This window comes from Colossoma macropomum, unplaced genomic scaffold (assembly GCF_904425465.1).
Source record: "Colossoma macropomum unplaced genomic scaffold, Colossoma_macropomum, whole genome shotgun sequence".
Lineage (NCBI taxonomy): Eukaryota > Metazoa > Chordata > Actinopteri > Characiformes > Serrasalmidae > Colossoma > Colossoma macropomum.
In genome coordinates this window covers 26,335,444-26,589,299 of record NW_023494795.1, presented here as the reverse complement: position 1 = coordinate 26,589,299, position 253,856 = coordinate 26,335,444, and the positions used below count along the sequence as shown (strand labels likewise).

The 253,856-nt window shown below is 39.5% G+C and overlaps 5 protein-coding genes across 22 annotated transcripts; 2 read left to right on the top strand and 3 right to left on the bottom strand.

Annotated features, from left to right (window-relative positions):
* The first annotated feature begins 29,303 nt into the window (after window positions 1–29,303).
* On the top strand, window positions 29,304–169,424 carry afdna (afadin, adherens junction formation factor a). 15 transcript variants are annotated; one of them, XM_036582047.1, is made up of 35 exons: window positions 29,304–29,572; window positions 86,028–86,223; window positions 86,814–86,923; window positions 88,653–88,813; window positions 90,922–91,082; window positions 94,110–94,267; window positions 96,115–96,208; window positions 96,598–96,735; window positions 99,826–99,870; window positions 100,497–100,591; window positions 101,400–101,653; window positions 111,580–111,649; window positions 111,752–111,858; window positions 114,773–114,828; window positions 117,787–117,992; window positions 122,330–122,350; window positions 124,600–124,745; window positions 126,707–126,801; window positions 131,468–131,733; window positions 131,877–132,020; window positions 133,290–133,488; window positions 133,813–133,916; window positions 136,498–136,578; window positions 151,870–151,935; window positions 152,085–152,158; window positions 152,956–153,074; window positions 153,467–153,658; window positions 153,912–154,000; window positions 154,607–154,798; window positions 156,066–157,244; window positions 159,445–159,480; window positions 162,121–162,255; window positions 164,351–164,906; window positions 168,924–169,011; window positions 169,205–169,424. In XM_036582047.1, exons 1-35 carry the CDS (start codon window positions 29,471–29,473, stop codon window positions 169,359–169,361), a joined length of 5,892 nt encoding a protein of 1,963 aa, XP_036437940.1. In that variant the 5' UTR covers window positions 29,304–29,470; the 3' UTR covers window positions 169,362–169,424. The 15 variants fall into 15 exon arrangements, with proteins under 15 accessions (XP_036437940.1, XP_036437948.1, XP_036437947.1 ...); XM_036582055.1 differs by having other exon boundaries at window positions 86,811–86,923; window positions 164,351–164,420; XM_036582054.1 differs by having other exon boundaries at window positions 86,811–86,923; window positions 164,351–164,447.
* Window positions 169,425–169,635: 211 nt separating this feature from the next.
* dusp23a (dual specificity phosphatase 23a) lies at window positions 169,636–173,460 on the bottom strand. Its single transcript, XM_036582064.1, has 2 exons — window positions 173,083–173,460; window positions 169,636–172,555 (listed from the first exon to the last, which is right to left on the bottom strand). The coding sequence occupies exons 1-2, from the start codon at window positions 173,356–173,358 to the stop codon at window positions 172,352–172,354; spliced, it is 480 nt and encodes a 159-aa protein (XP_036437957.1). The 5' UTR covers window positions 173,359–173,460; the 3' UTR covers window positions 169,636–172,351.
* A 2,859-nt stretch (window positions 173,461–176,319) lies between these two features.
* moxd1l (monooxygenase, DBH-like 1, like) lies at window positions 176,320–192,249 on the bottom strand. The gene is given in 14 exon segments (XM_036582045.1): window positions 176,320–177,602; window positions 178,902–178,943; window positions 178,945–179,020; window positions 179,299–179,429; window positions 179,638–179,697; window positions 181,380–181,476; window positions 183,676–183,768; window positions 184,390–184,561; window positions 184,772–184,874; window positions 187,053–187,208; window positions 187,325–187,408; window positions 189,209–189,361; window positions 190,702–190,848; window positions 191,827–192,249. Coding segments are annotated over 14 exon segments (1,731 nt in total). The 5' UTR covers window positions 192,100–192,249; the 3' UTR covers window positions 176,320–177,458.
* Window positions 192,250–198,599: 6,350 nt separating this feature from the next.
* Window positions 198,600–235,562, top strand: snx9b (sorting nexin 9b). 4 transcript variants are annotated; one of them, XM_036582040.1, is made up of 20 exons: window positions 198,600–198,949; window positions 200,721–200,807; window positions 202,137–202,211; window positions 209,734–209,862; window positions 214,593–214,661; window positions 217,255–217,417; window positions 219,499–219,534; window positions 219,986–220,121; window positions 220,251–220,332; window positions 221,548–221,673; window positions 221,770–221,887; window positions 222,336–222,466; window positions 222,570–222,676; window positions 223,355–223,458; window positions 223,974–224,051; window positions 224,202–224,278; window positions 231,366–231,455; window positions 231,693–231,807; window positions 233,199–233,290; window positions 233,513–235,562. In XM_036582040.1, exons 1-20 carry the CDS (start codon window positions 198,938–198,940, stop codon window positions 233,558–233,560), a joined length of 1,875 nt encoding a protein of 624 aa, XP_036437933.1. In that variant the 5' UTR covers window positions 198,600–198,937; the 3' UTR covers window positions 233,561–235,562. The 4 variants fall into 4 exon arrangements, with proteins under 4 accessions (XP_036437933.1, XP_036437935.1, XP_036437934.1 ...); XM_036582042.1 differs by lacking the exon at window positions 214,593–214,661 and having other exon boundaries at window positions 233,513–233,560; XM_036582041.1 differs by lacking the exon at window positions 219,499–219,534 and having other exon boundaries at window positions 233,513–233,560.
* Window positions 235,563–235,590: 28 nt separating this feature from the next.
* Window positions 235,591–248,593, bottom strand: si:ch211-203k16.3 (fibrinogen-like protein 1). The gene is made up of 7 exons (XM_036582044.1): window positions 248,526–248,593; window positions 244,361–244,906; window positions 239,428–239,662; window positions 238,042–238,179; window positions 237,436–237,652; window positions 236,668–236,863; window positions 235,591–236,242 (listed from the first exon to the last, which is right to left on the bottom strand). The coding sequence occupies exons 2-7, from the start codon at window positions 244,712–244,714 to the stop codon at window positions 236,096–236,098; spliced, it is 1,287 nt and encodes a 428-aa protein (XP_036437937.1). The 5' UTR covers window positions 244,715–244,906; window positions 248,526–248,593; the 3' UTR covers window positions 235,591–236,095.
* Between the last annotated feature and the right edge of the window lie 5,263 nt (window positions 248,594–253,856).

Below are 253,856 nucleotides of genomic sequence, written 5' to 3'. Positions count from 1 at the left end.
GAACCCTTTTCAAAGGTTTTATATAGATCCATCTACAGCACATTCTCCGTTAATCTGAAGAACGCTTTCATAATGCAAAGAACCTTTTAATCATGCAGAGGGTTCTTTGAGTGTTCACGGCTCTATATAGAACCATTTTCTTTACTGAAGAACCCTTGAAGAACCATCTTTTTAAGAGGTGTAATTAAACTTGATTCTATAATTATGAATGGTGCTGCAGTTCAATAAAAAGCAAAGCAATTACTTTAGAGCGTCATAGAAGGTGGCTGCTTTTTATAGTGTCATTACAGTGTGTTATCCACCTCTCACATGTGGTGTAATGTGTGTGCAGTGTTGGATTAAGTTTTATTCAGCTGGAGTAAAGTGACAAATATGTTTGTTCAGTGCTGATTTCATTGTCTGTATTCCCTGTTTGTTGTTCTGAATGTCTCATCAATGGCACACTGGCAGATTTAAGCAGCTGCCGTCCGCGAGGCCTACAACACACTTTACAAGCAAAAGTACAGAAGCCAACCTAGAGTGTTTTTTGAGAGCTAGATGAGGAACATTGCTCTTTTCCATCCGAACTTTTATTTGCTTTGCTTCATTTTAATGAATGAGTTCATCTGTCTTGCACAAAAACCAAATAACCACTTGTTACTGCATGAAATACCTTTTTTAGGTTGAATGATGAAACTGTGGGCAACTAACGCCTCTCAAAGATCAGTCAACATGCATTTTGAACAACACACATTCCAAAGTACATTATCTGGAGATAGATGATGTCCCCCTGATTGTCTGCATCAGCATTTTCTTTTTTTTTCTCAATAACAATACCATATTGATCTGATTGGCCCTTTATGTACTTCTACACTGGTCTCCCTCGGCACTTTTCACAGCAGTCATAAAGAGCGATCTCCACCTGTTTTGGAGGTCCCTCAGTTGAACAATGAAAAACGTAGGCAGTCGTCTTCCTAGGTGGAGAGGTATGAATTGTTTTCACAGCTTTAGGTTCTCACCCCTCCCCATTCACCCCTCATTGCACACTAGCAGCTCAACATAGACTCATAGACTCATAACATTTTACACAAAGAGAGCCAACAGTGTGTAAGTTAATCTGAAAACAGAGTTACAGGAACAAATATTTTATTAGATTATATCGATTAAAAATATCTGAGCTGATTTACACTGGGCCACTAGGGGGCCTGCAGGAAGAGTTTAAACTACTTCAGACAAAATGATGTTAGTAAGGTGATGTGTCTCATCATTCAGTTGAAGTAGGCATGTTAGAGAGCAGAAATCTAAATATAAGCAGTTTTAACTCAGGAATGCAGTTATGAACCATGGATTTAAAAAAGCCCATGCCTGGAATTCCTCCACCTCTGCATCTTACTTGACTTTATAAATCCTGAAAAAATTTTGACTCTATGCTGCTGATTGATGGGTTGGTCAGCTTCTGGTACACAGCAGAAGCTGCCCAGATTTCCAGCCCAGGCTTCTCAGAGTTCCTCCTGGCCTGCATCTAGCTCAATTTGGGGTGTGGTGTGCACTCACCAAATTCTAATTAAGCAACCTTATGCAGTGTTTTTTAAATGTAATTGTTTTTCAGTTCACTGTTAATGCTTATGCAGTGATTTGTCTGTTTTTTGGGTTAGCTGCTTTCCTGCAGCTGTTGAGTATCATATGCAGTTTTGAAACTGTGCATGAAGGAAAAGTTCTCATATGAACTACACTACAAACCTCAATTACAAAAATGTTGGGGTCACACTTTATTTGGATGTGTCACACATCCCTCTGGCTTGGAGATCTCCATTGATTCCATCTCCCAGAGCCCTCTGGGGGATCACGTGACTCCTGACCCTCCATCATGCTCCAATCACCGCTCTCTGTCTCCCAAATGCTAATCTGTTTCACCTGTTGACCTCTAGTTAGAGTTAGTATAAAGCCTGGGCTTTTAGTTCAGTTCAGTTTGAGGTACTGCATCCTTCTAGAGCTACTGAGCGTTCATTCCTATTTTGTATTTTCTGGTTCTGACTGATTTTCTGTATCTTGACTTTTCCCTTTTTGCCTGACCCCTTTTGGACTGATTTCGCCTTGTGTTACGTTTGTGTGTTTGTACTTGTTGCCCTTTCTGGATTTGACCTTTGCCTGTTTGCTAACAACGATGTAGAATAACGATTCAAACAATAAAGCCCATTTTGTCTTTTTTATCCATGAGTGTCTGAGTCATTCTGTCACGTTACAGGATGGTCCCCTGTAGATGATCTACAGATAAAACCGATAGAAACGGCCCAAGATAAATGAAGCATCTTTAAAGGATGTACAGTGATAAAGTGAAAAAACAAAAACAAAAAAACTGTGATTAGTAAATTGTGTTTGGCCTGTATTAAACTGTAAACATTATAAAGGCATGACATTTATTGTTTTACTCTATTTTAACAACTAGTATTATTATTCCTTTTTGAAAATATAACTCATTCCTGCAACATGTTCCAAAAACCTTTTTTTTTTTCATCTTTTCTTTTAACGGCACCATTTGAGGATTGAAGATATATATATATATATATATATATATATGGACAGAAGTATTGGGACACACCTCTTAATCACTGACAAACGTACAAACATTTGTGAAAGAATAAGTTGTTCTAAAGAGCTCATTGAATTCGAAGGTGGTACCGTAATAAGATGCAACAGGTCAGTTTGCAAAATTTCTTCCCTCCTAGATATTCCACAATCAACTGTGAGTGTTATTATTGAAAAGTGGAAGCATTTAAGAACCACAGTCACTCAGCCATGAAGTATCAGACTATGTAAAGTTATAGACCGCGGTCACCTATGACCCACTAGCAAAGAAAAAAGTAGAGTATCTGATACTCAACCTCAAACACAGTGTCTGCAGTCAATCGAGTCTCACTAATGAAACTAAGATGTAGAAGATATCTTGAATATGGCATATAATAAATTTTAACACGATACAGTTACATGGACTGAGGAAAGTAATAATTTCCATTTGTCAACATGTTTTTGTCCTTCAGTCAATTTTTGTATTGATCAATTTTTTCTTCTTCTTCTGCTTCTTCTTCTTCTTCTTCTTCTTCTTCTTCTTCTTTTTCTGATGTACTGCTTGAAATCAAGTAAATTCTTTGCATTAATTAAGCCCAGTTGTTGTCCTGGAGCAATCCAGCAGTTCACTAGGTTTATTAGCTTACGTGTAACTCACCAGGAAAATCATCAAACTGTGTTGGACTATGACCCACCAGGAAAGACCAGTATGTCTTATCATACAAACAAGTACAAGTACTGTGCAAAAGTTAGACACCACCCTATTACATTTCCATTCAAAACACAAGTACAAGTGGTTCAATTTTCAAAGTCAGAAAAAAAGAACACAGAAAATTATTATTATTATTACAGCTTCCATTCGTTTCAGGAGACTCACTTTCAGTTTATTTAAAAAATCTGCAAATATTTGTTTCCAAAGTTCAGTCTTAGAAGTTGGTTACATTTTCTGCTACTTATGATCCAAATAATCCCAAATACATTGAGTCATGTTGAGGTCTGGACACCTGCAGCTTCTTGGTTTGGCAAGACAATGTCAAACTACATTCTGCACATATTACAAAAGCACAGCTCCGTAGTAAAAGAGTCTGTGTGCTAAACTACCTGCCTGCAGTCCAGACCTGCCACCCACTGAAAACATATGGCACTTTATTTAATTTAATTTAAAATAGCCCTATATTTTTCAAAAAACAATACAATTTCTCAGTTTTAGCATTTGATCTTTTGTCTTTGTGCTATTTTCAAATAAATATTGGGTTTAAATGATTTGCACATCATAGTATTTTGTTTTCATTTACATTTTGCACAGCGTCCCAACTTTTTTGGAAATGGGGCTGTACTTAATGACCATTTCGACTGGAAATTTAATAAACAATAGGCCGTCTCTGATTTTTACACAGTAATGTGCAAAACCATTTAGCCCCCAGTGATAAGTCTGGTTTAATAAACTTTCGTTGAGTTTTGGCTCTTCTGGTCATTCAAAGTTAGGACTATGATGTGTACGCCCTCATTTTTATAACGCTTGCATGATCTATTCAGAGATAAATTGTAGTTGCTGAAGAGAAGAGTCACATTTTATGTTATTTTCAGTGTCTGGTATCTCTCATATCTTTCAGGATGCACCTCTTACTGTAAACCCCCTCAGACAAATTCAAGTATATCATAGCAGGAAGGTCCAGTCATTCAAGACAGCATGATAAGATAACTGCTATATGGCTGTTGATTATAAAAGTGGTTTATTGCTTTTACATGTTCTTCTGAAAGTGAAGCACTGCGATCGTCCTCAGCGACCACAGAGTAAACAACTGCATCTCCACCCACCATAGTTCACCAGAACGAACTGATTATCTGCTTTACAATCAGGACAGTGTGTGTAATACACTAACTATCAGAAGCCATATTTTCTAGGTGTATATTTCAGTTATCAAAATTCATTTCTGAGTTTAATTTTATATAGTAAAATGGTAAATTGGTGGGTTTCTATGTGTGCAATGTTATACTCCATGTCTAAAAGAGAGTCATGAAGTTTTCAAACAGTGCCTTCCACAAATATTGGCACCTCTGGTAAGCATGAGCTAAATATGCTGTAAAAACATTCTTTATTTCTTATCCTAGTGAGATTTCATTCAAAATATCAACAAAAATCTAATCTTTATTAACTTTTATCTGATCACTTACAAGAAAATAGCTGAACAGTTCAAAATGCCCATTTCCACTATCAGGGCAATAATTAGGAAGCTTAAAGTAACGAGATGTTAAGAATCTGCAAGTAGGGGGACAAATGACAAGACTGACCCCACGCTCAGTGAGGGGGACGGTTTGAGTGGCCATAGAATCTCAGAGGATCACAGATGGTGAATTGTTGACATTAGTTAGGTCTTGGGGTCAGAACTTCTCCCAAACTAAAATCAGAGGCCAATCACATAACCACAGTGCTGGTCAGTGCTAACATCACAACAAGGAGATAAACTTTGTGGCCTAAGCGAACGCTGTCATTAATGCTGTCACAAATCTATTTCTGATATTGTTTTAAACTTAAATTCCAGATTAGTTTTTAATGTGTTACATTATTGCAAGCTGATAAATTCTCCTCTGTATTTAAAACATTCTGAAAATCTGTTCCTATAGATCTGAGACAGGCAGAGTAAATAAAATGCCTACATATAAATCATGATTCTTGCTTTGAGGCTCAGAAAAACATGAGCGGCACTGATCCACTCCGCAGAGACACAGAGACATTCATGGATTCATGATAATTCATGTTTACAAGATCTTTTACTGCTCCAAACGTCTAACTGATAGGACATAGCTGATAATGATTTGAGCTGCATAGCAACCACATTCCTCATTTAAAAACAGCCATAAAACTTCCTTTATATTGCTCATTTATTAAAACTTGCTTTAGTCCTCCTGGAGGAAATTCCTTTATCTACACTGTCACAGGCTCGTCCTCTTCCCCATACCTCTGAACTGTGCAATCCCAAATGAGTCTGCATACACAAAGTCCACTATCCTCCAGGACGAAAGACATTATAAGAAATATTTAACTACATTAATATATATATACATATATATATATATATATATATGTATATATATATATATATATATATAGTGCAGATGTGTGTAAACAGAGACTGTTCTTAAAACAGAAATTGTAATGCTAGTAGAATATTTATAAATACAAAATATAATAAAACCAATCCTTAATATAATCAACTATCTTCATATCGCTGTTGTCGGACGAAAACCTTGTATCTCCAAAATGACAACTTTACAAAAAAGGAAAAAACATGCTTTACTTTTAATGTAAGTCAGTGCAACCAGACTTTTTTCCAAGTCATTTTGGGCTATTTGTTTTGATCCATTCTTCATGAAATTTACACACAATGTAAAAGGCAACAGGCATTTTAAAATTATGCCAAAACCTGACAAACGACAAAAATGGAGGTTCAAGGTTTCTTCCGACAGCAGCAATATGTAAGCATAACCATTTCCAAAAGACTACCAGTAGAATAAAATAGCTTTATGACTTTAAAGGGCCTTTATCACAGAAAACTGAATCTCTTGCTTTTTAAATGTGTTTGTAAGGTTCAAAATGCACCATTCACACCTCACTCCATACACTCCATATACAGAAACTAATCAGCAAAAATTGACTACTTTAAATTACTGTTTTTTGTGATGTCACAAGCATAAACGTATTTGCATTATTTGGTCTGCAGCAGCTTAGTCCCGCCCATTCACGAGGCACAACACAGAGCAGCCAGTCAGAACAGAAGTCATTTACATATATTAGTCCTAAAGGCACAGTAACAAAAACAGCCTGTTCAATGTTAAGGGGTGAAGAGAGTTTGGAAAATAATCATATAAAAGTGAACTATGGCCACACAAACATCATCAGAGAAAAAAACTTGAAAATACAAGAAAAAGGTAGGGTATGGGCTCTTTAATACGAAAACAAACAGTTTTATTTTCAGTATGTGACAGAGCAGCGTTGGATTTTGATCCAGCGTTGTAGGTACATGCCCGATTCTAATACTGGGAATTGCGTCAGTTCTATCTATACAAAATATGAAATTCTCAGCTGATCAATGACATAAAAATAGTAGAAGAAAATCCTATAAATCAAAGCACTATTTTTACTCCCTTTTAAAACTGTTGAAGGCCTCATTTGAGCACCCACAAAGCTGTTCGATGTGGCTGTTGCTAACTTAAGAAGTGAGCCGATTATCATAAGTCAGTGCAGGAAGTGATGAAGCACATTTTGCAGTCTAATAGTGAAGGAGGTAGGTGTTAAATCCTGCGCTGTCAGAGAGAAAGAGAGAGAGAGCGTAAAGGGGATTTAGATAATAGAGCTCCTGCTCACTCTGTTCTGCGCTTCATTATTAAACAGCCTCAGCACTGCAAGGCCCTGCAGGCGTCTGTCGAGGCCCGCTGACAGCACTTTAAGGAAGAAGTGAAGACACTGAAGCTGTTTCTCAAATGCTGACACTAATGCAAGCACGTACATGCACTGTGTTGTTTACCAGGTGAATGGCTGGAGATTCGTGTGTGGTAGTCTAGAAGGGTAAATCCCTAACAACGTTTCCACAGAACAATAACACTTCTGTGATATGACACAATGATAAAGTCTGACTTGTTTTCTGTTTACCCTTAAATTCATGCCTGAGGGAAGAAAACAACACCAATGGAGCATCCAAAACATTCGACAAGGTTAAAAGACCCATTTCATAGAAAACAAATTTTCCTCTTTTTTTGAAATAGAAAAACTTGATGTAGAATGTAAACATGGCTAAAGTTTCAAAATGTACTATTTACTCTTCAGTCCATACAGTCCATATATGGAAGCTAGGTTTTTGCGATGTCATACATCTACCTTTTCAGTCTACAGAGGTTTAGCCATCCATGCTGAAGTTATAAGCAGTGTTTTAGCCTGTAGGACTGCTTTTTGAATGAGGCATAGTACAGGGCAGCCAATCAGAACAGAGCTCATTTGCATAAATCAGTGCATAAAGGTGCAAAAACAAAAGCTGTTTTTATTCTAAGGGATAAAGAGAGCTTTGAAAATGGTCCTGTAAAAAAAAGATTACTGTTTCTGGGAGATAAAACCAAACAAATGTAATAAGTGGACTTGCTGCAATGCTGTTGTCCTTGTCTTGGACTTTATAGCCTTGCTGTTCAGGCATTTTATTCATTAAAGCCAACATTAATTAGAAATCTTTATGTATTTCTGTTCCATGTACTGTTAGAAATAAAGATTCTGTGCAGGTACATTTTTTATTCATCAAGGTACAAAGATGGAACAATAAACAAAGATGGAAGTTCAGTTTTGTACCTTAAATATTTTTTTCTAGATAAAAAAGTACGTATTTGTACCTTTTCATAGCCTAATAGTTTAAATCACAACAATTAAATAAAAAAGCCTGGAGGTGAGACATGGTGTGTGGAGTCAATACATCTTAGAAAATATAATTTCAATGGATTATGGTACAATTATGTTTCCTGAATAAAGTTACTTAGATGTACCCTTAAGGGGACCACCCCAGTGACAAGAGGGCTACTGGCCCTGTGACAGTTTCACACGTTTATTTCCGACAATTTACTGTGACATATTTCTGAGCAAAACACAGTATCAGAGTGTCATTTTGTCTCGATGATAGGTGGGGGTGGGAGATGTAACATGATATTATTTTTCCCTGCCCACTGGTGCACGGTAATGTAATCAAAAACGAGAAGATATCATCGCTGTCCAAAGAAAAACAAGTATCTATTAAATAGTAACTTTACAGGAGAGGGCAAAACACTCTTACCTTTTAATGTAAGTAAATGTATAGACATTTTATTCTAAGTGATTTTGAACTGAAAAACAACAAAAATGGAGATACAACAACATGTTCCAAAAATATTGGGGGCAACAAAAGGCTGGTAAAGTTGTGTCATGCTAAAAAAAAACACCTGGTGGTTGATTGGCAAAAGGTCAGTAACATGATTGGATATAAAAAAAGCATCTTCTTTCAGAGTCTTTCAGAAGTGAAGATGAGGAGGGGTTCACCACTCTGTAAAAGACTGCACAGGCAAATAGTGCAACAATTCAAGAATAAAGTTTCCCAATGGAAAATGGCAAAAAACTTTTGCTTTTCACCATCTACAGTACGTAATAACATTAAAATATTCAGAGAATCTGGAGAAATCTCTGTATGCAAGGGACAAGGCCAAAAACCAGTATTTGCTGGCCGTAAGCTTTGGACCCTCAGGTGGCACTGCATTAAAAACAGACATGATTCTGTAGTGGAAATCACTGTATGGGTTTAGAAACACTTCTGAAAAACACTGTCTGTGAAAACAGTTTGTCGCTGCATCTACAAATGCAAGCTAAAACTCTAATATGCAAAGAATAAACCATATATAAACAAGATCCAGAAATGCTGCCACCTTCTCTGGGCCTGAGCTCAATTAAAATGGACTGAGGGGAAGTGGAGAAGTGCCCTGTGGTCCGACGAATCAAAACTTTTTTGGAAATCATGGACACTGTGTCCTCTGGGCTAAAGACCATTCAGCTTGTTATCAGTGCACAGTTCAAAAGCCAGTATTCATGATGGTATAGGGGGGCATTAGCACACATGACTTGGGTGACTTGCACATCTGTGAAGGCACCATTAATTCTGAATGATAAGTTTTGGCAACATATGCTGCCATCCAGGTGACGTCTTTTTCAGGGAAGGCCTTGATTATTTCAGCAACACAAGGCCAAACCACGTATTACAACAGCGTTGCTCAGTATTAAAAGAGTCCAGTCCAGACCTGCCACCCACTGATAACCTTTGGCGTATTATGAAATGAAAAATATGACAAAGGAGACCCTGAACTATTGAGCAGCTGAAATCCTAAATCAAACAACAACAGGGAAACATTTCACTTTCAAAACTACAGCAGTTGGTCTCCTTGGTTCCCAAACACTTACAGAGTATTGTTAAGAGAAGAGGTGATGAAACACAGTGGTAAACATGCCCCCTTCCCAACTTTTTTGGAACATGTTGTTGGCATTAAATTCAAAATGGGCATTGCATCCTTTTTTTATTTACATTCCTCACAGCATCCCAACTTTTTGGAAATGAGGTTGTACAATCAGCAATGCATGATCCTTAAAATAGCTGAATTCCCTAATTAAACAGGGTGTCTGAACACGTTTATAGTGATATAGTGTATGAGGCTTTTGAATAAAGTCAGAAGAGGCTATTGACACCCACTGACCCCCGGTCTAATGTGGTCTGCTATTACTATTGCTTTTTGGGTGATTGAGTCCCAAGCGTGCAGTGTCCAGCATCTGTCTAGAGACTGAGTCTGTCTCTCCACACAGTGCAGCCTGCCAGGGAAAACACAGTGAGTCAGGCCAGGGTCATCAGCCTCCAGCATCTTGCAGCACTTCCTGTGGCTGTACGCCCCCTCAGTGGCCTGTTTATGTAGGCTGTTTACTCAGCAGCCTGAGGCCTAGAGGTCCCTTGGGTCTGCCCCTGCTCACACACTTCACAACAGTGGCCTCAAGTAGAACCGGTCACAGAGACATCTCCATATGTTTACCCCACAAAGCTGAACGCATAGCGTTCACCAATCAATCAAACATTGTGTATGCTTAAACGCTGTGTAAGGGTAAAATAGTGGGGAGAACAGTGATGTGCAAAAGTCAGAGACTACCTTTTATATACTTAACTTTTAGTCAAAACAGCCATAAAGTGCAAGTTATTCATTTTTCAGTATCAGACAAACAAGCAGAAAACATACAGAAAATAACACAGAAACCTCAGCAACTAAAAACAATATAAATATTTAAGTATTTTGTATTTATGTCCACCTTTTGCCTTTATTACAGCTTCCACTTCATTTAAAGAAATCTGCAGGGATATTTTTTCACACCTCCAAAGTTCGGTTGGTTGCATTTTCTGCTTCTCACAATCCAAATAAACCCAAACACATTCAGTGATGTTGAGGTCTGGGCTCTGGGGTGGTCAGTCCATTGTGCTGAGAACTCCAGCAGCTTCTTTGTTTGATTTAGGTTTAAGTACTGTTTATGTGATGGGGACAGTTTTGGGGTCTACCAGGTCTCGCATGGTTGTTAGGAGTCCCATTTTCTCTGTAGCTTTTAATCATTTTTTGAACTCTCAATATCTTTTAATAATGAAATATCAGTCTTAGACTTTTTCACTTTTTTTTTACTTTGACTTCCTCCTTCCTTATGCAAGTGGATTATGTTATATCTGATCTCCTCAGAAACATCTCCTGAAAAATGAACAACTTGTGCTTAATTGCTATTTTGACTGGAAAATAAATAAACAAAAGGTGGTTTGTGACTTGTGCACAGTACTGTATTCTTAAAGGATACTTCAAAAATGTACACAGGAGCTTTGTAATCACACTTTAAACCCTGTTTGTTAAAGAGCCCAGTTTTTGAGCAATCTTGCTTTGGCTCAACTCTGCCACTAGAGGTCGTTGTTGAATACAAGAACTGTTACAGTAAAGCGTACTGTACTGTGTAACAATTACATTAGCTTTCTGTAATTAGAACGTTAGATTAGGACTGAAGCTTTGGACGTTGATCCTGTCCTCTGTCTGTGTGCGTGTGTGATGGGTGTGTATGTGTTTTGAGTTTTGACACGCAGATGTAACATACATTTTACTCATATTACATTGGTGAAGTTGAACTGTTTCTGTAAGCACAAAACCAAGTCTTAGAATAGAATAGAATAGCACAGAATAGAATAAAATAGAATAGAATAGAATAGAATAGCATCTATCTATCTATCTATCTATCTATCTATCTATCTATCTATCTATCTATCTATCTATCTATCAACTATTTATGTTGACAATAAATAAATGTATAAATGTAGTTGCTATCCAGTACCTTGTTTCTAATCTATCTGATCTAATATCTATCTATCTATCTATCTATCTATCTATCTATCTATCTATCTATCTATCTATCTATCTATCTATCTATCTCTCTCTCTCTCTCTCTATATACATATATATATATATATATGTGTGTGTGTGTGTATATGTATATATGTGTGTGTGTGTGTATATATATATATAGAGAGAGAGAGAGAGAGAGATAGATATATAAATAGATAAATCGATATATACATATAACTTTGGAAAAAATCAAGCTTACTCAAACCATTGTATTGCTTATTTGTTTATTCATTTTTATACTTATGCCCCACATAAATAGCATTATAAGGCATTTTCTTATTTGCTTTCGACTTTTGCACAGTACTGTATAGACCTCATCTGGTTTTGCTCTCTTGTATTCACAAAATCTGCTGTATTTTCCAGGCTGTGTTATGATATGCATGATAATGTGTGGTCATTTAAGCAGATTGGAACATGTAATTAAGTTTATATTACCGCAAATGAGATATTTTTAATATACCCACCAAATTCATGCAGCTGTCATGGGAACCAGTCTACCTCCCCCCTTTCTGAAAGCTCCTGCTCCTGTTCAAATCCTCTGTGGAATGCCAGGCACTCACGCACTGGAGCTGCGGCCTAATCCTCTGGGAAGCAGAAACACTTTCAGAACCAGCTGAGTGACTGAAAATGTTTAAAACATACCAAAATCAAGTGAGTCAACGTCTCACTAGATGACTACACCCATTATCTGACCTCAATGGTGTCACTTTTAGTTTTTCTGTGCTAATGCTAATGACTCACAGCCTGAGCGCACAGCGAATGCTATTAAAAGCATTAATAGGGTGATTTCAGCATGTTGGCAACTGGTCATTAAACCCTTTTTCCACTTACAGCAAAACAGATTAATTCATAAATACTCTTTTTTCCCTCCCTACACGCAGTTCGTAGATTGCGGTATAGTCTTTTGGCTTAGAGTAATGAATGGAGGTCTATGAGAGCTGCTGACAGGCTTCTTGTAACAGATAAGCAGTCCTGTACTTCTTGCAGTGTTGTCAAGTTACACAACCACATAAGTATTGAAAAGGGATGCAGAGTGAGATAAGATTCCATATGATTCAGAGACACATTACACAGATGATATCATTTCAGATGACTCAAGTTAAATCTAGGTTTCAGTGAATGAAATGCAGTGTTGGCTGAAGTTGTCAGAAAGTAATGTCAGAAGTAACTTCTAGACCATTTTTTAAAATAAGCAATGTTTATAATTAGATTTATTTTGTTTGTTTATACATTTCATTCAACCTGTGTGGTCATTTTCAAATGTTTCTTCAGATGTGTTGGAACTGAAATGACAATGGAAGTCATTGTGAATCGGACACCATGACACATTTGCCTTCTGTTCAGTGATGTATTTCTGAGAAAAACAGTATCAGGGAGTGGCTGGAGGGGGAGATAAAACATGACTTTTACTGGTTAATATTGTTTTTCGCCCAATGGTGCACGTTGACGTAACCACACACAGGGTCGGATGATGGTCTTTCGAGGCCCCCGGGCACAAGCACCTTTGGAGGTACCCCGAACTCTAACAATAACACATAATAAATATATTAATAAATAAAAAGAAAGAGACCTAAAAAGTTCACTTCAACATGTCATCAGATTTGGTTCTTTTTTCTTCTGAAAATAAACAAGATTAGTCTTCTTAATGTGCAATATTCTATTGTATCTATATTATAATAGTTTGTTATTTGTGTGTCCAGTTATGTCCACTTATGAATTCTTCTGGTAAAAACAGAAGCAGTCACACCCTGTCTTAGGCTGCCTTTACATGGTGAAACTTTAATGCAACTTCAGTTGCTTGAAACTTGCATGAAACTAAATTTCACTTAAGCTGGATAATGTAAAGTGTCCTGCAACTCACTTGAAACTCAGCCGCAATAGTTGTAGAAGTCTCAATATCATGAAGCAAGGTTCGTGAAACAGCCAATCAAAATGCCTATGACGCATCACATGATCATGTCTCACTACATTATCACGAACAATTGATTTTACCTGATTAATAGACATGAAAATAAAATAGAAGATTGTTCATTGGGTGGTTGAGGAGGAGATCCTCCTGATCGATTTCATACATAATTGGTTGTTTATTGTTTTGTCGATTTCCTGACTCAAGACAACAAACATGAGTTCCTTGATGTTAATGTTTCTGTGAGCAACTGCATTAACTAACTTAGCTAATTAACCACATTAGCTGTTTATTTTTCTAGGCTGCTGTTATTGTGATTTACATAGTTAGATTATTCATTTTGTCCTCTCTTGAGACAGTGGACATTCCTTTGAGAGAAAACTATTCCAGAAGAAGACACTGAGAAGCGCTCCTCAGTGAACTTGCAGTGCTTCCAGAACAGGATGAACCAGATGTGAAGTACAACCATGATGGCTACTTGAACATTCATTTTCAAAGCATAACCTTCACAGTACAGATTAAAATCTAAAATGTGTAGTAAGGAACTAGGTAGATAGCTGACTTTATATAGCAAGAATGTTGCAATGTTTTTAAAGAGAAGAGCTGCTAATTCAGCTTAGTAGTCGAATAATCAAATGAATTATGAGACACTTTCTTTAAAATTGCTTTGTGTAACTGTCAAGTTGCATGGAAATTCTCACAACATGCAGCTTGTTCCATGAAAATTTCACTGCGTAAAGCCAGTCTGAAATAACCTGTTTGAATGGCAACACAAAATCCCATTATAGTCAATAATCATATAAAAATTGAGGGGCCTGACAATAGAAAACATCTATTCATTTATTCCATTCATTCCGTTCAGTACCAGTTTGCTTGTTTAACCCATTAAAATTCCAGGCTTATTACATACTGAGGCATATTATTCAGTAACTACAGGGACTTATCTTAGTGCTATTCTTAACTTATTGTTAACTTGTTCTTAGGTCATAGAAGTGTGTAATAAACTTTTGGCCAGCCAGAAGGCCCTTGGCTGTTTAAGGGGGGTTAATGCCCCCTATGGCCACTGGTCCCACTGGCTAGGTCAGTTATCCCTGACTACAAATCGGATGTGGGGGGCAAAAGTCATTGTATTTTAATGGAAGAACACTTAATTTTTTTGTATTTTTAATGTTATATTGAATCATATTTCATATGAGCAGATAGGAAATAACCTGTCCAAATCTTACACTTATACTAGTGGTCAAACTTTATTCTCTGTGCATATTGCTTGTTATTGTCTGCTATCTGGTGTCAACCAGAGGAGGATGGGTTGCCCTTTTGAGTCTTGGTTCCTCTCAAGGTTTCTTCCTCTTGCTCTTAGGGTGTTTTTCCTTACCACTGTCACCATTGGCTCGTTCTTGGGGGTTTGGACCTGGATTTTGCTGCTTTGTGACAACGTCTGTTGTAAAAAAGCTCTATACAAATAAACTTTGTCTTGACTTGACTTCAAATTTATTTAATTTATTTGGGTGAAAAAATGCAAGGGATAACATTATGTTAATTTTGAACTACTCCTTTATGTATGTTAATCCAATTTTATGCAAAAGCCCCTGTCGGATCATATGTTTTGATGAATTTCTGGAAAATTAGTTAACACATCCTCTGCAAAGATCTTATAAATCAGCTAGAAAATCAATGAAACATGTCATTCAACCAGGGGTGCCAAAACATTTGCATAAAACTGTGTATCCATGCTTTATTGTAAGTGGCGTATTTCTCTTCCGGTGATAGTCTTGTCAGAACACAAACGAAGAAATAAACCACTGCAGAAAAGGACGACAGCTAAAAGATTACTGAGTCTTATTGGTGTTATGTCACGTTCCATACCTGCTGCTGAGAGACATAAATTCTTGTAAATGTTGCATTAAGTATGAATGGAAAATTAGAGGCTGCCCGAGAGTGGACCCGGCTGATGTGAATTTTCTTTCCTTATTTGTGTGTGTGTGTGTGTGTGTGTGTGTTTGTGTGTGTGAGTGGTGGAGCAGGCGAGACGGGTTTTTCCTGCCTGCTGATGGCTCTTACTGACAGGCGTGAGTCACTCGCTGCTACCCATTGTTAACTGTTTGCTGATGTGCATGGGGATCTGCTGGGCATTTTTTGCTGCTGCTCTCTGGTACAATGCACAATGGCACAGAGATGCTGACACCCTACAAAAATGTCTTTATTTAGCAAAATCCAAACGGCACGCACTGACACGCTAGTGGTTGACAGCAGACCTCCCCACAGCTCCCGGAAAAAGAGGGTGGAGGAGAGAGAATGCATGGACCCCCCTCCTCTCCCTTCCCCTCCCTTTTTGGCATGTTACTCTTATGACTTCAGATTACTTCCTAACTCTTTTACTTCAATCTGTTCGAACATGCTGCTTCAGCTACTGGTATGCAGTTCAGCTGGCAGGCCAGGTTTGGGATTCCAATAACAGGATTTTAATTAGCCAAACATCCAGGTATATACAGTACTGCGCAAAAGTCAGAGGGCACCCTTCATTTATTTAATTGCAGTCAACCATTTAATACACGTTTTTCATTTTTCAGGAGATTAATCATCCTGATAATCCTCTCACATAAGGAAGGAGAAATACATGAGTTTCCAATATTGGAGTTCAAAAATTAATTAAAAGCTACTGAGAAAATCCAAACAACCACCTGCAAGACCTGGTAGACCCCCAAAACTGTCCCCATCGGATAAACAGCACTTAAAGCTTTCATCTTTGAGATCTTTGAGAAGATCAAGCTCCACTCTTACATCAGATCTGAAAAAATCTACAGATGTTATGAACTGACCACCCCAAAGTCCAGACCTCAACATCACTGAATGTGTTTGGGAATTAGGTACTTGGATCGTGAGAAGCAGAAAGAGTGACCAACTTCTAAGACTGAACTCTGGAGGTGTGGAAAAACATCCCTGCAGATTTCTTTAATAACTGTGGACTCAATGCATACTGAAAAAACTGATATTATATTTAGTTGTTCTGAGTAGTTTTCTGTTAAACATATGTTTTGTGCTTTTTTCCCTTAAAAAAGTGAATAACTTGTACTTAATGGCTGTTTTGACTTGAAAGTAAATAAACAAACTGTGAGTTTTGCACAGCAGTATATAAATGTACTTTCGCCAGCACGCTTGCATCAAGAATGTGTTGTGTATGGTTCTATATAGAAACTTTTTGAGAAGGGTTCTATATAGCACCAAAAAGGATTCTTCTATTGTTACAAGCTTTACAAGAGAACAGGGGTGTCAAACTCAACCAGTAGAAGAGCCATATTAAAAAATCTCATCAAATCTGTGGGCCAGAGAAAAAAAATGCAATTAACGTTGTGCTGTAACCCAAACTGGCCATTGTTTATTCAAAATATGCAAAAACGTCAACAGTAAAGTATAGGTACTTGTAGTAGACCTTGAAATATTATACGGACACTTGAAATATTCAAAATGTAAATGTCCCCAGGGGCTCAGTCTTTTAGCCTATTTGCTTGAACTAGACATCTGTAAGTTCATTAAGACTTGGGCTTAATTTCCAAGCTGCTGAGCTGACATTAAGTGTTTATATTGGTTGAACTGCAGCTGAAATGCATTTGGTGATATGACTGGTGTGGAATTGTTTAGAATTGTGTAGAATTGAGGTGTAATCGCTGTCCCATAGATTGTTGTTGGGGCAGGAGAGTCCGAGCATGTTACGTTGCAGTGCATGCTGGGGACTGTAGTGCAGCACACTGTGAAATGGGCTAAAATTAATAGGAATGTCGTGGACCTGATCTGACTCGTGGGCCTTGTGTTCAACACATGGCTAACAGACGAACTCTTTTTGGTGCTATATAGAACCCTTTTCAAAAACGTTCTATATAGAACCATACACAACATATTCTACGTTAATCTGAAGAACGATTTCACTAAGCAAAGAACCATTTAAGCATGCACATGGTTCTTTGAGTGCTCATGGTTCTATATAGAGCCCTGTCTTTATTAAAGAACCCTTGAAGAGCCATCTGTTTTAAGAATGTAAGCATAGGCAAATTGCGAACAAGTGCATCAGTTTAAAACCCAACATTTGTTGTTGTAGAGCGATGGTTCCCAGCCCTGCTCCTTTAGTAGGCCTACTCTTCCATTGCATATTTTGGTGTAAACTTGCTCTAACACACCCACTTTAACTCAAGAAGGGCTTTCGAATTAGCTGATTAGTGATTAGTTGGATCAAGTGGCTTAGGGCAATGGTGGGTAGTATTTAGTAAATTTTTGCATCTCTCCGAGTTAATGATTGTTTTTTGGGGGTTGAATTTTATTCTGGTTCAACTGATGGACTGCTTTGCTGCTGCTCCTAATGGACTGCTTGCTGCTGTCATTGAAGATGATTTTTACCTCTACAACACCACTGTAGAGGCTACAGTAATAGCTTTTGTTAGATACATTATACATGCTTGAGTCTGTGCAGTCTGAGCCACGAAGAGGAGTCCTTCACAGTGGGAGTGAAGGGTGAAGGCAGTGGCGACCGTGTCTGGTGTGTTAACGACAGATTTTCCTGGTTGATGCGGGGCAGAATCGGAGATGTCAAGGTCAGTAAGAAGAAGAGGGAGGGCGTTTTCCTATGCAAAAACTAGCATGAATTATTCAGCTCCTCCTTTGTCTCCCTGTCCTCTTCACCGAGCAGTGGAAGCAGCTTCTCTGACAGGTTTATTCCAGTCCCGTCTAAGAAGGAAAGAGCGTCGCTCTCTTCTTCTTCACACCGCCTAAAATGGCCTTTTAATTAGGCTGGCAAATTGCAGGCAGTGTTCGCTGTTTCTGAGGAAGGGGACGGTGGGAAATGTGCGTTCCCCGAGCGTTCTTTTGTCCTCTGACTGTAAGGAGAAGCAGCTGAGATGGGACCCTTTTATTTAGGAAAGTATTTGAAACAACATATTAGCATTTTTAAAGAGCGGTAGCTTTTCTACAACCTGAATATCTCTGCAGATGCAGGTTTGGTATCCACATCATGGGTGGGCAGAGTAGGCTAAACCCAACCTCAAGTGATAGTATTGTTACCTTAAGGAAATAATGAATCAAGTAAAGTAAAAGCATCTTTCCAAAAACTTAAGCCGAAGTACAAAAGTTTCAGGTAAGAAATAGCCGAGTACTGAGTTATCTAAAGAACTACGGTGGACATTCTGAGCTCATTCAACATCTATCAGCATAGATAGAGCTCTTAGTCTAAAACAAAATGATAAACTCCAAAATTGAGAGGTGTGACCACAAAACAGTACAGACAGATAAATTAAACAAAGAACTAATTGTTAATGACCAAAAAGGAAAAAGTGCTTTCCTCACAAACATTGTTCTCTCTTTATCCTTTAGATTTAAACAGGCTGTTTTTGTGATTATGCCTGTAAAACTTGTATATCACTGCTGTCGGAAGAAAACCTCATCTCCATTTTGTTGTTTTTCATTTTTTGACATCATTTGAAAATACCTGTTCTCTTTTACATTGTGTGTAAATTTCATGAAGAATGGACCAAAAGAAATGACCCGAAATGACTTAAAGTTATCATTTTTGAGATACGAGGTTTTCTTCTGATAACAGTGATATGTAAATGAGCTCTGTTTTGATTGGCTGCTCTACATTGTGCCCCATTCAAAAACACTCAGAGCTGCAAGAATCCCAATGACTTCAGTGTGAATGGGCGGAGATAAACTGCTGTATCGGTGCTGAATAGGTGGATATATGTAAATGACTTGGTTCTCATGACATCACAAGAGACAGTTAATTCAGCAGGGCTGTTTTTGCAGCCCAGTTTCCATATATGAGCTGTATTGACCACTTGAGTGTCTGGTATATATATTACTTCAAGCTCCTGGCCCTAATTTAATGTAAAGAAATTATATTTGTTTGGTTTAAGAAGACATATGATACATATGTAAGTTTAACTACAATGGGCCAAGAGAAATGCAGAAACTTTATGTCCTGCAGATTAGCTTCTGTAATAACACTTCACAGCCCAACTTAACAAACGACCCAAACAGTGTTGCTGCTAATATGCTAGCATCAGCTCCGTAAAACTGTGTGATTTACTCAGCTGAGCAGGACATTTCCTTGTAATTTTGTATGTCTTCTAGCAGTAATGAAGGGTGACAGAAGTTGGCATATTAGGAGTGAAGTGAAGGCTGTAGCTATGCAACTGTGGCATATTAGAATGTAAAGCAGCGCTCAGCCGAGCACATCATCCACTCAACCGTGGCCATTGGAGGGTCCAATACAATAACTGCACGCCAAGGTCTCGTATTTGGGGCCACTGGACTGTGAGGCTGCAACCCTGGAACACATTCCAGGAACTAACAGTATCCACACAGGTCACTTTTCTTAAGCTGTTCACTTGATCTGGCAACTTCAGGCTCCAACTGGAAAGGGTAAAGCACAATATGTGATTCTATGGTCATCACTGCAACTACGCAAATACTACTTCTCAGTGATGGAGACTTGTCTGCTACAGTATATAAGCTACAAGTTTTGTAAACTCCTAGAATATATACAGTCATATGCAACAGTCGCCCCAGTCAAATGACATTTTGTTGATTGAAGTGAAGTGAAAGTGAAAATAAGTTCATTCTATACAGAGAACACACTTCTGCACATTGTTCTGCACAATTATGGTTTGTTTCCTTATTTTGACATGTTGGAAAAAAAATGAAACATAAAGTGTGGCCTGTGTAAAAGGAATAGCACATTTTACATTTTACATATGTTTTCAATATGTTAAACTCAGTAACTATATAGAATTTGTGCACTAAAGTGTGTAGAAAAATACTACAAGTGTGTTCTCTGTAGAGGTTGTGGTGACTTATTTTCATTTAGAGAATCAACAAAACATATAGGCTGACCAGGGGTGTTCAAATTTTGCATAAGACTGTAATGGAAATGGTGTAAAACTAATAAACAGTACGTCATGATCTTATGTGTGTGAATGTATTAGCTTAAGCAAGGAACTCCAGGATTTATTTCATTGTTATATAGTGTTTTACCCTCATCGGTTCGACAGAATTCATGTGCATCAAAGTTTCTTCACTACAATATCCATCATGCATTACACTAATACACTATAGAGAGAGGTGTAGAGTCTTATACATACACTGATATTCAACTTCCTAACAGTAACATTAGCTATCCGGGTTCCTTCTGCATTTGTCAGCAAGTGGAAAAAAATCCAGAGAGCTTGTAGTTTTTCTTAAGTTTCTCTCACCTTCAAGATACATCATCAGAAGGGGGATTTCCTAATCTTTAAACCAGAAAATCTCCTCTTGTAAATGTTGTGACACCACTGTAGTAGGTGAGCAGGCATGTCTACAACAGATGAAGCGATGATGACGTTTTTAGTTTTGACCGTAGTGTCCCTTTAATGCATGTTAATATAATGAGATTTTATTCTAAGTTATTTTAAACCATTTCTATTGGTCGATGCATAAAAGTTCACACAGGGTAAAGCAGCTGGCAAAAATATCAACTGCAAAAGTTTTGATAGTTCTGATAATGATTATTCATTTGTTTATTATTAGTATTTTGTATTGTCTGTTTATGTAAGTACTTCATCAAGACAAATTACAGTAGTCTGCGTGCTGGATTCCTCACAGCCCAGTGCACCGTGCGCGTGGGTGGTAACTCTCCTTCAGCTCTGTCGCAGATGCAGAAGTTGCACCGACTGGAGATGGTTGCCATGGCAAATGCAATTAACAGGTGCTTTCTTAAAGCCTCGCTGTTTCTATTAAGGAGCCTGCATCCTCCCTCTCCCTGCTTAGCCTGTTTTTAGGTAAATTCTTTAGACGCCTCTCTCTCTTCTCAGCTCAATACAGGAAACAGACGCTTATCGTTCACCCCATATAACCTGAGTTATATTGGTGTGGGGCAGCTCCGCATAAAGAGCATAATAGAGGCCTTCTCTGTTTGTGTGGACGTCTAATGAGATGCAGATAGGGTGCGCTTGATAGGCTCTGAGGCTGAATGAGGTGAAGCTTTGCCCCTCGCCAAAGCCATTGCCACGGAAACCACATTCCGTGCCAGAGCACATCTTCGGCATCGCTTCGTGCGGAATTGGAGAGGAGCTGTGGAGTGCACGCTCTTCTACTCCATCCACCTCTTCAGGACTTCCTCCAGCGCGGAGTGAGGGGTGGATCTGCTGCCTCACACTACTATCAAACACAGCTGTGTTGGCACCTGGCAGAAGGCAAGCCACAGCCAAAAGCCAAACGCGGGCACTCTGACACTTTGGTGGCTATTTGTTGGCTTTCTGCTCACTCATGCAGGGATGTTGCATTAATCACAAACACTCCATTTTGAGACGAAGTGCTGTCAGTTAGTAAAACAGCGGAAAGGGAATGTCTTGCTCGCTGGATTTTATTTGCCCAATAAACTTTATTACACTAGGCACCAGTTAAACCAACTCTCTGCCTTCTTTATAGGATGTTAACAGGAAACAAATAGGCAGCGCCTGCGGTGTCGAAGGTGAAAAGACCTCTCACAAACTAGAACCGTGGAAAGACGCAATGTGCCGATGCTGAAAAAAACAGAGACAAGCATGAATACCGTGCTGGCCTAAGCAGGTTTATGCCGGCCTTTTGCTGGTTTAAGGGGGCTAAGGGGGCTGCAGAACAATCTCAAAAGTTGTATCACTGCTTATTATAAGAAAGCTCCTAAGAAAAAGTCTATGCCAGATTCATGACATGTTCTTAAACCGCAGGATTGTGTGCACCTTGGTGAATGTCAGAATCTTCATGAAAACTTTGAAGTGGGTTTAAAGAAGAAATTTCTGCTTAAGAGAGGTTGGTGAATGAGGCCCAATGATTTCAGTACTCGAATACTGGCACTTCAAATAGTTAACCGTACACAAGCTCCCATGCACATATTTACAAGGGATGCATGATGATGTTGGAATCATATGCATTTCAATTGATAATTATTTTTAAACATTTTATTGGTGTCAGACTGACAGATATTTTTTTATGTCAATATTTGATGACGTATTGATTGTAATCAAAGAAGAGGAGAATGTTTAGGTGATACTGGGCTGCTGTGCTAAAATGTCACCTTTGTAGTCATTTTACTGTATTTGTAACCCTCTACAAATACATTTCCACCATAAAAAATGCTGTTTAAAAACATCTAAGTCCTCTGACCTTAGAGATTTTTTAAAGATTATGTTATGATTTATTTAAATCTTTTTATTGGTAGTGTCTGTCCTAAACACTAACCAGGACTTTTCAACTTGAGAAATACTTGCATTTTTTTGTATTTTTTTATTTTTATTTGTTTATTTATTTTTTTAACTTTATGGTCACTACCAAAACACAAAATAACACAAAATAACAAAAATAGTTGATATGAAAAGTGATTCCAAACTTTTGGTAGTGTATATCAGCACTGACATTGACAGACATGTACATGTAAAATTTTGGATATCATCATCAGCCCAGCCGAAGAATAACTATAGTGGTGCATCCCAAATTGTAATACAAATTTTTTAAATTCTTAAATTTTTTTAAATTGAAATAGAACTTTTTAACTAAAACTAAAAGATGAGTCTTCTGTTTTCTTTTTTGAGCTGTGACTGTGGGAAATTTCCACATTGGAAATGCTCATCATCATTACAATATGTTTTTGCCAAAATTTATGAGGCAGCTGTACAAATTCATACAACTTTCCAGCAAACACAGCTGAGGACCACACCTATGGTGGACTGAATTGTGTTCATTTTTAAGCTGAGAGTGATGCATTTGTCAAGATTTTACATATGCAGTCTGATTGAGCCAGTTGCTTTGATTCCAGCAGAATAAATATAGCATAATGTGAATGTCAGTATCTGTTCTCTCTATTCAGTCCATGCTGAATGTGTGGAATGTATGGAGCGTCTGAGTGTGGTCAGTTCACCCAACAGTGAACTGCAGTATGCACTCAGTACCAGCTGTGTCTGCACTTCACCGCCACTTACTCTGAAGGAAAGCTTTATTCCAGATGACGGTTCACCCCCGATGCCCCACATGGTGCTGGTCTTGGCGTACCATCTGTGAGATCCAGCTCATTCCCTTCAAAGAGAATCTGGAATGGATAGGTTGAGGAGAACATGGTGAGGAAGCCTTGTAGCTAATTAGTCTCTCTGGGTTTGCATTCAATGGTTTACAGATGGCTGAGTGGTTTTGTAAGACAAAACAGTGATGTTCCACTTTGCTTCTTTGTTTTGTTTTCCCATTTTGTGTCTGTTCTGTGGGCAAGTCGTTCACGATTCCCGAGTCTGAAGGAATTTTCAATATGGCAGTCAAGCCCTTCACGCTATGACCTGTTTTACTGATCAGCATGTCCCTGCATGCACTCATAACATCTGCTTCAACATTACTTGTGACACATCAGTTCTCTGCTAAAGTCAGCACTTCCACTCTACGCCTCCCATGACTGACAGAGGCACTTTTTTTTGGAAGATTTGTCCGCAGAGATGTCTGACATGTTGATAGGAAACCAACAGTGTCAGTTATGATTTCTGCTGAGCTCCAGAAATGTTCAGCTTCAGAAAGTATGACGCAAGTCATCTACACAAACAAACCATGGTGGTTACAGATAAGACTTACATATTACTTGCAAAGAGAGAAGGCATATCAATATCTATGGATAGCGATATTGGGTCAATATCAGCAGAAAACGCTGGATTGCATATCAAAGAGGAAAAAATGATTGCAATCCAATTCTGTAACAGATCTATCCTGATCTATCACTCACTCACACTGTGTGATATGATGTTGTTAGCTGTGAATTTCTTCCTGTGGTGTAGTAGAGTGACTGAGTGGTTTCAGCATGGTGGCCTACTTTTAGATGCTTGTTTTAAGTTAAGCACTTCAATTAAAAATAGCTAATTTCAAAGCTTAGTATTTTTTATATTGGAGTTATCCATATTGCACAATAGCCAAAGTTTCAATATTAATATCTTTATAAGTATAGGCCAATATTCAAGGTTTCAATATTGGTATCTGTATCAGTATAGGCCAATACTCACGGTTACAATATTGGTATCTGTATCAGTGTAGGCCAATACTCAAGGTTTCAATATTGGTATGTGTATCAGTATAGGCCAGTACTCAAGGTTTCAATATTGGTATCTGTATCAGTATAGGCCAATACTCAAGGCTTCAGTTTTGGTATTTGTATCAGTGTAGGCCAATACTCAAGGTTTCAATATTGGTATCTGTATGAGTATAGGCCAGTACTCAAGGTTTCAGTATTGGTATATGTATCAGTATAGGCCAATACTCAAGCTTTCAATATTGGTATCTGTATCAGTGTAGGCCAATAGTCAGTGCATCATCAGAAGGGAGGTTAATAGGCTTTTAGTTGACTGTTTGATAAAGACATGCTTGGTATCTGCAAAGCCTCTACCAGGGTACTTAAAATAAACCGTCACCAAATTTTCTGGCTATTTGCAAACATTTTTACATTTTCAAATGTACAAATCCCATAAAAAAGCTTGATATATCGTTTCTGTTGTTCACTGCAATATGTATCCAAAAGTATACAGACATCCTTTGTAATACCCTTGGTTGAAGTGGCGTTTGTGATCCAGAACTAATCATCCAACATCAGCGCCTGACCTCACTAATGCTCTACAGCAATGTTCCATTATATAGTATAAAGCCTTCCCAGAAGACTAGAGGCTGTTACTGCAGCAAAGGAGGACAAACTCATTTCAGAGTAAACATTGAACGAGCAGGTGTCAACTTATGAAGAGTGTAGTAGTTCCTTCAGTCACCTTTGTGTATTCAGAACATTTTTTAATTAACTTGAACTAAATTGAACTAAAACAATGAACTCAAACAATCAAATCAAGGTGAAATCTGTGAGATTTCATTATGTGTTATGTATCTTATAATCAAAATAAATTGTTGTCAGGTGTAAACCCCTGATGGACAGGAATGCAATGTAACTTGAAGTATAAATAAAAGTAGGTTGCAGCTTTTCATAATCTCCGTTTCAAATGTTCACGATTATGTCACTAGAAATATATTTCCTTTCGGTTCAAGGCTCATGGTTAAGCCACAGCTTTAAAGTGAGTGTGAGTGCGAGAGGGAGATAACACGAAAGTCCTTTCAACGAGCAGAAGCTCAGACCACAGCAGGAAACCATATAACCCTCAGCACTCCGCCACTTCCTGTTTCACACTGCCGCAGATACGCCCGACTGAGATGCTCTGATTAACTTGCTGTTTTGCTTGAGGTCATCTCATACTGTTCACTACACAACTACAATCAGAACCCGGAGGTGCTGTCTTGAAAGCAAAACCAGCATTCTTTATTCTTTCACTGTTGCAGCCATTCACAGATTGGACGCATAAGAACGCAGCAAAGATTTGAATTCATTTAACCTTTTAATGTTTTCTTTCTCAATCACACACTCTTCTTATATCTTCAAAAAAAGTTTACTATTTGTACATTGTGTCTTACAATCCTGTGCAAAAGTCAGCGACCACCCTTTGTTTATTTAATTTCCAGTCAACATGGCCATTAAGTGCAAGTTATTAAATTCCAGGAGATATTGCTGAGATTGGATAGTAAAACTGGAGTTCAAAAATGTTTGAAATATACAGAAAAAGCCAGACTCCTAAAACTGTGTGAGACCTGGTAGACCACCAAAACCATCACCATCAGATAAACAGCACTTAAATCTTTTATCTTTGAGAGAGAGGAGAAAATCCAGCTCCACACTTGTTTCAGATCAGAAAAAATCCACAGGTGTTTCTGTCCATCCTTCCACTGTTAGAAGACAACTCAACACTGTGAGTCTGGAAGGATGTGAACTGACCACCCCAAAGTCCAGACCTCAGCATCACTGAATATGTTTGGGATTATTTGGACTGTGAGAAGCAGAAAATGCAATCAACTTCTAAGACTGAGCTTTCTTTGAAAAACTGAAAGTGAGTCTCCTCAAAAGAATGGAAGCTGTAAAAAAGACAAACTGTGGACAAACTAAATACTGACGATTTTGAGATTATATGGTTGTTGAGGTTTCTGTGTAATTGTAAATATATGATTTGTGTTTTTTACTGATGCAAAAAAAAAAAATTAATTACTTGTACTCAATGCCTGCTTTGACTGGAAAATGTCAAAGTAAATGAAAATGGTCTCTGACTTTTGCACAGTACCATACATTATAAAAATCAAAACTTTCAAAAACTGAAACTTACTGCAAGATGTTTTGGTCTATTAAAATGCAGGTTTTGGTCCTCATAGCAATAAAAACAGATGTGTGTTGCATTTTGGACATACAATACTGGTTTGACTGATCTTTAATCGTCTTTAAACTAAATCAGTCCTGTTAGAATATATTCAATGTATGTGTAAAGTGTTCATGCCCAGATAGCTTTTTGGCCAGAGATCTTCAAATCCGGAGTGGATCCAGAATCCAGTTTCCAGTCCTGGATTTTGTAATTGCTGGCAGTTCACTGAACTGTTGATGTAACTTATTGGCCACCTAGTGTCATACCTACCAGTTATGACAAAATCCAGGACTGGAATATGGATTCAAGGTCTACATTTGAGACTCCTGCTCTAGTCAGTGTCTAGATTTAATATCACAAGTTGGAGCTCAGACATCAGCTGTGAGCTCATCTTTTAGTCTGATGTTTACGGCATATGGCCACTTCAGCTGGATCAGCCTCTTTTACACTCCTGAAGCATGTCAGTGTTTGGAGTGACCCTTAAGAGGATGGATGCCTTGTGAAGAATGCTGACACCCAATACATATCATTAGATCACCAGGTTGATTAATGGATCACCCTTTGGCTCTAACCTTGAATGTGTCCTCCTGGTGGATGACCAATACCAATTTGCAGGCTACTGAAACGCTGAGCAAGACATACATTTCCTACTGTACAGTTTCTCTGTTTTACTGATCACCACAAATAAAGTGTTAATCTTTATCCTGTGAATCTCTTCAGAAATAATTCATCTGAAAGTGATGCATACTCCATCCAAAAAAAACTGCACAACTTCTTCAATTTTAAGTTCAAAGGCAAACTGGATGTGACTGGATGTGACATTCACATTAGAAACTATTATGATTTGTTTTTTAAATGTGATCTTTGACATCACTGCCGCGTCCAAAACGGTCCTCTCATTACCATATCCTACATTTTATAATCTAGATCACTACATATAAAACTGTTATAAGGAACAGAATACCATGACACTATGTCATACGGATCTGCTCATTACTGTGCAACAGCAGATTCCGTCACATAAACACTATGAAGGTGATGCCACCAGTGCAATATAACTTCTGAGTTTGACTGCACACATGAGAAGAGCGTGCTTATGTTTGTATCAGATCTGAAGCTCTGTGGAGACACTGTCTTTGTAGTCGGGCTCACTAATCCTACTCAGAGAAGCTGCTTGTGGCTCTTCAAACCAAACAACGCAGTGCATTATTGGTAACCCCAATCTGCTAGGGTACATTGGTTGTACGCTACTTTTTGTGTTGCATTGTGGGATTGTTCGAGTGCACTAGGGCTGTGTGTAAAACATAATAAACGCTGCCTGTTCATACAGTATTCTGAGGCATCAAGGCACCCAGTCATGTCTGAATCAAATGTTTGTATAAAATGCTGCCTGCTCCACTGAAGGCAGCGTAGATGTATCCTTCACCGCTTTACATATCCCATAATCCTCTGAGTCTGCACTAATGTGGTTAGTGGTTAGAAACAAATAGCAAAAACTCCAGCACTGACAATGCTGGCTTCTAAGCCACTGACTTAAGAGACAGCACAGGAAGTGATAAAGCGTTCTTCACTCCCTACGGTTTGGAATCACCCTTACTATGTCTGAACACCCTGTGCAGTACACTTTGCATGGAACTACAAAGGCGACCGGAATGCACCTTATGTTTTCGGACACCACCACAAAATGGCGGAACCCCAAAGTTGTGCACTATATAGTGAATAGGGCTTAGTTTCTGACACAGCTCATATTCATTTTCTACCGTAGCCATATTGGTTGCTATGGTAATGGGTTGGGCGTGGCCAAGCAGGCTAACAAAGCGTTTATCAGAGGGCGTGGCGTATGAGGAAAAGGGTTTATAATCTAAAATAAACGTCCAAAAAATACATTAACAATTCAAATGCTACGTATCTTTTTTAATTAAATGTGTAAAATTAATCAGATTTGGGCTCCATAAGTGGACAGCCTGCAGTTATTTATCAATGTCTATAATAATCTATAATATCTTTTCGTAGTGCAAAGCTCTCGGTTAAGAAATTATATCAACTTAGTTGGGAATTTTAGATCGTTAATTTAGCTAATGTACTTCACAAACACGCGCGCGTGCCCAAAGAATAATCTTGCTCGCGCACCTCAGCTACAGCCAGCGATGGGAGGTACGAATCATTGTATCGAACCGATTCTTTCGACCTGTCCGGTTTAATGATTCAGAAGTCCGATTCAAAGATTCATTTTCTTTCCGCTGTCATTACTCTTCCGATTCGTATTCATTTCATACACAATGACTTTTGCGCGACTGACGTTTTGCACTGCACTCGGGCTCGGAATGCACAAAGCACAAATACACAAAAAAGAAAGCCAGCTACAGTCTGCAGAGGGAATAAAGTAGGTAAACTCAATATGTTTGTTCTAATATGTTGATATCTCGTACAACTTAATATGGTTATAGTTTTATGAGGATAAATACTGATACATTATTTTCATATTTTATTAGCCTTATAACACGGATGCACATTTTATGTGGACGCCTCAGAAAAAAAGATGAGCTCACAAGTTCGTTTGAACTTGTGAATCGGTTCGACTGATTCGTTGAGACGAACCAGTTCTAAAGAGCCGATTCGTTCACGAGCCGAGTCTCAGCGCTTCACTACCGGCGGAGCGAGAGAGGAGGAGGTGGAGAGCTGCGTCAACCGAGACACACCGATCACTCAGCCCGCCAGCTACGGTTTTAAAGTTGTGGGATAAGAAAAGGCTGTTTTTTTGTTCGACAGCGGACCAAAAAGGGATTTTTGTTTCTCTCGATCGACGATGTCGGGGAGCCGAGAGGAGGAGCGGCGCAAACTGGCCGACATCATCAACCACTGGAACGCCAACCGGCTCGACCTGTTCGAGATCAGCCAGCCGACCGAGGTGAGCTCGCAGGCCGGGTTTACAAACCGAGCTTTCGGGGAGAAACTGAGGGGAAAAAATCAGTTACCGTTACCATGCAGCTAAGAAACATCATTTCAAACACAAAAAGTAACAAATAATCAGTACACCGACGACTACATAGTAGGAAATACAAGGCTGAAGCTCGCTTCTTATTCGAATTTCCCGTTCCACCTTAAATGGTGGACCAGTTAAGGTGGAACGGGGAATTCGAATAAGAAGCCAACTTCAGCCTCGTATGATTGGTATAATGAATGCAACGTTAACATTAAAACGTACGAGGCATGAAAAAGGGGCAAGGTTTTAAACCTAATTACATTTTCATTCGACAAATAACACAGTCGTGGATCAGGAATACAATAACTTAAGGTTTTAATTATATTAGTAATCACCGATAGCTGTGGATACCAACCGTTACCATGCAGCTAACAGTTAATGAACACCATTCTAACGTCCGAGAAAGGCTTACAGAGGCATATTTCTACATGCTATTCATATTTTGACCAACATTTAGACACTCTTGGGTGAATCTGAGGCAGAGGAGTCATAAAATGAAGGTTTTTTTATTATATCAGTAATCAATGAAATGGTGTCGAGAGAAAAGACGGGCGCCGGTAACGTTAACGTTAGCGGGCAAATCCCGTTGTTAGCATAGCAAACATTTGAACGGCTAACGTTAGGTTGTAGGTTACTTTTTATGATAAAGTTTTAAGAGAGGCTCATTTGTAATGTTGTCTTTTTGTCAATTGCCTGCATGGGCTGGCGAACTAAATGCAGTTCAGGGTGAAGTGCTAAGCAGCTAACTCGCTGTATAAATCTAATCTCAGTCATCATGAATAAGCTGGGTGTGCAGAGCTTTTGACGAAAATGGTCGGCAGTATTTTCGCAGGACTGCTCTGGAGAGTGTTTTGTAACCGTAATGAGGTTCATGTTGTAGCCACGTCTGTAAGAGGGTGTCCGTGTTTGCGGTAACCGGCTAATAACAGTAGCTTAACGTTAGCTGGCTAGCCCTCTTAGCCTTCACTCAGCTGTGGATGAACCTCGCAGGGGCTTAGCTAGCTAAACGGTGATAAAAACAACAATGTTCTGTTTGGACTTGATATTTTTTTCATATTTTGATTGAATGACGTAATATTTGTGTCTGGTCTTTACCCTGTAAAGTCTGCCTCATTGGAATAAATCTGTTTAACGGCTAAAATAATAAAACAGTGTTGTCGCTGCCTGGCCGGCTAGAAAACTTAGCCGAGTGAAAAATTCATAGAGCTGAGGGCAGAAATGTCTGCTTCAAGCGATTGTCAGATTAGTTTGTTTGACCTTTCTCTAAAATGACGCCTTTTTCTGCTTGTAATGCAGGCCTGATGTGCATCCATTTCAGTGTTTCTACTCTATGGCGCATGTTTCTAGTGCCTGACACCTGCAGCTGCAGAGGAGGACAGTGTTGACCCCATAGCAGGCTTAGCTGTTTTTCATGCACACTTTGAATGTAGGAGGGTGTAGGATGGAGACACCTGTAGCTTCAGTGCAAAACACACCATATGTTCAAAAGTATCTACACCTCTCCTCGAATCAGTGCTGCTTTAAGGTGCACCTGCTGTTGACACAGCTTGTATAATCACTGAAAAGCATTGCCAGTAGAACAGGATACGCCAAAGCTTCTCCACATGAGCCTCATGTCACCATGCCCGAACCCAAGCGTTGGCTGGAAGGGTATAAACACCCCAGCATGGGGCTGTGGAGCGGTGGATCTGCGTTCTCTGGCGTGATAGATCACCACCAATACCTTTGGGATGCGTTCAGGTTGCATTTGTGATGCAGAACTAATCATCAAGCATCAGTACCTGACCTCACTAATGCTCTTCAATCAAATCATTCACAGCAATATTTCAACATCTAGTGGAATGCCTTCCCAGAAGAGTAGAGGCTGTTATTGCAGCAGAGGAGAGGATCAAACTAGATAATATTATGTATGATGGCAAGTTTAGGCCCCTAGTTAAAGAAAAGACATCAGCATAGAGATAGTGAGCAAGTGCCTGGCACGGCCTGAAACCTCCACAGCAGAGTTCGCTCTTCAATTCCTTGAATTCCGGAGCTCAGCAGAAGTTTTTCTCAAGTGGATGATGTCACAACCATGTTTTCACTCCACAGCTGCGTCTGACATAATCATTAGCTTTGCCAGCATCGTACGGGAACAGTGGTCTTCACTTAGACTGAACAAGAAATTTACTCTTAGACTCCCCAAAATGTCTTGATGGTATAGTACGGTGTGAAAACAATTGTAAGCCGAAGTGCTACTCGGCAATATGTGCAGTAAAAAGCAGATTTATTTGGAAAGTGTTGGTCAGTGGCTAGACCTCACAAATATCCTCATCCTCTGTGCTTTTCCCATTTTCTTGTAGAAGCTGGAAAATCCATATCTCTTGCGGTGTAAGTCATCAACACACATCTAACCAAAGCTGTTGTGTTAAGCAGCAGTGAATTTTACTTGTTATTTGTAGAATGTTATCTGGGTTATTCATCATTTACCTACATATATAGTGAAAGCAGCTTATTTAGCAGTGTTTAGCTTAATAGTGCTGTTCATTAAAAGAAAGTCATAAGCCTGAGGTTTAGACACTGAGGACCCCTGGACTGAGCACTACCAGGCTTTGGAAGAGGCTGGAGCAAGCACTCTGGGTATAGAGACGTGACTATCGTTTGCTCTTTTGAGGCAAGCAGTCTACGGAGACTCATTATTTTGTGGATTTAGCTGTAGGCTGCTTTAGATCTAAGAGAAATACAGGCCGAGCACAGCTTAAAGTTTCTGATACAAGGAATTGTTATAACAAAAGAAGATTATATGGTTTATCAACAGCTGAAGTTGCTTAGGTGATATGATTGCACTGACTAATGAGCTGAACTGATTTACTGAGAGTACATTTGTTGAAACAAGCTCTATCTGAATGCACAGATGCAGTTGTACTGACCTATTTCTGGGCAGGGTTCTTTTAAATGGATATCACCAAAACTCTTATATGTAATTAACATTCAGAGCACATATTGCTCTATATTGCAGATAATTAAAGTTAGGCTGCTTTAACTGCTGCTTTATTCTAGTTGGAGCTGGTTTATGTGTCTGTTTTGCACATACACAGATCATTTGTTTCTTGAGTTTGATTAAGCTGCGATGTGCATTTTAAGATCAGTGAAATTAGTTGGCGGTCAGCTTTTGGTTTGAGTTGTGACAGTTGGTTCGAACTGCTGACTCGGGTTTGTATCTTGGGAAAACACCAGCCCGTGCGTGATTTAGACGCCCACTTTACTCTCCACTTCTGCATTGATTGCCATTAACTAAACAGCAGTCTGGAGAGCAGTGCTTTTGAGAGCCAAGACATGAACATGTTTTCCATATTTTTAAATCCTTGATTGTTAGACGTTTTGTCTGAAAACAAACGTCAGCTGCAGGCCGTCCCCACCCAGTTTGGAGTGCAGCAGCCCAATTGTTCTGCACTCTGTGCTGGATACTCGCTAAAGTTTAGCTACATCCGCTTTGGCTGCTGGTATGTATCCATTCTGTGGCTGAAGGAAATGAGATTGTGGAAATGGTCACCTGGGAAACACCGGATTGTGTGTTGTTTGGGAGAGGCTGTCTGTTGCAGAAGTGAGAGATTGGAAGGAAAATACTTTTGCATGATACATCTGTAGCCTGTATGCTAATGGAGAAAAGATGGTCAGTTTAATGGGGAAATTCATAATTAGGACTGGAGATGCACAGTAATATTGAAATCATAGCATTGGGTGATAATTGCTGGATAAAAATTACATCGGACAGATATTTGGATTTGAATGAGATTTCAAACTGATGTTTGATGATGTATTGAACTCTGGAAGAACAAAATGTTTAGGTGACGCTGGACTACTGTTCTAAAATATCTGCATTTTATTTGTTTTACTGTATAGCAACTGTTTAGCAATAAACGCTATATTTCTCTGCACGGCTGACCAAGCTGGATTTAATCCCAATTTCTGTATGCTAAAAATACATTTACATATTGACATCTGCAGATATGTACATGAAAAATACTAGATATCGGCGTCAGCCCAAAATTCCCATCACTAGTAATGGCCACAGATGCCATAATACCACTTTTTCACCTTACTGATACAGTATTTCTTTTCTTCAGAAACTACTAAGCTCCTTATCGAGCTGTTCTAATTGAAGCACCTTATTTTAGACGGGCATCTAAAAGTAAAGCGCTTGCACACAATTGTCATATTAAGTCCCATAAATGCGCTTTGATGAAGAGCTAGCTCTTTGTTGTTCTTATGTTTATGTTTAACCTATATGTGACTGCTGTTTTCATATAGTCTCATCACTGTTATACTTTATGTTGTGCTGCAGTGAATCCTGTAATAGAGTTAGATTTGTTTCAGAATCTGTGATTTGATCCAGCATTTTCTGCTTGTATTAGCCCAGTAACGATACTGGGCATCGGCTTGATGCCATATCTAACTCTACCTTTTATTATGATTGTTTTAAGTAGTCTTCTGGTCGTGCTTCTTAATGGAATTTAAATGGTTAGTACATTTGTCTGTGCACTCTCTGCAAACACCCAACGAGTTGGACAAGTGGATTGGGTGCTTTGATCAACTGTGGGTCATGGAGATGCAGTGGGTAATCTTATATTATCTTAAACCATATTGCTAGCTGCAAATAAGGTGTATTTGTGTGTTTAACAATTATGGATACTGTAGGCATGTTGTTTGTGTTTTTTTTGCTGTGTATAGGGATTAACATATGGGATACACCTGGAAAAGAGTAAAGCAGTTTTTTGGTGAAGTGATTATTAATTAGTTCTTTTATAATCAGTTTCAGTTTCTCACATCTTTTAATGAGGAATTCCATTTTAGTACATTGATTTTATAATACCTAGTGCGGCTGCATTCGTTGTTAATCCTTAAGCTTTGATTTCAAAGAGCTCTTTCCAGTAGAGGGCTAATGGATTAAATTATACATTTGTCCTCTCTAATATGGAAATGCAGGTTATTTGCAAGCCTGTAGCTGTTCATCCCTTCACTTTAAGAAAGATTGTGTGCGCAGATGCTGCTATGATCACCTTACATGAACTGAGCTCTCTAGCACCAGGGAACATCAGATCCTGCCTTGATGTTAGTAGGGAGCATGCGACTGCACTGCTTTTCTGAGATAGTATGTTGCAGCTTTTCCCAAAAGCTCAGGAGAGATTCATATCTTGGCCAGTAAGAGTGCAGTAATACACATATTTTCTGGTTTGATGTGATTTAGATTTTTTTTTATTTTGAGGTCAAAATTTGGTGGGCTATTGAATATTTGTGTTAAAATATTATGATATATTTCTGTGCTATGCAGATTGGTCTGGATAAATGTAAATTTTATTTTAAAACATTGCAAAGTAGCTAATCCAGAATGGCAATCTTATAAACAATGAACTATAAACAATACAAAAAAAGATAGGCTGCACTGAAATGCTTACTTTTGAGAAATGAGACAGCTGGAAGAGACTAAGGGGTGTATTGCCGATACGGTTTTAAATCTCAGTACTGTTTATTTTTCAGTACTCTTTTTTAAATACTGTTTGACACCCTTTTTAGCCAATACGTGCAGCGTCCACACTGAGAATGGCTTCAGAAGGTAGTGGCTTGTACTTGAGCAGGTCTTTCTACAGAAGTCTTTCTAAAGCCTAATATGAACTGTCACCATCTTACCACTCCCAGGCAAACTATCTCCATGGTGATGGTTTTCCTGCTTCTAAATGTGTCCCGTGTGCACGCACACTTCCTCTATCCTGAAGCATTTCTTCGTCTTCTGCACCGTAATTGTATGTGACATAAAATAGACGAGGTTATCCACAACACCAAATGGTAGTAAACTGAGAGCGTAATCCACAGTTCTAATCTGCGGGGAGCTGGGAATGGGCTGGGATTAGCCTTCTCTAACTGTGCTTTGTACTACCATTTTAGTGCCACTGATCACTTCACAAGGCTCTAAGGAAGCAGGGCTGTAGCAGTACATCATGAAACAATACACAGCAGTGCAAAAATGTGACAATGTAGATTGTGAATCAGTCTCAAAAGGCCCACATCCTACATTTTTGATGCATTTTCTCTTTTATCCTCTGAAGTCAAGTTATAAAGCTTATGTAATTTTGCACACCAGAACCGGTCGCAATTCACTTTTACATGGCCTCTCTCTTTGTTTTTTGTTACTGTGCTTTAAGACTGATGTATATAACCTCTATTCTGATTGGCTGCCCTGTATTGTGCCTCCTTAAAGCTGCTGGACTCAAACACTCCTTATAACTTAAATATGAATGGGCGGGGCCAAACCGCTGGGTACTGAATAGGCCGATTACATGCTAATACATTTGGTTTTCATTGCATCACAAAAACAATGAATTCCAACTAGGCGGTTTTGCAGTTAAATAGTCATATATGGACTGGGGAGTGGGTGGCACGTTGTGAAACTTTAAAATGTTTACATCAAACTTAAACTTTAAAAAAAGTGAGATTATGTTTTCTGTGAAATAGACCATTTTAAAGGCTCAAAAACAAACAGCCTCTTTAATTGGATGAATAAAGAGAAGTTAAAAATGGTCGCATATATATAAATCTTCATTGTTTATCATTTTTCTTTGTTCAGGTTTTGTTCAAAATATTGAATCACATTGTGAGCTGAGTGGAATGTTACAAGAGAGTCTCGTGGCAGGCCACTGTTACTGTAGAGCTGCAGGCTTAGGAAGGATGTTGAAGGATGACCTGCTGAAACAGTATTACGGGTTGGGTTCTCCTCCCCGTCACATTCTTGATTCTGTTTTCCCCTGCACACCTGCATTCTGCTCACTCTGCAGCACACATGTCTTGGCTTTTTTGGTTTGAGCTCTGTGTTTTTGTCTCAAAGTTACTGGCTTGAAATTCTCTCTGCTTCACAGAGCAACAGGCAAGTTCATAATGAGGTCAGTTTGTCACCAAGGCATGCGTGTTTCATAAGGACAGTTTTTACATGCATGTGATATGAAGGTTACTAGTTTTGGCAGATGTTCAGACTATGACTACCCTGTCTTTATTACATGTTGCTTCATAGGTCATTCAGCCTCGCAGGGTCAGACCTAAAGCACGGTATGAATCAGCTTCACAGTTACATCCACATGCAGTGCAGGACTTTATGACTGAATTTCAAAGGACCGGTCAAGTGCAACTGCCAGTGTTGCATTACTCTGAGCCTTTCCTGTTGATGTGATGAGGCAGCATCAGTAACTGACATGAGAACTAGCTAATGGTAACTACCTGAGGGCAAGAGAGAGGAAATGGCTTTGCTATAGGAGATGGTCATTGAGCTTGCCGGCTAGTTCTCAGATGAAAGCGCCCGTGTTGTCTGCTTCCTCCCAGTCAGCTTTGATCCTTTTATTTCTTTGCTGGAGCTACTGCCTAGGCACACATGATGGAGAGTAGACCCTTAAAAAGGGGGTTCTTCAGTGGGTTCTTTAGTAAAGACAGTCATTAAATATTATTACTATCCAAAAAAAACCTAAATTTTTTCCCTGATTTTTATTTTTCTGCTTCCTTTGACCACCGTGGTGGTTGTGTGAATAGAAGAGTTTAGCGTACTATGTAAACGCTATTAAAGTTTGAAAAATGTACGGGTCACTGTCCAGTCCATAAATCCACACTACACTAAACTTTAAAAACAGCCCGTTTTAAATTCTCTGTTTTTGTGATGTCATGAAAACCAATTTACAGACATCAGCCCTTTTAGCTTATAGCAGTTTAGCTCCACTCATTCGTACTGGAGTTTTATTACTGTTTCAGCTGCCTTTTGAATAAGGCACAATACAGGGCCTCCAATCAGAACAGAGCTCATTTACATGCACCGATCTTAGAGGTACAGTAGCATAAACAGCCTGTTTAAATCTAAGGAATAAGGAGAGGTTAGAAATGGTCATGTTAAAATGAATTACAGCTGTTTTGGGTATATAAAGTCAATCAGACATTTAGGACATAGGCCATTTAAATGGTTGTTTGCAGTGAAAAAATGTTTATTTTTATGAATGCCATTCTAATTATGCTACAGTTCATTCATCATTGAAAAACATGTTGTGTACATTTCTTTGGGGCTGCATACAACCTTTTAAAAATAGTTATGTAGAGCCCCCAAAAAATGGCTCTCCTGTTGTTACAACCTCTTTATAGCAATATATAGAACCCCATTTTAAAAGTTTAGAAGCTATGGGACTGGATAGATGCTGTGTTAAGGGGGAGGCCTGTGTCTCTTCCTGGCCTTGGCCTGTCAGCCTTCATTAATCTCCTGGGAGGCACTGATGGTCAGTCAGCCTGTGGGCCTCACAGAGCGCCAGCCACCCCGCCCGCACTGCTCAGTGCGCAAGCGCCAGGTGACCTCACAGGATCAGGCGGCTTTCAGAGCTGTTGATTCTGTGTACTCTTTTTTTATCCCTGCTCATCAAAATCAATACCCTCCCCCCCAGCTGCTGTTGTGTTTTCTACAAGTGGTGTGTGGGGCACACTGGTCATATTGTTGGTGCAGGAGAACGTGACCCCTTCTCATCCAGGCCTTATGCTTCGGCTTCTGTGAAAGGCTTGTTCCGTATGTGTGAATGTCCTCAGCCTGCCAAGTGTTTGTGGTGTCTCATATTTTGGAATGAATCTTTGCTTTTTTTGTTTTTATTTCGGGCCTCTTTCTGTGATTCGCTGAGGCACTCTTGTTCAGTAGGCGGGTGTGGAATGCCTCCTCAGCGTAAGTGCTCTGAAGTGCCCTGCTTGGTTAGGTCTTTGTTTATTACTCAGTGTTGATTGCAATGTTAAAAGCCTCAGAAAAAACTTCAGAGTCAATACAATAAACAAGTGAAAGTTTTCATTCCAAAATTCTCTGTATCCATTTGTAGCAGTTTTGGATATAGCAAGTTTTTGAAAGTAATAACAGCTGTAATGTGTGTGTAATGGGTTTTTTATTATTATTTATTTAGTAAAGGTGGTATTCTTCATAATATAGCACTGATATTTCTCGAATTTGTAAAGCTCAATTATAAAGTGGTTTATAATTAGTTTGGGAACTAAATCCTTCCATGTTCACTTGCTTTTGTGGCCTTTACCAGTGGTAATGACTGATTTATATTTATTTTTGCCTTTTAAACCATTCACATTGTAATATGTAAAGTGTATTGTGTGAATAAAAGGGTTAAAGATGGATAATGTATTGTTTTTATTTGACTAAGTCACACATGACGATTGTTGAATTTATTGCATGTAACATTACACGCATGTAAATATTTCACATTATTTAAGGACATTTTACAATTGTAGGCCAGTGCTGATATCTAATGTCTCATGTACGTGTAACTGATTTACTGGATTAGCAAATGTAACATTTATTTGTAGATGGGTATTATGTAGTAAAAAGTAGATATTTTAGCACAGTAGCCCAGTGTCACCTAAACATTTTGCTCTTTCACTGTACAATAAATACATCAGCGGACATTGGTTTGAAATATCAGTGAAATATCTACATCTGTTAAATGCTTATTCTTTTTTTTCAAAGCAAATATCTGCCAATACAGATATGTTTGTGATAGAACTTTGCTTTCATACCTACAATGGTAGGCGAGTGTTAGGAGTCTAGCCTAAAGGCTGTGCATAAGCTAAAAACAGTATGGTAATTCATTGGTTCCAGTAATTTCAGTGTCTGGTCAACAACAACAGCTAAATTTATCTGCGAATAATACATCAGCCGCCAATATATCACATGCCCCTGAAACTTGCCAAACATATTGGCTTGGAGACTCTTTAAATTTGTATCCCTCTTTATTATGCAGGAAACCTTCTCTTGTGTCGCCTGGGTTACTCCCTTTATCTCCATGTAGTCCAGACCCCCAGTGTCAGGTGGGCACCAACTCTTCTCAGGTCCTTATTTAGCCCTGTACTCACAGGACTCAAATCTCAAAGCAGATGTTGCTAAATGTAGCAGCTAAGTAGGTGGAGAGGAGTAAAGCCAATGACTTTCTCACGATTAGGGAGACAAAGCAGGCTGGAAAGTCTGGGGGTTGGAACTCCATGTGCAAGAGACACTCACACAGTGGCCTCTTTTCTTTGTTGGTAAATGCTCCCCACATCTAACTCATCCAGCAGCGTTGGAGAGTGTTTATGTGCGGTGAGGTCCAGCTCGTTAGGTTTCAGTGACCTCACTTGTACCTTTGCGTACATTCACTGGCTTTGTGTTAGCTCAGTGTGTTTCTCTGTGTGAGTACTGATTTCATCCATCAGTGTTTGCTGGCTTTGTCTTTGTCACCCCAGTGGAGATGGAGACACTTGTAATTCTTTATTATAAGAGCTATTTATTTTCCTGGGCTCAAGAATGCTGCATATTAGTGACACTTCTACATCAACAACTCTAGTGAATGCCTTATGGTACAGTGGAATGACAGCTCAAATGCTGATAGTGCTTTGATTGTAGTATGTGATTAGTGAACTGCTTTCATGTGGGCCATGCTTCATTGGTCATTGTAAATGTCATTCCAGTTGTGAAATGCTTTGATGCTTTGTTAACGGTCAAGTTGACCTTTTTGTGCCATTCTGAGAGTTTGACCATTTCAATGTACAAAGACATTCTTGATGCAAACCTGCAGATGTTTTTTTTAAGCAAATAAATAAATAAATCAATAATAATAATAAAAAAAATATACACACACACACACACGCGTGTGTGTGTGCGCTTCTCCAGGCTTTCTCAATGCAACATCAATTTGATGTTGTGCTTGAACAGTTTTTCTCTGAAATAAGTATCATTCTGTAAGACATTTTATGAAGCAACCTGAATAACCTCATTAGTTTACCAATGTTTAAATCGTCCAAATACTTTTTGAGACTGCTATCAGAGCAAAACCTTTTATCTCCATTTATGACAAATGTACTAGGTGGTCCTTAATCAGCATTAAATTCACACACGTCATAGCAACACTTTAATTTTTTTCTGGATAGCATAGTCAATCCTTTGCCAACACATACAGTGGCTCAGAGAGGATGTCCGTGCTATAGTCTTTTTGGCAGTAGATTGGGGGAGGGGAAAAGGGCACGATCTGCTCCACAGGGGGGGTGGAGCGGAATGACCCCACCGGCAGCCCCCGTTTGTGCTGGACAGGAGAGATAAGCTTGTTCATTGTGAGCGTGCACTGGGGGTGCAGGATGAGGGGCTGGTAGACAGAAAGCAGGCCTTAAGATAACAGCAGAATGAATCTCTTGCCACACCGGAAAAGGCCCAGTGCTCTCAGAGGAAGAACCCATGCAGCTGGAGAGTGGACATGGCTCTGCATGCCCTACAGAAAAAAAATCACAGCACCTGATGAGATCTGATGATCTAGGGTCTAAGGTCTTCTTAGGTTAGACTTTAAACAAACATCATTAAGCTTCATTATTGTAATTTTCATTTAAATTATAGCATGCACACATACATATGTATATGTGTGTGTATATGCTGTATTCACCATTGGAAGACACAATAGTGACAAAAGTCTGAGTCATGTGTCATGTGTGCAGGGTTTGTACAGGTGTTGGGGAAACCTACAGGTCTAGAAATGTACGGGCGAAAATCTTGTACTGAGATGTTCTTAAAAAAAAAAAATGGAAAAACTGTTCTTTGTTAATTCATGGAAAATATTGTGGGGATTATTCCACTTATTATGGATAGTAATTCAGTCCTCCATTGCATTTTTAAACCTCTAAACCGTTATTCACTTGATTTGTGTAGATGCAATCATTGATTAATTAGCTTTCTGATCTTCTGGTCCAGGTTTTCAAAAAGTCAGTAGTTTAAAAACACAAAAATACATTTAATTTTCGTGTTAGATTTCATGTACATTTGCTGAGGATGTCTGGAAATGTTCAGTTATATTAGTAACGAGTGTTTGACTTTTGGTCTTGGACTATTTATTTTTGTTTTTTGAAATTTGAAAATATGTATTTTCTCTGTTAGAATGTAGTTATAAAATCATAATCAAGTCCCCAATATACTACCATAAAAATCTCACATGCTTGTTTGCATTCTTGTATAATTGTGGAATTCATTGCTTGGAACAAAGCTATGCTGGAGGGGAGCCTCACCCTCAGCGACCAAATTCAGAACATGTGCTGTTTCTCATTTCACTCCCCTGCCCTTCCCTTCTACTGCTCTTTTTTTCAATACTTATGTGTTCAGTGTTCAACCCCGTTCCTCACCTGTGAAAGCCATGCTGGAGGTTGTTTTTCCATTTCCTGTTAACTTAGGTCGTACCTTAGGTAGCCAAAAGCCGAAAACCTATTTTTTATTGTGTATATTTGTGACAAATGTGATGTCTCCAGAACTGTGTCCAGTTTTCATAAACTGCAAAACTAGCAGGCTCTACCTGGCAGTGCTGTGAGCTTTGTGCTGGCCTGCAGGCTTTTGGAAGCTTTCCGTTTGTGACCTCCCTCCCTCCACCACGGCTGGTGATGGGGGACATCACCAGCTGAGAGCAATAATATTGTAAGAAGGAGAAAATGCATGTCTGAGAGATGACCTCTGCAGGGGAGAGCTTCCAAGTACAACACCGCCCCTCAGATGTTTGTTGAACTAAAGTGTGAATCCAGCCCCAGAGAATGTCTTCAGCGTGAAAGCCTACTCCACCCTGCGCAGATGGTTTTCCTTTCCTATTTCTGCCCCCCCCACTGCTCTGGCGGTGGTCAAAACTAGGGATGGGCATTTAAAACCAAAGAGTTTTGCCTAAATCTGACAGCATTTCCCAGGTGGTCACAAGCCATTGTCTGCCACTTTGTTTCCTGTGGGTCTGTTTTGGTGGTATCAAAATTTGATTATAGGCAACACAATTTTAAGTATTTTGCTAGTTGGCTGAAGGCTTATGTAATGAGTATTCAGTAGTTGACTACTGTAGTTAACGAGTACTCAGTAGTTGACTACTGTCCGTTCCTTATACGCAACCACCGGCTCTTAAGCCCAGCCTGTTTGTCGCAGAGCATAATGGCTGTCGTTGGTGTTAGGAGTCCGAGCTGTTGCACAGGTGGGAACAGGACTGTGGTTGGCCTAGTGGCTTTGTGTGTACAGACCGTGGTGGATGGGTAACATAGGCAGTAGGATGTGGTTTGCTCTCAGTCTGTCTGAGCTGTGAGGGGCTCCTGCGTGCTGTCTGGCTCTGGTGGGTGGCTTTGGGCTTGGCACAAGCCTGGGGGAAACCCTGCGCTAAACAAAAAAAAAATAGCTTCCATATGTGACGAGCAGTCTGGCTCCTGTGTGCAAGCAAGGCGTTGGACCGCTCGCTTTTGGCAGCGCTCACAAATTGTGCAGTACTTTTACGTTGTTGGGTGATCAAGCCAGAAATCTCACCATTCATTAAGACTGAAGAAGGCTTAAATGTATTGCCTGTGAAGTAAATGAAAATGGACTTCTTTATTTGGGGTCCTAATCCTTGTCTTCTGTCTATTTTTGCCTCATTTGTTTTGTGGCTGAATGAACAAATCCAAAAAAAAAAGTTTTTCCCTACACACTGTACCATGAATGTATCTGTTTATAGATCAGTTACAGTCATGTAATTTTAGCTACTGATGAATTGCTATAGAAATAATTGTGTTAACAATTTGATTGTTGTTTTATTCATTTATTTATTTATTTTTAGTTAATTGTGCAAGGCAAATTTGCTGACTTGCTGTCTTGCTTCCTGGCTGTTGATACTTAAGCTGCTTTTGACTTGTAACTCGCAGTTTCTCACCTCCAACTAGGAAAAATTGAAAAAATTCCCCATCAGCAGGGAATTCCTTCTTGGAAAGTCAGGATGATGTTCTCAAGTCTGAGCTCGGTGTATGATGTCAAGTAAACATAGCAGTGCACATCAGCGATAGAAATAAAGAACCACTTCTACTTTTAAATGATATTTGCTTTAGATCAGTCAACATACAGACATTATAATTAAATAATTGTTCTTTCAGGCGGTTTAGGAGCTTGATGTGTTGAGACTAATGTCACATATAGGTCACATTTAAAATATATTGTGAACAGCCTAACAAAAAAAAAAACAAAGATTTGGTGAGAATCAGATTTGGGCCACTCTTTCCTGCTATGTGGGTCTAGAGATGTTGAGGATGAGGATGGAATTTCAGCCTTTGGCAGAGTTTCCTGGTTTAGCTCTCTCTGTTACCATGGCCACTATGGTGCGAAGGAATAGACTAGATCTGTGTGCTGTGAAATATTGCTGTGTCTCAGTGCTGTGAATTGGTCATCGATAATTGGATGACTTTAGTCAGCACTTTTTCCCCCCTACACCAAAGTCACCCCATAGCTGATGGAGGGGAGACTATGTTGTTGCATAATTCAGCAGTGTGTGCATGCACATGTGTGGGTGTATGTCATCTTCTGCGCATCGAGTCAACCCAATTGGTTGTCCGTAAGCTCTTAATAAAGCTGCATGTGGATAATTGCATAGACTTGTGTCTATGTCTATGATTTATTTTTTTTTAATTGTCAAAACAGTACCAAACAGTTCTCATTTAAAAAAAAACAAACAGAAGGCTATAATTGGGTATATACCACATTTTAAAATCAAATAAGCTGATACTATTTGTAATAAGTAGACAAATGCAAGAAAAACACTGTAGAAATAAAAAAAAAATAGATGCAAGAATTTGCAAAAAGTAGTTCAGTTTTATTATTAAGTCCAAAACCAAAAAGAAATGGGTTGTATAAGCAGATTAACCAGTGCTGGTTTTATTTATTCATTATGTGCAAAATGCACTTTATGAGCTTTGGCTGGACATTGGTTATGCATCATGTTTTAGATACTACCCAGTCTGGCATTGAAACTGAGGTAATATATCAGAAAATATGTGAACATCCCATCAGTTTCTTGGTTGCAGATAGGAATGTTGTGCTTCATAAATTGACTTTCAGCAAAGGAAGTTTTTCACTAACATGGTATGCTGGCTTGTTTTAGAAAGCTTCTTTTGTGTACTAGGCCCAGCTCATTTATACAGTGCGCTCAAAAGCGCATTTGTCTGAGCCCGCTGTCACTGTTCAGGCTATTAGAGCAGGCTGAATGATGTCTTATCAAGAACAATTGGGGGCCTGTGTTAGGCTCGCCTTTCTTGCTGTGCTCCATTGAGACAAACTGCAACTTTGCTTGGCAGAGAGTTCTCTGTAGTTATTTGGAAGGTGGGGGAGTCGGGCATTCAGAATATGTATTTTATGGTCTCCTGTACTATAATTGTTCATATGCTGTCCTAAAGTGCAGCCTTTGGTGGTAAACCACATAATTGTTTATACACTTGTACCATGTGACATACATCTAGGCAGCCACCAGCTACCATGCAGCATAAGCTTTCTATATTATTCTCCTATCAAATAACCTGTAACTACAGTAAGTAATAAGCAATAGCTAAATTAAGTGATAAAATAAATTTGTAGGTGAACGTATTAAACATATATAGTGTGACATACTAAGTGTTCACTAGACAAGCTCAGTCTGAATAGGTGTCCAAGAGGAGTGAATGGAATTTTTGCACATTAAAACTATGTTTGCATACTTGAATGTAGTTAGCTAGCTAATATATGTGACACTGTGACAGGACAAGCTGCTGAATGTTCAGTTTTTTTTTTTTTAAGTAGCTGCTGATGCCAATGAGCAGAAACTGATAGTGACATGAGTAATGTAACATGATGAGCTTTACTGATGTAAGAGTAAAGCTCATTCTGACGTATCTTTTACAATGAGAACTGCACATCCACAGTTCTGTTTGTTAGAACGCTGGCATGAAGGAAAAGCTAATGTTTACTGACCATTCTGCTGCTGCAGAGTTGACACCAGCATGTTTTCTTTCCTGGTTGTCAAAGGAAAGTTGTGCTACTGTGAAAGCTAAGTCAGACTTGTGTATGTTGTCTGTTCTTTTTCTTTCGCTATCTGCTTGCATAGGTAGGACATAAGTGAATTTCCGCCCTTTGGGTTAAGCCGTTAGCTCACTCTATGTTGGACATCACTTTGAAAATGTAAACAAAAAAATTGCCGGTGGAAATATTTGATATAATATTTGACTTTTGTCAACTTTATTGATACCAACGAATATCTCTGAACGTTTCCCCCTGGCTGCACCTAAGCCTGTGATACAGTGTTGTACTTATCATGGTACAGTTTTGATTAAAATAATTATTTCCAGAAGAACAAATCAATCACACTACTTGCAGTACCACCATTAAACAGCCAAGCCTCGGTGACTTAATGTTTCTGTGTGGCTGGAAAAGATGCTTAAGACCGTTTAACACCAGCTCCTGTTTAACTGCTGGACCTGACACTTCGTGCAATTTACTGATCCAGAGGGCCACTTGGCCTTGTGTGGAGATTTGAGGTCCAGAGTCAATTACTCTTCCTAAGGACACAGTGTAGCACCTCTGGAGGCCCTGGTTACAATGCTATCAGCGTAACGGCATCACCTAACCTTGAACCTCCAATTTACCAAGCCCCTCTGTGTCGCCTCAGTTAAATGTTTACTGTGGTTGATTTGTGAGCATATGAGCATGAGGTGACAAATGATTTACTTCCAGCTCTGGCTACCTGAGCTGTATGAATTAAGAAAGCTGTTTAGTCTATCAGCGCTAAATAAAGAATGGCAGTGTAGCTGCTGGGCAGGATTCAGTAGCAGGTTTTGGCATGTCAGCCACGTCTCTACTTGGTATCGATAAATGTGTAAGCAGCGAGTGAGAGTACAGAGTAGTATCTTAAAAATGTTTTGTTAATCATAACAGCACTGTGAGTAATGGTTTATTTATAGGTAAGTTGGGCGTTGTTGTGTTTTCTGTCTTTTCTAAAGTAGAAAAAGAAATGTTACCGTGCTTACTTGGGAATACTTTGACATCATTTTCCCCTCTTTGCCTGTGCAGTCACTCATAGATCACCCTCTGCAAATATTTACACAGAAAGAAGACCCTCTCCCTTCCCTGTGATACTCCCACTGTGCAGTCATGCCTTAAAAAGCCTTTAATAATACTCTGCGAATGAATGACACTAGTCTGTGGGAGATGACGACATACATCTGGAATCCATTACCAATTCTGATGCGGAACTGCAGTTAATCAGATCGGTTGTCATCAAACACAAAGGACCTTCAAAAGAAAAAAAACAAAAGAATGCTGCTCCACTCCAGTAAATAATGAACCAGTGCTTTTCATGCTAATCAGTCAATCTAAGTGAGTGATAATAAGTCCCGCCTATACTGAGTTGTTCTTGTGAAAGCATAAACTTATTTGAAGATCTACCCCAACAGTTGGTGGATAAGAGGTTAAATCCACCACTACACATTTATATTTGACGTGCATCATTGTTAAGCCATTTTAACCTTTTAAGGCCAACACAAAAACATGGCCTTTACTGCAGTTTAATCTGCTCTTCTCTGTTAATAAGGCTACTTCTCAGTGCAGTTGTTGCATTTGTTTGTAAAGAATGTGATCTAACAAAGTTGAATGTTAGTAAACATTTTTTTTAGTTCATATCTGATGCTGATACTTAAACCTTTATAAAATCTTCCTGGCTTAGCATAACTAAAAAAACATAACATTTATTTATATAGGGTTACATATACAGTAAAATTGAAGAAAATGTAGATATTTAAGCATAATAGCCCAGTGTCACCTAAATATTGTGCTGTTACGGAGTGCAATAAATACATAATTAAATGTAATTTTGAAATATTGGTCAAATCTAAACATCTATCCGATGCCTATTATTATTATTATTATTAATAATAATAATAATAATAATAATAAATACAGTGGTGTTAAAAAGTGTTTGCCCCCTTCCTGATTTCTTAATCTTTTGCATGTTTGTCACACTTAAATGTTTCAGATCACCAAACAAATTAAAATATTAGACAAAGATAACACAAAATGCAGTTTATAAATGAAGGTCTGTATTATTAAGGGAAAAAGAAATCTAAACCTACAGGGCCCTGTGTGAAAAAGTGATTGCCCCCTAAACCTAATAACTGGTTGGGCCACCCTTAGCAGCAACAACTGCAATCAAGCGTTTGCGATAACTGGCATTGAGTCTTTTACAGCACTGTGGAAGAATTTTGGCCTCTCATCTTTGCAGAATTGTTGTAATTCAGCCACATTGGAGGGTTTCCGAGCATGAACCGCCTTTTTAAGGTCATGCCACAGCATCTCAATCGGATTCAGGTCAGGACTTTGACTAGGCCACTCCAAAGTCTTAATTTTGTTTTTCTTAAGCCATTCAAAGGTGGACTTGTGGTGTGTTTTGGATCATTGTCCTGCTGCAGAACCCAAGTGCGTTTCAGCTTGAGGTCACGAACAGATGGCCGGACATTCTCCTTCAGGATTTTTTGGTAGACAGCAGAATTCATGGTTCCATTTACCACAGCAAGTCTTCCAGGTCCTGAAGCAGCAAAACAGCCCCAGACCATCATACTACCACCACCATATTTTACTGTTTGTATGATGTTCCTTTTCTGAAATGCTGTATTACTTCTACGCCAGATGTAATGGGACAAACACCTTCCAAAAAGTTCAACTTTTGTCTCATCAGTCCACAGAGTATTCTCCCAAAAGTCTTGGGGATCATCAAGATGTTTTCTGGCAAAACTGAGACGAGCCTTTATGTTCTTTTTGCTCAGCAGTGGTTTTTGTCTTGGAACTCCATGCAAAAATGGCCATGCAGGCCATTTTTGCCCAGTCTCTTTCTTATGGTGGAGTCATGAACACTGACCTTAACTGAGGCAAGTGAGGCTTTGGATGTTGTTGTGGGGTCTTTTGTGACCTCTTGGATGAGTCGTCGCTGCGCACTTGGGGTAATTTTGGTCAGCCGGCCCCTCCTGGGAAGGTTCACCACATGTTTTCGCCATTTGTGGATAATGCCTCTCATTGTGGTTCGCTGGAGTCCCAAAGCTTTAGAAATGGCTTTATAACCTTTTTCAGACTGATAGATCTCAATTACTTTGTTTCTCATTTGTTCCTGAATTTCTTTGAATCACAGCATGATGTCTAGCTTTTGAGGATCTTTTGGTCTACTTCACTTTGTCAGGCAGGTCCTATTTAAGTGATTTCTTGATTGAGAACAGGTGTGGCAGTAATCAGGCCTGGGTGTGGCTAGGGAAATTGAACTCAGCTTTCCAAAGATGTGATAAACCACAGTTATTTATGTTTTAATGGGGGCACAATCACTTTTTCACACGGGGCCCTGTAGGTTTGGATTTCTTTTTCCCTTAATAATAAAGACCTTCATTTATAAACTGCATTTTGTGTTTACTTGTGTTATCTTTGTCTAATATTCAAATTTGTTTGGTGATGTGAAACATTCAAATATGACAAACATGCAAAAGAATAAGAAATCAGGAAGGGGGCAGCCACTTTTTCACACCACTGTATCTGCCAATACCGTAATAATTCGGTTATCATTGTGCACAGAAGTGACTCATTAGTCACATTTTATTATTATGTCTACTTTAATTAAAAGCAGTACGCCCCCCCCCCTTTCCCCCCATCCCCAAATCTTGACATCACTCTGAATGATCTTGCGTTCTCGCTTTTACTCTGGCCAGCGTGGACATGCAGGCACTGGGGCAGATTTTAAATGAGAGGCCATTGCCAAATTCTCCAAATGGATTGCCGGCAAGACACTCTGTTTGGTAGGGTTAGGCTGCTGTCTTCTACAGGTGGTGAGGATTTGGTAGTATTGAATGAATTCGTTCAAGCTTTAAGAGACTATAAAATGCAGTCTTTGTCTGTGTGATGTACAGCGTGGAGATCGGCGTCCTCTTTGTGTGTTTGAAGTTTAAAGTTCAAAACTGCGGGACCAAAGGCAGCGTTTCGGCTTTATAGCTATTAATGCCATGTCTGTGGAAGCTAAAACTCAAGGACAGTAAATTATTGCCTAGGCTCATATGTGTTTGAGAGCTTGCAAATTCCTGATTTGCAGCTTAGGCAGGTGTGTTCATCTCTGAAATATGCTGTGTATTTTTTCCTTTTTTTATTTTTTTACCCAAAGCAAACAAAGATTGTATTCTCTAGCTCTCTGTATAAGAATTTAGATTTTGGCTAGCCTAATCTAGCAGCGTTTGGTTGAGGTTTGATACTGACACTTTAGCTTTGCAGCTTTAACCTGTCCAGCCCCAGCTGAGTGTTCTGGCAGGCGATTGTTCCCTTTTGTGCTTTTAGCAAAACCTCTTTGGAAGCTATGGTCCAGCACAGCTGTGAATTTTTATTTCTTTATTTATTTTTAAATAAACATGGAATAGGTTGCCTCCTTGTTTAACATAATTGTGACCTAAAACCATTTCAAGCCACTTGTTGGTAATGGGCTCGCTGCTAATGGGCTAACTGCCCTTTTTTCAGACATGTGTCAAGATGTTGGAGGTTAAGGAGGATGCTCTGTCCTCAAACAAGACCGTGAGGAATCTCACTGCTTGACTTGCTTGCGTCAGTTGGGTCTTTTGAAAACTACCACTTTGGTTTTCCATGTGCAGACCACACCAGCTGCCGTGGGCATAAATGGTTGTCATCTGTGTCTGTCCCCAAACATAAAGCAACACTTGGTGGTGTGTGTGTTTTCAAAATAACAAAAAGCATGTGTGTTTGGCCTGGAGATCTGTATATCCAATCTTGTTGAAAAGCCTGCTTCAAAAGGCCCTGGAGTGTGACTGTTTGATATGTACTCTATTAGGCTGCAGAACTCATGTCACTTTTTTGTTCTTGCTGGCTAGGCTTAGAGGGAGTCTGGCTCTTGTATGTCACAGCTTGTCTCAATGCCTGATAGCAAGTTATGATAGCAGACCACTCTGAGGAGTCATTGAATGTCATGCTAATCTCCCATAGATAAAAGTTCAACAAGGTTGTGACTTATGGAAGGTCTATGCTACTCTGAAGACTATGATGCGCTTATAGTTCTTAGTTTTTGTGACACTTTAGTAGACTGAATAATTTATCTATGCAGTCCTAACTGCTCTACAGTTATTTTTCAGTGTTTAGCAAGGCCATTTAAAATGATCAGTCTACACTGATGTTTGCCTGGAGTGTCCAGTAGGGCTGCACTATGTGGACAAAAAATGCAGTGTTATTGGGTGTTGTTTTTTTCTATATAGGCCAGCACAATAAAATGTCTAAGCTCCTTATTGTGATGCAGATTTGTTGTAACAGTAAGCATTACTGCTTCACATATTTTACACACAACACTGGGAGTGAGAATAGTCATCATGTTTTAAAGTATTTTAACAGGCTAGTAGAGAGGCCTTGAATCCAGTATCCAGTCCTGGATTTTGTAATGACCGCTAAGCATGAGATCAAATATATCAAGAGTTAAATCTACTACTGGTGAATACAAAATCCAGGAAGGTCCAGATTTGATTGAGTGTGTGCTTTGCTAAACAGGTGGGTGGTATGACAAAAATATAGTTCAAATCAAGTTTGAACAGACAAAATAGAACTTGTAGTGCGACATTTCAAAAGTGCTGCAGATTCGTGGTGACTTATGTGCTAATAGCGCTCCCTACTGAGGAAACTTCAGACTGCAGGTTTCCAAAAGTCATTTCCAAAGCCAGGTGCATGTGCTTTCCACATTAAAAACAAGACATTTTTCATAATTCTACTAACCAACGATAAACTTAATCTGTACGGAAAATACTGCACATCAGCTGTAGACGAGGATCAGAGGAACTTTCTCATCAGGTTAGAGTTAACTTAGCTTCTCTATGCTAACTTTCAGTCATTTCAGCTTCATACTTCTTAAATGTGAACCCCATTTTCCCAACATATTTTGCAAGCTGTTTAATGACAAATTAGTCCTTTCAAAATCTGTTATTTTACCAAAACAACAGTTATCGCCTTTTACACGTCACCATCAAGTTACTTATCCATCATCAACAATATCCGATTACGTTGCCCTGTTGCCCTGGCCTATACTGCTCTAAATCCATTTAAACAGGCCTAATTATGCTCACTTTGTAATGAAAATATGCAGTTAGTCAGTGTTCTTTAAATACTTATGAGATACACAACAATAATAATAATAACACTACTACTACTACTATTACTAATAATAATGTTACAGTTATATGGCACCTTTCACAATCCCTAGGTCATTTTACGTAACAAATAACACAAGAAAGGCTAAGACTAAGTAGTAAAGAAGAAACAGAAATGAATGAATTATTGAATATGCTCAGAAAAGCCTACTGTGACATAATTTATCATGATAATGATAAAACATTGTCATATCGCCCATACCTACTTTGTTATTGGTTTGGTAGCAGAGTGGTTAAGTCACTCACTCTAAAGGTACATTCTATATTCTTGTAGTGGTCACTTGTAATGTAATTTAATCAGTTTTGGCGTTGCAGCCCTTAACGGTGTGTTCCTTAAGAAAACTCACATTGACTCTCAAAAATATGATTAATCTTGCAGCCCTTGTGTCCAGTAATGGTGGTAGCTCAGACTGGTGTTAATACATGGTGAATGGTGCATCTACCTATGAGACTTGTCCTTGAGTAACCCTGCTGTTTGTACTGCTAGGCAATGTCTCATTCAGCAGAAGCCACGGTAAAGCGTGTGATGTCAGCCACAGAAATGCTGCGCCTCAGCAAAAGCACACTGAGAAAGCAGTCCCTTCTAGACATGTCTATCTGACGAATATCTTTCCTTTCTCTCTCTCTTTGTCACTCTTTGTTTATTTTGTGCTGAGCTCTTGCTCATCTCCTGCAGGAAGTTTTGAGTGGGGTGAGTGGGGACTCATTTGTTTAGTGTGGTGAGGGATATGATGGGCACATTCCTTTGGTCCCCTGCTTCCACTGAGCAAATCTGTAAGAGCGCTAAGGCTATGGAAACACCTGGTCCGTAGTGGAACCAGGAAACAGAGTTTTATTAAGAAGCTCTTTAAAAGGGTGTTGTTTCAATACTTTATAGGAAGTTCATTTATCCTCTTTTTGCTCTGTTTCTATTTTTGAAGAATTCATTATTTCTTGGGAAGGAAGAGCATTCATTTAAGGCTTTGGGTTTTGGGTAGCCTAACTGTGGAGTTGGGGTTTTTTTGGTTACTTTTGCATTGCATCATCCTTGGACGTGATACTTTACCCCAGACTGTGATGAGAGCCCAACCAAAATCCCCTTATTCGTGGCTGAAAGCAGACGTGTAAAAGCAAAAGCTTGTCTTTTTGTCTCAGATGATTATTGCTCTAGAGAACACTAATTGATGCTCTTACATTGTGGTGACAAGCAGTGGGAGTTGCTAGATTTCTCTATTGCAGGGTTTGATTTGTGTACTTGTCTCTCTGCCACCGTAATTCACATTAAGACAGTGTGTGGATACTGCTGTAATGACATTGTATTCTTTAAGCTCAGACGTTACAGAGGCTACTTCTGAAAGCAAATTGCAAAGGAGAAAGGTGAGTTCAGAGCAGAATCTTGTCTCCATACTATGCACTGCAGCCAAGCCTGAGATAGCCTGGCTTAGCAGATGATGGACTGGTGAACTCAAGCTCACCTCTGTCTTCATTAGTCAAGAGAAGAGATGCATGCAGTGACTCATATTCCTCACCCTCCAGTCTTTTTAATCACATACTAAGTTTTTGGTGTCATTTATTTTTTTTTAAAAGGATGTTGAAAGCAAATTTGAAAATGAATGTCACTGTGGGTCTTTACTCCCTGTTAGATACCCAATATCCAAACAGCAATAGTAGTAGGCTTGTGTATGGTGACGGTCAACCAAGTTACCGTGGCAACAACGTCTAGTAAAGGTAAAAACTAATTTTCTGTCACATTTAACGTTTCAATTATTTGTTTCATGCAAACCATAGCAAGACACTAGCGTTCCCACACTTTGAACATAATTGTAGTGTTAAATGTGGGGTGAAGTGATATCCTGCATTAATACCGCATTTTTTGTATCTGATATAGATGAGATTGTACTAGAAATGTAGAGTTGTGTTGGTTGAACTCCCTATGCTACAGTGTACAGTATGGTATGCTATGTAGTGGGTAACACATCTGCCTTCTACACTGTAGACTGGGGTTCAATCCCCCCACCTGGGCAAGCACCCTACACTATACCAGTAAGAGTCCTTGGGCAAGACTCCCAACACTACCTTCGCAAAAAAAGTGATGGTGTGAGTTGAAACTTAATTTATGTCAAATATGATGTAAAGCAAAGGAAAAAGAAAAAAAAGTCCCTGGTTTAACTGTCCACTGCAGTTATTCCGCATGGTTATGTGAAAAAGAGGATTCTGTTACAAGCAGTGGTCTAACTAGTAGTAATCCAGATGTATTTTTTTCCTTTGGTGTTTTTCTATTGATTATGTGCTGACACAGAGCACCATCCTTGAATTCCAGTTGACTGCTGAAATTCAGTCTGCAAAAAAAAATAATAAATCCTGGAGGCGTACTGTATGAGCATGGTGTTTATTAATATCTGTGTCACACAGTATGTCTTTGCATGACTTAAAACCCCACCCTGCACAGAAGTGCACAAGTGCTCTGCGCGACCTGTGTCTTCCAGAATTCAAAGAATAGCAGCTGCGCTCGTAACAAATGTTTTTCACTCGCCAGGTTAAAGTTCAACTCCGGCCTGCTCTCCCAGGCCGTGGTGTAAACATGTTCCTCCCACAAGTTAATCTTCAAACAGTAACTTGTCTTGTTTTTACTGTATCTGGGCTGACCTGACTGCACAGTTCTTGACTATGTGGTGGTGCCATGCATGGCAAGTAAATGTGTAATGCCCTTGGTGCTGCTTTGTGTGGAGTTGGCAGGACGTCAGTGGGTGCTGATTGCTTTCACACCAACTTTAAGTTCAGAGGGTCTTTATCACAGCCCTGTTGATGCAATCTGTGGGTAAATGTTGACACTCAGCCTGAACCACTGTGTCCATAGATACAGCAACACATTGCCATCCATAACTTGAAAATTAGTGTTGTTAGAGTTCAGCATGCAGGTGCTAATGGGCTGCTTTGGCACTGCGCTTTTATTGTAATGTTGTTAAGGCATGCTCTGTCAACAGTGATCTGTGTTTTTCCTTATTTGGAGCCTGAGGTGGTTTGAGGCAGTTTCACAGAAGTTTGGTTTGGTTAAGTAATGCCGCTCATGGTTAATATTTTCTTGGATGGCTGCTCGGCCAATAACAGGATCTCCTAAGAAGAAATAAAGGAAAGTTAAGGTTTAAACCAAGAAAGATTTAAGTCGTATGTTTTTGCATTATACTCTTTATTCTTTTCTGTAGGGGTGTAACAGTATGTGTATTTGTTCCAAGTCAGCGCGGTTTGATGCATGCAGTTGTACAGAGAATACACGGTATTCACAAGATTGTGCTCCACCTGGAAACCTTAAGCTATAAGCGGTTAGCGAGTTAGCAACATGCTGCGTGGCGTTTGACTGAGTCAGTCACACTATGGCAAGTGCAAATGACACACAATAGCTTGAAAACCTGTCTGCTTCTTTCAAATCAGCTGTGTGGGGAAAAATTCGGGCTCCCAGTTAACAGTGACAGCAGCTAATGCTACCTGGCTCTACCTGCTGTTCCTCCTTAGCAAGGGTGGTTTCCTCTGTCTTTTCTTTGAGAGGGTTGGGCTTAAGCTATGAAGGTTCAAATATAGTCTACGCAGAACAAATTGAAACACTCCTCCTAATGCACAAGATTTATTTTTATCATTTTATTTATTTTGTACTTTTATAACATAAGAGATGCTTTTCAGTTTTGTAGCTGATTGTGACCTGTTGTCTTGATTTTTATTTATTTATTTATTTTTTTACTCAGCCTTACATAAAAATATGACTTATGTGAGACTCTGCTCACTCTTCACACTTCACATTTTACTGCTTAATACTTTACAGGCCCTACCAAATAGGGGCTATAAAATACTAGGTGGAACAAACTAACTTGCGCCTCCGTCTGTTCAAAATAAATGGAAAGAAACCCAGCCTTATGCATTCCTATTTGGCTCTAACTAGTGGGCTGCTTTGCTCTCATTGAACAGCACTGGTCAGAGTAATTAAGTGTGAAAGCATCAACTGCTGTGAGCAGAATGGAAGCAAAGTCAAATTCCTTTTAACTAATGAACCCAGTGTATTTTGTGTGGTTCATGTTTGCCGAAAAGCAATAAATTACTTTTCTAATAGTCACCCATGTATTGCATAAGAACCAGTTGTGTCCCTGGATGTCTACTGTGCAATAATTTAGTTCCAACCCTCACCTCATACACTTGATCCAATGAATCCAGGCCTTAAGAGCATCTGAATATTTAAACCAAGTGTGCTGAATCTAGTGTCAGTATTTGATAATTCACTATTATTACATATTAAATACGCAGGGTAACATTATTGCTTTGAAATATTTTTAACAGCATTTTAGCTTGGTGCTAACAATCATGAAAAATTGGATTCTGCAATTGTTATCGCAAATGTTGTTTTTGGTGGACAAAGGCTGCTAGTAAAGGTTTAAAGATCTTCAGGATTGTAGTTGTGTTGTTTCCACTGTATTTTGCCCTGGAGACTCTGACATTTGACTAGACAGACCCTCCAGTCTTCTACAAGCAGTCTTCAACAGTACTGCTTCACCTGTCACCAGTGCTCCACCTCTTGCCTTTCTTGCCACCGGAGTGCTAGATTGTTGAATTGTGGCTGGTGGAGGGGATGGGCAGTCTTGCCAGTCTTGGCTCCCTGATCTCCGGAGGCTGTGGCTGTTGCTGCCACCACTCTAATTAAAGCCATTAAGGCTCAAAGGACGTTCACACTGACAAGGAAAGTTACAATCACTGCTAAGTCCCAGATGCCCACGCTGCAAGGAGGTATTAACGTCAACTTGAACATGACGCTTGCAAGTAGGCGGTAGGATTATTTATAATATGTTTATTTATTTTCCCCGACTTTAGAAGATCATACGGTCCTTTTACATCCAGAGGAGGAAGTGCCTGTACTTCTGTAATATCTTTGCTTTGGTTTGAATTTTGATGTTGAGACATTCAGGGGTCCAAGAGATTAATTAGGGGGTCCCGTATACAGGGAAATCTTTACTGAGAATTTAAGTTTGCTTTATTATTGGATTCTTGGTTTTGCTTGCAATGACTTTTCCACTTTGGCACTAACTTTGCTGAGCCTAAGATCATGGGGAAAGTCCTGTTTTTCTCATTCAAATTTAAGTTGTAATCAGACCATCCTTCACTCATAGCCTGGAATGTAGAGAGAAAATTCTGCCTGTGTCATTAATTTTTTTAAGTCTGGCACTTCTTTAGTCACGGGGATGATGGTTCACCCTTACAAGGTCCACCTCGGCCTGCATGGGCTGACCCATCCTGTCATGAACAATAATTCTTTCTTGCTCAAAGGAATGTCCTTTCATTTTTCCTTCGTATTTTCCTCTTCCTCTAGTTAAGATCAGGGATCTTCTCCCTAAACCCTGAGGTTCCTATGTCTTTTTCCAAGCCTAGGATATTTGACCCCTTTGCCATGGAAATGAAAGAATATTCTGTGAGGGAATATCAGCTGTTCATATTACAACCACAAGCTAACTTTGAGAAGAGAAATTGCATCTCTGATGTGCTGCATAAGACCCCTCCACCTATCTGTAGATATGTTTTATTTTATTTATTTTATTTTTCTTTGCATTTTAGCCCTCTATTCATATGTTTTAAGTAATTGGAAACAGAACTTTTGGAAAATACTCTCCAGTGGAGAGGGGATTACCATTTGCATGAGTGATATGTCTTCTCGACAGTACTAACTTGCTCATGGTCGTTACCGTTTGAAGTTTTGTGCATGTTTTGGCACTGTGTCTGACTGTGTCGGACTGAGTTCTTTGTGCATGGTCGGTAATATAGAGTTTGTTTTCGTGTTTACTTAATGCCATGCGGTGTTGTGTTTACACAACAGTCATGCCCGTTTACAAAATCATTCTCCATTTTTTTTTTTGTAATGCCAGGGTTCCCACATGTCCTGGAAAACCTGGAAATTTATAAATTAGTTTTCCAATCATGGAGAACACCAGGAAAATACAAAAACTGACCCAAATGTCCTGTAAATATTTGTTTTGGAAAAGTGTAACATTAAGCCACAAAGATGCATTTTTTAGTGCTTTATAGGCCTAGTTGCTAATGCCCGGTTTGAGTGTTCATCCATACCTGTTCTTGTTTGTAGTTCTTGACCATCCATGTGGACAGATAGATCGACCCTGTGTCGCCAGCTGTTTGCATTGTGTAACATTTGCTGCTGATATTTTAAATCAAATGAGTGGTTAAGGAATGATTTGTGTGGGTGAGTGTCTGTATATCACTAGGTAAAGGTTCATTAGGGGTTGTATTGCTGGCTTTAATGTCCAGGATGGTTGTAGTTGTGTGACTGTATAAAATGAGCGACAGCCATTGTCTGTGTGACTCATGGAAATTGTCCTGGATTTTGTCCTGGAAAAATCCTGGAAAATATTTTCAAAAATGGAATTGAATTCCTTTATTTATTTATGTCTAAGTGGGATGGAGAAGAGGAATGTGTGGCACCACTGTGAAGGCTTGCTATGTAGAGTCCTGGTTGTTTTGTGTAATCCCCCTTATAGTGGTGTCAGATCTCTCAGAACACGCTCTCACAATACAGTGAAACCAGAGGGTTGCCGCCCACAACCGCACGGTCACACCCCAGCTCCACAGCAGAAAGAGCTGGGGGGGGAGTGAGTGAGCCGGGGAGAGAGACAAGGCGAGGTCACTTGTGGTAATTATTTCCACACTATCAAAACCTCAGCCATTGTAGACCCCCACACCCTCTCTGAGATTCCACAGGGGTTGTTTTTTGGCATTTCTTCAGGGTAATTCCTTCTGCTCCTTAGCTCTATGAAGATGTTCGTCTTGCTGTTCTCCCCCGCTCTCACTGCAGCGTCTCCCTGCCTCAGCATGTGGTCCTCTCTGGGAAAGCAATTACCCGTTTGGGTTTCGTCAGGTCCAACTTGCCACATTCCTGCACCGTTCCCCTCACCGCCTGGTACGAGGAGAGGATTATGGCTGCCTCCCCTCCACCACACATACACACTCTGAGAAGATGCAGAGGTTGCTCCCATGAAGAATTTAGGGGTGGTGAAGATCCCAGTCAGCTCAACAATGTCTTTGCTTCCCTGAGCCTGTTGTGTACACATTTGTCCCACATTTTGTCATTCGAGCCAGTTCTGAGCACAGCCAAGAAGGGCTGATGGTCATTTAATCCCTGTATTTATCAAGGGACAAATTATGCACCCAGTAATCTCAGTACACATCGACAATGGCTAATCCTGCTAAGTGTTGCTGCGCGTGAAAATGATGGGTTGGCAGTTTCTGAAACTAGTTCTTGCCTGCATTCCACAGCCTGATATCTGCCTGAGGGTTTTTTTTTTCCACTTAGCAAGGCAATGTCTTAATGTCTTATTAGTTTAAATGTAATTGTGAAATGTTCACTGTCATGACCAGTTAAATTTTAGGCTGATATTTGTGGGGATGTACAAAGATACTGGAATCTTTCTTTATCCCTTAGAATTATACAGGCTGTTTTTTTTTCTGTGCCTTTAGACTGATTCACAATGGGCTGCCACTAAGTTTCCATATAAGGGTTGTATGGACTAAGGAGTGAACAGTACATTTTGAAACATCCAAAAGTATCTTTACATACTTCTTCAAAGCCCTTTATTACAGAAAGTGAGATGAATTTAGTTTTGCACAATGTGGACCCTTTAAAAAAAATAAATAAAATCGTACTACAAGGGGGCTACACACCTAAGATTTTCACTCACCTTTGCACCTGTGTAAATGTGATGTGACAAAAGTGATTTGATTATATATGTAAGCATCAGATAGACGTTTAGATTTTAGATTTGACCAACATTTTGATGATTTATTTATTGTACAGTGGAAGAACAGAATGTTTAGGTGACGCTGGGCTCCTGTGCTAAACTTTTACTGCATTTGTAACCCTACAGAAATAAATGTTCTCTTTCACTGTAATACTAACCCAGGTAAATGTAGACTCAGTTTTTAAAATTTTTGGATGTTCATTTATCAGCAGATACGTATTTGAAAAATATCTGATATCAGCATAGGTCCGTAATTCCCATATTGGTGCATTCCGAAATTTTTCCTTCTACTAAATGTTCAAGATTCAAAAACTCCAGCTGTAACGTTGCATGGCTTTTTGCCACCAGATTTAGAAACAGGTATTCATGTAATATCAATTTGGAGACAAAGCTTTTCCTCCATCCTTAATTTCCTGCAGTTGCTGAGGCACTGTGATGGCTCCGTTATGATTTCTCTTTGTAGAATTAACCCTCTGAGCGCAGCTGGTGTCGGCCCGTGCTCCTCGTGTTCCTATCAAACGCTGCCCCAGAGGGGGCTGAGTGTCAGCACAGCTGAGCCTGGCCACAGCTTTTTGTCTTCCAAGCCCTCTCAGATTAGCAGCTCTGCAGGCCCACTGCCTCAGACTCTGCCCTCCAATTGATAACGCTGCAGCTGGACCTGCTCTTCTTTCTTTCTGCCTGTCTTTTGCTTCCTTCTTTCTTTGTGTTCCTGTCTGTCCTTGTCTGTCTATCTGTCTTTCTGTTTATCCTTTTTTTTTCTTTCTCTCCTTCTTTGTTTCATTCTTTTTTCTGTTTCTGTCTTTTTTGCTGTCTTTCCTTCTTTGTCATTTTTCTGTCTACTGCCTTTGTGTGTCTTTCTATCTTTTGTCATTTTTCTTTCTTTCTTTCTTTCTTTCTTTCTTTCTTTCTTTCTTTCTTTCTTTCAAAGAATCCACACAGTGAGAATGAATCAGCGTATCAGGTGTTTAAGAGGCTGTCAAAGACTTGGAGCTCGAGATGACGAGTAGGTTTTCACTGACATGGCGAGTCATGAATATTGTGTTCATGTTCACACGCTGTTTTTATAAAATCTGCCTGATGAACAGGTAGTAAGCAAATGCCACTTCCTGTTGCTCTGTTTTGCTCATATTGTAGTGCCCCTGGTCTACATCTGCATGAGTAAATATGAAAGCCCAACCAGTTTTAATCACATCAGGCTGATTTATTTCCTGATTAATTATTTTCATTGAGGGGAACAAATGATTTTCTGCTGCGATTAGCGTTGAGCTGACATGAGTGGAGTCATGTGCTCACCTTCCCAGCAGCCTGAATGCAGCAGGAGGGCCGTCTCGCACTGTCTCGCACCCGAAGGAAAGCACAGGCTCGTTTCCTCCACCATCTTAATCATGCAGCAAAGGACGGCTACTAATTATGCAATTAATTAATAAAGAGCTTTATCTTAAGGTTTGGAGAAGGTTCAGGTATTTCAGAAATAGGCAAAAAAAGGTTACAGGTTCCTTGTGGCTTGAAGTTAAGTGCTCCCAGGTGCTCTCACTGCAAAAGCATGGCTAAGCTTCCATCCCGTCTGAGCCTGCTGACAGCAATAAGGATGGACGTGAATGTGTTCGGGGGAAATGAGGTTCTGGACTATTGATTTGTCTGTTTCTGGTGTATGGGTTAGGCAGTCACTGAATGCTGAAAGCATTAACCTCCCTTAGTGTCATGACTGGATGTCTGCGATGCTCTGCCAAATGATAATCAGATTTGTGTGCAGGAAAGATAAGTGATGACTCACTTTAGATGTTAACAAGCTGCTGAGAGCTAGACACATTGTGTTTGTGTGTTCCACAAGAGAAAGAGGCACATAGATCCTGATGGTTTCACTCTTTCATCTTGTAGGCTGCACAGATTTTTTTTTTCCTCCCAGTTTCAGCCAATAAAACATCAATGGCAGTCGAAGGCATTGGTGTTCTGCTGACTCACTTGGAAGCCTTCATCCCTTTCTTCACATGGCACAATGTGCACCGCTCAGCTCAACTAACAGCCAGCTATGACACAAACTCGACAGTCAGCAAAGCGATAGATGCGTTGACTTTAGAAAGCTTTAGAAATCTTTTTGAATTTTTGAGTCTGAAAGTAAAGGGATTGCCTGAAAGTTTCCCTTAACGTTAAAAAAAAATCAGCAAATTCAATGGTGAAATGCACATTAGAAAATTGTCCATTTGAATGTTTAAAGCTACCTCTGCAGTGGTTCCTAGCAGGTTTCAGGCCTGTAAATTGCACACAGTGGCTACCAAATGCACAAACTAACATGCCATTGCTGACTGAAAATAAACTAAACAAAAAATAGGTATTTAAATGTATGAGTATTTACATCTGACAGCCCTCTCACAACTCTGCCACAACAAATACATTCTGTGCTACTCTCTGTGGTCTGCTTCAGAGGGCATCCTTTTTCTGACAAGACAATACTCCAAACGTGGATGCTCAATAGAGTAGTAAGCTTATAATAATAGATGTTTATACACACAAGGTAGTGAAGTAAGCTGCTAAATTAGCTGTTCAACTAAACAGTACTGCACACTTCAGGCGTTCATCTAGTTAGTAGGAATGTGCAGGGACTTGTTGTCTTACAATAGGGCTTTTTTCCTCAGTAGGCGATGTGCCAACATGTTAGTTTGACAGACAATGTATTTCCACTGTTTCTGGATCTAGCTAACTTCAGCTAGCCTTATTAGCAATGAAGTGGCATTACAACTGCCATCCCAATCAAATCCTTAAAATCTCATCCTCATGTTTAGGCATGGCAAAGTGTAATATACATTCTTGCTGACAAGGATGAGCAGAACCGTAACATTAACCACAATCCTGTTAAAACATGAGCTGCTTTTCATTGAATTGTTGGTCTGTGTATTTTCTTCTCATCTCCCTGTGCTGAGATAGAACAAATACCAAACAGTGATAGTGACCAAAACGTTGGCACCTCAGAGGTTAACCAAACACTTGAGTATCCATGCACAGCCCTGTTAGTTAGAGGCTTTCTATCACTGTTTCCCTGGCCTGGAGCAGAAGATCACTGGCCTGGAAAATTTTCTGGAAAAGTCATCCTTAAAAATATGTAATGAAAACCTATATGCCTTTTTTTATGCAACAATTTTGTGCCTCCAGGTTGAGAACCACTGGTTTGCATCATCATGAGGTTTGGGGATGCTTGAAATTTGAGTGTCTTACATTGTTTACTGTTATCTGTGTTCTTGAAAAAGATATGTATTTAAAACTGTAATATATTTAAATACTTGACAAACAGGAACAAGAAAAATTCAGATTTAAATTCTGAGCCCAAGTGACAGCCCTTGTAGCAGTGAAGATGTTGTGAGTTTGGAAAGAATTTGTTGGCAAGGTTTAGAACCCTGTAGGTTTCTGAATTATTCAGTGGCTTGGCTGCTACGCTTATCAGGTAACAGACACCAGACCAACAGGTAATTGTATTATTTAAAGGAGGTTGGGACTATGTTAGGATGTGATCAAGCAAATTTTTTGGCACGGACTTGGTGAAATGGTACTTCCACTCATTTTAGAAGAAACTGTGGTCCAGTGTCCTGGACTACTAATGACTGAGTAGGAAGTGAGTGTTAGTATCACTCTTGTGTTGACAAACTGGCTTGGCTTGTGGGGTTGGTGCCCATAGGGCATGTGGCCAAGCTCTGCGTTCCTACCCCTGCTGTTGCATGACAGGCCCTGAGAGCATATCGATTTACTCGGTGATTCTCCTGCCCTCTCCTGCCGAGTCCCTTCAGTGTGTCATACTCAGTGATCTTTGCTCTCTTATACCTTTTGTAGGACAGATTAGCTTTTGCTAACTCTCTAGGTGTTCTTCATTCCTTATAGAAGTTTATATGGTGACATAAACTGATGTGGCTTCTCATCTTCTCATAATGGCGCTAGCCTAACTGCATAGAGATATGTAGAACTCTCTCTGGCTGAGAAACAGCCAAGTTAGAAGACTACTAGGAAACTCGCATGACCACACCTGATTCCAGCCCGTCGTTCCCGGCCCCTGTTGGTGACCTCCAACAGGGAAACAAAGGCAGACAGCACAATCAGGCTAGGTGGGAATCCTGTGTCTGTCTGCCTTCCATTTGAGTCTTGCTTCTCTCTCAGTGATGACTTCAAACAAAGCCTGGCCTGGTTTCAGCAAACAAAGGCGCTGCCAGCGTACAGCGAGACTCCACAGGTGCCAGGGCCTTGGGAGTACTGAAGGGTATGATGAGTGTGCAAAAAGACCAGGGCAGAATGCAGTTAAAAGAAACTGGATATTTTATGTTGAAGAACCTTGTTAGGGTTGTAGTTTCAGCTTAGAATGTAGTTTACTCTCTGCTGCTGAATAGACTGAATACTTTGTGATGCAGGAATGTTTTTCTGCGGTGAGGTAGTGTTGCACTGTAGGACTTTCATGCAGGCATATGATGTTTTGTTTTTATTTTAATTGCTATATTTTACATCATAAGAGCAAGAATACAAAATGCACTGGCAACAGTGCAGGAAATAGTGACAGGCGCCTTCTATCTGTTTACTGTCTATCATTGTTTTTTTTTTTCATTGATAAGATAAAGATGCACTTTAGGTTCTTCATTATTTGACTTAAATTTGCTGCCTTCTGTTGCATTTCGTTGCTACAGGTGGGCAAAAACGGAAACAAGAAGTCATAGAATGTCATCTGTAATGACAGATAATGTTTTAAATGTTCGTTATCAGACAGATGCTTCAGACATGACCAATAATTCAAACTCATTGCTTGATTCCAAACTTATTGTACTCCAGAAGAGCAGAATGTTTAGGCAATACTGGGTTATTATGCTAGAATGGCTGGATTTTATTAATTTTAGTGCCCATTTGACCAAATACAAATAATTTTTCATGGTTCCATGTTGCCATTCCAGGTAGGTTTAGTCCCTGTTTGTACACTCGGCAAATTATTATTGTATTGGCATCTGGGAGTTTTCAAACAGAATTTGAAAATACCAGCCACCCTTTACACTGTGGCAAAGTTTCATGGTGAATAGACGAATAGAACTGGTCCAAAATTACTGTTAACTTCCATGAAAAGTTAGGAATAGTTTTCTTCCTTTTGTTAAGTTGCATTTTCGGGGACATGAGGTTTATGTTGTAACATTGGTGATACAGTTGTAAAAATATGGGATGTTAAAAAAAAAATTGCACATCAGGCTTAATAATCATGCAGTGCAGTGTCTTAATGTCTTCAGGCTTTATAGTCATGTTGTATGATCTAATATGAAGTACTTTCCTTAAAGTGTTTTCATACCTTTCTTTGAATGAAACCATGGCTTTATCAGTTATTTGCTGATGTTCTGTCTTGACCAATGCATTCTTGCTTTCTGCTTCCTCCTGAGTGTAAGTTGATATTGCACTGAATTATGTAATTCAGACAGCTTTCATAAGCTTCTGTCCCACTTATTTTGGATCACGCATAGCTGTGTACTGTTTGTCTTCATTGGTTGATTCAGAGGACGCACATAATTTGCTGTCGTTTATAATGATTGCCCTGCTGTATGCTGTCAGTGCTGACTGTAAACAGGGCTCGTCCCATCACTTGATTAAGCTGTCACATTCCTGCTGGTAAAGATGAGAACTGACATAAGTTAAGTGTGGATTTAACCATGCCTGGCCTGGAGATGGATGGAGGGGGCTGATGGGAGCCTGCTGTGGAATGGCAGACCTTGGTGTGCCCTTGGATAGGAATACTTCTGGTTTGGCTCTCTAACAGCTGTGCACCACAGAGACACAACGCACAATGTTCTCCCCTGTTCCTGCAGTAACCAGAAACACCGTTCCCATCCTCCACCGGCCTAGGTACTGTTACACTGCTGTTTACGTGGTGCACATTTCAGCATGATGAACGACCTGATAAACCCACGTGCACACGCTCACACAGTTGTTCTCACACACGTTGTTATTGCTGGCCTGGTAAGGCGCAATATGATGAAGGTGTTCTGCACCAGGACGGTAGACTTAACATTGCAAAACACACATTTGTCTTGGAAATTAAATGTCTGAGCCTGTCCGTGCAACTCCTTGCAGATCCGGGGCTGTGGTCTGATCCTCGTCTAGGCTGTGTGGATATTAGCTCTGGGTTCATTAGACTCGCAATGTCATGGCATTTGAGATACAGTGCAGGATGTTGCCACATGCCCAGAGGCTGTTGGGGGGGATGCTGAGTCAGGTTTCTGTTTGCACAGCCTGAGGAGAGCAGGTCCCAAGTGATGGATGAGGTAGGCCTCAGGCTAGGAGAGGTGAAAGCTCTGGTGCCCCCACCTCTCTTGTGGTCTTAATGAAGCACAGAGGAAATTGAGGTTTCCTTTGGGTGGTCAAAAGGTTAAGAGCCGTTTCCTCTGTCTACCCCCATAAAAGCACCTGTACATTTTACTGCTTGCATTCCAGCACTCTGATGGAAGTTGAATGGAATTCTGCGGCTTCCTGTTCAGGCCCAACAATATGCATAACTGTATTTGGAATGGGTTTTGAAACCAAAACACAGAGTAATCCTTGACCTAAGAATATATGAAACATTTATTGCCTTTTGTGTTCAATGCTGGGTCTTATTAGTCTCTCAAACATCCTGATTAGATGGGAGAATGTTGTGGTTATGCATAAGGCACAGCAGGTGTGCTCTCTTTTTCAGCACATCAAGGACACGTGATTCTACTCTTATTGTAATTCCTTTTCAGCCTAAAAGGACATACCTTTGTTGGATAAACGCATTAAGCCAGGCCTGTGGGGCTGAGAGTTAGGTTTTCCACTCCTTAGCCCTCCCTGGGAATGGAAAAATGAAGAGAGACCTGCTGTACCCCTGTCAGCTTCATCCTGATGAGTGTACTCTGGAGAGAGATGTTGTTTCTGACAGCCAGCCCTGCATCATGGCCTTCAAATGTGCACCCTTGAAGCAGGTTTTAAGGATTGGCACTTGTTTGTGCATTATAGGACCTTAGTATCATGAGGAATCAACTGAGTTTGAGGTGGACGATATGGCAAAAATATAACATCGCAAAACCAATATTTTCAGGATACACAATATGATTGTTGAAACAGACAAAGTGCGTCAATGACCAGTCGTGCAACATTTTAAGAAGGATTTGAACAATTAAGTTCAATTTTTTAAATTCAACATTTGTGAAAAATATAATAATTTGGTGAAAATAAATTATAAAATAAGAAAATGGCAAAGCGGGCTGGTGTCTAATTAGTGACTTGTTACTGTGCAGTTCCTGCAGTTCGATAAGAGTTCTAGAAAAAGTGATATACCCATAATTTACTCACACTGTTACATAATTTCAAGATAATGATAATGTATTATAATGTATGTATAATTTGTGTTGTAAATGATAAATTGATAAACTGTTAACCAGCAAATAAATAATTGTCCAATTCTGTCAGTTAAAAAAGCACACTCAATCTCATTTCCTTTATTTACTTTACAGCAGCACAGTGGGCCTTATTCGCCAAGTTTTTCTTTAATTTGTTCTTGTAAAAGGAAAAGTCTACATCAGTTTCATGATGTGTTTTTGAACCACAGAACTGTTTGCACCTTTGTGCTCTTGAGTGTGTCTAGATTCTGATCTTGTGTAAGAAAAAAATCCCAAATAAGAAAACATTAGTGAATGTCAGGATCCTTGTGAAAACTGCATAAGTGGGTTTTTATAAAGAAATTTCTTATTAAGAACAGTTGGTGAATGAGATCCTATGATCCCAAGCATAAGGTCAAATCAATGCTCAAGTGGTTAAACAACAAAAAGGTGAATATTCTACAGTGGCTTAGTCTAATCCAATGAGAATCCGTAGCACTGTTTGGAAATTGTGCTCCACAAGCATCATCCAAACCAACCTGAACAATCTGGAGTAAAACTTCCAGGAAGAACGGGCGAAAATCTTTCCTGTACAGTGTACAATGCTGGTAGAAACTTACGCCAACAGACTTAGAGCTGTTATTGCCGCAAAAGGTGGTTCTACAAAGTACTAGTCTGAAGAGGTTGAATACTTATGCAAGCAGCATAAGTATTAATGAATTTTGAATTTGCTATAAAAGCGTAATGGCTTGCAATCAGAAACACTGGCTGGAACAGTCTGTTTGTGTTATTTGTGTTCAGTTGAATCTGATGACTTTTATAAGGGGGTTAAATATTTTTTTCAAGGCTCTGTATATATCTTGCTGCATTTATACAGAATTCAGTTGATGTGTGTATTTTACAATGTTTCTGAATATTTTGTTTTAGGCTTGTCATTTAATAAGTAACCACTAAATAATAACGGTTGATTATCGGTCAAAATAATTTGCCAATATTTGCATCTCTAATTGTCGTATTGCTCATAACCTGAGTCTATCAGTGTGTTCATTATATATGAGGTTATATAGGTATTGGCTCATTGGTAACGTTTGGTTTTACTGTATTTTCATGGTGGAGTTGTGGAGTTGCATGGACCATGTGTGAGGAAGGGAAAGTGGTAAACCTTATGGTTTCATGTGTCTGTAGTCATTTGGTTCTCTGTAAGCAAATGGCTGGCTTATATTTAACTTGCGCTCCCTTTCCGCAAGTGGGAGGATGATGCCATAGCTGTGGCTCTGCTGTCTGGATTATATTGTCGTCTGGAAATTGAGACTGCTTCTTGATTTTCACCCTGTCTAAGAACAGTTCTCTCTCGCGCTTTCTTGCTCTCTTTCTCTCTCGCTCTCGTTTACAGAGTAATGACTGTACGCCAATGAAAGCCAACTAGTGCCAGCCTGCTGTTTTTATACTGTTCTTGTTGTGGTGCCTCAGAAAACATGAAGACAGCTGCATTTGGGCTTAATTAAGTCTGTAAGAGTAAAATATGTTTGTGTGTTTGGTATAGCTAAACATTTACAAACATTTGAACTGAAAAACAGATGTGTAGCTTAGCAAGATTGAGTTTTTTATCTTGCTTTCTAATCTTGATGTTATATTCAGCGCTCACCTAGAAAAGTGAGAAATGTAGCAATTACAGCGATGTACAGCTCATAAACATAAAATTTAGAACTTGGGACTAAATGCATCCAGATCAGTTCTACAAAGAAGTGAACTTTACTTAGAAATTATGCTTCTAATACCCTTGGCTTAATGGGACATGCAGTTTTTGGCTATAGCTGAGGCCTTGGAGAAAACAGACAGGCAAAGTGTCACACTAAATACAGCTCAGAGACCAGAAGATGAAGGGAGAGTGAGAAAAGGATGTGTGTAAGGGACGGATGGAAACAAGGAGAAGAGGAAATGAGAACAAATGTGCACAAATGACTGGTTGTGTCCTCAGTGGCACTCACTCATCAGCGCTGTGGTGGATGGTGAGGGAGTGGGCAGCTCAGGATGTGGCCATTCTCTGAACTTTCCTCCCTGTTTCCTGAACTCACTGGGTAGAGATTTCCTCCAGCCCCCCCCCCAACTCTTTATACACAGGATATGGGGTCATACTTAGGCGCCATGTATATGTATATATCTATATATACTATAAAATGCCACATATATATCGCTGCTGTCGGAAGAAAACCTCATCTCCATTTTCCAGTTTTCCATCGTTTTCCAGTTTTTGACATAATTTGAAAATGCCTGTTGCCCTTTACATTGTGTGTAAATTTCATGAAGAATGGACCAAAAGAAACACCCCAAAATGACTTGGAAAAAAATCTGGTTCTATTGACTTTCATTAAAAGTAAAGTCAAAAGCTTTTTTCCTTCTCCTGTAATGTCATTTTGGAGATACGAGGTTTTCTTCCAACAACAGCGATATGTACATATTTAAGTACTTGCATGTAATATGCCCCATATGTATTAAACATATATATTAGCACCTATATGTAATAATGCACCTTATATGTATTATATGTGTACATATACATACTTGTATGTAATAATGTCTCATATGTATTATATGCATATAAATAAATACCTACATAATAATACGCTCTGTACGCATTCTGTATCGTTGCTGTCCCAGAAAAAAAAAGTCCAAATCTCCAAAATATACAGGAGAGGGCAAGAGTGTTCTTCTATTTAATGTAAGTTAATGTAAAGAGATTTTATTTGAAGCAATTTTGAAGCGTTTCTGATGGTCCACTCATCATGAAGTTCTCACACAATGTAATTGGCAGCTGCTGAGCTCAAATTATGCAGAAAACCACAAATTGCAAAAAATTAAGATATGTAATAATATGCCACATATGTATTATACATATGTGAAATAAGAATTTAAGCCTAACCCTTAACTTAATCCTGATCTTAAAGTAATCAAAAATTTTTTTTTTTCTTGGTTTAAAAAATGTAGTACAAACCTTTTTTATAAAGCACTTTACAAAGTCAGGACCAAGGTAAAGATAAGCTCACTGGACAAAAAAATTATCTTGGTTATGTTTCCCCTTGACGACAGCACCCAACCTATTCAGTAAGGATTACAGTGGTCTCTTGTTCCTGTCCACTATCTTTGTTCACATTTCACCTGCTTTATAAAATCAGAATTGGGATTGAGGTCTGGTGATTTTTTTGGTAAGGCAAGCTGACCAAGTGTTCCACCATGTCAGTTGAACCCATCGCACACAGACACCCTACAGTTGTCATCCTGGAATGTGGGAGTGTCAGTGTTGTGTTGTGCTTGAACATGAAACACAAAGTTAGTCTGAGTGGGCTCAAATGGACAAGAATAAGAGGCTACCTCAAGAGACTGGTGTAATTCTTACCTGACCGGATTGGCGCTATTATTAGGGCAACTGAATGCTTAACCAAGCATTAGAGAAAAAAAGATATATGCAGCTATTTTTGTGAGCTTGATGAGCTTGTTATTGTCCTTAAAAGTGTATGAAAAAATACATACACATGGCTGTGTATTGGTCTCATGGCTAGTGCAGGGCCCCCCTCTCTTTCTCTTTATCTGTGACCATGTGCTAACCCACACATAGCTGTGCCCAGTCTCCTAGGAGACGGAGTTGGTGTGGACGGCTCTGAGGCACGGCTCTTTCTGACCCACTTTACTGCCGTAAATGACTCTCCCTGTAGTATCAATTCAGTCGGTCAGTCTGTCTCTCTCTTTCTCTCTCTCTTTTTCTCTCTCTCTCTCTCTCTCTCTCTCTCTCTCGTACTTTATGCTTTGTCTGTCTCTTTCACTCTCTTTTTCTGTCTTTGGTTCTCTTTCTCTCACAAACATTTTCTCTAGTGCTCTTCTTTCTTTCTCTTTGTACTCTGTCTCTCTCTCTCTCTCTCTCTCTCTCTCTCTCTCTCTCTCTCTCTCTCTCTCTCTTTGAGAAGGTTGTGTGGGTTTAGAGAGGCACCTCCCTGCTGAGTTTGTGTATGTGTAGAGAAAACAGTGGTATCAGCATTTGAGTTGCAAACATTTCTCTCTTTCACTTTTTCAATGTCCCTCTCTCTCCCTCTCTCTCCCTTTCTCTCTCTCTCTCTCTCTGAGACCGAAACCGCTCTCCAGCTCGGTGAGCAAGTGCACGGTGGCACAGACAGGCAACAAGTGTTGGTGTGAAAGGGCTGCATTGTTCCTGTCTGTGGAGAGACCGTCCTGAGGTCAGCAGCCGTCAGCACTCAGCTATCAAACAGGAAGAACTGTAAGCCTCACGCTGGCTCTGCATTAGCCGCTGAGACCAGCTGCTGAGCCGCAGGCTCTAAAGAGGGCCGGCCTGCGGAGGCGGACGCATTCAGTACAGCTCACGCTGCTGTCTGTGTCACTGAGGTGTTTAATCAATGCTTCACACTGACTGAGCACATTTTTGTGGTCCCGCTGGAGAACGCTGCTGGTGTAGTTCACTGGATGTGTGGTGTATCTTCACTCCTATAGGAAAAGGCTACTAAAAACCTACTAATTGTTTTCATTTATCAACAAACGTTTTCCAAGTTGTTGTGGTTGAAGTCAACCTTGACCCTTGAAGATAATCCATTTTTGCTCCAGTTGTGTATGAACAAAGAATATTTATGAATCTATTCCAGTTGTTAATATTTAAGTTTAAGGGATTTAGTAGGGCTGGCACTACTAATTATTTCTGTAATTGATGAATCTATTGAAACCATAATACCTTCAGCTTTTTTCTCTCTCTTTACTCGTTACAATGCAGCCACTGTTCAAAGTTCTGTCTACACAGCAAAGTGTATATATGTCTGGTCCAGAGGTTTTGCAAAAAAAAACCCGTAACTTTTTGGTGCGGTTAGTTTACTCTAATCTAATCAACTTTGTTAATTTATTGTTTCAGCTGTAGCGTTTATGTTGTGTGCAGGAAATGCTGTTCATTATGGGTTGTACAAATAATTCTTGACCAAAAAAGTGTGTCCCCACACGGATGTGTCCCTCTGCGTGGAGAGAGGAAATCAGTCTTCCGCTCTAGTCTGCTTTTCCTGTTTGAGGAATACAGCTGCTTCTCTGTACACTGTTCTTTCATTCATATTCCTGAATAATGTACATTTTGTTCTACATTATGGTGTTTTGGTTTATTGTTGCTTTTTCAGTGTTCAGTGCACATGTGAGCATGATTTATTTTCTGGTTTTAGGAGTCATAAAGGGGTTCATTACTTTATACTTCATTGTTATCGGCTTTGTTAGCACACACTCTTGCGTACCCTCTTTCTGAGCCATGGATTTCAGCACAATCTGTTTATCGAGCTCAGCCTGATGATATAGAAATCTTGGGAGTTTTTGAGTTGTTTTCCCTCTTTTGCCCCCTCATTTAGGGGTTTTCTTGTGAGGGGCACTATGAAGTAAGTGTAACCATGGAAATGGGTGTGGCCCAAATATCCATATATGTGAGTAGTGGAGCTCTAACTCAGATGGGTTTATGTCAGTTACCCAATGTTATATTTCTGATGCTATCAGCTTGATTGCATGAGCTAATTAGCAGTTTCTCCCACAGCTGACAAAAGTCCTTTCATATATGCTTTTTTACTGGGAATGTAACACTAATTTAATAGGATGGGGTTAAATATGAACACAAACTGAAATCAAAATCCTAGTAAAGCTGACACTTTGATTTTGCTGCTCGAGACTACAATACAATACCCGGAAAATTACAGGGACGGCTCATGTATGAACAGAAGCTGATATATATCACCTGGAAAGACGTCTAGATTACTGCTGGCAAAGCTAAGCATTTCTTTTTTTGCAGGTTAATTTTCTAGTTTAGCTTTGTGAATGAAAACATCAAAGGACAGGAGTTTATTTTGTGAGTGATTCTAGAGGAAAGCAGCGGAAATCGACCCTGCACACATGCATGGCTGCTGCTATGAACAAATGACTGAGCAAGGATTTCCCTGGATTGTCCAGGTTTTTGGTTGTCTTTCCAGGGAAAAATAATTTCATTCCAGTCGAACCTTTTGTATACAAAGAATGGGTTTGATTGCTTCAGATTACCTTTAGCACAGGGACAGTTTGGGAAAAGTCCCCTGCTAGTGGCTGTTTTAGGCCGTAGGCAGCACTTCAGTGTTATAACTGAGAAGATTAGGTTCTGTAGCTGAGCTGACATCTATCTACTGCATTTTGAGCACAGCTGCCTGTCTGCTGAATTAAAGAAAGTAAAAAGAGAAATTTTACAGGACTGAAGTGGTAACCCGTGATGCAGAGTTTCTGTGTTGAATGTTTGTGTTTTTTGTAGAGTATTCATTGTTTGAGAGGAAAAAGTCTCATGAGTGTTTACTTGTTCACCGGGATTTTCACAGCATGTATGAATGCGTGCGACTCTATGTAATACTGTTTGCGTGATTGACGCAAACCCCAAACATTACCAGTACAAGTGTCCCGATAACGTTCAGAGTTTTAAATGTGAAAGGGGTTAAAAACAGCTCCTCCTCAACGCTCCCAAGTGGAAACAACACAAGTGCTCTTGTATATATTTCTGAGCCATAATATCATCTTTCTGACTTCTTATGTCCAGCCTAATGTGAGTAATGTTTGCCTTCCAGCACCTCTGTTGGGTGTGTGTGCCCGTTAATGAGAATTGGCTTTGGGGCCAGCGGCTGCTGCCGGACTGCCCATCCCATCCTGCCGTTATTGCTGAGCAAGCAGTGTGCTTCTATCGAACAAAAGGGCATGGGGCCAGTATTGCATTTCTGTCCTGAGGGAGGGAGGGGGGGGGGATGCCCCCTTTTCCAAAAATCGACTAATCAAAGCGCGTTTCCCTAAAGCCACTGATTAGCCAAGCGCCGCCTTTCAGTTGAGCTCTTATTGAAGCTGTTTTTACTCTATAAATCACATACATGAGGAAGAGCTATAAAATATGAAATACAGACTTAGAAGTCATACATGGTATACAAATCTATGCTTAACAGTGACAAATGTAACTTGAAGTGAGGTTAATAAGAAGTAAAAGAAATGTGTAAGTGTATATTATACACATTTAAAGTACTGTACAAATGTCAGATCATGCCTCAACCCTCAAAACTGTCCCCGTCAAATACAGTACTCAAAGTTTCATCTTTAAGAGAGAGGAGAAAACCAAGCTCTGCTTCAGCTCTGAAAAAAAATCCACAGGTGTTTCTGTCCATCCGTCCACTGTGAGAAGACAACTCAACGCTATGATGATGTGAAGCTGTCAAGAAGCCCTTACTGAGAAAAGGAAATGGATGAAAAGTTTAGCAAATGGACGAAACATTTGCAAATTTAACAAAGAAGCTTTTGGTGTCCTCAGTACAATGGACTGACCACCCCAGAGTCCAACACTCAACATCACTTAAAGAAGCAGAAAATGCAACTGAACTTTGGAGATATGGAAAAAATATCCCTGTAGATTTCTTTGAAAACTGAAAGCAAGTTTCCTGAAATGAATGGAAGCTGTATTTATTTTGAAGGGTGCAAACACTAAATACTGGAAAATATGATATCGTATGTAGTTGTTGAGGCTGCAGTGGTGGATGATTTAGCGTGAATGAGGCGCCCTATGCCCCCTTCGTCTTACTCCAGCTCACACACACATGCACTGGACTGACCTCTGGTAAACAGAGGTCTGGAGGGGGTTGGATGTGGTCAGCAGTGCATTAGTAATGTGGTTAACCCTTTATTTTCTGTGTGTATGTTTTTTTAGAGCATTGGCAGGCCCAGACTCTAGGAACTGGTAATCCGGGTACACAAACAGGCTGCTAATCAGATTTAGCTTGGGCTGTGCTTGGGGGGTGTGGCCATGGCCCGCGCTCACACAGGCCAGACCTCAGCAGAGGTGATGGCAGGACCTGGACTCGATTGGCCAGGAGAGCTTCAGCTGTCTGCAGTGTTTAGCCAGCTGTGTTTGTACTTGTTCCTGAGAGAAGAACAGCATGGAGAACATAGAGGGTGAAACTGGTAGAGCCTAATGAACTGCCCTGTGGTCTTTGACTACAGTGTTTGGTCGATATTGGTAATATCTAGTTCACTTAATGCTTCTCCTCTGTGCCTCCAGCCACTGTATGTGTTTGTTCAAATCCATCTTGAACACTTTTAATTTAATGAAGCACTGATTAGCTGACCCAGGTTTTGGAAGATAAACACGAATAATACTGGGCTGCCTTAAGGAGAGATTTGGAGGTGGTTACGCGAACACATTAAGATACATAAAATCGATTTGTATTATGTAATTATTTGTGTTTATCATACTATTAGTGTTTTTCTGATTAAAACACTTACTGCTCTATGAAAAAGTGTGTGTGTGTGTGTGTGTGTGTGTGTGTGTGTGTGTGTGTTCTGAGTCCATACCCTAATCAATCCAGAAGAATTTTTGTTTCGAAACCCAACCGACATAATTAAGTTTTTAATTTCTAAACTAACCAGAATATGACAAAATTCTGGTGGACGCAAAGCAAAGATGAGCATAAAAGTGAGGTTTATCTATTAATCGAATACGAAAGTAGATTATTTTGTTATAATCGTTAGTGGTATCCCTGCTGTGATCCTCACAGGAAGAAGTGCATGTGTCTAAGCAAGGTTTGGAATGGTGCCAGTTTGGGACCCAGATGTGAAATTCTGACAGCTGACTGCATCTGTCCAGAGAGAACCTGGTGCGAGCTACACAAAGGGAGGGTCAAACCTGGTGAAATGAGGCCAAGTAGAGGAACAGGTGGTCTCTGGTACAGGGTCAGGCCTGCATTTGGTCTGACCAGGGGGAGGGCTGCCATTGAGATGGAGTGGTTTAATAGATTAAGAGATTTGTTAGTTAATTAGTCAGCAAAGCGTTTTTATGCCCTGAGGGAAGAAAACTAATTAGCCCAAAGAAAAATTGTCACACAGATTGTTCCTTATAGCATACCGTTGATAATCCTAACCTGTTTGCAGCATTGTTTTCAGTAAAGACACTTTCATAGAAACTGCTGAACTGTACTTATTGTTTCTGTTTATTTTCTTTGTGTGATGTGTATAGAAAATGTTCTGTAGTCTGTTCTGAATTATTAAATGAGCCATGATTTTGTCTTGTCAGAATATTAAGGCGTTCAGAAAAACCCACAAAGCTGGCCAGTGTATATGGGTGTGTGTTTTTGTATGAGGTGGCACATGCCGTCCTGCAGACTTCGGCTCAGACAGCGTCAGGATTAGCCATGGTGTGGAGAGTGGCCCAGCCTGCGTCCAGCACCATGACGCTGCTCCTGTGAGCTTGCCAGGCTGCAGTCAGTTCAAATGACTGTGGTTCTCTACGTGTACAGTACAGATTTTTTTTTTTTGCTATTTCAGTATCTGTATTTTTAATGAATAGTATTGAAATATTTTTTGTATATGGAATGTTTTGATGTAATGTCTGAGTCCTCTCACCCAGTCCTGTGCTGGTGTGGGTGGAGGTGTCTGAACACCAGCTCAGCGAGATGAGAATGTGGCATTAGCCCGGGGTGCCAGCACCGTCTTCCCAGCATGCTCCTGGCCAGCTCTGACAGCTGTCAGCAGGGGCAGGGGTGCAGATGCTGGCCAGCCACGCTATTTTAAGCAACGGGCTGGGGAAGGCTGTTTCAGAGCTGAGTCTGCGTCTGCTTCCATCAGCCATACGCAGCAAAGTCTGGCTGACACTAATTCACCCACACTGTCCTTACAGTCCAGATGTTGATTAGGATTTGGGCACCTTGTGTAAATGAATTGCTCAGCAGATGCAGTGAAATTCTTGGTATAAAACCTACATAGCACAAAATGGTGACTTTGGTAATTAGCATTGATGGGTGGTTAGTACTTGAATGAAAGTGAACCTAAAATCAAACTTTACCATTTTTAACCTTGTTAGTTCATGTCCCTGACCACATTAAACACAATTCCTTGTATCTCATTTAAAAGACAAAATTGTTGTATTTCTCCCTCTTCCACAAAAATGTTTCACTTTTGCCGGCCCCTGAAACATCATCTGAGTTTTGGTTAGGTTGGTATGCACCAGCGGGTGGGGAAAAATAATATTTAAAACAAAATAAGAATAAAATTTATAATTAATAATGATATCTTGGTTCAGGAAAACCCCAAAGGAAATTGCAGAGTTGCAGTAGCCACAACAGCGATATACAAACCGCCTACGTTAATTAGGACGAACTGTACATTTTCTAGGCCTTACAAACTATTTATAAAAGTCATAACTCTATGGATTTGTTATGTGAATGAATCTCAGTGAAAGAAGTAACTGAAGTAGTGATTAATGAGATTAAATAAATATTATACATTCTGTAAAGGCATTATTAGCAGTAAAGATGTGTACATAGTCAAGGCTTTTGTGTCGATAGAGCAAATAGTGAAGACTTTTTGCAAAATGTCTGTTCGGTTCCACTTTGCACAGAGCTCCAGTCCCACCAGCAGCCACCCCCTGCTTCCAAACAGGAACCTCCTGACTGATTTGAGGGGTTGCTTCTGATCAGAACGTTAATCAGCATCACTTAATTTGTTAGTAATTGTCAGGTGCAGGAACTTGTTTTGGCATGTTGGAAACTGCACAACATTTCTCACAGCAACAATGGATAAACAATAGATAAGACACTGGGGAAGAACACAGCAGCACGAATCACAATGTGCATAAGTAGCACTGGAGATAAACATACAAGGCACAGGGGTACAAACACATTTCACAATCTGGCTTGTGGTGGTGGTGCAGAGCATTCCATTCATGGTTCTGTAGTTAAATTCTTGAACCAGTTCTTACACTATACACAGCTTTTCTCTGACATTTTAGCAACAGTTAAAATGAAATATCTTTGCTTACTAGGGCTATGAGTTCTGACTAATTTGCTGTTTGAGTCCAGAGGAGTTAATGAACAGATAGTTGTGAACTACAGGGAAGAACAAGGAGAGAAGGACTTAATGTATTGTTGTTCTTACTCCTAATGTACAAACTGGTGCACTGGTGTACTAGCAGGGTATAAAAACAGGTAGCACAGAGGAACATTTTAGCAGCAAACCAAAGTGTACATTTATTTTATTACACAAAAATAGTCAAGTTTTGTTTACTGCATAGTTTTTTTGTGTCAGGTAAAGCTTGTGTAGCAAAGACTGCCTCTTCAGATGAGCTAACGCTAGAGCTAACCATTGCAGTAGTAGAACGCAAGGCCTCATGGCTTTCTACGTATGTTTTCTCTCCTCAGTGGATGATGTAACGTCAAGAACAAAGTACAGATACAGCCGTATTTCCTCTGCTTTCTCTCATTCTTAATGTCCTTTGCAAAATACTCACCTTAAACAGCAGTGTTTTATAGTAGCAAATTATATTATAATTACTTCACTGCAAAAATGAGCAATAGTGTATAATTTCTTCACATTTTCTGCAAGGAATACCTAAATAGTGGTTCCTGGAATGGTTAACTGAGTGTACATGTACCTTGAGTTCAGTTTACAGGTAAGCAAAGAAATTAGCTCTGTGTATTAGTATGGGAATAGAAAATCTTTCTGCAGGCTGCAAGACTATTGGGTGGGTGGGGGTATTGTTGACTGCATGCCATCCACTAAAGTTAACATGCAAAAATCCTATTTGCATCTCCTGTCCACTCTCACTCCCCCTCAGACCTGGTTCTGCACTGTAGAGCTGCTGTGAATGCAGTCGCACTAGCAGACTGCACATGGCTTAATCCAGTATTAGGAGCAAATGTTTGAACTTTAAATAGATGCAACTGTGTACACTAGGTGGCAATGTACACCTTTTACTTTCACGACGAGGAGGGAGGACTCATCTAGCCATTCACTCACAACACCATAAACCAGTGGGACAGTTAGCAGAGGTCGCTAGCAAGCGTTTTTCTGTGTTCAATTTGTGGAGACTTAGGCTGGCTTTATACTGTGAATCTCTAATGCAACTAGTTGCACATTGAGTTGCATGCAGCATAGTTTCGGTGTAATTTTCAAGCAATTCCAAAACAAAGTTGCGTGCAACTCTTTTAGTTGCTCCACTAGTTAGCATTGATTTTTTTTAATGATTTTATTTTTTTTTACACACTGTATTGTTGTCCCTGTAAAGTCATCCACAAGGTGTTGTTTACATATTTGCAGCACTCATCATCTTTTTATATATTCTTTTCAGCTGTCATTGCTTTTTAACTTGCTCACGTTATGCGGTATCAGTGTTTTTGATTGACTGCATCGTGAAACTTTTGCAAATGTTGCTGCTGAGTTTCAAGTAAGTTGAAGGACTTAACTAAAGTGCAATTTAGCTTCTACTATAGTTGCCTGAAAATTTAACCAGCCTAAGAGCTTTAAAATGTACTTTTATAATTCATATTTTCATCTGTAGTGACTGTGTGTTCGGTCTCGATGATAAGTATTTTATCACACCATAAAAAGCCTTTTGTTGTTGTTAGAGTTCAAAACACATTCAAATGCATTAGTAAATATATACAATAGTAAATGATTGATATTGTGTGATATGGAGAAATGTATTTTAATGTATTGGCCATGTCTCCAAGCCCTGTGATGTCCAGATATGAATAGAATAATCACTGGTGCCACAGCTGCTGGCTCTTGTAGTAGTCTTGTGGTGTCTTGCCTTACCATTTGCACATTGTTTATTCATTAACCTTTGGTTAGCTATTCTAGGTATCACACAGCTTAATGATTGTCCTCTTCATGCTAAGCTAAGAAGTGAATATTTCAAATACTCTGAACTTATATGCTATCAATATAACACATTACTTAACAATGTGAGTGAGTATCATATAGATGTGCTGGTCATATTTCCTTGCTACATGATGTCATATGTTTTGCATGTCTCATGTGTCTATCTCATCTGTGGTTTGCAGTTTTGTTTGGCAATTTTGTCTCGGTGCTATGAGTAAGCCCTCCCACAACCTGTTAGCACATCCGCCACCGTGAATGAGGGCTGTGTGAGAGAGCCACAGAAATCCCAGCTATTTTAATGAGTTTCATTATCGATGAGCCAGTGAAGCGTATCAGGCGGGGACAGTGCAGTAGTGTATGGTCAGAGAATGAGGGCCTGTTTGAGTCAGCCTGTGATGATTGGCAGTATTAGAGAGGCAGTGTCCTAAGTGGGCCTGGTGGAGGCTATTGGGGCTTACGGCCATTTCACTCTGTGAAATTCCGGGCAAATACAGATCCATTGCTTTCCGTTCTTTCTGTTTCTCTCCCTCCCTCCTTTCCTCCCTCCCTCTATGCAGGCTGTGTTTATGTGGTTTAAGTGCGCTGTTTACAGAGGCTGTTTCACTGCTCCTACGTTATGTAAACTCAGCTGTAATTAGATTTTCAACTCTTCTCTTCTGCTCTGCGCTCACATCTGATTAAGGACACCTCGGAAATGCCTAATCTGGTGAAGCTCCCAGGGCAGAGCAGAGAGATTCCTCTGACCAGTGGCCAACAGGCCCTCTTTTCCTATGCTCTTCCTCTTTCACCCTTTCTTGCTCTCTCTTTCTTTTCTCTTTCTTTCTCTCTGTCTGTTTCTCTTTGTCTCTCCTGTCTCTCTCTCCCGCTCTCAGTCTTTCTTTCTTCCTCTGTTTGTAATCTCTCTCTTTGTGTGTGACTGTCTCTCTCTTTCTCTCTGTCTCTCTCTCACGCTCTGTCTTTCTTTCTCGCTTGCTCTCCCTTGCTTTCTCTTTCCCTCTCTCTTCTTTCTTTCTCTGTCTGCTGTCTTTTTTGCACTCTCTCTCTATCTCTCTTTCACCCTTTTTCGCTCTGCCATTCTTCTTTCGCTTTCCTCTTTTCAGGTCATTTTAAATTTGGTCCAGAATGCGAAACGTCTTCTGGCCAGATCGTGATTGTACGGGTTTTGTCTTCTCATTGCTGATTGCTGATTGCTGTAGCTGTGTGAGGTGGCTGCTGGGGGGATGATGTAATGCTTACCATTGTGCTGTGTGTATGCGTGTGATGTGATGTGATGGTGACATGTTCCTCAGCCAATCCGCTGACACACACTCGTCATCTCTGTAGAGGCAGTGCTGTGTCACATTCACGGTTTTATTTAGCGCTACATTAATGTAGCTTTGTGTGGTGGGCTTCCCTGCTTTCTAAATTGCTCATGTAAAAGACCTGAATGATTATGCTGTATGTTATATGTCTACTGAGATATTGGCCTGTCAAAGAATCTTGCAGTATACAAATTAGCCCTTTAATAAAGCATGTCATCTCGGCCAGTCGCTGTTCATGTGTAAGTGCATTTGTGGGATGAATCAAGCTTCATTTATATAATTCAGCAAATACTTATTGGTCTGCATTATTTTGACTAAATTTAACCATGTCACATTACTAGTTCACCAGTGCCTTTTTAGTGAAGTAAATGTGTATCACAATTGTATTATGGGCTATTATAAAATAATACCTAAAATTTTAAAGTGTCAGGAGCATTTTGTGGATCCAGTAGTTAAGTTTTGTCTGGTTTTCTTGCAGAGTCAGGACATTTTTGTCCTGAAAGTGTTCAAAAACAGATGTGCGTGCATGCACATACATGCTAATGTTCATGTTAATCCAGGTCAGAGTTCTGTTGGGAGGAATCAATGCCTCTAACATCGCACTGCGATGGAAGTGAAAAGTGCTTCAGCCTTCTTTGCTAAACTAAAAGCAGACAAACTAAACTTAAGGTGTCCCTTAAAACCAGAAATCCAATGCGTGCAGTTTCTCCCTGCACAAATGTAGTTAATCAGTCAAGACATATTTATTGTCTGAAGTTTGCTTCTTTAGTTTTTGGAGTAGGCTTGCGGGGCCAGACATGATCTCGTAACTCGAATATGCACCTGGCGACAACGTTTTTGATTTGTGTTGTACACGCCTTGTCTGAAACCCACTCCTACATGTCCAAAGTACAATCAGTAACTGAAATAAAATAAGCTAGCCAGTAAAACATTAATATTACTGGACCTGTAGTAATAAAATCACTATTATTCACAGAGCTGAGGAATGTTTGTTAGTGCATGTAATGTCTTTGCTGAATATTTGACACATGCTTAATAAGAGGCTTATTGTCCGTTGGACAATATTGACAAGTGCACTATCGCCCCCTCCCTAACTTTGAGCTCCGCCTTAATGAAGCATTGGATTGGTTAAGAAATTTCAGTTTGTTCCCACCATCATTTAGCCCAAAATTTCTCATGGTTGTCCTCACACGTTCTTATGTGCTTCATGCTTCCTGATGGCTGCTGCTGCTGTTAAGCTGTGATATACTTTTGTCATTCTTCACATTAATTAATGCTGCATGTGTCTTGGCTCGGCCCTCATGCAGAGTCGGCCCAACAGATATTTAATTGGATTTGTCACCATGGCGCCCCTCCTTGCCCTGGACTCAGGACCTGAGTGTCGGGGGTTGTCTTGGCCCTGTGCTTTTGTGAAGATTGATTGGCTAGTGGCTGTTTGCACATCAGTCAGTGCTACTGCCAGGCCTTCAGAATGCAGCACTTGCCCTATTAGTATGCTAATTGTGGTCGAGGGGAGATGAGTGGTGACCCCACAGCGGGTTCTTTCTTGTCCTATATGATGTTCCGCCTCTCCTTTTTTTTTATTTTATTTATTATTTTTTTTCCTTCTTCTTTTTTTCTCTCTCACTCATAAAACATGCTCACTCAGGCGCACACACACACTAGTTGCTGCTTCCTTTTTTGTCCTCTAATTGTGAGTTATCAGTCTGGCTCACAGCAGTGTTTAGTCATGTGGTTGTGTGTGTGTGTGTGTGTGTGTGTGTGTGTGTGTGTGTGTGTGTGTGTGTGTGTGTGTGGGGCAAGTAGATTAGCCTGTTGTATTACTGCTCTCTGAGCTCTATACAGCTTTTCTTTATGGCCTGTCAGAGACAACAGCATGTTTATTGTAAGCCTGATAGCAACAAATAGCCTACATCTTTGGAGTAACTGCTGCCACAACTGCTGACACACAACTAAGTCACCATCATTGCTGCTGCTCGGACTGAGAAGGATCCATTTTGAGCCCCTTCACCTCTGGGTTGGTGTGAAATTCCCCTCATGCTTGTTAACTCCCTCAATAATAGAGTGAACTCACTCTCGGGCCACTACCACTGGCACGCATTGGAGATTTTAATCAAATGACTGACATGCCGTCGCCCCCTGCTGGTAGGCCACCATTACTGTCCTCTGTATGGCATACGCTTACTGCCCACTTTATTAGACACATACATCTTTGTAGATTTTTTTCCATGCTTAATGAATGCTAGCCATACTTTAGCTCTTCATCAGTGGTCAGTTTCTGACCACAGAGCTCTCCTGCCTCGATATATTTGGGTGGTAGACCACTCACTGTCCCTGGCATGCATAAAAACCTCAACACCATCTCTCTGTCTGATTCATACTACTATTTGAGAGTGAGAATGTTCCACCACCTAAATAATATCTGGTCTGTCATGGGCTTATAGTTGTCTCTTTCCATGGCTGGACTGGTTAGAGAGGACCTGATAAATTGTGCAGCAACAGAGCCACAGTCTGTTATTGTAAACCTACATAGTGCATCTGTGTGGTGTGCATGGGTTAATAAACTTGGTCAGTATGTTTTAAGCCTTTTATGTAACCTTGAATGAATGAAACTATCATGTTACAGAAGTTTTTTGAAGCTCAGGCTGTTTCAATTAAATGTGCCTGTAATGTCCTTGCAGTTCTTCAGTACACTGTGTATCACGTGTGAAATGTTGATGTGCCTGTGTGGGTGCAAGGGTGATACTACAGACATTTGGACCAGCAAATGTCCACTCCAGTGTTTTGGAATGCTGGAAATGAAAATGGATATGAGATGAAAGAACAGTGTTCCACCTATTACTGATTTACACACATCAGAAAACATTGCTATGTAGTAAAACCAGAGAAAATCATGGCTAACAACATACCATGTAATACTGATGGGATATATTATATATACTTTTTGACACATACATGTAATGCACACTGCATTAACACTGTGGAGGTCACATTTTTCAGGTTTTTCTCTTCAGGAGTGCAGTATATTGATTTGAAATATCGGTTAAATCTAAACATCTCTCTCGTCTTGTTTTTTAGGCGAATATCTGGTGGTACCAATATTGTACATTGTTACTTAGATGTTATGCTTCCAAATAATCCCAAATCTTAATGTCTGTACGCTGGGATGATATTTAGAACTCTGCTTTTTCACTTCTTTTCCTTTGACTTTCCTCTTCCCTGTGTGAGTGGATTATTTTATGTCTGATCTCCTGAGAAATATAGAATAACTTGTACTTAATCACCATTTTATCTGGTAATTAAATGGAGGGTGGTCTTTGACTTTTTCACAATTCTGTATGACCCTTTGTCCTGGCATTGTATGAAAACAAGTCTGTGTGTGTAATGACTGAGCTGGGCTCGGTCTGAACAGCGTCTCTCTGGGAGGAGTCTTGGTCAAAGGTAGGAGTGTATCTGAGAGAGCATTCACAGAGCTCTGACTCTGACCCTGACTCGCCCTGTTTCAGACTCATTTCTGTGTTTGTGTTTATCAGTCTTTTACTGCGTAATGTTGCTGTGTGGGTGCCTTCCTGCGTCCACTCAGCTTCAGGGAATGGGAGTGTATGTGTATGGTGTTATCCATACATGCTCATGTAGTACTAATAAACATGTACAAGCTTACATTTCTTTTATATAAAACTGCAGCTGAATTCGTGCATGTTCAGGTCCCAGACTAGCAGAGCTGGTGCCATCAGTGTTTGAAAATTATGTCTCTGTTTTGTTCACATAAATCCCACCACACACACACACTGTACAATATAATCAGTGCACACAGGAAACATCTCCATGTGCAGAGAGGAAGCAGAAATTGACCCTCCTGACCCTCATTGTTCTTGTTGCCATGGAGGCCTCATGGTAATCAAAGTGGAAATCCACCAAAAAATTCTTATTTTAAAGTGATACCTGTCCTGTTACCCCAAATGCAGGTAAGACATGTTTGGTGTCTGATGTTTGCTTCTTTATATTTGCGCTGGAGTTGTGAGGCTAACAAAACACAGTCATTGGCAGTGAAATTACATGTTCTATTGATGCTCTCCAGGGAACATGCTTCTTTTTACAAGTTTTAGTGCACAATTTGAGGAAATATTGGTCAGATCTGTCTTATTTAGGGACGTGAATGATTAACCAACAAATTGTTCGACCAATTCTAGCAGTTAAATCTTCATTTATTTTTTTTCATTTTGTGATATTGTCCTCTCCTGGCCCTGAAAACTACTACTTTTAGATGCACTCAATTTTTCAGTACGTCATAAGTAGCCCATTCAAAATCATGACTACAGTGATATACCAAAATATACTTGGTTATGAGATTGCTATATGACATACTGTTAGGGATCTAGCAAAACAATATCATACAATAACAATGTATTGTATTGTCAGTAGCACGTTTGCTTTTGGTAAGTGTGTTAGCTTGGGGCTAATAGTAGCTTGTGACTTGTGCATTAGATTGGAACAGAATAAAGCCAGCTATTGTTTGAAATGTTATAATGTCGAAGCTTCACCCCTACTTACATTTATGTATAAAATTGGGGAAAAAATACGAAAAAAAATGTAGGCTTCAGTGTTCCCGCTTCTGCTGTTAGCTGTAAAACACTCCTTTGTACACGTTTAACAACCTATTTCAAACCAATATGTTTGATGCTCTGTTGGCTCTGACTAATCCAGTTCTTTTGGAAACCCCCTGGTGTTCACAAAGGGTACACACCAATAACCAAAAATAAGTAAGTCAAGAGAGTTTGTCAGGATGCACAGCTGTGGCCTTTAGGCTGCTTGTTTGTATAAGACACATTCCTCCTTATATACACCACACTAGGATATATGAGCAGGAATGTACTGAGGTGCAGGCAGAGACAGTTCTTTGTGGTGTGATTGCTCTATATGGTATGTTGTTACAGCTCAAATGCATCCGGATGATCAGAAAAGGCTTACATTGCTCAGATAATATCTGAAATTACTCGCCTGTGTTCAGAGTGGAGAAACGCCTGCTTGGCTATTGTATTAAGTCAAAAGGTGCTCTCAGTTTGCTGTAACCGCTGCGTACAGAGACAAAAGCGAATTTCCTCAGGCCATTCTTGACTCGTCTCGTCCCAGAAAAAGAGCCTCCTGCCCGCTTTGCTCAAATATCAGCCCTCGCTCCAGGTTACCTGCTCGTGTTGATGCGCTCTCAGATTTATCACGTTATGATATTTTCGTATGAGCCCGCTATCAGAGATAGTAAAAAATAAAAATAGCTTGACTAGTATGTTCTTTTTTTGTCTTCCTCCAGGAATTGGAGTTCCATGGCGTGATGCGGTTCTACTTCCAGGATAGGGTGGCAGGGAACTTTGCCACTAAATGCATCCGAGTGTCCAGCACAGCCACCACGCAGGATGTGATCGAGACGCTGGCTGAAAAATTTCGGCCCGACATGAGGATGCTCTCCTCACCCAAATACTCCCTGTACGAGGTCCATGTCAGCGGGGGTGAGTAGCCCCTCAGAGGGGCTGGATATTCTGCAGATACTGAAGTGATGGATTAGCAAAAAGCCTTTGCCCAAATGAAGTTAATCACAAAAACATAGTTTGTTTCATTATTAGTTGAATGGACAGAGGTAGACAAAATTCAGATGTCAAAATGGCTGCTACCACTATTTTAGCTTTACAACATACTTTTGCCTTTTTTATAGATAATAACATCTTATACAGTGTCAGAAACAACGTTAACAAAATCCGTTGAGATTGCTTGCAAACTTTTTAAGATTTCAATTAATTATTTGTTAATTTAAATGTGCAGTTTGCACATTGCTAATTGGTAGGGTATAAGCTTTCATTGCTTGTTAGCTACATTAGCCTTATAGTGCCACTGTGATGGATTGTTGATGTAGCATTTGATTTAGTTGATTTAATATGCAGGTGTTAGGTTATGGAAAGCACATCGATCAGACCTAATTTTAGTCATTATTAAACTCCTGAGGTCAGCTGTATCTGATCTCTTCTGAGTGATTAGTGCTCGTAACTGTAGTGGGGGTTGAAAGCCGAAAGATGACCAGTGAACTCCCCCTCTCTGGCAGAAGAACGGAAGCTGGACCTGGACGAGAAGCCACTGGTGGTGCAGCTTAACTGGAACAAAGATGACAGAGAGGGACGCTTCGTCCTCAAGAACGAGAATGACATTGTTCCAAAGGTGAGAGACGGAGTGACATTCAGCTGTTGCAGTGAATTGGGTCCATAGCAATGGAATAGAAAGTCACTGATTTATACATGCAGAAACATCCTACTACACTGCCTTAAAGATGCTTCTCTTATGTGTATAATGTCACTGCATGTTGGTCATCTGACAGACAGACAGTAGCAAGACATATAATTGAACATAATCTTACATATTGCTGTTGTCGGAAGAAAACCTTGCATCTCCAAAATGATGACTTTACAGAAAAAGGAAAAAAGGGAAATGGAACCAGAATTTTTTCCAAGTAATTTTGGGTCGTTTCTTTTGGTCCATTCTTCATGAAATTTACACACAATGTAAAGGGCAACAGGTATTTTCAAATTATGTCAAAAACTGAAAAATGTCAAAAATGGAGATACAAGGTTTTCTTCTGACAGTAGTGATATATTAGGCAGAAATAAAAGATAGGAATAAAAACAGACATGAATTGGGCAGAAATAGAAAAACAGACATAAGTAAACTATGAGAGATTAGATTAAACTAGGAGAGATTACAGTAAACTATGAGAAATTATGCGTGTTTCCTACAGAAATGAACACTTCAGTGTTTGCTAGTTTTTATATCAAAATTGCGATTTGAGAGAGCCAGAAAAAAGTGGATATGTTGGTCTTTATTTATAAAATCACCAGGATGCAATAAATAGAAAAAATAAGCACACAAGGTTCTTAACAATTTCATAGACGCACAGATGTGTGATACACACACATACGACACGAGGTGCTTATGGTGCTGGTTTCTCTCTCTGTCTTTTTCACATGCTCTCTCCCTCTCTTTGTCTCTCTTTTTCTGTCTGTCTCTCTTCTCTTCTCTCATCTCTCTCTCTCTCTCTCTCTCTCTCTCTCTCTCTCATCTCTCTCTCTCTCTCTCTCTCTCTCTCTCCTCAATCTCTTTGTGTTTTTCTTCCCCCCCGTCGTTCCATAAAGAGCAGCTTTTGCAGACGTGCACGCTCTGCTTCTGAGCCACTTACTGTGGCGTGTAGTAGAGCTCCCTAAAGTGTAGTGAAAGTCAGTGAGGGAACACATTGAGACCTCAGGAGTACGAGTATGTGTTTATATACACTGAGGAGCGCTGCCTTGAGGTTTCAGTCAATATTACTCAGTAAGATGGAAAGAAAAACATCATTCCTCAGCCACTTGATCAGACAGTTTTGGAATAAAAGATCTTTTCTCAGAACTTTTTTTCATCCCACATTTTAACACACTGTGGTGAAACTTGGGGGAACTTTTTTAATCCATGGGGGCCTCGTGCATGAAGCTCAGGAATCTTTTCTTTGGATCTGATTTGACTTTTACTATTCAGTCATTAGAATATTTTGAAATCCCTCTTTAAAGAATTCTTCAGTGCTTTTATGAGTCATTGTGAAATCTCTGCTGCGCTGTGGAATGGAGATAACTGCAGCTTAAGGCTCTGCATTCTCTCACCTTTCTTTCCATCTCTCTCTCTCTCTCTCTCTCTCCCTCTCCCTCTCCCTCTCCCTCTCCCTCTCCCGCTCCCTCTCCCTCTCCCTCTCCCTCTCCCTCTCCCTCTCTCTCTCCCTCTCTCTCTCTCAATGGTATTTTGGCTCTTGGGCCTGCAGCCTGAAGTCCAATCCAGCAATCCAGAGCTTGTAAAGCCTGCCATCACCTCAGGCACCTGCCAGGGGAAACCCATCTAACTCTCTCTCTCCTCGTGTTTCGTCCCCCAGAAAACACAGAGCAATGGTCCTGAGAAGGAGAAGGAGGGTGTGATCCAGAACTTCAAAAGGACGCTGTCCAAAAAAGAGAAAAAGAAAGAAAAGAAGAGAGATAAAGAGGCCTTCGCACGGATTCCTGATGGAGATGAGCATGCACTGAACAGAGAGGATGGGTGAGGACCTGCAACTTTTTAGAGCTGAGACTTGCTCAGTAGGACAGATTATATCTGCACCTTATAGAAAAAAGATTATCATATAGAAGAACCATGTTTAGTGTTGTTTTTTTGCATTGCTTTTATATATTATATAATCAGCGCTGGTGATTTTGGTTTGTAAGAATGTCAGTAGGTCACCAAAGCTGTTTTTTGAGATACTTTGCAAAGAAGAAGAATGTTTAAATGTCACAGCAAAGCTGCTGAGATATAGTTGCCTTCCATGCTTGCACTTGATGTCTGTGGTGGCTGATTTAGCAAAGGGAACACTGGCAGTTACCTTCAGCTGAGAATATATGTATTGATGCATTATTACTTATTCCATCAAACGTTTGATGGCGAAACAACAGTAAAAAAAAATTTGTTTGCTATACTGTGCAAAAGTTTAGACACCTGAGAAAATGAAAAAGCTGTTTCATCTGGGCTCTAAGCATTTATTTGCTAAATTTGCTACCAGTAGTGTTTGCAAAACCTGGAAAAAGCATCCTACGGCCATTATTGTTTACATTCTGTCAGCATAATATGAATGAACTGTCAGTGCTGGCTACGGCTTCCAAATCAAGATCTCAAGAAAAGGTCAGTTTGATCAGAGGTGTTAATCTGTACCTAATCAAAGTCATCTTTGATTCCCGATCATGTATTACTGCCTGCTGTAACACATCCAGTTATCTGTAATTATGTATAAATATGTAAATACTGCATCAGCATACACATTTCAGGAGAGTGGAGAATATGCAGATTAAGGGCAAGCAGAACTTTGTGTGTGTGAATGTGCTTGTTGGTATTATACAAGTCAGTCCCAGCTTTACACCTTTTATTAAATCAAATAATGTGCTTTGATGTGTTTGTGTCATTCCTACACTATTGCTATAGGTTAGCTAGTTGCTAGCTAGCAAACATATTGTCGCGTTTTCAAGGACTGTAGAGCATCACGTCAGGAAAAGCAAATTGATAGCAGAAAACGTCTTCAACATGATTGTGCTACTCATGATTAGACTAGTGTGATTTTGTTGTCCTTTACAGTCCTGGTCAACTCAGAATCAAGCACATAATACTCAAACACTCACACAGACGTCTTGCTGTTTCATATGGGTATTCGATAAATCACTCTCCTCAGAGATGGGTATACACCATCACTGTTGTAGTCATTGTAATCCACGACAAATTACTAATTACTTGTCATTGGTTTACTTTACTGATCACCTCTCAGAAAAAGTCTGTACCAGCAGAAAAGTAGAGGAGAAAACCCAATAATCCTTTCAGTACTTTATGTAGAGAAATACAGCCAATCACATTAATATTAATTAATTATTGAACAATTGATGCTGTTTGACAACCTAGATACCAGTTAGTAAAAATAGTTCAAAAACAAACTGCCTCGAAATAAAATCTTTATGAATATTTTTTTTTCCCTTAAGAGCTTCTGAATAGCCTGTTTAGTTGAGGATGGCACTTTCTCTTCTTCAGCATCGGGATCTTTATCAGTCAGTTTCAAATGAACATGATTAGATTGTTCAAGTTCACTTCGGTGGAAAGTTGTTGCACGGTTATGCTCTAGTGTTAATATTGACAGTAGGATCTGGGCAGTCAGCTGGCACGGGTAGCACAGTTATGCACAAATTATATTTAGAACAGGCACAGACAATAGACAAAATTGTTTTAAATGCATTTTGTGATTAATGTTCTCTTCTGAATATAAGTGACAGAAGTATGAGTCACACAAGCAGTATAACTCATATTCCATTTTTTTTAATTCTGCTTAATTAAATGGAAAAGATGTAAACAAATGTTCCCTTCTTGAGAAACTGAAGAATTATTCACAGTGGTGGTAATGGGAACCAGACTTATGAAGAGTTTAATACCTCAAAAAGCTCCCTTTCAGAAAGGGATTTTTTTTTACAATCGTCAACATTCCACATAAAAACTCAGATGATGTGTTGGTTTACTGGTGGGTTTGGATCTGTGTGGCATTGCGCAGCATTACCCCCAACACTGTATGCTGTTTACCTGGGTAATACGCAGTACTGCATTAGTGCCGTGTGTCATTCTGTGTGTTTGTGTGCTGACAGAGAGAACTCAAGGCTGGCTGCAGAAGTGTATAAAGACATGCCAGAGACAAGCTTCACCCGCACCATCTCCAACCCTGAGGTGGTGATGAAGAGGAGGCGACAGCAGAAGCTGGAGAAGAGAATGCAAGAGTTCCGCAGTGGCGACGGCCGGCCTGACTCAGGTTAGACCACGGTGGCATTTTCAGTAAAGCCGGGTCATTTATAGGTCACCCTGTCATTACAAATCCGCTGCTTATTGATTAACTCGTTTTATTTAGCCCACATTTCTGCATGAGTAGTTCAGCAGACGTGTCCGCTTACTCCCTCCCTGAGCTTTTGTTTGTTTGTTTGTGTGATGCAGACAGACTGAAAATGCGTAAATCAATCTGTGTCCCAGTTTGTGCGACTATGTCCGCTCAGTGGGAGTAGAGTGTGCACTGACCGCTGCAGTTTGATTTCATAATGAGGGGTTTGGTCTGAGGCTGCTGCTGCGCTTTGGCCGCTGGCCTTCGCTCTAGCCAGAGACTGGCATCAGCTTGGCAGACATTTTGTTCTGTGTGGCTTCAGACCTGCTGCCAAAGACGGATGCCGGGGCACCAAAAACGAGCTTCCAGGAAATGATGTGGTCCTGCAGACCTTGACGTAAAAACTGCTTTTTAGCCCTATGTATGCAGGGGCTTAGATAAATTGATGAGTTTGTTCTTGTAGTCAGGGTCAGCTGAAAAGAGGTCCAGATTTGATATCTTATGTAATCAGGTTGATGACCATGTGTGTGATGCAGAAGGGTTTTATTCCAGAGGGAAATCTGGATCTGGATTGGACACAGATGTGAACTTGTTCCCCAGTTGTGTCCAGCACTGCTGGAGAGGAGAGCCATGTGAGGTGCATAGATGTAAAAATGCATTATGCATCTGTTGTTATGAAATTGATGATTCAACTGCATCAGTTTTGAAATTCTAGGATGTGTTGTAATTGATTTAAAAAAAAATAAGGAAACAATGTGAAGGAATCCTTGTTTTTTCACTGTATGGTCAGCCAGATTGAAGTTTGTCCTGCTGACTAAAACTTAAAAGTGTTTTCATATGGGTGCAGTTTTCAAATCGCAAGAGCTGTATTTTAGTCTACATTATCAAAAACGCCTTTTAAGTGGAGAAATTTAAACTAATAACACAGAGCTTGTAAACTGCCTGTAGAGAAGTTATACTAAGCAGAGGCAACCAAACCACAATGTGTTTTGACATCACAGCCACAACCTACTGGCTGTCTGGAACATATAGACATCAGTCTTAAGTCAGAAAATGATCACAATCTGTCAAAATATTAGACAAATCACAATTAGATATTTTCCCTAAATCATGCTGATCCACCTCTAGCTTCATCAGGCTTTTTGTTCAGTCATGGGGAGGCCGATACGGGAAATACACAATATGTGTCACAGTATTTTGACACCGAGACACAGTGTACTCATAGTGCTGCATTTAAAACTGCCATAAAAACAATGCAGTGTTTCACAGACTGTTCTGCACTACACCTGTTTAAGCAAGACTAATTATGCTCTCTTTGTAATGAAACATGCCGTTGGTCAGTGTTCTATAAGTACAGACGATACCATCTCTAATCAGTTGGCACTGTGGGTTTATTATTGGGACCGCTAAAGATCATTGCTCGTATTGAAAGCTGTGGCCTTGCTTTTGAACATTTGTTGTTCTAAATTAGTTACTCTCAGTAAAGAATGAGATTGTGTGTCTGCCCGTCATGCAAAATGACAACATTCTCAACAGAACATCACAATATTCTCAAAATTGTACTTCAGCCACACATACTTTCTTCCTCTTGATTTGTATATTTTCATAGTTATCATGGTTATCTGATTCTTTTTGTCAGCACTGGCAGTAAAGCCATATTTTAATAACCCAGCCATCGCAGCAGGAGACCAAGAAATGATCAGACTTGACAGGTTCTTGCTGTCCAGTTAGTTGCAAAGGGAACATTAACGGTACAGTTTGCGAATTCCGGAAAAATCTGATGTGATGCAATTAGTTCTTTGTTCATCCACACAAGCTCAAGATCTCAGTCAGGAGGGTGAAAAGCAGTTCTTTTCTTATTAATGGTGGAAGATGGTCTGGTGGTTTGTCAATAGGGGAATAAACACAAATAAAAACTCCAAAGCAAGTGGCCACTCAGACCTTAGGCTCTGAATGTTTAGTGGCCAAATGTGAAATGCTGTGGTTAGGGCATCGGTCAGTAGGCTGTGTCGACCCCTGGTGTTTGAATAAAAACATTAGCACATGGTATATTTGAATTTATGTTCATTGTAGTGCTGTGGAATTGGTAAGGCAAGGCACGTTTGTTTATATAGCACATTTTTAGACAATTCAGGCAGTTCAGTATACTTTACATATATAAAAGTAAAAATGAAATGAAAATGAAAAACAATAAAATAAAAACAATAAAAATAAAAATTCTAAAAAGATACAAAGTAATACAAGGAAATTAAAGACAAAAGGCATAAGTGTTATTGGAATTAGCTAATTAAAGTTGCAATTCTGTGGTATGGCTGTGCGCAAAACCGTAAATGTGACCAGTGGAAAAAAAAATCTGACACGTTTGTTTTATTTTTTCCTGTAACTTTGTTTAACTTTGAAAGCAAGTTTCTTTCAGTAAACACTGATAAAATCAACAAAACATGTCACTTGACCAAGGATGTTTCCTTTGTTGAGGTCTTAAGAAGGTATTAAAAGAATTTGAATTTGATTTTAAGAATTGTGCAGCAGCCCTGTTTGTTTATTAATACTGTTCTACCAGTCACATTTGTGTATGCAGTGTATATTTAAAAATAATTCTAAATCTTACCTGAATAATCTAATCTAAATGTGGTGACGTTTGAGATGTCATGAGTTGTTTCCCCAAACATTGTGATGTCAAAGGGTTACATCCCCAGTGAAGTGTGTGGCTGTTTAAAGCCACTTTGCTCTGAAGTAGCTGTCGTGTAATGGCTGATAGAAAAGATGCTGAGTGCAGGGAAACGTAGCACAGTGCAGTCATTATTACACACAGCAGATGTTGTTCCTTGGTAGAGCTGCGTGTATGAGTGTGAGAAGGTGGGTGTGTTTTTGGCTTGCGATAATGAGTGTGTACAGTTGAGACTACAATCCACTATTCCCATCTGTGTCTGTATCACACTAATGCTATTTTGTGCTTTCTCTCAGGGGGGACACTGAGGATTTATGCAGACAGTTTGAAGCCTAACATCCCCTATAAGACCATCCTGCTCTCCACTACTGACACAGCTGACTTCGCAGTGGCCGAGGCTCTAGAGAAATATGGCCTGGAGAAGGAGAATCCCAGAGAATACTGCATTGCTCGGGTAAAAACCCCACCCCCTCATGCTACCGTCATCATTCAAGCTGCGCTAAAATGACAAAATTTCAGGACACACTGGGATGAAAACCAAAACTTGAGTGCAGGACTTCTGTCATTTTTGTACTGTTGCATGATTTTGGTATGAGTTTATTACGTTTGATTTTGTAGTTGGACACACTGTTTGAACACTTCAGCAACTATGCCTGTTAACAGATTGTATTCACAAGCAAAGCAGGAGGATTTTTTCTGCCTGTTAATTTTAAAAGTAGACACATCATTCAGAGTGATTGAGTTCATAGAGAGCTGCAAATATTCCTGTGAATTTAAATGCCTAGTTAAAGCCATAATAGTTGTTTTCTTGTATTTGTGGTCAGGACTGGCATGTTCATCTGTGATTGCGGTAACTATTGTGAGATTAACTGGGCCGGAGTAGAAGAGCAAAGGAAACGTCCTCTTCCGGTTTCTGATTCTCGTTACCATTAAAATGATTTGTAAAGTATTATGTGTGACGTGTAGGCCCATGTACACTATAAAATGGAAATGGTAACTCTTTTTGGTCAAAATTTGTCAGTTTTCTTTTTTAGTTTCAGTTTTTGAGTGTGGCCCACAGCCATAAGTCCTTATACATTTTGTAAGAGCAGAGGATTAAGCAGTCAAAAATAATCATCACAAAAAGACAAAGATTCAGTTAAAAATAGTTAACTGGTAATACTACATTAAACCAAAATCCAACAACAAAAATGTAGAATCAGTCATAATCGCAAAAAAGGGAGGCAATTTAAAGGGCTAGCGTTAATGAGCTTACAAGAAACAGCTAAAACAGCCAAGTCGGGGTAAAGACTGAGGATATACCCCTAAAGACCATACATGATTTTTAACATCATCTTTGCCTTTTTTTATATTTGCTGCCTTATTATTAAGTATGCGGGTTCTCTGCTCATAAAATATTTAGCAGATCATTCCTTTGAGCTAACTTACTCAATTAGTGAACATGTTGAGTATGCGTGGCATCAGTGGTCACGTATCACAGTTTACCGTAGGTCTGTTCCACATCCATGAAAAAAAAACACAAAATAACTTAAAGTTGGCGAAGTGGTATTTTACCTTCAGCTTCATGATCAAGCTGATTGAATGCTTCCAGAACTTTTCTTCCTGCATTCCCTTGTCGTCACTAGTGCTGAAACATCCAGCTTCCTCCGAATGATTCATTGCCCCTCTCAGCCAATCGCAAAAAACCCTCCCCAACAGCCCCCACGCCCACTTCTTTTACCCTACATCCTCTCTGCTGCTCTGTTTGTTATACATATGGATCGTTCATAGAGCTTCTATAAGCCCTAGTCCAGTGAGAATGGAAAGTGTTTAAAACAGTTATAGTCAAAATTACATATAATTTTATGTAATATAATACTTTTCAATGAAGTATACACTCCTTTTTGACTAACATTAATAAACGTCTAATATAAACAGTAAAATCCCAAAAAGTGTGGTGTATTGCTTTTATTGTCTATATTTTACTAGGGCTACAACGACCAATTATTATTTACATAATCAATTAGTCTATCTCATCTGTCTGTTATGATTTTGGTAATCGGGAAAAAAAAATTGACAAAAAATTTGTTTGTCAATAATTAAAATGACATTTAACACTAAACAGAATCGTTCATTTTAAAAGTGTAAAATGCAAATTATCGTCAAGTCTGATTTACAACATTGGTGGAAAATAGCTGTTGGGAGATAAAGTGTGTGCAGAGTGAGCAGCAGCCTTTACATGAGGTCATGTAAGATAAGTGTGTAAATGCTCGTCTTGGTGGGCTCCTGCTGATCGACTCTGATGTGTTGTTTGTTGTTCAGGTGGTGCACTCTGATGATAAGCCTGTGAAGGAGACCATACTGGATGATACAGAATGCCCACTGCAGATCTTCAGAGACTGGACCAGTGATAAAGGTCTGAGACACATTAATGATACTGATGCTATGTGAAAATCTCCTTTTTTCCTTCATTGTTTGAAAATTAAATTTTGTGGAAATTTCATGATGAACGAATCAGTAGAATGGTCCAGAATGGACCAAAATTACTTGGAAAACTTTAACCTATGTTGAAAGTTAAGAATGTCTTTTTCTTTTTTTGTTTTACTACCTCTGAAAAGTTACCATTTTGGGAATAAGATTTCCAACAGTGCTGATATAAATGCTGAATTGCACAAAGATGTCACTGTTTTATCAAACGAGGTTTCACTGAATAGCACACAGTACACAGTGCAGCTCAGCTAAGAAGAGCACCCTCTGCTGGAAGAGTTATGTACAATACGCTGTTTCTGGTTGTTGATATTGCAGAGGCATTAGTGTTCCAGCTGAAGAAGCGACCTCCAGACTATATCCCTAAGAAGGGCCGCAAGGTGGACGACAGGATGGGGCCACTGCATGGAGCGCTGCCTCCGGAGAAACTGCCCTACCTGGTCGAGCTGAGCCCAGGTACAAGACAGACAAATATCATACATGTTTTATGATTACACAATCTTAGTTTAGGTAGAAATTGTTAACATTCAGCCTTAAAGCCATGGTTCAGCTAAAAAAACGTTACATCCTGTTAATAAATTGTTTGTGCAAGAAAAGAGATGAAAACATAGAAAAAGGTCAAGTTTCTTAGTTTACTGCTACTGCTGGATTTAACTTGCCATGTGCTATTGTCCATGGATTTTATTTCTAATGTTATATTATACAGTGTCAGAAACAATGTGAACAAGCACTGAATCCTTGCAGTCTCAGAAGTTTTAGAATTTAGTTTAATGGAGAATGTTCTGTTCTGTTAATAGACTGACGCTTCACAGATACACAGAATGGTGGGAGGTAGAAAAAACAGAGGGCAAAGAAAATTTCAAGAGTTTCAGGAATCAATAAGGACAAAGAACAAAAGAATGTGCTGGACATATAAATATACATCCAGAATATAACTTGAATGTACTGGTTATATAACAGCACATATAGAAAGGATAACATATAATAAAAAGAAATTAGAATACTATATTATGCACAAGTCCCTCTTATTTGATAAATGATGACACTGAATACTTCATGATTACTTTTCAAGGTCAAGCCCAGGGGTGCCTGATCCTGGTCCTAGAGATCGAACACACAGGGTTTTCCTCTAACCCTAATCAAACATCTGATCCTGGTAATGAATAAACCTTTAGGACAGCCAGGTGTGTTAGATCTAAGCTCTTCAGGGTGGTAGACCTCCAGGACCAGGACTGGCCACCCGTGCTCTAAAACTTTTAAGACTTAACTACTTAACCCAAATTTATTATATGTTTGTAATGTCAGATGTATTATATCAGCCAGACCGTGTTTGATGTCTAAAATTTGCTTATTTACTTTAGCTCCAGAGCTACGAGGCTAGCTTTGCTAACAAACTCCAGGAATCAATAGTCACCAAAAATCTTGTCCATAAATCCCCAGGACTTCTCTGAGCCTGTTTAAACCACATCCAGGTCTTCACATAGGTCAAGAAGGCTTATAAATGTGGTTTAGAGCACAGTGTGACTAACTGTGAGCTATTAAAATGAACAAAACTTCACCATGTAGCTGAAATCTGTGGGCAGCCATTATAGACAAGAGGGATGTTGTTCAGTCAGTTGTACTGTCTTCTAAAACACATTGACAAGTCTTTGAGACCTTATTGACAACCTAGATGAGCAGGTTGAGGGAGCTTTTAGAAATATATTTACAGAAAAGATTTGAGTGATTGTTGACCTCTGGTGTTTTTTTAGCAGCATTAACCTAAGCATACATACATTGTCTTGGCTGATCTGGGATGGAGTGGGAAAAATTAGTGGAGCACCTGTACAGCTATGTGTGCTCCTACAGCTGATTGCTCACAGACATTCCCAGTAGAGCAGCTGAGTCTATAGTTAACAGAGGAAGCCAGAGGTGGTTCAGTCTAGTCTAGTTGTAGGTTTCTTTAGACAGGTGAGTAGTCCTATCTCTGACCCCTGCACTTCACAGCCCCCTTATTGCCAGTCTGTAGTCTCAGTGCAGGCCCCACAGGATCTCTTGTCATACGTACATTTTAACATACAGTAGAATTTTCCACACTTCAGTTTTAGTCACAGTAATGAAACTCTTAATGTCCATGGCTCTATAACTGCTTCTAACTCTCTTCATGCTGATTTGACTGATTCAAATGCTGCACTAACCCTGTCTCTCTCCAAATATATCTCTGTGTAACCAATGCTAATGAATTCATTCTCATGCTTTTCAAGTAAACAAGTAAAATAATTAATGAAGGTTGTATATGGGGTTATTTATGGAGGTAGGGCCTGACCAATATATTGATTAGCTGATAAAAACTAATATTACGGTTCTGGGGAATCATTCAGTAATGTGTCGATTACTGCTCTAAAGCTGTGTGTTTTACATTAGAATTCAAACACACTTCATTAGGACAGTTACTTAAATCACTAAAATGATTCAAATTCATATTCCACTCTTCACAGAGTGCTAAGCTGGCATTCACCATCTGTGCACCTTTATTACAGCAGTACATGCTTAAACAAAAAAAAAAATGCAGCCAAACCTAACATTTAGCATTATTATAACCAGTGGCAAAGCATCACTGTTAGAGCTGTGGCCGATTCAGGCCACAAATCTCAGTATTAAGTAAAAAAAAATTCTGCTAGTGGCCCTAAGGCATTTCCAATATTATGAGAGTGTTGTGTAAAATACATTTAATATTTTTATATATTTACCTTGTATGTAGCAATATTACCATGACTCCTTCAGTAAAGAGTCCTGGCATAGAGCTGCAGCCACTGTTTTTAATTTCTAACAGCTGACTGAAACCTGGTTAAACTAGTTCATATTCAGTCATTGATGTATCTAGGACATTCAGACGACCTAAAGTAACAATTTCTCTTGAAATTGGTCCCACTCACATTAAAACAAAATGTGATTGGTTGATTCTGCTGTCACTTCATAATTATGTTGGTAGTTAATCCAATGTGTAAGGCCTACAGTTCAGTTCAGCTCCTGAAGTCCTTACCATTGAGAGAACTCACTTGACTGTATCTGCCTACATAACTGAGTTCATCAAATGATACGAATTTGTTTCAGTATTTAGCGACAGTCTTCAGATCAGTCAGGCCCTACTATCCTACTATGCAGGTGAATGATATGCAGAGCAACGTGAGGTTCTGGATAAAATGGCCTTATTTGTGGGGTTAAGTCTGATTGTGTTGGGATAAGCTAACAAACATCAGATGGGGCAACTTGCTTATGGTACCTTTTCTTACTCCTGCTACATCTCTCTTTCTCTCTCTCTCTCTCTCTCTCTCTCTCTCGCTCTCTTCTCTCTCTCTCTCTCTCTCTCTCTCTCTCTCTCTCTCTCTCTCTCGCTCTCTCTCTCTCTCTCTCTCTCTCTTTTTCCCCCTCTCTTGCTTTTTCCGTCTACTTCTCTCTGACTTCCTACTCTTTTCCCCTCTCTCTTGCTTTCTCTCTTTCTCTGCATGGTGTGTCTGTTGCTCTGTGTGCTCCTGGCTCCTCTGCATGTGTGCTCTCCTCTCCCAGGGCGGGGGAATCACTATGCCTACTACGGCTATCGGCAACATGAAGGTAACACACTTCTCCTCACCTGCTGTTTGATCCCTGCATCTCTGTCTCTCTCTCTCTCTCTCTCTCTCTCTCTCTCTCTTCATCTCTCCATCTCTCCATCTCTCCATCTCATCTATTGCTCTTAGAATAAATTTGACCAAACTGCAGAGTCAAAGGACATAGAACTGTGGCATAAAAAGACAGTAATGAGATAATGTGAAACAAACGAATCTGCTAGTTAGCATTCATAGGCCTGAGGATCCGTGACCTTTAACATTGTTTATGTGCAAAGGAGATTATTCAGTCATTTGTTTGTTCTTTGCTTTGCCTTTGCTAGACATTGCTCATTACCAAATCATCTCACTAGTCAAACCTATTAAACCTAATCTAAACCTGCCATTCCACCATAATTTATAACGCATGTTGTAGCTGTTTGTCCATCATCTGTCCAGGGCATGATTATACGGACACATTTCAGAACCTTGTCCTTTGTTGTGGAAACGTGCTGTAGATAGTCAGATTTGATAGACAGCTGTATTATATTTGAAAGGTTGTTATTGTGTTTGCATGTTTGCATATAAATTATAACATACCAGTTGTTGGATTTGAGTGAGTGATGTCTCACTGTGATGGGTGGCTTTGTGTAGATGGTTCAGACTCCAGGGATAAGCCCAAACTGTACAGGCTACAGCTCAGCGTGACTGAGGTCGGCTCAGACAGGAGTGAGGACGGCAACATCCAGGTGAGCAGCAAACAGCAAACAAAGCATGTGTTCACGGTATAGTGCTGTATACAGTACAGTTCAAAAGTTAGAAATCACCCTGCATTTCTTCAAAATGGCAAGTTATTCCTTTTTCAGGAGATATTTCTGAGAAAGATTAGATGTAATAAAATACACTTGCATCAGGAAAGGGGAAGTCAGAAGAAAATAAACGAGAAAAACAGGAGTTTCCAAAAATGAAGTTAAAAGAAATAGGAAAAAATCACGCTTCACAAAGTGTGGCCAGGCTACAAACTGAACAGTTCGATACCGCTGGTAATCTCAGAACAATAGTCTGGCCACCCCAGAGTCCAGACCTCGTTATCATTGAAGGTGTTTGGGATTATTTGGATTGTGAGAAGCAGAAAATAAAACTTTTAAGACTGAACTTTGGAGGTGTGGAGGGTGGTCTTAGCAGATTTATTTAAAAAACTGATTGAAAGCCTCCTTAAAATTAGAGGGAGGTCTCTGACTTCTGCACAATACTGTAATAATTATGAATATAGAATTAGCCAAAAAATTAAATTAAGCAATGAATTACATTAATTAACATAAATTAATGTTTTTCACACATCCAGTGCTAGGAGAGTTATAAACAATACTCATTGCTGAAAAAGAGGTCATAACCTGTATAGAATGTCACACACAGCCTGCTCATTTTCACAGTTTTTATTATATTTCCTCACCAAAATACTTGTATAGTTTGATTTTTAGTTGCAAAGTAGTATCAGTGCTGATCTGCTTGTGCTGTATTGCATTCTGTCTTTCATTAACTGCCTCCTCTCTTCAGCTGTTTGGGCCAGGCATCCTGCCTCACCACTGTAACCTCATGCATGCGGATGGCCTGGTGACTGTCACTCCGGTCAGCCTGGATGCTGAAACCTTTGTGGACGGCCAGCGGATTTCAGACACCACAGTGCTGCGCAGCGGGATGACCCTGCAGTTCGGTGCTGCCCACGTCTTTAAGTTTGTGGATCCCAGCTACGACCATGTCATGGCCAAGAGAGACCCAGGGCCCATGGTGAAGGGCAGACACAAGTCAGGGTGAGGAGATGCCGTCAGTGTATGCTCTGTGAAGCGTATAAATGTAAACTGTGAACCAGTCTCTCCATGGTGGCTTCATCCAGGCCCTGCATAAGAGAATAGAATAGCAGTCTGCAGGCATTAGCTGACTGTCCCCTCCTCTGTTTACTGACTTACAGTAGATCATGTTACACTGTAACCTGTTCCAGTCTTCCAATGAGGACATGACCGAGAAGTAGCTGAACAAAATGACTTTGTTCACAGAGTTCTGTGGAGTGATCCGGCACTGCATGCAAGGAATTCATCTTAGAAGTGTCTCAGTACAACATGAAGACGAAACAGATCCACATTTGCATATAAAAACCCACCAATGTCTATACATACACACGTCATGTACATGCGTAAACATATATAAGCATATGTAGGTGTATAGTATAAACAGACATGAGCAGTCAAGGATATTCGTTCAAGCAATTCGTTCTCTTAACTGTTTAACTATTATTGAATTAATTGACCAATTCATCTCATCTAACTCTTAAAGGGGAAATCTACCAGTTTATTTATTTATGTAAATGGTTAAGATGTAAACACTCATTCAGAGTGGTTTGATGTGAAATGCTCTGTTCTAGAGAAAGTATTACTGATAGTTTCCAGACGTCCAAAGCAGTTATTTTCTCTAAAAGCTCCCTCACAGAATGTTTTTACATGAAATGGTTACAGATACACTGCCTGATGACTCAAACATTATTTTACAACAGTTTCGAGATAATGTTTAAGTCCCTAAACACATTTTTTCAAACCTCAGGTAGGTACATGCAGGGTGTTATAAGGGAAAATGGCCCCGAAGGAAACCTTTTTTTTCCCCCAGATATATCACAATTTTACCATCATCAACATTACAAATAAAAGACACATGTAGGTTCCCTGGTCGGTTTGGATAGTAAATAAAATGACTATATTTGTGTTGTAGTTGGTAGGTTTCTCTACAATGAACCATTTAACATTAAACCACTCTGAGCAACAACCATTAAATGATTCAGAATTTTTTTAAAATATCTGGAAGTTCTTTCTGGAATTTCTGGAAATATCTGGAAATTGACAGTAAAATCCATATTGACCTTTTTTTTTTTTCTTCTTCAGTGTCAGTGAGGGTGAAAAAACTCCAGTGGCAAGAAGTCTTTGTAGCTCTTAGCCTGTATTTCAGGGAGGCAGTGAAAAAGAAAGATCCCAGGATGAGGGTAACAAAAGATTTTATTAGTGATGCACCGAAATAAAATTTTTTGGCCAAAACAGAAACCAAAATTTAGCACAGATTTGGCTGAAAAGCAACAAATGCTGACAATAAATAAAAAAAATCAAATAAACTTGCTAAAAATATTACAATACATGTATGCAGTATGTGTCTAATGTTCTCGACAACAGAAAATGAATGGACATCCAAGGAAATTATGTTATATTTAACAAAGCAAAAGTAAACAAAGTAAACTTACTGTTTGAGTTTCCGATTCCATCTAAATGCTGTAGTAGTTATACTCTGGCCCTTTAGGTTGCTGCACCAGGTGGAACAGAAACTGTATCAAACCTGAAGAGGAGAAATTGTGTAGAAGTTGTAAATAGTGTTGTATCTCCTCTTCATACTTGACATGAAGACAGATTTTAAATCGTTTGTCTAATATCTCCTGTAGAAACCGTGAAATAGGTCTACACGACTGACTTACTACGCTGCTGCTCAAATTGTTTGAAGATGGTGAATGAAAAGTTTAAGCTCACTTTCAGTACCATTAAAATGATTTGTTAATTTCCTTATTTTGACACTTTGGCATAGGCCCATTTACTCTTTGTGTTCAATCAAAATTGTGCATCTCTTTATTTAATGTAAGCCTGCAGTGAAGGTTAACCAACATCCCATCATTTTCTCACATGCTCTAGCCACTTCAGGAGTATGTAAATTAAGACTCGAAGCACGCAGATAAACGATATGTTACTCACTTTGATAATGGCAGTATAAAATTTTAACCGGAAGAAGCTGTGGAAAATTGAACTTAAGTTGTCCGAGGAAATGCATGTGTTATTGGACTTTCTTTGAGTTAGATGCAGTTTTCCAATCCAGAAGTAGTAGTGCTCAAATTTTGGAACGATACAACTCTTTTGTTCTCGGACAATTCATTGATCTCCAGAGGAAGCAGTGAGGGACGTCTCCTGACATCAAGAGTGTTGGAGTGTATTTATATGCTGTATTGATTTTTACCCTATAATGGAGTCAAGCTTCAAGCGTTTAACCTTCCTGTAATGAATAGACTCATTAATTAAACAAATTTAAGAAGCTAAATCAACAGATCAGTGGCAGTCATTTGTGTGAAGAAGCTAAAGTAGTAAGTGTCCTTTTTGAACATCAGTGCCTGACAGTACTGTATTTTCTTATATGTGCTAATTGTATTTGCTTGTAAATGCCAAGGGAACTAAGGTGCCACAGGGAATTGTAAACCCCAGTTAACTGAATCATCTACAGACCTTTTAACTTTGTAAGCAAACTTCAAAGGATCCTGAACAGCTGCTGTAGTAGTTTTAAGGAGAAACAAAATGAGTCACCCAAAAGTTTTAGTAATAACAAAAGTGAGTTCTGTAGGTTTGAAGTTGTTCAAACAGGAAGGCTGCTGTGTCTTTGGCATAGGACCAATTATAGATGTGTTGGAACGGGAAAGGATGATGTGTGAATGTGAAGGAACTGAAGGAAATTGTCTTTCTGAGGAGAATATAAACGTTCCGCACAATGCTTAAGTTTTACTGGAGACACCAGGTCAGCTCCTCTCTTAAGCTTCTGTTTCTTATAAAGAACTATTAATTTAATTGGTGATGGTTAATGTTTGAATTAATGTTTTTCTGCTGATGTTGTGAGTTATATTGCTAGATAACTCTCTAGATAGTCTCTTGACACCCCTCAGTTTTACAGAGATCAAAGTGATAAAAAATTTACAGAAGAGGAGACAGAGATTCAGTCCTTGATGAACTTGTTGGACGGGATGAGCGGGACATGTAGGTTATCTGTAAAGGCTACTTAAACATATATTTTTCAAAAGCTTATATAGTAAAGATTCCTAGAGGCTTGAAAGACTTTAAAAATTATGGCAATTTGTAAATAAAACCACACGAATGACTTTATATAGTGTGATTAATACTGTGTAATAAAAAATATGAGCTGCTAATTTGGCTAACTAGTGGAGTAATCAAATGTGCAGCATGCAAGTTTGAATGTTTTTGAACTGATACTGAAATTATGTTGCTTTTTATCATGCAAGGCCAGGCATAGAAGTTTCAATTATTGCTTGTTATAGCAAAAGCATGCTGTAAATGTAGATTATTTCTCTCACATAAAGGCAGAAGTTGACTCGATCCTGTGAATTGAGAATGTAAATAGTCAAGTTCAGTACTCAACTAACTATGATTGAGTTTACATTTAAATAGTATCACAGAAGCTCAATGACTGCATGGATAGATAAAGTAATAACAGCAGTTTAGATTATTCAGTTCTCTGGTGGGACTTTTTTTAGCTGTTTATATCTGCAAAATCCCATTGTGACATTTGCGTGATTAAAATGGACTGAGAAGATGTCAAAAGTCAAAACAGCCATGTCAGTTTGTGTGTTTTGTGCAAAACAGACATCTCTGCTGTGCTTGATGCATGATTAGTCTGAAGGCATGTCACTTGCTCAGTGTCTGTAAGGGACGTGCAGTTGGAAGTGTACTACACTGATGCACAATATAGAGCAGTTAGAAAAGCTTTAAATGCACGTCATGGGAAACTGAACTTCTGTCGCTTTTTTGAAATAAGGGAAGTTTAAAATAATGTGCTTACTGCAAAAAGAATGGAATTAATTCTTTGATGTTGTGAAAACCAATTCATTTACATTTACATCCACTTATTCAGCCTACAGAGGTTTAGCCCTGCCCATTCACACTGATGTTAAGTAGCATTTCAGCTCTGAGTGCTTTCTGAGTCACAATACAGGGCAGCCAATCAGAACAGAGCTCATTTATCTTAAAGCAGTCTTAAAGACACCAAGCCTAAAACAGCCTGTTTAATCTTGGGGGATAAAGAGAAGCTGGAAAATGGTCATGTAAACATGAAATGTGACCATTTTCGGTACATAAAACCACACAAATGTTTTAAGTGTGAACCACAAGGGAAAAAATAAACTTCAAGTAAAATGTAGGGTGTGGGCCCTTTTATAGGAAGTGTCTGCTGTAGCAGGTGATTTTCGTTTACATGCGTCACTCAGACTGCGCTGGCTGGTCTGCCTCACTGGTCAGTTCTCACTGTCATTACTTTATGTTCGTAACTCACATATTAGTTTAGAAGTTACTGAGTAATTCATAAGAGTACATTGCGTAATTCTATGTTTGTGGGAAGCACTTTGAATTGCTGCTGTGAATGAAAGGTTCTGTACAAATAAACTTGCATTGCGTTGCTTTATTCATTTTAGACTGAAAAATAAATCTTGAAATTAACTTTTGTTCTGTGATGTATTTGTGAAGTATAGTGAAACACTGTCAGGGAGGGTCTCTGAGATAGCTGAGCATTTTCTCTCGACGATAGGTGAGATTAAGGGGAGATGCGACATATTGGTTAATACTATTTTAAGAAATAGTGAAATAATTTTGTTATTTAAATGATATGTAAGAAAAAAATTATTTTTTATTTCAGGCTGACTTTAAGATGAATTATTGAATAATAAGTCTGCAGGTTAAGAGGTTAAAATTATGTTGATAAAATTGGATTAGATGATTAGACTACATTTTGAATATGAAAATGCTGTTTAAGCATTTCAACACTGTAATTATTAATTACTGTTAAAACGTAAAGCTCCAGTCAACGTGTTTTACAGTCATTTTGCATGTAATGTGATTGTATCAAGTAACATATTGACAAATAGGCCCACTGTGAAAACGTTGCTCAAAGTCATTCCCTGAGTGCAATAAATGATCACAATTCTCTGGTCTGTTTGGAGGACGCAAATTAAAGATACAACAACTAAACATCTGTGAGAAACATGGAAAACAGCATGTTTGTGGCAGCTTGATCAACTACAAAAGTATCGATTCCCAAAGCACGTGGGCTGCGGGTTTAAACTGAGAAAGCAGAGCTTAGCTTCAGAAAGCTGAAGTTTTATTTTGGAATATTCAACTCCTTACGCTACTTGCCCATAAGAGGGTGTTGTGATGCTGCCAAGCGTAGCCTGTAATCACATTAGTCTACTGCACATTCACTGCTGAAGCACCATGGTTCAGTTCACAGAGCAGGCTATTTCTGGTAGCTGTTTTTTTATTTTTTTTTGCTGAAAAAAAGTGAATAGAGGGAAAATGTACTTGAAGAATGGATGCAGTGGAGTTGTAAAGATGTGATACACAACATAAACTGGCAAAATACAGAAGTGTGACACTTTTTAAAGCACTACTTTGTCTGACGTGTGTGTGTGTGTGTGTGTGTGTGTGTGTGTGTGTTCAGTATATATTTGACGTCTTTGTTTGCGCCACTGCTCATTGTTTGCTTTGCCAGCAGTGGTCGACCATTGTACGTTTTTTTTTGGTCAGCCATGGTAACCAGTAGTCTGTGTGTTTGCCTGTTTGTTTGCATATGTTTTCAGGGCAAACTCCATGCCCTTTTTTTAGGACAAACTCAGTATCCTGTCTGTTTAAGAAAAAAATAGATAAAATCAGGTCCAGTAAAATGGTCCTGACTTGTGAAGTCTTCCTTTTTGTTGTCGTTTTGTTTCCAGGTTTCGTTTTAAAGCCATTTCATTTCATTTACTGAGGTTACGGTTGTGGTTAGGTTTAGAGAAGACTTATTTCTTATTACACATAAAAATACATACAGTACTGTACGAAAGCCTAAGCACAAAAAAGTATTTGATATCTTGTGAGCTTGTTAGAAGAACAGAATTTGGTTCCAGATTTCTCCTGGATGCCCCCCAGACATCACATGGATTGTTAAACTCCATCACCGGCAAACTTGATTTAATATAATGAAACACTGACTAGCCAAACCAAGTGTTGGATAATAACCGCAAATGTGTAGGGTTTGAATAGAACACTGGTTAACACTTTTTCAGCAGCATGTCTTTACTGTTAAAACAAAAATGTTTACAATTGAAACCATGTTAACAGGGTCTTTAAATGAACACATTGACATGCAGAATGGGGCAAATGAGACATACACATATTGATGATACATATGGGATACATATGGGATATATTATTACTTATAGATACTTTCATATGTAATACATAAGGTACATGTTATTACACATAGATACAATTGCCCAAACTTTTGCATACGGCTGTACTCTCGTTTACATGGTGAAATTGTTTTTTGGATTAATGGAGATTGGTTTTGAAAAGGGTTGTATGTATCACCAAAAAGAGTTTGACAAGCTTGACATCGTAACAATAGCAGAGCCCTTTTAGGTGCTGTATAGAACATTTTTCAGAATGTGTGCATATATAGTACATATGGAACATGTTACTGTATTACTATATATAGATACCTTACTGATCAGATTACATATTGTGTTGATTTTCTAAGTGAAAATAAGTTAACACATCTGCACATTTTAATGCAAAATTGCTGAATTTAACATTTTAAATTGTTTTATGCTTTACATTTTATGTCCTTTCCCCCCAATATCTTAAATGGTATGTTTCTATTTAAAAATAAATAGAAAGTGACTGCTAAAATGTGCAGAAAATGTATTTATATTTTTATATTCATTATTATATTATATTTTGTTATTTAATTTCTTACATATTTAACTTTTTTTCCTGTAGATATGTTATTTTCATTTAGAAAACCAGGGGTGTTAATAGGTTTGCATACTACTGTGTATATATAGTACTGAACACACACACACACACATATATATAGTTTGTGTGTGAGAGAGAGAGAGGTGGGACAGGGCCTGCTAGCTGAAAAGTAGCTCTGCAGTGCCTTTTCAGGCTAAGACACATAGTCTATTTACTGTATCAGCCACTGTACACTACAGCAGAGAGAGTGTGAGGACACTGACAAGAGTTTGAGAATGTGAGAGATGGAAGAGAAGCGGAGAAAAGGAGGAGGGAAAGTGAGGTTATGACAGGCTTCAGGCACACAGACTCTATAATCTGATCAGTGTGGGTTTGGCTGGAGGGCCTGAGTGGAGTGGAGTGGGGTGGGTGTGGCGCTTTATCACTGCAGAGGGACACAGTGTGGCAGTCTGTGCTGGAGGCAGGGCTGTGACACATGTACACGCACTGTTCGCTGTAGTTACGTATAATGTCCTGGTCTAACTGGTTGTAGTGTACATCAGCCAAAGGCTTGCAGGAGTAGAGCACAGCGCTGGCAGGTGGGTGTGGTATTTATCTTAAGTTATGGTACGCAGTACATTTACAGTGTGTGTTTTATAAAGTATAAAATATTTTGTGTAAGTTCACTTTTTCACTGTAACAGTTTCTGTAAGCTGAGCATTTAACACAGGATTGTATTGGATAGGTTGTTGCTGAATGCTGTAATATGGGTTCATGTATGTATGACGGAAAGCTGACAGGCTTTTGTAAGGAGTTGTGTTGGCATCATGTCCCTTAAGCGTAAATATGAAGTGTTGCGCTGGTCTCCGCAATTTACTTCTCTCTGTGTGAGAAAGTAAGTGGTTCTATATGTCCTGTCTGAAGGAACGTGGCAGTGCTATAATAAGCTCTTCATTAATGCCCAGTTTGTGGCAGATTTGGCCCTAATGGCCTGATCCTGCTGAAAAGACTCTGATTAGGTTCATTGTAGAGCACGTTGGTGTGATGGAAAACATCAAGCCGCTCGGTTAATTTCTTCATGGCTGTAGAGTGGAAATCTCTAATCCGGTGTAATTTCCCCTGCCTGATGTTGCAGAGGATTACAGCTGTGGGCAGGACAGGGAAGGACAGGACTTTAAAAGAGGACAGAATGATGACGTTCTGTGAGATTCGTATTTTCCTCTTTCCTCTCATGTTTTTGCTTCTTTTGGTTAAAATCTAAAAATGTTGTTATTTTATCTGAGTAAGCACCAATCTTACTTTTTCACGCCTGCTACTGATTTTGAGACGTTTATTCTTATGTGTTTAAGTAAAAACTTGCCGTACAGTATTCTGCGCAAGCTGTACTTTGTCTATACTCTTAGATAAGCCTGAGCACAATGCATTCCAATCGTAAGGGGAGTCAAATAAGAAACAAATGAACAGTATGTTGAAGTAAAGTCTTGGATGATCGGGGAGTAAAGATACACATGTCAAAATTTGTTTCTGTTTGATACATTGGTGACTTGATATGATAATTTTTGATACAGCAATAATAAGGAGTGCTGAATCATGTGCCTCATGTTTGTGTTGATGTTAATAAGTTAATGTTTGCGCTATGTGCACAGCTTACATGCATAGGCGTTAAGAGCACAACGATACAAATATACACTAAATTTTTTGAAAAGTTTTGAATTTGATTTTTGATACATATTGAAATCACCTTTACTGGATAATACTCTGTTACAGTTTTGTAACAACTGTGACTTCAAATACTTTCATTTCATATCAGATGTATATCAGTCAAGTCTGCCTTGTATGTAATATGGTTAGTATCACTGCCAGCACCTGTCCAGTATATCACATCAGTGCTTCACTAATTTAGTTATTCATTATTTTCTTTCTTGATGCCTCTCTGAAATGTCATGATGCAGTTTAGGTAGAAGTCATATGCTAAAGATTTCAGTGTGAGTGATTTTAGACCTACACTTTGTCACTACTTTCTCTTTAAAGCATAGATTAGAAGCATCTCAGTAAGCGAATGCAAATAAGAACCTGCATAAATAGTCATCAGTTTAGGCAATTTAGCAGCAGCTTGATGTTCAAAAGTGTCTTGAAAATTATGCATAATTTGTGAGACTGAATTGTCTGTGGGGTTTTCCTGTGGTGTGTCCTGTGAAGTGGTCTATGTGGAGCGTGCTCAGCAGGGTTCTGCTGTGTGTCTGCTGGAGGCGACCTGCGTGGTGAGGAGGCAGTTGCTGTGTGGCATCTCCTCATGCAGAGCAGCTTTTAATCACTGCTGCTCCATGCAGCACCCTCCTGCTTTAGAGCCTCTTATGTGGTTTGTGAAGTTGAATTCAAATGCTGTTTGGGTGTATATTTAGATGGCAAGATTGACACTGACTGAATGCAGGACTCCTAAGTGTGTGTGTGTGTGTGTGTGTGTGTGTGTGAACACTCTTCCTTCTGTGTGTCTCTTTTTACGCCCATGATCAGGATCAAATTTACCCAATTTTCCGCAATAAAATTGAACATATCTTTGCCGTGTGGCCGAGCACCGTGGGCCACTAATGTTATTTTTGACAACAAGTGTTGTGCTGCATTCTGACTCCTCCTACACTATCAAAAAATAAATATTTTCGGTTTAAAAATTCAAGATTTATTTATAAGGATTTTTAAGTGGTGGGAATTCGGTGCAACACCTGATATTAAAATAGTGGAATTTTCATAGTGAAGTGTTCATAGTAACTCATACTGTGTCCTAAACCACAAAGACAAGTCTGCTTCACCTGAATAAAGACCTGGATGCAGTTTGAGCTGGTTGAGAGTAGTTCTAGGGATGCTTTTATAGAAAAGAAATTGTCAGTAGTCAAAGACTATTGACTACTGGTGTTTATTAGCAACATAAGCTTCATAGCTCCAATACTAAATTAAGACACAAAGTTAGGACACCAGATATGTGTTGGCTGATTAACTACATCTGAGGGAAGCGGGATGTTGTGTAAACTTGATTTTTTGCCAAACCATATGGACACTCTCTCACTGTTGGTGTTTTTTGTGTTTTTTAGTGATGAATACTGTTCTGTTGTTCTTGCTCCTCTTCTTGTCACCTTTCTCATATGTTATCTTCTTTTTCTCCTGTCGTTCTGTAGGAGTGTCCCGGAGACAACCTTTGACCTCCACGGGGACATTCACAGTGGCACTGCTCTGCCCACCAGCAAGGTTTGTGTGTTTATATGAATATGTGAATGTGCACTTGTGTGCGTAAGTACATGTTTGAGAGAGATGCTGTATATCTTACTGTGTGTGTGCGTGTGGCTGCAGAGCTCAGGGAAGCTGGACATGGATCGTTCCGGTAATGGCAGTGAGAGAGGCATGGTGAAGCCCATGGTCCGCGGAGAGCAACAGGACTTCAGCAAGCATGACGGAAGGTGAGCCTTTAAACAGCTGTCTGCTGACATAAAACCAGTTCAGGTGTTTCCACACTGTTTTTTAAGATAAGATAAGATAATCCTTTATTAGTCCCACAGCACGGACATTCTCAGTGTTACAGCAGCAAAGGGAAAGCAGAGCACTCAAGAAAAAGAAGTAACACGAAGCAAATTAACAAGCAAGATTTTTAGAGTTTGTTACTTGTTACTGTATAAACAATATACACATAATACTAAAAGTAAAAAATAACATAAAAATATAAACTCTATCCTTCACAAAATATTAATATTAACAATATAAAGAATTATAAATAAATAAAAGCTAAGATATTTACACTGTAAGGATATTTTGCCTGAAATTCACATGGAGTATTGCACATGAGGTACAGCTTTATATTACACATGGGATGGTGAGGAGTTAACAATATAAACATTATGATGAGAAAGCAAAAAAATCTTTTCACTATAGAGATATTTAAAAAATATTGTGTCTGCACACAGGAAATGGTGATGAATTCACAGTTTATGTTCTGTAGGTGTGTGAGGTCTAATGGGGGGGTGGAGGAGGGTTCTACTGGGTGCAGTGCTGGTTGTACAGTCTAACGGCAGCAGGAAGGAAGGACCTGCGATAGTGCTCCTTCACACACTTGGGGTGAAGCAGCCTGTCACTGAAGGAGCTGCCCTGTGCTGCCAGTGTGTCATGCATGGGGTGGGAGCTGTTCTCCAGCATGGATGCTAGTCTGGCTAACATCCTCCTGTCTCCCACCATCTGCACTGGGTCTAGAGGGCTTCCCAGGACAGAGCTGACCCTCTGAATGAGTCTGTCAAGTCTTTTACTGCCGTCTCTTTGTTTGCAGTCAAGTGCTGACGTATCAGTAAAGGTGCCGAGTCTGTTTAGTATAGGTGCCAAGTCTATTTAGTATAGGTGCCAAGTGTGTTTAGACTCAGTGATGTCAGTACAGGTGCCAAGTCTGTTTAGACTCAGTGATGTCAGTATAGGTGCCAAGTCTGTTTAGACTCGGTGATGTCAGTATAGGTGCCAAGTGTGTTTAGACTCAGTGATGTCAGTATAGGTGCCAAGTCTGTTTAGACTCAGTGATGTCAGTATAGGTGCCAAAACCGTTTAGACTCAGTGATGTCAGTATAGGTGCCAAAACCGTTTAGACTCAGTGATGTCAGTATAGGTGCCAAGTCTGTTTAGACTCAGTGATGTCAGTATAGGTGCCCAAACCGTTTAGACTCAGTGATGTCAGTATAGGTGCCAAGTCTATTTAGTATAGGTGCCAAGTGTGTTTAGACTCAGTGATGTCAGTATAGGTGCCAAAACCGTTTAGACTCAGTGATGTCAGTATAGGTGCCAAGTCTATTTAGTATAGGTGCCAAGTGTGTTTAGACTCAGTGATGTCAGTGTAGGTGCCAAGTCTGTTTAGTGTAGTGCCAAGTCTGTTTAGACTCAGTGATGTCAGTATAGGTGCCAAGTCTGTTTAGACTCAGGCATAAGCTGTCTAGACTGTCATATTTTGAGATAACGTTTCTTTACTACTTTAGCTTTTCTTTACTCTGAATATTTACAGCTCATTAATAAAACAGAGGCTGACTATATTTATGTTTGTATTATTTTTATGTTTATATTTATACACACTGTATATAATCAATAGCCCATTTCCTGTAATTGGCTTAGATATGTATATTTACATTGTAGGGATTCACAATCATGAATTTTTTACAGCCAGATTGTTTGTTTGTTTGTTTTTTGAGTAGATTAGCCTTTATTTTTTTTAACCCCAAGCTCACGCGGCTTAGGCTAAACAATCACATGAACCACACTAGCACAATTTCGATACTTTGTTAGCCAAAGTCAAAGAACAAATGATGTTATTTGGTCTTTAATAGGCCAAACTGGCATTTTAAATTTGTAAATAAAAAAATCAGGTGCCTATTTAAATAACATAAAATATTGTTGCATAATTAACACTATTTAAGTGTAGAAGCAGCATTCAAGTACAGCACAAGTGCACTTACTTGACTCAAGTTATTTATGCCATAATATTACATCACAGAACGCCCATTTAGCCAACAGTCTTATCCAGAGCGACTTTACAGAATGAGCAAACAGAGGAAGCAAAAGTGATGCAAAGTTTCTGGAGATACTGCAAGTGTCTACAGCCTAAGATACAAGAGCCACACAGTAGCTTGATCCAATTAAGGAAATAAACACAACTGTAGATGTTGAGAATTTAAGTGCTTTTTCTAAAATAGGTAAACAATAAAACAGAACTGCAGAAGATAAAAGAGTAATGACATACAGGTTCAGAAATTAAAATGTTGATGTGTGGTCAAGTGTTAATCCAGGTACTGTCTAGGAAGGAACTAAATGATGCTGTTTTTCTGCTGGTGCAGAAATTTGAACCCATTAGTAAGGTATCAGTCCAGATACCTTCACCCTCACTTTCGTTTGGCCTTTTTACTAACTGTTTTTTTTTTTGTTTGTATTTATTGTGTTACATCCAAGTAGAATGTTTACATATGTCTAACTAACCAAAGAAAAGGTTTGATTTGTCTCGATCAAACAAGACACTTTTGAAAACACCCTCATTGGACTCAATGTACGGAGCAGGAGTGTGTACACTTGGTGAAATGGTGTAAGAACATGTATATGAAACCTAACCGGAGCCCTCAGCATCTACACCTGGGTTACCTGAGCCCTTACATTCCTCCTGCACCCAGTCCCTTCATCAATAATTCAGCAGTAGTGGATGCACACTCGCTCGCACTGTGAGTGCTGTGTGGTCTGCTGAACAATGTTGTATGGTAGGAGTGGAGCAGGTGGACTGGAGCGGTGGGCGTCTATGGACAGTGGTGTGAACGTGTCCTATCTGAGCTGGTTTAACGAACGCCTCCTCTCTCCCCACAGGCCTCATGATGGCCCTGAGCTCACGCTGCCGGCCAGCATCGAGTTCAGAGAGAACTGTAAGTATCCTCTGTCCATTCATTCATTCAGCCACCGACACACTCGCTCTGCAATTTCCAGTAGCTGGTTTAGTGTATGTTTGTCTTCCCTGGGCATTTTATGATTCAGTGTGACCATCGTCTGGACCTAGAGGTCATGCAGTAGGCTTTAGTTGTATGTTAACCTTTTTAATTAGGGACTGCAAGTGAGTGTGTTTGTAGAAATGTTTCCGAACTGGCCCTGTTGTTGTACCTATTACTGGCTGCAGAATAAAGAGCATTTCCACCTGACCCATCTCAGGGCCATTTGCAGGCAAGCTTTCAGAGGGTGTTGCTGTTAAAAGGCTAAATGCTAATCTATTTTTAGAGAGCAGGGAGAACTGGTTGCCTCAGAAGTCAATGCATGGAAAACATTGATGACCTGTCTACCATAAGGGTGGTCCTCTTGTCTGGGACATTTTGTCTGACCTAACAGTTTTACATTTGACTCTAAAAGCTCCCTAAGAAGTTCTGTTTATTAATAATAAACCTGACAACAGTGAGGTAAACACCTACACTACATCATAATAGCACTTATTTCCAATGAAAGATAGAGATCCTGTTGCCACTACCCAACAAGTACCTGAATGGCAGTTTCACAGTTCAGTTTTTGTGATTCTGCTGGTGGGGGCTTCACTTACTGGTCAGTCTAGACCTGACTAAAATATAGTGTCTGTGTGCTGCTGCGAGTCACCCTGCAGAATGGGAGTTTTTCAGACCGTGTTTTACATATTAATGTCACATTTTTAAAACTTAAATAATGTTTACCTCATCAAACCCTTCAAAAAAAGGAAAAATCAGTTACATGATGTGGGAAATTTAAAGTACACTGAACAATTGCGTTTCATTACAAAAAGAGCATAATTAGTCCTGTTTGATTAGATTTACCTGAAACATTGAATATCTGTCATTGAGCTTTTGATAGCTGTTTTTAAATGTGGCACTGGTAGTGCATTGTGTTTGTGTTTCAAAATATTATCGTATGTACCATAAAACATATTTAAATATTGTTATGATATTTTTAACACATCATCCACCCCTAGTCTGCACAATTTTTAGCTCCACTCTTACCTTCTGCCTCAGCATGCTTGGTGCCCAGCAAGAAGGGTAACCGCATTCAGTACAGCTACAGCACACCATGCCACCTGGTAGAAAAACACCACAAGTTCAACTTCTGATGGTTTGCTAGACATTTTTTAATTCCTTTTAAAAAGATATCAAAGAAATAGCCCAAGTTAGCTTCCGGTAGATAATGTAAATGTTTATTCAGGTTTGACATTTGCTAGCAGTGATCAAGAGATTTAAAGCTGCTTACTGAGGCAACATTTAAGTGCCCAGAGTCAGTACCTAATAATGGCTAAAAATTCCTACTCTCTCAGCACTAGGTGGCGAGGTATCATATGAATCATATCACACCTTAGATTTTTTTGGTCGTCATAGAGTGTATCTGCATTGATTGCACAAGGTTGATCCTGTAGGCCAGTTTACCTCCTGTCACATGAGGTACAATGTAAGTTCACTCTGCCACCTGTGTACTCTAACTGTTCATCTGTTCTGAGTGGGGCAGTTCACTGGCTGCTTGTTGTTGATCTTAGTGCTGTTCAGTGATTGCGTGATTGTGTGGTTTTTGCACTGCGTTTAGGCCTTTTGATTCTAAGTAGAAAGTTTTTTCTAACAATGTTTTGTCTATGGCCCCTGCTGAGACTCAAGAACAGTGTGTGAGGGACAATGTTATCAGTGTCTGTGCAGTGCAGTCTCACTCTGTCTGTTGAATCCTGTGTTAAGCTGATTTTTGAAGTTGCTTGTATGTTTGTCTGAGAACAATAACCTCACATGCTGCCAAGGTACTAATATTTAGAGTAGTTATAAGTTTAAAGCAGCTATATTTACACTGTTTTATGATCATAGATTCTGTTTACATCTGGCCGTTTCATGTTTCGTGCGTATCAGTATTGTATCTGGATAGGGCTTATCCAGATAAAAATGTGGGTAAAAGGACACTCTGGCCAAAATATTTACCTGGTGTTACATCTGACGTCTTGCAGTGGTGCCACAGTAGTCTGAGTAGAGTGATGATCATGATGCACCTTGAAGGTGGGAGGAAAATTAATCAAAAAAAACGAAAAAAAAACAAAAAAAAATGCTTTGGGGTGATATATATATATCTGTGTGTGTGTGTGTGTATATATATATATATATATATATATATATATATATATATTTATTTATTTATTTTCCCCATTATTTACTAAATGAATTTGCAGCTGTGTAACTGGTGACTGTCTTCAAATCATCATTATAATTTATAGAACAGATCACTCAAACAACAGAAATGATAATCAGATGAGGAGGGCATCAAGCTAAAAACTAAAGTTAGCAATGTAGTGTGTGTTTATCTAGATAACATACCTCAGTTTGGCTCCATTTCTCTGGCTGAAAGGGTAAACCTTTTCTCTGGTGTCCATTTTGTGCAAAATAAAGATAGTATCACTTTTTGCTTAACAATTTTGTTTGATGTCTGAGGGAAGAGTTATAAAAGAGAGATAAGCGTTATAAAGAGTCAAATTGTTTAGCCTGAGGAATATTATTCTACGCTATAGAATACTGTGTAACACATAACATATTGAACTTTAGTTTTAGGCCAGAATGCCCCTGAGATGCATTTTAGACCTTATACAAGAAACATAAAAATTGGGAAAAGGGTTATTAAAATAGAACAATAGGTTATTAATTGTCATCTTTAAGGATGATTTATATATTGTGCACAGTATAGCACCCGAGACACAGTTGACTACCAAATGTAAAAGTACATGGTTAAAATCTCATTAGAATACTGTCCGAATACAAGGCGAATGAAATGTCCTGGTGTAAACAGGGTCATAATGTCTCATGTCTCTGATTTGGTTAACCTGGACTGAATCACTGTCATTGAACCTACAGCTGAAGATGCCTTCCTGTCAGCTATCATCAACTACACAAACAGCTCCACTGTGCACTTCAAGCTGTCACCCACCTATGTGCTGTATATGACCTGCCGCTACGTCATGTCCAGCCACTACCGGCCGGACATCAGTCCGTCAGAGCGGACACATAAAGTCATCGCTATTGTAAACAAGATGGTGAGCATGATGGAAGGAGTGATTCAGGTGAGTGGCAGCCATCTTTATAGGTGCCTTTTCTCTACACTTCAATAAAATTCAATAAAAGTCCAGGACAATTTCCACATTCAGTAAAAGAACTTCCATGATAAAAATAGCAGTATAAAGCTCACAATGTTATGGAAAGTTGGTCAAGTTTATGCAACTCTATTAAAGAGAGATGCCAGATGTTCTGCTGGCAAACTGTCCTTCAGATTTACTTGCTACTTCCTTTCCTTTGAAATTGTTGCTAGCTGTGTTTACTGCCCTACAGTGTGTAGTTTCAGCTCTAATCTAACACACCTAAACCAAAAGAAGGTCTTTAGGAGCATGTGAATATTTAGAGGCAGGTGTGGTAGATTAGGGCTGCGTTAGATCAACATGAGCTGAACTGGGCACTGCTGCTTTCTCATAATTTTAGTGTGCTGTAATTGCGGTAGATGCGCTGTAGATGTAGTGCAGGGGGGTCCAGTCTTGTCTGGAAACAGCCAGTGGCTGCAAGTTTTCTCTACAACCAAAGAGATCAGTTGACTTATCCATTCTCTGTTTTCTTTCATAGTTACTGTTGAGGTTGGACAAGCTTTACAGAGCTTTGGCAAATATTCAACCTAAAATGAAATAGTTGCACACAGCTATTTTGTCGAAGTAACTGAATTTAGATTGTGTTAAGTGATAATCATGTATAAATGTCATGAAATTGATGATAAAGTTTTTTATTTATTTATTTATTTATCCCCTTATTTGCACTCCAATCTGTTATCCAAAACACAGGGACAAAACTATTAGAAGTAGTATTTTTCATGCTTAATCTTAGTTGTCGTGAGGTATTTTCATTCAAAGATGACTTTTACAGATTTAATGGCCTGAAACTCACTTGTTCCACATTTATTTAACAACATGAATGCAGAAAGAACAAACAGATTCATCAAGAAGTAACATTAATGGAGTTTACAGTTCCCTTTTATCCAGCGCTGAGTAACAGCCCATTCTGCTAAAAGTCACAAAGTTTCAACAACTCACAGGGGACAGAAGCTTGCGGCATTGCATCAGCCTTGAGCCTTGAGAAACCACAGGAACATTCTTGAGCTCTGGAATTTATTTAAGTTATGGAATATGCCATTCATGTTTTTTCTGTTTCAAAACTTGCCACATTTTTAACTGAAAAGTTTTGTGGAAGCTGGAAACTGTCCCAGATATACAGAATATGTAGCTGCAAAATACCCATAGTTTTAATTCATGAACTAAGGTATGGATTTTTCTGGAGTCTAGTTTCAATTAACTACAGCAGCGAGGTCCAGCTCTGTAGTGTAACATTTTAAACAGAAACCTCAACACCGCATAGGTTAAATGGTAGACATGTAACAATACAACATATCGAATTGTATTGCAACATGTCATATTGTATTTTATTGTTAGCTTGTGGTTTGTGTGTTAGCTTGTGAATAGTGCTTTAGATCGGGACACAGTAAAGCACAACTTTTTTGTTTCAAACATTGCGCTTCAATAATTTTGAATGCTGTAATGAAGAGAAAATGGAAACAATAGCATGTTAACGTAATTTACGTTTTTGCTTTGTCAAAAACATGTTAAAACGCTAACAGATCGTATTGAACTGAATAATGTATTTTGTATTAAGTTAAATGTATTAAGTTTCACCAACATTCTGTAAAGCTTGTCCATTCTGGCTGTAGTAGCCACATTTGTGGTTAGATCAATAAGAAGAATGAGACCAACAAGTGTCCTCCTGCTTAGCTGGTATCAGAGCTTGAAGCCACACAGACACCAGATAAGATTAGACACCCAGGCTGTAGTGTTTTAGGCATTGCCTACATCACATTACACTTAGGAGCCCAAATCATTGCCTCTGCATTTGTGACATTGCTGGTCAGTGTCTCTCTCTCTCTCTCTCTCTCTATCTCTCTCTTTCTCTGTGTATATGGGTGTGTGTATATGCGTGCGGGTGTTCATTTTTGTCCATGTGTTTCCCCTACCCTCTGTTTTATCTAATTCCTGCACCAAGTTAGCATTGAGGAGCCTGTGATCGTGTGCCAGATGAATGAAACACATACTGTGGGTTTATTTGCTCCACTGGTTTGGCTGGCGCTCAGCTGCCGGTGCTCTGGGTGGCCCATCCAGCTGCTTGTGACCATGAATAGTGTAACTGACGAGCTAACAAAAAGGATGAAACAAATACAGTGAGATTTAAGGAATCTCCTCTTTCCTTCCTCCAGTGGATGGTGCCTCATCATCTCATGTGGGGTTTTTGCCCTGAGGCTGACCCCTCTAGCCCACAGACTCTTATTTTCACATATGGAGTTAATGCTAATAGCTTGTCATATATCTGATCTGGCTCTATACCAGTGCATATGATTAATGAATACAACAGGCACATACTTGTGGCATCAATGAAGTTCCGTATACGCTGCACTCATTGTGCATCTGTCTGGCCAAAATCAGGATTAAGGTCTTCCAATCCTTTTAAAGGTGGATTTTCAGCTCCTATGATTTTTTTTTTTGACATCCAAATCTTAAACCCACATTGAAGCTTTAATCCGTGACCCTAAGCAGATGAAGTGTGGTCAGTGGCTCGGCAGAGAGACAGCTATAAACCTGCAGTCTTTTGACTCACTGTAATCAGAGGTGGACTGGATTGAATGACAACACTGTGCTTCAGTCTGTCTACTTATATGTCTTATATACTCCTTTTTCATGTCAATAAAAATAAAATTTCATTGATTGTTTTTCAGAATTTATAAATGATTTTCAAAGTAATTGAGTTTAAGTTTTTTCCTAATTCAGTTTTTTGTCTGGAGTGATGCGAAATGCTCCACGCTAAAGAAACTTACTTCTTAAGGCAACATCACAGGGAGGTATTACATTATGTTGGTTACAAATACGCTGCCTGATGCTATTGTTTTATGGTAGTTATGCAACAATGTTTTGACCTAAAATGTATTGTTAAATACCTGCAGGGCAAGCAAAAATAGTACCTAAAAATAGTACCCAATCAAAACTACCACAGCGAAGAATCTCACGGTGCGTAGTCCAGTCCACTACCGTCGTGAATTTTCTCCCAGCTCCTGGCCCAGTCAACTACCACGGTGAAGAATCTTCCAGTTCACGACCCAGTCCACTGTCATGGTGAGGAATCTCCCAGTCCGCAGCCCAGTCTGCTACTGCGATGAAGATTCTTCCAGGTCGTGGCTCAGTCAACTACTACCGTAAAAAATCTCAGCTCACAGCCCAGTCTGCTACCACAAGATTGTCCTGGCTTGCAGCCTACAATGCTGCTGCAGTGAAGAATCTCCTGGCCCAGTAAAACACTGCCTCCATGAAATGTCCCGACTTGCTGCTCAGTCAAACTGTAATACCACAGTGAAAGTCAGCCAGCTTGTGGCCCAGTTAAACTTGCTGGTCTCTCGACTGGTTCAGTCAACAATGGAAAAACTTATGGGCCAGTGGTGAAAATTTAAAACAACACTTTAAAATGTAAGAAGTTTAAAAGAAAATATCTCTGCACTGCACCATTTCACATCAAACCCCTCTGAAATACATTTTTAAAAATCTAAACCATTGAATTATGCAGAAATTTTGAAAAATATGTGTAATTCCTTTTTAGTTTTAAAAGCATTTAAAGACACCACTTTCACATCAAGACTAATGCCCAATGAATTATTCTAGGTGTCTGTATTTGATTAGTGAAAGCAGTAGTCGGGTGTTTATGTTGCATTACATTATCTAGGAGAAAATAGGGCATTGAAAATAAGTTATTTGGCAGTATTTCTAAAGCAACTTATTGAGTTATGCTTTTCCTATATGTTCACTATTTTAATTCATTATTTATGTATATAACTTTTGTTAAAAACATGCACCACCAAGTGGAGGAACGTTTAAATGCAGCAGGGAAAAGTTTTTATATATATTTCCTTTTTCTGCAGCTAGTCAAATCTGTTCAATAAACCTTACCAATACCAGAACTGAATGAATGTCTTTTGAATATCAACTTAAATATCAAATTGGTCAACATGCTCGAGTATCATTTTCTAATAACAGCGTATAACAGCATAATCTAGTTCCCCCTTTCCATGATGAGGTTCAGCCCAGACCAAGAGAAGAGAACTGGCCACTGACCACCCCTCTGTGGGCACATTTTTGAAGTAACAATAGAAACAGATTCAGCATGTACTTGTTTTGTGTGTGTGTGTACATCAAGACAGCTGAAATGCAAGTGTGTGTGTTTACATGCTTGTGAAATCTCTGTCCATGCCATGGCTGTTGTTGACAGTCTCTCTCTCTGTCCTGTCGGATGTCTGTTCCCCCTCTTCCCACTCCTCCTATCTCTACAGGAGATTGCTGAAGGTGACCAGGTAGGAGATTGTACTGCCAGGGAGAGCTCTCTCTTTCTCTTTATCTATTTCTCTCTGTCTCTTTCTCTGTCTCCCTCTCCCTCTTCAGTCAGCTTGGCTCAGTCTTCCATGCCTTTTTTTCTTCCCCATAACAGAAACCAAACAACCCAACCAAACCCGCCAAATAATCCCTCCTCCAGCAGCTGGACTCTCTAAAAACGAAACATAACCCTCATTCAGCTCCAACCTGGACCATGTGATACTAAAACTACAATTAAAGATCTCTGACTCTGGCAACATTTTTAATTCTGGCATCTCCATGTTACCTCTGCTTCCTGCACTTCAGTATGGATGAGAGACAACCCTGCGTTCTTTTGCTTATTTTTGTTTGTTTAATTTCTTTTAATTAATTACTTTATTTGTTGTTTTTGTCTGTGGTTAACGTCATTGTTCTTCTGGATGCGTTCTATGGCCGAAACACAAGGGGTGGGTGGGTGGGGATGCCGTCGTCGTCAAGGGGGGATAGACGCGTGCGGTATACACACAGTTCCAGTTCAGAAAGTGTGTGTGTCTGGGCTGTGTGTATCCCTCTCTGTGTACCAGGGACACTTTTTAACTCCACAGCAACCAGACACTGCTTTACGTTGCTGCCTTCAGTAACTAATCAGCCTGTTCTCTCAGTTTACGTCTGTAGCCTGAAATGTCCAGGGTTGTTAAGTTGTTTGGTCAAACTAACTGAAGACTGAGGCTCTTTATTCATGACTGATGAAGCACAGTAGGCTGTACTCACTGCAGCTGCAGATGTTGTCGATCAGCCAAGACACGTTTGGTATCTTAAGTTTATTTCCTTAGTTTTGCGCTGGAACTTCAAGAGTAGTGTTGCTAATAAGTAAGGAAAGCTTATGCCAGCAACTAGCATTGTGCAAACTACATGCCTAAATCATGTCTCAAGCTGTTAAAGGGACATTCTTACCTAAAACTAGCATTTAACATGGTATTTTTAGTGATGCATAGTATTCAGTGGTGTACCATTTTTTTTTCCTTTCACCTCATTAGTTTCTGTTTTTTTGTATTCTGTGATGAGACATCCTTATAAGTAGTGTAGCCAATGATGTAGAGGCTAACGGACATCCCTGAAAAAGACATCATCTTAAAGCTGTGTTGCTCTAAATGTGTGCATATCTTACAGCATTAATGGTGCCTCACATGGGTACTAATACCCACATACCATGCCAGACCCTTGTTTTTGAACTTGACTCTGCTAACAGTCTGGATGGTCCATTTCTTCTTTAGCCCAGAGAACGCAACGTCCGTTCTTCCATGAGCAAATTGACCACAGTGCACATTTTCAATGTGTATCAGTCCATTTCATAATGAATATTTCATAATAAATATTTAGCATCGTAGCAGAAACACTACCTATCTGGCTTCCTTCTGCATTAGCCAACTTGCAGTGGGGAAAAAAATCAAAAAGCCCACCCTAAAGTATCTTCTCCAAAGTCATTGTAATTTTTCAAAAGATCCCCCCACCTTCAAGCTTCATCATCACAAGGGGGTTTTCCTAGTATTTAAATGGAAAAACTTCACTGTCGAGACTACTGTGACACTTCTGTATATGGTGAGAAGATGTAATAATGGTTAAATTTTAAATTTCGGCCCTAGTGAACCTCTAAATAATTTTGATTTCTGAAATTATGACTGCTAGTAGCTGTTTTTAGCTGTGTCCATTTTATAGATAACATTATGCCATACAGTGACAGAAACCACATAAGCAAATCTATTTGAGATTACTTAATATCTCAGCACAGTTTGCGGCAAGTCACTGATGATTTAGGAATGCTGTTTGGACAATGCTAATATGATGGTTGTACGTTTCCCTTACCTGTTAGCTACATTTGCTTCATAAATCCAGTGCAAAGCTACAGAAGCAAACTTCAGACAGCAAACATGTCTTAGCTGATTGATCACATTTGGGGTTAGGGAGGAAACTGTGTAAAACTATTGTTTTAGGACAGCAGGTGAAAATATTGTAGTTCACCTCTCTCTAGGCAGCATGTTTCGCAAAGAGCTGTGCTTCTTCTGTTCAGTTTGAGAGCAGCAAGCTCCTGGCCTGTGGGGCCTCGGTGTCTGGTTGTGGAGGGAGCGGGGTGGGTTGGACAGGGGCACGAGTCTATCCTGGGACTGCTGCTGCTGCTTCTTTGTGGCTGTAAGAAATCCTTCTCCTTAATCATGTTCTCCACAGCCTTCTCTAACTCTGCACTCTCTTACAGAAGCAGAAGAACATCGCCGGGGCTCTGGCCTTCTGGATGGCCAACGCCTCTGAGCTGCTTAACTTCATCAAGCAAGACAAAGACCTGAGCCGCATCACGCTGGATGCGCAGGATGTCCTCGCACATCTCGTCCAGATGGCCTTCAAGTGAGCATTGAGTCATGAGATACACACATCTGCACGTACAGCAGATATACAGTCCACACTCATACATAGACAGTGACTCAGAAATCAGTATTCAGTACAAACCTCAGTTTCAAAAAAGCAAGGACAGTATGTGAAATGCTAATAGAAACAGAAAGCACTGATTAGTAAAGTGTGTTTGGCCTGTATTATATTACATAAAAACACAGTATTTGATGTCATATTTTGTTATGACATCAGATGTGACTTCCTTGTCATATTTTGCAATACATAATGTTCTAGTTTATTTTTTTCTGAAGTCTGCACTGCAGGCAGGCCGTTCTAGCATCTCCACTCACTGATTACGTAGCCATGCTGTTGAAATATGAGCACAGTGTGGGTTGTTGTCATGTTGAAATAAGCATGGTGTCCCTGAAAAAGACATTGTCTTGAAGCAAGCATGTGTTGCTCTAAATATGTATATATCATGCGGCGTTAATGGTGCCCACTCACGAGTACTAATACCCACATACCATACCAGACCCTGGTTTTTGAATTTTACACTGGTAACAGTCTGGATGGTCCTTTCCTTCTTTAGCCCAGAGATCACAATGTCTGAGATTTCCATAAGCAAATTAAGAGGTTGACTTGTCAAACCTCAATACACTTTTCAACTGTGTATCAGTCCATTTCAGCCTATTGCAGATTTTCCCGATCCTTTGTGGTGATATCCATTACAGAAGCCTGCTGGTTTTTAATGCAACGTCATCGGATAGATTTTCGCCCTTGCCCTTTAAAAACCTTTATGCACAGGTTTCTCTGATTCCCTGGATATTTTGTTGATACTGTGCACCGTAGAGACTGAAATACCTACATTCCTTTCAGTCACTCATTGAGGAATGTTGTTCTTAAACAGTTGCATTCTTCGCTGATGCAGAGGCGAACCTTGACCCATCCTTATGAGGCCTTTCTTGGATGCTCATTTTATACTGAAGTATGATTGCGTCACCTGTGTAAAACATTTTTTGAACATTTCCTAATGTCCCATCTTTTTCGAAACATGTTCCAGCCATCAAATGAGAGTATATTTGCATAAAACAAAAATGAAACAGATAGAGTAAAAACTTGAAATATCTTTTCTTTGTATTATTTTTGTTTAAATACAGGTCAAATCTCTGCTTTCTGTTTTCATTTGCATTTCACATACTGTCCCAGCTTTTTTGTAATTGAATTTTGTATAATAAGCTTGGTTTGGTTTGGACACATGCAGACACATAGACACAGGCCATGTCAGAACAAAACCTAGTCATTCTTTCAGTCTCTGCTGCCTTGAGAGAGTGTGAAAAAATTGTACTTCAGATAATGCAAACCATATGTGTGTTAAGCAGTCTGACAGCGTCAACGGATGTCGGATGATTAGAAAATGATTTGTAAAATTGCAGTGTGAAATATGAGCTCATCTTGCCTGCCTTTGCATGAACAAGAGCAGACATTCACTCAGTCCTATATACAGCTCAGACTGCCTCTGTTAAGGCTTTATAGTGTTCAGCAATACCAGCCCTTTCCCAAATGTACCGAAATATGACGTCAGGAGCGTCGGAGTCATTTAAGGAATGTTGCATAACTTAATTGCTTTGTTTGTATTCTTTATGGTCATACAACACTGCTGTCAAACTCCCTTCACCCTTCACCAGCATATAAGTGTGGAAGCTATGAATGAGGAATGTTCTGGACCTAGATTATATTGGCTGGGCCTTAGGCTGACGAGAGCCTGTCTGCTCTGTTTAATACCTCTGTGATGTCCAGCTGAAATAACTGGCTCTTTTTGCCTTTATGTGGTTTGGGAGATTGCTAGGATCAGTGATTGTAAAGGAAGTCTTCCCTCATCACTATCCTCTGTTTGTATGGGTGTGCGTTCGTCTGTTTGCTTGGTTCTCATTCGTTTATGTGTTCTCACATCACCTGTGTGTGTGATTTGTCTTCAGGTACTTGGTTCACTGTTTGCAGTCAGATCTGAATAACTACATGCCAGCATTCCTGGATGACCCTGAGGAACAGAACCCACAGAGGCCTAAGATAGGTGAGCAGAGAGTTGCATAATGAGTTAATACTGTAGCATATCTTACTTTCCATTGATTTCCTGCTTTGTGAGAACAGAGCAGTTTGTGTCGTCACTGAAAATTTGTACTGGTTGTTGTTTTATGCAAATTAAACACTGATATTGGACCTGTAGGTGCCCCCTTGTGGAGGTTTTGAGTCACAGCAGCCTTTAGCTTTTGGCAATGGAATTTTTTGTTTTTTAGGGTTTTTTTTGTTTGTTTGTTTTTTTGTTTTTTTTTTTTGGTATGCTTTTATGGGCATGTTATCATGAATCAGGAGCAAAGAAGGACTTTGTCATTCCATCCATGCACACCAGCATTCAAAACTTTAGAATCAGCAGCATAAAACCAAAGTCAGTTGCAAACTAATTGAAAATATTTCTAATATTTCTAAAAACAGCTCACGTTTCAAATAATTATTAGGTCACTCAGAAGCTGTAAATAAAAAAATTACGAAATTTTATATGTATTTAGAAAAATGAACAGAGCTGTGAGTCCACATTTCAAAAAAGTGCTAAACAAGGGCAGATAAATAGACAGAAAAGTAATGTAAACACATCATTTTAGTTTAATTTTTTATTCACTTATTGTTCACCGAATTCTTGAAATATCTAAACATCTAAAAATATCTCAAAATACCTTAAAAAATTGTATTATTTAAATCAATATTGTGTATGTTATTGTTTTATACAAAACAACCAAAAATATTTATATGACAAGTGCTTCCAAACTTTTAAATGCTAGTGCACAAGTGTACTGTGGAATGAAATGATGTTATTCCAGGGCACCATAAGATGGTCAGTGTTTACTGGACAACACAGTAAGGTGTCCAAAAGACAGACTATACAAAACTGGGTAACACTTTACATTAAGGGTCGCTAATCAATCATCAAATATATAATAATCAGCTATTAGTTTCCCATTATTTAGTTATTAGTGAACTCTTCATTAAGCATTAGCTATTACTTAGTAATTGATTAAGCACTTATCAATTAGTAATTAAGTACACTGTTAGGTCATAAGTTAGTTTGTCATTAGTTTATGTCTTACTTACTCATTATCTGTGTACTAACTGCTGCTTATTACATTGTTAATTAACTAATAAGTATTTTTCTTCATATAAAGAAGTAACGTGATAACTTACTAGCACTTATGTGTTAATCCCGCTAATTATCTGTTAATTAACTTTCCATCACCTCCATATATTCAGTTGCTTCACTTTTCTCACTTTGGTTCTTCTTCATTAAAGATGCTTCTGGTCACATCTGACCGTAAGATGAGTGCACACAAATTCACTGATGGTTTTGTTATTCATCACGTTCATTTTGGCATATCTGTACTCATATCTGGTAGGAGTGCATGTAAATTTGGGCATAAATGCTGGATATGTGGCTAATTAACCAAAACTATTATCAACATAATCTGTAATAGCAAAAATAAGAACAACAGTAGAAAATATCAATAATACTAATTTGTGTGCATGACAGTCCAGTACAAAAGTGGATGTACTTACTTTACATGCACCTTAATATAAACATTTAAAGACACATTACACTGTGATTTTGTTGTCATACACTGCAATAATACAGCATTTATTTTAGGGAATTAATTACACTAAACAATCACTCTACTATGTTAACAACACAGAGTGTTTTGTTTTATTTCACGTTTTATTTTTTCCAGTTGTTGTCATTTTAATACTATTAAGTTTGGTCAGCAGGGGAGGAGTGCACTCACTGCTGGACATCAAACTTCACCCACGAGCACGGCCATTAGCTTTCATGCCAAACACTGCCGTTTTATTGGCTGGCTACAGAAACATCTGCATGAATTAGTGTGTGCTTCATGTAAATAATATGTAAATGAGGTGCTGGTAGGCTGGTTTCATGCACTGAAGCTGATTTATCATTTATGCTCAAATCTCCACTTGTTTCCACATCGTACAAAATTGTTATGAATCAGACGCAGAGCAGTTCATACCGTATAAAAGGCAAAAAAGGTGTACTTTTTTTACGCGACTTTGATTATTAATGGGCCCTTTTCACAAGATTCGTGATTACTTCCGGTTTAAGCATTAGCAGGGTAAAACTCACTTCCTCTACATACAGCGTTAGTTAACTACTGCAGACGCGATGTCAGAATGTTTAGTAGTGAACTATAACGCTCAAACACTGAGCTGCAACAGCTGTATTTTAGTTTTCCTGCACGGTTGTGACGGAAGCTCTGATTTAACTGTAAACAGAGCTAAAATGCTGTATGTTTTTATGTTTTTGCTGCAGTTCTGCTGCAGCTGCTTCACATCAAGCCGTCTGTATGTCTTTGTACAACATGCCAGCGATTCTGTAATCTTCTGTTTTCAAAAGAAAGAAGAACTTTTATATGTAGCATGAATTTTATAGACTCTGTTTATATTAAGCTAGCTATACTGGCTAGAAGCTACTGCCAACCAAACTAGCCCGGCTAACATGAAGCAGCTTTTTCAGATGTTTTTTTCAGCTAGGAGTCTCGTTTTTGACTGAGCAATGAAAGGTGGATGTTTTCTGAAGTGCTGCTTCAAAAATTGCCATGAAACTATTAAGAATAATGCTGTTTGGCAGATCGCTAACATAGCTAGCGTTAGAGCTAACTTAGCTTTAAAGTTTGCTACTCATACGAAGCTGGAGCTCAAACTGCTAATGGTAGGCTAGCTAATTAGCGACTGTAGCCTGCTAGCCTACCGTAAGCTAATACATTTTAAACGAGGTTTGTAAAATAGACTTTACATATAAAAGTTTTTGTTTGCGTTTATGTCAGAAGTCACTGCCATCATGTAGCTAAATGTGTCACAGAACCTGCTCCACGTTAGCCGGCTGGTGGCAGCAGCTAATGAAAACTAGCTTCCTTATTCTGTGAATACAGCTACAGTTAGAAATGGCTTCTAGCGTTGCTAACCTAGCTACAGCTAAACAACGTCTACCAAATTCATACTACATAGAAGAGAGTTTATGTCTTTTGAAAACAAAAATATTACAGAAATCGCTGGCATGTTGTACAACTACAGAGACACTGCTTGATGTGAGCAGCAGCAGTAAGCAGGGCTACACCACACACAGCATTTTAGCTGTGTTTAAAGTTAAATCAGTGCTTCCATTCACTTCCTATTCTCACTTTTTGTCATGATAGTGCACGAAAACTAACATATGTCTGTTGTAGCTTAGTATTTGAGGATTATAGTTCACTGCTAATGCTTAATCCGGACGTAATCGCGACTCTTTGTGAAAAGGGCCCATGGCCATTAGATCTTTACATTTTGACCATTAATTACTTCTTAAATTCCTCTTACTTAATCATTAATTACTGCTTTTGTGTTGTCACTTTACTTGGAGGGACACAAAAGCAGTAATTAATGGTTAAGTAAGAGGAATTTAAGAAGTAATTAATGGTTAAGTAAGAGGAATTTAAGAAGCAATGAATGGTTGATTAAGAGGAATTTAAGAAGTAATTAATGGTCAAAATGTAAAGATCTAATGGCCATTAATAATCAAAGTTACGTAAAAAAAAGAACAGCTTTTTTGCCTTTTGCCTATAAGATATGAACTGCTCTGCATCTGATTCATAACAATTTTGTACGATGTGGAAACAAGTGGAGATTTGAGCATAAATGATAAATCAGCTTCAGTGCATGAAACCAGCCTACCAGCACCTCATTTACATATTATTTACATGAAGCACACACTAATTCATGCAGATGTTTCAGTAGCCAGCCAATAAAACGGCAGTGTTTGGCATGAAAGCTAATGGCCGTGCTCGTGGGTGAAGTTTGATGTCCAGCAGTGAGTGCACTCCTCCCCTGCTGACCAAACTTAATAGTATTAAAATGTCAACAACTGGAAAAAATAAAATGTGAAATAAAACAAAACACTCTGTGTTGTTAACATAGTAGAGTGATTGTTTAGTGTAATTAATTCCCTAAAATAAATGCTGTATTATTGCAGTGTATGACAACAAAATCACAGTGTAATGTGTCTTTAAATGGAACATGAAATAGTTGCAGCACTTGTTTATATTAAGGTGCATGTAAAGTAAGTACATCCACTTTTGTACTGGACTGTCATGCACACAAATTAGTATTATTGATATTTTCTACTGTTGTTCTTATTTTTGCTATTACAGATTATGTTGATAATAGTTTTGGTTAATTAGCCACATATCCAGCATTTATGCCCAAATTTACATGCACTCCTACCAGATATGAGTACAGATATGCCAAAATGAACGTGATGAATAACAAAACCGTCAGTGAATTTGTGTGCACTCATCTTACGGTCAGATGTGACCATAAGCATCTTTAATGAAGAAGAACCAAAGTGAAACAACACAGCACAGTATAATATACTACCATAGTAAGTATGCAACAGTGCAAACTAAAGTCCTAAGCTCTACAATGTCTCAAGACAGAGACCTGAGCAAATTCGACGAGCATTTTAATCAAGAAAAGCTAATGTTGCTAGCAATAAGTAATGCTGAACAGTCATCAATTACCGTTATGCAGAAAGCATCATTCAACTGTTATGTCAGCATTTTTGATCAAACTGTTCTTTTACCTGTGCAAATTCTATGTAAACCATATCTTATACAAATAATATTATACTTGTTCTCTCCCCACAGAGGACGTGCTACACACATTGACCGGTGCCATGTCGTTGCTGCGGCGTTGCCGTGTCAATGCAGCCCTCACTATCCAGTTGTTCTCTCAGCTCTTCCACTTCATCAACATGTGGCTCTTCAACAAGCTGGTGACTGAATCAGACTCAGGCCTGTGCTCACACTACTGGGGTGCTATATTACGCCAGCAGCTCAGCCACATAGAGGCCTGGGCTGAGAAACAAGGGCTAGAGCTGGCTGCAGACTGCCACCTCAGCCGCATAGTGCAGGTACATGCACCACATTCACCTGAATAGTGCATGCACTACTGCAGTCACTTTTTTGTAGATCATCAAGCCAGTTCACATTATGCTCTGTTCTGACATAGACGTTGATCTGCTGTTCTTGTGCGTTATCTTATCTTGCCTTCTAGGCGACGACACTTCTCACCATGGACAAGTACTCCATGCAAGATGTACAGAACATCAACAACACATGCTTCAAGCTGAACTCCCTGCAGCTCAATGCCCTCATGAGCAACTACCACTGCGCTCCAGATGAGCCCTACATCCCTCCTGTGAGTGATTCCCCTCCCTCCTCTCTCATGAGATGAGGAAAAAGTAATATAGCAAGCCCTGTTCTCATGGACCTAAACCTAGACATTTAATGCCATTATGTGAGTTAAAAACTAACCTCCTGACATCAGTAATTTCCACGGGATGTTTATACTCACAGCAGCTAGTTTGTGCAGGATTTTTCTTCCTTTTCATATCAGGAACACAACTGATTCATGCATTTCCAGAAAATTTAATGGCAGTTTTTTTAAACTTTATAATGGTCTAAAAAATGGAATCTTCAAAGAGCACTTTAAATGCAGTGACTACTGTAAAAGGTCAAGAAAAAGCTCAACATGGCAAAAGTAAGCAAATGACTAGCACACCAGAACAAAGGGCCAAACAGGCCACAAAATAAGAAACCTCAAAGCAAAAATGTACTAGCCAGTCATAGTGCTCAAGGGCATGGTGCATGTAGTGTAGTAAAAACAGGGCAGCAGAGGCTTCAGGTAACAGACTTTCATCAGTGCTAAACAAAGACATGATCAAGAGCAAACAGATAGAAGAACTCTAGTCTTGGTCACACTTGAAAAGGTATGCCCTATCCTACCAACCAATGACTGATTAGAAACAATACAAGAAGTAAAGTAGGTGATACCTTGCAGTTTCCCCATTAATTGTTTAAATGGTTAATCAGTGTATAAGTCACATGATTACTTTTACAATGTTTAATTTTTGTACTTCCCCAAGAATTTTTAGTTCTGTGCGAATAGAATAAAACCAATAGGAGACTATATAGGAGTTAGGGAAGATAAAGAGTTTTGATTGACCTGGTAGAATCTTCCTCTAATCTTTCAATCTGTAGTTCCAGTGACCGAACAGGGTCAGTTAGCCAAGGCATGTCTGGTGTCTGAGGTTCACTTCTTTAGTTCTTCAGAGGCTTCTACCGGAGTCTTATATCTTAAATCTATTACTGCATATCTAAATCACACACTGGCCTCATCTTGCTTCACGGTGCATATGTGGTGTCTGACACTATATTGATGTGTTATCTATTAAAATGGACAGAAGTACATCACAGCTTAAAAACATTAGTAGCATTTGAAGCCAGAATTTTGTCTGTACATTTGTTTATTGTTATAGAAGACAGTTTGTCATATTTTTTTTCACTGTATTAATGCTTTAAGTTTGGGAGCACAAAGTTCTTCCTGCTTTTTCAATGTAAGTCTAGTTGGCTTTATTGTGGCAAAAGAATGCTGGCAGTATTGTGGCTGTATTGTGGTTGTCTGCAGGATCTGATTGACCATGTGGTGGCCGTGGCGGAGAACACAGCAGACGAACTGGCACGGAGCGACGGACGGGAGGTCCAGCTGGAGGAGGATCCTGACCTGCAGCTACCCTTCCTGCTGCCCGAGGATGGCTACTCCTGCGACGTCGTCCGCAACATTCCCAACGGCTTCCAGGAGTTTCTGGAGCCGCTCTGTCAGAGAGGTAGGGTCGGAGAGGATACGCAATGTTCAGATGTTTTGCGTGTTCTTACTGCATCTTGGTAAAAAGCCAGTTGTGGTTGGTACATTAGGAAAGAGAATCAGGTTGATCATGTTTATTTAACGCTGATGTGTTGCCACTGGAATGCAGTTAGGTAAGGTCTCACAGAAAGAACACTTCTGTTTGCACGCCTCTTATCTGTGTTTGTTTTTCACCCAAGAGAGACAGTGAGAGTGTGAGAGTATCCACAAGTGCGGGAGAGAGAGAAGGGTGTGTGTGCTTGTCTTTAAAGGTATAGACATGTGCTAACCTGCTTCTTTCCTCCAGGCTTCTGTCGCCTGACCCCTCACCCTCGCTCTCCTGGCACCTGGACCGTCTACTTTGAAGGAGCCGACTGTGACAGCCACTTTTCTGCCGACAACTCAGAACTGGTAGGTTGCGTCGAGGTCAAAGACGGCAATGGAACAAACACTCAGATAACAAACAAGTGCTTACTCATGCTAGTTAGCTTACTGCATGTTGTGTGGTCTGTGAAACGAACAGTAAATAGAGTACAAGGCTTAGAATACCGTTCCACTGAGCACAGTGCACTTTCTGCCTTACCTACTTTTAGTCATCACAGCATGTTTGTGATGAAAGATTATCGCTGTTATATCAAAACCTTGTAATTCCATTTCCATTTCATTTTTTCTTAATTTATTTGAAAATTCTAGCTGCCCCTGACATTTTGTGAACAAACAGACCAATAGAAGTGACTTACAGAGTCTGCATAGGTTTTTTGAATATGGCAGATTTGTTGACAGTGATGATGTTAAGCCCAACTCTCGGAAATGAGACCGCAAGTGTAGCCCAATTTTGTCGGTATTGCAGAATGATACAGGAAAATGTCTGAAGCCGGTGTTGTTGTAGACCTACCTCAGTGTTAAATTTCAGTCAACACCGGTTCCACCGCAGGGGCTAATTAGTGACCAAGAGCACATTGGGGACTGGCTTTAAATGATAGCCTTCACCTCACCCTAATCACACAAAGCCCCCAAATTGTACTGCTTTCCCTGTAATTGCCCTGTTTTTCCTGAATCGGTTTTCATGCGTCGTGCCCAAACGGCCCCAGACTGAGTCGGAGAGGGAGCCAGCGCTGAGCGTTGGAGCGCCACGCAGCCTTTGATTAATGCAGTCTGGCCTCATGCCAAGCAGACCCACCCCCGCACCTCCGGCTCTCCTCCCTCATCTTCTCCATCATCTCAGCCGTGCTGTGGCAGGGCTTGCTGCTCTCTGGCGTTATCAAAGGGCTGAAATACTGCTGTACAAACTGCAGCAACTCCCCGCTGCCCAGAGGTTACATGTGGCTTCCATTGAAACCACATACTCACTGAGGAGCTCTCTGACAATGGGTTAACATGAGAAGAAGTGCGCAAAATGTGTCACTGAAAGACCGTTTTGCATGTAATTTTTTTATTCTCATAACTGAGCAGCTCAAACCTGTCAGAGCCTCTCTGGTTTGAAAAATGCACAAAATGTGCATGTTATTGAAAAGATGTTTTGCATGTAATTCTTCGTTCCCTTAACTGAGCAGTTCATACCTGCCAGTACAAGAAAAGTGCCAGCAAAAAATATGAAAAGGGCACGAAATGTTCACAATATGGAAAGTTTTGCATGTTGTCTTATTTAGCCACCATAACTGAGCAGCGCTAACCTGATGGTAGGTATCAGTAACATTCCTAAATGTTCCTAAAGGTTTCGACAAATGGCTGTTCCACTTGCCACTCCTCCTGTGCATTTTAACCAGCCTTTCACATAACAGTGAGGCCGGGAAGCATAGCAGTGGCTCTGGAGGCACGGTTGTTGCTGTTTTGAATGTAGTATCGCTGAGTGTAGCAGTGCTGAATACAGCGCTGTGCAGAGTGCAATGCTGAATGTGTTTGCTGAATTCAGTACCTTTCTGAATTTGGCTGTGCTGAGGGCAGTGCTGGACACAGCTGTGCAGAATGCTGTGCTAAATGCATTGTTGAATGCACTTGTGCTGAATGTAGTGCTTTGCTGAATGCGGCAGTGCTGTGTGCAGTGTGTGCTCCAGTGTTGTGTTTGTAACCTTGGTTCTGAAATACACAATGTAGTCAGGCCACATAGCAGTGGCTTAGAAGGCAGGGTCGCTGCAGTGCTGAGTGCAGTACACAACATGGCACTTTGCAGAATGCAATGTTTCATGCATAGCTGCCCTGAATGTGACAGTGCAAAATGTATTGCTGAAAGTTGTGCTTTTCTAAATGCAGCAGCACAGTATGCAGTGCTGAATGCAGCAGTGCTGAATGCTGTTCTGAATGCAATGCTGAGTGCAGGGTGTTCTCCAGTGTAGTTTCTAATTCTGGTCCTGGAGTACACAAAATGGCAAGGCTTTGTAGCAATAGCTCAGGGCAAGGTCACTGCTGTGCTGAATTTGCTAGTGCTGAACACATTGCTGAATGCAGCTGCGCTGAATGCAGTGCTGTTCTGAATGCGGTGCTGAATGCAGCATGTGCTCCAGTGTAGTGGTCCTGGATTTCACCTCATCCAACGAATCGAAATGTTAGACGAGGGAAAACACTAATATCTCCAGGAGCAGTGTTGGGAAGCACTTCTCCAGTGCAGTGGGACTGTGGGAGGGAGCGGCCGTGGCACATTGCCTCTCTGTGGGAAGCTGGCCTCTTTCTCTCTCTCTCCCTCCCAGGCCGCCCCATGTGGAAAGGAGCCTGCTGAGGCCTCGGCGCGCTCTCTGGAGCCGGCGCATGTGGCTTTCATTCTTGACTCGTCTCCAGCGCCCGCTGTTTCTCCCTGTGGTCAGCCCTGCTCTGAGAAGCAGTGAAAACCACCGCTCTACGTCTTCCCCTGCTCCCTCCTCCGCTCAGCCAGTCTGCTGCAGCTACACACACCATATACAGCTCAGAGACCAGCGGTAGAACAGAAACCCCTCGCGTTCTGCTTCTGTCCCAACATCTTTTCCACCTGCTCTAACTCGCCTGTTTGTTCTCTCCATAGCCAATGAGGAAGGAACCAGAAGTTGTCACTGTGACGTTGAAGAAGCACAATGGCATGGGCCTCAGCATTGTGGCAGCCAAGGTAAGAGCACCTCCTTATTTAGCAGTGGATAAGAGAAGTTCTGTACAAAATCGACATACTCCCTATTGGAATTTCAGAGATTTCACAGAAGAAAACATTGTGTAAACTCTACTGTGGTTAGTCTGGTACTAGTAAAAGGATTCTGGAATGGGGACCATGTTGATTTAAAGTGACTTAGAATTGTCTGCCAACTTGTTTTCCTCCTCTTTTCCTAAACACTGAGTCGGTATGTTTGAGAGAGTTAGCGCTAGTGTGTGATGTGCGGTAGGTGTGGCATTTGACAGCTGTGATCTGTGCTTGTGTGGACAGGCATGTTGCATGTTCCCTTGCAATATGTTTGGAGCTGTACACGCTTTGTTTATGTTTGTCACTAGCACCTCTGTCTGGACGGCAAACATTCAAATTGGAATTTGAAATTGGAACCAAGCTGTAAACAAATCACCCTTCCTTGTTGTTATGTTTCCTTATTGGTGGGCGTTGAGGGACAATTCTCTTGTATAGCTGAGGATAAAACAAACTTAGTTAATGTGTGTAGTTATGCACAAAAATGAATATTCTTGGCCGAAAACTGGAAAGCAAAAAAAGCTGATAATAAAAAAGCAGTTTACATAAAACTGAAAATCTAAATTAAATAAATAAAAATAAAAGTAAACGACCCAATGAGTTTCATTTTTTAGTTGTACTTTACACTTTAGATCTGTTTGTTGTTTGAAGTTTTTTCTGCTTGTTTTCCTGTGCTCTGCATATCGAATGGAATGTTGCTTTTTCAAGTGATATCAAGTGTTTACTGGAGAAGTTCTTAGTCATTATATCCCCTTTTGATACTTGGTATTAACAAAGATTATAATATTGTCTATTGTTGCCTGTAGAAACTGTAAAAACTGTGGAAGTTATTTTACTACTGTCCATGCTGACCAGCACAAGAGAGCGAAGGAAGCAAAATGCTGTATTAATCACAGTTTCTCATATTCATTACGATGAAATTTATTTGGAAAGTGCTGTTTTTGACCAGTCCTGTTCTCTTGTGACAGCAAGATGTGAAAAAAGAAACCCTTTATAGCAGTGTTGGCAAATTTTGAGTCCTAGATTACCTCCACTGCTTTGGTGATGAGTAGACACACATGTTCTTCCTCATCCACAGCTATTGTTTATAGCTGGCTGGGCTCTGCCGGGACTGTTTTCTGTAGCATTTAAACTGCGAAATTGCAGGAGCGCCTTTTCTTCCCCAGATGGGACAGGCTGCCTGAGGGAGAGCAGCAAGACTTCTGTTCATTCTCTGAGAAAAAAACTCTTGATTTTCAAAAATGAGGGAGCCTTTGTCTTTGTAATTTCTGTTTTCAAAGTGTGTGTGTGTGTGTGTGTGTGTGTGTACTCAAAAAGAAGGTGGCAGAGAGAGGGAGAGGGGTGGAGGGAGGGAGGAAGGAGGGGAGGAAAGAAGAGGGGGGAGAGGGGGCGGCGGAGGCAGCCGAAGCAAGCGCGGGAGGGGTGTGGAGAGGAGGATCCGGAGAGGTGGAGAGGAGAGCAATGATAGGTTTTTGCCCCAGTGTGTGTGGCACATGCAGCTGGAGAAGCTCTAAAAGTTCACTCAAACTGTGGCTGAGCCACACAGGCTTCTTTTGTCCAGAGCCGTTACGCAACAGTCTGGATATGGCATTTCCTACACTGGATGCTGCTCTCTATGCTCTCTACCAAATGGTGCTTTAGCATGTAGCACCCTCACTGTATTTTCCCCGCCTTTATTTGTCTACACCTGGGAACTTATCTACTGCTTTGGACCAGCTTGTCCAGCGCCAAGGTCCTTTAAACTTCTCCGGTTCTTCCAGGAAAGCAGCACCATGTGGTTCTCTGTGGTCGGGAGGAAAGACCAGTCGGTGAGGCACTGCTTGGGTTGGCACGTGGGTGTGTGTGTGTTTTGAGTGTGAATGTATAAGGAAACTCTGGCAGATGTTTGGGCGCTGGTGGACTGAGGGGGAACTGGGAGCACAGACGCCTATTCATTCCATGTGTCTGGCATGAGTTTACCTCACAATTAGAATAGTTGGTGACTTCTCCTCTCCAGGTGGTTGGTGCATTTTTGCTCAGGGTTTCTGCTTCTGAATGTTCAGGCTCTTTTGTTTTAACACTGTTGTCTGACTTTGAGGGCGAGTTTTTGTGTGTGAGTTCTTGGTCAGACTAATCGTGCATTCATTATCTTATAGTCAGGGTTGCAGGATTAATTATTAAGTGAGTGTTTTTCGTCACTGTGAATGCATGCGTTTCCACCTTGAGTGTTCACATTACTATAGTGCAGTAATCCGCAATTTCCTGCAGGATTAATAGGTTGTCTATACTCTTAAAAATAAAGGGCTCTCTGGAGTGATGCCACAGAAAAAAAACTTTTGGTTCCCTAAAGAACTGTTTAATTAATGATTCTTTAAAAAACTCATTTGGAACCATTTAATTGAACGGTTCTTCAAGGAACCAAATGTGACATTACCCCAGAAATCCTTTCTGACATTTATTTTTAAAAGGATTACTATCTACATTACTGTGCAAATGTCAGGGACCACACTTAATTTATTTAACTTCCATTAAATAACAGCTGTTCAACGTAAGTTTCTAATTTATTATATTAGATTTAAGATTATCCGCTTGATGAGGAAGGGGAGAGCCACAGGAAAATAAGTGGTGGACAAAAACAGAAGCTTCCAAAACGTTCCAAAAATTATTAAAAGGTCTAGAGAAAAATGAGACTCCTAACAATCTTGCGAAACCTAGCAGATCAACCGAAACGGTCCCAATCAGACAAAAAAACACTTAAAGCTTTCATCTTTGAGAGAGAGGAGAAGATCAAGCTCTTCTCTTGCTTCAGATCTGAAAACATCCACAGGTGTTTCTGTCCATCCTTCCGCTGTGCTAAGACGACTCAACACTGAGTCTGAAAGAATGTGTAGCTGTCAAGAAGCCCTTACTGAGAAAAGGAAATAGACAAAACAGAAGAAAATGTACAAAACAAAGATGCTGCTGGTGTTCAGAGAACACCGCACTGCCCACTCTAGAGTCCAGAGCTCATCATCATTGAATGTGTTTGGGATTACTTGGACAATAGGAAGCAGTAAATTTGCAGGTGTGGGAAAAGTAGCTCTGCAGATTTCTTTGAAAAACTCAAATCAAGTCTCCTGAAAAGTATAGAAACTGCTAACACACTAGCCACAAGCTAACATGCTAGCCATGGTACAGTGCTGCATTACAATGCATTGTATTGTTATTTCACTACTATCTTTTCCTTCATCTGTATGCCTGTCTAGCGATCTGTCTAGCTACGTAGCTATCTAATAATACGTATTAGCTGGAACAGCACATGGCCTCAGGGGCTCAGGCTGTTGAGCTGCAGGTGTGTCTGCATGTGCTAGAGTGAGATAACGGTTCCATTGGGACAATGTTGAACAGGCACAAAAGAAGAGGGAAATCCTGAGACCTCACACTCCTCTCAGAAGCCTGGGGAAGTGTGTGTGGTCTCATCCCACGTTTCAGCCACACTGCCAGAACTCCTACTCGGAGATCTTTTTTTCTTCCCTTCACGTTATCACTTTGTCCATCCAGCTGCCTGTCCCAGGCCAGTGCAACTTTTGGTTTTGCTTGTTTGTTTGTCCAGCGTGGAGCACAATAGTGCCTTGACTTCCCTCTCTGTAGGCTTCTCGATCTCCTGTCCTCTCTTGTGTAATGGACTAACAATGGGAGGATATGGCTTCATAGCAAATGCCTGGACTTCCTGAACACTGTGAGAAGGAGGAGAGTCCAGAGAAGGGCCTCAACTGACTTTGTGTCTGCTGGCTCTGAGTTTGTTGACTGAAGGAGCATTACTGGATTGTAATTATCAACCTCCACATGCTTGGTGAACATAGCTTCATGATGCACTAAAGTGAAAGTTTCATTTAGTTTTGCGTTGCCAGGGAAATGCAACCAAACATCCATCTTATTAAAGCAATGTACTCATTTGATGTATGAGGGTTTTTCTTAGTTAGCATTGAAGCTATGAGGCTTTTGTTGCTAGAAGTAGTGGAATTAGGTACAAAGTCTTCTAGTATATAAGCCTTGTAGCTCTAGTGTAAAACCAAACAATCAAATTCTGAACATCAAACACATCTTGACTATATGACTGTGTTTGGAAAATTAGGTAAATTTAGTTTTTTCTTTAAGATTTTTAATCAACGATCTAGTCATTACTATGGAGGCATCTGTCATTAAGGGACTGTGTTCACACTTGTTTCTGTATTCCAGTTTGGACATTGGGCTCTCTTTCGTTGTTTTTTTTCCCCGTTTTGTACTTTTTGCTGTTGGCTGAAGATGGAATCTTTTGACAGCTGTGAGTGCAGCACCTCAGAAGAGCCAGTTCACTTCGGTCCTAAAGCAAAATCAGACCTGACAGCCCTTTCAATTGTCCAAATAGAGTAGTTTCAAACTGTCAGCTTGCATTTGTCAAGACTGTCACATGTCTGACATTGTGTTGGTCCATATTTGACTCTGCATGTTAAAAAAGGGCTGCAGGGAATTATAATAAGAGTTGTAGTTCATGACCGAGTTAAAAGTTGCACTGTACTAAAATCACAGTGCTTTGTTCTTTTACTGCTTGTTGTATGTCTCGTACTGCCTTGAGTTGTGTAATCTCAAATAGCTTCTGAGCAAAGTGGTTTCATACTGTTATGTCTCAAAAATGGGCAGGTGTACAAACTCAGACTTAAGGATTGTTGCTGCTGCTGTTTTTAGCTATGCAATGTACTTTTGTCCATTTTTATACGTAACTGAATATCATACTATGTCAGTAAGCGTCTAATTGATCTAGAGCAAAACTAAAGAAGCATGTTTGCTGAGCTACACTCCTAAGGCATTTTAAAAGAGAGGTAAGCACGGTCATTCTTTCCCCCGCACCTCTGTGGTTGGAGTTATCATCATCCCTATATGGATGCAGAGGCAGAGAATGGCAGACTTGGTGTAAAGGAAAGTCACATGCTCAGCTGTCCCCACCCCACCGTCAGTGGAGTATGAAGTCAAGCAGACACTGTTTGGTCTATGTTAACTCAAGCCAGCAGCCTTTAGGTCGTTAAAGCCTCTTAGATGTGATGAGTGCCTCTGGCTGCAAGCAGCTCATTACTGAAAGCCTCTTCTTCTGGCGATGACATTTTGCACCCGGCTTCAGTAGGACAAAGAAACAGCCCCAGCAGTCTGTCTGTCCTCACTTCATGATCTAGCTGGAGCTGAAACACTCCTTCAACAGATAGTGAGATGGGCTTCCATTAGACTTACTGGCACCCGGTCAGAGAAGTGTATCAAAGAGCATTCTTCTTTTTGCTATGTGAGTATTTCATTGAAGTATATCTGGCCATTAGCCTGCAAGATGAATTTATTCAGTGATGGTGCTGGGCTCTGCCAGTTACCTCACGATATGATACTTGTGTCCCTATGTGAGACATCACAATGCATCATGATAGTGCGGTTGGGTGTAGAAACTATAAAGTTTTTTGAGATTTATTTACCTTTTGCAGCTGCTGCCATCTATAGCCTTTACGTAGGTACTTCATCCACATTGATTGAACTACTGAAGTGGGGTATGCAGAAAATACAAATACATAGATGAATAAATATTGATGTAAGGATGCAAAGTATCAATTCAAAACTGTGAAAAATAGAATGAGCCAGTGCAATCACATCAGTCGCAGTCCTTCACAGTTGATAATTATACATGGTGGGAAAGAAAACTCATAGTGGACTAAATAGGCCTAACTTAATTTTAATCAGCTTGCCCTAAACAGATGGGTGGTTATTAGGGCTGCAAATTTAATCATATTTTTATCATTGTGGAACGAGTTTCCATAATGGCGTATCAAATTACATTACACAAGAGTGGTGTAATTTGAGTGGGGGGGTGTAGAGTTAAAAGTGGTGCCTAACACTAAAGTAGTGGTGTGTTCCCATGAGTCGGATTGAACCAGGGTCAAGTCATGACCAACCTACATCATCTTAAGGATCTTTTTAAGGGCCCCCTCAGACGTTACACTTCCTGCTGCATACCGCCTCTCATTCACATGTGCGTATATGTTATGATGTGATGAGAACACACCAGATGTACACTCAGAATAAGGGTACTAAACTTTCAATGGGGTGGTACTCTCAAGGGCACATCTTCAGGACCTTTAGTTAGGAAATATTATTGAGCCTTAAGACCATTACTGTACCTTAGAGGGTATATTTACATTGTATTTGGTGAAGAAAATGAAGAGACCTGTCACTGGTTAAAATATGAATGGGAAAGCTCATAAGCCCTAGTAGTGATGTAATTGATCATCCTGACTTTGTAACAAGAAATTTTGATAATTATTTTTACTTATCACCATGCTGTAGAACAGGAACAGCTTGCCTCAGTGAGCGCTCACTTGGGCCTCTTAGACCAGGGGTCATACAACTGCTTCAGCTCACACTGCTGGCAGGCACAACAGATTTAACCATCTCGGCTGAACGGTATAGGTCCCCAAGAAGGCCAGACTTAATTCACAGTTCTCCACAGCGCTATGAATCCCTAACAGGAAGTCAGAAGCATGTGGCACGAGGGGCTGTATCTATACAGAGGGCAAAAAGGGGCCTCAATGAGGATGGAGCTGCGAAGTTGCACACTGGTGGAGCAGGAGCCAACGTCAGCTTCCAATTCCAGCTTCCTGTATTTGCTGAGGCAGGTTGCAGAGCTCTTCCGCAGACAGGAAGTGTCAGGGTGGGGTCTTGATGGCTCTGGATTCTGTTCGGTTGCTGGATGTAATGTTAAGACTGGCCTGTTTGTTGTACATGTTTGAAAGCCTGAGGTATTTTTTCCAGGCGTCTAGACTTCCCTGCTTGGCGATCTGGCTGGCTGTACGGCCATGTCAGGCCACAGCAGGTAGGTGTGATATGTGCTCTGGCCATGAGATGTTTGTGTTGCTGATGACTAATGAGCAGACTTCACTGAGCCCTGTGGATGTGTCCGGCTCCAGCAACTGAGGACTGAACTCAACCATATGGTTATGTAGCCAGTCTTTAATTAAAACACAGACTCTGGCTCCCCATACAGTCTGTTTGCTGACCAGCAGTGCTGACCTGCTGAAACATTTGTGTACTTGCTTAAGGAAAAAATTAGCCCTCATGGGCTGTCACTGATGCTAATAAATTGTCTTGAATCTTGAAAGCTCACTTCAGTGTGCTATTTGGGCAGCACTTCCCATTTTGCTGGTTAAAGACTGTATTTATAGGTGTTTAAGTGCATCCGCACACGCACATACACAGACAGACTTGCCACAGTGTGCATTAGCTTTGTGCACTCTGTAATTGTCTCCTTTGTGCTGCACATTTGCAGCTCCTGGCGGTCTGTCAGTAATCATAGGTGTGAAATTTCACGCATGCACAAAAATCTGTGAACTAGGTGCGGTTTTGCTTCATCTCCTGCAATACCCGCTGTTCAGCTGATGAGTTCATAATCAGGGAAAATAAACTTACTCACAGCATCTGCTCATTGAACCCCAGTCTTTTTCCCAGCTACTCAATACACTGCTGTGTTTGCTGTAGCTAAAGAGTAGAAGTAGGACCAAAATCTTGATGCATATTACATAGTAGCATGATATTTGGGATTAAAAAAAAAATAGTATCAGCACACAGAGGCCTAAGTGGAAGTAGAAGTCATCATAGTAGGAAAAGCATTACAGCAACAGCATTGTTTGCGAATGAGAATACAATGTACTCACTGCGGACTTTACTTCCTCATTAAGGTATTTTCCCCCACATAAGATACTGTTTATTTGATAGAGCACTTTTCATGTTTAGAGAGGACCATAGCAACCTTAGCAACGCTTCATAGTCATGCAGGTAATTCTCAAAGAACAGCTTGGAGCTCTTTTCAAGCTTGCTCATCTCTGAAAATGAAAACTGCTCCATTATTTGAACTGTATCTTTCATGGAAAAGCTAGAGAAGTATCTTAATGAGGAGGTAAAAATGTGTCCTCTACATTTGGTTCATAAATGCCAGATGTGCTGCAGTGTTTCCCTACTATAACCATCTGTAAGGCTCCATCCTACTGTAGCTCAAGTTTCATAGGTACATAATGTCACGGATACTCTAGTGATTCCCCACCTTATAGGAAGATGTAGCCAGGACTCTTCCCAGCATGAGTTGATTTTCGTAAGCTGAGAGAAAAGGTGTATTAACAGCTTCACAGGAAACTGATTTAAAGATTTCATGAGCTTTCATGGGGCACTGGCTTCAATAAGTGTTTCTCCTTGTGTGGTGGTCTCCTGTTGAGGTCTGTAGAAGATATAGAAAGGTATTTGCCAAAGATCAGGTGGGGCTGGTTCTAAATCAAGATGTAATGTTTGTACTTCATCCTCTTGGCCAATAACAGTGAACCTCCTGTTCAGTCTGACCCTCAGCTTATGCTCCATTGAAAAACAGAAGCACTTTTCTTGTTAACGTACATCTGACTTTTATTAACGACTTTAATAGTCTTCCCTCCTGTTTTGTGGGTTCTGTGTAAGAGAGGGAGGTTTTACTGTGTTCCTCAGTGTAGATGTTCTGGGGGCTTGCCTGGAGGAGGCAACGGCAGAGAGATGCATTCTAGGCCTTCATATTCCACATGCCAAAGTGTCTTGAGCTCAGAGCTACTCTGTTCTCACGCTGTGGTTTTTCTCTTTAATGTGAAGAAATAGGTTCTTGTGATAAATTAGATTTTCTTCAGTTTGCTGGCAGGTAGGCACCTGCTCTCCAGCTCAGAGAAACACATGATAGCAGGTGTCTACCTGCCAGCAAACTGAAGAAAATCTAATTTATACAAGTTTTCTTCCTTTACCCAAATATAACGTTTGGTGTCTTTTCAAATTTTGCACCAAGCTATGGTGAGACTGTAGCAAAAAACTAATAGAAGCTTATATGTCACCAAGTAGCATTATGCAAACTGCAGGCCTAAATCATCATGCACTTGCCTCAAATTGCAGAGGAGCATCAAACAGCTTAGGTCTCTTTTTATCCAGTAAATATAGTCATTTTTCTCGTTGAGTTTGCTTAATTAATGCAGGTAAACTAAAGAAACTGAGCTTCTTTTCTTTGTTTGATCAGCTTCCACGATTAAAACAAGTACAGAAATCCATTATTGGTTAATTCAGCAGCTGGATTTGTCTAATGGATCAGTGTTTTTTGTGCATGCCATATCAATGCTGGACTATGATCTGTTCAGATGACCAGATTATCAGATTTTGGCCACTTTTACCTGCACTCTAAACATAGCCATAGACTTGTTTATGTGGTTTCTGACATTGAATGATATACTGTTATCTGTAAAAATGACCAAAAATACATTGCATGCTAAAAAGGGCGTAGATCGTTGTAATTACTACGATACTATGGTGTTGCTTTTTCACGGGCCAGTCGGATCTAAGATAATCACACCGAAACATGAGTCACATTTCAAGAGTGTCAAGTTTTCATTTTCACTTATTCAGTTTTCTTTTTTTAATAGCTTTTGAACAGCAGCCAAGTTTGCAACCAAGACTATGAGCTTCCATAGTTTGATGTAGAACATGTTGATTTATGTGAACTGTCGTAACTGCTATGGGAGCTTAGAGATCATCCATAACCAAGGCCTGGGGGTGGGGGGGGTGGTTTGGCTCTCCTGGATATGTTAGTGTCATTGTGTCCAGGCTCCTCAGGGGGTGCTGGCCGCTCCAGTGGGACTTCAGAAATCCCCAACCCCCTTGTCTCAAACATGCTCCCTTCTTAGCTGGAGCCAGTAATGATACTAGCAAAGTTGCATCACAGCCTTTGATTACCTGTATTTCTGGCTGTTGAACCTCTATTTGATTCTGTGTCAAGACAAAGTGGTTGGTTCTGTTACTTTACTAACTTATATCACATGCTGTTTAATTTCTTGGTATGATTATTTGGTTTCGTTTCAGGCATGCAGTTGTTTTGCATGTCAGATTCGTTGTAAAGTAGTCACTAACAGCGTAATGCATGCTCATTGTATTTCCACTGATATTGTGGGTCTTAAATATTGCAGACCAACAGGGAGGTTATTGTGTTCAGTTCTGTTTATGCATGTGGCTGTTCCATTCTTTAATGGAATTTAATTCTAGACCAATGTGGTGCACTGAAGCTTTTTAGGCTGTTAAATGGATTGTAGTAAATTTTCTGCGGCCTGACTTGCCCAAATGCCCAGCCACGAAGCTACCATAGGCATCTAACTTCTGTGCGTGTGTTCAATTGTGGTGCGAGTTCCAGGCTTGGACGTTGACCCTACTCCATATATTTGTGAATAACTTTTATATTTGTGGTTAAGTGATGTATGTTTAGACCTGTGGTGCTCATGTGAAGTCTGTAAGTGAAGTGTGTTGTGGTGGTGCATATATATTTCAGTAATGCTGAGTGCTGTGGGTGGGCAGTGCTGTAGTCATTATTATTGAGATACTGCATGCATTTCCCAGGCAGATTTTGTTACGCACCGTGTGCCACTCCTAACCAACAGTGCTGCTTTACACTTAACCTGTTTGTCATTGATAGACATTAAACAGTCCTCTCAGCTATATCAGTGCATTTTCCTTTGCAGTAACTTGTTTTATGGGAATTGTGGTGCCAATATCTGATGTTTTTCTTATACATATCTGCATGTGCATAAACTTTTATAAAATGTAGATATTGCATTAGCTTTGCAACACAATTTAACATTTAACTCTGTAGGGTTACAAAAGCAGTAAAATGAGCTAGAAATGCACAGTTATCACAGTAGCCAAGTGTTGCTTGAATGTTCTGCTCTTTCAGAGTACAGAGTATAGATAAATCATCAAATATTGGCTTGAAATTTCAGTCAAGTCTAAACATCAATATTTTTAAGCAGTTATCTTCTGATATCAATATGATTCCGATATCGTTGTTCATCATACATCCCTAGTAAACAGTTTCTCACTAAAAGCAGCTCTAGCACTGAGCCTTCAGGCAGCGACTTGTTGACTAACCAGTCAGACTGAACTTGGAGTTCCGCGAGCGCTTTTGGAGTCGCTACAGGTGTTGCAGATCAGAGGGGCCTAAGAGCACAATTCCCCTGCTTCTGATTGTGGAATTTGATTAGTCCTGCTGGGGATGTGTTGAAAAATCTTGTCATGATATTTTTTGTCACGTTATTCAGCATCAGTAGTTTTTCTTTTCAAAAAGTCATTGTATCCACAAATGTTACAAATATATACAGCAAGTTATCCATTTCACTAAAAAGTTCATCACTGATTCACATAGTAACTCTGCTTCAGCTTGTGGCTCTGAGCATTAAATGGGGCAGGCAAACCACAGGAACAACCATAAGCTTTTTGAAAGACACTATTAGTGTTGATGTATGTATTTTCAAAACCTGTTTTCTTTTTTTTTTTTCTTTTTTGGTGAAACTCCCAAATTCAGATAACTGGGGGTTTTGAGGTGGTAGGCAGGTCACATTTATAGAAAGAATGAGCCATAAATACAGACTGCAGGCAGCTCTTTAGACTGATACGTTAAGGTTCCTCTTAATCAACATCTGCAGCACCTTTCTCCAGTAACCTGTTTTAGCACCACAGGTTATGTAGTAACGCCACATATCTGCCCTACCTCTTAAACTGGAGAAAATAAAGATGCCTCATGCTGAAACTGCTCATCTTCTGGTCAGAGATGCTTTCAAACTTCGTTAGAAACTAACTTTGTTCTCAGTATGGTTTGGTAGTTCTTCTTTGGTAGCGTGTTTACAGGCTATAAATCACTTTTTAAAAAATAAAACCTGTGGATGGTCTGTTTTCAGACATTTACATCATCCAACTTGATTGGCAGTCATGATAGATGGAAACTATCAGCAATTTACGCAGGTCAAGATTAATCCCAGCCCTACTCTTACTCTCAATCTTCCCTGTCTTGCTAACTAGCTTATCTCACCTTGTCTTGAATAGAAGGTGCACATCAACACCTAGTGTACTGAAGCAACAACTGCTTAAAGTTTGTCTTTGCTTGTTGTTGCCAGGAATAGAACTACATAATAATTTAATCAAAAACACCTCATATGCTTGATTGATATTAGAAAATTACGTGATTTCGATCTTAAAAAAATATAATTATTACTGTTTTATTGCTCAAGCGTGTGCTGAGAGGCGAGAACTTCACAACACAGCTGCAATCTGACTGTGGTGTCTTTTATACTTCTGGATATGGTGAAGTTTCAGACTGAACACAGATTCTATGCTGGGACACATTAGCAGGTTGTTTTGCGTGACAGGTGTGTACTGTAGATTACTCATTCAGACTGCTGCCCTAATGTTTCTGACTGTTGGTGTTTTCTAGTCCTCCTCTGACCACAGACCTCCAACCAGGCAAACTCCCAGAAGACCTAGTGAGCTCACACCGTCTGTGGTGGAGGAATGAAGCATGCAGTGTGCAGCCGACTGGGTGGGGTGGGGATGATGTGTTGCTTTGACACTGCTGGGAAATGTAATTCAAGCATTATCTAGACTGTGATGATCTTGTGAGCTGCAGAGCTCACTGCCCTTGAAGTTGAAACCAAACACCAAACTAAATATTTCATCCCTTTATTAGGAATGAAAATGACATGCAGATGCACATGTAGAAAAAGAAACATCTCCCATGAAGCTGTGTGTAGTCTCCGGTCTCTGTTGTTTTGGGGCTGTGTTTGTTCAGGTGTGAAAATTCTGTTGTTTGGCCTGCTGTTATTCAGCCATGCTTGGTGGGCGAGGGTCTGTGCATGGTTCACATGTATGAAGATGAGAGAGCGTGAAACACAAAGCTGCTCACTGTGTTAACGACTGACTCACAGTATGACTCTCCTATGGGTGGGAGTTATACTGGTATGAAAGTGAAACCTGCTGTGACATTCCAAGTTTACAAAACCAGGGTTTAAAAAAGATGATTAAAAGCTACAGAGAAAATGGGGCTCCTACCACCTGGTAGACTACCAAAACTGTTACCATCAGATAAACCAGTGGTCACCAACCCTGGTCTTGGAGATCTCCCTTCCTACACAGTCTAATTTCAACCATAATCGGCACCAGCTCTTTCATTACTGAGAAAACTGTGACTTTCTGGGTCAGAAGTATTAGTGTTGGTTAAAGAGGGGCTGCAAGTTAGATGCATGTTGGAACTAAACTCTTCAGGAAAGTAAATCTCCAAGAGGTGGTTTAGTGACCACTGAGATAAATCGTATCTAAAGCTTTCATCTTTGAGAGAGAAGAGAAAATCAAGCTGCACTCTTGCTTCAGATCTGAAGAAATCCACAGGTGTTTCTTTCCATCCTTCCACTGTGAGAAAACATCTCAACGCTATGAGTCTGAAAGGATGTGTAGCTGTCAAGAAGCTCTTACTCAGAAAAGGAAACACAAAAAGAAATCTGCAAATCAAACAAAGAAGCTGCTGGTGTTCTCAGAACATCAATTTTTCCAGACCTCATCATCACTGAAAATATTTAAGGCTGGACACAATAAATAGTAAGAATTTTGATATTATGTTGTGGCTTCTGTGTAATTTTCTGTTAAAATGTATGTTTTACTCTTTTTTTTGATGCTGTTGGCTACTTGATTACTGTTTTAAATGAAAAAAAATTAACAGAGTGGAAATTGTCATGATAAAAATTTGAGTCCATATCACCCACACCCCAGGATTTTCCAAAAGTAGAAGCGCTGGCAGCAGGCAGGGAATTTCAAGTGCCCTCTCGCTGCCCGTCGAAATCCAGCTTTGTGGAAAAACACATTAAACAAAAGAGAGTTGAAAGCACACTCATAAAAAGCAAACCCCTCTAGAGCTTAGCTCTCCAGGACAAGATGTTACTGGCATTTGGACAAGACAAAGCTCAGAACAATGTATTTGATTTAGTAAGTTGTACCGTCTCCTCTTTTGGGCATGTGGTGGTGTTGAGTGTTGGATGGCTTCATCACTTTTGCCCTACTGTGGAAATCTTTCTCACTGGGATAACAAGACCACAGCAGGATGTGTGCTAATCTGAGCACATGCAACTTCTCAAAGAGAACTTTGTTATGAATATGGATGCGAATTGATGTGAGGATGGAAAAATCCCTTGTTGAATGAGGGGAGAACCATTCGTCATGCTTTATAATGCCAGTGTCTGAATGAGTGACCATTACAGCAGTAGATTAACCATGGCTGGTCAGTGATCTCTGAACTAAGCTGTAGGTTAAATAATTGTGGTCTTCATGGCTCATTTTGGGTTAGCGGTTAATCTTTGCACAAAGCTTGGATTCATCTGGTGTCAGTGAGTGAATGAATTGATTTTATTCTCATCTATCTTCATTACAGATGATTTCACCACCACACTCTATGAATTGTTCCCTTTGCTCTATACTTTCTTTCTCCAGTGCCAAAGTTATGTCTGTTCCTTGTTCTGAAAACGACATTTTCTCCACAATGTCTCATAAATGATTTTGTGTATTCCAAAAATTTAGTTTGAATTTACAGATGGCATATCAGTACCTCTGAGTATCTGTATAGGATCATATCAGCAGAAAATGTTAGATCAGATATTGGAAGTAAAAAAAAAAAAAAAGTTGAATTTGATTCAATCCTGTAACCAATTTATCCTTGAATAACACTGACACACTATATGATATGATGATGTTAGCTGTGTAGTTCTTTGAGGTAGTAGTATTTGAGTAGTTTGAGCATAATAGTCTACTTTTAGATTCTCTTCTTAAGTAAATTAAAATGAAATCATTTTAAAGCTATGAAGTTTTTTAAAGTGCCATATTCTGCATTATTCTTATTTTATTTTTCTCACCCAAATATATATGTATAATTCTAAAAGTAAATCATTGTGTAAATAATTTTCACATGACCACTTTCAAACCTCTCCATTCTAAAGAATTAAACAGCCTTTTTTGTTGCTGTATCTTTAAAGACTAATATATGTAAATGACCTCTATTATGATTGGCTGCCTATATTGTGCCTCCTTCAAAAAGCATTCTGGGCTGAAACACACTTTATAACTTAAATATAAATGGGTGGGGCTAGTAAATTCATAGAAACAGTGAATGTTTACATATTGCATCAACTCTTTTGTTTAAAAAAGCAGGAAAATGTTTTTTCCTATGATGTGGGCCCTTTGAACAAAAATATTGGTTTGGTGTCAGCATTGAGTGATACTCAAGATTTAAATTTCTGTATCAGAAAAGAAAAAGTGATATTGTGCTATCTCTATTTGAATACTACTGTGGGGAAATCATTCTTTCTCCTCCTCTTAATCTTCATTTTTCTCCCTGTGTTTCATTAGGGTGCTGGCCAGGAAAAGCTTGGGATTTACATCAAGTCTGTTGTGAAGGGCGGAGCTGCAGACATGGTGAGTGTTGTTTGAATACAAGGCATGACCTCATCTGCCGTGAGCTAGATAGTTCACTGGTGAGATAACAGTGGGTTTATGTCATGCTAAAGAAAAATACTAGTTTGTCTAAGCTGTTTTGTTGGTTTCTATGCGTGTCTGTTCTTCAGGATGGACGTCTAGCTGCTGGGGACCAGTTGCTCAGTGTGGACGGCAGAAGTCTTGTTGGACTTTCTCAGGAAAGGTAACTACGAGAGGATCACTAAAAGGCTCTTTTGAGTGGGATTTCTGATGTATTTTTTAAGTGGATTTAAAGCCTAAGCATGTAATATCCTGCTGCTCCGAGGGAGAACAAAAATATAACAAACAGTGAAGGATTTCATGCAAAGAACCTTTCCAGTCTGAAATCTTGTCATAATCAGAGAGGCTAGACAAGAACAAAGGGATAATAAAGTACAACTGAAATACAGTGCCTTTTTGTGACCCCTCTGCGGTTTGTCATAACCATCAGCAAATCTCTTTCCCGGATTAAACCTTTCCTTGCCTTTGCGTCAAATGCGCGTAACCCTTGGGCTGCGCTCTAAAGTGCTGTAATGCTTTTTGTACAAAGGCGCGTGTTTTTAAAGTCAGAATGGTTGGGTTTGAAATATGCTTGTTTTCTTGTCAGTAAAATCTAGTTTTATCCCATCATGGGTGTAATTAGAGGAAGTGAACGAGCTGATTAATTTTTTAAATTGAGGACTCTTATTGGATTAAAAGCTGTGGGCTTCTATAACAGTTTGAACTGAAAATGTGCAGGATTTGACGTTTGGAGTTTTTCCAAACGTGGTTTTGTTGGTTGCTTTGAGACAGTTGTTAGATATGGCCAGTGGTAAACCACCCGTTCTTCATTGCCAAACATACATTGCCGCTATTGTGTAGTGAGGTTTTTAAAATAATTCTCTTTTGGAATTGCAACAGCAGACTCAAAAGCTTTTTTTGTTTTTTTTTTTACTTTTTTTAGTGAAACTTGTTGTATTGCTGTTTCCTTTTGTGCTGCAGGGCAGCAGAGTTGATGACTCGGACAGGCTCGGTGGTGACGCTCGAGGTGGCTAAACAGGGGGCTATTTACCACGGCTTGGCCACACTGCTCAACCAGCCCTCACCCATGATGCCCCGCGGTAAGAGTGCTCCACAGGAGGGTGATGTCCATTCCTTGATCATGCACCTCTGCTGAATCATAAGCCATATATTATAGCTGGATTCATTCAAGTGACAAAGAACTCATGCATTTCATACATTATGAATCTGCAGTACATAGCTTTTTTACTTAGTGTGCTGTCTGTTGTAATGCTAGGGTATCAGGTGAGCTGGGGTGGGCTATCTGTAGTAAATTAAAGGGAATTACACAGCATATTGATCAGCCAGCCAGATCCTTTACAGATTACAGTTTTGCCTCCTCTGGTTAAACTAATCCACTAATCCACATCTAATGAAAACGAATTAAGGTGCATTTTGAATTTCCAACAGTTGTGCAGTTTTCTTCATGCATGTCTTTCTCTCTTTCAACCAGCATCAGACCGGGGCCGTGGGGACAAAGGTAAGGCCAGACCGAAAAGTGAGGGCTTTGAGCTCTACAACAACTCCGTTCAGAATGGATCTCCAGAGAGCCCCCAGGGAGCCTGGGACCCTTACCCCGAACAAAAGAGGGAGGAGAGGCTGCTGAAGAACCGAGCAGATCACCGTTCCAGCCCCAACGTGGCCAGTGAGTGTTTCTATAAGCACACACGTTCACATGGGACAGTTTCTGCTGCATTGGGAAATTTGGGGGTTGGTGGCGAGGGGTAACATGGCAGTATAATATGGATATGGGCCATAGACTTCATTGTTTTTAATAACATCTCTTTAACACAGCACTGAGATGTCCCCAAGTATCATGATTTGAATAAATTTGCCAGTGTTCTCACCCCTGGGGTAAAACTGTACTGATATGAATGTTTTGTGTTCTTTTCACAAAGATCAAGCCCAGAGTCCGGGAGGGAAGCCTGTGTATCCTGGAGCACCAGGCAAGATCACTTCTGTCTCCACCGGCAACCTGTGCCCTGATGTAAGTAAATTACTTAAACATCTTAGAGACGACACCACATCAAACTGTCTGAGTTCACCCTTTCTACAATTTTATTATACTGTGATTTGTGTACAGTATATAGGCACTTCTAGCAAAAGAAACAAACATCGGAACAGTGTTGTTGCAGATGTTTAACTAATGTTTTCAAATCTTGTTCTTGTACAATCTTTTTTTAATGAAGGCCTCAGAGTGTTGAAAATCCGTATCATTTATACACGTTTCTGTAGTCACATTATTTTTGGTCGAAAGCAGAGTAATTGAAACCTGCGTTATCTGCTTACTGTTTTAACTCTGCAATTCATTCTAATCATGTTGCTATCCACTGTCTCTGATTAGCTAATCAGCTCCAGCTCTGTGTTCCTCCACATGTACACACCCTGTCAACAAATACACTGGTTTCTGTGACTACAGAGGCAGCCTGACTGATGCAGCCATTAGTAAAACATTATGGGAAGCCCGTCGGAGCATTTTGTTTTCATTTTATGAGGTTTTGTCAGTTGCTTGCAAATGGAGTTCTTAAGTTTGGAAATGCATCATCAAAGCACAGCTTGTCATCAGCTGTTAATCTCCTGCTTTGCCTAACAGGAGGAGCCGTCCCCACCCCGTCCAGAGGCGTACCCAATCCCCACCCAGACGTATCCTAGGGAATACTTCACCTTCCCCGCATCTAAATCTCAGGACAGAATGGGCCCTGGACCCAGCCAGCCTTGGCAGAGCAACGAGCCGGAGCCACTTCCTCCTATGGATGACCATCACCACAACAGCATGGCTATGCAGGTTAGTGTCTCTGCATACTCATACGCTTTAATGTCTTTTGACCAGTAGGTATAGCAGTCTAATAAATGGTTGCCTACTTTAGTGGACCTGCATTTTTATTCTGTTCCATCTCCAAACACACCTCAGACTGGAAGTCATGGGCTGTGTAGTGCTGACTTCTTGACTCAGGTGAGTTAGGAAATAGATTTGTTGGGAGTCCTTTAGGGACTGAGTGCAGTGTAATCTTGAATCGGCATGCAGTCCAAACCATTGATCCTTTACAGGCAGTTGTTCCCTTTATTGCGAAGGAGGACTAATACACAACTTTGTGTCTGTTTTCTGAATGTCCTGGACTACAGAGCATTCCGAATGGAGATTCTCCCTTGAAAGGAACATATAGCCCAGGGCCAGGGTTAATCCCTGTCCGGGAAACCAACCTTACATGCTGATTTTTTTAAATAATTCATATAATTAAATCTTTGAGATGTAAACAGTCATAACTCATTTAAGTCAGAGTGGTTTGATGTGAAATGGTTAATTGTAAAATAACTTACCAACCTGGATTTCTTTATTGTTTTCCTAAGAGGAACCAGGGATTGCAAAAGGGCAAAAATAGCTGTTTTATTTGCTATGCAAAATGTAAATCATCTTAGGTATTTTGAGTTTCTATATATTATGTTGTTAATGGTAAAATAGTGGTAAATCTGAGGGGAAAAAAGTTTACTATTTTGCCTTACAACACTCTGCATAAACCTTTTCACTAATGATGTGTTGTAAAAGAAAAGAAAAACATTTTATGCCAAAACATATTAAAACTACCATAAAATAAAGTCTCTGGCATCAGGCAGCGTATTCATAAACCTCTCATGTTATAATGTAAAGTAGCTTTTAGAGGCATTTAATGGACTTCTGGTTCTTATTCTATTTTGAGCAACTCTTCAGATGTCTCTAAAATAACACGTCTTAAAGATTTATTTCTACAAAAAATATTAATAATTGGTGAAATTCTTCTTTAAATTATTTAGTGTCAGGTGGCTTGTATTTTTTGTTCAGCTTTGTGGTAAACTTCCAGTTGTCTCCATTTAGGGTTTCCTAGATTGCAATATGCTTAGGATTTTACATGGGTGGTGATGTACATGTTTTTTTTTATTATTTTCTTTTTGTTTTTGAAACTAGAATGTTTATTCTTTCAGACATTTCTTTATTTATCAAGTTTTGTGTTGTTTTTCACAGATATTTTTGATTGTATCTTAACGTGTGTGTAATGTCTGTGTGTGTTGCATACCAGCGGGGGGCACGATCACAGGAGGAGTTGTGTGACGCTCCAGTTGGTTACCCAGCTGACCGGCTTCCTGAACGTCTCCGGCAAGAAGACCTGCGGCTCCTGCAGCAACAGCGTGAGGCTGAGTATCAGCGGGATCGGGCGGCTGGAGACCACTGGAACCACCAGGTGTCTTCCTCAGTGGAGTCCAGCACCTCCAGCCAGGAGCACCTCAACTTCTCCTCATCCTCCTCCGCTGCTAAGCCCCAGAGCAACCACAAGAGTGGTGCTGGCCGCTGGAAGACTCCCTTAGGGCCCCACTCCGGCCCTGTGGGGGTGTCTCAGCCATCTCGCACAGACCTGCCCCCTCCCCCTCCACCACCACCCCCAGCACACTATGACTACGAGCCTCAGGCTGACCTGCCCCTGCCACCCCCGCCTTCCATGTCGCAGCAGCAGTCCATGGCTGACCGCAAGAAGCGTGAGGAGCAGCAGCGCTGGTATGAGAAGGAGAAGGCGCGGCTGGAGGAAGAGAGAGAAAGAAAGAGGAGGGAACAGGAGAGGAAGCTGGGGCAGATCCGTAACCCCATGGTCCCACCCCCTGCCCTCCATAACAACCAGCATGGCTCCACTCTGCCCCCAGCACCTCAGCACCAGCAGATGCCCCCTCCTCAGCCACCAGTGACCATGCAGCTCCCACAGCCCTACATGCCCCAGCCCCAGCCCCAGCCCCAGCAGCCACCCCAAACCCAGCCGCCCAGGCCAGAGAAGCTGTCCACTCTGCCCCGTGCCCCTCCTCCCCCTCCACAGCCCCAGGATACAGTGATCCGGGACCTACAGCCCCAACAGCAGCCACGTACCATTGAGCGGCGTGACCTGCAGTACATTACCATCAGCAAGGAGGAGCTGTCGGCCAGCGATAGCCTCTCACCTGACCCCTGGAAGAGGGATGCCCGCGAGAAGTTGGAGAAGCAGCAACAGATGCACATCGTTGACCTGCTGGACAAGGAGATCCAGGAGCTGCAGGCCAAAACGGAGCGCACAGCTGAGGAGAGCGACCGCCTGCGCAAGCTCATGCTGGAATGGCAGTTCCAGAAGAGGCTGCAGGAGTCTAAGCAGAGCGAGGAAGACGAGGAGGAGGAAGACGACGAGGATGTGGACACCATGCTGATCATGCAGAGGCTGGAGGCAGAGAAGAGAGCACGGGTGAGCCACAGTAAAGTAGACATGCATCAGTTAGAGACAAACCTAGAATTTGTTTAGACAAGACTCTGAAGTTTGCTTCTTTAGTTTTGCGCTAGAGGTGTGAGGCTAACGTAGCTAACAAGTAATGGAAGCTTGTACCCACCAACTAGCACTGTGCAAATGTCATGCCTAAATCCTGACTTACTAGTCTCAAAACAATGTACTGTTGTTAAGTAATCTCACATAGACTTGCAAAAATACCTGACTGGACTTTGTCCATTATCCCTTTTTATAGAACAGTATGTTGAGCATGCAGGTTTTTCTCCTTACATGAATTTCTCCTTTTATGTCTGTCTAACATAGCACCTAATTCAGTCCAGGCCAGTGGAAGTCAGGTCACCACCATCTCAGCTAGGAAGCGGGCCCCAGAATTCTTTTAGTGGAGCTTTGCATTCAACTGATAGAATGAATGTTTTGCAATGTGCACCTGCAACATGCTTATGTCATTGCTTTGCCATGCTGAGCTGCTGATACCTGCTGCACTAGTGACGGGGGAGGGGCAGGGTTTCAGGATGCCAAGCACTGACCTCACCGCCAGTGCTTGATCCATCTCAACCTAACACGTACAAGTCAGCACATCTCATGACGTTTTGGGTCTGATGTTATCATTGACTCCTCTGGGATCATTTAGACCTAAAGCACAAATTTCCCATTAGTGGAACCGTGCAGAATCTAACCTGTTATAGCTCGTTCACTACAACTTCAATTGTTTTGTCAGTGCGCTATGACTCATGGCTACTCACCAAGCCTATCATTCACCCTTGACCTGTCAAATCACACAGATTTTTAAGGCTTGACCGATGAGAAAAATTTGTCACCAGTGCTTATTTTAAAGAGAAGTTCAATATTTGAAAATATTGGTTGACACAATTGGTCAAAAATTACAAACAGCAATAGCTTCAGTTAAGCAGTACTTCACTGATATGATTCAGTTGTAAGTGGTGATCTGTGAAATATCAGCGCTTGGTTGCCAAATGTCTTCATTTAAAATAAACAGTGTTATGTCACAGCAGCTGAAATAGGTAATGTAGAATCAACGTTGAAAAACTTTGGAACCTTAATGGGGAATTCCATTTTTACTAAATTTTGCTTAATTAAATGTTTAAAATGTAAACGGAAAAATTCAGAGTGGTTTGAAATGAAATGCTCTGTTGTAGAGAAACTTAACGAGTCAGAGTTATTCACAGTGGTGGTGATAGGAAGCTCCCTCACAGAAAATAAGTAAATGAAATGTCTATAAATATGGTGCCTGAGACCTGAGACATTGTTTTATAATAGTTTGAGAAAAGTTTCTGGCCTAAAATGTTATACAAAATATATACAAACACAGAAGATGCATGTAAGTAATTTTGAGTAGTAAATAAAATGACTGTATTTGTGTTGTAAATGTCACAATCTCTGGTTCCAGTCACCACCACTGTAAAGAATTCAGAGCCCTACTAATCATCGTACTAATTAGCGAAATTAGTGTGAAAATAAATTTAGAGTTCTACTCTCCAGACAGGTAGACACTCTCAGTCAGGGGTTCCTGATTTCTTGAAAGCTGGTTTACATGTTTCCTGGGATGCTTTCCAGTGAGCCTACAAAGTTTATGGACTGCATAAATTAGTTAAGTGCAGTTATCAAAAACACTCTCTCAACCCTCTATAGCATATCCTTGCTGTAGCTGCCAACATGCAAGAAAGCACTCCGCAGAGTAGCAGCATGTCTCCTACCGAAAGGCTACTGTAGCCGACAGCAGGAACTTACCTTTTACCTTTTATAGTGTTGAAAAGCTGGCAGGCCGCTCGCTGGGAGTGGAGGGTCAGCTCCCGTGCTTGTTTGAAGGGAAAATATTGCCTGAGCTGAGCGGGGGGTGGTGGAATTATGGGGAAATTCCTCGCCGGCTCTCCTGTGAGCCAGCCTTTCTCCAGTTCCATGCATGTGTTTGCAGAGGGGAAGTGGGCCGCTGGCGCTAATCAATCCCATACTGCCCAGGAATGCTGCTGGCAGCACAACGCTGCGCCCCAGCCCACTGCGCCAGCGTTTTCACTTTTATCTTCTCTTCCCCCAACTCTTTTCTGTTAATTTCTTATTTCTTTCTTTTTTGGGTCTCTCTCTCTCTCCTCCCTCTACTTCTCTTCCTCCGCTGTTCTTGATGGTTTCTTTTTTCCCCTTGCAGCAGACTGCTGTCCCAGCAATCTCTGTTCTAGACTTGGTACGTCCTTTATGCTGTTTATGCTCTCTTCCTGTTTTTTCGACTCCACCTGTGTCTACTCTTGCTCATTCTTTCCCCCCATCTGGTCGTGGGGAATCCATCCTGGGATGTTCATTGTTGTCGTTCCCTTCTTCACTCGAAAAGTGCTGCTTTGGAACAATGGCTAAGGATAAACTGATAATGATGCAGTTAACAGGGGCCAAGACAGTGGTCCAAAATGTAAGGGGGCGTATATTTAACTTAACCCTGCAGACATGAATGTGCCAGTTTGTACCAACATTCGTTGGCCATTTTGTCAGAAACACCATATAGGTGCACTTTGTCAGACTGTAGCCCATTTATTGCTGCATTTATCTCTAGCCCCTCCATCAATGGAAAGAGACCACCATAGAACCACTGCTGACCAAATATTGCTTGGTTGCCCATTCTCAGCAAAGAAGTGACACTAGCATGAAGTGCTGGATTGAGAATAGTCTGCCAACTAAAAATATCCAGCCACCAGTGGTCTTGTGGTCAGAAGCTGACCACTGATGGAAGGCTAGAGGATGACAAACACAAATTGTGCATAGAAAAAGATTAGCTATAGTCTCTAACTGCACACTAGGTGTACTAATAGGGTAGGTGTGTCTCAAAAAGTATATAATCTTATTGTTAACATGGTACATTGGTAATCTTCAAATCCAGACCTTAAATTTAGTTCCTGGTCCTTAGTATTCACTGGTAGTTAACTAAACTGTTGATGTGACTGGCCACCTAGTGTCATACCTACCAGTCATCTAGGACCAGAGACTAGATTCAGTGTCTGGATTTGAAGACCGCTGTCCTAAATTAAATGCTTTGAACAAAATTGGAGATAGGCTCCTGGACCTGTAGAAAGCTCTGTCGATTTCTGAAGCTGTCGTTTCATTGTGGGGAAAGTGAGAAGGGACGGCTGGTTTTGTGCATGTTCTTCTGGCCTCCTCTCTCTTGCTGCAAGGCCCTGGCCGCATGATCAGGCCACAGCGGTCAGCTGCTCTGTCCCACTCCGCTCATCATCATCAGGCTGTGTGTCCATGCTGCTGTGCTCCATTGCCTTTCATCCTCTGTGCTGTGTTCTCTTCCCTTCAGCTTCCTTAATATTGGTATGCAGCTGTATTGCATTATGTCCATGTCTGTTATAACTATGGGAAAATGTTTTGTGTGGTTTCTCTTTATTTTGTTGTTGTTTGGACGCAGAGTGTTATTTTTGGGTCATATGTTTGCACTGTTATGATGGAGTCTCATGGCTCATTTTTTTTAGGTTTGGTTGCATGCGAGTGTCCATCTGCATGAGTGGCTGTTGCCTGTGTGCCTGGATGCAATGCAGAATGCTGTGCCACAGGGTCCTAGTAGTGGCTAAGACCACCCTAAAGTACTCAAGAATCCTTTTTCACAATACAGATGGTGTATAGAGTCATCATATCACATTAGGCTTGTCAGTTGAAGCCAAGCATTGGCTAGCCAGAGGGTTTGGCATGGGTCTCAGACTGCAGTGGGCTTTTCCCATCCACACCAAACCACAGTATTCGTATGTTAGTGTAATAGTCTAGTCAAATAAGGTATGCATGCCTATCAAGTTTTTCATCTTGTAGACAGGAACATATTTGCCTGTTTTAATAGGCATGTAGTTAATTCTTCACTAAGGCAAAAAAAAACACAACAGTTTCAGACCAAGGGGTTGATGATATGGCAAACATGTGAAATCACAATATTTGAAGGTATTTTCACAATACACAATATGCATCACACTATTTAGTGTAAGGTTTGCAAATAACTTTGAATGGACAAAATGAACCAGCAAAATAAAAATATTATTATTATGTAGTTCTTGCAATTACTATGTACTTATTGTTATTTACAAACTTTCTGTAAGTGGTCTAAATCAGTATTTTATTTATGCTGGCAGTTCAGTGTTATAGATGTACTGATACCCTATTAGTGCAGTGTGTCAAAGTCGTGATATGCAAAGTGTATTGTGAAAATGTCTACGTATTGTGATGTGATATTTTTGCCATATCTATAGTCAGAAGAACGTTTTGTCATACAATGTATCATGATTACATTAGCCCTATTCGGATTGGAGTAGTTTATCAGGGAGGTGTCTGCAAAACCGTTCTTTTCAAAGTCTCACATCTGTACAACAATAAAATTCCCACAGGACAAGCTGGTTTCTTCTGAGTTATTTTCAACAAACCCAGGTGGTCATATCCACTAGCAGTTGAAAACAACCACCCCCACCCCCCCCCAATGCAAGGCGACCCCTGCCTGGAAATAAAATCAGAGCAGCACCTCTTAAAAATTAAATCTTTAATGAAAAGAAATAACCCCAGGAACCTGTGTAAATCCAATTCCATCTAAATAGGGCTATTGTCATGTTACCCACCCCTAATTCAGGCCCTCAAATTTTCCCTCTGTTGCTTGAAATTACAATCACCCTATTAATATCATCTAAGTTGCCACTGATGGGGTAAGCTTAATTACTTGATTCAATAACAGTACCAGACAGCAGGTTTAAGAGTGTCAGATCTAGCCCTGCTACCAACATGGAGCTGGAGGCTGAGGCAGCAGCGCTGGACTCCTCACAGTGTTTCTCATGCTTCTGTTGTGTGTGCACCTCCTCAGCTGCAGGACGAGGAGCGGCGGCGGAAGCAGCAGCTAGAGGAGATCCGTAAGCGCGAGGCAGAGGAACGGGCCAAGCAGGAGGAGGAGAGACGCTGGAGAGAAGAGGAGCGGGCCAGGCGAGAGGCTGAGGAGAAGGTACACCAGACTGACCGGCACAGGAGCGGTCAGCACTGGCTGGCTACAACGTATATCCATGTCGAACACTTGCGCTCTCCAACATAATGCTAGATTATGTTGGTAATAAACAGTGTATTTCACTTAGAGGCATTTTAGACTGAATGAAAGACCTTTTTCATAATGACAAAGTTACAGAGGTACTAAGACAGCAGATTTTTTTGTAGTGGGAAGCTACATACTTTCGCTCTAGGAACAGATGATAGCCATTGCACTTTAAAATATCACTTAGTTCTGCTCCGTATGGGAGCCCTTTTTAATTGTGCTTCTTATATCCTGTGCAGACCATTGAAAGCGTAAACGTTCATGTCATAATATTTGTACTTGTTAATATCTCTGGCCTGTAATTGAAGTTGATCTGCCAAACTAATTGTAGTTTGCACCAGGGACCCCTACGCACTAGTGACTTTTATGTGGACAGACTCTCAGATAATTCCAGCCCCAGAGGGATCTGTTACGTTTCATATTTTCCTCAGACCAGAAGTGGTCGACTGTGCCTGTATTAACATTGACCTTTTTTAAGGTTTCAGCCGAGTTCCATATGGACGATTCTGCCAGAAGCTGTAAGTGGTTGTGACAGGAAACTCCTACAAATGCCCGTTACTCTGGGCTGTGGAGAGCTGACCAAGTGCTGTTTGAGTAGAAATAGGTTTTCTTTAGTGAGCCAGTTAAAGCAGGCTTTGGTAGTTCAGCCAGAATCCAGAATCTTAATCTAAATGTTGCTAGTTCCATCAGAGGTTAATTTAAATCTGTGTAGCACCTGCGTGTTACAGTCTCAGTCTCAGTTGCTTATGAAATGTTTCACCGGGCCATTGAATTACCAGTGGTCTGACTTTACATCATTCATCTCAAGTGCTCAGTCAGAACATCGTCCTAGTGTGTGGCCATTCGGTTGTGTTTTGTCGTCATCTTCAGACCACTGGAAATTCAGAGCCCAGTTATGATGTCCAATTGCATGTCTTCACAGTGCTCCCTCTCCTGTGTTTGTGATGTATTCCCACACCCCCAAAAAGCATGTGAATCACTTGTCAGGTTTTATACAGAGCCCAACATTTTGTTGGGAAGCCATTGTCATTCCACCCAACATTTGCTTGGGACCGCAGTTGGAAATGTCCCACCAATGGTTTGTGGAGGCCATCCCAGCCCCCTCCCCTCCTCATTCTTTCATCAGTGACATCCCCACCACACACTAACCCAGGGGATCCATGTACAGAGACCAGAGCAGCCTTTCCACTGCAAAACCACCAAATGCCAGCCAAACCCTGTCGACTGACTTAAACGTCCTTTGCTCAAGTCTTCCCACACCTCTTTGTTTGTGCTCTTACCAGTCTTTCCCACCTCTCTGGCGACTCCTAGTGGACCCAAAAGGAAATGGAGACTGGAGTCCTGAAGACGATCTGATATTTAAGTAGTGTAGTGTACTTCAATCACCTTTAGAAGTAGTGAGAAATTCCCTTCTCTGTGGATGAACCTAAATAATCAAGTAAAATATTGTCCCGTAGATCTGCTTTCTAGTAAATTATAAAACTATTAATATCTAGGCTGTTAGATATTATTATGACTACAGTATTAGTAAGACTACAGTGTCACTGTATTGGTACATCAAGGTATAAGTAGCTATAGCACTTCAGGTGTTAGGACCTTGAAATGATATTTAAATAGTGTAATGACATTTTCCAGTAAAAGATGTAGATCTGCTCTCTAGAAAACACCAATCTCTAACAATCTAGAAAGGGTTTCAAGACTACAGTATCACTGTACATTATGAGTAAGTCACAGTAACAGCTGTAATGATTCAGGTGTTAGAACCTTAATAGCATCCAGGTGGAAGACAAAGCTGTAACTGTCTAAGTAAGTACAAATCAAAGATGTTTTCCAGTAAGAGCTCAGTCTATAAACTGCTGACTAAAGTATCGCTGTACCATCCCAGTAGTAGCAGCTCTAGGACTTCAGCAGGTATTAGGACCTCACCAGCAACGTGGTGGGCAGGTAGAGGAGCACACAGAAGCTTGTCTAAAGCAGCTCTAACCGGCTCTCCCTCTATTCCCCCCCTCAGAGGAGACAGGAGGAGGAATACTACGCCCGCCTGGAGGCGGAGCGGCGTCGGCAGCATGAGGAGGCCGAGCGTAAGCTGCTGACGCCCGACGAGCCTGGTCTGTACAGACCTCCTCTGCCTCGGGACTACCAACCCCCCCCTGCCGCACCCACCCCTGCCACTAACAACAACAGCAGCAGCAGCAGCAGCAACAACCCTCCTCCGACCCCGCCTCAGAGAAACACCTCCTACCTCAAAACCCAGGTCGTCTCCCCCGACACCTTGTACACTGCCAAGTTTGTCTCATACAATGACGAGGAGGAGGAGGACGCAGGCTTAGCAGGTCAGGTTAAGCTCTCGGCCACCCGGAAGTCATATGGCGACCTCCTGGCCGCCCCAAAGCCCCAGCCGCCTCCTCCAACCGCGCGCAAGCCCCGCCCGCTCTCAGACGGCATCTTTCTGTCCGGCTCATTCCAGCTGCCCCCGGCGGCCAATGCCAACAGTACCGCACCCAAGGCAGGGCAAGCCCCTCCCCCTCCCGCCAAACCCAGCTTCATTCCATCAGCCACCCCGAAAGGTAGAGACGCCAAGGAGAGAGAGGAGGCCCCCCATCTGCCCCACTCCTCCTCCGTTTTTATTGGTTCATTTCCCGTTTATGTTTTTGGGGTTTTTTTGTTGTTCTTTTTTTAGTGTTTTTTGTCCGTTTTCCTGTTTCCATTTTCCAGTGAGAGACTATGCTCTCCATTTTTCCTCCTCTCTCTGTATAAATTCCATAGAGCTTTTAGCCAAGTCACCTGCGTGATTCGTCCTTTCTTGTTTCCCATCACTTTGTTGTCTTCCCTCCTTTTTTTCAGTAGTTAATCAGATTTGTTTTGGTTTTTCGATCACCTGTCCAAATTTCTTGTCTTCCCTGTTCCACCCCCACAATTCCTCTTCCTCCAATCAACCTGACGGTGTAAAAGCAATCGATTAGAGCCCGTGATTCGCTGTGCGCTCCAAATTCAGTCCGAGTACTGTTGGTTTCGCCGGCCGTTCCATGTGTGTGTGGTTTGCTTTGGGGTAGGCTCAGGCCTCCGCAGACGCTCGCTCGTCCAGTATCAGCTCAGGGAACGAGACACTGGCTTCTTGTCACTGGCAAAGGGGAAAAGATCTGTCACATGAGGCACGCACTTTTTATGCATGGCTGTTTAAAGACGCAATACTTTACTTTAACTCTCATTTGGTTGTGACCCCATTGCAGAGCTAGTCATGTTTTTCTTGGGCCTCTGGCGCCTCTTAGTGGAAATGTTTATTATGTCAGTAGTAAAAAAGTCATAAATATTTGTCAGTTTTATTTTTTTTTAATCTTGAGCTTATTAATTGATAGGACTATTTATCTTGGCTTAATTTCTCAATAAATTTGAATTAATCTGATTTTTATGTACATATTTTCTTAGTCCATTATATGCAAATAGATGCTTTAAACTAGGCTACATACTTTAAATGCCATGCATAAAAAAAGCCTGTAATGCAACCCGGTCTAACAGAAGTTGCCCAGTGTATCTGACCTTGCATGTAACCTGCACACAGCTAATCTAACCTACAGTGGGGCCTGCTATGATCTGAGCTGCATTTGTTCTAATTGAGGGACAAATCACTAACCTTGCTTTCCCACCTCAGTAAATGAAACAAATCCCGCTGGCAGCATCCCTCTCTGCTCAGAGCTTTCTTGAGTTTAATCTGGCGGTGTATCCATTGCTGTTTTATTGCCCGTGCTTTGCTGTCCATCTCCCAAAGCATTCTATCCATTCTTCTTTGTCTGCAACACTGCTGAAGCCTGATATAAACAAACAGAAAAGATTATAAGTGTTAAAAGAATACTCCAGCATTTTAAGTAGCTGCAGCATAGAGTCGATTACCACAGGCAGTAATTTCAGTGCATTATTTACTGAAATAATGGAAAACCTGTTGACACCTTTTATAAAAGCCAGTGGGCAGAACTAAAAGCACCTGTCATTTGACTTACACTATGATATATATATATTTTTTGTAAGTAGATTTTCTGTTCTGTAAGTACAAGGATATTACTGAATGTGGTTATCATAGCTACATATACAGGAGATATATTAGGAAAAAGAAAAATGCTGGAGAATATCATTTTAATATCTCAGGTTACTAAAAAAAATCACTAGTGTATAAATTGTAAAATGTAACCTCTCATGATATACAATGATTATACATTCTTCTACATTTCACATGGCTGCAGATGTGCTGCAGTTCTCACTCTGGCCTGCTGTCCCTGCTCTTTTCTGAACTGTCTGGCTGTCCTTTTCTGTGTTTGTGTATGTATCGCATCATCATTGGCTTCTGCACTCTCCTCCCTCCTTCACAGACCCCACCCACCCCCCGAAGCTTCAGGTGACGTCTAGCACCTGAGGCTCCTCATCACCTCCAATGCATGGAGGTCCATCTCTCTGCTGGTTGAGCAAAGACCACTGAGCTAAATGGCTTTCTGGGCTGGATAAAGCTTTCTCAGTGGCTTTTTATTAGATTATTTAGCATCACATAATCCACATTATATATTTACAGTGGACCCTAATTGTAAACTTGAAAGCGCTTTTCTGCTTTCCCTGTTTTGTTACAGTGGTTTCTCAATTTGTGGTTTTAACTTAAGCAAGGACTTACTGAAAAGACCCAGCCCAGTTGTAGCTGAGCTAGCAGAGCCATTTTCGCTCTGGAAGACTTTGTCCTCTGCCAGCAGAGTGGCTTTCCGGTTCACACACGTCAATGTGTTTGTGTCTGCACCCCCCCACCTCCCAGTTCATTTCATTATTCAAGAAATTCAAAAAAAACATGCATTTGGATTGAGGTCGCCAAAACCACAACTGCTGTATGGGATAAGGTTGAGTTCCCAGGTTGTAGGAAGACCACGCAGTTCCTTACCCTGACAGACAGACAGACACACGGACACGTGAGCCTGCTAGGCAATTCCTTCGGTAGGTCAGAGGTGGAGGTCACTGCAAAGGCCAGTGGTGTTGAGTCTCATTTGGTGCTGCACTTCAGAGGCACTAGAGCAACAGAGTGGAGCTCAGAGAAACACTAGCCATGCCTAAATAAAGCCTCACTTTTACGCCCAGTTTTAGGCCAAATAGCATGGTCAATTGAGAAGCTTTTTAGTTAACTTTTAAGTCAGTGTGTCCAGAAACCAACCCCATGCAGTGAAAATGAGGTTCACACTTGCTGCTTGACCTCCACCTTAGCCTGCTGATCCACAGACCCTGCTTCAGATGTGCTTTGGAATGCTTCAGGACTAACCCAACAAGCTTTTTCTAGCCATTAAGCTTTTGGTCTGTGGTAAATGCAGCTTATTGTTGAAATGTTACCAAAAGTTGCTGGGTTTAACTTTAATGCAGTCTGGGAAGTTTTTATTGTAATCTTTACAAGATTTTATATGAGAGTCATCATTTGTGTTTTATGTTATTAAATATTTAGGGTGTCTACAGTAGGGATGCACAGATATGTTAACTGTGGTCTAAAAGTGCAGTATGTAATATGTAGTGGCATCTAGCAGTGAGGTTGCAGATTCTACAGTGGCAGTCAGGTTTTCTGCCGTCACCTCTTCCAATTTTTTTTTTGCTTTTTCATATTTCCACTTTGATGATTTAGCCTCCCTTGCTCTTTCTTGTGCTAAATAATAAGTATAATCCTCCATTTGTCAAAATTTAGGTTCTCAAACTTCTCACAACACAAAATGGTTTAGCCAGCACTGGCAGTGTTTGGTTTGTCTGTTCTGGGGTAATACAGAAACATGATGACACATCGTATTGGAAGGGGACCCACTCCGTTTGTAGATATGAAGGGCTCATTTTAAGCTAATGAAAATACAGCGATTTATAGTTACAGTTTTTGTATACTATATTCCATTTCTGCGAATAGATCTCCAAAAATCTTACTTTTTCCGCAACACGTTAAACTCAGCAAATAAATATAAATTGTTCACTAAAATTAGCTGAAAAATGCTATATTGACGTTAGATCACCAAACAGAATGGCTTTTTCACTTAAATCAATAAAGTGTGTAACTTGCCTGGAGGTGTTAAAAATTTTTGCATATGACTGCATCTGCCGATGATGCCAATATGTAAATATTTATATATGTACAAATTGGAACTACGTTTACCTGAATTATCATTACGGAGAAGTAAAGCATGTATTTCTGTGGTGTTACAAATTAACTAAAATAAAACAGAAGATATTTAGCAGGGTAGGCCAGTATCACCTAATGTTCTGCTCTACTAGACTAAAATAAGTCATCAAATATAGGTTTGAAATATTAGTCAAATCTAAACATCTGTCCATTGCTGATTCTTCTTTTTCATGTGTTTTAAACACTTATCTGCTGATACTGACATGATTTCAGTATCATTGTGCATCCCTACAGTAATATACAGTAGCAGAAACGTCCTTTGTCCAGACAAACCACATACCATTTTGAACCCAGCAGCTTTGTAACGCATTAAAGGGTTGGAATTGCCATTCGCTCAAAATAAGACATCAGATATTCGCTGTGAAATTCACTGTGTTCTATTTCTCACCATCTGCCAAAACCAAAACAGGATTTAATTCATACACTGGAAACACAACAGCAGGAGTTGTAGGATCAGGAGAAGTTTTCAAGGACCCACGAGAGAAATGGACCAAAGGGTGAGTGGCTTTTACAGTTTGATTGGCACCACAGAGGTTTGGAATATTTTCAGCTGAAGCACCTCATTTCTGGAGGGCAGCCTTAAACACAGTCCCTTAGCTTCTTTATCAAGGATGTGCTAAAATGTCTGATTCTGGAAGCTTCTAAAACTTTTGATCTGTTCGGTTGTTGAAAGAATTTGTCTCATTTCAGTGGTCAAGAGCAAGAGAATTCCACTGGCGGAGCCCCTGAGAGTCTCACATTCAAGGAGCGTCAGAGACTGTTCTCGCAGGGAAAGGAAGTTTCAAACAAAGTGAAGGCCTCTCGGAAGCTGATGGAGCTGGAAAATGAACTGAACACAAAACAGTAGCCAGCAGCCTTAGCCGGACTATACACCAATCCCTGACCCAGCACTGGAGCTTAGAAAAAAAAATTAAATCCAGCCGGAGCTTCCCACTGATTTCCAAAATTCCTTTTGATTTGTAATGAATAACTGGACCAGTAAGTATAATTTAGAAGCATTGTTGCAATAAGAGCGACTCCCTCTAAAGTATCAAAGATATATTATAATAAAGCACTGTAAAAATGTTTTAATTATATTAATGATAAATTTGAAATGACATTTTTGTTTGTGAAACGTTCAGACAAAATGATGCATTCTCTTCACATTTTATTTTTTTTTAAATATCATTCAGCAACATGGGACATTTTATGGTGGTGTTTTATGCTCTATCTGCATATTTCCACATTTATTTTCCTTCTGACTACAAGTGCTGATTTAGAACAGACCAATATCCTACGTCCACTCTCCCAGTAGTGAAATTTATGGGATGAAGCTGGTCACAGTAGACTTGATTTGTAGCTCTCAAGTAAAGTGCACATCCATGTTAATGGATTCCAAACATAGAGCTGCTGGTTCACTTATACATTCACATACACTGTCGGACTTTCGTCACCTCTGTTGTGTCTATGTAAACACAGTTCATTGGACGGAGTTCACGAAACCTCGTCAGCATGATTTGCAAATGTCAGTCTTCCTCTGGCTTCAGAATCTTTATTTTGACTGTTGGTGAACATGTCATTCCAGAGGGAGTTTGAGTTTTCTAATATTCAGAGTTTTCTATTTTCCCACTTTTAAGTTTTGTACTATTACTGAATGGACTTGATTGAACTGAATGGACATTTGCATAGTTGAGTGACACTGACCAGCCGATGTAGTTATGACCAGTCTGACGGTAGCATACGTTAAAGAAGTGATTTTGAGAAAAAGAGTTAAAAAGGAAATGAGACATGGACGCCTCGCTTTTGCTTAGCAGGTATTTATTTGAACCTTGCAACACATTCTTTTCTATTTATGAAAGTCTGGACAGTCTCTGTTGGAAATTGATCCATGAAAAGCATTTACATCAGAGAATTATTTGTGTATCCCTTTTTTTTGTATTTTTGTTTTGACAGAACAGCCTTGATTGTTATAAAGATTCATTCTGAATTTAGTTAGACTTCCCTTCACTACAGTATTGGAGATTATATTTGCATTGAAGATGTGGTTGTAGATCTCCATTGACAGTCTAGACTTGCTGGTGTATGTGTAAATAATTTTTCCAGACTACACAACCTTTGTAAATTTAAAACGATGCATACGGCTATAGTGTCAATATCCTCTTTTTTCTGCTTCAAAAATGTAAACTGACATGTATACACACAGTCATGTTTTCCATTTTAGGTTAAAGAAGAATTTATTTGATTCATTTTAATGGTTGTTACATGTTAGGCTTTTGTAAATCATAAATAAATGCAGATTTTACAAAAAAAAAATGACTGCTTTGGTAAGGATGCATTTTTTTCGTACTGGGCACTTCATATAAGGTTGAGTTTACAGACACTGTCCTGGGTTCATTTGACAATCCCTCCACAGACTGCATAATCTGCATAATTCAATCATTTAGATGTAAACAGTCAATCCAAGTCAACGCAGGTTTTCTTTACAGTGGTAGTGACAGGAACCAGGGGTCACAGTGTCTACAATACAAATTACTGCTGATGCGTACCCTCCAGCTACCCTTTGCATTGTGTTAATTTTATAATGAACAGACCCAAAGAAATGGTCCAAAATTACTTGAGAAAAAAATCTTTTTCCATTCACTTCCATTACAAGTTACGAATGTTTTTCCTTCTCCTGTAAAGTTACTTTTTGGAGATTTTTTTATTTTTTTTTTTCTGACAGTGGCAAAATATTTTGTTTACCTTTCAAATAATCTGTGAACCTACATGTTTTGTCTGTTTTATGTAATGATTATGGTGAAAGTGGTAAATCTGAAAAAAAGGTTTATTTTGCAGACTATTTTGCATTAGAACTCCATGCATGTACCTCAGTGCCATGAATGGATTTTAGAAAATAGATTTTAGGCTAAAACCTTCTCAATATTATGAAACAATGTCTCAGACATCATAACCATTTCATGTAATAACTTTCTGTGAAGGAGCTTTTAGAGGCATTAAATGCTTCAGACGTCTGGTTCACATCACCACCACTGAACAATTCTGGCTTAAGATTCTCCAGAACGGAGATGTTCACATCAGACCAGTTGTTGACATTTAAACATTTCTATTATTCAGAAATGTATTTAAATGCTGAAAATTCCCCTTTAATCTGCAGCTGGAGAAAAAGCTTTTAGTCAGATGTAGTATCTCATGAAGGCTCAGCCTCAACACAGAATACTGCACCCAAATGATACGTTAACCGTGGTATTTCCAGAGAAAAGACAATAAACAAAAAAAAAAGTATTTCATTTACATCAGTGAAATGTTGTCTTAATGTATGTACCTGCATAAAGGATGAAATGACCTGAGTAGATGGAATGCAAAAACACAGCGCAAACAGAAACCACACCTACATGGTGCTTCAACTCTGAAAGAAATATGTACATAAAGCTTGTAGTGACTGTTGTGTCAAGTGTCCATTTGAACATGAATAATAGGATGTTTTGTACAGAGCCACAGCTTCCCTCATTTACAGGTGTGGTCCAAACATTACGTGGGTGTGCGCCTCTGAAAACCTGTATTGCAGAATTGTGTTTGTTCAGTATCAGCATACAGTAGAACAGTGTTTCCCAACTTCAGCTCTGCACAGTTTTCAGGTCTTCCCTGCTGTAACACACCCATGATGGCCTTATGCTCGGGACAGATGGGCCTTCAGTATTGGGGTTAGAAAATACTGTTCTAGCAAAATATGATGGCTTTGTTACTGGGGCAATGGGACTGTTATAAAAAAAATAGTGTACCTGACACAGAAATCTGCATTACACTGTAAATCTTACCAAAAAGAAAAACATTTTTGTCTACAACTCTGTCCACCGTGTCCTAACCTTTAGTGACTGTATCACGGAGGTACTGTTGAAACTTTATCACTGCTTGCTCTTGGTCCTTTGTCTCTATGGACCCTGGGCGAAGTTTCCGGATCTCTTTTATTGCCTCCACTCCTGAGATGTTCCTCACCTTGACCAGGTAACAGGCCAGCATGGTCCCTGTCCTGCCATGTCCATGCATACAGTGCACTCCGACACCCTATAAGGTTAAAAAAGAAAAGGAAAAATACCCATAATGGAACTAAACATACCACATAAATATAGGTGACTGTGACGGCAAGCACTTGAGAATTGTTGTACGATTGTTGTAGAATTAGCACTGTTACGATTACTGAATTACAAATCAGTGATTAAAAATGTTCCTACTGAATATGCAATGATTAGTTGCCAATTTGCATGAAAACTCATTTTAAATTATTTCTACTGACCTCTTGCTGGACGAAACCCTGAGGAAAACACCAATTTACATGCTTTTTTGTCATGTTGTTAGATTTTTTTGATTAAGCATTTTAAAGGCTTCTTTGTTTATATATTTTATATTTGGTCTAGGCTTTCAAAAGAAAAATATTTTATTTTCACAACGTTTTATCTTCCTGTGTGAAGCATTTTGAGATTTTGTGTTGTATAAATATCTACTATCTTAAAAAAGATAAATATGCGATTAATCGGCAAAATGATCGATAGATTACTCGATCACGAATGTTGCTGTACTAAACTGAGTCTTACCTCTCCTTTGGAATTGGCGTTTTCAACGATGGACAGAAATCTCTGGATCTGAGCCAAACTAGGAGGAGTGAAGTCCACTATGGCGATGTGATGCAGGGTCAGTCCTGGACAGGAGTCGTAATGCCGGGGTTTGGTCTCACACAAACACACGAGATGCCGGATGCCGTGGCGCAGCAGAAACCGGTAGTGCTCCGGGCTCGAGGGTAAAGCCAGTCCAGCCACTTTCTGAGGCTCTACCCAGGAGAAGTTCGGTGGAGGAGCGGAGCTGAGAGCCATGTTTCCTTTGGAGCTGATAAAAAGCTGTTTTCAGTCTCGCCAGAACCTGAAAGAGTCTCGGCAGCAGAAAGGCTGACACGGCAGACTCAGATGCGCCATTTCCGGGACTGAAGCTGCGCCAAAGTGCGCAAGTCTGAGTTTGAGGGTTTTAGAGCCGCAGGCTGCGTCCCAGGTCATCCCCTGTTCACTGTGTAGTGAAGAGTCCACCGTTTTCTTGGCGACTCTTTCGAAGCGATTTAGGCCACTAATTCAAACTCTTCAGTGTTTTTAGAGCTCCAATAAAATTTGAGTAATAAATTTTCTCATTTAAAATGAAGTTCTGTTGACCCTCCATAAGGGGCTTATCTGCAAGAGCGTCAGCTTGTCTGAGACATATCAATATGGAGAAAACAAATAAATTACATGTTTTTTATTTTTATTTTCATTTATTTATGGAATGGGGTCCATAAGATCCTCGTTATGCTACTGCCTCTTTCCTTCTTTCTCTCGAGAACCCCAAAGTGTTTGCCTTTGTTGATAGCCTACATTTAGCAAAAAAAATGGATATTCAAATCCCAAAATAAATGAAAAACGAATACCTACTCAACAAACGAATATCCGAATAATCGGGTCTAGCCGTAGTATTGTGTTGCAGAGATGTCTACTGAAGTTAGCATGCTAAACCGCTGTCCCCGGTCCGTCCTGTGACAAAATACCAGAGCCGGTAAAAACAGGACTCCAAACAGCAGAGGGCGCCCGCGAGTGAGTCCTCAGTGAATGGGAGTAAATGGAGCTCAGCGGCCAAAAAACGGAAAGTTAAAATAGTTTCTAATCACTTGCCCAGAACTTTCCTTGAATTGTGTAAAGTAGAAGGATGTATTTCACCAAAAAACAAAGAAAGTTTACCTGTATGTTTCTTTTTTCTACAGCAAACGGGTTTTGGGCAGCAGAACGCTGGTGTTACTGATACTGAGTGCTGATTGGTTGGCGAGCGGAGCAGCTCATTGGCTGTTGGCGCTCACTGACGTCATGAACGTACATGAGGTGCCATTTTAAGCTCCTATAACTCGAGTTTAAAAGCTCTCAAATATAACAGAGGTGTTAAAATGTTTTATGCTGTTCTGTGTTCAGGTAATGATTGTATTATTTTATATTAAAATATTCAAGCATTTATAAACTGATTTTGCTCCAGTGCTCCATCCTAACCCATTTATTTTGAACACGACAAGGAGCTCCTTCTTCACACTAACAAACAGCAACATTTAAACCTATTAAAGTCTTTAGGTGGTTGTTAATGTCAGTAGCTTTTATATATTCTTCCATTTCACTAAAGGAAGTTCAACAGAGACACGTTTCTAGTCAATGACACGGGTTTCAAATTTTCTTTCCGAAAAAAAAAATCTGGGAAAATCTGGGAACAAAAACACCACCAGCTGTTTTCTTTAGCATTACACAACTTTACCAGCCTTTTGTTGCCCCCGTCCCAAGTTTTTTGGAATGTGTTGTTGGCGTCAAGTTCAAAATGGGCATATATTTTTCAAAAAAACAATAGAATTTCTCAGTTTCAACATTTGATATATTGTCTTTGTACTATTTTCAATTAAATATAGCGTTTAAATGATTTGCACATTTGTTTTTATTTACATTTGGCACAGCGTCCCAATGTTTTTAGAAATGGGTTTGTATTTAAATTCCTAAGATTTATGAGTATGTTTGGTAAAATAGTAATTTCACTATTTATGGTTGATTTGATTTCATAATTTATCACACTATGCTGTGTGGGATCATCAGTAGATTATAACATTTTTGTACTCTCATGCAATAAATTATGGAAAAGTTGGATATGTAAATTGATGTAACATGATGTAATCAAGAACACAGCCCCATCTTCTTAAAGTGTGTTTTAGTTAATGGTATCAGAATGTAATGGCTTAAGGCCAGTGATTTTTATTTTATGTAATGGTGTAACTAATAAATAGAACTGAAATAGCTGATGAAGGATGACATGACATTTTTAGAAGAAAACAACATGTTTGTCACAGAAGGCCAAGGCTGACTGAAGAAACAAAGTATGTAAAAGGTACAAAGACGTTACAACAGAATACAACAGATGTATCAATAACAATAGATGTTGTAATAGAACTCAGTGAAGTCAGAGTTGCATGTGACTGACTCCTGTGTGTCACAGTCTGAGCAGCCTCACAAACTGATTGCTCAAAGTCGCACACAAAACCACACACAATTAGCTCCTAAAAGTCGACATTTGCGGCACCAACATCCGTATATGCCTCCTTTGCTCCATTTGAGTTGAATTGTAGGGTATAAATAAAAATGGTGATTTTTGTCTTCATAGAGCTGTCTGTAGACCACTTGTTCTTTAGCTACAGTGCACGGTGGCTGTGTTTACAAGACTTTTGCCAATTCGATTGAGCAGTTTCTGCTTCCGGCATGTTGAACGTTATAAAGCTTTGCTATGACACAAACGCACATGCGCAGAACGCACTTAAACTTTCCGATTAACAATATAATCCGATACAGGTGTTTACATGGTTATTATTCTTCTATTTAACGGATTATTAGCAGGATTACCCACCTCGCTCAGTTGGATAGAAATTGTATTCCGAATGGCCTCAATCAGACTAGTCTATTCCGATTGTATACGTGGACGTATACTATTCCGTTTGAGCCATTAGTCGGATTATTAATGGATTACTGGGCTGCATGCAAACGTGGCTACTGTGCCACAAGTTAGCAAAGCTGTTGTAGCGGTTTGTCAATGGCTGAATCTCAATGGCCCCCTACTTCTTATCTAGTGCACTAAGTTCTGGCTTCTACACCAAAATAGTGCACTATTTGTCCAGTATGGAACTGTGCACACATGGCTGAATCCCAAAAGGCTAATTGCTAGACATGTGATGCACTGTATGGGTGCAGGAGTCACTATTTTAATACACGGTGCACTATGAAGGGGCAGGGGGCGTTTTGAGATTTAACCCGTGTTTTTGCTCAGGACTCGGAAGCGCAGTGAGTTGTTTTGAATGAAACAGCTTTATTGGAAATTGTCTGTAGACAGAGAGCCTGCAGTGTGAGTCATGTCAGTCGAGTGGTTTTGTACAGCGTGAGTATATAAATTGCAGCCTTTATCCATAAACAATAGACGATTAAAACGTACAGTGCGAGTTGTCAGCAAAGAACAAGATTTAAAAAATCGCACAGTGTATGCCTGACTTTAAAGGACTGATTCAAAATAGCACCTATAGCTTTTGCAATTGTCTCATTTGTTTTACTTTACTTACATATTAGAATGTGGGAACAAGAGGAACAAGAAGAAAATCAGCTCCTTTAAAATGTTTTATTCATTTTGGTCAACTGAGAACAATAATCTTCTACTTCAGTCCGCTTTTTACAAAAAACTTTTGGCATAAGAAATAGGTGAAATATCAGTATGATTGATATATTGATTGGTGTAATCTTCATTGACAACAAAAACCTAAGTAAACTAAAGCAACATACACTGTATGTCCAAAAGTTTGTAGACACCTGCTCATCCAGCGTTTCTTCTGAAATCAATCGTATTATTGGGGAGTTTGTTTCCCTTTACTGTAGTAACAACCTCTACTCTTCTGGGAAGGCTTTACACTAGATGTTGGAACATTGCTGTGAGGATTTGAATGTTTTCACAAGAGCATTAGTGAGGTCAGGTGCTGATGTTAGTTGATTAGCTCAGGATCACAAACTTCACTCCAATTCAACCCAAAGGTATTGGACAGAGCTCCATCATTCCAGTTCCACTGCTCTACTGCCGCTACAGAGTGTCTCCCCATCTATTGGCAGTGCTTTTCTATAGAGATTATACAAATTGCGTGTGCAGAACAGAGCACCTGTGTCAGTAAATGGTGCATCTTAAAGTAGCTGAACTCAGTCATTAGAGGGGGTTTCTGGATACTTTTGGACATATAGCGCATGTGCCACACCAAGTAACCAAATCTAGCCATTGAAACCAACCATTCACGTCATTACTTCATTATCTGAGTGAAGAAGTACTACCATTACTAAGTAGTCACTCAAATGTCACTTGTCTTCTTGTTTGACCACCTCCACTGCTGTGGTCATGAGGAGTGTTATGATAGACCCAGTGATGCTATGAGCCAGAGGAGCAGCACTAACCCCACAGCAGGAGTCATCATGTCAGACCTGTTTGTATTGCAGCTCACAGATGGAGTGGCTCTGAGCTCAGGAATCATCCCTGTGTAGAGCGACATGTTCTAGGGGGAAAACAGAATAAACAGGATTATACAAGAGTGGACCTGTTTAGTGCATGGGCTGTCTTCCCAGATCTAGACTAGGCCTAAGCTTAGACCACATAGGATTTTTAATTAAAAATGATATATATGCTAAAGAAGTGCAAGAGTTTCACACCCACCCAATACCAATAACATGGACAGTGCTGTTCTTTCACTGCACTGCTGCTTGCAGTTACTCTTTGGGATTAACTGAGATTGGCAGACTAACTGAAAAGTGCATACTACTTCTTAACATCTTCTTCAGTTTTGTTTTTATGCCTCCTCTGTACCTCGTACAGTGGACAATGCACAGGACTGTAGCCTGGTGCTTAAAGTATTAAATGGCCAGGGCCCAAAGTTTTATTACACATTTCTATAACCTAAGAATAGCTCAACCAGTTTGCACTGAAGTCCCTGTAGTTACTGAATAATAAGCTTTAGTGTGTAATAAGCCTGAAATTTTAAGAGAAGACAATGCCATTCTGTATCATGGCTGTTGGGGGGAAAAAAGGTCTCTCGTTCATGCATGTATGCATCCATTTGAAAACACCAGTTACCACATTACACTGCGTTAAATTTAATTATGAAAGGACCAACAGAAACGCCTTTTCGGAGATACAAAGTTTTGATCAAATATATATATATATATATATATATATATATATATACATACATACATACATACATACATAAACTCATCCATGTGCACACAGACACACACACATACATACATACATATATATATATATACCGAAGGTATCTCTAATGATGCACGTGCAGTTAGTAGCAGGGAGTGGATTTGCAACCTAACAATTAATAACAACTAAAAACAAAAACAATCTGCACTTTTCTACTTCCATTACCAAACTAATACAACCAAACATCTGCACTGATATGGAAAAATGGGCGATATGGCAAAAATATTACATCACGTTATTTACTCTCATGAATAAAACTGAATACAATCATTTTTATTCTGTTCTTCACATATTACACTATATCCAATTAAACAGGACAAATTATGTTCTCTTTATAATGAAACGTAGTTGGTCGGTGTTCTGTAAATAATGGTGATTCCACAATCTGTGCATTTCTCTCTTTCAGTTTTTGGGAATTTTTTATGCACAGATTCATCAAAAACGTCCGTACTTATTTTACAGAAAGAATCAGCTAAAGGTTAGTGTTGGAGTTCAGCTAAGAATTTGGCAGAAATGATGAGAAGATGCTGATTATGCTGAATGTCAGGAAGATATTCAGAGAGAGATGAACTCTTGTGTAAACTGAACTTACCGCTATGTTCCCGACTACTACATACTGCTGAATCCCTCTTGAGCGTTTGTTGATACTCTTTGACTGACTTTCCATCCCAACGCTTTGAGATCATTAGTTTGTACCAATCACTGAAAATGTAGAAAGGACACTTGGATTGGTTGCTTAAGAATAAGAGTGTGGACAGTGATACTGCATGTTGTTCACTGTGTTATTTAAACCATACTCCAGCATTATTGAACCTAATCTCAATCTTCTGTATCTGTAATCACAGTGGATTATTACCATAGATTACCATGTGTTACAAATGCAGCAGACAGACATGAGGTTGAAAAATGCTTGACTTCTCTTTTAAAAGTGGTAATTTTCATTAGCTGTTGTTAATAGTGTTACATATTTAGTGTTTTACATTTCATTAGCTGCACCCATCTCCTGACTGAGGGCCTGTGGATCTGGGAAACTAACGCAGCTGCTCAGGCTCATAGCTGGGTAATAAAAGAGAAAGGCCAGGCACATCTCATTGGTAGTGGAGAGCCCCCCCTGTTGGCAGAATGAAGAGAGAGCATGCAGTTGTATTTATAAATGATATGGTTCTACCATGTTCTTTTACTGAGAAATCTAAGATATAGGCCCTTTAAAAACTACTGTAATAAATCTTTTATGGCCTAGGTATATCTTCCACCTGTTTCAGATTAGTGCAGACTTCCAAAGCCATCAGGAAAGTTTTTATCAAGATAAATTTACCAACCCAAGTGAGTCCTGTTCGATTATCAGTGTTGTATGTGCATTCCACCAGAAGCTTGTCACCCTGTGAGGGGAGTAATTCTGTTAATTTGGCAAACATTTTGGCACTTCTTCAAATGTTTTTTATTATTATTATTATTATTTATTTATTTATTTATTTTTGTTAATAAGGTGAATATTTACATAATGTTGTAATATTCAATTCCATTCATGTTGGCATAGGGCTGCAGTCCAGACTCAAGTCTTGGACTTTTATTTTCTCAGACTTGTCTTGGACTTGGTCCGGTGCTGTAATTTGATGTAAATGTAAACCGAAGCGTATAAAACCTTTGTGAAAGCTATTCAATGTGACAAATCACAGTGAGAAACAGTTAATCGTTCGTTTTTTGACGCTGCCCGGATCTTCTTAAGTATTGGTTGGTTCATTCCTGCTGTTTCATGATGTCTTTGCTGGGTAAGTAGATGTGTTTAAATCTATGTTGTACCTCAGCAAGTAGCCTCGATTATTTGCCGTTATTTATCCTGTTAAGTCTGAAGTAAAGCATTCTCTCACAGAGATAGGTGACTAGCCGAGTTTGTGTAGCCAGCTACAGCTGTCGCGACTGAGGAAGCTAAATCAAACACTGACTTATTAATACACCAGTCCTGTTCTATGTTACTGGGTATTTACTAGGTTTGATAGTGTTGCACAGCTGGGATGTTTAGCACAGAGAATGTGTACTGAGAGGAACTGTCACTCAGTAAAGTCTTCCGAGGTGTTCAGACGCTAGAGGGCCCTCCCGAGCAAGTCCAAAATGAATGGGTTGATATGGAGCATTTGAGCAAAATCATAGTTTGTAAATGCTAAAACATTTTTTAAACAGAAGAATGCATTAATTTCCTAAACACAGAACAGCATGAAACCTTTTAACACCACTGTTATGTTTTTGAGCACTTTTAAACTCCAGTTATAGGAGTTTATAAGAGCGCCTCACGTACATTCATGACATCTTTGATCTGTTTCACTCAGCCAATAAGCTGACCAGCCAGTCAGCGCTCAGTAGCGGTAATACTAGCGTACTGCTGCCCAAAACCCATTGGCTTTAGAAAAAAAGAGTGAGTTTTCTTTGCTTTTTGAGTAAAATGCATCTTTCTACATTCCAAAATTAAAGGAGTGTCCTGGACAAGTGGTTAGGAACTATACTAATGTTTAGTTCTATGCTCCATTCATACCCATTTTTAGGACATGCTTGTGGGCGCCCTCTAACATTTTGCAGTTATATTTTGGATATAACAGGAGGTATAGGAAATCCAGGCCCCCCTTAAACCTGCTCTGGTTTAACCTTAGTTTTTCTAACCAACTTGCTGAATGTACTCAAAAGCATTTTTTCACCTAGTTAGCCAATAGTGTTTGTCATTTGATATTGTTTGTATTTAAAGTTAAATTATTTAGTGATATTCTGTAGGATGGCTGGGATACGTAGTTTGAGAAGCTCTGATTGGATGACACTGACCCTGGCAGTAATGTGTAGCACAGAGGAGAATTTGGTCTTATTCTCATTTGGACTCAGTCTTGACTTGGTCTCGGCCCTCTTTGGAGTCAGTCTTGACTTGATTGCTACTAGTCATAGTCTTGTGCTGGTCTTGGACTTGACGAAGGTGGTCTTGACTACAGCCCTATGTTGGCATGTGTGAATAACTATGAATTTGCAACTGTGAGACCAACCCTGAAGGCACACTTAAGATATATTCCAATTGGACACCTACCAGCTGAATGGTCTTAGTTTTTCCCAGGTTCACAGCTTGCTGAAATTCAAAATTGTAATGTTCATTCATAGCTACGAAATCAATCTGCTCCCCATCCCTAGAAAAGAGAAGATATCCTGAAAAAACATGAGCACAACAGCTGATAAAAGCACTTTTTCTCTACCTTTTTGCTTTGTTAGCTATTTTGACTTCGAAAGTGTCCTGGAGTTTATATAGAGCATGGGAATTCTCAGAAAGGTCTTCTATACAATACCATTCATTACTTCATAAGACAATATTGTTGACTAGTCTCAGGTAACTCACCACACCCATCTTTTATGTCTCCCCTCATTTTCCCACAACTCACTTAGTTCATGTCTATTTTAGTAAGTGCTTTATATATGGAGCACATTTAAAACCAAATTGTTGCACACATATGATTCAATGACATGATGAGTGATTCAATGATTCAATAATAAAAAGAAAAACATAAACTCACAACATAGACACACACCTGTGTTAATGTGACATCAGAAAAAATGTGATTTGATTTTGATTTGATTTTAGGCTGTTTCAGGGTCTTGGCACTGCAACTGCAAAAGCTTAGTCACCCTTGAGCTTCAGCCAAGACCGTGGAACAGCCAGGAGCTAAAAGACCTTAGGGACCTGGAAGAGGAATGAAGTTGTGTAACTGTGAGATATAAGAGGGTGCAGCTCTATTAAGGGCCTTAAAAACAAATAAAAGATCTGTTAAACCAGAGTGAAATGCTCTCTTTGCTTAGTGCCTGTGAGCAATCTTGCAGCTGTAGTAGCTGCTTTTGCAGTACCTGTGGAGTAAGAAATTACTTAATTATGGCAATTGACCTGAGTTGACAGAAACTCCTTTTGAGGGCAACATTTGTTTGCCTGTCAAACTCAACGTCAGAAGGTTCTTGACCTGAGGTTTCACATATTCTGACAATACACCAAGAGTTTTAGTAAGCTGTCACAAGACTTGGGTGGGCCAAAAAACATAAGCTCAAATTTGTTTTCATTTAACTGAAGAAAGTTATTTGCCAGCCAGAGTTTAATCTATCCCAAACACTCATTTAGATGCTGTAGTGAGCACAAGTTAGTAGGCCTCAGTGTAAACCAAAGCTGTGTATCTGCGTAACAGTGAAACAGAATATCATAGTTCCTAATGTTACTGCCCAAAGGCAACAGATATAGTGAGAAGAGTACCGGCCCTATTATTGATCCTTGAGGTACCCCATACCCGAAGGCAGTAACAGGAGAACAACAATTTCCAACATTAACTGCAAATGTACTATGACAAAAATGGGACTTAAAACAGTTTAGCACTACACCTCCAAGACCCACTGTGTGCTCAAGATGATCAATGAGAATGGACCTTTTCTTAAATTTGTTCTTGAGAGAGGCCCTAAGAAGTCTACATCAGATTTATAGTGTGGTCTTAAACCGCAGAATTGTTTGCACTTTTGCGCTCGAGTGTGTTTAGATTCTGTTCTCACCTAAAAACAAATCTCAAAAAAGAAAACACTGGTGAATGTCAGAATCTTCATGAAAACTGCATAAGTGGTTTTTAGGAAGAAATGTCTTGTTAAAACCGATTGGTGAATAAGGCCCAATGTTATGATCAGCAGTGTCAAACGCAGCACTTAGACCTAGCAGGAGCAGAATGGCACAATCACCAGAATCAACAGCAAGCAGCAGATAATTTGACACCTTTAGGAGAGCTGACTCTGTCCTGTGGTGAGGTTTAAAACCAAACTTCAAAAATATCATTTTTGTCAGGTGAGCTTATAATTGAGAAAGAACCACTTTCCCCAATACTTTAGAGAGAAAGGGTAGTTTTGGAATCGGCCTATAATCATGAAGCATGTCAGCACTGAGAACATGCTTTTTGAGGAGAAGCTGCACAATAGCATATTTAAAGCCTGCAGAAACAGAGCCTGAGGTTACTCAAGTATTTATTATGGACAGAAAACAAAGATCCGTTATGTCGAATGTCACTTTTTAAGAGATATGAATTAATGACATCACAAGGCAAGTCGGAGCAGAGGGTGACATATTTGATCTAATTTCCTCAAATATTGCCAAAACCAAACTGCTGGGAATCTTCTCAAACTTTAGAGATCTCAGTGGGATAACCAACTGGAGGGCTGAGAACAAAATTAATAGTGCTAAACAAAACATTTATGACTTTGTGATATCAGCAAAATAGTTTTGCCTAGAAGTGACTGACTATATTTATGAGACAGAATTGTAGTCCTAAAAAAATGTGTCTGTTATAACTGAATGTTGCTCTTCAATTTACCTGAATTGGCCAACTCGCACCTTTCTTCCTGCCAGATGTGTGTGTAGAATGACTGAGAAAACCTGTAAAGTCTTGGGCAGACTCAGAGATGACCTGAAGAGAATGAGGAAAAATAACGCAATTTAAAGTCTATTCTCCTGTTTTACATTTTGTCTTCTAACCTAATTTTGATTTTTAACGGTCAATCCACCATTTCATTGGCAAACTGGGTAAAAATGTTTATATTTAATTCAAGTGTACAATGTTGTCTGCTATATTAAACAATATCTGTGAAGTTGTAAATTCATCAGATGTATAAAAAGAGATTTCACTAATCAACTAATTGTGTCCTTTTCAGAGTTAAAACCAAGGTTGTAAAATTCAATAATATGATGAGATGCGGAGGTCTGGCGCCACCCTTGTATTTCAGCATCTGTGAAGTTTGTGATTTTTGTCAGTTAATTTATGAATAGAACAAAGAACACAGATACATCAACTCTTTCTGTGGTTTATTCTTATTTTGAGTTAATTTTCATGTCTTGAAAGTTGTGATTCACCACTGCAATGGTAAAATGACCCTAAGGCAGGAGTTTTTACCCAGAGAAGCAAACAGATGTCATTTTCAGCATTTGATGCTAATGTGAGTGAAAGGCTCAGTAGAGTACAGTTGTTAGTGATGATTAGACAGAGGAGTTTGAATATAATCAGAATTCTGAAAATGATTGAAACACCTACTGTACCTGTGGAATGTAGCTAGTGTCACACAGGCCGTATGAGAGGAAGTCAGTGGCGTTGGGTGGGATTGCATAACCTGGAGCGATTGCTAGTCCTGTCATCAGAACAGCAGCATCATACTGCCGCAACTGAGCGGTGTAATAAAACCGCAAGCCTGAGTTATCTACACGACCTGCAGACAGCAGAAAGGGTACAGTAGTGATCCCCCATTTACACAAACTGTGCTGTTGTGATCCCCATTTACACAAACTGTCTGAAAGCCTTTAAACTAATATTAGTGTCACAGTATGTACATTACCATTAGTTCCACATCATCATTAATTCTACATTGTGTTCTACAGTGTGTATTGGGGATATTTTCACAGTTAAAAGTTCACACTACCTGGAGTTTCATACTGGTTGTTGTAGTGCACCTCAAGCCTGTAGAAAGTTTCCCCTTCATTGCCCCCTACAGGAATCCCAGCAACCTCAGGAAGTTCAAAGGCCTGAAAATATATAAAATAAACAGCTAGAATTAAATGTACACAGTTTTCCCTTTGTACCAGATCAGATCAGCCAAGACATTTTTGGTGTCTAAAGTTTGCTGCTATAATTTTGCACTGGAGCTATGAGGCTCATGTAGCTAGTAGGTAATGGAAGCTTATAGTTTTATTAGTTCATTAAGTTGTAGAATCTAAGGCCCAATCCTATTTCTTATTCTTACCCCTTGTCCATTTCTTATTTAGTCATCTTGCCCCTTGGAACTGAGTTACAAAGGGTAGTGGTTGAAATTTTCCCCTACGAAATGGGACCCTCAAATACAAAAGAGCATTACTTCATTAACAGCTACTAGCGCTGCTCTGTAGGTGACCCTGCCAGTCTCCAGTGATAGCAGAGGCAACCTCACTGCTGGGCTTTAGTTACATTTAGGGCATCATATGCCTTCAAAGGGGGCGGGGGGGGGGATTATTTTTGCACATTAATAATTATTAATGTGTTTCACCTTTAGTAGAGCAGCAGTTACATTCTGGTGACAGTACTGCTGGACTATTTAAGGTGTAATGGGAAATTTAGCTAGCTACCAAGACATTAGCATACTATTAGCAATTTTCTGTGCTTGTTATGAAGAAAAGGACCATAATACATTGAAACGACATTAAACTAAGATAATATAATGGATATTGTAATTGTTTAACGGTGAAAATACTCACATTTGTGGGTTTCTTTGGTCGTTTGCACAGCCATTTTGACGTTTTTTTCTATTTTTCTCATAACACTCTGGAGTGTGCCTCTGAAAAACCTCTGTTTGGAGGGCCATGTAGCCCACACACTTCACCCTACCCCTCTATCTCAACAAAAATTGGGACACCCTCCCCCTAGACGTGAACGCACAAAACGGAGGGTTAAGGGCTAAGTGTTGAGGGCAAGAGGTGAAATGGGATTGGGTCTTTATTTCTGAGTCAAATAGACTTGCTTATGAGGTTTCTTACACTGTATGTAAGTTTTATATTAAAAAAGTAACTGTCACATTCATCTTCTTTGTGTGAGTGGAGGAATAGAATGACTCACAATAACAGAGAAATGAGGTTGCATGGCGGATTTACTTGTAGTTTAGGGCTTGTAAAAGAAGATGTGCATTGGGAGGTAAGTGCTCTTTCTCAGTGCAGTGTAATACTACTGTGTGGTGCAGCCTAATTTAAGCCATATAATTTGCTAATTGGTGTCATATAAGTCTCCATTACTTTTCAGCCACTTTAACCTCTGTAGCTCCAGGGCAAAACTAAAGCAGCCAAGTTTAGATGGCAAACATGTCTTACCTGAACAACTACATTTGGGGTTTGGTGGAAACTGTATATTTGATTTTTTGAGCTGAACTATTTACTGAATGGCAAACTTAAAATGTCTGAACTGTTATAAATGCTCCATATAATGGAATTCATGCAGGGCCAGTGCCAGATTGCACAACCAGTGGAGGGTCAGTGATAATTTGAGTGAAACTGTTCTACTTTTCAGCTTCCAAAGTGAAAACATAGAATTTGATGCTACAAGACTGAGGTAAAATCCAGTCTTTCTTGGATATCCATGTTCTTAGGTAGTTAGCCAGGACTATTACACAACATTTTCACAGGCTTTGTTGCCTTGCATGTTACAATCAATCGGGTCCCCCCAAAGACTATACATACAGTGTACGATCCCATTTAGACATTTTCAGACAACAATGAAGGTGGTACTTAATGTGGTCACCTGACCATTGATAGAGTAGAACCATAACACCTGATTCTGTATAATTGGGACAGTAATGTGAGAGTGTGCACGTGCCCAACTGTGTGATGTAATAATTCAACAGTAATATCTGTACTTGTAAGCATCGCTAGAAAACAAGATAGCTGATAAGCCAATTTGCCACTTTTTGCCCATAGATGCACACAGTAACCAAATAACGACTAACCATTAATCACAGTTATTTATACAACAAATAATCATCAGATAAAACTTCATTATTTTGACAGCCCTGTCTAGCTGTTTGTAAAGATACATGTAAGCTAAAATATTCAAAATTGTTACGTTAAAGCTTTTTGGACATGACTTTTCCTGTTGCCCCTCACCACCAGCCCCCCTTCCACCCCCAAACTTATAAGAGAGTTTAACTCCAATGTTGATCATAAAAAAGAAGGGTCACTCACCCCTCCTCCCACCCCCCATGCAGCCACGGTCTGGTAGCACTCAGCTTGAGCTTCCTCTGTGTAACATGCTTGCTCTTTGGCTGAAGTTACGGTCGGTGGGCAGCGGTACAGCAGCAGATGATGCACCAGGTCTAGATTGTCTATCAGTGGCTCTACCTGGAAACAATAGGTAGATTTCTGGAGATTTCTGGAGCAAACGTTTCACGTCTAAACATTCCACAGGAACCAGAGCTGTAAACTTGTCCAGCTAAGTTAGACTCACAGCTACTTACCCGGTATATGTGGTATTTACGATCGAATGCAGGAATTCTCATAACTTTGCAGTGGTAGTAAGTGTTTTGGGCCGGTACAGTAAACTGCAAAGGAAGCATGAAGGAGAGTCTTTATTTAGGCAAGAATTGTGTCGAAGAAATATATTCCATTCATGTTCACATTTGAGCACAGCATTTCACATCAACACTTGTTTCACTTGTTAGGAAATGCAGAATGATACCTGAATAACATCTTTATTGAATATATTAAATATTGAACTCTCAAAAAATGATATCTTGGCAAGACATTATCTTAAATCTAGTCAATATGCCTTATATCTCTTATATTGAGATTGTTGTCAAAATAAGATTATTCAGCATATTTATAAACATTTTTACTTGTAATTAATATCTATTTACAGAGAAAAGGAAATAAGTATATCTAGTGAAATAATCTTATTCCATTGGCAGATCAATTTTCCTTTTTTTTTAAAGAAATAGTTCAGTGAGAACACTCTATAACAAGAGGGTTATTAAAAGCTAGAGCTGGGGGAATTCCACAGGTTTTTAATTCAACTATAATTAAATGATTGAGATGTAAATTCATTCAGAATTGTTGGATGTGAAATTCTCCATTCTAGAGAATCTTAGAGCCAGAATTGTTCACAGTGGTGGTAATAGGAACATTTAATGCTTCTAAAAGCTCCATCGCAGAAAATTATTACATGAAATGATTGACGGAAGTCTCAGACATTGTTTTAAGATAGTTTGGCTTAAAACACATTCATGGTGGAGAGACACATGAAGGGCATTCTAAGGCTAAATCGTCCACACACACACATTTTCTTAGCCACTTATCCTTCTGGGTCACTGGGAGCTGGAGCCTATCCCAGCGGTCACTGGGCAGAAGGAGGAAATACCCTGAACAGCATGTCCAGTTCGGCTGACTGCATGTCTTTGGACTGTGGGAGGAAACCGATACAGACATGGGGAGAACATGCAAACTCCACACAGAAAGGACCCTGGTCTCCCGACTGGGAATCAAACCCAGGCCCCTCTTGCTGTGAGGTACAAATAGTCCTTAAAGAAAACTTTTTTTTCAGTTTAGCCACTATTATACCATCATCAACATTATATATAAAACTCAGAAGACACATGTAGGTTTACTGGTGGTTTTGCAAAATAAATAGAATGGCTATATTTGTGCTGTAAGCATCATGACGCTTGGTTCCTATCACCACCACTGTACGTCTGTAAGTTTCTCTAATGGACGAATTCACATCAATCCACTCTGAATGAGTTTGTGTACATTTGTTTATGAATGAATTTTTACAGTTGTCATTGTTAAATTTGCACATTGGTGACATCCTTTAGAAAATAATGAAGTATAGACTTCTTCTTGGTACATTTTTGAGTGTATTCTGTTCATTTGGCTCTGAAAGTTTTTTTTACTTTTAATGGTTTATTTGAACAGTGCAGCATTTGCTTGAGGTGGTTTCCATTCAGACGGCTTGTTCCCCAGTGAGTTTCTCAGTATCAGGTAACTGGCCCTTATCCAATAGAGTTAGAAACCCGGTATGACAAACACTTGTCTGGTAAACATGCCTGTTAAACAGATTTAAGGCCACTTGAATTGCATAATTTGAATCTAATATTAAAAACAGTCACCTATTTTGGATAAAAAAGTGAGAGAAGTAATTAAATACAATCAACAGTTTATGGATGATCCAGTTATGTGGATACAGATCTCATCTTAAAAATCTGAAAGAGCGACATATTTAGGCCAAGACTCAATGAGCTGCTGTCAGAAGGCATGTAATGTTGTAACTGATATGATGGTGGAGGTAGAAATGAACTAAATGAAAAGAAGCTTTGGTCAGACATTTAAAAATGAATCAGCCTTACGTTGGTCATGGTCAGGTCAAAGTATTGGCTGTCCGGCACTCTGACTCTGGGCATGAACTTCAGCAGGTTCACTTCCTTTGTACCTCGATGGCTCCCGTGGAAGCTGATGTTGTCAGTCTCACCGTAGGCATAGATCAGCTTAACTGGCACTTCCTTAAGAGAGATTGAGAGAGGTTGAGTTTTCTGAGGTTAAGAAAATCAGAATCAGAAAATCAGAAAGTGATGTTGTTATGCTTTTGACCCATTTGCTACGTTCAAAAGTAAAGGGAAGCTTTGATATAAAGATGGATATTTGATGAATTTCACAGAATTTAGCCCATACAAAAATTAAAGTTACTGTTTTTTTTCTCCCAGATAGCAAGCAAATACCAGCCCGCTGGCATGATAAGGTCGGCACCCAATTAACTGTATACTACTGCTGGTCCACCCTCGGACCACCCAGATTACTGTCACGCATACAAGATCTAACTAGTTTTTAATCTCGTCAATCAGATTTTGAATGCACATAACCTTTTATTGAAAATAAAATACAAGACAAATATTACAAACTACAGAGAGACAAAAAAAAGACTGTGCCTAATATAAAATGATTTTGTTGATAATGATGCTGACACTGTGCTACATTAAAATTATTTATTGAATTATTTGTTAAGGAAAATAAAGTAAATTGGACTGTGAGCGGAAAGTAAACGATGAAAAGCGACTTTTTGTCTAATACTCTACTTAACCACCAGTGGGCTGCCCAGATAATGCTGAGCAATAAGCCAGTGGGCTGTCGGCTTTGCTGTCAGCAGGCCATCAGTGGCCTGCTATCCTCTTGCTATCTGGGCTTTTGTGTTCTGTATGGAATAGGAAAGTTTAACCCCCTGAGCTCTGGGCTTATTATTCAATTATTAATCATAATAACTACCAGAAATGTCAGTGATTCAGACTCAAACTCACCATTAACATCCTGACTCAGACTCAGCATGGGGGGGAAAAAACAGTAAATGATGAGAATTAAACCAGTCTTTTGTGTCAGGTTCAATACAGCTTCAAATAATCAGCCTTTTATCAGAGAAAAAACCTTCAGGTTGATGTACAGAACGAAGCAATATATTCAATAAGTGAAGTGTTTTAAGGAAAGAGGCAAAATTTGCCATTTAAAACAGTTTGCCAGAATGATGTTTGGACAGCCATTTGGCTTTATTTTTTGGATTCCTTTAAAACTTACTAAAACGAAAACGAATGTGCTGTGTACAGTATTGGGTTACTGTACACCACAGGCCAACCCTGCAGAGACTGCAGCAGATACAGTAGGCCTCCCACTGTACTGGGACCATTCTGCAGGAGTATAAAGCATCTGAAAGACAACACCTGCCGATCCTAGTGGGGCTGAAATTCCTACTTTTGTCCTTCACTGCCGCTGTACAGTAGCCATTGTTGAGGGTAGTGAAAAGAAAACGATAGAAAGGGAACATACAATAAAAGTTCTGAAATGACGGTTTGCTCACAGTGATTGGGTAGTCATCTTCATCACAGGCACTGATGGACCGCCTGAACTTCATCACTGTTTGTCCGTCTGCTTCAGTCAGATAGACCAATTCATAATTCTGCTGCTCGTCCAGAAGAGGTACAAAGTTCCCCACTGCATGCCTGTCCTTAACAAAACACACAGCGCCCAGTCAGAAACACCTTCTCTCAGGTATTTATACTGTGGATCCCTGAACATGAGGTAAATCTTACATTACGGATTCAAACTGCATATACCACACATTCACCTGGACATATTTGTATTTACCATTGACATTTATAACGTAATTCAGCAAACTGTTTCATGCACATCCTATTTATAAGGCAATTGTATGTATATATATTGATACCCATATGCACACTGTGCAAAAGTCAGAGACCATCCTTCACTTCTGAGGACATTAGATATAAAACAGTCCACTTGCATAAGGAGGGAGAAACTCAAAGAACGATATGTTTCCAAAACTTGAATTTATTGAATTATTAAAAGATATAGTGAAAACAGGACTCTTGGACTCCAAAACCCAATAGACCATCAAAACTGTCTCAATTGGATAAATGGTACTTAAAGCTTTCATCTTTGACAGAGAGGAGAAAATCAAGAGTCCAGAGCTCGACATCACTGAATGTGTTTGAGATTATTTGGATCATGAAAAGCAGAAAATGCAACCAACTTGTAAGACTGAACTTTGGAGGTGTGGAAAAATATCCCTGCAGATTTCTTTGAAAAACTGAAAGTGTCATGAAAGGGTGGACATACTAAACACTGAACAATTTGATATTATATTTAGTTGTTGAGGCTTCTATTATTTACGTTAAATAAATATTTTCAGCTTTTTCTTGATGCTGAAATATTAATGACTTATTTGGCATTCTGATGAAGGGTGGTCTCTGACTTCATACATCCTTTATAGAGATAGATATAACTAATGTTATATGCTATGCTATAACTAAAAACTGATGTTATATAAATACATATCCACTCACTTATATTTACATTTATATATATATATATAACTGCTATCGGAACAAAACCCTGTATCTTTCAGTTTATTTATATATATGATACATCATATTTACATCTATTGTATTTATGAATCCATTACCGTGAAATATATGCCGTTAGGTCCAACTCCTCCAATAACGATGTCGGCTCCTGCCATTCCTCCACTGGGGCTGAAGCCAAAGCCGACCCAGCCGGTGGTCTTCATACTCAGCTCAAACAGAATGGAGTTCTTCACCAGGTCAAATCCCCACCGGAGCATGGTGCTGTTTCCTGGGTCCAGGTAGTCCGAGAAAGGGAGCATGGGGTCCACAACAGCCCCTAAAACATGGGACAGAAGCAAGGCGAGGGACACAAGGAGAGATGAAACACCCATAATTCCACCTCACTCTATCAGAGCAAACTCCTCTTTTTAACCAAAGCCAGAGGGGTGAGGAGACCTGACTGTAATGTGAGGTTCCTGGAAACGATCTTTTGTAAGCTCTTCTTCTGTCCATCCCCTCACTGGTGTCATGACTGGAGTCGCCTCCCCTCTCCCTCCACTCTAACCTTGTTAATCAGGTTCCAGTTCACTGGGTCTTCAGCAGATTGTTAGGAATCACTGCATTAATGAGTAATCTGAGAGGAATGTTTTGTGGCCAAAAGAATGACTGGCTTACTGGAGTGCACAAGGGCTGTTATTGGATTTGAATGCATAACACTTCCCAGTAGCAATGAGTAGCAAAATCAGAAGCACTTTTTTGGTCAGGCACACTTGCACATACTAGGAATTTATCTTAGTGTAAAAAGTGCTTACATAAATGTACCATAGAGAATACATCAAACAGCTATTAATACAAATAAATATAACATGAGAGCAGCAAATGGTATCACAAAATATTGTCACTGTTGTAATAAAACCTCTTATCTCCAAAATGTTAACTTTACAGGAGAAGAAAAAACATTACTAAACCTTAACTTTAACACACACAAAGGCAATTTTGACTCAATTTCAAGCTCATTTTGGGCCATTTGTTTTGGCTAGTGCATCACTAAACACTAAAAGTTCCAAATGGCAAAAAGTAAGAACTCAAAGACAGTAGAAGTTTAACATGACAGCGACAGCATGCATATCCTCTATGTGAATTAAATGTACATCTGTAAACAGTGCGTGCAGTGCATTTCCAGTCAAAACAGCCTTTATGTAGCTAATTTTTAGCTATTAATTTCAGCATCAAGGAAAAATCTGAAAACATATATGCTCATTATGAACCATCATGTCTACTAAGGTCATAAGGTGCTGGACTCAGTCTGAGTTTTTAAGTCTAGGCTAAAATCCTGCTTGTTGAGCCTTTAGCAATTAGTTTTCCTGTTAGAAGGAGCAGATCTGGGGGTTCATTAATGTAGAGCATTATGGTAAACTGAGTGCTGATGGTGCTGACATCTCAGGGAGCTCTTATGTCTTCCTTTTCTGGCTCTCTCTTTTAGTTAGGCTGTAACACTCTGTTAACACTATGAACTGTTCTCAGTCACCCTAAACACAACTAACTACCTGTGTGACTCTTTGCTGAGCTGAACCGCTGTTCGGTCTGATGCTGTTACTTCATCTGCCTTGATCGGATGCCATGCTGGCAAGCCTTCTGAACCATCCTGACCAGCATAGAGCTTCCTGCTGTTCAGTGTTGCACAGAAAGCCTCACCTGCATGCCTCTCACCCTCCTGCTGATGCTGGTGCTGCACAGACTATTGAATCATAAACATTGTGTTACCTGCTTCACAATATGAGTTCTTCTCATATTCATACTAACATTTTATCATGATAGGCTTTTAGGAGTAGTCACTAATATTTATGGACTTAACTTTCATTTTCACTGTGATACGCTTCCAGGGTTGGGATGTAACGGAAGTATTAGGAACATGTATTCAGAATACAGAAACTAAGTATCTGTATTCCGCTCTCGTTACATTTGGCAGTAAAGGCAATATTCAGAATACAGTCACTTCTCACATTTTTGAAAGAATACTTTTAGAATACTTACTAAATATTAAAAAAAAAATCTTCAAAAGAAACACTGTCAATGCTTGTATTTTAACTATGGCATCTAACAAACATTCTTGTTAGATTCATTTTAAAGAGGAACTCAATTAACTGCTTCTTTACAAACGCTGAAGTTCTTGCTGAAGCCTGAGTAGACTGATAAATCAAGGTGTTGAGCCAGTTATTAATCTCAGTGTTACTGAGCTCTGCTAAAGCATAAATAGACTGATATATCAATGTGATGGTCGGTCAGTTATTAATCTCAGTGTTACTGAGCTCTGCGAAAGCCTGAGTGGACTGATAAATCACTGTGATAGTCATTAATCTCAGTGTTACTGAGCTCTGCGAAAGCCTGAGTGGACTGATAAATCACTGTGATAGTCATTAATCTCAGTGTTACTTAGCTCTTTCTGAGAGATGGTCAAACTCATCAAAAATGTTGAGAATTTCGGAACTTAATTTAAATAAGTAAATGTTTCAAAGAGTAATTACGTGAATAAAACCGCCAAACAGCAACCATGAGGAACAGTGTAAATTAAGTAAAAGGTTTTCCCAAGTGCTTTTCCAAGATGTACTAGAATTGTATTCTAAATGTTCTCTACATATTCAGAATACGCTACTTTTTTATGCATTGTAACAAAATACGGTACTGAATACATTTAGCACTGTATGCTCCTAACTGGTTTTCAGTAGTAGTGAATTAGTAAATATTAGTAAATCAGTGACTGATTTTCATAGATCTATTTCTCACTGTTATTCTGATAGGCCTCTGACAGTAGTCATTGGTTACACTTACATTAAATGACTGTTTTTTTCTTTATCTTCATATTAAATATTGTATTAACTGTAAAACATTGTCCTTTATTCAGATTGCTCTTGCTGTGTTATTGTTTTACTATCTCACATGTGTCAGGCTCCAGTCCTTGCGGGACAAAACACTGCAGACTTAAGTACACAGCCCCATTAAACACACCTGATTCAGCTCATTCGCTGATTATCAAGGCCTTCATGAACTGAATTCAGAGCGATAGATGGGGTTCAATGCTAATATCCACAGCACTTTGCCCCAAAAGGTCCTCAGTTTGACAAGCCTGTCCTATCTGGTGGTGATCAGAGGAGGATGGGTTTTTTAAGCGCTCTTGCTCATAGGGAGTTTTTCTTGCCACTGTCGCCCTTGGCTTGCTCACTGCGGCTTGGACCGGATTTTCTGTAAAGCTGCTTTGTGAGAGCATGTGGGATGTGACTGTAAACAGGTGCAAATATGCTAAATAGAATATTACAAATATGCCAGTATACAAGATATACAAGTGTCTGAGTGCTATACTATAAAATTTCATAAGTGCACTAGTTTGCATTAATATATTATCACATTTGATCATTACTTATTAAAAGTTTGTATTAATGCAGATGGCCTTTGAGAGAATGATAGGACTGACATACAGTACTGAGAGAATGATAGGACGTATACAATACTGACTAATGAGTCATAGCCACTTGGCAGATTATCTGAAAAAAGCAAGCACTGTCTACTACAAAATGGGATCAAAGCTGCTGTGTTATGTTCTAATTTATTGTAGTAAAGTGTGTATATACACAAAGTTATGCCACACCCAACTGAGAAAATCCCTGCTTTGTTAGAGGACAAACTGTACAGCATATTTTGTTTCAGTGGAAGATGGTAGATACTGACAGCAGGGAAAAGCCTTTAGGCTAAGTCAGTGAAACTGTACAAAGTACTGTCCCAACTGGCACACTTACAAGACCACAAGGCAGATGTGTCATCTTTCTGTAGTAGGCATCATGCCTATATTAGGAACCCTGGATGTAAGCCGTTTTTCTCTATGGGAAAAATGAATGGCTTTTTTTAATTGCCACTATTTTCCCTTGCAGTAAAAATTTGTATTAAATTTTATTAAAACTTTTGTCTTGTGCACATGTGATCCTCTCAAATGTCACTGGTCTTCTGAATCACAAAGTTGTTAAGGAGATGAATCGTGAATGTTACTACATGCAGGTGACTATTTTCCACTGAATGTAACTGGATCCTCTGAATTACGAGGTCATTAAGTAGTCAAAATGTGAACTTTGCTACATTCATGCTACAAAAATCTACCACTTCTGAACAATGAAATGATGTTGCAGGAAACTAAGTCTACTATTGAACTTTAACACTATTGTAAAATAACAACAGCTTCTTCCAACGTACTTTACTACAACTAAAGCAATGTAACTACCACACCTGATAAAGCTTGCTGGTTCATTTTGGAGTATTTTAGTGAGGTTGCCTGTCTTATGATGTCAGTCTAGTGTGCAGCAGTGTAATAATAATTTAGAAGATCCAGTGACTTTCAAAGGAAGAATATACGATGGATAAAATATATTGGATTTGGAACCTTTTTGTTGACCACAGAATGGGATAGCAGTTATTTTTCAAATATCCAGCTTACACCCAGAGTTCCTAATAGACACTGACCATGGAATGATGGGATGACATCAGTGGTCTATGCAATTTAACTCTGCTTATGGCAGCTCTGCCTTAAACAGTGACATTTGTAGTTTGTGAGACATACATTACTTGCGTTCCAGTTTTTAAATGAATTTTTTAGTATATATTTTACATTAAAGCCGAACTCTGAATGTTACTGGAAGAATCTGTTAGCCTGTTAGCTACGGTGCTCTTACTTAGGGCATTCCCAAACTCCACATACCTTACTCAAATATCCCATTAAAGGGGATTTCCACCAACTTTTCAACATTTCTGAATAATTCAGTCCTTGAGAAGTAAACAGCATCATTTAGAATGGTTTGAAGTAAAATTGTTCATTGTACAGAAACTTGCAGCAATGATTTTTTACAGTAGTGGTGATGGGAACCGGGGGTCGCCATGTCTACAACACAAATATAGCCATTTTATTTGCTATCCACACCCACCAGTGAGCCTACATGTGTCTTCTGAGTTTCATATGTGATGTTGATGATGGTAAAATTCTTTGGGGACTATTTTGACTTACAATGCCCTGCATGTACCATGAATGGATTGAAAAATACATTTTAAGCCAAAACTTAATCACAAAACTATCATAAAACAGCGTGTCAGACATCAGGCAGCATATTTATAACATTACATTTCATGTAATAACTTTCTGTGAGCGAGCTTTTAGAGGGGGACGCCTGGTTCCTATCGCCACCACTGTGAACGATTCTGACTCGGTAAGTGTCTCTGGAATGGAGCATTTCACACCAAACCACTCTGAGTGACTTTGTCTGCATCTCAGCCATTTAATTATGTTAAATTTGAAAAATCAGTGGGGTTTGCCTTTAAGCACACAAATGTTAAGATGAGTTCACATATTCAGATATTTGAATAACTTCAAAATGTAGAAGCAGATGGCCTAGACTAGACAATAACTGAGTTTGTCAGTTACTCATTAAAGCAATAATTAAAACTTTTACAGGAGGAGGATGGCAGGGCTTATGGAGCTTTATGGAGCTTTTTGGCACTGTGGAATACAATGATGTGCCTGTCTAACCGAATAGAAAGGACCCCAAACTCTTCCAAATGTTCACTACCATCCAACATTAAAACTGCTGTAGTATTGATAAGACATAACTTTAGAGGAGAACCACAATGAAGAGGTGAGAAACTGTTGTTTTCCTTTCTGTAAATAAAAGCAAACAGAAAAATCTTCCTGAGTAATCAGCAGTTACAGCCTTTGGCTGACAGGGTCAGTCTAAAGTCCGAACTTGTTGGTTCGTTTGTTTTTTAGATAATAAGGCGGGTCCTAGTGTCTAACCAGCTTTCTCTGAAGGCCTTGTCGATACAATTCATGACCACTAGAGGGGTCCCTCAAACAACATTCAAGAGAGAAGATAGCTGAAAATAGCAGCAAACAGACCCCCAACCCACAACAACGCTAAAACCACACCACTACTATCACCTCAGTCTGGATCTCTGACAAGTCTAGCACTGACAAAAACCCTGCCTGTTAGGAGGAGCTTACACTATTGAGGTTCCTGAAGGAACATGGCCCTATTAGAGACTCCCAACACTTCCAAAGCAAATTACATGATTGAATGTGATCTGTGTATCCACAACATCGAGCATCAACTGTAACATGTTATAATAAAGTACAACAAAAATGAACACAAAAAGAGTTATAATAGAGTTCTGGACATCAGAGAGGTACTCCACAAAGCAGGATTTCTCAGTTTAGATAACTTCAGCCCAAAGTCAAGCCTGTCCAATATGAAAAGAGCTGAGGGACATTCCCATTGGGCAGTCCTCATCTTTGACCTTAAATATCTGGCTAACTAAGAAACGCTGCCTTGTGTAACACCCCCAGGTCATAGTGGATGGTGTTATATAGCAACATGGGACATGTATCTCACAGGCCCTGAATGAAGCTATTCTTTCATTTAATTTCCCACTAAAATTGCTTAATTGTTAGTCTGAGTTTTCATTTTTGCTCATTATAAGGAACAAACAAGACTTCCTTGAATTGTCACTTTTTACTTATAGCCCATACATTTTTATTTTAATCATATTTGTGTATACTATTATAATTACCACTGTAATTTATTATTATTATTATTATTATTATTATTAGTAGTAGTAGTAGTAGTAGTATAAAATCTATCTAATATAATAATAATAATCTATACACCATATACTATATATACCTGTATATAACCATAATAATACACCACACATGCATTTAATGAAAATGACCAGATGAACAAGAACAACAACAATAATCTAAACAATATATAAAGTTATTATTATTATTATGATTATGATTATTATTATTATTACAGACATTATCTGGTCAGAGCAGCAGGTCTTGCAGGGCGCAGCTGTGGTTTCCGGTTTGGATTCAGTAGCTGGCTGAAGCTGGAGTTGATGAGTCTGAAGGGGGACAGAGATCAGATCGGATCAGGGAGCTCTGTAGCGTTCATATCAGTACATTAGCGGAATAATAAGAGCGGGAAGGCGCTCTGTGGTCTTTCTTCAGTGTTGAGGGGCTGTAGAGGGGCTCTGTGTTCACGGCGGAGACTCAGAAATGCGTTAAAAGCAGCAGCTCCTCAGGACGGACGGGCTGTTTTCGCTGACTTGTCTGAGTTGTGAGAGAGAAATGTGTGGATGAAGAGTCGCGCGAGCGAGCCAGCACGTCTGTAATGACTGATTAACGAGATCGTAATGGCAACAAAGGTGAGATCTGTGCTGACTTTTACTGTGTAAAACTTGTTTTTTAGTCGTTGGTCCTGGAAAACTCGCCTCTCTCTCGCTGCCAGGCGCTCCACGCAGGCGCCGCCGTTTCTTATCGGGTTTTTAAAGAAGGTGTACAAGTTTACATTTGACGCGTTAAACTTTTTTTAAAAATGTGCTTTACTCGGTTATGTGAGGTGTTGACATTTTAAAAGTAAAAACGGGGTTTATTCGTTTTCCTGTAAACATGGAAAAATTGTATCATTAGGAGTCTTGTGACATTTCACTGCCTTTCCAGTACGGGTCACAACTTTGCGCAGTGCATCACGGGAAATGTAGTTTTCGCCTTAACTGTTTTGCTAGTGGTCTAGAACGCTTACAAAAGCTGACACGTTTCAAAAACTTTTATCAACGGATTTTAATGAGAGTTTTAATGAGATATATAATAGGTTTTCAGGTGTATTTCCCCATCGTAACAGTTATCTGAGCATTGCTAAACCCTGTTAGCAGAGCCATGGTCTTGTTGGCTGACTCACAGGCCATAGTCTCTGTCCTGCTCTTTTCCTGTGCTCTCTAATGTTTAGGCTCATAAACCCGTGCTGTGGTTTCTGTTGCAACCTTTGATGAGTCTGTTTGTAGAAGCTAATGTTTCTCTGATTAGTCAGCAGTCCTTGACTTTTCTTATCTTATAAGTTCTTGCCAACCTCACTGTGACTGACAGTTCAGTTCCATTCAGGCCTCAGCAGTTTTACAATTTGACCACATTAAGACGTGAGAGAGGCAGACATCACTTCTGCAGAAACAGGCCCCTTAAAGACGTGTGATGTGTTCAAATTGAATAAGTTGTTCACGTACACTTCCTCACACACACACTCTCTCTCTCCCTGTGTGTATAAAGAGGGCCTGTAGCCTGAGGAGGCCTCATGAATAGAGGGACCCTTCACACTGCTAATACAGCCCACACTGTTGTGTTTGTGTGTTAGTATACTGGGACCTTTGTAGTAAAAGTAACTTTTGCTTTGCTGCTGAAACCTTCTATCATTATTCATGTATTCCGTATAGGTATTCACATGGCAATTACATGCATAAAGGGTAATACAGCCCAAATAATTTTTTGGGTTGTTTTCCATTATTTTCCTACATAACTTGTAAATAATAGCCGTTTTGACTGGAAAATAAACAAATGAAGGTCTGTGACTTCTGCACAGTACTGTATATTCTTTCTCACCCAAACTGTTCTATATTGAACTTTGATGCACTGTAAGCTCTGTTATATCTGTGGATGGTAATACATATCTGCATAGATAAAGCTTTTATCAGTAAGTGACTTCCTTTTCCTCACCCAGCCGAGGCAAACCAAAAAAAAAGTAATGAGGTCTTAAAAAATTCTTAATTTAAGATTCGTGTGACGTCACACTTGTTCTTCAAGACAAGTCAGACCAGTTTCAGTTCTTTACAGAGAGACAGGAACGTGTTATCAAGATAGACTATCTACTTAGTAACAGTCTGTGTGTATGTAGACTTGCTCACACATGCAGACAGGTGCATCTTTAAAGGAATACCTCAGCATCTTTCAACCTGTCTGCCACATCTGTAGCACAGTTGATTCCCACAGACAGTACTTAGAAAAGGACAGAAAACCAAAGGCCAGGTGCTTCAGCCTCTCTGTTCTTACACTGAGTACAGTGTCGATGTTATTGTCTGTGGTTAAAAGGTTAGTTTGAAACAGGAGTATTATTTTAACCCGGTCTTTTCTGTTTTTTTTTCGGTGCAGGCGCAGGTTTTATACGACTTCACAGCAGAGCCGGGGAATAATGAGCTTTCAGTGAGAGAGGGAGAGACAATCACAATCACAAACCAGGTAAACTCACTTCTTACCTTGACAGTGCCCTTAAATTGTGTTTCGTGTGTGTGTGTGTGTGTGTGTGTGTGTGTGTGTGCGTGTGTGTGTGTGTGTATATATGTCAGGGTCAGAAAGTGACCCTGCGAAACAGTCCCCAAAAATGCCTCACAGACTTAAAATTTGGTCCCATAATCGAGCCCATTTAATATATTGACACATGAGTCATCTTGTATATATTTTCTATCCAGCTGCACTGATGGACTGTAAAATAAAGATGGATCTGGTTCATTCTCTGATGGTGAATGTTCTTTATGTGTGCTGGCTAAGAGTGAAACATGAAAACACCAAATATCAGGGCAGTTTTATATTTGCATATTTGTTTATAGAAAACAGCCATGCTGGCACAGAGTTTGTGACAACGGCCTGGTTTTATCTGTATTTTTGAAAGGCTATAAAAAGGCCCCGAAAGCCCACAAATGCCCCTGGAACGTTGTTACAGTTTCAGAACACATCGTTTACTCCTCACTCTGTACAGTTCATATGTACAAACTAATCTGCAACAACAGCCCATTTGAATTTATTGTTTTGTGATGTCACAAAAAAACCTTTGTGTTGTCAAATATCAACCTACAGCAGTTTAGCCCCACCCTTTCACTCTGAAGTTATAAGGAGTGTTTCAGTCTGGACTGAGGACAGGACAACCAATCAGAACAGAGCTCATTTTCATGTATGAGTCTTAGAGGCGCAGTAACTAAACCAGGCTGTTTAATTCTAAGGAATAAAGAGAGGCTAAAAACTGGTCATATAAAAAGCCACACAAACATTGTTACAAGTGACCTGGGGAAGGGGGTACAACAAAAATTTAGTATACAGGCCCTTTAATTTCTGGTGGAAAATTACAAAAACAAAGGCCTTTTTGGAGGCATTAAACAGTTAAAACATAAGAATGTTCATCATATTGCTGTAAAATGTAGCTATGTGTAAACTACATTAGGATGCTTTACTCTCTGCTATATCTCTTCATCAGTGGCTCTAATGTTATCAGTTAAAATTAAGTGGATTCCAGAGATGAGAGTCGACTCCAGAAAACCTGGAGCTGTGCATCACTAAGTAGGGCTTCCGGACTAAATTGCGCTCTTCACTCTCATGCATACAATTCAAAAGCACCCCTTAAGGTTGAATGAAACGTTTGACTATTCAAATATCAGCTGTTTATCAGAAATGAACTAAACTTTTTAACCAAAATAAATGATCAAACATTGAAGTATTTGTTGTTTAACAGTTAATCAGTTTATCATTAACATCTGTGTTTCCTATAAAACTGAGTGTCTGTGCCTCTTTTGTCAGAACATTGGAGGAGGCTGGATAGAGGCTCAGAACTCAAGAGGAGAAATTGGCCTGGTGCCAGAGGACTATGTTGAGGTAAGGATAACTGAGCGGCCGAAGGGCACACAGGCTCATAAAGCTAGACATTATTCGCACACATACACACAACTGAGGGTGTGTTTGTGTGTGACATTTCCTGAAAAGGACGGAAACTACCACAAGAGGGTGTTTGCCAAATTCAGCAGGAAGCCTTTTCTTTCCTTGTGGCCCGGATTGGCCCAGCTGACATATTTACAAACCAGTATGCCCTGTGTGTGCCATTTGTTGTTATTCTAGATTGCACAAGGCCACTTTTTCTTTTCCTATAATAATTCTGAAACCTTGAGTATGGCCTGATACAAACATTGCGTTTTAGAATGAGCTATTTTTAAATGAAGAACTTGACTCAAGGTGAGAATGTAAAAGTACTGTGCTCAAACACTACAATAACGCACAGGAAAAGCTGCTTTTGCACTAATACAAATACAAAACTACAATATCACAGCTTTTTTTTAATTTAGCTAAGCACTTTCACTAAAAGGAAATTTAGCACAATGCACGATTCTTGTTTTGGGTACATGAGGTTCTAGGTTCTTAAACAAGCACTGATTTGTGGTTTGTGGAGTGTAGTGGGTAACACTGCTGTCCTCAACGCAGCAGACTGTCCTCCACTCTTTATCAAAGCATCCTTGAGTGAGGGTCTAGGCAGCTGCACCCCAGATGCGCCATGTTGCACAGTGTTCAGAATTACAGAACCATTGTCTTTAATGCACCCTGGCATAGGCGTTTGGTGTTAATGCATTCTGGTACTGGTATTTGCGAGCGCTGTTGAATTTCTCAGTGTCCCACTCAGCATTCTGCTGTTACAACATAAAAATGAGGCTGTATTAAGACCACAGAAGTAGTCTGTTGTGTGATGTGTATGTATTGAATTTAAAGAGTATGTAGTATGAAAGGCAGTCAGTCTTTTAGCTAATCAGACAAACGCTAATAGCAATTAACTTCACTCAGTGTTACTAGTCCAGCTTTTCAGTCTTTCAGCATGAAGTTTGTGAAGAGGTAGTTAACTGATGACAAACGTGATGTAAATGTGCTGAAAGTTTTATTTTATTAAATCTGTACAAGTATAGTGTAAAAATTAACATGAGCTTATTGTTGATCAGCACGCTGTCTTTGGCATTCTATGTAGTATAGGTATGGCTTGTACTTTATCTCCTGGGCCTGATTTAGACATACTGCTTCTTCATGGCTTGAGTGACGTGGCAGCGTGAGCACTACAGCTCGAACACGCTGGCCTTTCATTCATACAGCGTTTGTGCTGCGGAGTAGAGCAGCGAGAAAGTTATACAGACATTCGTTTTTCCAGACAGATAAATGGTCAATCAGTCACTTCACTCAACAAAAATATCATTTATAAAAGCGCACAGTATATTTGTTTATCCTTGACAGCATTCTGACTTATGGTTAGACAAAAGTTTCAACATACAATCGGGAAACCTGTTTGCAGCACGGAATGTTTAAGTAGTATTTCGTCATGAATTAAATAAAATGAAAAAATACTGTTTTTAATTTTCATTGATTTTCATGGCTTATTTTAGTGTGTTTTGCTATGTGAAAAAATCGGCGCCAGGTCTATTCTCTAAAACTGTGCCACTTCAGCGCGACGCCTGGGACGCTCTGCCGCTTCGCACATGCAGCCTGTGTAAATACACTGACCAGTTTAACAGGGGCCCCAAAATGAAAAGCAGGACTTTCCACGTTGCTCACACCACACAGAATTAGGTGATACTTATATGTGCGAATTAGGCCTCACATGATGCAATGCGCCTGATGTGCGGTGGCCTTAATGTTATGTTTGCATACATTTGTAACATGATTCAATTGTAAGGCACTCTAGATAAGAGTGTTTGCCAAATGCATGAATGTCTGAATTTAAATGTGTGCCAGAGTTGGCTGCTTGAAAGAAAGGGATTGTAATTTTAACGTGACACTTAGTTAATTACTCGTTCTTATGTCAGTGATAAGCTACGTGAGGCTACTGTTGTTAAGTGACCTACTTGACTTTTCTTTGTTATGTTGCACTTCAAGTTGTTCTGTCATATTTCAGGCTGGATTTATTACAGCATCAGATATTCCTCTGATATGCTCACCAACATTTGATACTAGGTATTAAATCAGCACCATCTGTAGTAAAAGGAAGATAAAGTGTGCATGGAATGGAAAACATCACTTTGATGGTGCAGCGTAATGAGGAAAGAGAATAAAAATATTTTGAGTGTGTTTTTGGATACTTGTACAAGTTGTCTTCTGGGTGCCAATCAGTTGGTGGGTGTGTTGGTGGGGTGGTGATATGACAATATGTTATTGTGATAAATTACATCATATTGTGTTTTTTATGGGAGTATATCATGGAAATTGTTTCCCTCCATAACACTGAACAAGTGCATGAATCAAAAAAGGCCAGTTTTAGAGAGTGTATAGGGGAAATGGGTTGTATACTGTATCTCAATGAAGTTGTCATAATTGTTGTACTGGTACGCCACAAATAAGCACAGAAAATGTGACATACAAACAGTACTAACCACGCTAACGTTATCCCATTTAGCTGAGTGGTCGAGTCAGGGATGTTTCAGCCATGTTTTAAATGAAGATAAAAAAGTAGAGGATCATCGATCACCTCCCACTGTCTAGTCCATTGCATGTGAAATAGTAAACTTTGGCCTCCACTTAAGATTCAGGTAGTTTCAGGGCTGGACTGTGACATTTCGCACACTGATACAGACACAGTTTTTGTTTTCCTTCTTCTGTTATGGTGCTAAATCAGAACCAGGAAATATTGAAGAAAACTACATAAGATATTGGCTGACTGTTAACAGGCCAATGGCTGCTCACAAGCACCACCCACCACAACACGTTTGATTCCGTCTGTCACTCCAACACCAGTCTCTCGGCGTGGTATCAGATTCTTTATCCTCTGAACCAGGTGGTATTTGAAAATCATGTTACTGGAACCACACCTGTAATGAGGTGGATTGTACAGTACAGTTGCTGGGTTGCCGGCTTACTATGTTAGCATTAGCATAGCCTAGCAAGGTACAGCTCAAAGCACCACAGAACAAATTCTGTTATTATCTTTCTGTCACTTTAACACCAAATATTTGACGTGCTCTTAGACATGAGTCTTTATCCTCTAAATAGAGGTTTTTTAAGCATCATTTCGCTGGTGGGAGTCTCAGTACGCTCAGGTTAGCTTAAGCTAGCAGGCTACAGCTTAAAACACTGCAGAACAGGTTTGATTTTGGTTTGCTATCACTCCAACACCAATCAGCCGACAGCCAGCTCCTGCTGTTATAAGATTTTTTTGTCTATACTTGTGACAGCAGAGCACTAGCTAGTCAAATCGAACCAGTACTGAGGTGTTAGCTGAGCTTTATTTTAGCTAGGAGGCTACAGCTCCGAACACCACAGGGCAGGTTTGATTTCAGCTTTCTTTCCCTCTAACACTGGTCACTCGACTTTGCTTCCTAAGAGCTGAGTCATTAACATCATGATCATTTAAACTTGTTCTGTTGTGAGCAGAGCTGGCAGCATGCAAGCTAAGCTAATGCTAACCAGTTACTCTCTTCTGGTTAGTAGCACTGTTTAACATCTAGACACTAGTGTTAGATTAAGCTTGGACATTTGTTGTATGGTGGATTTAAAAATCGTGCACTGCTGTTATTTGACTGGCATCTGTGTGAGCGAACTGAACTTCAGGTGTGAAATAACACAGCAAGATGGTGGCACAACACCGACATAAGCGCTGTGTCATCCCACCGAATGTGACCCTGTTCACAATTAGCTAACCATGCCGAAAAAGCCATGCTGAGACCAGTTTTAAACGTTCCCTCTCAAATGTTGTCCATTCAGAAATGCCAGTGGAACAGTTACACTCCATGCACAGACCCATTCGGCCCTGCAGTGAAAAAGAGGCCTTTGATTTTTATGTCAGTGGACACATAGGAATAGATACCAGACCGGTTGCCATGCTTCCGCCTAAGAAGTCACCTGATTCAGGTCAGATGCATCAGACGAGACCACAGTGATAAGCTGTGGATCAGCTGGCATTGAAGCATGACTGTAGTGTCTGATGGTTTGTGGCATGAGAGTATGCGACAAATGACTTCCAGTGAAGCTGGAGTTGACGTCTTATTTTAAATTCCTGTTTCATCTTAAAGGTGCAGCAGTTATGCTCAGGTACCTGTACAGTTGGCAGAATGTAACTGCTGCCCAGTTAAGGTGGAATGCAAAATTAAAAAAAAAAAAAAAACAGTTTGTAAAAATGAAGACATGAAACAACATTTAGCATTATTTTTGCCCATGGAGCATCAGAAGGTGGACTGTCAGAAGGTGTTATTGACACATGTACGTTATCCAGTTGAGCTTTTACTATTTTACACAGTAAGAAAATGTTTCAGATTTTATTTGGTGGTTGAAAAAGCTTCTTATTACAAAATAAAGGGACGTTCCAGAATTAAAAGCATCTGTTAACTTGCAAAAAGTAGCTTCACCTAAGCCTCTTAAATATAACTGAAATCACACGTTGGGGTATATTTAGGTACAGCTTTCAGCTTTGTGTTCATCAAAGTGTCTTCCTTGGTCTGAAAAGCAAGTATTGTCAATATAATGATTTAAAAGTTTTATTTTCCAAACTATTGTTAAAAGCACAAGCTGAAACTGACATTATCGGGTCATTCTCATGAAACCTCCTTAAACACATCCATAAATATTTAAGTGTCGTAAGTATCATGTAGATGAACAGTTTTCATATGATTTAGTTGATCGACTGGAGTTCAGAATGGTTAATTTTACTGTGAACTCTAATCCCCATCCCCAAACAATGTCGACACATGTTTTTCATTACTGGAATTTGTAATTTTTTTTAATATTATCATTAGAAAAAAATAACAGTATTATTTTTAACTGTTGAATCTGTTTCTGTAATGATTTCTTTGTTAACTGTTAACTGTAAGGATGTGAACCAAAGCAAAAAAAAAAAAAATGTTCTGTGACACAAGTAAAAAAGAAAACATCAGTGCTGTCAGTGTGTTGTGGTAATGAGATAAAATTGCAAAACACTGTTTTGCCAAGAGAATATTTCTTAATAAGCCTTGAAATACTTAATCTGAAATAAAAAAATTTACGGGTTTATTATTAAACCTAGCTGTGCCATGATATTAAGAATTTGGTCACTTAAATTGGAAAATGTTACTGAAATTAAGTTTAGTATCAATTAAATCATTCAATTTTATGTTTAAATTACTCAGCCAGGTGTCATTGTCATATCCAAAAAGAAGAAAACATTATGTTTGTCATTTAAATCAGTTTTCAAGTTGAGTCACATCTGACAAAGAAAACATGCTTATTTCTATTAAAGGCACTTTGAAAATGTCCCAAATGTTGTATGTCTGTCAGATCGGATTGTAATTTTAAAAGCATTTGTGTCTGCTCGTTTCTGTAGCTGTTGTTATTAAGGCTAAATGCTGTAGGGAAGGCTGAGATGTCTGTTTGGTGAGGATGAACAGATGCAGACTTGGTAAACAGCTCCTTCTCAGTGTAAACACACAGTGGAGCCATGAAGGCTGTTTGTGCTTGATGCTTGCTGTGGAAGCTTGGCTCCTGCTCACTGTCTCTCACAGCTGCACACACAGCCTTCACCACACATCTCTACCAGCCAAACATGTGCACACTTCTCTACAAGTACATTCTACCTTCAGCTGTTTCAATGGGGTTTCCTTTCACAGATCGCCTCTGTAGACAGTGAGTTGGGGAAAAACATCTTAAAGGGGATCAGCTTTTCAAAATTTCAGCATAATTCAACCAACAATTCAACTTTTTGCTGCCATGTAAACAAAGTCATTCAGAGTGGTTTGATGTGAAATGGTTCAGTGGCTTGGATTTCTTTATAGTGGTGTTGATAAGGAACCAGGGGTCATAATATCTACAACACAAATATAAATATTTTATTTACCATTCAAACCACCAGTGAACCTACACAGGTCTTCTCAGTTTTTGTGTAATGTTGATGGTAGTAAAATAGTGGCAAATATGAATAAACAAGTTTTCTATGGGGACTGTTTTGCTTTGTGTGCCTGCATGTATGCCTCCACCATTTTAGGACAAAAGCTCATCTCAAAATTGATGATTATGAAACAGATATTTCCGGTCCTGAAATCTGATTGGCTAAGCCGCATTCAAGGCCGTTGTAAAATTCTTAATATAAGCATACTTATGACCACCTCACGACAACTGAACTTTGTATTCCTGCACAAAAAAAATTGTGGTGCTGTTAACTGAATACGTTTTGACTCTAGTGCTGTTTGCATGACCCACCAAGTGTACTGATGAAGCAAGAACCTGCTTTTGTTTAAACTAAGGGGTCAACAACTAGAACTCTGCTGGTCAGCTGAGTAACAGGCTAAAAGATAGAAAACATGCAAAAAAACTCATCATTAATATCACAGGCTTGAATTAAAGTAGTCACTATATGATTCACTGTAAAATGGCAGTATGAAAGTCTAAAGAATGTCACTTGTAAGACTCCCATGCTTCAAATTTCTGTTTCAGTCAGATCTGCCTTAAGAAACATCAAACCCAGCAAAAACATCAAATAGCAGCCAAATAGTGCACTATTTGTCCAGTGTGGATGTGACTGAATGACTGTTTGTTTACTATATTATGCACTGTTGGGGTGCAGGAGCCAGTATTTAAATCCCTACATAGTGTACTATGTAGGGAGCAGGGAGCTTTGAGATTCAGCCCCAGTATGAGAAGACTGGAGGACTTGTAGTGGTAATTTGGGCCCAATCCCATTTCTTCTTTTTACCCCTACCCCTTGTTTTCGAGTATCACCCTTAACACCTTGGAGCTGAATTACAAGGGTTAGTGGTTGAAATCTTGCCCTACAAAATGGGACAACCCTCAAATTAAAAAAACAAAAACAAAAAAATATATATTGCTTCTCAGCATTGTTAGTGGTTTTGTTAGATGTTATTTTTTTTTATTTTTCATCATGTTATAACATGTTATCCTCGAGCTAGAGGTTGACTGGCTGGCTGCATGTTATGTGTTTCTGTTACTTTGACCATGATTGTATTTACCAACCACATGAGACCATTTTTGAGCCTTTAATAAGTGAAATCAGTTTATTATAACATGAAATGAACCAATTATAGACCTTGCTGTGTTATTATTGGGGATTTTGCTGATACCAATTAATCCATGAACTTTAAGGGAATATTCCAGCATTTTTTAACCTAATTTCTGTCTGATGTTTGAGCAGCATATGATCAATTACAGGAAATTCTGATGTGATAATAGACGAGAGTAGGTGGTTTGGCTTCTTTTACATATGTGTGAAGTAATACAGCAGGAGATGCATTGAAATTACTGTCCATGGTGATCACCCATACACTACAGATGCAGCAGATGGACATTACATAGAAAATTACTGGGGTTTGCACCTAATACTTCCTGATATTATCACCAAATGATATGTTGAATATATTGTTTAGGCCTTTTAATGTTTGTCTCTCCCCAGCTTGGTAAGCCCCAGCCTTTATCAGGAGGAGGAAGTGTGCCCCCCCTTGACCTGTCCTTCTTTGACACTCATGTCCCGGCCCCGGCCCCAGCCCCAGCCCCGGCCCCAGCCTGCAACACGCAAAGTCAGGTGAGCAGTCACAACTCTCCCTTCCCTTCTTCCTCTGCTCTTTAAATACAGCCCTCTCTGCTCCAGCTTGGTCTTCACTGCAGACCAATGAAACCAGAACGACCTTCTTCAAGACACTGGAATGTGGTCATTTTTTCTCTGTCTTTGACCAGCGCTCGGGCCATCTCTCGCCCACTCAGACACTGTTCACTGTTCAGCTTTCTGCAGGAAGTGAGTCAGCAGAAGAGGAAGGGAGATTCCAATCCAGCCTGTAAAACTCCTTACTCTGAAACATGCAGATACGTGAACGTAAGCTAGCTGTGGTCAAACAGGCATATTAAAATAAAACCGATCAAACAGATTCAGACATGTAATTCACAAAAAAAAAACTGTTAACAAATATTAAGGGAGAAGAAGACAAAGAAAAAGGATCTGAATCTATTTTATATAATATATTTCAGTATCATAGAAAATAGATATAAAAGATCAAATAAGAGTTGAATATGAAGGGCATAAAGCCAGCAGTATGCTTCAAACTAAAACAGTGCTTCAAAGCGAAGTTACCTCTGTTTAGCCAAAACAACACGCTGGTTTTAGTTTGTCTGGTGTGGTGTGCCGCAGCTACTTAGCAAAACTCCTAAACACTGCGTTGTTTGTGATGCAGCCTCACCCCTGACTGTGATTGGTCCACCTAGTGTTGCATGGTTGTCTGCATCACTGCATGGAGCCTTTAGCGGTGTTGAGATGTACAGCAAGTTATGTTTAAGTATATTCATAACAGTGTGCTCGACAGTAGTTCAGTTTTGTTTCGTTATTTCATTTTTTGAAAAGCTACCAGCTTAAAGGGGAATTCCATCAATTTTACAAAATTCCTGCATAATTCTGTTGTTGAGAAAACAGTCATTCAGAGTGGTTTGATGTAAAATTGTTCATTGTAGGGAAACTTACCAACATTGATTTCTTTACATTGATGGTGATAGGAAGCAGGGGTGGCCAAAAGTTTATATATATTTTTGTGAGGAATCTTCTAGAGACATTTACATTTCTGGTTCTAATCACCACTACTGTGAACAAGTCTTCTTTAAAAAGGAGCATTTTACATCAAACCACACTGAAAGACTTAGTTTACATCTTAACCATTTAATTACACAGACATTTTAAAAAATCAGTGGAATCTTTAGGGGATTGTGAGTTCTATACCCGACAGTGCTAGTAGTCCTCACTCTCTCTTGGTGGGAAGGATGGCCCTCCCTCTTCCGCTATCACTTAGCATGTGCTAGCCAACATGGGCCCCTGTGGAGACTTCACCCCCCCAGCTTGGGATCATCAAGTGATTGGAGCAGACCTAGCTAGTGGGTGGACTCAGATGTGACTAAACTGGCATATAATTAGATATACAGTCGAATTCAAAAGTTTGAACACCCAAAGTCAAATTATATGTTTTGTTGAACCTCTAAATGATTAACATATCCTCTACAAAGAGAGAACTTGAACATTGCATTTTTCTGAAGATTTTAGTGCACTATTTCTAACTGTCTGCTGAGTTTAACAAACTAGGGAAAAAAAAATGTTTAATGTAAAATGTGCCATAACTCTTGTACAGGTCACATTTTATGTTCACATTTTATGTTTATTTTTTTCCAGTATGTTAAATGCAGCAAATAAACAGTAATTGTGCCTTAAAATGTGCACATGTGTGTTCTCTGTAGAGGATGCGTTCACTAATTTTCACTTAGAAAATCAACTAAACATGTCATTTGGCCAGGGGCATCTAAAGTTTTTATCTTCAGTTCTCACAGGGGACGAACCTGGACTGTAATTATAATGCAGCTATGAGTGAGTGGGAGTTGCTTTGCCTTTGTTATGATATTGTGAGAAAGGGTTACTTCAGTAGACTGTAAACAGTAAACAAAGAGCTTGATTTGACTTGCTGTGTTTGCTGGAGGAAGCAGTCAGGACATGCAAGACAGACTGTGTGACAAACCACTTGCCAGCATGTTGTCATTTTGAACAGTGCTCTCTTTCTCTGTTGCAGTCTCTTGAGATCCTTCCGAGAGATGTTTTGTGAATTGATGCGTTTATCGATTTGGACACCATTAAACCAGCAAATCTACTAATATCTGTAAAAGCATAAGAGTGAATGTCCCCATTAAGATTATTTACATAAAGGCCCGTACAATATAACACTGTTATTTTCATGCTGTGAACAATATGATTATCTGATAACTTCTAGATTCTTCTTTAAATGCATAAATGTTTTTATAGAAGCTCAAGAATTTGTGTTGGGAGGAGGCATTGTAAAGGTAAAATGAGTGTTAGTGCAAGGTCCTCACTGTGGAAGTAAAGTAGAATGAAAGGGAACTAGTCACCTTTTTCATGCTGGTCATCTAAAATACAAATTTGGTGGCCTTGTTTAACAGATGGTGCTTCAGATAATATTACTTTATAGTAAGAAGTAGTTCCGCTGTGACACGACAAGTACCTTAAAAAATTAAACCAGTATCATTTTAAAGCTGTACAGTGCTGGTTGTAATTACATTAATGTGAATATTCTTGCATTTTCATGTTGAGATCTTAAAATGAATTTTAGCACATATTGCTTCAGTTGATTACACTGTGCCACTTAATGCTGCACAATTCAAATAGAATTCTCAGCTTTATGACTTGAAAACTGTATTTGGCTTACGTTTTAAAAACACCACATCTTAAGGCCTCTCTAAAGGCAACCAAAGCCTGCTTCTCTCGTTTCATTGCCTCAAGTTGCAATTCAATCCCTTTGCCAATATGTAACCATTATAGGATTACAATTTTAAAAAGTTCAAACCATAAAATCATAACAGTAATGGGGGTATAGAGAGCCTGTGATATACACAGATCACTTGGAACGTGTGGATTTGCCTGATTGTTTTTTAAACACATTCAGTCAAATGATCACTCAATTAAGAGCCGACACTTTAGTGTACAAATTCATTTTAAATGTGTGGAATAATGTGATTGAGACCAATCCAGATCTTTTAAATAGCTTAGTTCATATATCATCATTGTTTTGTGAATGGACCAATAGAAATGGTCCAAAATTATATTTACATTAACTTACATTAAAAGTGATTAGAACATTTTTCCTTCCTGTAAAATGACCATTTTGGAGAAACAACTTCTGACAGTGAGGCTGTATAATGATCAATTAAAGAGATTGATCTTCTTTTTGTTTTTTTTCTTATGTAAATATAGGGAATTGTCTAAATCTAGACTTTGCATGGGTGAAGGGACAGTGAGGTGTAATAGCAGAAGTTGTTGACCATATCTTGTCAGAAGTTCTGTCTCTGATACAGAAGTGAAAGCAGCTGCAGTGTGTGTGTGTGTGTATGTGTGTATGTATGTGTGTGTGTGTGTGAGTGTGAGTGTGTGTGAGTGTGTACGTGAGCATGCGTGTGTGTCTGTGACATTTCCATGGAAGCTGTGATTCGTTTTTAGAGGTTACTGTAGTGAACTGTAGTCACTAATGATGAGAAATTATAGCTGTCATCATCTCAGCTGTCACATTTATCAGCTTAAGAAATACTTGAAAAAGAGCTGCCAGACAGTCAGAATTAAAAGTTCACTGAAATCTTATATAAGAAGTAAGTAATATTTAGGAGTGCATAACCTGGCCTAGTTCTTATTTACAGTTTTTCTTATATGGATTAGATTGAATTTACTAAAAACTGCTTTCGACTGTCTTCCTAAGACTGTCAGATTGTGTATGTTTGCTTTTTGCCACAAAAGCATTGCTAGTTAATCTTCATTAACACGCAGTCTAAAATATTTAAATGCTGTGGTTAAATCCACCAGGATATCCACTAATTTCACTGGGTTCTCACAGTTACTTTACTGGCCAAACGCATAGTATATAAATATCCAGAGTTTGTGAACTAAATGTACAGTGTATTTACAACCATATCGATCAGGTGGGATGTGACTGTAAGAGGTAGAGATGCACTTTGTTAATATATTGGATCAGTATTGGCAGCAGTAGTGACCTGATGAAAAGACTTGGTTTTGGGCCAAACAGGACCAGCACGTTTCATACAGTTTTTTAGTCACGGGTCATAAAACTGTAACAACGCATTATACAGTGCCCTACTTTGTCACCCTTCATATAGCCTATGTAATTTTGATGCATGACTGATGCATAGTTGTATTAATGCATGACTGATGCACAGCTATATTAGTTTGAGCGTATAGACCTCTCAGGACTTGTCATCATTTTGTAATTTGCCAATAGCATTCGGGTGAGCCCTGGGTTGTTTTTCTTGTTTTGACCAGCCCCAGACAATTGGCTTCACACAATGTGGAGGGGCATGTGATTGTCCAGTTGATGCTACTATAAAAACAGACTCCTGTGAAACACATTATCTAACTACTAAATGTTCCAGACAAAATTCTTGAATGCTTGGAAAAAAATTTCCAACAAACTAATAAGAGCAGGTTCATGAAAGTGCATACACCACGTCCAGTTAGAAATGAGAAAGTAACAGACAAAATTCTGTATCAAGTAGTCTTTTCAGCTCTGCAGGCAAAACATCTACATGCTTGGAGCATTTTCGTTTAACACACGGTGCAGAATTTTTCCCAGAAAGAGAACATTGGGTCGTTTTTTGGAAATGTTGCCGATTACAAAATGACACGCAGACCTCGTGTCTAAGTGGCTGTTGCAGGGTTAACCCTTTCCTTGCAGGCCCATTGTGATGATGTCAAATTTCTCCTTTAAGGTGGATGTAGTTCAGGTGGAAAGCCCTGACACCCCCCTCACCCCCGTCTCCCCGACTTCCCCTGATGAGGTAACCACAGTGCAGGACGGGTCCCGGGGCCATGCATGAAGACCCCCTGTCCCATTCTGCCATCACTCCGCCCCCAGCACCCCCCCCCTTCCCATCCTCTGCACAATCTTCACACACTGACACAGGAGCAGACAGCCCTGTGACTCAATTAAGAGACTCAATTAAGAGACACATACATGCTTATCACCTGCAATCAGACTGATCAGCACCGTTTTCTACTGTATGATCCCATCACTGTTCATCAATCTCTGTCATCATGTTTGAAGAAAAAAAACAGTGAAACAAGATCAATTATTACCAACCACTGATCTAACTTATATAGCTTGGTCAAATTTTTGTTGTGAATTTCACTTTTTATTCCACCAATTTCCGCATAATTCAATCGCTAAGATATAAACTAGAGCGGTTTGATGTGAAATGTGCCGTTCTAAAGAAACTTGCCAAAATTTTGCACAGCAGTAGTGATAAGAATCAGACATCCAAAGTATTTAATGCTTCTAAAACAGGGCTGTCCAAAGTGTGGCCTGTAGGCCACATGGTGATGTATGATGTGGCCAGCATATCTTTATACTAAATACAGCTTTATACTGTATATAGAACTTAAAGCATTCTTATTTCCCTTCTTTGAACTTAAAGCATTCTTACGTGCCCAACACAAGCATTGCACTTTGGTCTCCCAAGACAAAAAGTTTGGTCACCCAGGTAGCTGCAGAAGCTACTTCACAGAAAGTTATTACATTAAATAATTATGAATATACTGATGCCTGGGACATTGTGTTATGCTAGATTTGTGATGAGTTTGGCCCAACATGTGTTTTTTTTAAAAGCTATTTAATGTGGAGAGGTACACACTGGGTGTTAGAGGTAATATAGTACCAAAAGAAAACATAGTTTGGGTGATTTACCACTACTTTACCATTATCAACCAAGAAAATGGATAATTTTGTGTTGTAGACATTGCAATCTCTGGTTCTTATCGCAACCATTGTAAAGACAGCCAAGTTGGCAGTGTTCTCTACAATACACTATTTCATGTCAAATCATTTTATGTAGAAGTTTTTTAAAATTGGTGGAATTGTTAGTTTGTCTTTAAAGTAGTTATTGCATTCTTGGACTGATATACACATACACACAAACACAACTCCCAGCATGGTGAAGATCCCAGTGCATGGCATGTAGTTTTCTTTTGGTTACTTACCAAGAAACAGAGAGAAAGCAAGCTGTTCTTCTGTTTTGCATGCTGTTTGTATTTACCTTCAACTTGCATTGTGTAGAAATTGGCCCATTCCCTTTGTGCCATGAAGGCTACAGTCCACTGATGCCTGCCTGTAGGAGTGTGTCATCATACGCACATGCAGACACATAGACTAGCGGAAGTGTCCATTCAGAGTCTAGCTCTTACTTGAAAGCCTTGCTTTCTTGATAGCGTCACTCTTTTTATATGTTTAAGTGGAAGACTACTGAATGGAGAATAACCTAATAATAGATTTGTTTTGGCAGAAGGTTTTTAAAGTCAGATATTGATGTGAGTGGGATGTCTTTTGAATGCCTCACAGGAAGCTAGAAATCCTCGTATTGAAAGAAGGCAATGTCGCAAACGTCAATACTGTCCATTTAGAGTCACACACTTCAGCTCCGCTTTTCTATAGGTCTCCTTTCTGTTTGATCCCTGCCCCCAACTGCACACTTAGTGATGCAGCTAACCCCTTACTAAAGAGCACACAAGGACAGATGTTTGAGAATATCTGAGAATTGAAACTGCTGAGGTCTTTTGAGTTTATTTATGTACACAATTTCATTTGATCTGGCATGTTTGTGTAGTGTGATTATACCAGTTTCAGTCCTTAAAGTGATAGTTTCTGGAAAATGTAGTTGATCAGCCAAGATGTGTTTGGTATCTAAGGTTTGCTTCTTTAGTTTTCCACTGGAGAAATGAAGCTAATATTGCTAATAAGTAATAGAAGCATATAGGCAATGTCACACAAAAATCTAGCTATTTTTTGCATTGTGTTAAAATTTCATGATGCACATTAAAAATGGTCTAAAATTATTTGGAGAATTTTGTAATATCGACCTCCATTACAAGTTAAAGTTACTATTTTGGAGTTACAAGGTTTTGTTCTCACAGTGACCATATGCATTTACATTTATGGCATTTGGCAGATGCTCAAATTTTATCACAGACTTCTATGACGTAAGAATAACTGTGACAGTTTGCATTGTAGTCCCTGTAATTACTAATTAATAAGCCTTAATATGTAATAAGCTTGAGATTTTAAGGGGTTAACATTTCTACACGGTCTGAGGAAAGTGTTTAAGCATACAATCTGCACAATGCTAGTGTTACTTTAGCCTCATAGCTCCAGTGCAAAACTAAAGAAGCAAACTTCAGTCACTAAACATGTCTTGGCTGATACACTACATTTGGGAGGAGGAAAAATTGTGTGCATTTAAATTTTGCCTGAACTGTTGCTTTAATGCTGATTGACGCACGTCCAGCTATGTAGAATACTGAATATGGAAAAGCAGAACTGTAGTCTCCTCGTGACTCCTTCACTGCCACTCCTTCACCATTCACCTCTTTTTCTGACAGCTGAGTAATGGTAATGACCCATGGGCAGTGTTCGACAACAACGCCTCTGGAGGCTTCTCCAACAACTGGGCGGCCCAGCCAGAGGGCACAGAGACGGGCAAGAACAGCAGCAATGCCTGGGGCTCCACTTCATATGGTCATCCTCAGGCCTACCAGGGCCCAGGTAAACACACACACACCTTTCCCTCTGCAGTCATTCAGTGCTACCATCTGTGATTCTACACTAAAAGAGAATTAAAGCAGCAATTTAGTGAAAAAACTAATGTACACACTATTGTTTTAAACAGGCAGATTGTATTGAGGACAAATGAAAATGAAGAAGAAATATTTCTGTACTTTTTCTAGGTCACCAATAAAAAATTGTGATATTGACTATATTGTTAAGTGTTAAGTGTCAAGGCCAACATAAATACAAATAATGACCGTAAAATCCAACTTATTTTCCAAAAAAAATACTCATTTTCACCCATTCTGATATGTGTATTACTTATTTTACCAGTCTACTTTCTTTTGCTTCTGACTTTTCACAGGGTTAGGTCTTACAAGAGGGCATTCACCTGCACCGGCTGTTTGTCAAATGATTCAGAGTGACTGGTCTTCCGACTTGTAGCCACACACACTCAGTGCGCTGCAAACTGCCCTCAACATGGAACTTGTCAGTTCTTGAACGTGTTGTGCTGAGTGCAGCACTGCCACAGAGGATTGCACCAGCATGATCAACATTATGAGCAATGTTTGCAATAGTCCGTTTAATTAATGCAACACAAGTTCAGGGTCCTGTGTATATACGTGGATCAGGCATAACATTATGACCACCTCCGTGTTTCTATGCTCATTGTCCATTTTATCAACTCCACTTACTATAAAGGTGCACTTTGTAGTTCTACAGTTACAGACTGTAGTCCATCTGTTTCTCTGCATACTTTGTTAGCCCCCTTTTACCCTGTTCTACAGTGGTCAGGACCCCCATGGACCCTCACAGAGCAGGTAATGTTTGTGTGGTGGATCATTCTCAGCACTGCAGTAACGCTGACATGGTTGTGGTGTGTTAGTATGTGTTGTGCTGGTACAAGTGGATCAGACACAGCAGTGCTGCTGGAGTTTTTAAACAGTTTGTCCACTCACTGTCCACCCTATTAGACACTTCTACCTTGTCAGTCCACCTTGTAAAGTCAGAGACAATAGCTCATCTGCTGCTGCACAGTTTGTGTTGGTCATCCTCTAGTCCTTCATCAGTGGTCACAGGACAATATTTTTGGTTGGTGGACTATTCTCAGTCCAGCAGTGACACTGAGGTGTTTAAAAACTCCAGCAGCACTGCTGTGTCTGATCCACTCAGACCAGCGCAACACACTAACACACCACCACCACGTCAGTGTTACTGCGGTGCTGAGAATGATCCACCACCCAAATAGTACCTGCTCTGTGAGGGTCCATGGGGGTCCTGACCACTGAAGAACAGTCTAACAAAGTATGCAGAGAAACAGATGGACTACAGTCTACTACCTATATAGTAAGTGGGGCTGATGAAATGGACAATATATATATATATATGAAGTGGAGCCCCCATTTATCCAAATCATATATATATATATATATATATATATATATATATATATATATATATATATATATATATAAATAATTTGGATAAATACATCTTACTGCTGCTGTGAGATAGTTGATAGTGTTATGATTGATCACTACAAAAAGGAATGAGGTTGAGATGATGTGGTTGGTTGCTGCTGCTCCAAATCACTGCCTTCACATTAATACAGTGCACTAATGTTAGATATTTAAGCAATTTAATTTCATTACTAGTATAGCTAGTTCATTTAGCTCTAGATGACATTGCTAGGCTAGTTAGTGCCAGCAGCTACAAACCAAAACGGTTGTACAACTTTGAACACCTATGTTTATGATCTTCCATGTCCAAAATAACAGTTACAATTTTTTAAACAGGGCAGCAAAAGACCCTATACATGTGTTACTTTAATAACTCAAAAGCAGTAAACGTTGCTCAAAATGTCAGATCGGCACTCATGTGCACTCAAGTAGCAGGGAGCGGTTCATGGCTCACTGAGTGGGTGTGGCTGAAGACCTGTCTCTCCAAATCAGTTGACCAATAGACTGTGCAGGTGAACGTCCTTTTATAAGACGGGTCTGAGCTGATTGTTATTGAACATGAAAAAGACTTTATGCTTCCATTAAATAATAAGTAATCTTTCTCCTCTTCCCCCAAAGACATTTATCCATATCCATACTTAATCGATTACACAGGTACTGGTATATGATTTCGTCCTGGGGTGTGCATAACAGCTTTAATATGCTGCATGGATTGAACTGTTCCACAAACTCACAAGCATGTGATTTGTAAAATCTTTGAGTAAATTGTGCTTTGTGACATTTTTGTCCGTTTTGAATCATTCTGAACTGTATTTTTAAACGATATGGCATTTGTTCATTAGCACTGAGTGAGGAGCCAGTGAATTCTGAGCATGCCAACCCTTTCTTTAGCATCAAAAGTGACCTACATTAAGCTCCTATGGGCCTGGAACTTTGCAGGGCACTAGTTAGAAAAATAGCTCTGTTTGTGATTTGACTGCCTTATCTTCAGTGTTCTTCACTAACATAGACCTTGTTTAATAAAAGCTAGGTTTGATTGTTTAATTTATATGTGCATTAATGTGTGTAATTAATGTCTGACAGCCCGTGTGTAATGTGTTATAAGGTGCTGAGGATGATGAGTGGGATGACGAGTGGGATGAGAGGAAGTCATCGGGCTATGCTGAAGGAGAAACAGGGGAGGGAGGGGCTATCACCAGAGGAGGAGCGCATGGGTCCTCCATGAAAATCGCCCTCAACAAGTAAGTCAGCTGTTTTCACCTGCTATTCTTATTTGTACTAAAGATTTAGATTGGTTATGATATTTCCAACAGCTGGAGATGATCAATACTCACAGTCTTTCCTCTGTTAACTTTATCTTCTACGTGCAGATTTCCTGGCTTCTCCAAATCAGGCCCTGAGCTGTACCTCCTATCCAAACAGAGCGCCAAAGGAAACAAATTATCAGTCTATGTAAGACACTTGTCCAGCGTAGTTATAGTATTTGGATATTCAGGCTGTCATGATTACTAGTTAAAATTTACCTTGCAGACAGATTGTGACTGGCAGTTTGCATGATGATGATGCCAAATATTAAAAATCTCATATTGCTCTCAGTAAGAAACATGCACACCAATCATATGCGTTTTTTTTCGGAGTCATAAGGGGGTGTTCAGACAACAGCGTTTCAAACTCTTCAGTGGTGTCTATGGAGCAGTGTCCATCAGCTTTTAAGGTTGTTTTGAAATTGAGTTGATTTCTGTGAACTGTTATAACCGCTGTGAAGGGCTAAACAACTGTCTACAAATTACATTGCAAGTGGTGATCTTCAGGGTTCATGCACTTCATGGAACCTGACGAACAAAGTTTTTAGAATGGTTCCTATGTAAAAGAGTAATCACAAAAGCAGATGTCTGCAACTGTACATGCTGACCTTTTGACCCTGGTGTGGAAAGCAACATATTTTTAACAAATAAACTGCCTAGAGAAGGGTACAATTTTGGGACATGATTTATATTTGCTTACTTGTTGAACCCAATTAACTAAATAATTCCACAATAATTATAATTTAATCTCAATTTGCACCAAAATTTCATGTTAAAATCTACTAGGGACAATGCTGTCAGACCCCTGCTGCAGGAGTTTTTGAACTTCACTTCCTCATAAGTTTTCATGTCTGAATTTGAAAACCTCAGCTTTTCTGCTGCATGTCTACGAAAAGTGCTAATAGTCATCTCAGCTCACAAATCAGTATCGAGGAGGCCCTCTCTGTAGCCAGTCATGAACATAATAAATTTTTTCTGTGTTTTTGTTGAGGAATATTATCTGCATTTTCTGTTTATGATCTTGCGTGTCCTTTTCAAAATAATTATTGATTGTCTTCGTCATTTACATTCTGTCAAATTGCTTGATCTGTCTATTTACCTACATGTCAATCAAATGCATTATCCTGCCCCCTAAGAGGAGTGTACTGATTCTTATAAGAGTAAGAGGCAAGGCTCCTTGCATTTCAAAAGGTCATATGAACACCCCCCCGAAGCTCCCCCCCCCCCTTTTTTTTAGATATTTTCTACTGAAAGGTTTTCTAGTTTTATCTTTTTCAAGTAAAACATTTTGAAATCTTTGAAATGCTATGTATCATTTGTTATTGTTGAGTTCTACATCATTTTTGATTGTTTGGCCTTTCAGAGAGGGGAGGTTGGGCCAGTGTGGGAATACCCTGAGACCCAGCTGGACTGTGTTGTAGCAGACCCCAAAAAGGGCTCCAAAATGTATGGGCTCAAGAGCTACATTGAGTATCAGGTCACTCCCAATGTAAGTATTACACCATGAAGAATAAAAACAGGAAAAATAAATTAACACATTAAAAATATTCAATACATAAAGTAAAATGCCTTTTTTTCTTTTCAGACCACCAACAAACCTGTCAATCATAGATACAAGCACTTTGATTGGTTGTTTGAGAGACTTTTGGAGAAATTTGGTTCAGCCATCCCAATCCCATGCCTGCCAGACAAACAGGTCACAGGTAGGGACACTTCAATCATAGGGTTAGGGTCCTTTCACATACATTATGAGCAAATAGCATTCTTAATGATGATGAAAAGTGATATGCTAACAGTTTCTGTCAAGCTTTTAAACATCAGAATGTCTCCAGTAATATTGCATCAGTCTCATAAACTACCTTCTTAAGTCTCTTATAGTATTGGTTGCTTGTAACAACAAAAATTTTGTTTCTCAGCAGCCTTGCATTTACAAAAAGTATCATTGGTGTTGTAATTAAACATTTTATCTCTTAAATGATAACGTTAAAGGACAGCCAAAAAATCTTTCTAAACTTTAATGTATTAGTGTAGCAAGATTTTATTCCAAATAATTTTGCACCATTGCTGTTGGTTCTGGTGTTCACTGCAGCAGAGCGATAGAATGTGCTGTTTAATGCAAGAGTGAGCATAATGGTGCTGCTTGTGTGTCAGGCCGCTTTGAAGAGGAGTTCATTAAGATGCGAATGGAGAGGCTCCAGGCCTGGATGACGAGAATGTGTCGGCACCCTGTCGTCTCCAACAGTGAAGTCTTTCAGCTCTTCCTCACCTACAAGGATGAGAAGGTATGATGGCAGATCTTGTTTCTACCATTGAGTTTCTGTTGAATTTGTTGTTTTCTGTATGTGGTCTGCATTTCATGATTTTTCTTTGTGTTTATAAACACAGGACTGGAAAACAGGGAAGAGAAAAGCAGAGAAGGATGAAACAGTCGGAGTGATGGTCTTCTCCACCATAGAGCCGGAGGGACTGCCTGACCTGGACCTTCTCGAAGTGTGAGAAAAGATTTGACTGCTCATTCAGTCAAACTGATACTGTATACAAACCTAAAACTTGGTGGTGTTTTACAGGATTGGGGTGTAAACCTCACAATTGATTGATTAAATTCTTTAGGAAATGATTCACTGTAATTTGATTACGTTACATTGTTTTGGTATCATTGAAAATAATTTCTAAAAATACATGGAGTAGGAGGGACTGGAGGAACTGTTTACACAGTAGTGAAATATAGATAATAAAAGTTTTTTATGCTTAAATAGCCAGAGAATCTTATTTTAGGCAATAAAAGAGTGCATACTTTATTTTTCTAATTATTTTGAAATGCAAATATACGTAAAAACAAGCTTTTCGTATTTGTAGTCCTACAGTAGGCTTACTAATTGAGAAGATGCACCACATAGCTCTGGATTTAAATAAAGGAAACTGTTGCTTTGAAAGTAGATCAGATTTTGCCAGGCAATTTTGTAACAGATACTTTTCTTTTTCTTATTTAATATTATGTGGTTAAACATTAAAGACATAATGTGTGTATGTTAAAGTGGAGACGTGTTAAGAAAAATGTTCAATGAAAACTAAAATGTCTGAATATTTGTATCTCCTCACTGTGTATATGTATGCGTGCGTGTGTGCGTGCGTGTGCGTGTGTGCGTGTGTGTGTGTGTGTGTGTGTGTAGGGAACAGAAGTGTGAGCAGTTCAGTCGTTTCACCAAAGCGATGGATGATGGAGTGAAGGACTTGCTGACAGTAGGACATGAGCACTGGAAGCGCTGTACAGGCCGTGAGTGACCTCTCCAAGCCTACAAACTAACCACCACATCTTACTGAGGAAACACCAGCCCAATAATGACCACCAATAATTACTACCTTGTTCTGGCTAATAACAATAACCAGTTCAATATAAACAATCATTTAAATTGTTGCTGTTTAAACATTACTTCTACACCACTGAGATTTTCAGTAACAAAGTTTGGCTATACGTTTGTCAGTGCATTCACAAGTGAGATGAGGTGCCACATCGTTGGCTGTTAATCCAATATTGGACCAATAATAATTCAGTTTTCCCTTTTATTGGTGAATAATAACTTTACCACTCCTATCATTCTCTGATCACACTAGCATCAAGTCTTACAGGAAAGATTTTCTCATGATTATGCCAGCATTTGCATTTGAAGTTTTAAAAAAGTCCAAAACTAATTGCTTGTCTTCCTTGTACTCCATCTATCCTTTTCACAAACACACAAAAAGTATATTTCCATTGTGGTTAGTAATAGGCGTTCATATTTTCTCTCATAGCCCTCCCTAAGGAGTACCAGCGCATTGGCAAAGCCCTCCAGAACCTGTCATCAGTATTCACCAGCAGTGGATATGAAGGTACAGGATGCTGTCTGGTCATTCCCATCAAAATATATAGATGTTATGATGGTTTATGGCTTTGGGTAACCATAATTAGAGGTGCAGCACTGCCTCTTTTTAAGTGTGTGGTTCCAGACTGTGAATGTGTGGTTGTTGGGTTTCCTGCAGGAGAGGCCACGCTTACTGACGCTATGACAGCAGCTGGGAAGACCTACGAGGAAATCGCTCAGATGGTGGCAGAACAGGTACACTCAGACTGTTCAGAGCACAGCATCCTCTTTGGCTCCCCTTAAACCTCAGAGGACGTGTGTTGTTTTGTAGTCGGTATCATGCCCAAATAAGACAGTCCAGGTCTAAGCCACTTTTGTCTGTGGTAAAAATTAGTGCTGTTTTCGAAGATCACTCTTCTCACACCCTGCTGTAAACAGAAATGCTCCAAAGCTGACACATTTTGTGCTGTATATATTATTTTTCCCCTGAATGTCAGTGGGTCATCTGAATTATGAGATTAGTTGAGATATTAACATTGCTATATATGCTATATGGCCAAAAGTATGTGGACACCTGACCATCATACCTGTATGAGCTGATTGGACACTCGATTCCAAAAACATGGGCATTAACATAGAGTTAGCCCCCCCTTTGCAGCTATAACAGCCTCTCTACCTTTCTGGGAAGACTTTCCACAGGATTGTGGACTGTGTCTGTGGGAATCTGTGCCCAATCTTCTCATCCACTAATGTTGGATGAGAAGGCCTGGCTCGCAGTTGACATTCCAGTTAATCCCAAAGGTACTCAATGAGGATGAGTGCAGTGCTCTGTGCAAGCCACTGGAGTTCCTCCACACCAAACTCGCTGAACCATGCCTTTATTAATCTCGTTTTTTTGCATGGGTCACAGACATGCTGGAACAGAAAAGGGCCGTTCTCAGACTGTTGCCACAAAGTTGGAAGCATACAATTGTCTAAAATGTCTTTGTATGCTGCAGCAATGACAATGTAATGTTGGCATTGTGCATTGCAGTAGGCAGCGTTCTCTTGGCATTCTCCAAATCCAGATTCGTCCGTCAGACTGTCAGATAGAGACCCAGGCCAGCCAACACACTGCAAGTGAGCGATGCAACAGAGCACAGGCAAATTTCACGCAGTTCAACACTCGGCAGCCTCGTTTAGTAAGTTTGCGTGGTCTGCCGCTTCGTGGCTGAGCTGTCTGAACTTATACCTCACCAGAGGGCAGTGAACAGCCTGCATCTTGTGTTGAGTTTTTTGTCTGTTCACTGAAATATAACACAAAAGCTTAGATAGACTGTTGCAGCATTCTAAAGGCTAAAGCACACTGGACAAGAAGTTCCACACCACCGTTTAGCAGACAGTGCACAGCTCAGCCATATCATATAAGAGGCGTAGTGGAAAATCACAGATAAACTAGAAGCCTAAGCTCATTTACCCTTTACTTTTATAATAAGTTACTTCTCAAACTTGCTGTTTTCCAGCAAAAAGGTGAAATACAAAGTGAAATACGATGTGAATAGTCTAGTAACGTTAGCTGAGGTTAAAAATTATTATCATTTGTCTGTTTATCTTAAACACTTTGGCTTTCCCTGTGTAAATTACAAGTCACAGGTCATCTAGTACAGCAACAAAAAGATGTTGAGTGGTGTCACTGTCTTTGGTGGCATCTACTCAGAGCCTGGTGTTCTAACAATTTGTCCTACCCATCAGTTGCTCTTACTGCACATACACATATGATTAGTACAGTTTATTAACTTAATATTTCCAACATTTTATTGTGTTATATATTTATTTGCATGCTTAGTTTTTTGATGAGATTTGGGACGATCTTTCAAAAACACTATTTATTTTCCCGGGCTTGAATGGGTGTTCATAGTGAAGTATAAAATGATGACACATCCTCAGAGGTCTATACTTTGTATTATATTGAAAGTAATTTGAAATTTAACTATGAATGAACCTGTTGGAGAGCTGTCAGCTGTATTCTAAGGCCCTGTCCACACATGCAGATATTTTGAAAACACATGCCGTGTCTGAAATGGTCATCTAATCACTACCATACATTCGAAACATACTATTTTTTACACTACTGTAAGGAACAGAATTCATGATGGTACACAGTAAACAATTTTGAGTGCTACGTCATACGGGTTTAATCATTACTGTGCAGCAGCAGATTCTGTTGGATGAACACTATGAACATGATGTCATCATACAACAGCTGAGTTTGACATGAGAAGAGCATATTTACCTCTGTAATCTGGCGTGCACACCGTCAGCAGTAAAATCACTCAGCTTCACTCGGCCAGACTGTTTTTTCGCACGATACCGGTCACGGTATAATTGTTTGTCGCAGTGTTATTGGATGAATCATACATAACACAGTCTGCAATTAACAGTTCTCGGTGGAACCAGAGCCAGCTTATGGGGAGCCTGGCCTCTTTCTGTTTCCCCTGCTATATCATAAACATGACCGCGAAACGCCAGAGGGCGCCGGTGAGCGAGTCCTCAATGAATGGGGTGAATGGGGCTAAACGACTAAAAACAAAAAGTTAAAATAGTTTCTAATCACGTGCCCAGAGCTTTCCTTTAATTTTGTAAAGTAGAATGACATATTTCACAAAATTAAGAAAACTTGCCTGTATGATTCCTTTTTTCCACAGCAAACGGGTTTTGGGCAGCAGAACACTGGCATTACTGATACTGAGTGCTGATTGGTTGGCGAGTGAAGCAGCTTATTGGCTGTTTACGCTCACTGACGTCATGAACGTACACGAGGTGCCGTTTTAAACTCCTTTAACTCGAGTTCAAAAGCACTCAAAAATATAACAGGGCTGTTAAATGTTTTATGCAGTTCATTATTCAGGAAATGAATGTGATCTTTTATATTAAATATGTTTAAGCATTTGTAAACAATGATTTTGCTCAAATCCTGCGTTTGAAAAACCCATAAGACCTTACAGAGTGGTACTTCTCCTCTCTACAAGTTCTCTGGAGGAACCTCAAAAGACTTAGGTAGATATGTCGGTCTTTTTGTAAACATAAATATATTCGTAAACAAACGCGACTGAATTCAAACAGCGAGACGTTTTACAGTCAACAGTACTGGCTGTACAGTCTGATGACTGACTGATGGTTATTTACTGTGTGCTCAGTTATTTAGTGGTAATTTTGGAGTTAATAACATGTTTATAACTGAATTTGACTATTCTTTTTCATGAAGCCGCTGTGTGGAGGCGACAGAATGTCATGCGCTCAGTTGTTGTGAATGGAGGTTCAGCTCGACTGCGAATATTAAAAATACTTTAGTCTTTTTAGTCTTTTTTGGTCTTTTTTGGTCTTAATAATCATTAACCAGATTCAAAATAAATCCTAGCATCATTATTCAAATAGGGTGAAAAGCTGGAAGAAGTCTCGGCTTCTCTGACTGATCAGGACTGTGGACGTTTCAGAGATGGTGTCGTAGCCATGGCAACGTAAAAAATCCCACACCAAGTGGTTTTTCTTTCGCTTTTACAGGTTACAAATCTTTTGGAATCTGAAATATCGATTTCCCGAGGTCTGACGGTCTGCATAAATTCTGCCGCGTTTGTAACACGCCAGCCTCAGCCTTGTTAGAAGGTCTCTGCTTTAGCTTTGTAACTTTGGGCTCCAAATTTTGCGCAGTGCACATGCTCAAAACGTTCGTCTTGATGTGTATGACATCAAATTTGAGTGTTTTAAGTCGTTTTAGCATCCTTGTGCAAACATAGTGATTTTTAAAATCTTTTTTATGTTTTTAAAATATCTGGATACGTGTGGACGAGTCCTAAGTCCTCCATGACCTGCAGTCTCTTCTACTGAATTACCTCACTGTAGACTGCATTTTTATTTTTTTTTTGTCACTCATCATTCTGAATATTGCTGGTTTCCTGCTTCTTTTTACTGCTTATACTTCCAAGAAATGCATTGAATCCTGATGCTCTGTCCTTTCATAAATGTGAGGTTACTTTCTATTAGGGTTGCACAATACATTGATGAGCGTTATCGCAGTATTGGTCTCTTTAATACTGATACCACAAAAGACTGCAGATTGTAAATAAGCATTCAGTAAATCACAATGTGGATTTATTACATGAATGTGAGAATCCTCAGATGTTCCACATTTGGGGGCTTGGATGCCTCAGTGAATTCAGTGATTTAACAATGATAAATAATTTTGGTGAAAATAATGCAGGCCTGTCTTTTAATGTGTTTTTAATATATTGCAGTATGCAGCAGTCTAATTGCTGTGTGGTATTTTGACCATATCATACAGCCCTCTGTCTTATATATCCATCCATGCTTGCTTTCCTGATTCGGTTCCCTTGCTAAGCAGAAATGTCGACATGTTCTTGGCTGATGCAGAAGCTCAGGGCCAGGCCAGATGCTGCCTGGAAACAAGGGAACAGGCTTGGCTCTGTTTTCCCCTCTCTTTTCAGCCATTCCCTGCCTACCCTTCACATTCATGCTCAGACAGACTGTCATTCAGTTGTTAGCTTTCTACCATGTTCATTAGCCCTGATTGCTGTAACATGCACTTAAACAAAATCCTGGTTGTTGTTGTTGTTGCTGTTGTTGTTGTTGTTGTTGTTGTTGTTGTTTGATGTGTACGCAGCATCCACTCGGAGGACTTGTCTGGTAAGCATCCATGGCTTTGTGTGGACCATACAGTTCTGAACCTCCCTTACTTGTAGAGCCTTCTTATTTTCTTTCGTTATGTAAGGATGACACATCTTTGTACATTGATTCAATCTAAAAATGCACAAAAGCTGATGTGAGTTTAGGCAGATATTAGTCATGGTTGTTGTGAGTTGCTGTGACTAATTAAAATGCTCCTCCTCAACATGGAGTTTCACAGACTGAGGCTTATATAAGACATTCAGGGACGCTTCTGACTACCAAGTCTTTTTTCGATTTGCTTGCTAATTAGATTGAGACCTTGGTCTGTTGATAGTATTCGGATGACATCACAATCACGCTGCCACCATTTTGGTAGACAACTTCAAGTTCATTCAGCAGTGCTGTGGCTGTTTATAATGAGATAAAGCCATAAGTGACCCAGCAAAGACACTGATACATTTTTTGGGTTACTTTTTTAAATCTCATTTTTAAAGCATATTAACTGATATATTTCAGTGTATTCCTTTGGGTTTGATTTCTTGCTGTAGCAATAACAAATAAAAACTGAAATCTGCTACACGTTTGGATTGAATCCATGGGCTAGTGTTGGCTTGACTCTGGTTGACCCTTCCATGCTCAGCCTACAAAGGCATACTTCCATATCTACTGTTTCTAGGTTGGACAACGTTGGTTAAAAAAGAACATTGGTGAAAATTCTTGTTTAGGGGTGCTACACAACACTAGCCACGATAACATGCAGCCTAATAATCCGTTAATAATCGGACTAATAGCTCAATCGGAATACACCTCAATCAGAATAGACTAGTCTGATTGAGGCCATTCGGAATGCAGTTTCTATGCGATTGAATGAGGTGAGTAATCCTGTAAATAATCCATTAAACAGAAGAATAATAACCATGTGAACACCTGTATCCGATTACATTCCCAGTCAGAAAGTTTAAGTATGTTCTGTGCATGTGCGTCGTGTCAAAGTGACAGTTTATAAAGTTCAACATGGCGGGAGCAGAAACTGGTCTGCAGAGGAGACGAAGTTTATGCTCTGTTTATGCTCTGATGGGCGTCCAGTTTATGTGTCTCAGAACACGACGTCTTCCTCTCAGCCTTCTTTAAAAAGGACATGTAAAGTACGTTTTCCTGAGTCTGACATCATTTTGAAGTAATTAAAAACATAAACACTGCTTACCGCTGTTCATCTCACTCTGACTGGACTCATGTGATACTTGTCATGGTAACATCTACGCTAAGTGGTAATCTAGGCATGCAGGTTTTTTGGATCAGATTAATTGTAGTGTGCGTGTAAACGGAGACTTTCATCAGATTGTTGAGTAGAGTGAGCAGATAAACACCTCAGTCTTAATCTATAATCGGAATGTATTTAATCGTATTGGCAAAAATCTTTGCATATAAACGCAGCCAGTGAGTTTCCCATTTAAATAGTTATGCTACCAAGCTGGACTACAAGCCTTATTCAGATTGGATTAGTTTGACAGGGAGATGTCTGTGAGAGCTTCTTTACATCTCTTCTGTGATAAAACTCTTGCGTCCAGATTACCAGTGAATTGCAGCAGGACGAGGGAGTTTCTACCCTTACAGAAAAGTCACATACATTTCACATTTGTACGTGAACACGTGGTTGTTGCACACGATAATCAAATGTTTTTTCACATGTGAACACCTTTTAACTTGTATTCACACATTTTTTCACGTGAACATGTTTCCACGTGATCACATTTTTAACGTGAAGTGTGCAAAAAACATTTCATTTTTGTAAGGGAAGTGGGTGGTATTTTCTACAAACCTCAATGTTTGCATTACATGTGATCATGTGATCATTGTAAACGACTCCATTATACCACTAGCTGCCATTATAATTGTAGTATAATAGTTGTAGTGATTCTTGTTTAGAGTTGTTGAGTTTCCTGTTAAGCTATAAGCCGTATTCAGATTGGATTAGTTTATCGGGGGATGCCTGTAATAACAGTTCTACACAACTCCTCTGTAACTTTTGCATCCAGGTGGCAAAAACATTACAAGTGAGCTTCTAGTGGGCTGTATTTTCTACATTATTCATGGTCGTATGATCATAGAGAGTTAAAGTTGATAATAATGTGAATATAAAGTAATGCATATACCAGTGGCTGTCAGTACAATTGCCTCTTAATCAGCCTGTGAGATCCAGCCAAAAACTGGGTTGTGCGGTTGATGAAGTCGATGAGATTTGTCCCAGTGTTCTGTAAAGCTTGTCCAATCTGACATCAATAGCTACAAAAGAACACATTTGTGGGTGGAGCATGAATAGGTCACTTAGGACCATAATAAGCGTGCCCTTATTAAACATGTTGTTTTTAGGGGCTTTGGCTTATTTAAGTGTACATACGACCCATAATCTGACTCATTATTTTCTTGTAGTAGTCAGTGCTTTTACTTTGAATCATTCCCTGTTGGTTTTCATATTTTCACATAGAATGTAGTAAATTTAGATTTCCACATGAAACTCTGACTCTTTTACTTCTGCTGTTGGTGAAACTGGTGATGTATTTAACTTTCCACACTGTTTTATTATGGGGGAAGACAGAGAAATGTGTGTTTGTGTTTATGTGAGCAGCTGACTGTATTGAGCAATATTTTTCTCATATTTATGTGCTTTCTCTCTCTTCAGCCTAAAAAGGATCTTCACTTTCTCATGGAGACCAACAATGAGTACAAAGGGCTTCTAGGATGCTTTCCTGACACCATCGGAGTTCACAAGGTACTAATTATAAAACACTATAAAGATGGCGCTCTGAGTCATCCTAGTTTACAGGAAACAGCTGTGAACCGCTGGCAAAGAAACAAACAGAAGTCAGAATAAGAAGTAAACATTATCCTCACAAACTTTCAGCAGAATCAGTGAAACCAAAGAGGCTAGCACCTCCTGGTGGATGATTAAAGTAGATTACATATTAAGTACAGATTGTATATTTATGTTATGTTTTGGTCTTTCTAGGCTGCCATAGAGAAGGTGAAAGAGGCTGACAAACTGGTGGCCACCAATAAAATAACCGCCACAGAAAAGGTCACCATGGGCAAGCGAGCCAGCACCATGTCATATGCATTGCAGGGTAATGTACCACTCTTTCAATTCAGCTTAAAGGAATAGTTTATCCAGAAATCAAATTTATACATTTTTCTCTGTTTCTGTAAACGTACTTTATCAGCATGTTCGGTGTCTGAAGTTTGCTTCGTTGATGAAAAATATCAAAGTACATCACATAAAACTGCAGTAATAGCCATTTTGAAGCTTGTATTTTGTCCATAATTCTGTTTATCTGCATGCATAACACTGTCAGGACCCACATAACTAGGTCTGTTTAAGGTTTGAGCTCTCTTTAGCCTGTATACTATTTCAGAATAAAAAGTTAAAAATCTCAGGTTTTGAGATCCTGCTGGTGTAGATTTCCTCTCTCAATAATGCACAAAAATGTGGTCTGAGTGCCAATAACTCCCCCTTGTGAGGAATCTGGATTAATTGTAGAAAAAGAAATATTTGTAAATTTAACAAAATCAACATACAAAATCCATTTATATGCTGCTTCTGTTTTTGCACAGTGAAATTAACAAATTGTTCCACTTAATTGGGATTAATAGTTTTTAGAAGTAATATTATGTTGTTTTATCTCAGTGCTAAAGTTCTTTAAAGGGGAATTCCACTGGTTTTTAAAAAGTTCTGCATAGCTTAGTCATTGGGATATAAACATAATTATTCAGAGTAGTTTGATGTGAAATGCTTCATTGTAGAGAAACTTACTGACTCAATTTTTTTTCAATGGACGTGATGGGAACCAGGAGTCACAATGTCTACAACACAAACATAAACCTAATTATTTACTGTCCAAGACAATCAGTCAAACTGTTTCTGTCTTATGTTTATATGTAATGTTGGTAGTGGATAAATATTTACAAATCTTGAAAAGTAATTTTATTGGGGACTATTTAGCCTTTAAACACCCGTCACGTAACTCTCCACGATGATTGTATACTTAAAAAATACTTTTAGTATGTTTTAGGTCAAAATCATATCACTCAACCTTTATAAAACAATGTTTCAGGCATCGGGCAGCATATTCATAATCATTTTTGTAATAACTTCCTGTGAGTTAGCTTTTAGAGACATTTAAGTCTTTGGACATCTGGTTCCCATCAGTACCGCTGTAAACCACTCTAAACTGATAAAAAGGTATAATTCCCCTTTAATTGATCCAGTTTTGCTTGCACTAGAGCTGCCTGCTCGAAAAGCTTATATACATCCCTGGTAAGCTGCTTGTACTTGTTAGCTATATTAGCCTCATACCAAACATCAAACATGTTTTGGCTGAATTAGCTTTCGAGGTAAAGAGAAAATTGTATGAATTGAATTTATATCACTATTTCTTTAACAACACAGCATCCAGAGACTTTGTTATTGATGTCTGAAGCTTGAAACCCAATACCTGTCTTAATTTTGTCCCTGCAGCGGAAATGAATCACTTCCATAGCAACCGCATCTATGACTACAACAGAGTGATGCAGTTGTATCTGGAGCAGCAAGTGAAATTCTATGAGACGGTAAACTGATTTTAAAGCTTCTAAAAGTCCATCCATTCATAGACGTTTTGCACAAACACGTAGGCCTGCATGTAATTCAGGCATATTTTTAGCATAGATAGTGTTTGGATGGGTCCTTCAGCACTTGTGATGAGTAATGCTGAGAAATGAATGACTGAATTGGTGAATAGACGTATGTTGATGAGAAAGATCTATACAGTGAATGCTGTTTTGCACCTATAGATTGCTGAGAAGCTGAGACACGCTCACAGTCAGTTCACGACCATGTAAAGAGAAGAGGACTGCACTGAGCCAGGCACTGCTGCACATACAAGGCCCTCTCTCTAATTTCCTGTCTCTCTCTCACTCGCTTGCTCTCGCTTTCTTTTCAGTTCCTCTTTCTTTTTAAGATCTTTGTTTGTCTATGACCTCAGTGCCATAAAAAGCTTCTGTTGATCTCAGGCCAAAGGCAGTTAGCTAAAGTATCACTTAGCCTCTCTCTCTCTCTCTCTCTCTCTCTCTATTAACACAAACAGATCTCCCAACCGTTCTCATTTTTTTAATTAAATGGATACTTTGAGTTTTTCAACCTAGTCTCTGTGTATAGTACGAATAGCATAAGGTTGACGACACAAATAATAACTTTGACACATTACCCTGAACAGAAAAGCACTGACTTGAAGCACAGTTATAATAGAACCTAATGGAAGCAAAGGCACTTGCCCATTGGTTTCTATTGTGTTTTGTGAACCAACACATTTCCTCTTCTGTTCAGTAAGAGAACTTATCGTCTGTGGTAAATGACCGTGCAATATAGATTCAGATTGAGATAAGTTTGAAAATGTTGAAGTGTTCCTTTTCCTTCAAATCAACAGCCAGTCTTCCTCCAGAAGCAGTGAAGAGGCTATATGAGGTTAACACCTAGTACTGCATCCATCATAATGCTGTGCATTACAGTACTGTGCAAAAGAGACCACCCTTTGTTTTATTTAAATTCCAGTCAAAATGGCTGTTATGCATTATTTATTTTTCAGCATCAGGGAGAAAAAGCAAAAAGCAGATATTAGAGATCAGATATTACAGTATTTGCTGTGTCAACCATTTACCTTTATTACAGCTTCCATTCTTTCCACACCTCTAAAGTCCAGTCTCAGAAGTGGTTGCATTTTCTGCTTCGCGTAATCCAAATTATTCCAAACACATTGTGATGTTGAGGTCTGGACTCTGCGGTGGTCAGTCAATTGATCTGAGAACAGCAGCTTCTTTGATTTGCAAAATTTTCATCTTTATTGTCTGTTTGATTTTCTCACTAATGGCTTCTTGACAGAAACACCTGTGGATTTTTTTCAGAGCAAGAGTATTGACAGTTTTGGTGGTCCACCAACTCTTGCGCAGTTGTTAGGAGTCCCATTTTCTCTATCTCTTAATCGTTTTTGAACTCCAGTTTTAGAAACTTCTATTTTCCCCACTTATTTTCCTTTGACTTTCCACCTCCTTATGCAAGTGGCATATACTGAATCTCTTTTGACATCTCCTGAAAAATGAATAACTTGCTCTTAATGGCCATTTTGACTTTTGCACAATACTGTATGTTGTTTCAATTTGTCACATTCAGAACCACTTCCAGCCATCTTTGTCTGTGATATCCTAGTCTGTCAGTTTACGTATCCAGAGAAAGACAGAGAAGAGAGTCTTACATGCTTTCTACTGTGCCATTTTCTGTGTGCACTCTTTTGCAATAGCAGAGGTGCGGCCTCTTTCACTGTGCCTTTATGTGTGTGCTGAAGTTCAGCATGCTTTTTACGCCGTGCACTTTAATGAGGTGTTTTTCAGTGCAAAACTATGTTCATTACAGTGCCAAAACGTATATAAAGATAAGTCTTTATGCACATCTTTCTATATACACGCGTACATAGACACATGCGTACATGCATAAACCCGTTTGACATCTCTGGAGTAGATACAGGAGGGCTGGTCCTTTTTTTTGCGCCATAGATTTCATTCAAACATCAAACAGGTGCTTTATGTTTCCTTCAAAGCCAAATGACGAACAGCTTTACTTTTTTCGCCTGTCGCTAAGCAATTTTCTCTGCCACGTTGCCACCGTGCAATCTGTTTTTCTCATGCACTTCTTTGTCTTCTCACACTGAACGTATATTCTTTATCCAATGCATGTGCTTCAGTTCTTGATGTATCATTTTATGTATAGCAATGTTTGCACCAGAAATTATTGAAGAAAAAAAAACACAAAAATAATTCTGATATGATTTAATAAACCCTGATTTGTACTCTCTCCTTCTGGGATTATTTTGTTCTTTTTCTTTTTTTTTGGGCGCATATCTGTTCTCCTGGGCAGCTATAAGTGCTTTCAGGAGAATGTGAATGAGGAGGAATGATGAACGTGTTGTTTTTGTAGGTGAATGAGTTTACGCCAGCAGAGGAGGAATTTTCTTGTGGTTCATGTCTCTGTACTAGTCATTAGCTTTTCTTTTTACATAAAGAACGAATGCACTCAAATTCTTATCTGTGATTCCCTATCTATTTCAAAGAATTTTAACCAAAAATGCTAAAAAGAAAAAAGCAAATATAGAATGTAGGCATGGAACTTGATACAAGTCTGGTAACATTTTACTAGTCAACTGATTTCCCAGTCTTTATTTTCGACCTAAAAAAAAATCCAATCTCTGTGTGTCTGTCCATATAATACCATATTAACCCTTCAGAAGTCCACTTCGCAGAAAGCATCGTCACATCTTCTGTTCCTCCAGTCATCTTCTGTCATTGTGGCTCTGAGGCTTATGATTGGCTGGCTAATGACTCAGTTGCTTAGGGAGACAAGTGTGGCCGGAATGTTCGAGGGCGGATCATCATGCTCACTTTGCGCAGGGAGTAATAGTCTGAATCTTTCCAGGTGAACCACACAATCCCATTGGGCCCGAGAGCACTTTTCCCTTTCGGAGAGTAGCGTCCACCCTGCAGATCAGAATAACAGCATATTTTCTTTGTGAACATACAATAACTTAAAGGGATCAACAGTCTTATCCAGAAAGTCAGTTTGGCTGCAAGTTTTATTACAATCATGCAGAAGCACAACTGATTCTGCTTGTATAATTATTTGGTCTCAGTCTTGAAACAAGTGGTACATTATAGGAAGTGTGCTCCTGTTTGGTTGGAATGAAAACCTGCAGCTACACCGGCCCTCTGTGAATAAGATTGGTGACCACTGATTTCTATCTTGTAAACATGTCTCAGACAGCAGTGAGAGAACACAGGCGGACAAAACCACAAAGGTGATTTAAAACGTGAATTTTGTCAAAACACTAAGGCTGACGAATGGAGCTCTGTGCAGCAGAATATTCCATGTCCCTTAAACATCTGATGTAAAAAAGGACAAGTACCTTGTGGTAGATGCCATTTAAGTTGGCATAGAAGCACTGATTGTACCACCAGCCAGCATGAGAGATTTCTGCACAGATGTTGCCCGTGTCCGGGGTGCTGAAGCTCTGCTTGTCGTGGTACCAGCTGAAAGAATCCTCCACTGTTCCACTGAAGCCAGAGATATGAAGCCTGTACTGGGTTGCCTCATCCTCAATACTGCCAACACACAAAGAGAGTTTTTACGTGGTGCTGATGCACACAGACACATTTTTATCATTGGAACAGTTGAAGGTCTAGTTTAGTGATCAGGGGCACATCAGGTTCAAACAAAGTAATATATTAGGGTGACCATATTTTGGTTTTCAAAAAAAGGATGCTTGAAGCTACAGGGCGAGCCTGTAGAAAGCAAATGTCAACGTGATATCAAAGCTAAAGCCCAGACATTTTTGGCAATTTAGAAAACCCAGCCGGACGCATTTATTAGGTCCCAAAAAGAGAGCATGCCCTGGACAAAGAGTATGTATGGTCACCATGATAATATATTTCTAGATGGCCAGAAACCATATTAGCAAATTTATATTACTTAACAGCTAAATGTGGCAAGCGTGTGATGATTCAGGCATGCAGCTTGCACAGTGCTAACTGGTGGGGTATAAGCTTTCCTTACCTATTAGCTGCATTAGCTTCAAAGCTCCAGTGCAAAATTAATGAAGAAAACATCAGACACCAAATGTCTTTGCGGACGTTTGAGTAAGGGGAAAACTGTCACAGGAGATAGCTAGTGTCACCTGAAGCTCTGGTAAAGAGCGTATTTGTGTTTGCCGCTCCAGTCCTCCAGGTCTATGCGTAGTGCGTAGTCTCCCTGGCTGGACAGGTCATGAATGTGCTCGTTTCCCAGCCAGTACTCAGTGTGCAAGTCCCCAAAGCCGTCCTTGTACTCTTTCCAGCCACGATCAAAGTTCACTGAGCCATCCTGCCGACGCTGAATTACTGTCCAACCACCACCTGGGAGAACCACAACACACATATATTCAGTACAGGTTACAAATCTGATTCAATATTTTTTGTTGCATAGACAGAGGCCTCTTAGGTCAGCTTGTTCAACAGTAATCAGTAACTTCACCTCTCTATTTTATGTAGATGTCAGCATTTCATCACACTGTTAACTTAAAAAGGATTAACTGTAATGGATTTACTCTATAAGCAAGGAGTTGCTGCAATTCCAATGAGCAGGCAAAGTCGCTCTGGATAAGAGCCTCTTAATTAACTAAATGTAAACGTGAAGATGTTTTCAGAAAAAGGTAAGGAAATTCTACAGGCCTTCTAGGTTTAATGAATATATTATAAGGTAATTTATAAGTTCACTGAGTCTGTAAATGCTGTGAAAACATTACCATCAGTGTCCATGTCACAGTAGACCTCCACAGGCATGGCCCCTAATGATGGCACCACAGTGTAGATCCCAGAGCGCCGCACACCGTTGTAGTAGATGGAAGCACAGTCGATGGGACAGTTTCGGACGTGCTGCACCTCTGGTGTAGAACAACGCACATTTTAATAAATTAATATTCATTTTTACTTAAAGGAGTAGTTTAATAAAAATCGATCAGCCTACATGTTGGGTGTCTGAACTTTCTGAAGCACTGGAGCTACAAGGCTAATGTAGCTAAAAAAGTGATCGAAGCTAATACCCCCATATTTGTGAAACTTTAGTTGTTTAAATACACTGATATTCTAAATTTCAAGCAAGCTTGGACAAAAGGGGATTTGAGACATGAATGCTGTGTGAAAGCAACACTGGTGTTAACTGGCTTTTCCTGACCGAAGGCAGAGAGGAAACGAAGGACAAGAGCATGAGAATGTGCAGCTCGTTGTTACTAAGCCAAATGGGATTTGCACCAGTAACCTTTTACAGGCCTAATGTGGTCTCCTTACTGAGTCCTTACTCTAATCCTTACTCTATTTTATCGATAGGAAGAACTGTAATTTCAGCTGAATTCTGCAGTTCTTTGCATAATTTTGTCATTTGAGTTGTTGGAACAACTATGAAATATGGATGTACAGGTTTTTATAAGCCTTTTATATTCATACATTGCAATTTTATCCCACTCTTCCTTTCAAAAATTTTCAAGCTCCTTCAAACTGCCAGGTGAAATTCCTTTTCACCTTAAGCTTTCTGAGAGAAGCCAAAAGGTTTTGTGCCAAAATAGATTGATAGTGGGGGCAGTCATGATCCCTTCTACCTCGATTAGAACCCCATCCAAGCTAAAGAGCCCTATAACATGATGGCTGTAAGTGAAAATAAGGAAATCTTCTACAGGGTGCAAACTTAAACATGGCATTTACTCCTAATTTCAGTGCACATTTATTTGATCAATTTAACATACTGGGAAAAAAAAAAATATATATATATATATATATATATATATAAACTGTGACATAACTACATCATTTTTGCATGGGCCACAATGTGTTAAATTCAGCACATAAACCTACAAATGGATATTAGATAACTGGATATAAGGTATGTCTGGGTTTTATAGTATTTAACTATTTGAGTTGAGTATCTTTTCAGGCATTTTAGCAAAGCAGTCTAAAGATCAGAAGATTTTGAAATGTTGCTATGATTCTTCTGCTAAATATGATGGCATCTTAGCTTATTGTCTTGGCAGGGCCTTATCAGTTGCTGCAATTTTTCTGATCCTAACTGGTTTTGTTATTCAGCTGTGCATTGCCCAGTAAGAGGGAGGATAAACTTAAAGAAGCTTGACTCAGCCTACCTGGGTGCAGGGCCTGCTGGGCACTCAGCAAGGGGCTTGTGCGCACAATGTTGATCATGCAACCAGGGTTGCGCCGGACCTTTTCCACCAGCATGGACAGGTTCTGGATCTGAGCCTGAAGGTCATAGACTAGTGAGCCCTGGATGTGGAGCAGTGTGGTGGCCTCTGCATAATGCTCCTCCAGCTCATGGAAGCGCTGCTCCAGGGATGAGTTCAGACGAGATTTCTCTTCACTCTGCAGAAGGAACAGCAAACCTACAGTACTGTGTTTTACGCAGCCAAAAAAACTACTGATCTGGGCAGTCAATAAAGATTAATATCTTAGAGCAATACAGTTAGAGGAACACAGGTTTGGTTTCTGACTTCTTGCTGCACATCATTGCATGGATTTGTTAAATTTCATCAGTACTCCAGATTTAATTTAATGACGGATTGATTAGATAAACTAGGTATTGGGTGGTAACTGCAGATACTCGGCTTCCTCGAGGAGAACTTTGGAAATGGTTAAGCTGACAATGACACACATATACCACCATTCAAAAGTTTATATTCACTTGTCAATTAATAATTGCTGTCATTTCAGTCAATAATAACTCATATAATATAGATTTAAATATTATAAACTAAACACAAGTTGGTGCTTCAAGACATTTCTTGGGAACATCGTATGGGAAGTTGTAAATATCTGTATATACACTGTAAATATCTACTTACACAGTAATTCCTTGATTAGTTATCTGCCTCGAGATTTGATCACAACTTTTCAAAAATGCTACATTCATTAACTTTATTAGAATTTCATCCTCAATGTTCTACAGTTTTCTCAATTATTATAGCATCTTTTACAGCTCTGTTCATCATTCTGGAATCTAACATTTCTTCATTGTTCACAGCTTCCTAGTAATTAGTTGAAACATACAAATGTGCTTGGAGCAAAAAATGTTCAATAATCAAAAACTGTTTTATTATTATTGAAAACAGTAAATAATACTGGAATCGCAATTTGAACAGTAGTGTAAAGTCACAGGGTATCATTTATTTGTATTATAATATTAGTGTTTTTTTATCTTAAACAAATGAATGCTTTCTCCCCAGAGCTGGGTGTCCCAAAAGCATCTTAGCACACAGATCATACAGCGGTAGAGCGAGCATCACATTGCACACTAACTCTACCAGTTAAGATGATTTCAACACTAAGATGTTTTTGGGAAACTGGACCCTGATAAAAGATTTAACATATTGTCCCAGACGCCTAAAACCTTCGTATAGTACTGTAAGTCAATAAAAACTCATACACATAGAGTCAAAAGTTGGTGCACCCCTGGTCAAAGGACATGTTTTGTTGATTTTCTAAGTCAAAATTAACACATCCTCTACAGAGAACACTTTTGCACATTCTTAAAGTAATGAAACAATGTCTTTAAAAAGCTGTGAAAAAACTGCACTAAGGAAATAGAAGCTCAGGAAGCTTTTAGGTAGTAGTTCTTTCTTTTAAACTGAGTCATTTATCAAAGTTCATTAACAGGGAAATCAAGCTGGTTAGTTTCTCTGACTTAGTGTTTATCTTTCCAATAGGAATTATCATGAAAATAAACATCTCCCAAAATAATACTGTTAATATTTATATAACCCCTTTCCAAAACAGTTGGGATGCTGTGCAAAATGTAAATAAAAACATAATACAATGATGTGCAAATCATTTAAACCCTGTATTTAATTAAAAATAGTATAAAGACAACATATCAATCTTTGAAACTGAGAAATTGTATTGTTTTTTGAAAAATATATGCCTATTTTGAATTTGACACCAGCAGCATTTTTCAAAAAAGTTGGAACAAGGGTTTCTTTACCACTGTTTCATCACCTCTTCTTTTAACAACACTCTGTAAGCATTTGGAGGAGACCAATTGCTGTAGTTTTGAAAGTGAATAGCTTTCCCATTCTTGATTGATATAGAATTTCAGCTCTTCAACAGTTTGGAGTGTGCTTTGTTGTATTTTTGTTTTCATAATGCGGCAAATGTTTTCAGTGGGTGTGGATTGCAGGCAGGTCAGTTTAGCACGTGGACTCTTTCAATACGAAGCAATGCTGTAATGCATGCAGAATTTGGTTTGGCATTGTCTTGCTGAAATAATCAAGGCCTTCCCTGAAAAAGACGTCACTTGGATGGCAGCATATGTTGCTCCAAAACATGTATATTTCATTCAACATTAATGTCGCACAGATGTGCAAGTCATCCATGCCATGTGCATGTCCTCCGATAGCATTATGGATGTTGACCTTTGAACTATGTGCTGATAACAAGCTGAATGGTCCCTCTCCTCTTTAGTCTGGAGGACTAAGAATTTGATTCAAATTTTGATTTGGCGGACCAAGACACTTTTCCACTTCGCCTCAGTCAATCTTAAATGAGCTGGGCCCCAGAGATAGCAGCATTATCTCTGGATCCTGCTTATATATGGTTTGTTCTTTGCATGGTAGAGTTTTAACTTGCATTTGTGGATGCAGTGACAAACTTTGTTCACAGACAGTGGTTTTCGCAAGTGTTCCTGAGACCATGCAGTGAGTTTTTAATACAGTGCCATCTGAGGGCCCAAAGATCACAGCCAGGCAATACTGGTTTTCAGCCTTGACCCTTACATACAGAGATTTCTCTGGATTCACTGAATATTTTAATATTATGTACCGTAGATGATGAAATCCCCAAATTCTTTGCTATTTTATATTAAGAAACATTATTCTTGAATTGTTGACTTTCACAGAGTGGTGAACCTCTGCCCATCTTTACTTCTGAAAGACTCAGCCTCTCTGGGATGCACAATAACATGACTGACCTGTTGCCAGTTAATTAGTTGTGAGATATTTCACCAGGTGTTTTTTTTTCTTTTTTTTTCCAATTATACTTTCCCAGACTTTTTCTGCCCTGTCCCAACTTTTTTGGAACATGTTGCTGGTATCAATTCAAAACGGGCATATATTTATCAAAAAACAATAACATTTTTCAGTTTGAATATTTACTATGTTGTCTTTGTACTATTTTCAACATTACACTCTTTATTTACATTTTGCACAGTGTCTCAGCCTTTTTGGAAACATGGTTATAATAACATTTTCATTATTATTTATTATTTTAATGAGAAAGAAAATGCCACATTTAAGTGAGTTCTCTGTTGAGCTCTCTTATTTTCACATAAAAAATAAACAAAAAAACCTAATTTTTGCATACAACAATAGCTGTTATTGTGGTACTTCAGTAACAACCTTTTTAAGAACATCTTGTCTAAGAGTAGTTAAAAGTATATTAATATATTTTTGTGCTATGAATTAACATATTTTACTCACTTTTAAAAACATTAAACAACAAAATTTTTATCACTCTGGAAGACCTGCAGTGCAATGGTTTGTATACTTCCTGCTTTAAGAGCGAGGAGATTCAGCCCTCTGGGCGTGAGCTTAATGTTTCAGCTCCTGCTCTAGCTGTTACAGCGCAGCGTGAAGAACTTACATGTACACACAGCCAAGCACGTGGAGAGGGGTCAAGGCCTCAATGCTAATCCTGTTACCGCTGAGGGTCAAGGAGACTTTAAGAAGAAAACTGCAGTGCTGAGCTAGTCAGAGCAAAGAGGAACCTCCACAATCTTTCAAATAAGCAATATGTTCATGCTAGTGTGATCACTTATGGAAATTGCTGGTTATTTGAAATCACTTCCTCTGCTTGTATTGCACTGTGTCAGTAATTTCAAATTTTAGTAACGAAGGCTTTAAAGTTGCTGAATATCTTTTTTTGTTCCTCTTGCAAGTTCCTTCAGAGACTGTGCAGAAGCTCACCTGTCATGAATTAGTATGCCACAAGCTGTCAAGCGAGCCTAACTAGCTTGAGATTGGCGGCCTACTTTGGTGGCTCACCTGAACTGTAAGGATTTTAACCTACAATCATAAGCAGGATTCCAATTTTAAATGTACAAGTAAGTATATAAAGGTAAAAGACATTTTAAACACAGGCAAAGTGTCCATCACAACAACCTATATGCATCTACAGCACTTAGAAAACAGCGTATTTGCCTGTTCCAGTCCACAATATAAACTAAAAGTGAATCCGTCATAACTGTGCAATGTGATTTTCGTCGGCAGTGAACCTCCAACAGCTCAGAGCATTCGTCGTTGGTTCCACAACACTGGATGATCTCCAAAATCGCACTGAAAGAGCCGTGAGTGCAGTGACAACCGACATGATCAATCAAGTATGGGATGAATATAATAAACTTTATGCTCACTTAAACCATTTACAATTTACGGCGTTGTTCTGTAATGATTTACAACTGAAATAAATCATTTCAAAATCGGATCAGTCTTTTTGAACCACCCTGTATATTCCAAATGCCATCTCATAAAGCTAATAATTTGCCATATCCTAATAAGAAAAGAAATTTGACTATGAAGTTGGTAGCTATGTGATTTCCAGTTAAAGACATATGTAACTTGCCATGCATGCACATGTCCAGTACAACACTGGCCCTATTAAGAGGTGTTCAGTTCTGGTTGTGGAGGGCTGGTGTCCAGGACAGCTCTGGCCCAGTTCTGCAGCACTGGTGGCTGGATAACAGTGTAACTATGGCTTTAGAGCTTGATTTTTGAGGCAGGTGAATTCTTTCACCTTGCTTGAATATTTTTATTCATATTGTCTTTCTATTTCTCTGTATGTCTTCTATAATTAGCTTTTATGTGTCGCCTTTTTGGCATTTGAGCTCATTATAATTTTATTTATATTTTTATTTGATTTGATTTAATATTATAAATGAACTCTATGTAGTTTATGTAGTTTGAAGGTTCTTTTTTACATTTTGTATATAATTTACTACAGTCTTATTGTACAGCATCTATGGGTGCTAAATAAATCTCCAATATTATTATTATCATTAATAATAATACTGACTTGTAGCTCAAGGACTTTGACCCGATGACGGTGATTGCGGAGTTCCTCCTGCAGCTCGGATACAGTCTCTCGCAGAGCCAGAATCTGCTGCTTACGTTCCTCGTTCTCATGAAGCCAGTAGGACACCTCGTCTGTGCAGCGGAACATGTCTGGGCAGCGCTGGTCATCCAGCTGGGGCAGCGTGGCCACAAGCCTGCACATACCATCCTCCATCACTTGGTTACTGTACTCACCGCACTGAGCTGTGCTGACCTGGTGAGTGTGCTCAGAGTGGTCGTCATCGGCTCCAGCCACCTGAAATAACCTCAAGCCCAGTATGACCACCAGGAGGGGCAGGAGAGTCCCACCCTCCATCTGCCCACCTCAGCTGACCCCCAGCCCACCTTTCTGGAGAGATCTGCAGGGATCAGGCCAGCATACTGTCTCTCTAAACTCCAATCTCAGTGAGGATGGAGAATAATTCATCAAGAGAAAACCTCTTCCACAATATCAGGAACTCTACAGTCCCTGTTCCCATAGGAGCCTTTTCCAAATGGTTACATCACTCTAAAACAGAAAAAAAGGGAGCAAGAAAAAGGGAATCAAGCCAATGCGCATCCAAAAACACTTTCATACAGGACTCATTTAAACACATAATAATTTATGATAATCACATAAATTATTGCGTAGTGTAGAACTTTTTTACAGTGTACTGTGGTCATCTTAATAATCAGGAGCACCAAAATTAGAGGTGCACAATATATTAGTGGCAATAGGCACCATAGTTGCCATAGGTGTTGGGTCACCACATGCACATTATATATGGATTATAGTGTAAGCTTGTCTTAAAATGCAAACAAACAAACAAACAAACAAATATATAAATATATAAAATGACCAGTTACTGGCAATCACCAGCTACAGACAACGACCTAGAATTTTCATATTGGCGCGTCCCCTAACAAAATAATGCTGCAAACTGTAATTATGTCTCTAAACGTGACACTTTAATTAAATGTCACCCACATCCTGAGCCACCTGTAATGCCCTGCTCTGATCAGACTTTAGGTCAGCCAGTCAACATCCACTGCTAAGGTGCTTTAGTGACTCGTGCACTTTCCTTCTTAGAGGTGGCGGATCAAGACCACAGCAACAGTGAAAGTTCATCTACTCAGGGAGAGTTAAGAATAAACAGATCAGTAGTTACCATCTACAGTTGTGTGCAAATGTTTGGGCAGCCCTGGTCAAATGACAAGTTTTGTTGATTTTCTAATTGAAAAAAAGTGAACACATCCTCTACAGAGAACACACTTCTACGCATTTTAATACACAATTACTGTGTGTTTGCTGAATTGAACACGCTGGGAAAAAATAAAACATTAAATGTGGCCTGTGCAAAAATGATTGCATATTTTATATTCTGTTTTTTTTCAGCAAATAAATAGAAATTGTGCACTAACATTTACAGGAAAAATGACATATTTAAATTTGTTCCTCTAACAGATGTGTTAACTTATTTTCATTTAAAAAAAAACAACAAAACAGGTCATCTGACTCGAATTCACTGAGTGCTTATTAATTCATGGGTTTCAGAAGCTACTTAACACAGTTATGTCAAAAAACCTCATAACATTGTAATAAATATAAAAAAAAAAACAAATACAGTAAATGTAATAAGAATGTTTTGTTTTTTTAAAACATTATTAATTATATTTTGGTTAGAAGAACACAGATTTGGTTCCTGAGTTCTCACTGCACTCCAGCAATCACATGGATTTGCTCAATTCGATCTGCAGCATCTCATTTTATTTAATGAAGGACTGATCAGATAAACTAGGTATTGAGTGGTAGTTCTGGACTTCCTTGAGGAGAGATTAGGGAATGGTTAAGTTAATATTCTCACACATATAAACCCAAATCCAACAAAGTTAAGACTACACATAATACAAACAGAAAGCAGTGACTTGTAAATCCACTTTGACCTGTATTTGAACAAAAGCAATACAAAGACAAGATATTTCATGTTTTATTTGAACAACTTCATTGTTTTTTTTTTTGTAAATATATGCTCATACTAAAACTGATGCCTGTACACATTCCAAAAAGGTTGTGATGGGGCAAATTAAGACTAGAAACGTTGTTAAAGGTTTAGAAACCCTTTTAAAAGAGGTGATGTTCTCATGTTTGGTTATAAAACAAGAATCCAAGAAAGCCTTACTCTTTAGTGAGTGAAGATGGGTTGATGCTCACCACTTTGCCAAAAATGTATCAGCAAATAGCCCAACTGTTCAAAAACAATGTTCTTTAACAAGTTTTTGTAAGGATTTTAGGTATTTTACACTCTACAGTACGTATTATTGTTAAAAGATGCAGGGAATCCAGAAATATCTCTAACGCCAAAAAACACAGCTAAATACCTATGACCTTAGATCTATTAGATGGCACTGCATTCAAAAACTGGCATGCTTCTGTGATGGATTTCACTGCATGGGCCCAAAAATACTTTGTTAATAAACACTTTTGTTTGTTGCTGCATCCACAAATGCAATGTTAGGACTGTACTGTGCACAGTGGGAGCCACATGTCAACAACATCTACAAGTGCTGCCAACTTCTCTGGACTTGGGTTCACCCGAAATGGACTGATGAAATGTGCATTATGGTCTAACGAGTCAACCTTCAAATTGTTTATGGAGATAATGGACATTTTGTTCTCTGGGCCAAAGAAGAAGATGACCATCCACATTGTTACCAGTGAAAATTCAAGAGCCAGGGTGTGTAATGGCATGGGGGGTAGTAGAGGATAAATTGTACATCTGTGAGAGCACCATTAATGCTAGAGATACATACACATTTTGTTATTTTGGAACAACATATGCTGCCTTTAAATGTCTTTTTCAGGGACACCCATGTTTTTTTTCAGCATGACAACGGCAAGCCACAGTCTGCACGTGTTACAACAGTATGGCTGCACAATCAGGGAGTGTGGGTGCAAGACAAGCCTGCCTGTCCCCTATTGAAAATATGTGGGGCATGATACACAAAGAAGGCCCCATACAATTGCTTAGCTGAAGACGTGTATAACTGAAAAATAACAAAAAAATTCCGTTTTCAAAACTGGATGAATTGGTGTCTTTAGTCCTCAAGCGTTTATTAAGTGATGATATGACACAGTGATAAACATGCTCCAGTCAGTTTTGGAACCAAAAAAAAAATAAAACACCAATAGAATTCATAAGATCAGACATAAAATATATTTTTGTACCATTTTCAAATAGTCTAAAACAGGTCAAACAGAATTTACTAATCAAAGTGAAAATGGCAGCACCTGCATGGCACAAATACACCTAAGTTGCACCCAATAATCTAATTTGCCTTGCAAGGGAAGCTAATTCATTAGCAAGACTCTTTGTTTAGCCAAGCCTTTCATGCGCAGAGCTTAGACCACAACATACAGCATCATATATCCACATCAGAGTGCCATAATGTAGCATCACATCTTACCCAGCCATTCTTTCTGCACATCCTGAGGCCAAAGCAAAGCGTCCAGCAGGGTATGGAGGTGTTAAAGCTAACAAGGTTAAAGAGCAGTTCCCATGTCCCTCCACATTCATATGTTTCCTGACTAATATTTCCGGCCATACTATTAGCAGTCAATGAAGAATGAATCAGAGTGATGGAGGAGGACCTGAGTGCCTTCAGGTGGCACTTTTATTAGACAGACCTGCACTTAGAGACTTCTTCCTTTTGTTTGGAGGGCATTTCATTTTCCTCATGTAATACAAAATCTGCCCTCAAAGACACAGCAATGTGACAAACCGATGGAGCACAGTTCACTAAAGTGAGTTACTAAAGTGAACCACTTAGTAAATGCATAAACCATATAAGGAGGTAACAGCTTGATGTTTCCATCTCACAGAAATGACCAAAGAAACTGAACACAGAAAAAATGATGTGTTTACTTATCACCATGATTCCACATGAGTAAAATATATAACACCAACAGAATTATTGCCAAAAGTAAGTAAACTGATAGACACAATTAATGTATTAAGTTTTATTCATGTGGAAATAATGGGCACATCTGAAGTCAATGCAGCACCGTTTTCGGTGAATGTTCTTGTATGAGAAGGAAAGAAAGCAAGTGCTATAGTGTTATAAAAGGGTAATAAATGGGTAATGATTACCTGGAACTGTGAGGCATCTTCCCTCGTGAGGAGAGCAGAAAAAAGTGAAAGGTCTCTAGCATGTTTGTCACCATCCGTCCATCTCTCTCTCTCTCTCTCTCTCTCACTTTCTCTCTCTCTCTCTCTTTCTCTAATGTGGAGCAGTGTGACTGACAGTGGACATCTTATCCCTGTAATCCTCAGTAATAGGATTCATCATTAGGGCACAGAGACAAGAGAAAATCCATACAATGGATTACATGAACCCAAACCAACTATGTGCTGCACACTACGGGCCAATTAATCAAAACCGATTAAACGTTCGGCAAATCAATAAATTTAATTAGGCATGTCTTATCTATTTGATGTATCTGGTAAACAATATTGCAAGAGCTATTGAGTATAAAATATGTGTAACCCACTGCATTCTTGTGAATTCTCGTTTTGTCACTTTATTGCAATGAGACCATGTGTTTAAGGGGGATTCCACCGATTTTTCCAAATTTCAGGCTTAAATCGTTAAGATGTAAGCAACATCATTCAGAGTGGTCTGGTGTGAAATGCTCTGTTCTAGAGAAACTTATGAAGAATAGCACAAAGTAGTGGTGATAGGAATCAGACATCTGAGTGTTTAAAAGCTCTCTCACAGAAAGTTATTAAATAAAATGGTTACACATGCACTGCTTAATGCCTGAGACATTGTTTTATGATAGTTTTGAGGAAATATTTGGCCTAAAACATATTTTAAATCCATTCATGGCAGAGGGGAACATGCATGATGTTCTATTTTTTTTCAGATTTACTATTATATTACCATTATCAACATTTCATATAACACCTCACAAAACATATACAGTTTCACTAGTGGTTTTGGATAGTAAATAAAATGGCTGTATTTGAGTTGTAGATAGTTGTGACCCCTGGTTCCTATATGACCACTGAAAAGAAATAAAGCGTCAGAAAGCTTCTTTACAATGAACCATTTCACATCAAACTACTCTGACTCTGGCTTTGTTTACATCTCAAAGATTGAATTACGCAGAAATTTTGACAAATCAGTGGAATTACCCTTTCCACTGATTTAAGAATGTGACTTCAGTGTGTTATGCCTTTACTGCCCTTTTAAAGGGGAATATCACTAAATTCTCAAAATCTTCAAAAAGTTTCTGCATTTTCTGCATAATTCAAACATGGAGATGTTCATAAAGCACCTGATGAACAACTCCGTTGCCAACGTATTTCCCAGAGGCAGTTTAGAACTCTGTATTGAGTGTTGCAACCAAGAAAAGCTTTATCACTCGGTGGCTCTGTTCCATGAGGCCTACCAAGTGAGTTGCTAAGAAGCTACACAATAATAAGACAATTTTGAATGATGACCAGAGCCACAGATGATTCTTAAAAGACTGAGAAAGCTGTGAGGCATTGAAAGTGAAGTTAGAATAAACGCACAGTTGAGCTGAGCTGTTTCTACTTTACAGTAACAACACTTACAGTTGACTGGGGCAGATCTAGCAGGCTAAAGACCTGACAAACCATCTTAATAGAAAGGTGTCAGCCTATGACAGAACCATGTTGAAAGTGACTAAGCTTTTCAATACGACCAAATCTAATGCAAGTTTTTGACTATGGAGATTGCAGGGCTAAATACTTATTGTTAGATGCTTGTTATCAGTGGGTGTGGCAGAAATAGCTCACCTCCTTAATTAGAAGTTAGATGTATCCACATACTTTGACCGTGTAGCATATGTAGAGCAAGGACAAGCATTCAAAAAATCTTGCAAAATTTAAGAACAGGCTTCTGTGCTAGCTAACAAATGTAAAAATAGTGGCTTCAGCAAATGTAATTAACATTTATGGATGCAATAAGCATAAACTAAGAACTTTTTTGTCCAGTTTCAAAATACCAACCTAAAATTCTAAAGTATAAATCCTCCAGTGCAAATGACGCAAATGAGTATGACCCTTAGGGTATCCTAACTAAGCTCACCTGTCGTGACAGAGCATCTCTGAAATCTCCAAGGACCTACAGTAAACCACGTCACCACTCATGTGCTATTCCCTTGCTTACTGACCTCACTTGGAGGAGAATCAGAACTTTAGGGAACTGGAATAGTTATTAAGCTGTCAAACATAAACACGTAAATATCATTTTATAAAGCTAATTTGCTCTTTTTGGGCAAAGAAAGATAAATTTAGCCAATTAAATAGCAAGCAGTTCAAATATAGTCAGTTAGATCAGCTTAAATACTGGCATTTTGTGAGAGGTAGTCCTTCAAATTACAAAATAATGATAAACAATCCAAATGTTGAATAACAGTCATCTGTTCTAGTGAATTTATAATAGAAAAAGAAACCAGCAATTGGCATATTCAAGAAAAGTTTGATATATACACTACCAGTCAAAACTTTAAGGTTAATTTTTTATGTATATAGGAACATAAATAAAGAAAAAGAAGAAAATATGAATCAAAACATATGGAAATAGAGAACATAAAAATATAATATTTTAGACTCTCAAAAAGTAGCTTTTTTGCCTTAATACAGCTTTACATACTCTTCTCGCAAGCATCTTCATAAGGAGCCACTTGGAATGCTTTTCTAACGGGACTGAAGAAGATGTATGCCTAGACAATGCTGGCTGCTGAAAACTACTTTTTATTACAATAAATAAATAATTTACATTTTTATTTTGGAAATATATTCATATTCATGACTTGCACTATTTATATGTATTCAAGCATCAGCCTGTAGATTAAAAAGTCAGTAAGATTAAGAAAAACACACATTCAGTTAGGTGTATCTAAGCTTTTGACTGGCAGTGTATATAGATAAATATTTATTAAAATATTAATATTATACCACTCGTCATATTCTAGATTTTATAATGGAATTATATATATTGTAATCAAGTTAATAATTTAGTGAAACATTTTTATAATTCTTAAAAAAATCTTTCTAAAATATAAATACATATCTATCTTATTTTTTAATGGTACTTTGACATGTGTGGTTGATCTTCACACTTTACACGCCTTGGCTGACAAAAGAAGGAAACACTGATGCACTCCCTCAACGTCATTCACAATTTTCTAATTAAATGCAGGAACCCTAAATCAGTTCTGATACAGTTACAATAACGACCTTTCCTACAAAACCATGAGCAGCTAAATTTCCTGTCAGCCAATTCAACAGGTGCTCAAATAGCTGAAGCACCTACTTGTTAATCCATTCGGCCATTTCTGCTGATGTCTTTGAGCGGTTTGCCGTGAGGTGCGGACGTTTGTGTGGGTGGGGGTTACATCTGTTGCTTTTGCTAAGCGATTCTCCCAAAGCAGCCCCCCCTCACACTCCTTCCCCCAATCAAGACGCAACACCATGACATCCGCTTCACTGTCGTCTGGCCTTGAGGGGCTGTCATGCACCTGAGAGTGTATATAAGAGCGCAGACCTCATTCAGAAAAAAACAGAGAAGCAGAGAGAGCCAATCAGAGGAAGTGATCAGGAGAAACAAGAACAAGTTTGCAGAGCTCATCTCAGAAAAGAACTGGAACCCCCAGGTGGACAGAAGTCATACTGATAAAGGTAAGATAATCATTTATAAACTTAACATTAATTTAGAATTGTTTCGATCTAAACTGCGGCCATTAAAATGTATTGCAATGGATTAAACTATGGGATAAAATATAGAGGAAGTTTTACATGCTCATAACACGTAATGTACATAAAATACAGCATTTAGATGACGACAACTCTTTAAATAACATGTTTAGACTTTATGTTGTTTATTAAAGAAATCTAATAATTGTAAACAATGTAAAAATTAGCAGTAAACACAAAGCTGAACAATATATAATGAAACATGGCCAAACAAAACCTGATTTCTGTTATCTTTGACCTTCATGTATCCTTTCAAATGTCTTTAAAATAGAAAATAAACACTAGTCCTGTTAGTGTTTAATATAATACTGCATATTATTGGGCAGAAGGAAATGGAAGAGAAGGTTATTATTTATTTTATTTTCCTACTATTTTCATAGAAATAATCTAAAATGACTATTTTAAACTATTCCAATTCAAACACAACAATTCAGTTCAAACACTGACAATGTCAATCTTTTTCAGATGGTTGTTTCCTTAATTGTAGTACAAAGTATACATGTTCCAAATGTTTTTATTGATTCTATAATGAAATGGAAAGAAAAAGGATTGAATGATTTTTCAAAATAACTGCACAACCATTAACACATTTTTTGAAGTCAAGAACTAATAAATAAACAATTTGTAAGCTGTTATACATAACTAAGACATACACTGATAAAAAGGTACCTTTGCCCTTTTGATTAAATGTGTTGTATCTAAAAGGGAAAGAAATTGAGGAGATTCAACTACTATACATTTTCATAAATAATCTAGAAAAATGTCGTTATAATATTAATACCATTATATTAGGTATTAGGTCAGGATCATTGCTTTTGCAAAGATAAACACTTAAAGTCTTTAAAAAATGCCTTCTGCCACTGAAAATATATCAATATATATCAATATCAAGCTTTTTTCCTTTTAAATGAGCATCTGAAGTATTTACATACTATATGTGATATGTTTATTTATACTGTTACACAGTCCTCTACGTCCTCTACATGTAGCATTTTTCTGCACATTTCAACGAAGTTTATTTGCTAAGGTTAACATACTCGAAAAACATAAAATATATAATGTATAAATATGTAATATATAAATATATAAACTTTGCAGCCACATTTTATGTTCTACTTTTTTCCAATGTTAAGTTCAGCAAATAAACAGTTACTGTGCTTGAAAATGTGCACAAGTGTGTTCTCTGTCGAGAATGTTTTAACTCATTTCCACAAACATGTCTCATTACCAGGGTGCCCAAACTTTTGCATACAGCTGTATCTTATACCTCTCACTGCTTTTCAACATACTTTGACAGTACAGTGGCTAACTAATGAAAGGGAAATCATTTATAACAGCCAGGGGTTCATATAAGAACACTCTGAGCAAAACATCTCGAGGCTGCTGAGAACCTTCTGTCACTGACTCTGTTCTGATCTATAGCTGTAAAGGTAGACCGTCAATGAAAAGGAACATAAAGAAGATGAGGGGTACAACAAAAAAAATATGCATGATCATCCCTCTTTTATGGATGAATAGCTGTAGATGAGTGCCATTCAAGTGAGCTTCTCTTCATATTGCTATGCATTCTATGTTAACATACAACACTTTCCAGTGTGATTCACCAACTGACACCAATATACCAATTACAGCATACTTCTTTTCAAAGACAGACATTCAAACTCTGCTGCACTTCTGAAAAGAATTCCGCATCCG

Coding starts and splice junctions, on each gene's coding strand:
- dusp23a (XM_036582064.1), bottom strand. CDS start 173,358: ATGGCTCTCAGCTCCGCTCCTCCACCGAACTTCTCCTGGGTAGAGCCT. Junction 172,556..173,082: donor ACGCCAATTCCAAAGGAGAG/GTAAGACTCAGT, acceptor TTAACCTTATAG/GGTGTCGGAGTGCACTGTAT.
- snx9b (XM_036582040.1), top strand. Junction 200,808..202,136: donor CAATCACAATCACAAACCAG/GTAAACTCACTT, acceptor CTCTTTTGTCAG/AACATTGGAGGAGGCTGGAT. Junction 209,863..214,592: donor CCTGCAACACGCAAAGTCAG/GTGAGCAGTCAC, acceptor TTCTCCTTTAAG/GTGGATGTAGTTCAGGTGGA.
- afdna (XM_036582046.1), top strand. CDS start 29,471: ATGTCGGGGAGCCGAGAGGAGGAGCGGCGCAAACTGGCCGACATCATC. Junction 86,224..86,810: donor CGAGGTCCATGTCAGCGGGG/GTGAGTAGCCCC, acceptor CCTCTCTGGCAG/AAGAACGGAAGCTGGACCTG. Junction 126,802..131,467: donor CCCACAGAGGCCTAAGATAG/GTGAGCAGAGAG, acceptor CTCTCCCCACAG/AGGACGTGCTACACACATTG.
- si:ch211-203k16.3 (XM_036582044.1), bottom strand. CDS start 244,714: ATGGAGGGTGGGACTCTCCTGCCCCTCCTGGTGGTCATACTGGGCTTG. Junction 239,663..244,360: donor TCAAAGTCCTTGAGCTACAA/GTCAGTATTATT, acceptor TTCCTTCTGCAG/AGTGAAGAGAAATCTCGTCT. Junction 236,864..237,435: donor GCTCTTTACCAGAGCTTCAG/GTGACACTAGCT, acceptor GTGTGTTGGCAG/TATTGAGGATGAGGCAACCC.